A 288,358-nucleotide genomic window follows, 5' to 3' on the forward strand; every position below is an offset into this window, starting at 1 on the left:
TTTTAAAAGTTTCTTGAGGAATCTTATCAGAAGATACTTGTACATACTTCAGTAGAAAGAGGTTCAGTGGGAAACTTATTTTGCTCAAATACATTTCTCTAAATGAAAAAAAGAAGGAATAGCAGCATCCAAACTTAATATCCTCTCACAAAACTGATATTCTCATTCTAAATGTTTAATACAGGAATAAGTCCCACTAGAGAAATCATATGCAGCTAGGCAGAAAGGACCATGCAGTGATGGGAGCTTATGTAGAATCCATCAACCTGCCATCCTGTGTGATCTTTACGCTCAGCCCGGGGACTGGGGTGGAGGGTATATTGGGCATCAGGGCGATCAGCCAATAACTGGATCTGATTTCCCATGCTGCGCCAAGGCTCTGACAACTGCTGTATCAATAAAGTTATGTCCATTTTCACTTCAAGTTGTCCGACTCTTACATTTAGGGGTTCTGTGCAAGGTGTGGGTCACTGTCCCCACCTTTAACACTAGGCCTGTAAGGATGCTGCAGATATATTCCTGTGATCTAATCAGCAAGCAAAAAAACCAGAATGTAAAGTGTTAATCCCCCACAGAGCCTGAGAGTGTGACTGACGAGCTGGGAGTGGGTGAAGTTTTTGGAGGAGTTAGAATTTCTGACAGGATTAGGAGGAGTTCCAGAGAGAGCAGATGTGTTTTAGTGTCTGTGAAAGACCTGTGGTTTTGGTGGGAAGAGAATATTGGAAAACTGAGACTCTCCTCTACCCATGATGGGAATTTACTTCTAGGGAGAAAAGAATTCTTTGCCCTTTGGTTAGTTGGTCTTCTACACAGAGTGGAACTGACTTAGGCCATTTCCGCACGGCCCATTAACGACGGCCTGGGGGCGGTAAAAACACCGCCCCCAGGCCGCCGTTCGCACAGGCGCCGCTGCTGCAACGCTGACAGGCGCCGCTGCTGACTGCGCTTCCCTCCCCCCAGGGCGGCGTCAGGCCGCCCTAAACAACAACCCTTTAAAGGGTTGTTGTTGGGGAGGAAGCGTCTTCCCGGCGGCTGGTGCGTAACGGCGCCGCCCGAGGCAGCTGTCTCCCGTCCCCGCCCCACTCACGGTGTCCTCGTGGAGTAGCCTGCTGGGCGTCGCAGCCCGGCCACACTGTCCTCCGACCTCCAGGGGTCGGAGGGCAGCGTAATGGCTGCGACTCGCGGCTTACTCCACAATGGCACCGTGGCGCCAGTGAGGACGTGGAAGAGGCGGCTCCATGCGGAGCCGCCTGCCGTCTGCCGGCCTCCGCTTCGCCCGTTCATGCGAACGGGCTTGCGCCCCCACGCCGCCAGAACTCTTGGCGGCGTGGGGGCGCATCCTGGCCGTGCGGAAACGGCCTTAGAAAGAATTTGTATCAGAGGAACCATTCTTAAGTCTGAAGGGGAAATCACACTGTGTGTGGGAAAGGAATTCTTGGTCTTAGGAGGGACCATCTCAAATGCTGTGAGGTATTCCGAAAAGTTTAAGAAGTCTGAAGGGAAAGCAAGATGAGAGAAATTCTCTTTCCATATACCGGTAGTTTACAGACACCATAATTATCACATGAACTTCTTGATGCTAGCTTGAAATAATCTATGAAACATCTTAAAAGTCTATCATATTTTAAAAGCATTAAGAACTCTGTGACAAACTGACATCTTTTCAAAAAGACAATTACCATGTATGCTGAACTTTGAAAACATCATAATGTCAGTAGTCACAAGCCTTTATTGGCATAAAATAAACATACAAAATCAGCATACAAAATTTGCATAATGTCAGTAAATAAATCTGCTTCATTCCTTTTTGTCAATATTCCCTCATAACCTAATCCCCTGAAGTTTTAATAAAATTCTACAATTTATTTCTTAAACTTTGAATACATTTCTTGCATGATTATCTGAGGTAAGACAGAAAGAAAGAGAGTGAAGTGAGGGGAGATCACCTCAGTTCCGAAAGCTGTTTTTGTTAAACATTTATTGTAAAGAGGAACAGGACAAGACAATGGAAAAGAACACACACACCCCAAACTTACACACACACAGAAAAGCTGACCAGCAGTGAAGGGACTATGTATTGTCGAAGGCTTATTAAAAAACTTTTTTAAAGGATATTTTGACATCACAAGAAAAGCTAGCTGTGTCAAGAAACCATTCCTATAGTAGTTTCTGTAACTTTCAATGAGAAACACGTTTCTGGATATAACTTTTCTCCCACTCATAAGCTAAATAGAGATACAATTTTCAGAAATTTTGCCTTTCCTTCAAGGGCCAAACTTTATGTTATAAAGTCCTTGTGTTTGTTAAGGGATGACACAATGGACTGGATCCAGTGCAAAATTTCCACTTTAGGTAGAGCTTTTGCACAAGCAGAAATGCAAGAAAATGATAGTGGTAGCCACTTGTGCTAAGTTAAACTCATTGTATCCAGACTTGTGTTTCTGCTTGTGCAACATACTGTACAACCAAAAGACTAGGAGTTTTACAGGATCTTGCTCAAATGGAAATGCACAAGGGCAGTTTTGATCTTGCCAGACATACACTGGCTCTATTCTGCTTCAAACTATAGTTTTAAGGGAGATAATTTCAGAGGATAGCCACATTGGTCTTCAGTAGAAGAGCAAAATTCAAGTCCAGTAGCACCTTAGACAACGAAATATTTTTAGGGCAGGTGCTTTCAAGAGGCAAATCTCCATTCATTAAACATGGCTATCCTCTAAAATTATCTTAATGGAAGGCAGTCTCTTGGAATGGAAATCCATAAACCTCATTAAATACGAAGGAGCTGTTTCAGCATCCACCCACCTCACTATTTTTGTTTTCTCAAACTGCCCTAAGCAGAGGCAGACAATGGCAAACCACCTCTGAATATTTCTTGCTTTGAAAATTCCACTACAAATTTGCTGCAACTTGATAGCACTTTCCATCCCCCACCCCCTATTTTTTCCTACATAGCAGCTTTGTTCAGTGGGTACATGTTTAAATAGACAATAAATCACTCACACATCATGAATAAATGCTTTCTTTCAGTAATATCTTACCCCTGGCACCCATCTAAGTAGCCCTTCTTAACACCGATGGATGCTGCTCAGTTTGATTTGGCAGTGTCTTTGTGATTGTGCAGGTTCACAAAAATCTGGTGCAAATTGGTTCAGAAGTGTTTGTGGCTTCTTCTAAAAAATCTGAAAAGACCAAGTGATCAGCTCACATCTGGGTCCATCTTCAAATTGGGTAAGTTTGACTCTCAAATGCATTTGTGCATTTGTGGCGTTCCTATTTCCGAGGCAATTTCAAGGTGTGAAACAGGCTTCAGTTGCGAGACAATTATAAGTAGCATATATCGGGGAGGCAAAAAACTTCCATCACACATCTAATCTGGGTTGTTCCTTAATAAACACATGGACTTTGTAATGTGAAGATTGGCCCTTAGATGTTGATAAGGAGATTTCCAATTACATGTCCCTGGAAACCTCCTCCCTGTGGTTTTCCTCCTCACAGCTTCTTTTGCCAAGCAGTTTTCACCTTAGACAAGGTCCAGTACCAAAGGTCTACTTGGGAGAAAAGTACTTATAAAAATCAGCTGTGCAGAAAGCCTCTCATCACTATGTCACTAGTATTGGTCCAAATTAGATCCCTCCCCCTTCCTATATGATTGCAGTTGTTCCTTTTATTTTGGATTCCCTGAAGGTTTCATTTTCAACAGCTCAGTTTATTGTATACCCACTTTACTGTAAACAATTGGTTAATTATCTGGGATTGCTCCCTCTCCATGAAAATTAAGCAAAGGTACAAACTTTGCCACATTGAATCGCAATGCATTTTTAAAAATGTTTTCAGATACACAAAGGAGTGTCTTGAATGAAGAATAATCTGAGAGGCAGAGCAGGTAAGGTGAAGAGAGAATGCTTGACAGAGGAGAGCTCCTTTCAAATTGTTTCTGAGGACCCCTGCACCTTATACTCCCCATGACAGCTGATTGAAAGCCCCAATGCTATGCTGTGACATCAACAACAAAGTAGACAAATAGAGTCATATGGCACAAACAATGTATCTTTTTAACAGCTTTGCTGTCTCCAACCAAAGATGGCTGGTATATGATATCTGATTTTAGTACAGATATTTCTAATGGAAGTACAAAGCACTGTATTTTGCATACAGTAGACTTAATATACAGAGTCCACACATAAGATTAAACACTATTATTCTGGTGCATTTATTTATAGGGCGCCATTTTTGTACAAAGCAGAGCGAGTGACATGAGAGAGAATTTCTTGGAGTCATTGGGTGTTTTCCAGAGGGAGGGGGTTTGTCTCCATGGAGCATGACTTCCTTGTCTTCCCTTTCCCACTGCATTTCAAAATGCCTCCCCCTACCCAACACAGCAGGAAGGATAGCTGAGTCAATCATGAGAACACAGTTTGGAAAAAAAATCATCCACACCCACAACATGAATGTGCATGTACATAAAAATTCTCTGATGGATTCAAGGCACCAAGGAATTTAAATGTAATACCAACATATTGATATTATATTGCCATTAATTTATTGCCATCAATTGTATTTGTTTGTGGCTTATTCCCCAAACATATATATGATTTTTACATTCCATCAAGTTTTTTGCAGCATAGTAACCCCTCAAACTTAATATTTGTTTTTCTTTCCTTGTCTTCTTTCTTCTTGCTTCTCTTCGTTCATTTGAACACAAATTTAAAACCTGTTACTGACTCTATCTTTCCCCATCCCTCTCTCCGCACACAATTTCATCTAAGACATTGTGCTAAGACTGCACCCATGTCACAGATCACTCACCTGGGGACTCGAGGGTGTCTGAAGACCAAAGGCATTCACCCCCAGTACATACTTGCCAGGAAACAGTGTCTACATTGGAATAGCACAAAAGAAAAAAGTCTGTAGTCCAATTTTTGCATTGTTTACAATACATTAGGCATTGTATTTTTAATCACATTTTTATCACATTTTTATCACATTTTTCTAACACTGATAACCAGCATCATGCAGCACACGAGTCCTCAGCCTTTTTGAACCAGTGAGCAATGTTGGGATTGCAACATAAGATGGTGGGTGCAAGCTCAAGATGGATGCCAGAAGAGGCAGAGTCAACCACCGGGCGCACTCTGGTTTAGCTACGCCTCTGCTGGAACATAAGAATTTAAGGGTATTACCTATTTCAGAGAAACAGATCAAGGAGGAGGAGTATCATTATATGTAAAAGATTACTACAGCTGTGAGCAGGTCCATGTCTTAAGTCCTGCAAGCCAGATTGAAAGCATTTGGGTAAAAATTAAGGGGGAGAGAAACAACACTGATCTCATTGTGGGGGGTCAATTATAGACCACCATGCCAGTCTGAAGACACAGATGATGTGTTCTTGGAACAGATGGCCAAACTTTCAGAAAGAAGTAGTAGTCATGGAGATTTCAATTATCTGGATATTTGTTGGGAGACAAACTCTCCTGTGACAATCAGGTCTGACAAATTTCTCACTTGCCTTGCAGACAATTTCATGGTCCAGAAAGTAGAAGAAGCATCAAGGGGAACGGCTATTTTATATCTGTTCCTAACCAATAATGTTGACTTGATTAGTGGAGTGGAAGTGGTAGGATCCTTAGGTGGGAGTGATCATGCTCTTTTGGAATTTGTTATACAGTGGAAAGGGGATGTTAAGCATAGTCATTCTAGATTTTAAGAAATCAGATTTCAGTAAGCTTAGGAATCTTCCATGGGAATCCCATGGTCAAAAATACTAAAAAAGGAGAGACTGCATGATGACTGGTAATTTCTTAAACATGTGATGAGAGCACGAGGAGGAAAAATGTAAGGTGTCTAAGAAAACCTATTTAGGAAAACTAATATGTCTCCAGGTCCTAATGGCATGCAATAGAGAGTTCTTAGGGAGTTCAATTGTGAGATAGGTTTCATATATGGGTTAGGTTTCATATATGGGATAGGTTTCATATATGGGAAACTCTTCTTCTTCTTCTTCTTCTTCTTCTTCTTCTTCTTCTTCTTCTAGTAGATCAAGTATCACTAAATTTAACTGCTGGAACAGAAGACTGGAGAGTAGCAAGTGTTATTCCAATGTTTTAAAAAGAGTTGAGAGGGGGAAAAGGAAATTATAAGCCCATCAATCTAATGTCGGTCCTGGCAAATTAGTAGAAACTGTAAAATCAGTAGGGACATAGAGGAACAAGGCCTACTGAGGGAAAATCAGTTTGACTTCTGCAAACAGAAGTCCTGCCTCACCACACTTGTAGAGTTCTTTGAGAAGTGAATAAGCATGTAAACAATGGTGACCTAATAGTCATACATTTACTTGAACTTTCAAAAGGGTTTTGACAAGTACCTCACCGAAGACCTCTGGGTAAACTAAGTCATGGAATGACAGGATGGGTTCTCTTAACTTAACTAAGAGAACTAAAGGGGAACATGATAGAGGTTTATTAAATTATTTATGAGATGGAGAGAATTGACAAAGATAAACTTTTCTCCATCTCCCAAAATACAAGAACTAGATGGCATCCAGTGAAGCTAATTGATGGTAAATTCAGGATGAACAAAAGAAAATACCTTTTTTACACAAAGAGCAATTGTGGAATTCACTGCCAAAAATATAGTAAACAGACAGCTTTAAAAGGGGGTTTATAGATTCCTGGAAGATAGATCTACCAGAGGCTACTAGCTACGGTGACTTAAAGGAATATCCACATTCTGAGACTGCCAGTCTCTGAATTCCAGTGTCAGGAGGCAACATCAGAGGAAGGTCTTGGCCTCTATGTCCTGTTGTTGGTCCTCCAGAGGAACTGTTTGGCCACTGTTGTGGGACAGGATGCTGGACTGGTCCTATCTATCAGCATCCTTCTTATGTTCTCATTCCTTTCATCAGAGTTGCAATTTAGTACAAGATGGAAACACCTCACTGTGAGAAATAGCTGTGTGGTGTGTTGATGCTTAATATTTGCCATTATGAACAAAACAGGAGAAAATAATTTTTAAAGCCCTTATGTTTCTGGAAAGCCAAGGAAGTGCAGGAGAAGGGGGGTGCTGCTATAAATTCTGAGTTGCCATAAATTTCTGGTAGAGAAATTAAGTAGGCACAAGTTTAATCACACTACCAGTAAATCAAATATCAAATTTAAACCAACGAATTATAGAGTCTCTCCTCATAGTCACTTAGCATTGATAAATTAGTAATGTAATATTAAATTATTCATATCCTTTCCTTCCCCCTCCCCCTCCTGCTTAGGACTATAATGATATACTGTACACAGCAGTGATAATTTACTTAGGCTGAGTCCATTCATTTAATTATGCTGCTAAACTTGGTAGGCCAATTGGTCATCATGAGAGTTTCCAGCCAAGCTAATCACAAATATATAGAACATGTCCCTTATTGTCCCCAGCGGCTAAGTGCTAAAATGCTATTTAGTACTCAGAAGGTTAATGTCCTGCTTATGTAAATTGTCCAATTTAACATTCAGTAGCAGTATCATAAATTCTGGCTCCAGGATTTCATTAAACGTATGTTCAAACTAGTTGACCTTAAAGGTTAACAAGCACAAGTTAAACAGGACAATTATTTAACTCGCTTCTTATCAGGAGACTGAAGCGCTCCAGCCATTTAATAGTTCTGCATACTTCACAATTAGAATTCTTTAAAGGTCCCCGATAAAGCTGCAGGTCATGAATTTTCATAAGGACGTCAGATAATAACTATTTATCTGTGCTTGTTTTTCTCTCTTATAAACTTAAACTTTGATCTTAACATTCAATTAGAATCCATTCCAGTGAGAAGGACTAGATGATGGTGACTCAAGGATCTTGCCTTCACATTAATTTTAATCTACAGTGTACACAAGAAACATGGCATCCGCATTGTCTTCCACCTAAATTAGTTAGGAAATTAGAAGTTAATTCTGTGCCAGGAAAAATAAACTCCACTTCCAAGTTCCATCTTAGATTTTGATCCAGCCCTGAAACATTATGTCAATCAAATACAAATTTGATTACTGCTGACTGTATTATCTGATTAATTGGGATAATTGATTAGTTAATTAGACTGGATTTTAAGCAGATATTAATCTAACTCTGTTTGCACTGGTGGATAGTCCATGGGTTTTCAGACTGTAATTCTAGGATAGGCTGAGTTTCTTCAGAGGTTCCTCAATTAAGTAAATAATAGTAGACCATCTTTCCATGAAAACTGTTGAGCTACTATTATTAGCCTTCCTTTTCATTGAGTTGAGGCTCCCTTTGTTTCTAACATTGTGCTTGACTCTCAAAAGCTTGCGCTACTGAAATCTTGTTGGTCTCTACAGTACTACTGAACTTGAATCTAGCTGTTCTATTGCAGATGGACAGGACTACCCTCTGAAAATGTGTACTGTAGTAGAGCGCTAGGAATTTTCTACGTCACAGTTTAAATCCAAGTGAGGCATAGCAAATCTAGCCAAGTGGCTTTTATGAACTGAGGGTATGCCCTAGAACAGTAGTGGCGAACTTATGGCATGGGTGCCAGAGGTGGCACTCAGAACCCTCTCTGTGGGCATGCACAAACAGAGTCCCCCCCCCTATATCTAGGCTGGCCTGGGCCACTTGGCTCGATCATTAGCATTAAACCTAAGACCTAGTTTTGGGGAAGCAGTGTGGGTAACCCTGTTAAGCGCTGTTAAACCCCACTAATTTTCATGGAAAGAACTAAAGCACGATCCTTTACCTAGGAGTAAGCTCGGTTGCTGGCAATAGGGCTTGCTTCTGATTAAACCCTCCTAGGGTCGTGATTCACCCATTGGAAAGTTGCACGGTTACTTCAAAGCAAAGCCAACAACTACAACCAAGCTTACTCCCAAGTAACGCAGCCTCAGAGCCAACCATTTTTTCTAAACTAAAACCTCAGTATTCAGGTTAAATTGTCATGTTGGCACTTTGCGATAAATAAGTGGGTTTTGGGTTGCAATTTGGGCACTTGGTCTCGAAAAGGTTCGCCATCACTGCCCTAGAAGATTCCCCCAAAGTATTTGCAACAGACAGGGAATCTGTTGCAGTCAAACCAATGTGGAATGTGCTCTCTGCAGAAAATTTTTACAACACGGAAAAAGTGTGCATCTCATGACTCAGAGGTGAATAAAAATTACTTCCAAAGCAAAGTATATCTCACAGAAGTATTTCTTAATTATGAAGACAAAAATACCTTTAAAAAGAATCTGAGACTTATAATCTTTCAACTTTATTTGGATGTACTTCCGTCATTGCAGCAGCAGCATCAAGTAGTCTGCGAAGAGCAGAAATGGTATCTCCATACTCCTGTTCCCATGGTGCCTCACACAGTCTCGTGCCCTGCTCTTTCCTTCCACCTTTTCCAAATGTACCCATGTCAAAGCACAAATGCAACACTTCTGGGGCATGGAAACACCCATTTCTCCTGTCTTTCTTTTTCTGACCAAGTCACACTGTAATGCTACCTCATGTCGTGTCAGGGTAATGGGAGGGGAAACTCTTTAAATGACTGAAAGGAGGGAGAGGGGAGAAGATGCAGAGATTAGTTCTGAGATCTTGAAAGTGGAGCTAAACTCCTCCCCCTCACTGTGGTGGCTATGTGGAATGTCAATAGGTACTCCAACCACAGCCACCTTGTAGTTTCCCCATTTATTTTAGAGAAAATATCTTATGGAGCCCACTGGAAGACCCACGAGAGTGACGAAAAAATACTTTTGTACTACCACTGCATCAGCTGGTTGAGGGCATTCTAGTTGTTTAAAGTATCTTAATATCTGCTGACTCCAAAATCTGAGCCTTTATTGTCTCAAAAGCAATTAATTAGCTGTTCCACTTTTGCAAAGGTTTTTTTTGCTGATAAAATATTGTTAATACGTTCTGATCTGGGTGACAGCTATAACATAAGTCTGTCAAAAAGAATATCTAATACATCAGCTGGACTGTTCATTGGCCATTTTGACCCAATTACCAGATGCTGACCAAATCCTGGAATCTGTGAAGGTTGTGATGAGACCTGGATTTTGCCCATCCTGGTTGCTAAAATCATGTAAGGACCCCATCAAGATGCACTTAGAGTCTATCATATATCTAGCACTAACTCAGGGCATCTTCCCTCATCCACTCAAAGAGGTGGTTACCATCCACTACTTTTAAAAAAAAAACCTATAGAAAAACTGCCCTTTCTGGGAAGATGACAAAATGCTTTTTTCCAATTTAGTTGACTTGGTCAATGTGGCCATCTGGATCCACAATGAGAGTGGGCTCCCGTAATGTTCTATACACAGATCTCCCCTCAAAATCAACTCCAGGTGGTGCAGAATGCCAAAGCCTGGTTAATACAAGGAGATATTATTCCCATTTCACAGACATTCCACCGGCTGCTTATCACTTGTCAGGTGAATGTGACATGAATGCTTAAATAAAGTAAAATAAATATACATGTATAAGGCCACAAAGAGGCAGTGAGAAAAGACCTTCAATCCTTTTAAACTCCAAGCAGCTTTATTCGGGGTGAAGAAAGAGTTGGACGTGTCTTCTCTTTGAGGGGAAAAAATGTTGAAAGAATAGTACATCCCTAAACCCTTGGTAAGTAAGAAGAAAAACAATTGCTTTGCTTTCCAAGCAAGCCCAGTGCCAGGGGTGGTGGTCAGCTTGAGAAGAAGAGGAGGAGGAGGAGGAGGAGTTTAGATTTATACCCCACATTTCTCTCTTGTAAGGAGACTCAAGGCAGCTTACAAACTCCTTTCCCTTCCTCTCCCCACAACAGACACCTTATGAGGTAGGTGGGGCTCAGAGAGTTCTTAGAGAACTGTGAATAGCCCAAGGTTAGCCAGCAGGCTTCATGTGTAGAAGCAGGGAAACAAATCCAGATAACCAGACAAGAGTCTGCCACTCATGGAGAGGAGTGGGGGGGGGGGTTCAAATCTGGGTTTCCAGATTAGACTCCACTGCTCTTAACCATTACACCATTCTGGCGTGAAGCATTTTTTTCCTTTCCCTTATTAAAGTGAATGGCAGCCATTCAATTTTATGGGGAACTATTGGGATGGAAACAAAATATGGCCCCTTCTCCTAGTGCTTTTGCTGTCTGAACTGACAGCAGACTTTGCTTGCTCTCATTTGTGTCACAGATTACACCCCACTGGATAACTGGATAACTGCTTCCAAATGAACTTATTCCGTCAACTGTATTTTTCTAAGAATCCACTGAAATGTATATATGTAGCCTTACTTCCACAATCAAATGCAAGGCAATTTTCATTGGATGCCCAAGCAGTTTCCATCCAGGCACTGAAGAGGATGGAACTTGTCTATGTTTTACCAAAAGTTGTCTGTGTTTTACCAAAGTTTTCTATCATAAGCCCTCCAACAATACCTTGGGACCTATCTGTTGGCTTGGATACAATGGACTGTTTCCATGGATGGAAGGATTGCAGTCCCAAATATCTCCTGAAGTACTACTTCTGGAGATTTGGCAGCCCCTTCCCCACGACATTTTGGGTAGCAGGAAGCAAAGACCTGAAAGTTGTACTCTATGGGCAGAAATCCCCCAATCTACAGAAACAGTCCAGGGATACAAGCTGTTATGTGAGCAAATTGGGAGGAGGGAGGGGGGGAGCACTGTCTTACGGCCCAGTAACTTGCATGGTTAATTACATGCATACGAATGTTTTTAAGAGACATAATATTGGAATCTCCCCCTCCCCACTCACTTTCAGTGTCCTATTTTCTTTGTTGTCTGCCCTTAGGCTTTGTGAAATATGAACAGCCGCAGCTTCTGGAAATGTCTGCTATGTCTAGCATTACCTGTGGCAGCAGTGATACATTGATACTGGCTCCCATGATGACATTTCAAATCCCAGCCTCGCCATAGCTATATTCAACAGGATCAAGATGTAGCTTCAGGAGCGCATTAAAAATGGCAAACAGGTACATGAAATCTCAAGAGCAGAGACACTCACCAGTAGCCAGGAAAGTCATAAGAAACATTTTTGTCTTTCAAGCTCAGCTTCACAACATATATGTTCTTTATTATCAGATAAACTAGCAACAGCAAGCAAACCATTTTAGACTCATAAATCATTCATGACACTTCTTAACATTTCAGAGACAGGAAAGAGGGGAAGAGGGAAGAATCAGTAGGTTTTTTTTAAATAATCAACTGCATGTTATTTCACCAGTTCATCTCCCCAGTTTTCAGCTAACCGGGGGGTGGGGGTGGGGGTGGCTTCTTTTGGAATTAGGGCACTTGGACCAATTGTTGGAGAAGCCACTTTTTGCCATACTCTTAGGTAAATAGCCTTTATGCTGTACCATTTTATTTATTAATTTTAGCTGACTCTTCCTATGGGAAACTTGGGGCAGCACAGTTGGTTCTCCCTTTCTCCATTTTATTTTCACAAGGTTAAGCTGAGTGACAGTCCAAAATCTTGCTGTGAGTTTTAAGGCTCTTGAAATTTTATCTGAAGTCTTGCCAGTTTTAGTTCAGCACTCTAGCCAGTAAACCACACAATGCCAGACTGGTTCTATTTCTATCCAATATCCATTAGGGTCTCCATTCATACTCTCTGTTCTTCCAGTATAGTGTTACATTCCATTGGCACAGTGGGATTCAGTGGCATAAATCATAGATCTAATCACTGAATTAATACAGATTTTGCATCAAATTTACGTATGAAATTAGGTGATGTAAAATTTCAGTGTTCTAGTTTGTGCTTTCAGTACTTTAATTTAATGATGCCAGGTGAGTGGTAGGGAAACAAAAAACACATGCGGGTGAACACTTTGCATGGACTTCAAAGGAGATAGCTGCACAGTTTGGGTGAAAGAAAATTTTAAAAGGATTTTCTAACACAAAGAACGTATCCATATTTTATATCCTTATCTGCTGCTACTCTTCCAAATTTCATATTTGAATAACTGGCTCCAAACTCTGCCAGAAAGAAGACATAAATAAAGTGGAACGGCTAGTGGACTAAAAACACTTACGATCAGGTTTTCATAACTAATGTTATTGATAGCTTCCTTTGCAGATGCACTCCCATTCAGTGCAGTTTTCTTTTCTAAAGTAAGATTTAGAACCCTATTTGCAATAAAAAGGCTAACTCATGCAAATAAAAAGGAGAGAATCATTACATAACTACATACCATGCACTTGTACAGAGAGTGTAAAGGAACACCCTTTTTTGAAGACAAACAAAGCAGCCTTTCATGGATCCACTGGGGATTCGCACCGTTCTTATAATTAGTTTAAAAATAAAGGGCAACAGGTATATTTGGTATATATAATCCTGTCAAGCAAAGTAACGAGCGGAAATGTGGATTATACAGCATGTTAAATTAGAATAGTTATCTGTCAAAAGACCAGCAGTTTTACCTCAGAAGTTCATGAAAACATAAGGAGAACTTTACTTAAACTGAGAGAGAACACATACATTACTGGTATATACACAGCATCACATATAATAGTTACATGCATGGCTCATGGTTTGTTACAGTTTGGTTGCGTTACAATATCTTTTATTATATAGTCAGAGCACATGTATATGTCATTTGGTTTACAGAGCACAGAGAACATCTTTCTTTTAGTTAGTCAGTCAGGGAACAGAATACTACCAATGGATTTTAACTGTCACCTTTAGAATGTTTGTACAGCTTCCCAGAATTGCCTGCTGCTTCTGCTGCTGCTGCATGCAAGCAAGGCTGGAAATTCCAACAAAAAATAGGCCTGGATAATATTCTCTTATCTTCTTAAAGAGGTCTGAAAGAAGAAGAGATCATTTTTCAGCCTTGCTCTGGAAATAATGTCACAAATCCCATGTTTTAATTCCTATTTGTCTGATCAGTGGTGAAAATTTTACCACTTGAGTTCCCCTGCATGTGAAACAGAAACTGCGTATTGCTGAAAATGAATGATTATGAATGTCTGTAAATCACTGACGACATTTGAAAGAGGGCTGAAGTTCTGGAAAGCAAAATGAAATGGCTACTTGTATTGCACATTACCTAAAACCTGCCTTATATTTTGGACTGTAGCCAAATTGTGTCATCTTCCTTTTTGCCATTCATAGCTCCCTGTTCTCAATTGAATCAAATTAATGGGTAATCCTTGAGGATGACATTATAACCAGTCAAGGGTGACTTGTATTTTTTCAAATTACTCATATGGTCTGGTAAGGTAGGTTGACCCAGGAAAGGGATTTAGGCGTCTTAGTTGATAGTTCCATGGGAATGTCAACTCAATGCATGGCAGCTGTAAAAAAGGCAAACTCTATGCTGGAGATCATTAGAAAAGGAATTGATAATAAAACTGCAAAGATTGTCATGCCCTTATATAAAGCAGTGGTGCGACCGCACTTGGAGTACTGTGTCCAGTTCTGGTCGCCGCATCTCAAAAAGGATATTGAGGAGATAGAAAAAGTGCAGAGAAGGGCAACAAGGATGATTGAGGGACTGGAGCACCTTCCCTATGAGGAGAGGCTGCAGCGTTTGGAACTCTTTAGTTTTGGAGAGGAGGCGGCTGAGGGGGGATATGATTGAAGCTCTACTAAAATTATGCATGTAAGGTAGTAGGTAAAATGCTTGGACAGAGAGAGAATTTTTCTCTCTTTCTCACAATACTAGAACCAGGGGGCATCCATTGAAAATGCTGGGGGGAAGAATTAGAACTAATAAAAGGAAACACTTCTTCACGCAACGTGTGATTGGTGTTTAGAATATGCTGCCACAGGAGGTGGTGATGGCCACTAACCTGGATAGCTTTAAAAGGGGCTTGGACAGATTTATGGAGGAGAAGTCGATTTATGGCTACCAATCTTGATCCTCCTTGATCTGAGATTGCAAATGCCTCAACAGACCAGGTGCTCGGGAGCAACAGCCGCAGAAGGCGATTGCGTTCACATCCTACATGTGAGCTCCCCAAGGCACCTGGTGGGCCACTGCGAGTAGCAGAGAGCTGGACTAGATGGACTTTGGTCTGATCCAGCTGGCTTGTTCTTATGTTCTTATGTAGACACTGGCCTTTTCCGGTCAGGCCATTATCTAATGGTGTAAGACAATATAGGAGTGGGAAAAGAAACCCTTATGAGAGTCATGGCAGCAAAGAACTTCATTCATGTGAAACCTGATTTATATCAGGTATACAAACTTAATAAATAATAATAATTTAATTAGGGTGGTATACAAACTTAATAAATAATAATATATGACTTTATGAAAAACACTGTATGTTAAAACTTTAACTTGGCCTTCAGCAGCAGCCTTTTGATTTCACTTTGCCCTTAAAGTTCCTAACAGTGGTGTTTTCAAACTTTCACCTCTGATTGCCTACCATAGAGCTCTCATATTACCAGGAAGTTTGGAACATATTTTGAGACTCAGATTTTGTTTATACAGAGGTCAGTCCTGTTCCCCTGCTGCTTGTTGCGCCACCTGGAGCTCCACTGGAGGTAGTGCTTCACCATGTTGTCCCTAGCTGCCGCAGAGCTCCCCTCAGGGCCACCTTATCCATAAGAGTGACTAGGCTGAATTATTATTATTATTATTATTATTTTGCTGAGGCACTGTTACCCATGACCTAGAGCCTCAATGGTTAATGGCATTTTGTACTCTGAACTGTAGCAATACATGTACGTATGTATTTCTTTATATCTATCAATGACTTAGGTATAAATTTTTATGGGGTGGGCTCGGGGGCAGGCCCACACCTCACCTGCCCCTGGGGGCTTGGTCACACCTCCCCAAGACCCCCCTCAGCTCTGCCCCCGCCAGCCCCCGCCTTGAGACGGAGGCTCTGCCCCCACCATTTCCAAAAGTTGATCTGGGGCTAAACGTATTCGGAAAGACTTTATTGAGTACCCTCAGAATCCAGTTGGGTTGAAAATCAACTGATAGAAAGAAGGGGATAAGACCTACAGGGGAGAGATGTAATTTCAGGCTGTAATCAATAATGATCAACCGGGCCCTGATTTCTACATTTAAGAGACCCGCCTCCTGTCTAAGAACGATTGGCAGGAGCATAGCCAGGTTCTAAAGTTAGGGGGAGTAAGCACATAAAAAGACTCCTTGACACTAGCTCCCCTTGTGCCTCCATTAGCAATGCCACTGGGACAGTCCTGTGCCAGGTTGGCCAAGGCCAAGCAACTTCCTGTGGAACTGCACCTTCTACTCCAATTAATGCAGCTTGCCCAGGGGGTGGCAGAAAAGCCGTGGCGCTTTATAAGGTCATCCACACCAGCTCCCCTTACTCCCCCATTAACTACACCATTGATTAGTGGTACACTTAGGGTAAAGTGACCAGATTTTCACCTTTGCAACGCGGGGTGCGCGCGCGCACCCGCAGGAGCACACTGCCTTTTGCGGTGCTCCCCGGTCGGGAAACAGGGAAGCGCCCCAGAAGGCAGTGCGGCAGCATGTGCCTCCCGCGCTGCTGCACTGCCTTCTGGGGTGCTTCCCTGTTTCAGGGCGGGAAAACAGGGAGCGCCGCAAAAGGTAATGCGCTCCTGCGGCCACATGCGTGCTCCCGCGCTGCTGCACTGCCTTCTGGGGCGCTTCCCTGTTTCCCGCTCTGTGACAGGGCTGGAAACCGGGGAGCATCGTAAAAGGCAATGCGCTCCTGCGGCCGCGTGCACGCTGCCGCACTGCCTAATAGGGAGAATTAAAAAACCCCGCGGGACGCGGGACACATTGCTCAAAAGCGTGACTGTCCCGCCAAAAGTGGAACGGCTGGTCACCTTAACTTAGGGGTTGAAAATAAGAGTTGTATATTGTATCATATGTATCATCTGCATATTGGTGACACCACAGCCCAAATCTCCTGATGACCTCTCCCAATGGTTTCATGTAGATGTTAAGTAGCATAGGAGATAAGATGGAAACCTGCAGCACCCCATAGGTAATAGTCATGAGGCTCAGCAGGAATCTCACAGTGCTACCTTCAGAGACCAATCCCCCAGACCAGAATAATGTCATCATAATATGGTACCCCTTAGACCAAATGCCTGAGAGGTTGCTCAGTAGGATTCTATGGTTAGACCACTGAAAGAAAACGTTTTCTGGCTTTCTTGTAGTTGACCTTCCCTTCCTGGCTATCTGGATAGAGCCAAAAAACTTTTCAACTTTTTTCAGCTTTCCTCATGGCCCATGTAAGGCTACAGGGAATTTTTAAAAAAATATTTACACACTTAAAGCCCATTCACAAGGCTAGTTGTTAGGCTTTAAATTTCAAATCCTCACCAACTCCCAACCCCCTTACTTTGGCAGCATCATGTCCTGATTTTTTTAAAATCCCACTGAAGTGGAAGGAGCATGTAAAATAAAGGCAGTGCATCTGAACACAGCAATTTTCCTTAGATCACATTATGTCCATTCCCTTTGTGTTTAATTTGGCTTTAAAAAAATAAATACATTTATATGTACTAATTCAACAAGTACAGTGTTTCCCACCAAGGCATCAATTAAGACAAGGCTGAACGAGCCAATTTATTTCTGCCAGCAACTAAAAGATATCGCAGGTGTGTCGCAATATCTTTCAACACTTGCAGTCAATTTCTATGCATCCAAATGCTTCCTTAGGGCTACGCCTAAGTAAACATGAACAACATCGCAGCTTCCGAACTCCATTCCTACACAAGACTGAGTCGCAGAAGCACTTCTGGGTTTAGAATTATGCTCTCTAGGGACAAAAAACTCGCCCGGTCTTCCAGTCTTAGAATTAGAAAAAGCGAGTATACAAGCCTCACTTCCGGTTGTCATTTGAACGCCAACGTATGAGTGGTGGGAAGTTAATTCTGAAACTGGGAGCCGCTCTACTTCCAGATATCCGTATTAGATTGGTTACCCAGCACCTTGACTTTGAACCCAAAGTGCGCTACAGTTTTATTTGTATATGATCACTCTATAAGATCGTCAACATAGGAGCTCCAAAATTATGAAATGTATTCAGGAAAGACACGCAATGACATTTCTATGCAAAGCTCCAGTGTACAATACAAGCACAGAGAATATCGACCACAGCTGTCACGGCAATCACACTCTAATGAACATACAGTGTAACTTTGCATGTTTACTCAAAACTAATTCTGTAAAAAGTTGTGAAAAATTACACCACCCTAAATCCAATTGTTTCGACAGAATGTAGGAACTTTGCATAGGATTACATTTCCCCATCCCATGGCATCAAATGGAATCTGTTCCCAGATAACGTACGTAGGAAGTACACTCTGCAGTTTCTCTCGGTCTGTGACGCCTGGTTGCCTTGCCAGCCACCAGGATAAGCCCAAGCACCTGGTCTCTTTCTCCTGTTTTTTTCCCTCGGAGCCACTTTGAGTCACCGGAACGTTTATGCGTAGCTTTGGAGGCTGCGCGCCTCCTTCGGACCGTTTCACTGAACGCACATAGTCACAAGATGGCGGCCGCCATGGTAGGCCCACGTGTTGAAGAAGAAGCTGCCGCCGCAGAAAGTGATTGTGGTAATGGCTTCTGTCGGCACTGGGAAGCGAGCGAGTGGCGGGGGTGGGGTACTGAAGAATAACGCCGTGCCTCGCTGGGTAGGGAAGCAGGATCTTTTCCCTCTGAGCCTGGGATGGGGAGAAAGGAGTGTACCGGGTGTGCTGGCGTGCCTTCTACTCCCCCCCCCCCTTCTCTCGTATTCTGCGTTGTTTGGATAATATCTATATTCGTGCTTCTTGAGCTGTTCTCTTCCAGATTGTTAAATCTCGCTCACTTCTTCCTGTAGCTTATTAGTTTGATTTCTGTTCTCAGTACCACATCAGTTGTTCCACGACCATCCGTGCTTTCATCGATGTTGCCCTTTCTCAGCTTTCCTGGGGATCCACAATTTAAAAACCAAACCCAATTTTCTTTAATAGAGGCTTTCCTCCACTGCCGATTTCTTTTTCAGAACAGAAGCAGCCGCAGTGGGATCAGGAGAAAGGGACTGTTTAGTCTCTTTTAATCTTTTGTTATAGTTTGCTGTCTTGCGCTTTATATATGTATTTTTAGCTCTACTTGTCGTTGTTAGCCACCTCGGTAACCTTGATTGAGCAGAAAGGTGAGACATACATTTTGTTTATAAAGGAATTGGGGGCAGTGGCGCGTGGGGGGGGGGCGAACATAAGAACACTCCTTGATTCCTTGTTTGGTGAGATCATATCTTTGTTCTGTGGATGTGGTGATTCCTCCAGAAATTAGTGTCCTTCGTATTAACTAAAGCATTTAGATTTTTTAAAAAAGTAATATAGCACTTTAAACACCAAATAGATGGGGGGGGGGAGGATTATGAGTTTTCAAGACTCACAGCAGCTCTACTATGTATCTGTGAGCTAGTGTGTTGGAGTGATTTGAATCTCCACTTGTGCCATGGAAGCTCACTGGTTGACCTGGTCACACTCTACCAATCTAACCTACCTCATGGGGTTGTTGTGAGGATAAAACATTTTTTGGGGAAAGCCTCTTTTAGACCCCCTTTGGGAGAAAGTCAGAATGCAAAAGAATTAAATATCTCAAAAGGGTTGTTGGCCTCTAAGGTACTGCTAGACTTTTAATTTAACTTTTCTATTGCAGACCAACATGACTATCCTCTGAAACTGTTTTGTTGTTGTATCTTAAGTTATGAGACAGCTATAGAGAGGAAGGCTATATTAAAGAAAAAGATTTTCCAATATTACATTCCCTTTTGCACAGTTGCTTATGTTCAGCCGGTTTAGTCTTGAGTGAGGGTTTAGGGAGGTTTTGTATTCTATAAATTTCCTTTGTGGAAAGTGCTCCTATAAAATCACCTGGATGTCCACATATATGGTGATTAACTCAACATTTGTGTTAGATCTTATGGTGGTCCTCTAATTTAAATCTTGTGGCTTCCGCTCCTCCTTTGTATAGCTGGGCACTGTAAAAGTGTTCAGTTTCTTTACAGCTGAACCTGGCATCGCCTTAAACAGCATCACACAAATTCTAGATGCCTGCCAAATTCCAGCTGTTTTGCTGTAAGAGACATCACGAGGGATAGTTAATTAACAGAGTGAGGATTTATTTTCTTTGTGTAGGAGGAGTGTTATTGAGTGTTATTGAGAGCCTTACAGTGCAATCAGCCTTACAGTGCAATATTGAGAGCCTTACAGTGCAACAGAACTAGACCCCTTCTAAGCCTTCAGCGGCTTTAAAAGAGATGTAACTCTGCTTAGGATTGCACTGTTTGTCAGATGGCCTGTTGTCAAACAAGATCAATATTCAGCTTGGCGTGTGTGTGTACATGCTTATTCAGAGTATGTCCTATTATGCTCATTTTTTTAACCTACATTGCTTTGGGGATTTCAACACTAGATGTCAGTATTGCAGGTTTTTAAAGAATCCATTTTTTGTTATAAAATACCAGGGAAGCATTTTTTCAAAAATGTGTCCTACACCCAAGCATTTATTAATTGTATAATAAATGACTAAGGCTCATTTTTTCTCTTTAATGGCTTCTGAAATCATTATTCAGGGGAGGGTTTGTTTTCACAATACACTTTCTCGTAAATTCATGAAAATACTGCCCTGTCTTGCTTAGGCATATTAAAGGAATAATTAGTTATATGAGGAAATGGTGGTTGATCCTGAACTCCAGTGACTTTTGTGCTCTGATACAACCTTTTCTTCTCTGTAATTGATGGGTCACACTTAGCAGAGAACTTTATATCCTGTCTCCTTGTTTTCAGGCTCTGAACAAAGCTCAGGCCTTCTGGATGACAGCTTTTCTTCTGGGGCTGAAGAGTTGGAAGGTGAAGAGGAGAATGAGCCTGCAATCCTGGAAGACAAAGATAAAATTGCAACTAAATCCAAAGATGCAGCAAACACCGGCTGGGCTGATGCCATGGCTAAAGTGCTTCACAAAACAGTTCCCAAGAATAAACACACCATCTTGGTTAAAAACAAAGAACGAGATAAGGAACGAGAGAGAGAAAAACAGAAAAGGTTGGAAAAGAGGAAGCAGGTGAGAAGATAGGCCCAATGTAACAATTGCAAGCCCCGACCTGGATAGCCCAGGCTAGCATGATCTTGTCAGATCTTGGAAGTTTTGCGTGATCAGCCCTGATTAATAGTTGGATGGGAGACCACCAAGGGATGTGTAGAGGCAGGCAATGGTAAACCACCTCTGAAAGTCTCCTGTCTTGAAAACTCTGCAGGTCACAATAAGTTGGTTGTGCTTGACACCTTCACCAATCATCTCTTTCGTGGGTCTTATTGCTATAGAGATGAGGGGTAAGTTGCACCTGAGGGAGGCATTGTTCCTCCTTTGAGTGAGTGGAGTCCTTCCTCCCTGATGCCAATTCTATTATTGTTCTGAACACCCTGATTGTAGATGTTTGGGGCACTGATTAGAAAAGGTCTCTTGTTGCCAGGGAGCTTGTGGTAGGTGCAGGAGTACCGTGGTGGGGTAGGAGTGACCCAATCACTGTATCATTAACCACGTTCTCTTTGTGCAGGAGAGCTAGAATCAAATTAGCCGAAGAGCCTGGTAAACCCAGTAGCTGCCCTGGCACTAAACTTAAATTGTTCATCAAAAATGTGCATGTCATCTGAATTCAGCATCTACCTATCAGTTCTACCTCAATTGGACATTAAAATAGAAGAACATTCAAAATTGTTGCTGTAGACTCTGACAGATTATCTGTTCTTAAACATGTCCCAACTGACTAAGACAGTCAAAAGATTTTAAGTGTGCCTGCATTGTTCTTGCTGTGTGCTAGAGACTGCAAGGGCAATCATTTCTATATTCCCAAAGCTAGCTATTAAATCAGAAATTAGCCATTAATAATTGCCACTGTGACCCCCCTCCTCATGGGTTATTAAACACGGATGTAGGTTGGTAAAACTCCTATTTTTGGGGGGAACTTCGCACAGATCCCACCCCTAAAATGAGTCTGCCCTGTGCTATTTCCCCTAAACAGTTTTTAAAAAAGAATCTCACTATTTGCGGGTCTTTCCAAAAATCTTGGGTTGCAGCTGCTTGCAAGCGAATGGCCAAGCAGAAGCTGCTTTATTTGACTCCCTTTTTCTTTTTTTCTTTTGTGGTTTACATCTGCATAGCTACGCAGATGATCATATCGTGAGACATCAGCCTGGCTGTGGGGGTTCATTTGTGCACACCTACATAGCTATGCGTGGGTGGGAAGTAATTTAAAAAAGACACGTCTCCATGCAAAGGCACAACAGCAACCCGGATTGTTTCTGTGGAGTCCAGTTGCTGCCTTCACAGATGCATGTGAATGTGAAAACAGGAAAATGGGTTCCTTTATCCTGACTGCAACTCAGCAGTAGGTGTTGGTGTATCAGGTCCTGGCAAAGTTGAATGATTTCAGCCCGGAAGATGTGTCAGTTGTGTTTGTGGAGTGTGACAGAGATGCAGCATACCACATAATTGGTGGGGGGCAGAGGGAGGACTTTTAGTGGTCGTTTCTTTGGACCATTGCAGGGGCTTATGTTTGACATGCCTGTATTAGTAAGTATAAAGTACTGGGAAGTAGACTTTTTTGGAAAATAATTTTTTAGAGTTTCATATATGTTTGATGAATATAATATCTATATCTTTGGTGAGCAACAGCTGTTTTTCATCTTATTGATGGTTTCTTCTAACTACTAGGATAGGTAAAGCTAAAATGTATACCTTGTACTTCTTTTTAAATAATACTGCATACTAGTACAACAGCATGGTATAATATGAACTGTCTGATCCACAATCCAAATAAGCTACCATGAATCTGGTTTAGTGAATCTAGTTAGAATTCTCTGGTGTTTTGTTTGTGTCTTCCCATCTTTTATCTGTAACAAAGATTTAGCAGGTTATTTGATCTAAACATTGATTTTTCCAAACATAATTTGGTTGGCAAAGTAATTTTAACTTGGAGAAGGCCTGTTCTTGTTTGTTTTATTTGTTTTATTAAACTTATACCCTGCCTACCCTGGCTGCATAAAATCAACTTTAAAATAGAGAAAACCAACCAGTTCCCATTCCTACACCCAAAGGTGTAGAAATCTTTGTGAGGTTAAAAGTTTATCTGGTTTGTAAAACGCTCATTTTTTGTTCTGAGCTGTAATGGCATTTGATTGGCAGGACTGGTTCCAGAGTAAAAACTGCTTGGGGGACTGCCTTAGGCAAGATGTATGTGAGAGGAAAAGTGGAGTTTGAGAGGTGGATTAGGAGCATGAAAGAGAAAAGCACAGTTTTGGGGAGTCATGTCCATTCCATTCTTGAGAACTTTATGCAGATTTCAGTGTCTTATTTCAATAGCAGTTTGTATTATCAGACTGACATAACTACTTAGGTGCCCCTATTACGTCCAGCATTCAGATCTAATTGTACAAGGTCGCAATCTCATCAGTTGTAGTTTGCTTTCTAGATCTGTTTTTAGGAAATAAATATGTAGGATACCTCAAATTGGTGGTGGGTTGTTAGGCTGTGAACTGATTTGTTCTTCATGAGATAAATGTAAAACAGCCTCACTGTCAGTGGTTCCATGCTGAGGGAAAAGTAGAAGAGGGTTGGTTGTTTGATCACAGGCCAGAGTGTAGTTATAAACACATGAATTCATCACAGTCTGCCTCGATTATGAAGATAAGAATCCCCTCTAATGTCACAGAAGAGACTGTGTGTGTAATGCAGAATTTGCACTAAGAGGACTAAAACAAGTTTCAGTTTCCACTCTGTTCTTTTAAGAAGTGCATAAAACTGCTTTTGTTTCAGCTTTCAGATGAAATGAAAACTAATGTGTTATACTTTGAACTTCATGTAAAAAAATAATTGGTTGCAAATCACATTTGATTAAATGGTTTATATAATTTTTCAAAGTTATTGCATATTCAGTAGATGTGGTTTGTCACTGTGTGAGTTAAGCATTGTTAAGTCACAGCCAACTTTTGGCAACCCCTTATGTGTTTTCAAGGCAAGAGAGATGGTTTGCCATTGCCTTCCTCTGCAAAGCAACTTTGGTATTCCTTGGTGGTCTCCTATCCAAATTCTAACTTGGGCTGATCCTTCTTGGTTTCTAAGTTCTGATAAGACCAGGTGTAACGTAAAAGGGACACCACCCTGACTGGGGAACACAGACACTGACAGAAAGAAACACTGGAACAGATTTTAAATGAACAAAACTGAAAATGTTTATTTATGGCTTGACAGAGAGGCTTCTCAGGTGATTTGAGAGGTTTCAAAAGCTTGTCGGTTACAGAAGGAAAACTTATTTCTTGAGATGTTACCTCACAGACACTAGATGGTCTCTGTTCCACACACCCCTTTCTCGTTCATATACCCCAAGTCTAAGTCTGGTAGGACTGGCACACACTAGCCACCTACCCTATCAGTCCCCTACTCAGGCCTAAAATGCCCCCTTTCGGACTGGACTTCTGGTGACTGGGTTTAGAACAGGGGACGGACAGACTATGTCTGGGCAGGCTAGCTGCCAGGCATCTGAGCGGCGGTTCACACTCCACCAAGACTCAGGGCCTTCCACACACTCCCTCAAGCTTCCTCAGCTTGAGTCAGAATCCTTTTCTTGTCAGAGCTGACAGACTGCCCAACTCTGCTCTGCTCTCTGACAGACTCCAATCAGCACTGACTCCACTCTCAGTGCTGTAATCACACTAGCTCCCCCTAGCTTTTGCCAAACGCCATTGGACCTTTTCCACCCAATCAGGTGGGTTCTCTACTTGTGGAGCCTTTTTCTCTTTTTCTGGCTGTTGCTAAGGCCTTCTCCCTTTGGCCTGCTGTACGCCAGCCCTTCAGGGTGGGGCTTCATACCCCTATTTTCTAGGTACGTTGGCCCTCACACAGTCAGAGTGGTGTAACTGGAGAGTCTGTGCTGTGAGAATTTACCCTATTGATATGTTGTCCAGCCCTGTCAAAATAATAATTTGAAATATCTGTACGTTCTCCCATTTTTTTTAACCTAATGGTCTCCTAAATGATCTATCCATTTTGCTTTCTTACCACACATCCCATATGGATGTGCCACATTTTTAAAATGCCTAATGTTCCTTCCCATAATAATGTTTATGATGCAGCTTGATAAAAAGCGGGAGTGGGAAGAGATGTGCAGAGTGAAGCCAGATGTTGTCAAAGACAGAGAAGCAGAGAGAGACCTTCAGAGAATTGCCACGAGGTAAGAGAGAGTGTTTGTGCTTTTGAAAACTGATCTAAAGACATGCCTGAGTAATCTGCTTCTAATCAAATAGAATGCTTAAGAAGTGTCTCGTGGGAGTCAAATGATTTATACTTGGTTCTGTCTTGTACAGTATCGGGTTCAACAAAAGATTTCAGAAGTCTTTTAAAACATAAAATTTAGATGAGAGCATAACGTGTTAAGTGTTCACCCAGCAGGTATTCTATGCCTGAGCTCATCGGTTTGTTAATTCCATACTTCCAAAATATACAGATCAATCACTTCTCCCATTCCTTGTATTTCTCTAAAATGCATTCCCTACCATCTTGTATTAACCACATGTCTCTAGTCTCATAGCTTGCCAATGTGCTCTCTTGATCATATCCATGGGCATGTTTTGACATCTTTACCTCTGTAGATGCTGTTTAAAAGGTTATCTGACCTTTGCTTAGGTTGGTGTGGTGAGTAATTGACTTGCTTTTCCAGTATGTGCCATAACCTAGTACAGGAATCACTAGATTTTGTTCAATTTTGTTGGCTATCTAAGGTAGGGGTAGGGAACCTGCGGCTCGAGAGCCACATGCGGCTCTTCTGCCCTTGAACTGTGGCTCCACGAACCGAGCCGCCAGCACCATCCTTGCCCGCCCTGCAGGCAGCAGGGCGGGCGCACCAACTGCCCACGGTCGGCTGGGCCGCACCGCAGGCATCCCCTCTGGCCCGCCCCGTTGGAGCGGGGCGGGCACTTTCCCGGCGGCCAGCGTGGCCAAGCCGCCGGCTTCATCCTTGCCCGCCCTGCAGGCAGCAGGGCGGGCGCATCCATGCGCTTCTCAGAATGAGCGGAGTAAAAGGTTAAAAAAAAAACCCTATATATATAGTGTTATCTTTATTTTAAATGTCAAAAATTATTTGCAGCTCCAAGTGTTTTCTTTTCCCGTGGAAAACAGGTCCAAATGGCTCTTTGAGTGTTAAAGGTTCCCTACCCCTGATCTAAGGGATGGTTCACACAAACGGTTGACACTTACTTTCTCCATGTGACCATGCACTTGGGTCATTTGGAGGAACTTTAATACAACTCACCTGCTTACACAGAGATAGCAGAAGCAGTATCTCTAGTTATGTGGGAAAGGCGGCTGTAGTGATGGAGGTGGTTGCGGCTGCCTGTCCATTTGCAGACTTCATCGGTGAGGTCAAGAGGGAATAGTGTTTACTATCTTTGCGGTAGATGCAATATGTGTCTGGACTAAAGAGACAGGTTGCAGCCAGTGTTGACTTTTTCCAGTCAAGGAGAGAGGGGAATAAGTTAGCTCAGGTCCATTGATGGGCGGGGAGAGTCATAGAGCTGCTTGTATTTTCTCTCACGGCTGACCCGTCAGTTTCCTATTTACTGAATACATGACAGTAACTCATTAAGAGCCCGATTTAGGATGGGGAAGCGGATTCATCTCTTGAGCTGGCACAACCTTGTGCCAGCGCAGGAGGCCACCCTGCCGGCGCAAGGGGAAAATGCACTGGTGGAGGCAGCTGGACATCTAGGAGCCACATGTCTCCCTAGCACCTGGTCCTGGAAGCCCCTGCCATGTCCCAGCCCCGTTGGTGCAGGATGTTTCAGCGGTGTGACTGGGGGTCTTCTGGGGGCAGACTCAGGAGTGGAGCTGAGCTTAATCAGCTTCCATCTGGGGTTTGTGGCTGGGCTTTCTGGAAGTGGGAGTGGTTGTTTTTTTTTTTACATAATACTTTTTATTAATTTCCTTCTTTAAAAAAACACTGAGCATAAAACACACATAAAACCATTGAAACACATAAGTGGGAGTGTTTTTGTTTTTCTCTCCCTCCCTGTGCCACCAGAAAGGGCTCTGGAAGCAGCGGGGCAGTGCAGCAGCACCTGCCCGGGGCTCTGGATTGGGCTGCCTTCCTTTTGCTTATGTGGTTCTGAGGAGCTAAGCTTGTTTGTACCATCTGGGTTGGATCCAGAGTCTCTCATAGTTAGTGTTTGTCTAATGATGAAGACCCTCATTTTTAGAAGACAGTCTTGGCATCATTGTAGAGAACATCTATGATCATTTCCCATGTTTTTATAAGGACTTCCTGTCAACACTTTTGGAATAGTGCTGCTCCATTGTCATTATTACAGGCTTCCTTCTCAGAGAAGCAATTGAAGTTTATCCCATAATTTATCACCACAGTGCTTAAACGCAAACTGTGGTGCTATGTAAGATGGGTTTTATAATGTCCTTCACAAATCGAGGTCATAGTTATCTCTTGTGCCTGGGTGAGAACAGGACACAGTGGGTTGAATCTTGATTGCTTTCTTCTGATAGTTTATGGAGGGTGGGATTTTTAATTAATCCTTCTTTCCCCCCCCCTCCCACTGCACACTTACACCCCATACCCAGTGCTGTTTCTGATAGCCCCTGACCCCTGTGGGGAGGGGCTGTTTTTGGGACTGCAGCAGCAGGAGGGAAGTTTCCCTTTTGTGAGTGGAGCAATACTTGCAGATTTTTCAGTCTAATCCAGAGTTGTTTGTATCACTAAATTCTCTGAACATCTGTGAAAAATCTGTTGATTAGACAGATTTGAATCCCTGAAGCTTTTGAATAACACTTTTTTGTGCTGGTCATTTACTTTGTACAGACCTTCATTTCTCCTGTGACTCACAGTATGCCTGACACCCTGTAGCAAGTAAACTATTGTGCCATAAATGCTCAGGCCTGCCCTACCTTGGTTTCAGCAATAATGTTTCAGCAATAATACTTGTATGCCTAACCTTTTCTTCTGAATTCCCAGGGGAGTAGTCCAATTATTTAATGCTGTCCGGAAGCACCAAAGAAACGTTGAAGAGAAGGCAAAAGAGACCGGGAGTTCCGACAGAAAACGGGCCAAATTGATATCATCTGTTTCAAAGAGAGACTTTATTAATGTACTGAGAGGGATGGAAGGAACAGAAATGGACCAAAATACGGTTAGGAAGTCTGTGAAGAGCAAGCAGGTGGGTCTTATTTTTCTGTAGCACTTTTTCCAGCATGATTAAAGTGAGCCATTCATTGTGCACAACTGTGTAATTTTGCTACCTTGGCCTGAAATTATTGTGTAATTGGAACTTTGCCTTTTTCATTTGTTCTGGTTCACACAAGAGCGTTTCTGTCCTTGGGTATGCAGAGAACCATAAGCAATCAGGCAATCGCAGGTATAGGTCTGCAGCAATTTCAAGTTGCACTCTTGTTTCACAAGTTCAAAAAACAGTGTTTTGGATTGTTGGACATACTGAAAAAATATTGTGAGAGCTGGCTTTAAGTGAGAGTTGAACAATCCTATGTGTAATGAATTTGAAGCAGCTTAATCCATTGTCCAGATCAGCAAATACCATCAAATAATTTGATTTTTGTGCCAAGAGTTGCCTCTTATTAATGTTAAATGAGATTTCAGAGGCGACATACCCAAATACTTTATGTATAGTTGTTGTCACCAGATTTCTGTTTTCGACAGACTCCTGGTTGCACTGCTGTGAACCTTAAAGAAGGAGCATTGTTTGATATTATGAACTGTGCTAGATGTACTTTCCTTTCTTGGTTTCCCTTCATACCTTTTTGCTAGGTTAGTTCAGTCATGACATGGTGTTGGATCCTCCAGGCTCCACTTTGGTAGTGCAAAGGAAGTTCTGCAAGAGGAAGGCGCCATACCTAGGATCAACCCAGCCCTTGTGTCTTTAATTGTAGGAATCCTTGAAGCCCATTGTTGGTTGAGAGGGGAAAAAGGGAGAAGTCTGCTGATGGAATTTGTAAAGTAGCTCTTCCAAATCCATGCCACTGTTCCTGTGCTCTAGTATCTGTCTCTTTTGCTCCTTTCAAGGAGTGCCGGGTATGGTGCTGGTCCTTCACTGTTGTTTGCACAGCCAGATCAAACACCATATCCGTTGTCATGGTCACACATCTTTGGTTATGGGTACGTGGATTATAGGTCATTCATCCAACCGTTACATTGACTTGTTTGTTTTCACTGCAAGCTGAGGTTGGAGCTGTTTTTCTTTTCATTACCTGCGTTCAAGCATAGCTGCAGGCTTGTTGCTGACACTAAATTCCTTTCAGAGCAATATATTTAAAAGTTGTATGAGGATAAAGATGTTGGATCAGTCAGATTTTAAAGGGAGCAGAACCAAGAACCTGAGATTCTAAGATTTCAGAAGCTTCATGTTTTATAGTACATATTTGTGTTCATGCTTGAACTTTGTGCTTGGTAGTGGGTGGAATTCCTGTTGGCCCCAAGCCATTGGAATTAACTAAGTGCTTTCCTGTGCCAGCAAGAACATACTTTAATCAGTTGGAGGACAACAGTTTGTCATGTGTTCTTTGTTTAGTGAACTTTTGGGAAGCATGCTGAAACACTCCGTGGCTTGAACAACCCTCTGAATTTCATGCAAGTGAATGATAAAAGTATTTTAAAAATTTGTTGGGTAATAAGAGCAATGGAGACTGTCGCCAAGTGTTTAATTTCTTCCTAAATCTATCCAGCTTGCTTCATTTCAAAGACTGAAAGAACAATAACTGGTATTACAATAGTAGTTTTCCACTAGCAACAGAGTTTTTTTAATGTCAGAAATTCCAGTCGGCTTTTCGAAAGTGACATCTTGTTTTCTTTTTGCCTGACATAAAAGGCCAGAGGATGGCATGCAATCTGGATTTTAGATGCCATTTCAGATAATCTGCTCTTTCTGTAACGTGTAGATCTTTCGTTCCTCTTGTTCTTTAGTTTCTATTTATTGCACCTTATTATTCTGTAATAAGGAATCAGTTATAATCCATTCCTATTCTTCAGAAACTACTCCTTTCACTGCAGTTCTCTGAGTCAGAGTTGGCCTAGTTTTGTTGCAGTCCTACCATTCACTTTGTGAGAAATAATTTCTGTTCAGCTATCAGAATATTCATGAGCACCGAGCAGGATGGAGCCAAAGAGTCACAAGTGGAGGTCCATTCTAACACCTCCAGGCACAGTCTGGAAATCTGTGGAAGGAAGAAAAGACTGGTGAAAACTGCCTCTGCTGGGTGGAAGCATATTTTCTCATAGCAGAAAATCGAACCTGGAGCCATTCCATGAATTTTATCACTGAACGCATTTTTTAATAGGTATTTCTGGAACATTGATGTTAACTTTTGCTGTCATAACTGTGTATATTTTGTAATAAGGAATCAACAAAAGCTGTTAATGCATATAAACTTAGAGTGGAACCATGTACAGAAAAGTTAGCATTAATATCTTCAGCATTGCTTTTTTGCAATGGTACAGGTACTGTTTACTAAAAGATCCCCAACGTGGTGCCCATGGGCACCTTGGCACCACTTGACACCTTTTCTGGTGCCCACTAATTGTCTTTAGAAACTGAGTGGGGCCAGGTGGGATCTTTGCCCAGGGGAACTTCTCATTGGCTAATGGATATTTGATTGGCTGTGCAGATTAAAAGACATCCTGTTAAACAGATTATGCTTAAAACATTGGAGAGTTATTATTAGAGTTATACAAAACCTCATTCCCTGACATTTTATGATTGGCCCCACCTCTTGTGGCAGCCATTTTGTTGTTGCACCAGCAATCCTGTGTCAGAATTCCTACTTGCAGTCTCAGGAAGGTTGGGACCCCTTGTTTATTATTTGTATTAATACTGAAGGCTATGATACTAGACTGTGACAGGTTGAGAGAAAAGATTGTCAGAGAAGCAGAAACAGGTACTGCCTTCTAAGAACACATATGAACACTTGAAGCTGTTTTATACTGAATCAGACCATTGATCCATCATGGTCAGTATTGGCTACCTGGAATGGCAGCAGCTCTGCAAGGTCTCAGATGGAAGTCTTCTGTACCACCTACTACCTGACCCTTTTAAAAAATGTAAGATGCCAGGGATTGAACTTGTGATCTTCTGCATGTCGAGCAGATGCTCTGGCACTGAGCTGCAGCCCCTTCCCTCCTCACAGTCTTTTCCTCCACCCCAATCCCGTGTACAGGAAGTAGATCTGATGGCAGAATCGTAGACTGAAATCCAGAGTTTATACACAGAAGAGTACACTGTGCTCCAAGAAGGGAAAAGACTAGCCTACAGATTTTAAAATTCTGTCCTACTTTAAGTAGATAACAATATCTTCTTTTAGAGAGTTTTATTCTGGCAAGCCCAACATTGAGAAAGAAAATATTGAGTAAGAAAATATTGAGCATGTGTTTGACCAAAAGCAACAGACTGGCACATATGGTTGCCCCTGAGACCTATCTATCAGAGGGCTTGCCCTTTGCTTGAAGGTTCCATAGTTCAGCCAACAGAATCAGGACTATCCAAAACATCAGCAAACAAAGAACTTGCAGGGTCGGTTACACTTGATGACAGAGCCTACTGAGTTAAGTGTCCTAGAACAAAGAGACAAAAGTAAACAATCCTTTTAGCATGGCATAGATTCCCAATGCTCTGTAGCAAACTTCAGAATTATGTGATGAATTATAGATCTCTTTGACTATAGCATATCGATACCTTCACATGTTTTGTCTCAAGCAGTCACCAAAAGCATTAATTTGAGAATCAATTTAGTTGTAATGCAATTTATGTCCCCTCAATAGTGGTATGTACCACAGTATGGACCTTCATATGGTCAGGATTAGAAGTGCAGGATGTGTCCTCTGAAGTACCATTTAACAGTACCATTTTGTTGAGTGGTGCTATCATTTGAATGGTGAGAATTGGAGTTGAATGGCATGGAATGAATCACTTGTCTTGAGAGTCTTATGGCACTTGGTTTTGTGACCCAAGTTCTTTTTATCTACTGGGTCCTCATATGCACCACAGAACCTAAGCTAAGCCTACAAGTGATGGGATCGTCCGGAGGCAGTGAGACTGACTGTAATGCTACAAACAAAGGATAACATTTTTTAAAATATAAAACACAATATATAATATTAATATAATATAAAACACTTCCCAAAAGTTGAAAGATGTCACTGTGATGAGACAGCTGTGATCTTTCACCTGCTTGCTGAAGTAAATCATTGTGACCTCATACACAGCAGTGTATCTGGAAGGGATTCTCCACAACCTTTCTTTTCAGTGTGGTTGTCATGAAGATATCTGGTCTGTTTAAACAACTGTGTCTACTACATTCAAAGTAGTTCATTGGGCGTAATTGTTTTGAACTTGATCTGAGGGCTTTTATCTTTCATATCATTAACAGTTTATCAAGGTAATCCTTGTTGATCCTACTGTGCTGTTTTCCCATATTTTTCCCCCTTCCTTCCAAGTCATACAATGCTGATTTCCAAATAGGATCTTGCGACCTCTGGTCCCCCACATCTTCCTCATGTGAAATGTCTCTTTTTTGCATGGCAGGGGCGGGGTACAAATGCACTCTTTAAAGTGATGTAGGGATGAGAGATGGGAAATTTGAGTACAAGAACTCTGAAAGCATTCCACTGGGCATTCCCTAGAGAAATAGACTCAAAATTCCCATTGCAACTTTTCCTTTCCAATTCATTTAGATTTACTGTTCTGCACTTTGAAAACAACACATGGCAGAAATACCAGACCTACCCTGGAAATCAGTACATGAAGTTCCTAGATACTGACTTATAGAAACCAGTTCACTTTTTCTTTGCAGTGAGAGAGGAAGATCCCTTAACTTGCCACATAGGAGGTGATATCATGTCAAGGATTAGCTTTGATCCAGCAGTACTTTCCAGTCTTTTCTCTAATGGGATGCGGAAAAATTTCTCTGTGCTCTTGCCTTCTTGACTTGAATTCTGGATCTTTTAACAGTGTCCCTTACCAGCTCATGCAAATTAAAAATGAGGAAGATGTAGAAGAATCTCTTATGCATGTAAAGCATGTGTGTGTAAATTGATAAGTGTGCCACTATAATTATTTATTTTGAAAGGTATGGATAAGATCCAGTGGTCTAAAGTGTGATTCTGCAAATGTGAAGCATGTGTAGTTTCTCATTCTCAGATTTATTTTTCATCTCTGTGCTGTTGCTGTAGATTGTCTTGCTAATAGATGTATATTCTGGCACTTCCATTTGCTGTTATGGGACATGATATGATGATATTCTTTGGATCCAGTCATCTTTTTTGCTTAGTCTCACCTGTTTCCCTCTCCTTTCTACATTCTGGGTCCCCCATAAGTGGGGGAACTGGTTAAATCCACCGAGTGGGTTGGATCCAGAGCAAAATTTCTGCTTCTGCTAGAGTTCTAACACAAGGAGAAGAATGTTGTAGCTGCAAAGTCAAATGTGTTATACCACCACCTGGGTTTCCATTTGCACAAGATATTGGGTACTGTAATAAATAGCGATGAAAGTGCTAGGTGCTGCACAAGATCTTAAGCGAGAGGTATTACACTAAGCCTATTTGTGTTTCCACTTGTGCATGGATAGATCCAAGCTAATATGGGGTAACTTTCAGAATTTGTTTACCAGTTTGGAAATTAGGACTAAATTGTAGAAAGTTTCAATTTAAAAAATAATAATAAATCAGATGATCAAATAGTTGATGCTTCACTGCTGTAATGAACAAATGGCTCTGAACTGTTTTTGTCTGTCACTTAACTGACATTACAATTGATACAAACACCATGGTTTGCTCAGTTCAAGCTCTGGGGCTGCCTTATCCCTTTCCATCTGAATATTTATTCTAAGCAAGATTGAAACAAAGTAATGTGTAAACTGTGTATGGGGAGGGGTACTTTGGATCAACCTATGGTACATAGTGTTTGATCTTGTAAATGTATCATGTATAGATATACAGAATATCTAATCTGATTAGTACTGATTTATTGAACTTCAGAAGGGAGATAGCCACAAGTTATTTTATTTGGAACTTCCACGCTAAACCTGCAGCTTTAATTGCTCATGTGATCACGATCTTGAAGTTTCTCTCCCCTCTCTCCCTCTCACTTTTGGCCTGTTTCCTGGAATGCTCTTCACGTTGAGGTTGAAAACAGCAAAGCCCTTTTGTCCTTCTGTGAAATGATTCAGATGCTTTTGGTTAGTATCACTAATAAATTTTAAATAAGTGAACAAGATGCACTGAAGAATCCCTGAACACTGAGTTAGCTATCTTTCTGGTCTAAAATTGACTTCTGACTTTGAGGGATCTTTGAAACATCAAATCAGTTCAGGAACTGGGGTCCTAGTACTGTGAGTCTGGTTATGATCACCTCTCCTGGTTGTAATCGTATCTAGTGCTACTGAATGATTTTAATATTGTATCAAAGCTGATCCTTTGTTCTTTCATGTTTAGCAAAGATGCTTATCTTGCTTTGACTTTTGCAATCCTGTTCCAAAGTTTTGCTTTGACTTTTGCAATCCTGTTCCAAAGTTTGGCCCCATTGTACTTCTAGCAATGTTGGTAATGTAATTTCTCCCCTCAGGTAGATTTGCCCAGTAGAAACAAGGCTCAGTTGCAACAACCTCTGTTGTGTTCTAGAACTCTGCCCCAGCATTGTGTATTGCAGGGGTCAGATGTTCATGGACCACAATTCCCATTAGCCAATTGGCCATGGTGGCAGGGGCTGATGGGAATTGTGGTCCATGAACATCTGGAGAGCCGCAGGTTGCAGACCCCTGGTCTATTGCCATATGTACCCAGAAGATGTGGTTCTCAAGCCTTCTCAGGTCCTAGTTGAAACATTGGGGGTTGATGCTAGAAGAAAAATTTCTTACAGTTTCGGACACCTGGAGCACTGAAACCATATTTTAGGGTATCAACAATTTGGCGGCTTCTACCACCATCACCAGGTGAACTTGGGTGTAGGAAAAAGTAGCAGCGTTGGCAGTAGAATGGGCTGATGATGGTGTGCTCATTTCAAGTACAGTCTAATTACCAGGATCAGTTTGTGCTTGATTCTTAATGGTCAGGGGGTGGGAGTGGGGAGGCACAATGTGTTTGCCTTCTGGACCCTTCTTTTTGAAACTCAGTACCGCCTTTAATTAACAGTTCAGTGGTTGCTGTTTCTGTAGGCTGTGTGACAAAATCTGAGCAGATGTATTTGGTTTCCTTGCTGTTTGTTTTTCATAAATTTAGAATGTATCTGGGATGACACTGGGGAATCGTCTGAAAGCACATGATAGTGTTCAATAGTTGAAGCAAAGCAGGTCTGGCCTCTTAAACTGGGAATTCCCCTGGGAACGACACTTAAGCCATTCAGAGATTCTTAGAAAAAGAGAAGCATATAGGTGTAATAAATAAATGTGGGTAAGATGTTCCCTTTCTCTCTTGGATGACTTCATCTGGGCAAGATCCTAATCTTTTTTTTAAAATCTTCCCAATTCTAGGTGAATAATGTTGTTGTATACTTTCTTCCACCCTCACATCCTGGCTCTTGCTGTTGCATTTCTGTGCTTTCATGACACATCGTACCCAGCATCTTTTTCTCATGTGATAGCACAAGAATTGGGAACCCAGCTCTCCACCCTCCTCCATTAAACCCAAACTTCAAACCTCTCCGGTTTTAGTGGGGAACATAGTTCCATCTTTGTGTTTACAAATGCTTTGTCAAGCATCTTAATCCTAACCTGGAGAGATCACATGCTTTGGAATTTGCTGGCAATGCACCATCTCCTATAAGCTTTTTATATGGTCCGTATCACAATCCAGTTCTTTTAGGAATTGGTACAAAACAGCCAGGATTTGGCAGGCTCTTCTCCAGCGAGGCCAAGGGCTAAGCTAGCATAAAAATGGATTCTTTCCGATAGGCAGTCTGATCTTTCCAGGTCGGGATTAAGATGTTCAACAAAGCATTAAGGCTTCATTAACCCTACCTGGCTTGTGAACAGAGAATTCAGACCTTAGTACTGCCAGTCTCTTTACTGAATCTACAAACATCCCCTTAATAAGAAGTATGTTCTACACTTTTAAAAAAAGAGGAATTCTACAGAGAATCTCAAGCTTAGTGATGCAGACAAGAAAAAAAATGCTTATTGGAACAATGTTGTGATATATATAATTAGAACACTGAATTCCAGTGGCAGCTCAACCACCCACTGGCTGGTCACATGAGACTTAGTTCTATGGATTTCATGAAGTCCTGGGGTTAGAAAAGATCACTGTGTCCCTACCCTAGGGCTGGCATGTGAGTCCTCTTCAAGTTAACTCTGAAATGCAGTTTGACACTTGCCTAGTCAGCTGTGTTTGAATAACAGTTGCTGTTTAGTAGACTGATGAGTAGTCACTTGGATCAAAAGAAGAGGTTGCAATTGTGGTATCTAGAGGTATCTTGCTGTTTTTTATTAACTTTATCTACTTGAAGTGACTATATATATGCATTTCTCATTTTTCTCTTCATTTTGTCTAGCTCAGTAAGCTGAGAAACATAGGCCTAACAGTCTGATCTTTCCTTCGATGAAATTCACATTAACTTTAGAGAGAATTACTCATGAATGTGGCTTTTTAGGATTGCTGCTTTAATTTGGTAGGAAATTTGTGCTTTCTGAGAACAAAGGAAGAATGTGGGGGAATCACGGATGAAAATATGCTTGTTTCTTTTAAGTAACATATATTATGCCCAGCTTTGTTTTGAGCTGAGATCACCAGGCTTCATTCTTGTAAAAGGTATCCATGAATGCACTCATTACACTGAATGGCCCTTGTGAGTTTGGTGAACTTCAGTTTCCCTTCTGAGCTGAAGAGGGGAATTGCCCCAGCAGTCATACTGTACTTCTGAGGAACTAAAAAGTTGACTCAGAAATGTGGTATGATAGATATAAGCTCTAAGTGTTCACAAAAACCTGGACCTAAAGAAGGCTATGAATGTGGTAGAGATGTTCATAAATGACCCTCTCTACCGCATTCATAGCCTTCTTTAGGTCCAGGTTTTTGTGAACACTTGGAGCTTATATCTAACATACTGCATTTCTGAGTCAACTTTTTAGTTCCTCAGAACAGTTTGGGAGCCACCTCTTAACCTTTGGGGGAACAGCAGGCACTGGCCAACTTGAAATGTTGATTCCATATTGGGTCAACCAAATATTTGTAGACTCCTTACCAAAACTCTGTTTTTCATGCCAGTGATTACTGGAATATATGAACGAGAAACTAGAAACACCTTTGAACATGTACAAAGCATTCTTCTGCCCTTCTAAGATTTTGTGAAAGAATATAACAATTGCCTTACTGAGCTAGAATGAAAAAATTGTCTGGCCCAATATTAATCCGAAGCCAAACAAATACTTTTGTTCACTATTAGATATAATTATTAAATGGCCATCCACTTTGTTTCCTTTAGTAACTGGAAATACAGAACTTTGGAATATATCTGTTCTGTTTAGCTGTTACTGATAATGACCATAAATCATCCTACAGTTATCATTCTTGAAATAATTTCTTGGTGTGAGTTGTTCTCTTTCTGGCACTTCTTGGCTGACATATTGTTATTTACAAAATCTATACCCTATCTTTCTACCTTCATTGGGGCCACCAAGGCAGCTAACAAACATGCATAACAAAAACACCTCTTAAAAACCACCAAAGCCAAATAAAAACATCATTAAAATGCTTAAAGCAAAGCTAAAATATATTTACAATACAATAAAATACACATAAAACAACAATTAAAACATAGGGCAGGAAGGATCACGGAGGGGACACCAGGTAAAACAAAGTTATCACCCACTGATGGAAGATGGGTGATTATTTCTGGGGAGAGAGTTCCAGTGCCGTGACCAAGAAGACCTTCTTCCAAGTTTCTACCCACCTGATTTCAGATGGTGGGGCTCTAAAGCAGGGCCTTTGTAGTTTGTAATCGCATAGGCGGTTCTTCAGTTGTGCAGGTCCCAAGCCATATGCTATGTCACAGGTATGACATTTGCCATATTGAGATAGTTGTTTTTGATAAATATGAAGAATACAGAGGAAAGTAGTCTGTGTGATGTAGTGGTTAGGATGGGAATATCAGATTTCAAACCCCACTTTGCTGTGGAAGTTTGCAGGGAGACATGTTGCCAGTCACACAGTCACTATGTTGCAAGATTTTTGTGTGAGTAAAAAGGAGAACAACAAAAGCTGCTTTGTATCCCCATTATGGAAGAAGGTGGGATATAAATGAAGAAAACAAAGAAAACAAAAATATGCACAGTGTCTTTTTCTATGCTATCTTCAATAAGTGGCAAAGTACTTCTTTCCGTTCCTTCTTCTATACATAACTTGCCTCATCTTGGTATTTGTGAAATTTCACAAGAGCTACTGTTGAAAATAGAGTTGCAGGTATTAGAGCAGCGGTTCCCAATCTGTGGTACCCTGGGGTGCCATGAGCATGTCCCAGGGGTACTGCAGCAATGCTACCGGCACCATTCACTTTTGTGGTGTCACCCGCCGGCACCAGCAAGGATATGGAGCTGGCCCAGGGGGCAAGGCCTGCTGCAAGGTCAGCAGCCATTTCCCCCCCACCCCCCGTGCCTCCCTTCATCCTGGGAGGGGAAGGTGGGGGTGGTGGCAAGCAGGGGAACTGGGAGGGGAAGATGGGGAGAGGATGGCAGGGGCACCATGAGATATGAAGAGTGAGGTCAAGGGTACCGTAACGTCAAAAAGGTTGGAAAACACTGTATTAGAGGCTAAAGTGGTGAACACCTTTTGGACTTCTCATATTTTATGCTTTTACATTTTTAAATTGAAAGGCTTATTTGTAAATGGAATGTTATGTTCAGTGCACATTATGAGCTGCCTTGGGAATATGGTTAAAAAAACAGGATACAGATCCAGTTAAGGAAATTTATCCATGCATGAATAAGTAGGGGAGAGGAGAAATGTCTACAGAATTTTAAGTTGCCATTGATCATAGAATCCCCCCTGCCATTTTAAGTTGCCATTGATCATAGAATCCCCCCTCCCCGTATGTTGGATAATAGTAATGCTCTTAACAACTGTTAGAATTTGTTACAACTTTTTGAAAGGAAATGCTGAACCAATGCACGTAGTCTTTAATTGTATGTGTACTACTCCTATTTTATAATCCGCTGCTAAGCTTTATTAATTTACCAGGGCCTTTAATCTGAGCTGAATATCAGCCAGAGGCGTTGGCTCATTCACACATTGACCAATTCAACAACACCAAAAAGAAGCTAAAAATAATGGGAAGGGGAAGGAAAAGGTTGGTGGAGAAGGCTTGGGTGGTCCTGTTGCTACTTTTGAAATAAAACCCTGTGCTTGTCCGGCCTTAATTATCCACTGAGTTGTAGAATGAGAACACTTGCTGTGTGTTTCAGTTGAAGTTATCCAGGACCAAATAGAGTCCAGGCGCAATAAACAATGGCTTGTGATGCTTTCCATCATCTGCAGCAGAGCCTTCTGATTAAAAGCTGCTGATGGCTTTAAATGATCAATTGTATGCATTATTTTTGTGCATTTGTGTTTGGGGGCCAATGTAATTATGCATTTGGCTGCTGCTAAAATGCCTTCCAGTGTGGTATTTTGGTTTTGGCCTACTGAAGGTAATTGTGAGCAGTTCTAAAATTTTAGTATCCTTTTTTTTTTCAGTTGATTAAGAAAAAAAAATGTTTCACATTTGATGAAATCTGAATAAATTTACATGTTTCCAAAACTGAAGTGTTCTCTAAGGACCTGTGTTGGATCAATAATATCTCTTGTGTACAGGAAACATACTGTTGAATAAGCTGAAGTTCCCACTCAGAAGGAAAAGCTGTCTTTAGTATTTTATCTTTGGGAGGCTGGAATATAGAATATTTGCTAGTTCAGTAACATACCAAATCCAAAATGCTTTTGAAATGAACTAATTCCATCAATATTACAGATTTTAATCCAGATTTTAAAAAGAGTGACATTGATTTCAACTACCAGTAAGGCCTGCCTGTTGCAGTTGCTCATTGAGAGAAAACAAGACTAGTGTTGCCAACTTCTCGGCAGGAGCTAGAGCTCTGCTGGAATTGCAATTGATCTCCAGATTACAGAGAATAGTTCCTCTGCAGAAAATGGCAGCTTTGGAGGGAAGAGAAACAAAGGCCCCTTACGCACACGCAAAATAATGCGTTTTCAAACCACTTTCACAACTGTTTGCAAGTGGATTTTGCCATTCCGCACAGCTTCAAAGAGCACTGAAAGCAGTTTGAAAGTGCATTATTCTGCATGTGCGGAATGAGCCAAAGACTCTTTTTCCTTGGTTGTGCCGGCAGATCTCCAGGAATTTCCAAAATCAGAGTTGTTAATTGTAGATAAGACACAGTTGTTTCCACCAGAAGCACAAACTACTTGCTGACTTTGGAGATGGACCAGAAAGAAAAAAAATGATTAGGTTTTTAGCTTCTTTTTAAATTAACGTTTTTAGCAGACTTGATATGCAGAGGGGGAGGCCTTTCTCCTATTGATTTATTAAGGGCTAAATATGAAATCTGCAGTTAAACTTTTAGTGACCAAAACTATCTATTATTACCTATTTAGTGACCAAAACTACCTATTATTGATGAAAGCTTGCAGCCCCAACAGGCGTATTTTGTGTAATCAGATAGCCAGAAAAATGGGTGAAAGGCTTCCTGGGCTAAGCCCAGTAACTAAGACAGCAGTAGAAAAGTATTGTCAATTCCTAGGTGAATTCCTTACAATTCCTTACTGGCCTCTGACTGCAGTCCTTCCTGCATAGGACTCAATAATGATTTCAAATTCCTCAGTGACCAGTTACTTTTTTCTAATGTTAGCTGGACATTTGAACACTATCTGATGTTTTGTATTTACTACCGAATAAAAATCATGTCCTATCTAGTCTTCCTTTTTATTGTCTGCAAATGGTCATCCTGACTTTATTTTTTATTTTCTAATTGAGCATATTAATACAGCACATATGTTTTCAGTAAAAAAAAAATCATTTTGCTCAGTGAGTCGACAGAGTAATGACCAAAAAGACTATTAATAACCCTAGTCTAAAACATGTTTACTTGAAAGAATCATTTTGATTTCAGTGAAACAGCTTAAATAACTGTGTTTAGGTTTGCAGTTTCTGAGTTGGATACAGCGGCACAGTTCTATTTGCAAAAGCATTAGCACAAGAACGACAGCAGCACATAGGTCTTCAGTATACTTTTTAGTGAAATAACAGTGTGCATATGGAGCAGTCTAATATACAACAGTGGAAGAAGTAACTTGGGCTGTTTTGCAAACACAAAAAAGATCATGAGGATACAGTCACTTTCACTTAGTGCCAGCAGACAGTGAGGAATCATTTCTGCTTGAGAACCATCATAGTGTAGTGGTTAAGAACAATGGACTCCTCTACATGAGTGGTGGACTCTTATCTGGTGAACCATATTTGTTTCCCCACTCTTACATTCCTGCTGGGTGACCTTGGGCTAGTCACAGTTCTTTGGAACTCTCTCAGCCTCACCTACTTCACAAGGTGTCTGTTATGGGGAGAGGAAGGGAAAGGAATTTGTAAGCTACCTTGAGTCTCCTTATAGGAGAGAAATGTAGGCTATAAATCCAAACTCCTCTCCTTTTGCACACTGGCTATTTCACACATGGATTCAATGGGCGTCAGCCACATTAGTACCATTGAAATGTTTCTTAAATAATTTAGAGCCTTTTTAGGATGTGGCAGCTTGGATGGAACTTATGTTGGATCGTTTAAGCATGTCCCTGTGTTAACCAAATATTAGCATAAGCAAACTAATTTGAAACTGTGACCAACTGTTTCTTTGAGTGGGATCAGAATTGTGTGGTTGCATCTGTAATCAAATAAAAACTTAACAGGTTGGATCATATAAATGCAAGGGCACTCACAAGTGCTGATCTTTACCACTCCCTTCAGCAACTGCCTGAACCCTAAAAAGCCAGCGTTCAGAGTTATGGCAGTCCTGTGAGCAAAATGTGGAGGGTACAGGGGGGAGCAGTGAATTAGGGCAGCATTGCTGATAATTGTTCCTATTAAGAGTTCCTATTAAGGCAAAAAGCTCAATTGGTACAAGGGGGAGATGGAGGGGGTGTCATCCATGGGGTTCCCATGACTTTAAAGCATTAGCCTTTGGGAGGACTCAAGATCCACAAGCACTATCCACTCCTGTTTCATGGGATCCAGTTAATAACTTCAAAAAACTACTAGCTTGGCTACATATATGCTGTTGATATATTTGCTATAATAATTCAGCAAGAATTGGCTATACTTATATATTGTGTCTGCTTGTGTGGGTGTCAGCACTTCTGTACAAATATTTGAGTTATTTTGGTTCCCTATGAACATACTTTTTTGGACAACATGGAATGTAGACTATAAAATGAGGGGGAATTAAGCTGCTTTGCATTGCAAGTGCCAGGAGTAAGTTTGCCTTTATCTACAGGAAATCAGATTCTGGCATTAGATAAGATATTCTTGTAGAGAGAATGTAAATGTGAGCTAATTGCTAATTATGTAGCCAATCTGCAGTTTGTTTGTTTTTTGCCTAGGATTTTTATTCTTCAGACTGTTTCAAGAGAAACTGGGTTGGTCCAGATGTAACATTCTGATTTTTTCCAAGCTACAGTTGTGATTCTGTCATTTACCATTATAGGCACATAACAAATGGTTGTTTCTGTGGAATTGCAAATCATTGTTTGATTGCTGTGCACATAGTGGTTTAAAAAAACCACAGTTTCTCTGGAAACCAGACTCCAAATCACAAATGATGGTTTATTGAGAAAGAGAACATGATGGAGAGAATCTGAGAATACTGAAGGTATTACACTGGGGGTAGTTTAAGTCCTATTGGGCTGGCGTAAGTCAACTGTGGCTTGACAGTGCATGCGCACACACATACAGTTAGCTGTTAGATAAGAATCAAGACACACTAACACTTTCCTCTTGCATGGAAAGTACCACCATATAAGAAAAGCAACACAGTAGTGAAATGAAGGGAACATATCATCTTAAGCATTCCCCACTAACTGATCAAAATCATGTTGTTTTAACTTAATGCTTAAGTGTATCCTGTTTGGGAGCGTCTGATATGCTGCAGTAGTGCATGAGGACAAAGCATTGCTGTGAGAGTTTAGGAAGCCTCACTGGACATGTTTGGTTTGCTGGGCTGTTTGAAGATCTCTGGGGAATGAGGAAGAAGGAGCATTGTTTGCTCTTCCTCCTAAGTAGAAAGGAGTGGCAGCTAGTGGCTGTGATTTTAGGTGGCATTTTTTTGTTGAGCTGTCACTGACAGGGTCTTTGATCCCAACTCATAAATGTGTTCTGAGGAACATTTCAGTGAAACTCTTGCCAAATTATCTTTTTATTGGGCCAATTTATGAGACTGGCAGTTAGGCTAGTTTTCCATAGGAGTAATATATCAGACAGGGTTCCTCTCTTGGTGCACTACAGTTCTGTAAATTCTTTTACTGCGTTAAAACATCTAGGTTTTTAATGAGCAGAACACATTTCATGAGGGGTCTGTGATTTCTTCAGATTGCCAAACAGATCCTAAATGTTTAGGGGGGTTTTCTGCTTAGCCGTTACCTGGAATTTTTTTTTAAAAAATCAGGTTAGAAAAAACAGATGCTTCAGCATCCTACATTGTGTCCCAGGATGTTCCTGAGAGACCTCCCCCCCCCAATTCATGTGAGAGGCACAGGGTGGGCTGCACAAAATGAGAAGGTGGGAAAAGTCTGTGCTGCAGATTCTCTAATTACATTTATTAGTATCCAGACTTTTGCATACTCCTTATTTCCCCTCCCTAAAGTAGCTAAATCCATGTACATTTAATTGGAATGAACATCACATCTTTGAATCTGGAAAGCAGTAGCATAATACCTGTGTTAGAATCATTAAAGATTGATGGTATCTGATGGCTTAAACTTTTTTTGTGTCACTATATGTAAGGTCTAGTTCATAAAAGATTTGGATAAAAATGTTTGGATCATCTTTTGGCACAGGAGAGCATGGACAAGATTAGATTTCAAGCTTTTGTAGCTATCATATATACTCACGTATAAGTCTATTTTTCAGCACATTTTTTGTGCTGAAAAAAGCCCCCCTTGACTTATACGCAAGTGAATGGGTGGCAAGCGGGTGGGGGGAACGGGTGGCGAGCAAAAAAAGGCTGGGAGCTGAGGGTGTTTTTCTGCACCTGCTCCCTGCTATGTGGACACAAAGGCAGCACCCAGGTAAGCCTCGGGCTGTTGCTTCACTGCACTGCAGGTGGCCAGTAGCTTCATTCACTGTGAATATTCAGTGAATAGGTTTGAATATTAAATATTAAATTTATATGTTACAGAATTTTTGTTCAGGCCAGGAAGCTCCATGAATGCTAGGGAGCCATACTCATTGGGAAATCCGCACCATTGGAGCCCATGGTGGCAGGAATCCCCCCCCCACACACACACACACACACGGTGCCCTGGGGTACAGCCACTGCCAGCACCTTTCTTGGCCCCCACCCAGTGTTTTTGGAAAGCAGGTGTCCAGCTGAGCTTGCAGACCTGCAAAAAAAGACTTGCTTTGGCTGCCATCACCACGCAAGCATCTTCACTGTGTAATAAGCTATCTGTGTTGAAGGAGAACCTGTAGGGACTTTTTAAAAGGGGGATTTTGTTGAGCATCTTCCCTATGAAACTCTAAAGAGACACTGTCTGTGAGAGTTATATATTCCTCTTCAGAACTTTTAAAGTTATTGTTGATGCCATACTGTTTTTCTTTGAAATAAATATTTAAAAACAGTTTTATTGGTATCTATTTTTATTTTTGAAATTTACCATTTCCCACCCTAGACTTATACACAAGTCAAGAAGTTTTCCCAGTTTTTTGTGGTAAAATTAGGTGCCTCGACTTATATGCGGGTCAACTTATACCCGAGTATATACGGTAATTATTTTGGGCATAAGAGGACCTTCCATTAGATAAGTCAGTCAAACAGATCCTAAATGTTTAGGGGGGTTTTCTGCTTAGCCGTTATCTGGAATTTTTTTTAAAAAAATCAGGTTAGAAAAAACAGATGCTTAAGAATTGATTATTAAGTCTTGATAATCAAATATTTTACACATAAATACATCAAATGGAGTAAAGAGATATTCTGAGTAGGCAGCTAGGCTAGAAATTTGTTTACATTTGGAACAATCATTTTCTTTTATGGAAACTAAGAGGAAAGTAATAGTAAAACACTGTACATAATTAGAGTCTTAGTGTGAAAAATAATTGGTAGCTCACACAGGGACCTTAGAAAAGAGCTGCAGAGTGCAGGGGATTATTAACATATGAGGATAAGCTGCCTTAAAATCAAGCTGCTTGTTGGGATAATAAAATATAAATAGATTTGATGGCTTTTAAAATGGTCCCTGAAGTCAGAGTGGATCTTGATAACTTGTGCCCCCCCCCCTTTTTGAATTTTGAATTATGACCACACAGTGGTGCTGTTGCACTGTACAAAGTATCTTTTTTCTTTTTGACTAAAAAAGGTTGCTGTACATATTCAGCAAATGCCCAACTTCTTACTTCTGTTTTTTCACTTTCCTGTTAAATGCTGCCTATGACTACTTGTTACCAGGCAGACAACTTGGAATAAAAATCTCCAGTGCATTAATATTCAAAAATCAGAATGCTGTCTTTTTTGGGAGTAAGCTTTGAACCATTACTATTGGTTAATAATTACTGACCTAAACATCTGCAGAATGTGCTCAGTGTTATTTTTGTTAATCCTGTGATATTTGTGCTGCAAACACTTAGAACAAAGCAATATCTTAAGAAAAAATACAATATACAATGAGAAGTTTGATTGCAAGGAGGAGATTTAATAAAAACTGATTCGATCCTCTGTAACCAATCTCCTAAGGTTGTTTTTTTTTTCATAAGGATATAAGAAGAGTTCTGCTGGATCAGACCAGTGATCCACCTAGTCCAGTGTCCTGTCTCACACAATTCCTCTGGAGATTCACAATCTGGCAAAGAGGTTGAGGTCTTCCCCTGATGTTGCCTTCTAGCACTGGTATTCAGAGGCATCTTGCCTCTGAATGTAGAGAGTTCTTCCATTCACAAGAAAGCCTTCTGCTGATGCAAGCCTCTTGAATTAGCAGATGATCTCTTCCACCAGAGAAGAGAGATGCCTGTAGCAATTGAGGTGGTCTATTTTAGGCATCTCCAAGGTGAACGGGGGGATATCTAGAGGTGCATTATCCTATATTCCTATGCTGGCTACTTAAAAACAGGTTATGCTTATATCTTGGTTATCCTGTCTGTTATTTTTGGAAGGACAAGTTGTGGTACTGTTGCCTGAATTGGTGGTCTGCCTTCTAACAGTTAACTTTGGGGAATAGGAGAATAAGAAGGTAGCTTAGCAAGAGGTGGGCAACAGTTGAATTCTCCACTAGTGTATATGGAATCCTTCTTTAAGAGATTAGAGCCAGAAATAATGAGGAAAGTTATAACTAAAGAAAAGGGGTTTATTGAAAAGAAGGAGCTATTACAACCAGACAAGAATGTTGCTAACATACAGAGCCTAAAAAAATACAAAATGGAGTGAGGGTTACAGAGAAGAAATTGGTTCGGGTGATATGTTACTTGTCCAGAAGACCAAGCAGCAGAGAGCAATGCAGTCAGTGTGTACTGAGAGGAGGGCGATATTGGGTGTATGGACAGAACCAGTTCACACACGGGTGCAGTTTACTTGCTAACTTATACAGTGAAAGGTATCGTGAGACAATGATGATGAGCGTGCCTCGTGAGAACCATATGTTGATGAGATTGCATGTTCTCAGAAACTTATTTTTAAAAGTCGCATTAAGCAGCTGGGTATAAATCCAGTTCCTTAAATATTTTCAAAGGGAGGCAAAATGTTGGTGGCCTTCTCTGTTGAAGGATGGGTACTGCAAGGGGTCCATTAGTAATAGCTCTATTCAAGGGGTATTTCCCGATGGGAGAAAAATACATCAGTCCTTATAGTAGTTATTTCTGACAGGAGACCCATTGTTCTTCAGCTTGCATTCCATTAAGGGTGTGGAAAGGAATGAGGAGGTTAATGTTTGAGTCAGCCTTCCTTAGATGCCAGCTGTCTTCTGCCTGGATTCCCTTTTGTCTCTGCTGGAGCCATGTTGAACCAAATCTTAGCTGTCTGAGTAGGCAGAACTAGCATAGGTAGGCTAATGATCAGATTATGTATAGGGTAGTTCCTTATCTTAAGTGCAGCAGACCATAAATATTTGCTTTTTCCACATTTTCCTCTTTGCATCCCCACTGCTTCAAATCTACCATCTTACCTTGCTTCATGATAATACCTGTTTGCCCGAAAGTAAGACATCCCTTGAAAATAAGACATAGTAGAGGTTTTGCTGAAGTTCTAAATATAAAGCATCCCCCGAAAGTAAGACGCAGCAAAGTTTTTGTTAGGAAGCATGCCCAACAAACAGAATACCAGAGCATGCAGCTGTGGAGGGAAAAATAAGACATCCCCTGAAAATAAGACATAGTGCATCTTTGGGAGCAAAAATTAATATAAGACATGGGGAAACACGGTACCACCTCTGTTACCAGTGATAGTCCACCACTTTTTGGTAGATTGTGCACCATGATATTTAGTGGAATGATTGTATTTGAACTTTAAGTACCAGAATAGCTTTCTTTGTGTATTTACTTCAGTATAGTCCACCTATAGTCCACCTAGTAGCTGGGAGCCTCCATGGGGGAGGGAATACAGCTTCATGAGGATTGGGGATGTCATACTGCCTCTAAAGAGGATTAAAGAGGCACAGGGAAGACAGAAATGAGAAAGTCTGAGCACCCCCCCCCACCCATTCTTTTTCTATAGCTTATGCTGTTGTTAACATGGTATAGGTTGCCAGCAGGCATAGAGGCTTGAATTTGGAGGCACATTTGTTAGCTCTTTTCCCTCTTTCCCTTGTCAGTTGTCTTCCATCAGCATTCTACATTTTTTGCTCTCCCCGCTATGGAATGCTTTTAAAGGAAGGCAGTAGCTGCTACTGCCCATGCTCAGGAGACAGTACCAATGATAACCAGAAAAAATATTGGATAGGGTCCATAATACTGTCTCATTAGGCCATCACCACTGTGTGTAATCCTTCCATTTTAACTATTCATTGTCTGAAATATTTCAGTTGTCCTTAATTTACTGCTGTTCAACTTCATTTGGATTGGCTTTTGAGTTGGCATCAGGTTCTGGTATATGGGAGACGTTTGTTATCATTACCTGCACCTTTTCCAATGTCTATATTGAAAAGTGGTGATGAGCTGTACATGATATTCCAAATGTGGCTGGCTGAGATCTGTTCAAAGACATTATGGTGTGGTGATTTTGTTTTGTTCCTTTTCCTACAACCACAACTAAGAATTTCTTTTTAGCTGTCGCTATATATTGAGTCAACATTTTCGTTCCACTATCCACCCCATTCCCAAGACTGCTTGATCACCCCCAAATTTTCTGGTTGATCATCCCCAATTCAGCCCCATTGATTCATATACAAAATTAGGACATTCTGCTCCAGTGTATATTACTTTTCTCTTATGTTAACTTTATTTGCTACATGATTGTCCACTCATCTCATTTGGAGAGATCCTTTTTGCTTTTCATCATCCTGAATAACTCAGTGTGGTATACAAATCTGGCAGGTTGCGGCTCAGCTAGATACCAGATCATGTATGAACAAATTAATAAATTAATACATTTAAGTACAGCCAAACTTGAATGATTCAAGGCAATTGGGGAGGGGGGATTGTTTGATATTCTAATTTATTTATCCTTTCCCCCCAATACTCTTTTTCCAAACTCTCAGGGTGACTCTAAATCTGAAGAGGAGCCAGCATGGCGTATATTGCAGGACGACTTCATGATGGGAGCCTCAATGAAAGATTGGGACAAGGCGAGTGATGGGGAAGACAACATTGGTCAAGATGGGGAAGTCAAACAGGAGAGGAAGTAACTCGGACTAATGAAATTGAAAACCTGTATATTTTTGTTAGAGTTTTTATTCATCCAGGAAGCTTTGTCCTACAAAAGCAAAGTGGAAGAAAAGCTGCTTAATAAAGGATTGTCTAACTATCCTGAAGTCCTGTGGTATTTCCTCACTAATAATGCCTAATTTACAGATTTCAAAAACATTTTATACAGTCAAAATTGACACCTTCCCAATCAGAAAGGAGAAGGTTTTGCCAAGGGAATTGTAAGTTTCGGTAGTTGTTAATGTTGTGCTCACTGTTTCACTTTGATGTTTGTAAATGGGCTAGGTTTTGATCAGTTTATACAATAAATATTGGAATACCAGAAACATGTATAAAATCATCTATCTCTTATTTGATCTCTTTTGACATTTGATCTCTTTTGGCTTAGAAAGGCTTTGCCAATAAAGTAACCATTTGTAATAAAGTAACCATTAATATGACTGTTTTGGTCTCTTAAGTGATGGGAGGGGTTGGAGACAGCCATGAAAAGTCACTTTAAAAAGGAAGAGAAAAAGCCAGGAAACAGTGACCTGCCCTATCATTTTGTATGCATGGAAGGGAGGAGGGACATAATACAAGGAAGTCTGTGTGTGTGTGTGTGGAATTCCAAATATAAAAGGTTTTCAGACTGATAGTTCATATATTAAAGAAGAGAAAAGGGCAACAGTGTGTTTGTGGAATAATTTTTAAGAATAAGTTTTGGGCCTCTGAGGAATCTGGAGCAAGTTGGGCTCAGGATAGTGCTGTTGCTGCCCAGGGCTTGCAGGGGATTCAGGGATTGCTTTTTATTTTTTACCACTCCATTGCCTTCATAGGAGCTTGGTTGGGCTCAGTAGCTGAGCCCCATTCACTTGGGCTCCTGAGTCAAAGGCTCCCAGGACTCTGAGATGGGCTTGGGATTGAAGGGCAGCCCGACCCCCAGTTTGAACTCACCTTGGGCTTTGGCTGAAGGGATGCTACTTGCTTCTTTTTAGCCTGTTATATCCGCTGCAGCTGTCTGAGGCTTGTGCCTGCATGCTGCTCTCTGAAGCTAGAATAATCTCCTATGCCAGGGGCCTTCCTGTGCCCTTTGGCAGCTTTCTCTAGTGCCATAAGAGACTAAGGGTAGTATCCTTATATAAAAGCAGTGACCTAGTGGTTAAGAGCAGGTGTACTGTAACCTGGAGGAACCAGGTTTGATTCTCTGTTCTGCTGCTTGACCTGTGGAACTTATTTGGGGAATTCAGATTAGCCTGTGCACTCCAACACATGCCAGCTGGGTGACCTTGGGCTAATCACAGTTCTTCCGAGCTCTCTCAGCCCCACCTACCTCACAGGGTGTTTGTTGTGGGAGGGAGGGAAAGGAGTTAGCCCCTTTGAGTCTCCTTGCAGGAGAGAAGGGGGGATATAAATCCAACTCTCCTTCTTCTTGTAAGCCCCATCCGAAGCACTATTGAAGTGACACCCCCCCCCCCTAGCATTCACTAATGGGTTTCCTGGTGCTTGTTTGCTTAATTCTCCAAAGTAAAGAGCCAGTCTTTCCTCTAAGTTCTACTACTGACGCCACATGCCTGCATTTTGGCTTCTTCATGAGAAGGGGCTGCTAAGGAAAAAATTCTGACAGATTCTCTGTTGCTGTTCATTCTGTGGACAGATGGGGAGTCTTTAGCCAGTCACACTTTACAGGACTATTGTGAAGGAGATTGAATGAAATGTACGTTGCCTTGAGTTCACTGGAAGAAGGGCTGAATAGAAATTCAGTGGATTGGAAGGCGTTCAGAAGCACAGAGACTTTGCCAATGTTGCTGACACTTAGCTTATTGGTCTGTATAAAATATAGTTTAAAATTATTTGCAGATCATCATCATACATTTAAATGAACTAGATCAGGGGTAGGGAACCTGCGGCTCTCCATGCTGGTAGGGGCTGATGGGAATTGTAGTTCCTGAACATCTGGAGAGCCGCAGGTTCCCTACCCCTGAACTAGATTGTCACATTGTACTAGTGTTACATCAGATTGGTGAGCTGGAATTTTTAGATGGACAGTTCAGCATGCTATTGGAAACTGGAGATTGTGCCCAGGTGTTCTTTATATCTGTCTGAAAACAGCCTCTTCCATCTGTTTTGAGCTACATAAGAAATTTACTCATAAAGAAGCCAGCATTGAATGCAAGAGAGACCAATTATACCTTACTAAGATCCCTGTTTGATGTGACTAATGAATGTTAAGGGTGAGTTAATCTTCCCAAGGCATGTAGGGAAAATTATATTGAGCATCTGGATGGCATGGTAAGTTGCCAGCTATTGCAGAGTGCTTCTCTTACACCAGATGCAGACTTTTTTATTATTATTTGTGATTTCTTCTTTTAACTAAAGGGCTAGGGCAGGTTGCAACAGTTCTTGTAACCCAGAGTAAACAGAAACAGCTGAAATATAAAACATTAGAGTGAAAATCCACGCCATGTTGCTAGCAGAATTTCAAACACTAGCCTCGCCTGACCACCCTGAGGCAGCCCAAATTAACAGTGCAGTTCTAAGCAAAGTTATCTGTTGAAATAAACTGTGCTGGTGATTTCACTGTAACTCTTGTGTCTTTTAACAAAAGATGGGGAAGAGGGAGGGCCTTGAAGGACTCTTGCCCTTGGATTTAAATGGATAATATGATTAAAAGGGCAGGAGTGAATGGTGCCTTGGAAATGGTGCAGGGTTGCGCCAACATGAGTGCCCACTGCGCTGGTGTAAGGGACAAAGGCGCCAGCAGAGACTCTGCTATGCCAGCAGCTGTGCAGTTTTCAAATCCAGAAGTTGCTGCATGCGCCAGCACCCGCTGCCACAGGAGCCTGTGGCAGTGTGAGTGGGAGCAGTTCCTTCCCAATCACTTTTGGCCTGGGAACACCCCCTTTTTGCTGTGCAGACTTATGCCACCAAAAACTCATTCCTGGCAGTGGGGTTTCCTGGAGAACCTGGAGAAGAGGTTTTTCTCCTCCCCCAGTGCTCACGCCACTGATTGCCTCTTTGGAGGCTGGGCCGCAGCACCATCCCTGGGGTCTCCTTTTTGAAAAGGTTAGGAACAGTAGCTTTCTGTGGGGTAAACTATTTAAAGAAAATTAATGTAAGCACTTGCTTAAATTTGGATTATATTGTAAAAAACAAAGCTTTTCAAACACAGATATGTTGATAAACTCTGCCAAAAAAGATGCATCCATCAACCAGCAAATATTTCATATCTCAGTCAGCCAAAGATCCTTTCAGATAAAACAGCTATTCAAAAGCCCTTTTTGAAAAGGTTAGGAACAGTTAGAAAACATTTTCAAACAAACCGTGGCACTACCAGAAGGGCTGGATACAATTGGTTCATAAACCCATACAGGGAGGCAATGTTCTTCAGAATATTGTGAAAATTTATGGTAGCACAACTGAACCCCCATGCACCTATGTCAGCAGGATATACCAAGTTTGCAGTTCATGCCAGTGACTGCCAGCACAGTACTTATGAATATTATCACCCTCACCAATGAGTTTTCTTGTAACCCCCCCCCCCAACTGTCAACCAAGGGATGTATATTACTCTAATATTTTCATCTCTGTGCTCTTAGCCACACTCTTCCTCCAAATCCTGACCCAAGCTTAAAAGCATCTACCAGCTAAAATCAGTAGACATGGCCACATATATCTCCCTTTAAAGAAATGCATGCTCCAGCCTTTTTGAACCACATTGTAACATTTCATGGTGCGTCACCAGCAACAGAGACGTATGACCACAAGATCTTTTTGAACCTATTAGAACTATCTTGCTCCTCTGCTGTCATGGAGAGGGAGGTTGGAGGGCATCAAGCAATAATCCCTTTAAAGGGCCCCTTCTTTGCTTGATGAACTAATATTCTCTCATATCAAGGCTATCCCTCTGAGGCTGGGAGTGGTGGGCTTTTAGTGGTGGGCGATTTGATCATTAGGAATATAGCAAGGTCTGTGACTGGCATTTTGTTACAAGCATGATGGTTTGTCTGCCGGGTGCAAAGGTTGTAGACTTCACATGCTGTACAGATAGCCAATTGCACGATTGATAGCCAATTGAACGAAGAGTCAGCAGTCATGGTGCACATTGGCACCATTAACATTGGGAAACGCTGTTGTATGGTTCTGGAGGATCAATTTAGGTTACTAAGCAGTAGGCTAAAGGCCAGGATCTTGGAGGTAGTGTTCTCAGAATTGCTACCTGTTCCATGTGAAGGGCTAGCTAAATGGGCACATTCAGGACCGCAATGTTAAGAAAGTTGTGCCAGGAGGAAGGGTTTAGATTTATTAGTCTCCCAGGAACCTTCTGGGACAAGCCAAACCTGTACAAAACCAAAAGAGAACCAGCCTGCTGACACTTAATATCAAAACTGTGACAGAGAAGTTGACGGGAGTTGGAGAACCCCTGTTACAGAACAACATATACTAATGGAATTGAGTGTTAAACTTTTGGGAGAGTATTGACAGGAGAGGGATAAATTTGAGAATTAGAGTAGGGCAGCAAAGGAGGGCTAGGTGAGGAAACATGAGGGGTGATGGAGGCAGGAATTCTTAGAAAGTGAAATGAGGTGCCGGTGCTTATATGCCAATTCTAGAAGTCTCCAAGCTAAGATCAGGGTGCTGGATTACTTGTACTAAGTAACAATGTTGATACCTGATGGATTTCAGAAACCTGGTAGATTGGGGGGAAATTAGTGGGACACTATTATCCCTTGAAATACAGTCTATAGGCAGGCAGGGAGGGAGTGTTGTGGGTGATGTTGCTCTATGTATCAAAAACCATTTAGAATTAAGTAAACGAGAAGAATAGCTGGGGAAAAAATCACTATTATGGGAAGAAACGCTGCCACAGAATAATTATGGGTGGAGATATTGGACCCTAAGTGTTACCTAATGTAGAGGCATTTTATCACACACACCCCTGACCAAAACCAGGAGGCAGACCTCAGGTTACAGAAATAAGGCTGGTGACTAAAAAAGAGAATGTTCAAATGTTGTAACAAGCTTTCTGTACAGTATAAATGGCCATGCACTGGGACCAGTTGGTCACACACAGGTGTAGCAGCTCTGGATGGTTCTGATCAGGGCTTGAGGCCTGGTGCAAGATGTAAATGTTGTTACAAGTTGAGAATGGTGGTTACAATGCTATTAAACTCAGCAATTAGGTCAACAGAAATTTGCCCAAAACAATTACTTTTGATTTCCAAAGAGGAAACTTTGCTACAATGAGGGGACTAGTCAGAAGAAAGTTGAAATGAGGAATTAAGTTGCTTAAGGATGCCTGCAAACTCTTCAAAATTACGCTGGCCAAGACTTACATAGAGTGCATATCTCTAATCAGGAAATGACCAACCACTCTAAAAGGCTGCCTGCATGGTAAACAGCTCAAGTCAAAGAAGCCATAAAAGGTAAAACCACTTTGTTTAAAAAATGAAATATTTCCCTGAACAAGGTGAACAGACAAGAGCACAGGTTGTAGCAGCAGGGAAACAAACCTGGTTCACCATAGAGTCTGTGCTCATGTGGAGGAATGGGGAATCAAAACCAGTTCTCCAGATTAGAATCCACCTCTCATAACCACTACACCACACTTTACTGGGCTAGATTGCACACAGTGGCCAATAAGAAGCTGTTGGGATAGAACTCTGCCAAGTCTGTCCTCACTGAGTTCCTGACATGTTCAATTAATTACTTTCCACATATTCAAACAAATCACTGCAATGCAATGGGAACCATTTCATGCATGCCAGTCCTCATACAACCTGATGGCAGTCTTAAATTCCCCTGATCTGTTATTGCCACACATCACTCTGTAGTCAATTGTTTAATTAAAGGATGAACAAATCAGTCAATTAGTGATTTAGAAAAAAATTACCGTTTGGTGTTCTTTGTGGATGTGTGATTTAACACAACTTCCTCCTACGTGCAATTTAATGACCACCCCATCCATTACCCTCTGAGATAATTGATTAGGCCTACCACGCGGATGCCAAAATGGCCAAGAAGCCAAAGGAAATGCAAAGTGTTTGGCAGCTGCTGAAGTTGGATGGCAGAGAGAAGACATCTGAGGCTTTGCCCAGGAGTATTGCAGCTGTGCAAAACAGTATGTTCATCTGCTGATTGTGTTCACTGTGAATTTTGTGGGAACTTTCCTGGTCTCATAATACAGAACTCTACTTTCTTCAGTGTACATTAACTAAACATATAGTCTGGACAGATAGAAAAGTTGGATTCATCATAATGTTAAAGTGTGTCAACAGGTTTTCATTTCTGCAAAACTATGTAGGAGGAATTAAGTAAAGAAAAGAGAAAATCTAGCTCATAACTACTAGATTGGGTATTGTGAATTCTATCCAAGCATCTGGAATTTATTGTAGCCCAATTCTTCAAGAAGAGCTCAAAGCAAAGAGATGAGTTGTTTACAGTTTTCAAGCTGATTTGAGTGTTAAGCATATTAAGTACCTAATGACCTTTAAGTGCATGGCCTGGTCTGTTGTAATAGAAGAAGACATACAGCTAAAATAACATTTAGGAAAGCCACTAAACTTAAACACCTTTAAATTTTGACATGTATGTAGTTACATGAACCTCAAACAGGAGTGGCCAATTTCATAAACCCAGTTTCATAAACTCTCTCTGGCCAAACTGCTCCATGTATAAAGTCACTGCTGTTCTAGTCCTCGAAAAGTGTCTTGATAGGGGAGGGCTGGTTTCTAGAGTTACAGTTGCCAGCTCCCTTCCTGGCCAGTGGTGGGGGATGGGGGTGGGTAGGATTGCCAGATCTAGGCCAGGAAATGCTTGGGGAGGACAGTGATCTTAGTGAGGTACAGTGCTACAGAGTCGTCTCCCCCCCTCCCGCAAAGCATCCATTTTCTCTAGGGGACCTGATCTGGAGGTGAGCTGTAATTCTGGGGGATCCATTAATCCCACCTGGATTAATCCCACCAGCTCACTTTAGAAGAACATAGAGGTAAATGATGTAGAGATTTAATAAACTGGAATTCAGGTAGACCTCTTGGTCCACCGCTAGATTGAAAAAAACCCTAACAGTCACAGTGGTCCAGGGTCCACTTTTCCCATAATCACAGCCAAATTATGGCAACCCCAAAGGGTTTTCAAGGCAAGAGACATTCAGAGATGGTTTGCCTGGCTCTGTCCAGAATTGGGTGCTAACCAAAGCATAAATATTGCAGAAATACTTCATTTACACACTTACCCACACAGACTTTAAAGTAAAACTTTAGGGACAAGTTAACGGCCCTTTAGGGACTTTAGCAACAAGTTAATGGCTCTTAGGGATTGGAGATTTGTGGCAAAAAAATGAATGTAGGTTTATGAAGCCTTATGAATTGTCATCAAGTGTCAGACTTTGATTAGTCTGACTGGCTAATGATTTGGACCCAAGATTTATCATGCTTCTGTTCCGCATACAATTGGGGCTGGACATTCTGCATTTAATCCCATCTTTCATAGTAGCTGCATGTAGTCGATCCACGTGGTCAGCGCAAGAACGAGACGAGACGCGGAGATAACATCTGGTGGAGATCGCCAGCAGCGGGAGCGCGGAGGTCCGTGTTCCTAGCGAATCTCCCGCGTGCTGGTTCCTGGCACCTTTTATTGTTCTTCTATCGGGGGCGTGTAGGAGGGAGGAACGGGGGGGAGTTCCGGGAGAGCGGGAGGTCGGGAGATCATCATGTGATGCATGATCTCACCTGGCTACGTGCGGAGAGGAGCGTAAGCGTCTGAGCCTAATCCTCACCTGGGGGCAAGACCATTGTCCCTGCGCCCGGTGACTGAGCCAGACAGTTCATGACCCGTGACTCATACGGGGTTGAGGAGTGGGGGTGCGGTGCGACCAGAAGGCCGTAGGTCCGTTGGTGTGCCAACGTTCTACCACGGTGCTGCTGGGTCAGCAGTGCATTACTACATCTCCTCCTTTTTTACATTTTAGAAGGAAGGCCGAAATGCAAGGGGGCGATTTAGGGAGACGCTTGTCTCCTCCGCTGTTTGGTCGAGTTGACCGAGCTGCTTGTGCAACATTAGAACTTGGCTGCGGGGCAGGGGAAAGTCGAGGGGCTTCTTGCACAGGTTACAGGCAATATTAGATACACATTGAACGAAACATGACCCGACGATGAGGCATACAATCAAACCAATGCAGAATTGAACAGTAGTACAGTATTTGGCAACTCATGCACTTTCATGACAAACAATCAATGGCGGCACGATTAGAATTGGTGGACTTCGCAAGGGCACAGGCCAGAACGGCCGACAGTCTTGGTGTTACAGGAAATAAGTCTGGTGATTCCCACAAGGGAAGTTGCGAGGGGAACATACTACTCCGCCTTGGCTAGAGCCGCCGCGTCTCTCCGGCAGAAAAGGGGGGCCGAAGGAAAGGGGGAGCGACGGCGGCGCGCGGGCTTCCGGGGTGGAGCCTGAGGCAGGACGATGGTGAGGCGGCAGCAGAGAGTTCCAGTGGACGGATGCAACAACATAACTTTTAAGATTAAAGCATGCAATAACTTCCATGATCAGCTGGGTTACAGTACTCAATAATTCCTTTGGGGGTCAGCTCCAAAGGGCATCATGTAGATGGAAACAATAATCATAGCTAAACAATACAAAGGCTAGGTGATGAAAGGAAAAAGGGGGGCAGCCCATGGCTGCATAAAAGTCCAATGCACGGCTCTTGTTGTTTGGCCACCAAAGCCTTTAGAGCGATGGTGGTAGAGTTCATGGATTTCTCAAGAACGTAGAGAGAGAGTTACTGATAGTCCTTAGCATTGCAAGTTCAGTGACCCTCACGAGCAAGGCTGCGAGAGAAGGCATGTTCCGATAACAATCAGGTGGCTGGAAACAGAGGAGAGTTCCAAAGGTTAGCATATCAGGAATGTTCCTGGCTGCAACTTCAAAATCGCGCAAGGGGGCGGAAGAGAGGGAGAGCGAATGGAGGTTGTGGCTGAAGATCCTGCAGGGGTGACCGATTGCCACCGGCGGGGGGTAGTTGTGTGAGTAGCTGCTGATGGCTGTGAAATCTGCAGTGGTAGCCGCAGGGGTGGCAACTGTGGGGTTCTTGGGTGTCCGGAGGCGGGCCGGCTGCTGCGGGAGCCTTCGGGTTAGGCTGATCGTAGCTCTGGCGCCTTTGCGGATCCTCTGGATCTTCAGGTCGTTCCGATGTTGATTGTGGGTCTGCTGAAGCTATGGGACGGGGTACTCCGGGGCTGGCTTCGTTCAGCATCGTTCCTCGAGCTGGTCGGACATGTCGGGCTGGGATCCATAGAGGGCCTGTGGGGAGAAGGACTGAAGCATACCCCCTTCCCCAGGTTATGAGGGGGGCCGGTCCCCGCCAGGTTCGGTCTGGGAGCTGGCGGTAGTAGACCTTGGCGTGGGGAGGGTCTGACTGCCTGAAGTGTCTTTCTACGGGGGTGATCTGTTGCCCTGATGGTAGGGCGAGCAAATGTAAATGATTGATGGTGAAGAGTACTTTTGATACTGTCTGTTGTATGTGGCCTAAATGGGGGGGGGCTACCTCCCCTTTCTTTGGTTTGTTTGGCTAGAATTTCTTTGAAGTTGCGATTTGCTCTCTCAACGATTGCTTGCCCGGTGCTGTTGTAGGGAATTCTGTGTGTTAGCACGATTCCCCAGTTGGTGCAAAACTGGAGCATGGCTGCGGAGGAATATGCTTGGCGCATTGTCCGTTTTAGGCGGAGGGGGCGGCCCATAACGGTTATGCATGCAAAGAGGTGCTGGATGACGTGATTGGTGGTTTCGCCTCAGAGTGGGGTGGCCCAGACGTACCCCGAGTAGGTATCTATAGTTACATGCAGGTGCTTCCAGGGGGCTAGGGCAGGGATCAGGGTTACGTCCATTTGCCACAAGTCATTTGCCAGGGCCCCTCTCGGATTTACCCCGGGGTCTGACGAGGGGCCAAGGCGTGAGCATTGAGCACAAGATTTAACGATAGATTGTGCCTGGTTGAGGGGGATGCTACAGGATCGGCGAGTGCTTTCGCCTGGTGGAAGAAATCGTGTGACTGGAAGGGGTCGGAGAAGAGGGTGGAGATGTGGGTAAGCGTTGTCTGCGCGGCTGGTTTCGCTGAGGGGCCTGGGAGCGGCGTGTGGGGGCGCATATGGCCTCTGAGAAGTATTGAGAGGTTCTGGATGCTAGTAGGTTCCGTAATGTCAGGAAGAGACTCATGAGATTTAAATCGATTGGGGCGGCGTAGGCTCGGGTAGGTGGGCGATCACGTGCGCCGCGTGTGGGGAATCGACCAAAAGGTTGAAAGGTTGGGGAAGGTTTGAAAGGCCAGAATGGCTGCGGCGAAGTTACAGCTCCGTTGGCGGAGGCTTGGGGTGGCGTGTAAGCGGTCTGCCATTGACCATTTTGTTGAAATGCAATGGCGCTGACGCGTTTGCCCCCGTCGGCGAAGATGGTGGGGGCGCCTTGGAGTGGGACAGAGGCCGCTAAAGGCCGGACGGGACAGGGGTAGAGTGGAGGAGAGTGAGGCTGAGGATCCGGGGGAGGTGGAAGAGGATCTCCCCACGAAATCCTCCAGGGCCAGCTGGAGGGGTGAAGAAGCGTTCAAGAGATGCTGGAATTCTGCTCTGTTTAGAGGCATGACGATTTTTCCGGGGTCCCACCCCACCATTACCATAGTGCGCTGACGCCCTTGGTTGATGAGATCCGCGTAAAGCTGGCCCGGGGTGGAGAGATTTTTTTGCGGGTACATGAGGTAGGTAGAGCCATTCGACCAAGAAGGTTTGTGGCGGTCGAGTGTACCCTAGGACTCGGTTGGGGAGAGGGTGTTCAAGAGGAATAGGGAGAGAGGTTGATCCTTGAGGGGGACCCGATCCACCCATCGGCGGGCTAGGACCTCCCTTACTGCCCGAAAGGCGTCTTTGTGCCTTTGGGTGAGTTGGATCCTGTCCCCTGGGTTTTTGGCGAGCGGGAGTAGCGAGAACAGGGGGCTGAGCAAGGAAGTGGTGAGGGCAAAGAAGGGACGGACCCAGTTGAGGGTTCCGAGCAGCTGCTGCAGCTGGAGGAGTGTGGGCGTGTCTGGAATTTGCACCTCTGGTATGACAGGGGCGGAGTAGGAGTGGAGGAGTTTATGCCCCAGATACAAGAATGGCTCGTTCTTTTGCACCTTTTCGGGAGCGATGTATAGGCCTGACTGTTTTAATGTGCCGGCCAGCAGCGTTATCCACTGCGGGGGGATGGTCGGTGCGGCTACTAGGATATCATCCATGTAGTGGATGATTATGGCTCCGGGCGCTTTGGCGCGAAACGGAGCTAGGGCGTGATGGACAAAAAACTGACACAAGGTGGGGCTGTTGAGCATTCCCTGGGGCAATACTTTCCATTGGTATCTGGCCGTGGGCTGCTGATGATTAAGCACCGGCACCGTGAAAGCGAAATGTACTTTCGGTCTTGGAGAGAGAGGGATACAAAGAAACAATCCTTCAGGTCAACAACCAGGACCTGGTAGTCCGAGGATAAGGTTGGGGTTGGGTAAACCGCATTGAAGAGGGCCCATGGGTTGGATGCAGGCATTTACTGCTCTGAGAGATCCTGTAGCAATGCGCCATCGGCCACTCTTCTTTTATCACAAAGACAGGCGTGTTCCATGGTGATGTTGAGGTCTCAATGTGGCCCGCATTGCCAGCTGTTCCTCCACGAAGTTGGTGCATGGCCGTCAATTTTTTTCGGGGCAGGGGCCACCGTTGTACCCATACTGGGGTCTTCGTGGTCCATGTGAGGGGGGAGGGCAGTGGGGGCGGGCTTACTCGCCTCGAGCTCTCCCATGGCAATGGGGAGGCGATGAGTTGCCGCCCGAGTTCTGGGGGCTTCCGGTGTGGCCTGCTCCCCTTCCTCTTCCCAGGTGCGCCAAATGTGCCCCAGCCGGCCACTGATCAGGCCGCCCGGTCACTTCGCCCGATGGCCGTGCCGGAGCTCTCTGCACCCTGGGGTTTACCTGGGCCTCTGAACTGTGTGAAGTGGGCGGCGGGATGCTCTTGGGGCGTAGGAGCCCGCGGCGTCGCGGCTGCCCTCGTGAGGCCGTTCCTGCAGGATACCCGCCCACATTGGGGTGTACGCGGGCTCGGGCAAGCGAGGTCAGTGGCCCCTGCAATAAGGGATAGTTCTTGTTTAAAGGTGGAGAAGGCCGGGGACGGGCCTCCTGGGGGTCCTCTCCCCTTGGGGAGACCCCCCAGTGCGGGTTGCAGGCCCCCCTACTGGGTAGCCTGCAATCTCTGGAAGATGTCGGACTGGTGGCAATTGAAACATCTGCCTCGGGCTGTTTCTTAGCAATGGAGAGGGCTGCGACCAGGAGGTCCGCGATAGTGGAAGCGAAGGACCCGATATCCTGGCAAGCCTTAAGCATGTCGGCCAGTTCAGGGTTCCTACCTAGACCTGTGATTGCTTTGCGGCACTCAGCGGAGGCGTTCTCCTTGGCAAAGGCAGCTTAAGGAGTTAAGCCCTGGGCCTCCTCGTTGTCAACCTGCCTTTTGAGAGCTTCCTGGAGCCTGCTCACAAACTTCGGCATAGGGTTCTTGGGGTTTTTGCCGGATGGTGGAAGCTCTGGGTGGGCTGGCCGGCATTGGGAACCTTGACAAACGCCTTGTAGAAGCACTTTTCGGAGGCGATCGTAAGGGTGGCCTCAGGTAGGACAATCTGATTGTTGGGGTTGCTGAAGGCATCGACGCCGTAAAGCTGTGCTGCGGTGTAGGTGCCGCCAGAGGCGGCTGCCTTGCTGAAGCACTGCTGGCGGAACTTCGCTTTCCCAGATCACAAATTGTGCAGGGCTCAGGAGCATCGCGGAAGGTGGTCTTCCAGTCGTCGGAACCATTAAGTGATTCCTCGCGACTGCCTCTAGCATGCCTCTCACATAGGGGCTGGTGACTCCTACGTCCCTTGCAACTTTGCGGAGCCCAGTGAGGATGTTATAGCTTAAGAGCGGTTTTCGACAACCCGCCGAACAACGCCATCCTCCCCTCGGTATCCGTGGAAATGGGCCGGGGCACAATGCGAGAATATCGGCATCGTCTTCCGTCAGGGTTTCTTTCCTTTGCAGATCGTGGCTAATACGCTCTGCGAAGATTTGAAACCAGCGCCATTACGTGGCAGCTAGGCGGAGGTGCGGTGGCTTCGGAAAATGAAGGCGGAGCAGGGGGGGCAGAAGGAGGACAGGCGTCCAATTTAGCGGATAGAGAAAATTCCGGGGTTGAAATTGAAGGTGAAAGATCGAAAGGAGGGCGGCCTACAGCAAGGGGAGCCATAGGTCTGCAGGCTGATGGCGACATAACATTGTCTCCACGTCAGTAGCAGTGACATCGGGCGAGGCTCTGTGCAGCGAAGAGTCGCCCGATGTTTTCCCAGTCCTTAAGATTCAATGTCCCCCCCTCTGGGTACCATGGACATTGAGCTTCAATCTCCTCAACCAATTTGCGCAGCTCCCTTCTCTTAACGGGGACCCTGCCGCATTTCGTTAACGCTTTCAGTTCGTCAGCGTGCTGGTCATAAGCCCTGCTTGTGCAAGCTCCCATACTCACCGGTGTTCCGTCGGACGAGAGAGTGTCCTAGGGCCAGCTGATGTCTCTGGATCGCCCGATCCAGAGGACGAAGCGATATCAAGCGGTGGTCCCTGGATCGCCCGATCCAGCCGGACTTCGGTATCGCGTCCCTTTCCCAGGCGACGGTGAGCAGGGTGGAGGTTCGAGGATTCCCGGGTTTCGGCACCAGCTTGTAGTCGATCCACGTGGTCAGCGCAAGAAGCGAGGCGAGGCGGAGATAACATCTGGTGGAGATCGCCAGCAGCGGGGCTTGCCGGAGGTCCGATGTTCCTAGCGAATCTCCCGCGTGCTGGTTCCTGGCACCTTTATTGTTCTTCTATTGGCGTGTAGGAGGGAGGAACGGGGGGAGTTCCGGGAGAGCGGGAGGTCGGGAGATCATCATGTGATGCATGATCTCACCTGGCTACGTGCGGAGAGGAGCGTAAGCGTCTGAGCCTAATCCTCACCTGGGGGCAAGACCATTGTCCCTGCGCCCGGTGACTGAGCCAGACAGTTCATGACCCGTGACTCATACGGGGTTGAGGAGTGGGGGTGCGGTGCGACCAGAAGGCCGTAGGTCCGTTGGTGTGCCAACGTTCTACCACGGTGCTGCTGGGTCAGCAGTGCATTACTACAGCTGCACATCATGAAACCAATTGTGGATGTTCCTGTGCTGAGCCAATTGGGGACCAATTTTCTAAGGAGTAACAGGCTGTGTGAAATGTAATTATTTGTCGAACACTGTCAGCCATTATTATTTTTTAAATCCTGCAGTTATGATATGTGAATTCCAGGCCATTCCACTTCCAAATAAACCTGCTTTCATCATCCTAATAAAGTTATCCACATGGCAATGTATAATTTAGATTAATTTGTTTCTCCCTGCAAGACATGTTATTTAAATAGTGAGATTTTCCAGCAAGATAATATGGGCTGTGAGTGACAATAAGTGTAGATATTATGCACAGGAGAGGTGAGATATTTTCTGCCCAGGAAATGCTGAAGCTGGCTAATCAGTTGAAGTTGATAAAGGACAATCCTGGCTACAACTGCCACTTGCTTATCTAATAGTAGGCCTGGGTTGTAAACCCCCTCTCCCCAAGTTATGGACTTGCTTCTTCAAGGTTAGTGCAACTCCATCCAGAGCAGGAAATAACTCAGATCCCAACTCAGACCTTCCATTCGCCAGGAGTATGTCTGGCTTGTCAAGATTAAACTTCAGTTTATTGACCATCATCCATTCCAAAACTGCCTTTAGGCTCCGGTTCATGATTCCTGCAACCTCCCTGAGATCAGACAGGAGTGCAAGACAGATTTGGATGTCATCTACTTATTGGTGACATAACTTCATCCAGTGATTCCATATAAATGTTAAAAAGCACATGGATAAGGATGGAGCACTGTGGAACTATATATGCCAAAGTCCAAGGAGTCAAACAGCATTTACAAAGCACTGAGGCCTATGTTCCAGGTGAGACAAAAACTACTGCACTGGTCCCTCCCAATCCAAAAGGTGATCCAGAGGGTATCCAAAACTACTGAGAAGTCCAGGAAAATCAACAGGGTAACATGCCCCCGTCCATATCCTGGCTCAGGTCATCCATCAGGGCAAGACTGTTTCAGTCCCATATATAGGCCTGAAGCCAGACTGGAAACGATCCAGGTAGTTCAGTTCATCTAGGAAACCTTTACGTTGGACAGTCGCCAACCTTAAAGTTGACCAGCCATGGGTTAAATATATATTTTGCTTGGGCATGGCATCCTCATCTGCCTCCAGCCTCATTTTCACTATCTCCAACCAGCTGATCAGTGAAGCCATAAAAGCAACCTACCCACCCAGCCTCAGGAAAACCACAGTACCCCAAAGAAGGTCCAAGGAATGCTGGAGGACCCTGTAGCAGCTGCACAAAGAGTGGTTTTTAATACCTTTTAAATATACAGTTTATACAATATGAGCATACATATGTATGTGCTGTCAAGTTGCAAGTGACTTAAAGCAACTCCAGCAAGGGGCTTTCAAGGCAAATGAGAATCAGCGGTGGTTTGCCACTGTCTTCCTTTGCAGAGCCTTTCTTGGCAGTCTTTCATCCAAGTACCATCTCTATTTAGCTTCTGAGATTGGCCTATACCATGCTACCTTCCCTCTCTTTGCCTAATTAATACATCTTTATTTAGTCTAATTTACCCATCAATATAGTAAAAGGGAAAAGATGCACTATAATTTGTATTTTATCTATTAAACTTTCCGGATTGAAGGAGGGGGGCACAATCTCCATTACATTATTTGCAAAGAACACATGTTATCAAAATCTCTTAGAGAGGGCAACAGCATTAGATGTTAACTTCCCAGGCCAGAAGATGTAAATGTATTGAATAATATTAAAAAGCAATTAGAAACACCATAAACAAGTCGCTTGGATTGCTAAAGGACTGTCACTACTTTAGTGTAATAGCAAAAACAGCTGCTTGGCAGACAAGCATGATTCTGATGTCATTAAAACTTGGGAAAGATTTCCCAAAAACTATATATACACACACATACAAATACACAGCTAATCCACAAATAAGCTATCTTCATTTCAAACACAGCAATTTCAAACAAAATTTTAACACAAAATCCAGGGAATGATATTACTCAAGCACTAGTAACAGTTTCATTTTAAACAAGTCTTTGCCAAAGTGTTTTGGTGAAAATGTTTTTGGAATCTATTTGGAAAATGTTTGGAGCGCACAAGGAATTTGGGTAATTTTGCACTCCTTAAAAATTGAGCATAAATCTGTCTTATTCACTGTTATACTAAAACAAATAGCAACTTGAAAGAACTTACGAGGGGATCTCTTTCTGTTTCCTGAAGGCCCCACAGTCTCTCCCCTTTTCCTGCTTCCTTCTCTGCATGGGAATTGGGGTTGCCAAACCCCAGGTGTGGCTGGGCATAATAACAGATCTCCCAACTTCAGAGATCAGTTCTCCTTTAGAGTTGCTAGATCCAGGTTGGGAAATTCCTAGAGATTTGGGGGTAGAGCCTCGGGAGGCAAGGTTTGGGGAGGAAAGTGACCTCAGCATGATATAATGCCATTGAGTCCACACTCCAAAGCAGAGGAACTGATCTCTGTCATCTGAACATCAGTTACAATTCCAAGTGATTTCCAGCCCCCTCCTGCACTTAACCAACCAGCAACAGCGTCTAAACCAGTGGTTCTCAATCTTCCTTTAATATAGTTCCTCATGTTGTGGTGACCCCCAACCCTAACATTTATCCATTTTACAGATGGAGAACACTGATGCAGAGAGTCTTAAGTGACCCCTGTGAAAGGGTTGTTCGACCCCCAAAGGGGTCCCGACCCCCAGGTTGAGAACCACTGGTCTAAACAATGCTGGAGAGCATCAGGGGCCAAAGATGGGTGGCCCTCCATTGTGAAAATGAGCTGCGTGTCATCTGCATACTGATGGCATTGCAGCCCAAAACTCCGAACTAAACCTGCCAGGGGGTGCATGTAGATGTTAAAAAGCATCAGGGAGAGGATCACCCCCTGCAGCATTCCACATGTTATGGGATGATGCCTGGAGTTCTCTCCCCCAACGCCACCTGCAGTCCCTGGCCTTGGAGAAATGAAGCCAGCCAGCACAAGGCTGACCCCTGATCTCCAATACCGGTGAGGCGGTGGACCAAGAGGTCATGATCTACCACATCTAACACTGCAGTGAGATCTAACAACATCAGCCGAACTACCTCTATCCAAGTGAAGCCAGAGTTCATCCACGACAGCAAACAGCACTGCCTCGGTCCCATGACCAGTGCAGAAGCCAGACTGGAAGGGATCCAATACGTTTGCATCATCCAGGAGCCGCTGGAGCTGATCCGCCACTGCTCGCTCAATTACCATACCCTGAAATGGAAGATTCAAAACTGGGTGGTAATTGGCTGGATCCTGAGGATCTAACAGTGGTCTTTTCAGGAGCAGGTGGACCACCGCCTCTTTAAGCCAACCTAGGAAAACTCTTTGCTCAAGGGAGTAGTTGTCAATATCCAACAGGTGGCTTCATAGCTCCTCCCTGCTAGCTTTCACCAACCAGGAAGGGCACGGGTCAAATGGTATCGTCCAGCGTCCTGTCCACATCCGTCAGGTCAAGTGGGCTGAAGTGGTCCAAACAAGGACCCAAAGACAGCCAAGGGACTTTTAGTTCCCTTACTGTATCAATTGTAGTGGGAAGGGATTGGCAGAGAGTCAGGACTTTGTGTGTGAAGTAGTCCACAAATGCCTCACAGCTTAATTCCAATTCATTTCTTTTTGGACCTATCGACGAGGTCGTAAGTGTCCGAATTACACTGAACTATTGTGCCGGGTGCAAACTAGCTGTCGTGATAGTGGAAGCAAAGTAAGTCCACTTCGCATCCTTCATTGCACTCTCGTAAGATCTCATAAACTATCGATACGAGTGTTGTGACTCCTCAAGTGCCCGCCACCACCCTCACTCTCACCATCTCAGATCCCGTTTCATCCTTCTCAACTCCTCAGTACCAATTCTGGATTACTCAAATTATTTGGCAAGAAATCAAACCAAACCCTTATGTGTTGTCTACATCTGAAGTTAGGAAATGCACAAAATTCAGCCTACTACAGGCCACTGGTAGACAGACTAAAGAATGAAGGCATATATAGTATGAACTGTGCTTTCATTCGAATAGCACACCAGACTAAAATTGTACCACTTCCTTAATATATATAATTAATTCGAGATTCCCCAGTTCCAGAGAATGTGTAGAGGGGGGTAGAGGGGGCTGTGGGGGCTGTGGGGGGAATTACGCCCCCCCACAGCGCCCCCCCCTGTGGTGCCCCCCACACACTTACTTTAGGAAACCGAGCAGGCTGGAGAACAGGAGACCCTGGGAAATGTAGTTCCCACACAAGCCTAGTGAGGAGACACAGCAAGCAAGAAATTATTTATCCTTCTAATCCTAACATCTTGTTCTACAGCCTGCTCGGTTTCCTAAAGTAAGTGTGTGGGGGGCGCCGCAGGGGAGGCATGATTTCCCCCCACAGCGTCCCCTCTGCAGCGCCCCCCCCCCTCACACACACACTTGCTTTAGGAAACTGAGCAGACTGGAGAACAGGCCTGCCTGTATGGGAACTACATTTCCCAGGATACCCTGGGAAATGTAGTTCCCACCAGAACAGGCCTCCAGCCTGCTCGGTTTCCTAAAGTAAGTGGGGGGGGGGGCGCCGCGGGAGAGGGGGTGGCATGAAAAAGCCAGCGTGCGCATCAGGCGCACTCTGGTCCAGCTACGCCTCTGGGCAGATCTTTCCATAAAACTGAAAAATGCCAGTTTTGCAGAAAAAATTAAAATCTTTAAAAACATACTCTGGGGCTGGAGGTGTTAAAATGATAGAAGTAGCAACTGTAGCTTCAATAAATTAATGTTCCCAGGGGCAGCTTGGCAATCATAACATTGCCAGTCATCATGTTTTGGGTTCTGTCAGTAAAAGGGGAGGCAGAGCCCTTTACAGGGCTAGTTTGATCTTTCAAGGAGCTCAGCTGCTTGCTACTGTTCAACAGTAGCTGCCCCATTATAGTGAAGTGCAGTGGCGAGTTTCAGATTAAGTCTTAGATAACCAAGGTCTGAATTCCCTGTCTGCCATAGAAGTTGACTGGGTGCCTTTGGGCTAGTCGCAAACTTTGCCTAACCTTTCTCACAGAGTTATTGTGTGGATAAAATGGCGAAGAGAATAATGTAAGATGCTTTGGATTTCTATGTGGTAGCGAGCAGAGATAATAGAGGAGAGGCTATGCTTTACCTTCCTACACCCCAGCATGCAAGACAGAAGGAGAAGTCTGAGGATAGCAAGATGATAGCTGCCAGCACTCAGCTGATGAACCTGATCACACCTCAAGCAACTGACTCTCAGGCATAAAACAGAGACTGCCTCTGCGGAAACAACACATTATTTGGCATATGATCACACTCCCTTGCAACCAAGACCTCCCTGCTTTGTCTGAACCTGGACCAGCCATGACATTGGACTGTTTGACTATTCTCTTGGAAAACCCTTTGGCTTGGACTCTCTCTCTCCCTCATATATAGGGCAGTATATTTCTTGAAATGGCTCACTGTAATGAAGTGTTTATTGGTTTAAAACATTTGTATGCCACTTTTCTCTGAAGATCAGGTTTAATGTAGTCTGCACATAACAAATTAACCCAGTCCATATCCAGATTAAAACACCACACAGAAAATCAAGCAGCAGAGAGCCAGCCCTTGTGAACTGAACACAATATTCAACAAACTATAAGACCACCCTGGGTGTCAACAATTAAACACCACGAAAATCAAATTTAAGCAGTCCTGCTTTGCTGAACATCCTGAACTGCTTACTCCTTATGCCTTCTGTAAAGGCTTAGTGAGGAGACACAGCCAGCAAGAAATTATTTATCCTTCTAATCCTAACATCTTGCTTTTACACAGTTCAGAATCCTTATAAATAAATAACCTGTAGTTAAGAGTAGATTATTTCTGTTCTCGGGAATTCCAGCAAGCCTGCTTAGCCAAACCACAAATGCATATAAAGTACAGTTTGCACCCACTTTGTAACAAAATAATAATATTTAATACACAACAGCTTATAGACACAAATATAGGACAGATTTCCAGGTAAGAGCCACTTCAAGTCATTTCTTCATCCAGTATTGTTGCCTGTTAACATTACACTGTGTTCATGTTTCTTGGGGGAGGGTTAGCATAAAAAATGCAGAGGTGCTTTTAAAATGAAATTATGTTGCCTGTTTATTCTCTTCAAATTCCCAATTTGATGGAACTCTGAGGCACATTTTTTAAGATGATGAAAATTAACTGAGATTGATTAGAAAACTAAAAATAAGACCCAGTAATAAAATTCTAAATTCCTTGATTCTGCAGTCTATTTCTTGGCCATTGGAATTGTTGCTGATTTTCCACATTGAGCTAATAAATTTAAGATCCTAAAAATTATTTAATAACTATGATCTTGCACATTATTGGAAAACTTAAGCAGTAGAAATAATGGATCTGTCCTCAGGATTCAGGCAGTCCTTTAGGACATGATAGCCTTTATTGGCATTCCAAACAGTCCTTTAGGAACACAATCTCCAATATTTGAGCAGCAGTAGCGTATGAGGTTAAGAGCTCGTGTATCTAATCTGGAGGAACCGGGTTTGATTCTCCGCTCTGCCGCCTGAGCTGTGGAGGCTTATCTGGGGAATTCAGATTAGCCTGCACACTCCCACACACGCCAGCTGGGTGACCTTGGGCTAGTCACAGCTTCTCGGAGCTCTCTCAGCCCCACCTACCTCACAGGGTGTTTGTTGTGAGGGGGGGGGGGAAGGGCAAGGAGATTGTAAGGCCCTTTGAGTCTCCTGCAGGAGAGAAAGGGGGGATATAAATCCAAACTCTTCTTCTTCTTGAACCAATATGTTTGGTCCTACCATAGATGAACACACTATGATCAATCAGTCATTTAAAGAGAAATATTTAACTTCTTGGAAAGTATTTAAATACCAATGACACAGCAGTCCACATAATGCTTATTTTAAAGAAAAATGTCATGAAAGATTTTGAGTTGAAACGGATTCATAAATTTTCATCTCATAAATCCTTACCCCAGATATTTAAATGAATCCTAGATATTTAAATGTCCTTTCCTATTTCAAAATAGGACTGGGAGGAGTGGTCAAGGGGGGAGGGATGAAGGGACGTGGGAGGCCCGTGCAGACCCACAGGAAGTCTGTGGCAGCAGCAAGACAGGTCTGTGACAAGACTGTCAGGTCAGTTAGGGGGGCCCTGTGGCCCTACAGGGGTTCCAGCCCTACCAATGGCCACACCAGGGCCAGGTGTCGGACGGGCACCAGGGCGAGGGGTAGCCTGAAGGGACAGGGAGATCCGGGACCTGTTTGACATCTGGGGGGAGGCAGAGGTCCAGCAGGCGCTGGGTAGGAGGCAGCTCAACACTGATGTGCTTGACAGGGTGGCCCAGCGGATGATGGCCCAGGGCCACCAGCGCACAGCCATTGAATGCCGCACCAAAACTAAAGCCATGAGGCACGAGTTCAAGCGTGTGCAACAGCACATTAGAGGGACAGGTAATAAGAAAACCACCTGCCCCTGCTATGAGGAGATAGAGTACATACTCGCAATGGACAAGAGCATTCAGCCAGGCCATGTGGCCAAATGCTACATGCTCTCAGTGGCGTGGGGCACTAGACAGACATCCAAGCAGAAGCCGGCCCCTCAGTCCAGGAGGACATTTCCCAGGCGACTCCATCAGCTGCCAGGGCCACACAGGCGCCCAGCAGCCCCTTGGAGTCAGGTGAGGGAGGAGAGGGACCCCCAATATCCCCTGTCACCCCCCAGCGGCCAGGCAAGGATGGCCACGCATCCCACCCTCCAGTCTGCTGACCGTGGGAGCCTAAGATGTGTACATTCCCTGTCGCTGACGCTTGCCCGCATCGCAGCTGCAGCTGCAGATAAGGGCAAGGACCGTGCAGGGGACCAGCGAGGGGGGAGCTATGCCATGGCTGCAAGGGCCAGGAGCACAGGCCAAAGTAACGGCTTGGACCTTCCGCCTGCCCAGTCATGGGCCATGGCTGCCACCCCACAGAACCCCCTGCAAACCGCAGGAGATAGACCCAAACACAAGCCAAGTCGAGAGGGGGCCCCTGCCAGCTACCAGTAAGTGCAGGCTCGCACCCCACCCTGCCACCTTGACAGCCAGTGGTGGGGCACTGGCATGGGACTATGGAGCCATGGGGCCACACCAGAGAGACTGCAGGGTGACGCAACATTGCTACATAGAACCTTTTCTATTGCAGGGGCATCTGATGCAGCAGCAGCCGGCCAGGTGGGGGAGGAGGAGGAGGAGGAGGAGAAGGATCTCGGTGAGGGCACCTCCATCCATCCACCAGAGAGAATTGGGCAGTATCCTCTGGCAGCATGGGCCACCAGAAACAGGGCAGGCCACACAGGCCGAGGACCAAAGGTGGGGTAGGAGCCAGCAGCAACCAGGCATGGCATGTGAACCTCACGGGCCCACCAGCATGCATGCCCCCTTCATGGGAGATCTCGCCTGAGCACCGCCTAGCACAAAGCTGGTGGAGGGTGCAACAGGAGTCCCTCCTATCGGATCTGACCTGCCAGCTGCGGGACCAGTACGCCGCCGAAGGCGATGTACAGAAGGTAACCTAGGAAGCTGAGATGGTATGGTGGGCGAGAACCCTGGAGGAGTTCTGCCTGCAACTGGAGGAGTTGCATTTGCAATGGGAGGAGTTCCGCCAGGTCTGTGAAGAGGTCCGCCTGCAACGGGAGGCCTATGTCATTGTGTTGGGCCGTACCCATGTCCTCATGGGCGAAATAACTGCTGACCTCAGGGGCCTGCTGGACTTGAAAATCCACTACCAGCAAGCCTGCCTGGGACATCAGGTCCCCCTGCCCCCTTCCTCCCCTGGGATGCCCCCAGCAGAGGTGGCTCCCCACCCCCTGCCTCCCCCTTGGGACGCCCCCAGCAGAGGTGCCCATACCACTGGAAGTCCCCCAGGAGATACGAACAGATGAGGGCCCCAACGGCTGTCCCCCCAGTCCAAGCGCCCATACAGTGCCCCACCAGCACCCCTACCACCTCAGAAGGGGAAACCCCATGGGAAGGATGATCCTCGGGGCAGGCAGGGGAAGATGTGACCTCATCGGCTGGAGCTCTATGGCCAGGGGCGGATGCCATGGGCCACAGGGTATGTGGAGCCTGATTAGGGGGTGGTGTGGGTGGGCGTGGCAGCCCATTAAACTACGGAACCCAAACCTGGACCTTTGTCATGCGGTGTCCTAGCCCTGTGGGTCAATGGGTGCTGGCTGTCTCAGCCGTGAGAGGTGGCCATTGATTGGAAGCCTGTACAGGTGGCTGGTGTAGTGGGATAGGGTAGTGTGCCCCCCCCGAAGAACAGAGGGTTGCAATAGGGTAGTGTGTCCCCCCAGAAGAACGGAGGGTTGCAACAGACCTGCTTCTGCAGAGCCCGCGCTATGGCCCTGTATGCCGGTGGTTTGGGAGCCGGGTGCTGCCCATTAGAAGGACTGCATGGCCCTGGTCACACACAGCCTGCATCAGGCTGCCAGAAGACCCTGTGCCTGCCTGCTGCCATGGCCGGAGCTGAAATGGCTGCCCGGGACCAAGGCTCTAGGGGTACTTGCCAGATGCCTGTGGCAATTGGCCCGTTGGATCCCAACAGCCTTGCGTTGCTCTGCACGAGCGGCGCCATGCAAGGGAGCTGGGGGTCCCTGGAGGAGTTGAGGGGCCACTGCAGGCACATCCAGACTCTACGGCCCTACATCGCCATGCTGGATCAGACCTACGGGGACCCAAGCCGCTCCCATTCTGGCGTGCCGCTCATTCTTGCACTCTCATGAGAGGCCACCAGTACATGGCTAACAATCTATTAAACAGTGGGACAGACAGGCATAGGCAATGGGCTGCCAGGCTGTGCAGACCAGAGAGTCTATCTGGCCAGTTCTCCACAGATCCAGGGTGTTGGGAGTGGCAGCTGGGCAGTGGGAGAGTGGGTGATTGCCTGCTGGTTGCCCCCTTCAGCGGCGGTGGTACCAGTGTACCCCCGTGGCAGGTCATAGTGCCTGGCTGCGAAACATGGATGCTGCTAGGGTGTCTCTGACAGCCTTCCCCTCCTGGTGGTAAGTATAATCACGGGGGTTGTAGACTCGGCCAGAGGGTGATGCTGCATCCTCCTCCCCCTCAGCCCTCTCCTTGGCCTCCTTGCTAGGCTTCACAGCCGCCAAGCCACATGGGGACTCCAGTGGCGGAGCAGCGTGGCCCTGGCTCTTGCAGATGTTGTGCAACACCACACATGCTGCCACAACTGACGTGGCACTGTCCGGCCTGACCCACAGGCTGGACAGGAGGCACCTCCACCTCGCCTTCAGGCAGCCGAAGGCACACTCTACCACATTCCTTGTGTGAGACAGGCACGAGTTGAAGTAGATCTGCTGCAGATCGGTGGGGGCCCAGTACGGCGTGACCAGCCACTTGCGCCTGGGGAAGGTACCATCTGCCAGTTTGGTATAAATCCAAACTCTTCTTCTTTCCTACTCCTCAGCACATCTGTGTTCCCATGAAATGTAGTGTTTTATTTCATTTACTTCATTTGCACCCCACCTTTCACTCCAAAGGGAACCCAAAGTAATCTACCCTACGAGGTAGGTTAGCCTGAGAGTATATGACTAGCCCAAGGTCACACAGCAACCTTCCATGGCAGATAAACATGAGATTTTGAATAAGGGATAGCTGAGAAACAACCATAAGCATGGGTGGCCTTTGCAGCTGTTTACTCACTTTATTTTAAAGGTGGATTAATTTTGGAATGCTATACAATAATCTCCAAGGATTCTAAACTGAATCAGTGCAACAGCTGAATGAAAGTAAAATGAGTATGATGGTGTGTGTTATGGTGATTCAGAAAGGCCCTTATGCTTTGACAAAGCAAAGTTAGTGCGCCACAATTTCAGTGCAGGTAACAAGATACAGAGTGAGGTCTCAAAGCTGATCCTTGGTTACATCTCAGATTAAATTGCAAAAAAGTGTGTTGGGGGTGTGCGTGCTGTATTTTATGGTTATTTATTTACTTCAGAATAACTGTGATATTGTTATCAACAAAGGTCAAACACATCTTAATCAGAAATGTACAAAGGAGCTATTACACTACATATTGTAACTGAGGGCCGTATTGTTCAGCAAGCAAAACTATCTGTACTAAGAAGGGAGGGAAATCAAAACAATATCTGATGTCCATGCCACCGCCCATAATGTCAGCCTGTAATGTCCTGTTGTGGAACAGTCCATATGCTGCCTCACCTCCCACTCTGTTGCTTCTTTTTAAGCATTATTGCTCTTGTAAGATTTCCATAAACTGAGGGAGAAGAGTATGATTTCTCCATTCTGGGGTTTATTCCATTGTTTTAATCAATTGGTAGCTATCCTACCTGCCCTTTCCTCCATGTGAAGATTTTTCTTGACAGAATGTCAATTTGTTCACAACAGCTGGACTGTTTGCAAAGACTACATTATTAACAGATTTCAACAATTAGGATTTTCATGAGCATTCCATGTCAATGCGCTGACACAGCCAATGGCTGCAGAGCCTTCAAGAGTGCTGCAAAATTTTGACATAGACTATTACAAGCTAATAAAAAACTTTATTATAATTAAGTTTTGAGTTTTTATTTTTACAAGGGGCGTTTGCAGTCTTAGCATTTAACTTTTGAGAGAGGGACAGAGAAAGGACAAACTAAAGGAATCTTAAAGTTAAAGAACATTGAGAACTTCAAATCCCTTTTGGTACTGTAACCACTTTCCTCCAAGAATGGAAATTATGCAATTGTCTGAATGCTTGTCATCACAGAGCAGTTTATGAAAACTACATTTGAAATTCCAAAACATATTTCTACTCTAGCAAACATCTTTACTGTGTATGAAACAAGGCCATCTATTTCATGTGAAGTTTTGGTTGAGAGCAGTTTTAGAAAGATTATTACCTTTTTATTTTACATAGAGCATTTGCATTTAAAGAAACCACAAATCCTGATCACAATTTTTTAAGTTAAGTTAAGATCTTTTTTCTCAGTGAAGTAACTTTCCAGGAGTGCCCCCATTTTTGTCATAAAGTCTGTGTTTTCCCCCTTTAAAAAACTGTTGAAAAAAGAACATCATTGTATTTACCTGGAAGGATGAAACAGATAAAATTGTGTTTTATTTTTGGATGAAGTGACCAAATTATCTTTGCTTCATGGTGGAGCTACACATTATCTTAGAAAACATGTGGGCCAAAAATTTTACTCCTGGGGTTGTGGGAAGCTTGCAGTAAATGATTGATAGGAGACAATGGTGCACTATGGATTCCTCCCTGCTAATGTCCCCCCCCCCCACCTTATTTTTGGCCAAACCAAAAGAGCAACCAACCCATTGCCCTAAATGCACTTTTACAGGAGCATGTGCAGAGGAAGGGCAGCATGCAGAGAAAGGATTAAGCATTCCTTCGTATCTGCTGGTTTGCCTCTGCTTGTTCTCCTCAGTTCCTCAGTTCCTTTCTCATAGCGGAACAATTTGTTTCCCTTGTAACAACTACTACTGTCCTCATTCACAATGTACCTAATATTATTTGATATTTTCAGTACTCTGCATATACAGAACACCAGGAAGTGTCTCCTATCTATATCTATAAAAATCTATCAGTGCGTTTTTCTGCTGACAGGTAATCTCCCAAACTACTGGACCGATTGCTTTGAAATTTTCACACAACGTCGCATTTATGTGCGGCAAGGTTTCCATACTGGTTCCACACCTCCTGTTGAGTACATGTGACAACTGCACCTGCATTCTTGCACATTTTGTGTATATTTTGATCTTAAAAATCACTCTAACCAGTAGCTGGAGGTGGCCTCCATGGTGACCACAATTTTTGAAAGGCTAGCCAGCTGCAAGTATTGGAACTCAGAGTGGCATACGTGGATCGGTTAGCTACGTGAGGCTTTAGGGTGACTAACCTCCAGGTGGGGTTGGAGTTTTCCTGGAATTGCAACTGATCTCCAGAATGCAGAGATCAGTTGCCCTGGAGGAACTGGTAACTTTGGCATTTCATCTTTGCTGAGCTCTTTCCCAGGCACTGCCCCCCAAATTCCAGGAATTTCCCAAGCCAGAATAGGAAGCTCTCATTTGGCTGAGCGAGACTGGCCCACAGCCACCAATGCGACATGGCTGAGTAGAAATTTAAAACAGGGTCTTTCAGATTCTAACCATTATAAAACACTGACTCTCATATCCATACCAAAGTTACCTTGTGGGAGTCAGTGTGTGTTGGCCATATCCTTACCTAGTACTGGCTCCAAGGCTCCATGTCTGTCAATGAAGGATGATTTGCATTCATGGTTTAGTTTGTACAATATACTGGCTTTTATACTCATTTACTGATAATATTATCAAACTTGATATTCCAAAACATCCCCAGCTGGTGACTTTAGTTGATAGTCTTCTTTGTTCTCTGATGCTGGCAGACCTGCCTCTAACATGCCTGACAACGTGAGATGTTAGGCAGTGGCGTACTACCCACAGGGTCATATGGGGTCAAATGTCCCTGGGTAGAGGCCATTTAGTCACGTGGGGGTGGAAAATCACCTCCCACAGCCCCCTGGCCTGAAGGCCAAGCGGCTGCAAGGCTGGTTCTCCACCAGGGAAGCAGCCAGGACAGAAGAACCTGCTCTGCCTGAGGCCAAGCCTGGTCAGGCAGTGTGCCGGGGTAGTCCAGGAGTCCACCATAAGCAGCTGTCTCAAGGGCCTACCGTGCACTGGCCTCCGGCTCTGGGCTCCTGTCCATGCTGCTCTCTCTCTCAGGACCTGTCCAGTCCAGCAGCTGCTGTGGGAGGATACACGGCCTCAGGATCCCCGGTGTGACTGTTCCCAGGAGACAGCTTGGCCTCTTGCAGCCCGCCCTGTGCAGAGCGTCGGGGCAGGGAGGTGCTGCTGCCCTATGAGGTGAAGTGTCCACCTTTCCAGCCTGGCACCTTTGGCTGCTGTTTTTCTTGCCCAGCCAGCTAGGTGAGCCTTGCGGGGAACCGGGATGGGGGACGGGAGCTTCACTTGCAGGTCAGCAGTCTTGGTTCTGCAGAATCCTTCAGCTGTGCCAAGGCCAGGCCCAATGAAATGTCTAGATCCCGGAACCAGCATTTTGGGGAAATTGCCTTGTTGAGCCCTGGCTTGGGAGGGCCATGGCCAGAGCTGCCAGGAATCCCATTAGTGCCAGCTTCTCAGCTAGTGAGAGGAAAAACTGTGATCACGGGGGCACATCAAGCTGCCCAGCCTAGGCAGGATGGGGGACTTCTGGAGGTGGAGTTGGGTGGAGGAAAAGAGTGGTGTTGGGGGAGAGGAAAACTGGTGGATTTGGCATCAGAAGAGGTTGCAGCTCAGTGGCAGAGGCTCTGATTGGCACACGGGTGACCTCCAGTTCAAGCCATGACATCTCCAGTTGAAAATACATTGGAGAGCCACTGTTGTCCAGAGTAAACAAAACTGACTTCAATGGGCCAAGGGTCTGATTCAGTGGAAGGCAGTTTCTTGAGCTGACGCTTATAGTGGGATCTGTGGTTGCACCTTGTTGCGGCATTCTAGGCATGGCGGCATGCTGGGGTCTCCGGGTCTTCCACTAGTCTTCTCTGATGGCTAAGAGTAGCACTCATCTTCCTCAATGGGCTTAGGCAGGTGTAGATGAAGGCCTGGGAAACCGGTGGCAAAGAGGACAGTGGGAATCTCTCAGCGGATGCCCATCAGCAGGCTTTGTCAGATCAGCTTCCTGCTTAGTCCTGCAAAAACTTTGCAAACGCCACTCTTCTCTGCAAAGAAGGCTTCTTGGCCCATAAACTGGTTTGGACTAGTAATTTGGAAGGGACTTTGATAAAGGGGCTCATGAGGACTGCGTTCCACAAAGTCATGTTTGCATTGTTGCCTGTCTTTTGGAGAAACTTCGGGAAAGCAGGTGTGAGGGTGAATTGCAGCAGCAAGCTATGCTACCCACAGGCACTGAGCTGGATGTTGCACTGTTAGGAGTCAGGGTAAACTTTTGTACAGGAGTGTGTGTGGGGTGTGTGTGTGTGTGTGTGGGATAGCCCATATCTGAAGACACTGGAGCCAGCCTGGCCACCTGCCCCTTCTGCATGCTTGGAAGAGTCTGCTGCACAACCTTCTTTCCTGTGGGTTTTTAAAATGCTCCTAACGCCTAAAATCACCTCCCACACCCCTCCTTCTTCCCCTTTCTCCCGCTCTCTTTTTTGACCTGGTGCAAAAAAAGTTGTTTGGTCATGGTAGGGAGGGTAGCCACCCATACAAGGTCCCCCCCCCCCCCAGAAAACTCAAATTTTGTACCGGGCTACAGTTTCCCTAGATACCCCTGTGATTCTAGGACCCCCACCCTTGACAATGGCCAAATCTGTCATTAGCTCCGAGTATTTTGGGAAGTTGTTTCGGAGAGGCTTCTCTCTTTTTGGAATAGAGACAAATCCAGACACTTGAAAATGAGTCACATTTGGGAAAGTTTTACAGGCTGTAAGTACAGTACGTCCCAATGCTCTCTAGTGTAAAGAGTGAAAATTAGTCATCTGGGACAGTGACCAAGTACGACAACATGAAACGGGCTTGGCCTGTCAGAGAAGGAGGAGCTGAGTTCTTTCTTGTTTTGTCAAATTATGAATGGTCACTGAGGAATTAAATCCCTAAAAATCAAGAGCCAAAAGCCCAATTCATCAGGCATACTTGATACGTGGTATCTTGATCTCAAAACCTATACCACAATAAATGTTTCAAACTTGACGCTCCCTGTTTTTCTCCACATACGTAATCTGTGGTAGCTAATGTTTCCAGTTACCTGACAGCAAAAGTACAGCCCAGAGTTAAAACAAGAGTGGGAGGGGACAGAGATAGAACAGGGTACCTGATGTCCAGTTATATCCCAAGATTGTTTCTTGTAGGTAGGCCTGGCTATTGCCAGAGAATGGGCTCCTCATCTCTGCAACACCAGCATCACCTTTTAGGCTGGAACGTGGGCAGGGATACCTGTCAATAAGCACTCCCCCGCTTTGCCAGGGCAGCATGGTAACACATGAACTGAACTTTTGCTGATATAACTGAGTTTGTTTAAAGAATGTGGCTGAAGATGGAGGATTTTTTTCATTGTATGCTATATTTTGCAAGTCATGGACAGCTATAGTTTCACAAGAATCTAGTTCATCTAGGTCAATAATTCTTCTGACTTGCCAGTTTTCTCATTACCTAAGCTGATCTGGCCATGCTGATCCATGCTTCTATAATGGCACTGCTGGATTACTGCAGTGAATTCTATGTTGGGCTGCCCTTGAAGATAATCCAGAAACTACAATTGGTGCAGAAAACAGCAGCCCAACTGTTGTAAAAGGCTAGCTCCTGGGACCATATGTTGCCCATTATGAAACACCTACACTAGTTGTCAGTCTGCTTCCAAGTTCAATTCAAGGTGCTGGTTATAACTTTTAAAGCCCTTCATGACCAAAGACCCACATATTTGAAGGTCCACCTCCTTCCATATGTCCATGTTTGTCACTTATACTCATCAGGCAGCCATCTTTTGGAGATGCCACCACTTAGGGTGGCCTGTCTGGGGGTAGGGACATTTCTATCATGGCTCTGTGGAATGGGCTCCCTGAAAAATTTTAGGAGGGGCCTGTTTCCCAGAGTTTTTGAGGGAGTTTAAATGACAGTGGGTTTACATCTGTTAAGAGGAAAGGGGGAAGGGATTTAGGGCTTTCAGTTTTACTTTTAGTTTTAGCTGGGGCTGCTTTAACTATTATTGTAAGCTGCCTTAAACCAAAGGGAAAATGGGACATAAAAGTTTTAATAAATAATAAATAAATAACAAATCCCAAAGGAAATCCAGTTAAGAGATTTGTTCTAGAATGATACCACATGATCACTTTCATATCTAGGGGCACAAGAGAGGGGAAGCGACCCAGGCACCATTTGCCTGGTTTACTTGGGGGGCGCATTTCTGTGAGGATGGCACGGCCCTTGCGGCAACACAAAGCACAGCACCTAGCTAGCTGTCAGATTCCCCATTCAGACAATAAATCACTTGATTGGTTCAAGGCTTTTATTGAAGACATATCAGAAACATAGAAAGAGAATTCTGGCAAAAACCGCACCAAACTCTCAATAATATGAGTGTAAGATCCCCACCCACACATGAAAAACAAACAGTTTCCCATTGTCTGGCCTGGAGTCTCTTCCCAACCATGGAACTCCAAGGCCACAGCTAGAAGTGATAAAACTGCACCTGCCAAAGCGAAAGACAAGAATCTACACGGCTTGCCTGGCAGCCTTCTTTTTCCGCTGGGAGGTTTCATGCTAGGACCCCACGGGGTGCACTCACTTTCCAGCACCTCCCCCAGAACAGCAGCCTCCAGGGCTCTCTCTTTTTTAAATTTTTTTTTATTGTATTGAATGTTTATATAACCGTTACATACAATATATTTTTCTAACTATACATTTTCATCCCTTTTCCCCCTCCCTCCCCCTCTTCTTTTTCCCTGTTGTTCAAGCAAGCAGTAGAAGTGCCATTCTCCGTGTTCTCTTCTTCCAAATTTCTTTGTTAAATCCGGCTTCTCTCATCCAGGTCTCAAACATTGTCCATATCTTCATAATATCTCTTAATTTCTCTTACCATAGCATATTTTTTGCCATCATCTCAAAAATTTCTAACTGTATTTGTTCCCATACATATTCCAACCATTGAGATTGTCCATTTCTTATTATCTTTCCAGCCCAATGCTATCACTGCATGTGCAGCTCTAATCATAATTTTATACATTGGTCCCAGAGTTCTATTTACCCTTTTATCTTCTATTATTCCTACCATTAATAGATCATCATTTATATTGATTTTCACTTTTACTAATTGTTCTATATACTTCAAAATTTTTCCCCAAAACTTTTTTACCTCTTTACATTCTATCCACATATGTTCCTGTTCACCACAATGCCAACATCTTGGGCTCAATCCCTTAATCATATAGGCTAGCTGTATTGGGGTTCTATACCATTTAAGTATTACCTTTCTTTCCAGTTCCACATATTTTTCAATCTTTATCTTATTCATACTATCCATGATTCTTTCCATTTTTTCAGCATCAAAAAGTTTTGCTTTCTCCCATTTTTGCTTCAACATTCTCAACATAAAATCCTTATCTTCCAACATATATTCATAAACTAATCCCAATATTTTTCCTTTTAGTATTTCATGGCTCTTCAACCATTGAATTATTATACAATCACCTTTTATTCTAAATTTCTTTAATCTTTCCCAAATCCCTCTTAATACCAGCCAGTTCTCTTTCCCTCCAATTTCTATTAGATTTTGTAATGGTATAACCTCTCCTTCATGGACTAGATTCGCCACTTTTTGTATTCCTTTTTCCTTCAAGTTTTTTATAGTTTTCCATCCTTCTTTTCCAATCACGCTTGCCACTGGAGCACTGCCAGGCATCCATTTGCTTCTCCATTTTCCCCATATTTCCATATTCACTTTTCTTGGGTTCCAGGGCTCTCTCTACAAGATAGGCACCCTAGTACACGATGCCCTTTCCTTCCAGCCAAATTCAAGGTGAAGTGTACCTGCAACTTAAAACACTCTCTTTACAGATATCCTCTCTGCTCAAAGGCCGGCATGCTAGAGGAAAGGAGTGCAAAGAGGAAGGAAGGGATTTCACCTGCCCCTTCCCCTGCAATTTGGGGGGCACAATTTTATGCTCCCCAGGCACCATTTTCTGCTGGTATGCCCCTGCACTTGATGCTTTCTCATCATTTCCCATCAGTGCACTGAGGTTGTACACTTCATTTATTTCTATTCTGCTTTTTTCTTTAATGGAAGCCATGGACGTAGGTAGGGGAGGGTTCTTGGGTTTGAACCCCCCCATTCATGTCCGAAGCTCCGCCCCTCCGTTTGTGGGTTTTTAAAACATTTTAGTGCTTTTTCAGTTCTTTACCTACAGGGGGCACATTGTTTGGGCTAGCAGCACCAAACACTCAGGGACTGTTTGAGGGACTCTCCTGATGATACTACCCGGGTTTGGTGAGGTTTGGTTCAGGGGGTCCAAAGTTATGGACTCCCAAAGGGGGTGCCCCATCCTCCATTGTTTCCAATGGGAGCTAATAGAAGATGAAGGTTACATCTTTGAGGGTCCAAAACTTTGGACACCCTGAACCAAACTTCACCAAACCTGGGATGTACGATCAGGAGGGTCTCTTATCGATACCACCCAGGTTTTGTGAAGTTTGGTCCAGGGGGTCCAAAGCTATGGACTCCCAAAGGGGGTGCCCCATTGTTTCCAATGGGAGCTAATGGTTCTGAGGTGAATTGGCCATTATAACCAGTGGTGGGATTCAGCAAGTTTGCACCACTTCAGCAAACTGGTGCTTGTAAACAACCAGTTAAATTATTTGAATCCCACCACTGGAACCGGTTGTTAAATTATTTGAACCCCACCACTGATAACAACTGGGGAAAATTAAAATTTCAGTTGCCTGTTAGCCTGCACCACGCATGACTCATCAGCTGAGTCTCTCTCATCAGACAGTTGTGGTGGGGAGAACAACTGGAGCAGGACAGGGTTGTTTTGGCCTCTCAGCAAAGGTGTATGGTGGGAAAACGGTGCCCGAAGACAGCCGTTCTCCAGACATCCCCCACTAAAGTCAAGTTTCCTTGGCCCTGCCCATATCGATGACAACATGGGTGGGGCCAAGGGTGTCTGAAGATGATGAGGCAGCAGGAAGTCCTTGCCATCTTCCTGGTAATGTGGAGGGCCGATTTTGCACCCCCCCCACATTACCAGATTGGTGGCACCTGGGGACAGAGGGTACCCCCTGTCCCTAGGGCAGAAAACCACTGCCTCTCAGCCTGCCCTTGGTTTAGTGCAATGTTCAGCGTGTGTAGACCTACCTAGACTATGAAGCTCCCTGGGTGACTCTGGGCTAGTGACTCATTCTCAGCCTAGTTTACCTGTCAGGGTTATTGTGTGAGTATAAATGAAGAACAAGAGAAATGGCAGGGTTTTTTTTTTTAAAAAAGGGAGACAATTATTAGATCCCCGATAGGAACTATGTGAGGATAATGAGATCCCTATGCACTTAAGTTGTTTGTGGGAGTTCAACATCCAGTACAACTCTATGACTGTTATACTTTTCTCAAGCAGCAGCAAAGAAAGTGGGGGAGGGTTGAAACTCAATAGATGATGATCCCATTGGCCAGTGAGTACAAAAGTTGTTATTGTTTTTTTAAAAAAACTTTGTTGGGGTTATTTAGACACTGCAAAGTTGGGGAGTGATCAGATGCACTTCCACCACCATCTCTCCTATAAATGTATACCTTTAAGGGTCTATTTAGCTTGTTTTCTTGAATCTTAGCCCCTTCCTTTCTTTAATAAAGTGAAGAAAAAATACCGTTCTGAAATCTATTCACTTTCTCTCTCCTGCCACCAAAGGGACTAAACCATTGCAGCGTCTCCTTTAAGATCTGAACTCTCCCAGCCAGAGAAATAATCTCCTTCTCCCATCTTTGTCTTGTTATGGACGTTGACCACCACCGGGTTGTTCCCATATTTCCCTAGATCTGCTTGCCTCATAGAAAGAAGAAAAAAGGAGGGGGGAACGACCAGCCTGGGTTAAAGGAGAAGGCAATGGTAATTGGAGGAATCCTCCGCTGCCAGCAATCCCCCCCCCCCATCACCACGTCATTTTGTTGGGAGGCAAACACATGGTGCGGGGAGCCCTTATAAATTCTCCCTCTCTCGGCAAGACCGTGATGTTATCTGCTGGCAAAAGTTCCCCTCTTCCTAGCAGCGAGGCAAGCAAAGTGGCTCGTAGAGGCTCCGAAGGAGAGAAGAGACAGGAGGAAAGTGAGCATCGGCCGAGCCAGGGCTGCGCTCGAGGCCGAAGGAGCAAAACCCAGTCACCTCCTTAGGAAGGAAAGGTGCCAAGGCCAGAGAAAAGGGGAGACCAAGCTGGACAGCCCCTCTGAAAACCTCGAGGCTGAGCAACCGGCAGGCAGCTCCGTCTTGTTGACGGTGATCGGGATTTTTTTCTAATTGTGGAGGAGGAGGAAGAGGAGGGAGCTGCTGGAAAAATCGTGCTGCCCAGAAGTGGCCAGAGAGGAGGGAGGTTAGCTGGTGGGTTGGTGCAAACGGGAGTAGTAGCGGCCGCCTGCGGGCCACGGGGAAGTCGGCTCCGCTCCGCTCGCAGCCCGCGCCACGAGGAGGGGAGGGGAGAGGGGGACCCGCAGAACAAGAAGCCCGCAGAGCCACCCTCGTTCGTCGCCAGTCTGTGGCGCCTGTGCTAGCACGCACTTCCACCCACCCACCCACGTGGGCGCTTGTCGCCGCTGCTGGACACCAGCCCCTGGGGCCAAAGGGGGGGCCGCGAGCTGCCTCCAGGAAGGGGGGCGTCTCCGACTGCCAGCCAGTGCCACCCCAGTGGTGGAGCCCGTGAGAGGCCGAGCTCAGAAGCCCGCCGTTTCAGCGGCGGCAGCTGTCTCTTGCACGCCACTCCTGCCGCTCTCCAAGAAACTCCGGGACTGACCTGATTTGTCAGGGCGTGATTATTAAGAGCGATTTCTTATATGCCTATGTTCAAGGGGGAGAAGCGGCCGTCTTTTCTGGTTGAATTTTATGCCGTGAGAGCAGCCTTTAAAACACGCTCGCAACCTGTTGCATTTGATTTTGCTTTCACGCTCATCAACCTGTTGCAGTTTCTAATAGCGATTGCTGGGTTTCACTCGCCAGTTCCTGCAAACGTTCACTTGCAATCTTTCCACCGGGAATTGCGACCTGTGGCACTCCAAATCGTGCAAGTTTGGACCGACGGACTAGTGCACGCTGGTATTTGGACTAGCGATCTGTTGTAACTTAAAAAAACAACCCAAACATATATTTTACAAGTCCCGACTTTCTTTGCACGTTACCACTGAACAATCCGAGTAAAATACCCAACTCACCTTTCACGGGAAGGGTGGAGAAGCGCGATTTCCTCGGGAGTTGCTGGTCCGCTCTCTAAAATGCACTGCTATCTCCTGAGTGTCTTCCTCATCCTGGATCTTGCCGCGGTGGCCTTCGCTTTGTCTACCTGCAGCACTCTCGATATGGATCAGTTTATGCGCAAGAGGATAGAAGCTATCCGAGGGCAGATCCTGAGCAAACTCAAACTCACCAGCCCTCCGGAAGAGTTCCCGGAGCCCGAGGAGGTTCCCCCGGAGGTCATTTCAATCTACAACAGCACCAGGGACCTGCTCCAGGAGAAAGCCAACCACAGAGCGGCCACTTGCGAAAAGGAGCGGAGCGAGGAGGAGTATTACGCGAAAGAGGTGTATAAAATTGACCTGCCTTTTTACCATTCAGAAAGTAAGTATCGTGTGTTTGTGCGTGCCTAAGCGAAAGGGGGGGGGGGGGCAGATCAAAATCTAATAACAAGGGGCAGTTCGTGGAGTTGTTTTGCAGGGAAACGGTGGAGACCCCGGGCCAGGTGTCTGCAACTTTCCGCCGCGTAACCGGCTTTTTTGAGCCCCCCCCGCCCCCCGCAGCGTTGTTATTGTTTCTGAAACGTCTTTTGCTCTGTGAAGGGGCGATGATGGGGAAGAAGGACTTGCCACCAATGTTTAATGGGACTCACTTGAACTTAGTCTTGGAATGCGTGAAATAATAGAAGAGGGTGCCTCTGAGCATCGACAGAGTGCCTTTGTCTTGCCATCTCGGTTGTCGAGAAGAACTTACAAGACGCAGGATCTGACTTCCAAACAGGTTTTGCCTCTGACTTTCTCATTTTAGAGTCATCTTTGATTGTAAGAGGCTGCTGACATCTATGGTGTAGCCTTCCCGCATGTTTGACAGTGCCTGGTGCCTTCAGATGCCAGCCCTCCTTAACTGTTCTTTGCATACTCACCGTCAAACTGTTGTTTGTTTTTCATAGTTCTCCTTTGGGTGGGAAATCAGTTCTTCCCAATGTTCTGTCTGATGTTTCCCCCTACCTCCCCATCTCTGCTTTAGCGGCCAGCAATCAATGTAAAGCTTCCCCTTCAGTATTCTGCCAGCACCTGGGTCAACAAACCTCCTTCAAACAGGATTAGCTAACTTGTCTCACCCCGCCCCCTCTTCTTATCTATCACTTTCCAAGCCCCAGTAAAGTTGGTATCCTCTAGAAGGGATCTTTCCATGGCTGGTGTGTATCTGGCATCTGAAGGCATGGTTCTATTTCAGTGCACCTTAGGTTTAAAAAAAAATCAAATTCAGAATGGTCTCCACCCCAAAAGCACATTTTTCTCTGAATATCACTGTTAAAATTAGTGCAGCCATGAAGGCTGGGATCCTGGGAGTGCCTGTTAGATCCTATTTGGTAGTCAAACTAGTTTTCATTGACCCTATTTCCAGGTACCAAATCCTGCCTTCATTTTTCTTTTAAAACTCCAACTTCATGGACACAGCCTGTGAATGTTTCAACTGGAATTGGTTGTATGCGCTCCTTTCTGGAAAGTAAATTAGAGCCAGAAGGACCTGCGTTGCTACCTTGGTTGAGAACCAGAGACAGAGTTTGAGTGTTGGAGGTGCAAGAAATGAATTCATATTCCAGCTTTTCTTTGGCCATGTGACCATTTGTCTGGTAGCTTCCATTCCCCAGCTTTAAAATAAATACATTAAAGATTGTTTTTAGGGAGTACTGAATTTAGAGTGCTGTGCAGCAAACTAACGTATCCTGTGATGGTAATATATCACCTCTTTTTATGGGAGATGGGGCATGGAAAGATTTTTGTAAAAGTAACTTGTAGGAATCTGCCCTTTGTGGCCCCCCCCCCCCCCCCGTACTTGATACACAGCATGCTTGGTCTGTCCCTCAAAAACATGTACCTTTTGTTGAACTAGTAACTTTATCCTAGACTTTCTAATTGCAGCCTCTGCTGTTTATTTTGAATGTAACAAAGGTGTAGCTTTGAAGCTTGCTGAGGCTTGCTAGGGAGAATCCCAGTATGCCAGCTGGAAGAGTAAGCCAACCTCCCCATTTGCTGTTAGATGCTTCCTCTTTCTTCTTTTGTTGTTAAATGACAGTCTCAGTATAGAGGACACCCCAGCCATCAGAGGATTGTATTATTGCAATTAAGAAACCATTCAGAATGGCTGTGATAAATAGACTCCACCCTTGTTGCCCTGAGGAAGACTTAGTAAAGTGTGTTGGAGCCAAGGGAGTACGTGCAAGAGCCCTAAGCATAATTTGTAGCAGCAACACTGAGGCAGAGAAAATAACTTAAGGCATTTTAAGAAATGCATATAGATGCCCACCCACCCACACTGGCTGGCATTTTGGAAAGAAGTCATTCCTTTATTTACACCCAGGGAGGCCCTGCTCTGAGAATGTTTACCGATGGATGAAGACCATAAGGCTTTAAGAAGAGCTTCTTGACCTACACTGATGACCTTTAAAGAAGTTTTTTTTCTTCCTGAGGTAACCTCCCCTAATCTTTCTGACCACACTGCTGCTGCTGTTGCTGCTTTCTCCACAAGTACGTCAAGAACCTGTGCTGCCAAAAAACCGAATAAACCCTGACCATGCTTTCTGGGAAATTAAAATATCAGAATGAAGTGGAGTGTTGTCCCAGCAATAAAAGTTCTACTATTTTTGAAAATCCCCTTCGAAGGCCAGGCTGTTGAAAAATTCAGCAGAGGACAAGTGTAGATTACGGGTATCCACCAATAGAGAGCATCAGAAGTTTGAGAGCTGAAGGTCTGCTCGCTTTAAGGCAGTCCAGCCGTGCCAGTGCTTGACTAGGAAGATCATAGTTACTGGGTTAACTGTTTTTCCACTGCATTCCAGTTATATATACTGGGCTGAGCAGTACATACTGAGGGGGAAAAGGGAACAAAAATTGTCTATATAAATGTGCGTGTGTGTTTTCAGAACTCAAATGCATATTCAATTCACTATCTATGCATTTGGACTTGGAAGCAGAACTGCTTCACACACTTTCCTTCTGATTCTCAAGATCCCACACTAGCGAGGGAGGCAGTGATGAGGGAGAGGAAGGGAGATCTCTATGAAATACGGAGGTCACAGAGTGAAAGGCCTGGGAAAGGACCATCATTCAGAGTTTTTTAAAGGAATCTTTTTACCACAGAGATGTTAGCATTTGGTAACCAATTGCGGCCCAAGTATTACAAATATGCTCTAATTATACTCACAGTCAGCTATATATCACTGCCCAGATCCCTGATAGGTCTTTGTGGGACGTTTTGCAAAGTTCAGTCTAAATATTTTTAGCAATGGAGGGATTTAAAAGGAAAATGCAAAGAGATATTGTATATATCCCAAGGCATATTTTGTCTTAAATATTATCCTTGGCCAACTGTACTATATAAATACAGTAAATATGAATAGTGCTGGCATGGTGCCAATCTCCTGGGATGAATTTTAGTCAAGAAGGTATTTATGGGATATAAATAATACTGTGTCAACATTTAAAGAAGGGATCTGATTAGTCCAGAATTTATTCAAATTAATCCTTTCACGTGCTGTTAGTTTAAGGCTCAAAGTGAAATTGTACTGAGGTTTTGGTGATAGTGTGCACTGAGGGAATAAGAAAGAACTGGGCTCCTGCCTGATTGTTTAGCAGAACTTAAAGACACACTAACTCAAGTTTCACACAGAAATCAACAGAATGGACAAGCCTAGGTTTGGAAAGTACAGACAAGGCAATATCACCAACTGGTTTTCATCACCCAATTGTAGGACTGCATCCTCCCGCCAGATGGGTGCTATGTGTCCCACAAAATACAGAATGCCTTGTCTGTATTTACTATTTTCTTAGAAGGCTCCAGTGTGCTGCAGCTAAGATGTTGTGAAGTTCAGAACTGTAGCTCTCCATATGAAGGTCAATGGAAAAATTATAGATTTTAATGGATCTGGCTTCTACCCTAATGCTATATAAGGTGATCTATCACAGACATAAATCATTCCTCTTTCCTAGGATTTCTACACATTCTTTTTTTGTCAGAGAATCAAGAGTGTCTGGTGGAATTTTCAATGCCGCACTAAGCCACAGGGCCCACACATCACAATTGAAGTGGTATAAAGTAATCCTTACAGCCGAGTCCAAATAAGTTTATATAATAGATAGTGAAGGACTCAATGAGCTACAGGGATGGGGAACTACAATGAGCTACAGGGATGTGGTCCTGATTTGGATAGCTCCAGGCTACCCTGATCTCAGTAAGCAGGGTCTGTCCTGGTTAGTATTTGGATGGGAGACTACCAAGGAATACCATGGTCATGATATGGAGACAGGTAATGGAAAACTCCTTCTGAATGTCTCTTTCTCTGAAAACTCTATAGGGTCACCATAAGTTAGTTGAGACTTTAAGGCACAAAAAAAGTGAAAAGGCCTTAGAGTGCCAGAGCCACTGCCAGTCAGAGTAGAAAATAGTGTTCTTGTTAACCTAATAGTCTAATTCGGGTTAAGGCTGCTCCATGTGTTTAGGTTTCTCAAGAATCAGAAGCTGAGGCTTGTTAATATGCTGTAGAATATCGGTTTTTCAGTAAGTATACACGTGGGAGCGGGGGAGGGTCTACAAATCATGGCTTCCAACCATGTGTAATTCTGTCATCCATGCTGGTAAAAATGTGCATTTGTCCCCATTTGTGTACATATATAATTGTAGAATCCTAGACCTGAAAAGGATTGTATAGGGCAGTGATGGTGAACCTTTTTGAGACCGAGTGCCCAAATTGCAACCCAGAACCCACTTATTTATCGCAAAGTGCCAACATGACAATTTAACCTGAATACTGAGGTTTTAGTTTAGAAAAAATGGTTGGCTCTGAGGTGTGGGCTACTCAGGAGTAAGCTTGGTGGTAGTCGGTGGCTTTACTTTGAAGCAACCGTGCAATGCTTCGAATGGGTGAATCATGACCCTAGGAGGGTTTACTCAGAAGCAAGCTCCATTGTCAGCAACCGAGCTTACTCCCAGGTAAAGGATCGCGCTTTAGTTATTCGCATGAAAATCAGTGGGTTTTAACAGTGCTTAACAGGGTTACCTACACTGCTTCCCCCAAACTAGGTCTTAGGTTTAATGCTAATAATCAAGCCCAGCGGCCCAGGCTAGTCTAGATGTATGGGGGGGCACTCTGTTTGCACGTGCCCACAGAGAGGGCTCTGAGTGCCACCTCTGGCACCCGTGCCATAGGATTGCCACCACTGGTATAGGGAATCTACTCTAACCCCCTCCCGAGTGCAGGAAACCAGAGCTTGAATGTTCCTGACAGTTGACTTCTGAGCCTCTGGAAATTACCCTGTCCCCAGGTTATTGGTTCCACTCTTATTGTTAGGAAGTTTCTTCTAATGTTCAAGCAAAACATATTGTCCATCAGCTTAAGACCATTATATCTTGTCGTCTGTAAAATGTTTTCGGTGTACACCTCAAAAGCTTAATTCAGGATTCCTTCTGACTTCTTTTCTGAGTCCCACTGACCATTTTTAGAAAGTATGTGGCTGCCTATAGTAGCCTTTTAAAATTAATTCCATCTCCTGTGGCATCCATTTTTTGTTAAGTCCATGACTGTGAGTTACAATTCTAAAGGTGTCCATGCTTGCAAATTCTTCCCAGTTGAATGAACAAATGGGGACCTGCAAAGAACCTGCAGGAGCAGGCATCCAATTCCCCCTTCTCCCTCCCTCAACCCAATCTCTCTCTCTCTTTGTGTTTCTGTTTATCTCTGTCTCTTTCCCTCACTGCCTTCTGTTACACTCTCCTTTCCTTTCCCCCTCCCTTGCCCACCATGTCACTTTTATCTTCTCTTTTTCATCAGTGGAGAAACAAGGATGACAGACCTGGTAATGGTGGGAAAATAGCTATAGTTCCTCCACCTGCAGGCCACTGCCAGAAAGGCAGTAGTGTGAGGCCTGACAGTGGCACCAACAATTCCTCTTTTTTCCCTTTGCAGTGCTACCACTGGTTTCCCTGCATGCAGTTTTGTGCTGAAGAGAAGAAATAATTGAAGGGCAGGTGGCATGGTGGTCCAACACTAGTGGAGTGAAGTTCCTTGGGGAGGGTTAACCCACTCATTTTGGGTGAATTTTTAGATTTTTCTGCAAGTTGTGGACAGGGCAGGTTTGTAGAAAAATCTCCCATTTATTCACCTGGCCCTGATCTGCAGATTTAAATATTCCACAGATGGGACTATGTTGAAAGTTAGGTATATGGATATGTTTTAAAATATTTAGACATATTAAAATATTTTTGTATGCCTTATTGTAGCCTTAGGATGAGGAGTACCAACCATTGCACCAGATCAAAGCCAACCGTTTAGACTTCATTCACACATTTTTTGATTACTGTACACATGATCACTAAATGGATGAACGGTCTCTTTTGAAAAGCATTGTATTTAACGTAAAAGAGTATTCCTTATGTGGTGTTCTATGTGTGGTGGACACTTCATACATATAAGTCTTTGTTTTTAAACCATCAAGTGATACATGAGTATTTATGAACTAGCCTTCTTTACAAACAGATATACTGACTTAGACCTGGATGATGTCGATTTTGTTCAGTCTTGCTGTTGACAAGGCTTGTACCCTTAGCTTTGGTATTGGAATACAGCACAGGGATACAACACAGATATAACAGAATGCAACACAGTGGTAGACAAAGAAGAAGTTCTGGCAGCCATTGATAAACTAAATGCTATCAAATCCCCTGACCCAGGTTGCATTCACGCAAGAGTTCTTAAGGAGCTCAAGCATGAAATTGCTGATTTTCTCACTTTAATATGCAACTTATCCCTGAAATCAGCCTCCATCCCTGAAGACTGGAAGATGGCCAATGTCACACCAGTCTTTAAGAAAGGATCTAGGGGGGGACCCAGGAAATTACAGGCCTGTCAGTTTGACATCTGTTCCTGGTAAATTACTAGAATCTATCATTAAAGATAAAATGATCAAACATGTAGAAAAGCAAGTCCTACCTTACAAACTTACTAGATTTCTTTGAGGGTATAAACAGGCATGTGGATAAAGGAGAACCAGTGGACATTATCTTCTTGGATTTCCAAAAGACTTTTGACAAAGTTTCTCACCAGAGACTACCAGTATTGAGAAAACTCAGCAATGAAGGAATAAGAGGGGAAGTCCTCCTATGGATTCAAAACTGGTTGAGAAACAGGAAGCAAAGTGTGGGTGTAAATGGGCCTTTCTCAAAATGGAGAGATGTAGGGAGTGGGGTCCCCCAAGGATCTGTTTTGGGACCGGTGCTCTTTAACCTATTCATAAATGACCTGGAAGTAGGGGTGGGTAGCGTGGTGGCCAAGTTTGTGGATGATACCAAATTATGGAGTGGTGTGAGAACCACAAAGGATTGTGAAGAGCTCTAAGCAGACCTTGATAAATTAGGTGATTGGGCTAAGAAATGGCAAATGCAGTTCAATGTAGCAAAATGTAAAGTGATGCACATAGGGGCAAAAATCCAAACTTCACATACACGCTACAGGGGTCAGTGCTATCAGTCACAGACCAAGGCTCCTTCCGCACACGCAAAATAATGCACTTTCAAGCTGCTTTCACAACTGTTTTTGCCATTCCGCACAGCTTCAAAGAGCCCTGAAAGCAGCTTGAAAGTGCATTATTCTGCGTGTGCGGAATGAGCCCAAGAAAGGGATTTGGGTGTCTTAGTTGGTAGTTCCATGGGAATATCAACTCAATGCATGGCAGCTGTGAAAAAGGCAATCTCTATGCTGGGGATAATTAGGAAAAGAATTGATAGTAAAACTACAAAGATTGTCATGCCCTTATATAAAACAGTGGTGCGACCACACTTGGAGTACTGTGTTCAGTTCTGATCGCCACATCTCAAAAAGGATATCGAAGAGATAGAAAAAGTGTAGAGAAGGGCAACGAGGATGATTGAGTGTTTGGAGCACCTTCCTTATGAGGAGAGGCTGCAGCGTTTGGGACTCTTTTGTTTGGAGAGGAGACGTCTGAGGCGGGATATGGTTGAAGTCTACAAAATTAGGCATGGGGTAGAAAATGTTGACAGAGTGAAATTTTTCTCTCTTTCTCACAATACTAGAACCAGGGGGCATTCATTGAAAATGCTGGGGGGAAGAATTAGGACTAATAAAAGAAAACACTTCTTCATGCAACGCGTGATTGGTGTTTGGAATATGCTGCCACAGGAGGTGGTGAATGCCCACTAACCTGAATTGCTTTAAAAGGGGCTTGGACAGATTTATGGAGGGGAAGTTGATCTATGGCTACCAATCTTTGATTATCCTTGATCTGAGATTGCAAATGCCTTAGCAGACCAGGTGCTCAGGAGCAGCAGCAGCAGAAGGCCATTGCTTTCACATCCTGTGAGCTCCCAAAGGTATCTGGTGGGCCACTGTGAGTAGCAGGCTCTTTCTTATGTTCTTTAGGGAAAAAAATCAGTTACATTCAGGAATTTAGGTTGGATTGTACAGTTTGTCTCTAATAGGTATAAATGGGTCAATTATGTCTTCTTTACTGAGGAAAAGTTTTCGCTCACTGTAATGAGAGTTTTGCTTGAATAAGAACTGGGCTTAAGTTTAGAGAATAACTTATCACTTTGATGTTTAGAAGTTGGGGTATAAATTTACAGAGTCCTGAAAAACTGCAACTGTTTATATTTTTTGCAGGAGTTCCACATGAAAGTTAAACTAATTTAAAGCAGAACAGCTCAGCCCCATACCCCTTAAATGGAATCTCTAGTCTACACCTCAATTTTATGAGAGCCACTGGTGTGATTTATCCTTCCATTAGCTCTGTTGCATGAATATTTGCTTCACATCATTTTTTTTCTTTTTCTTTGCTTAGTATTTTACCTAATGAAAGAAAACATTATAAACCAGCTACATACAATGACATGTTTCTATTTTATCAACAAGGAATTGATTTACTGGTGTTTATGTGTGTGTGGGTGGGGTGTGGGGGGAGGCAGTTCTTTCCTTTAGAGGAATTGAGTTACCAGTGCAGTACAGAGGAATACCCAAGCAGGAGTGAGTAAAGAGAACAGAAGCTGCACCTTTAATCACACTTCCTAGCAAGGAAGAAATTGAAACTCTGGATAACTTGCTTTCAGTAGTCAATCATATGACTGGGCCTGTGCAAGGTAAAAATCTGATGGATACTGAGGTGCTGTAATAACTTTGATGGAATGTGAAATGGTAGTACAGCCCAGTCTCATCAGATCTCAGAATCTAAGCAGGGTGTGAACTTGGATGGGGGACCACCAAGGAACACTGCAGAGGAAGACAATGGCAACCACCTCACTTGTCTTGAAAGCCCCTTGCTAGGGTTGCCAAAAGTCAGTTTGGACTTGATGGCACTTATGTACATAAAAAGTCTGGTAGTGGGAAGGAGCAGTGGGTTATCAAGTTGGACTTAACAGAAATGAACTGTTCTGCTGTGAAGTTTTTGAAGTCCTAATCAGCTACTTAGTCAAAGGAGTGGGGTTATGATGTTCAGAGCCCACAATGGTTTGGTGTCATTCCATTGTCTCAGATGTCCATTCTTTTTTTGGGGGGAATGAGGGTGGGGCAGGTGGAATTGTAGATGGGGCAGGTGGAATTGTAGAGAAGGCTAGATTTGTCCCAATGCTGTCAGCTGCAAATTTCTATTTTAGACTATGATACTAGTTCATATAGTTGCAACTGTAGAAGAAAATTAAACAGTCATGCATGTGCCTAATGTGGAATATGGATGGTGCTGGAAACATTAGAAGTTCCATATGAATCATGGAAGTAGAATGGTGCGATGGTTCCCCTCACTCACACCTTCTTATCTTCTTCAGGCAGGGAACTACTCACCGACTTCTCCTGTCCGTTTTTTTCCTGCTTTTTCTCCTTCAGGGACTGAGGTGCTTCAGAAAATGGTAGCCTTTGGTGGAAAGCACTTCCCTTCAGACTTGTAACACACCCAGCAGGTGAAGGATGCTCATTGACTTTATTCCTTTCCAGGCACACCCCTCACAAAGGCACACTAAAATAAATACTGGAGGCAGATTAAAATTTAAACTGATTAAAGATTTATTAACAGATAGAGGAGATTGTAAAGGGAGGAATAATAACTTGGAGATGGATTTTGATGAAACAAATAAGGTAGGATACATGAATAAAATAAATAAATAAACACACACACGCTATCCACAAAGGGTTGGCATGGAGTTTTGTTTCTCAGCACAGCACTTAACAAGATTGTTCAGTTCAGTTTAGATGTTATAGTTTCTTAGATGTTTAACAGATTGTATTGTGCTTTTAAATTTACAGATGGTACTGGCTATTGGCTTCCTCACATACAGGGTCCTAACACTGACTTGGAACTTATACATAGTACCTCCACACAGCTCACACAGTTAGAAAACTCTCAAAATAAAACGTACACTCTCTACTGAGGTAAACCAAAGCAAATCCCAATACCGCAAGCCCATTGTTATTGTCAAACCTCGGATCTGGAAATCACGGACACTGTAGATTTGTTCTAAAGCCTTTAATTCAGAGCATAGGTAACATCGTAAAAGAGGAATCTGGCGATTCCCACGCAAACCCCTTACCGATATCCTGTTGCCCCCTCCCACCGAGCCAAATGGCTCCCACTCTCCTCTACAAACTACAAAGCATTCACTAAAAAGCATTGCGAGCCTGGGAACAGTTCACACCTTCCTTTGATAAGATTTGTGTCCGGGATACCCTGGGGCACTGAGGGGAAGATGCCAGGCTTTTGCCCCACTGAGGGGAAGATGCCAGGCTTTCGCCATCCACATCAGAGGATGGTACACCACCTCCGCCTGCCCTACCTGCCATTTGGCACTGACAGGCTCAGTCCTGACAGTTATACAGAAATCCTTCTCTCACTAGAATATATTCCTATCCTAGTTTATTATGGCCATACAGCTTGGCCCTCTAATAAACCCTTTCACCGGTATACTTTATCAGTGTATATATTTGCTTTCACCCAGCACTCGAGCTGATAACAGTAGCAGTCCCACACTTTGACTGACTACTCCCCTCAGATATGTTTAGCTTTTCCACACACAGTTAAAGCAGACAGCACTTAGCAGCAGGAATGCTCAAGACAAAAAAGCTTCACAGATTCTTCTGACAGGGAGTTAATCTCTTCACTCTGCATCTTACTTTGCCAATCAGACTGCAGGAGGTCACAGCCAGTCAGGTGGTTCCCTTGTTTCCAAGGCCTTTTTGCCTCATTCTGACTGTATGGAGTAAGTTGTTTTCAACAAAACTACACTTCAAAAAATAATATTTCCTTGCAGTCTGTCACAGATGGTTTGTATTGTTTGCCAAGCAGGCATAGCATTCTGGCCTTCATTCTCATCTACTGAACAATATCATCAAGCTGACTATGCCAAAGGTCTTTAGCTGATAGTACGCCTCTTTGATTCTGGCAGCCATGCCTATAAACTGCCTGATTACATGATTCTAGGGCTTCACCACACTTGACAATGGCCAAATCTCATTTTGGAACAGAGACAAATCCAGACACTTACAAATGAGTCACATTTGGGAAAGTTTACAGGCTGCAAGTACAGTACATCTCCCAATGCTCTCTAGTGTAAAGAGTGAAAACTAGTCATCTGGGACAATGACCAAGTACCTTAACATGAAACAGACTTGGGCTGTCTGAAGAAGAGGATCTGAAGTCTTCATTGTTTTGGGAAATTATAAAAAGCTATGGAGGAAGATTCCTGACCTGGATTGCCCCAGGTTAGCCTGATCTTATCAGATCTAAGCTAAGTAGGATTGGCCCTGGTTAGAATTTGGATGAGCAGCCTCTAAGAACTACCAGGGTCATAATTCAGAGGCAGACAATGGCAGATCATCTTCCAACATCTTTTGCTTTGAAAACCCTATGGGGTTGCCATAAGTCAGCTGTGACTTGATGGCACATACATGCACACACGAAGAATAGCTTGGAAAAAAAGGTAAATGAGGAAGCAAAGTGAATATTTCTTCCATTCCTCTTCAGTTCCCAGGAAAATGCTTAAACTTTGTCCAGTTGTTCCCATTTGTTCTCTCAGCAGCCTGCATCTTACCACACCTCTCAGCAAAACCTTCAGTCTAAATGGCTCTTCCTATAGCAGAAGTGCTTCTTAAATTGGAGGAAGCCTTCTCAGACAGAGCAGTAAGATACAGACTACTGGACATCAGTGGAACTTTTCTGTGCTACTTTAAGTGGCCGGTGGGTAATAATGAAATTTCCATACAGGAAGAAAACTAGCTCATTTAGAAGAAAGGTTTTCTTCTGTGCTGGATTTCTATGTATGATGTTCCCCTCCCCAAATATATAATATATATACAAAATCCTTGAAACGTGTGATCATCCACCTGCCATCTGAAATGGTGTAGTGCATTTTACTATCTAAAGATTCCCTCATGTTGTATTTTTGCATTTACCAAGCCATAATAACCTTCTTCTGCTGTTGCAGTGTTAATTGGTTAATCAGGGTGGAACTTAGTGTGGCTGACTCAGATTTACATTTTTTGTTGTTTTTTTCTGCCAGGAGTTGTGAGGTACTGGAAGTGGCAGTCCTAGGTGAAAGATAGGCAATAGGAGGAAATCAATAACAGAGGCATCTGGGGTTCAGAAATGCACCTTGCTAATGAAACACTGTGCTCTTTAGCTTCTGCTAATAGAAACTGTGTTGTGGTAGGGTAGTCACCTGCAAGCACTACACCTGACACTGTATCCTGGTGTCCTTGACTCTAGTTGCAACTGGGATGGTGTGACATTCAAAATCAGCTGTGACATTCAAAATCAGCAGAGTCTGCCGACAAGAAATGAGACAAGACATTAGCAGTTTGTGAATCTGTGTTCTTTTGGTACTTTGTCCCTTGTCGTTATAGTGAGTGGATTTTGTGCAGAGGAAGAGATTTGGGGGTGCAGTGTGTAGCCCCACACTTTGTGTGTCTGCACACCAAGATACACTGTATTCATCATGGAATTCCTTGATTCTGTGCAGGGCTAGAAGGGATCTATGCCCTATTTACTATACTGGTTGCAAGCACCATGTATTACTAGTTACAAGAGTGTGTTAAGGGATTAGCCACCATACTGCCAAGTGTGAGCTTCCAGTGGCAACTCCATGTAGAAGCATTGCAGGGGCCCAGTTCTAATGAGGAGCAAGGTGTGGTGGGAGAATTGGCTCTTACCTTCCCTGTGGACTGTTTTCTTAAGCCCAAATGGTGCTGGGGTGTTACTTGCCCTGTTGAGGAGTTGCATGTCCAAGCATTCAGTGCATGTGCAGCTCACTATGGGGAAAATAATGCCCCCTGCACAGTTTTGGCTTAGGAAAATAATGTTGGTGGGGCTCTTTTACACTTGCGTACAGTCCTGACAAGAACTGGGCTGCTGCAGCATTTCTAAATGGAGTTGCCTCAGGAACCTGAAGCTGCAGTATTGCTGCTAGCCACTGGTGAACTTGGTGTAATTTGTAATTCATAGTTTGACCCTTAATAATAAAGGGTAGCCATTTGCCTCTGTAGGAAATCTATATAGGAATGTTTGGAGACAATTAATTTAAATGTGGCTAAATCAATTCACTTGGGGGTAAGCAATCGCAGTTTTACATATATAATGGTAGCATCTGAACTGGCTGAGACCTACCAGGAAGAGAACTTGAGGTCATGATTACAATTGCATGAAAGTGTTAGCTCAATGTATGTTAGCGTGGTAGTGTAGAAAAAGAGAACTGTGGGCATGAATGGTGTGAGGATAGTGCAGGGCGGACATTTTTTCTTGTGATACTATAATAATGGGTCATATGATGGAATTTGGTTATAGATTCAGGACAGTGAAAAGGAAGTATTTTCTTGTATAACAGAAATGTACAACTAACTTAGTAAATTTGGTGCCACAAGATGTTACAGTGGGCCTTAGGAAAATAGTCTTTAAAAGGAATCTAGAGAAACTAATCGAAAAAGAAGTTTGGATTTATACCCCACCTTTTTCTCCTGTAAGAAGTCTCAAAGCTGCTTACAAATGCCTTCTCTTCCTCGCCCAACAGCAGACACCTTGTAAGTGGGGTTGAGATTGTTCTGAGTTGACTGTGACTAGCCCAAGGTCCCCTAGCAGCCTTCATGCCTTAAAAAAATCGAACCTGAAATTGTTCAGTTCTCCCCTTGCTCACCCCATTTCCCAAGCTCTCTAGGCTCGGAAAGCATTAGTGGGGGACAGACCCTTCTCTTGTACATGATTTCCAAGCCCCCAGAGGGCTTTTAAAGTGTTGTCAGGGGATAGGTTCTACTGGAGGGGAAGGACGTCTGGATGGGATGGGTGTTTCCCAGCTCGTTTTCAGGGAGACAGAATGTTGTTTTTCGTCACTTCCTGGGAACCAGCTGGACGCCCATTTTGGCTCCAGTTTAAATCCTGTGTCTGCAGGGAGAACGAGGTGGGAAACACCCATCCCATCCAGATGTCCTCCATCCCTCCCAGTAGAAGGCCCCTTCACGGTAAGTAACCAATGGACCGTTCTCCATGCCATGTTGAGCTTGCTGGTATGACTTCTTCTCCCCCCCCCCCCCCCCCGCTAACTTCCAATTCCATGTGGTCTTGGGAAATGGCAGCAGGAGAAGAAAACTTAAAAAGCTGAAAAAAAACATATTTGTATTCCACTTTCAAATACACCTTTTTCTTTTCAATCGGTAAAAGACACCCTGCCTCCCAAAGCCAGTTTGGCTATTTTTGGATTTTTCTGCAATTCAAATTTGCCAGATCACTAAGTCTAGTTCCCTCATGTTCTACCCTTCATATTTTTCCCAATCATAACAAAGTGCATGTGCTCAGCATTTAGGGCTGTAACTTAGGATCTAACCCAGGATATGTCTTGCTTCTTATTGGCAGATGGGTAAAGGGTTGTCTCCATTGGCAGATTTGATTTCCTCATAAAAGGAAGTTGTGAAATCTGAGAAAGTTATTGCTTTGATCTGAGGAAAGAAGATGACCCTATTTAAGGGAAAGTGCCTCTTGTATGTTAACCGAGATTCTGCCTTTCTTCATTACAAAAGGGTTGCTAAATTCACATTCTGCTTTTAACTCTCTAAAATAATGGTCTTTAATTTGTAGGTTATCAGGGACAAAGCATCCCTAAAAGTATCCAGCTGGCCTCAACCCTGAGTTCAGCCTGGTGGAACTCCCTCTCTGATGAGACCAGAGCCCTGTGGGTCCTAGCACAGCTCCACAGAACATGAACGATGTCGACATTCCACCAGGCTTTTGGTTGAGGCAGCTGCAGCTTAATTTAAACATGGCTGGCCTCCTGAATCTTTTCGCCCACCCAAGCCTTCCCCCCACAGTCTTATTTTTGTTTAAGATAAAACTCAAATTAGGAAGGAGGTATTAGGAATGGAATATTTGTTTATTAAATCTGAAAAACACAATCTTGGTGGGATGGTTTTGACAGATTTATAGAATTGTTGTGAGATTTGTATGAAATTATTTTAGTATTTGTGATTCTTGTATGACTTGATTTTATTGTTAGCCACCCTGAGCCTGGCCTTATGCTGGGATAGGGTGGGATATTACATTTAAACAAACAAACAAACAAATAAATAGGAGATCATGAGCTCAGAGACTCCACTGTGATTGAAACAGAATTTCTCTCTGAGAATATGGTTTTCAAGGGGATTCCCACTAGCTGTTTTCTTCTTGTAGCATTTTACTTTCACTTTAATGGATACAAAGAAGGATTGAATTGCATAATCCTGTATTAGGTTCCATTTCTTATGACAAAGAGTCAAACCAGGAAAAGTAATTGGCACGCACACTCTTATGCAGATGTAAAATGGGGGCCTCTATATGTGTATTTTCTAGTTTCAAAATTTTTGATTTTTTAATGCACAAAACCTGAAACTGTTTGCCCAGTCACTTCTGTGTTGTTAAGGGGTTAAATAACTGCTTCTCACGCCATATGCTGTTAACTTCACAGGAAACAGAAATGTTGGCATTCCTTTCTGAAACGTACTCTCCTATTAGTGACAGTGTGATCCGAAAGAACCTCTTCCAGTTGGCCCCTGGCTGCCTTTGCCTGCACAGTGTCTCTCATCTCAAAGTCTTTCTGCACAGCAGATTCAGTGGAGGTTCCCAGTGCATCTTGACAAAACAAGTCATTAGTGAGAATACACAAATGTTTCCATTCCCATTACAAAGCCATATGTTATCCTTTTTTAAAATAAAAAAGAGATGCATTTTTTTCAGCCAGGGAAGGATATGCTCTCCAGGTATTATTTTAATTTAATAATGAGTTAGGAGTGCAGCACCAGCATCGTTTAGAGCAAAGCAGTGTATTTGCTCATTTGTTTGGATTGTGTTTGCTGTCTGCTTGCAACAGCAACTTGGATTATTTTGTTTTGTTTGCTGCTTCTCCTAACAAGGCTGTCCATGAGTGGGATGCCTAATGGCACAATTCCTGTCAGTTTGCTTCCTGGAATGGCATGGCATGGTGGCTTCGCCCAAAATCCACTTTGCTATTTAAAGTCTTGAGGTTGCCTGCAATTGCCACAACTAGGGCCAGAGCAGTGGAAGGCAGGTAAAGAAAGAAGGGCAAAGGGCCTCAGCACCGGAACTCTATACTATTGATAACCACCTCACAGGGGTTTTCAGGCTTAAAATTGGTGGCACTTTTGATTGTTAAACTTCAAAAGAGATGTTGCCAAATCAGCTGCCAGGAGAATCAGCAAGAATTCCCCTTGCAACTGGGAGGTTTCTAGTTTATGTTTTCTACGTCCTGAACCTTCTTTTGCCTAGTCAGACAAGACTCAGGGATGTAAACATGTATTCTGAGTGTAGGGGAATGGTAGGAGTGCTTGGATGAGAGTGACTACTAGAAAAGAGGAACATTTCCTCAGCCCCCCCCCCCCCGGCTAAGTTTAATATTGGATTAATATTAATGGATTAATATTAATGGATTAATATTGGATTAATATTAATGGAAGTTCTGCACATGAATCAGAATGAAAACTGTAGGCTGCAAAGGTAGATGCAAAGGAAATATATTATATTAGCTACTGCAGAGTAACTGCATTTGCAAATACTACTTTAAATACAGTATTTGGGAATACAAGCAATAGGGACCTGCCCAGAGGCGTTCTTCCCATTGGGCAAAGTGGGCAGCTGCCCAGGGCGCCACCTTGTGGTGGGCAACAAAATTGCAGGTTTGTTTGTGGGAGATTTTGTATTTTCACTGTTTTTCCGTTTTTGGCCTGCAGGGGGCGCAGTTTTTAGCTAACAGCACCAAAATTTATGGGATTTTTTGGGAGACTCTCCTGATGATATGACCTGGGTTTGGTGAGGTTTGGTTTAGGGAGTACAAAGTTATGGTCTCCCAAAGGGAGTGCCCCCATCCCCCATTGTTTCCAATGGGAGCTAATAGGAGATGGGGGCTACATCTTTGAGGGTTCATAACTTTGGACTCCCTGAACCAAACTTCACCAAACCTGGGTGGTATCATTAGCAGGCTCTCATGAAGATACTCTGAAATTTTGGTGCTGCTATCTTAATAATTGCACCCCTGACAGCAGGCACCCCCTAAATTTCCCCAGATTCTCTTTTTAAATCCACTCCCTTCCTGCCAATGCTTGTTTTCTTTCTTTATTTTATTCTCGCAATGCCGAATAAAGGTTGTTGTTGTTGTTGTTGTTATTGTAGATTTCACAGCTGCCAGATCTTTAGCTGGTTGTTGGCCTTCATTACAATTCGATCCTCACCCAGAGACCTAGGAAGTTGTAATGTATTGGCGTAGTATTTGTGCGGATCCCAGCAGGGCTGCCTTCTGAATTTGACAGATGTTAATTGTGTCAATTCGAAGATGTTTCAAGTGCTGCCCTAGTGTTTTTGGGATGGTGCCCAGCGTGCCAGTTACCACTGGGACGACTTCCGCTGGTTTGTGCCATAGACGCTGAAGCTCGATTTTCAAATCGCTATATCTAGTGACCTTCTCGTGTTCTTTTTCAATGACCCTGCTGTCACCGGGGACTGCTATGTTGATGATGGTCACTTGACCTTCTCATTTCCCATTACTTTCTCTGGACAATGTTCCCACTAGTTCTTAGCTGTTCTTATGTAGTTGTTATTATCATTATCATTATCATTATTATTAAAATCCACCCCCTTCGGCATGGATTTAAAGGGAGAATCTGAGGTCCCCAGTTTTAACATTGAAAATCCCGAGATGTTGTTTCAGGGTGGGGGAGAATCCACCCCAAAATAGCATCACTTTCAATGTTGTTTAAACTGGGGACCCTAGATTCTCCCTTTAAGGTGGATTAAAAAGGAGAATCTGGGCTCCTTAGTTTAAACGCCATTGAAAATGATGCTGTTTGGGGGTGGATTCCAGCATCACTTGTTTAAACTAGGGAGCCCAGATTCTCCTTTTAAATCCACCTTAAAGGGAGAATCTGGGGGTCTCCAGTTTAAATAACATTGAAAGTGATGCTGTTTCCCCCAATTGGGGGGACTGGATACAACATCATAAAATGTTTTCATCGCAGTAACAAAACATTTTGAAAGCATTTTGAAAAGGTTTTCCAAAAATTATTTCTGCTGTGTGGCATGGCCCATTGCTGTGTTCAGATTTGTGAGTTGGGGGATGTTCTATAATGTGATGGTGACTTTGAAATGACCTGGTGGAAAAAATCATTGTTTGGTCATGGTGGGAGAGGGTAGCCGCCTATGGGGGGGGGGGCATCAAACTCAGGTTTTCCCAGGGCTCCAGTTTGCCTAGGTACGCCTCTGGACCTGCCTTTAAATTATCAGCTCTTCAGAACTCTGACATCTGTGAATACTGCTCAGATTCTCTTTCAGGTCATGTAGCTGATAGTCTTTTTAAAGAATATTTACTGCATCTGTTCATCTCTAAATGTTGGCAATAACTCCAAGGGAAAAATCCCTTTGGGTTGGGTCCAGCTTATCATGGTCTGTTCATGGAACTGAACTTTTGGAACTCTCCCCCCTGCTGCCCTCTACCTTGCCTTTAAAAGCTCTGCCTCATATGCTGAGGTATAATATTGAAGTCTCTAGTAGAAGGGAAGAATAAGTAAAAATTGTCACCTTCTTGTGGCAGAAAACAGCCTTCAGATTTCTTGGAATACATTTGCTCGACTGCAATATTTGGAAGACAATTCATTGTCTCTGAATGGGCTTTGGCATTCTAAATTGCAAGAAACCACAAGATCAACCACCATAGCAATGCAGAGCCATCTTGACTCTCAGTTCTTCAGCAGTCCAAACTTCTCTATGCCACAAACACAGCAAGGTAATTGCAGAGCAAATAGTTCCAGGAGGTTCAGGTAGGTGAGCCAAGCCACTTGCTGCAGGGTAAAGTTGAAAATCCACAAAGCCTTCAGGTTCTCCAACCAGTGTGACTTGGGAAAGAATTTCACTCTGTCCTCAATTTCAGCAATTAGCCAGACTCCTAAGCAGAACCCATCCAAATCAAACAGTATATGACTCTGGAATTCAGTTGTTGCAAACAGTTCCTGAAATAGGCATGCTGAACTTTCCTTCAATAAATACAAATTTCAGTAACTGTTCATGATAGGTAATATTTGTGTGATGGCATTTGGTTTAAAGGGTAAGAAAAAATCCTGTCAGAGAATGAAAATGCTAACTCACTGCAACATCTTTTTAGTCAAAGGCAACAGGATAGAAAAAAGAGAAATGTAAAATTGAACTTGCCCTTGTTTCTTTGGCTCCTTGTCAAATCCATTCTGTAGAATCCATTCTGTACTGAAAAACATGTCTATATACATTGGGTCTCATGCAAAGGTTTTTTATAACACTGAGCTGTTGTCTAACCCTCACATTTTTGGGTTTCATGTTGTGCTAAATCCAGACCTCACAACATGGATCTTAAACCCTAGTTGATTTCTCTCTCTCTCTCTCCTTCACTTCTTCCCCACCCCCTGCAAAAGTATCCAAGAGGGAGGTCTTGCCTGTACGAGAATACAGTATTATATTTTTAAAAGTATGCCTAAATCTGTTTAAAAGCATTAAACCATCTGTTGTTGCCAAAGCTCAAATCGGAATGTTCTGGGAACGATAATTTAATTTTTAGTGGTTGGATTGGTGTCAGCAATGGCAATTTCGACACTTCCTGGGGAGAGTCTATCAGTGATGATTGTACATTCACAGCAAAATGTAGCAGTAAATCTCTCATTCTTTCCAACTCCCTGTTTTCACTTGTAGAAATTCATGATATTTTTCTTGTTTGGCCAGTGTCAGTATCAGAGTGTTTACACTGGCCTCCTCTCATTTAAAACCCTGCCTTGAATTTTAAAAGGCAGCCTGATTTCTGCTGAAGATTTTCCTTTTTTTCTAGTACCATTTTTGCTTATATTTAATTTTTGCAAGTTAGCAACTTCCTGTAGTCAAAGTAGGTATTACAGTAAAATGGAGACTCTGAACCACTCTGGGAGGTATGGATCCCAGCAAATTTTATACTTTATAAATATTAGACTTTATAAAGACTGTTTGCACAGTCCAAAATGCCTCTAGAACTTGCTCAGAGATGTCCCGTATGTGGATGTAAAAGGATAGATACAGACTGAAGAAGGGATAGCTTTATGGAACTAAGAAAGGTACACAACATAGGAAACAAACTGCAGTGAAGAAAGACTAATCACATATCAAAGGAGAGTAAAGGTTAACAGTCGAAGAAAAAATATTTGGTAGGGAGAGTAAATCGAAACGATTTGAGGGGTTTTATGCATGGTGTTATTGCATTTGTTCTGGTCCCTTGCTTCTTTGGTTTATCCCATCTTCCACATACTCTTCAGATCCGTTAGTGTTTGCCTCATATTTTCCCCAGTTTTTTTCCTGGTTCTTTTAGGACCTGTGCTGCCCTTATCTTTCCTAGTAATCAAATTGAGTCACATTGGTTTGTATATAGAATGTTCTCTGCACTTTCACTGGTTCCTCTCACTTTCTGCCCATTTTCTATTGACTAGATTGTTACTGTGGGACACCTGTGCCCTGTTCTATCTTTCTCTTCCCTTGATCTCAATAATGAGGAATTTTTATTCTTTGTGTCAGGAAGTTTTCAAGTATTTTCTTTTTAAACACTCATCATATCTCTCAACAAGAAGGCAAAGGTGCAATGATTGTTCCTCCCACTTTCTTGGTACCTTTTGCTCTTTCTGCCTGATTTTTTTTGTCACAATCATTTGCTTCCTTGCACTTTCCAGCCACTTAGTTTTCATTCTTTGCTGCCTTCATGATTTATGTTTTTGATGTGCCTCTTTCTCTCACAGAATAAAGGATATTTTCCCCTTGTCTAAGTATGTCTTTGAAAAAAACTCTTGATTTCTAACACCCTCCCCCCTTCTGCTTTGTTCATCTTTTCTGGGGATTTAATTCCTTATGGTTTGGTATTTGTTATCAGTGTCAATTATTTTGGGGACTGTCTCCCCATCCCTCATGCATTGTTCTTGATTTGCATGATTGCCGTTAAGTACTAGCTGCTTGAAAGCAATCAATTAGATGAGGGAGCAATGGATTCCTCTCCATTTTCTTGCTGGTTATCAACAGGAGAACTTTTAAAAATCAGTTTGCAACCCCAAATGTCCAAATATTGGGGTGAAATTTTAAGTGGAGGGCATTTTTCCACCAGAATAATGTGGCCACTGTCATGTATTCAAACGCAAGCTCTTCTTCTAGTGCAGGGGTCTGCAACCTGTGGCTCTCCAGATGTTCATGGACTACAATTCCCATCGCCCCTGCCAGCATGGTGCTGGCAGGGGCTGGTGGGAATTGTAGACCATGAACATCTGGAGTGCCGCAGGTTGCAGACCCCTGTTCTAGTGCTTGAAGGGGAGGGGGAGAGGGTTGGCTCAGTGACACCACTGATGCTGACAGCATCCTTGCTCGAAATTCCAGTCTTTTTAAAAGGCATGTATATCAAGAAACTGAATCAACATAGTCTCTGGAAAAATGTGGAGAGAAGAAAGACATGTGGAACTGCCATGCTCAACAATATTCCAGTGTTAGTGGACTGACTGCTTTGAAAAGCAGGAATAAGCTGCATGTGCAAAAATCACCAAATTCTGAGTTAGAAGAGTAGAAATTATCATATGAAAAAAATTGTAATAAGTAGAAATGAAAGATTTGAATGTCAGTGCAAACATACAATTCCCACAAGAAAAAGACTGTTGACAGCAGTGGAAATGGTCCGAAAGAAAAAGCAAACAATGAAGAAAGTTAACAAAATGAGTGAGAAAGGCCGTTTCTGCACGGCCGTTTTACGACGGCCTGGGGGCGCCAAAAAAGGCGCCCCCAGGCCGCTGTTCGCACAGGCGCCGCTGCTGCAATGCAGCAGCGGCGACCTGACGCTCCTTCCCTCCCCCCAGGGCAGCGTCAAGCCGCCCTAAACAACAATCCTTTAAAGGGTTGTTGTTGGGGAGGGATCGTCTTCCCTGCGGCGCGGTGCGAACCGCGCCACCGGGAAGACGCTTTCTCCCTCCCCCGCCCCACTTACGGTGTCCTCCTCGTTGCCTGCGGGGCGTAAGCCCCACACTGTCCACATAATTGTCCCTCTGACCTCCAGGGGTCGGAGGGGCAGCGTGAAGCGGGCTGGCGACGCTTCAAGTATAGCGCAGGCTCAATGCATGGAGGACAACGTAAGCGGGGTGGGAGGGCGAGGCAACGGTGCCGTCGCGGAGCCAGCTTCGCCTTCTGCCGGGTCTTCCTCCCGTTGCCCTGCTCGCTTGACGCCATATGAAGAAGTGCTCAGCTTCACGTACCGGTTGCAGAACTCCTGCCGGGCGAAGCAGGGGCCGTGCAGAAACGGCCAAAGAGAATTACATATCAAGACAGAGAGAAGCACATGCAGTCACATAAGTCCTGTGGGGGGGGGGGGATAAATGTTGGAAGCAGTGCCTATGCTTCACAAAATGAGCATCAGTTGATGAAGTATAAACAGAATATAAAGTGTTTTAAAATATAAAACTTGGTAGAAAATGAGAAACAGTTTTTAAAAACATGAAAAGGTTGTAAACACTACCACAAGTATAAAGATGGAAGCACAACTCATAGTTTAAAAGAACTGAACACTTGGTTGGCTGCCTCTTGCATCATGAGAGGGCTCCTTCCATCAGGGAAATAATGGAATGCTATGTAAATAAGGGGGGGGGGGGAGAACAGATAAAATTATAAATGTTACTAAAGTAATTGTTGAGTATATATTGACATTAAAGATAGCAAAATAGAAAATTTGTCCTTTAGTTAGAGGGCCAGTGTGGGAAATCAGATAGTTAAGATACACATAATACAACTATTCAAAAGATTTACAAATGCATAAAATCAAAAGAAAGCAATGTCCAAGGTGTGTACATGTATACATGATAGAATAAAGTGGGAAGCATTGTCACCTGAGTGTATTTTTTATGCTGAGGCTATTGGTCTGTTAAGGTAACTACCATCTGCTTTGATGGGTCTCAGGTAGAGGTATTACCTGACCCTTTTAACTGGCACTGATGGGCCCTGACCTGGGATTCTGCATGCAGCACAGATGCTCCACCACTGATTTGGCTCATGATCAGTAATGCTATTATAGATTTGTACCCATTATTTCAAGAAAGAAACACTGTTCCAGGATGTTTTGGAAATCCTTTTTGAAATGTGGTTTTTTTGCCTTTGATGAATCACTGTTAGAGCTGTAGTTATACATGAGCTGTAAAAATAAGTTGGAAAAATAAATAGTATGGCAGGTTATTGGTAGCAGCATTTGATAGCAGATGTCAACTGGTAGCAGCATATGGCAGCAATATGGTCATTGCATGTGGTTTCAGAATTCGGGGAATAAGCATGAGTTTATGCACTGTACCTTCTTGGTATTCCATACGTGCACACCCTTTCTCATAATAAATGGCAATCTGACCATGAAGACCTTGCAAATAAACATATTTTAATGTCTTTCCATCATTCCTTCTCTCAGAGCTGTTTCTAATCTATCAGCCAAGGTGGGCTGTATATCTAAAAGGTCCTCCAAGAACACATGCAAAACCACACCTTTAATGTGTATGAGTATGGAACCTTCCAATTGCTACAAATAAGTGATGATTAAGAATAAAAGCAAGGATGAAATTCATGAGTGAAGTCTTTATACATAAGCAAAGTTTGCGCTTATTGGAACTGAAAACACTGGCCAAAGCCACTTGCTGAAAAGAAGCAGTTGGAGTCAAGATGTATATGCCATAAACCATCTTAAAAGGAAAGCAATTTAGGAAGAAGGCATGTGCCAACAGAAGTAATGTGTATTTGGCTTTTATATAGTTGCCTGTTTTGAGATATTTCCAAGAGTCAAGGTGGTCAGGCATACCAATGTTAGTTGCATGGATTTGTTTATGTCACCAGGGGAATAGCTTTAGAAGTAAACTGATACCTCAGAAATTATAGTCTTATTTTCCATTACAGTTCAGATGTATTGGAATCTTCCAACAGAAATTTTCCAAATCCTGTATTATGGGGTACCCAACTTTTTGAGCCTACAGGCACATTTAGAATTCTGAGACCGTGTGGTGGGTGCAACCACATACTGGCTGCAGCACGCTGAAAAATGTTAGGGAGTGAGGATATGCATAACTCTAATGGTAACTCTTCAACATCTACCAGGCATACGGTTGAGGCAGTTATGGTTTTTTCCATCACAACCTTCCCCATTCTCCACCTTCCATCTTCTTCCACCCTCTTTCCTTAGTGAGTTTAGGACTATAATTTAAAAGAACTGACACCATCAGTTGAGAGCATTTATAAGGTGTTTTAAATTGATTTTATTGTTTTATAAAAAAATGTTGGATGCCACCCCAAACCTGTGAGGGGAAGGGTGGCATTTTCAATCAGTGAAATAAACAAACATTTCAGGCAGAAGCTCTCTTTGAAAGGATGCCTTTTTAAATGGATGTGTTTTTAAAAATATTTTCCTACATGCACACAGCTTACCTTCACTCATGTGGTAAAAAACTTCATGCTGGATTGTAGTTGCTGTCAAAGCAATTTTTAAAAAACCTTGCACAGCCAATCAGAAGCCCTTTAGGGAAAAAGCACCATCTGTCCCCTCCCATTTACTAAAACACTTGGGGATGCCAGAAAAGGTCTCAGTGGGTGTCATGACATCCTTGGACACCATGTTGGGGATCTCTGATGTAGTGGAACCTGGATCTTATCTAGTGGAACCTAAATCAAAAATTCAGGTGTCTGGTCAAATGTTGTTCTTAGACTGTGTTTTGGATAGTCTGAAATCAAGGCTTCATTTGAAATGGGGATTTGATGGGATTTAATCTTGCAGTTTCTACTAGTTATACAGTTGGGTTCTAAGTTACAAAAGATAAATTATGTTTTAGTTTTACATGTAATTAACAGCATGTTTCCAACGATGAACCAGAAAAAGCAAAAGACTCTGGGAGAGGTAGTCCACAAGGTGCCATTTCTTGTGTACCAAGGGGCTGATGGGACTACAACTTCCAGTCTCCTCCTTACTCAGTTGGTAACACTTAAAGTTCTGGGATCCTTGCAGGACTTTCCTGTTCCTTGCCTGAGCTAACTCTCTAGTAGGGGTCCTCGCATGATTGTCCTATTTCTTGCTTGAGCTAACTCTCAAGTAAGTCAGCACCCAGCCTGACATCAGTGGACAGGGCTAAACAGGCCACACTGCCCCAGACTGTTCGGAAGGAGGGGAAGGCCTTGCCGCACCTGGAATGGCTCTGGCTAAGGTGGTGAGAGCAGGGCTGGGGTGGGGGGAGAGGTCTCACCTCACCCATCCAGAGCACTCCAGCCAAGCACTCCAGACAACCCAAGAATTGGGTTGGGGGGAAAGAGAGAAAGAGAGAATTGGAGTACGGGCAGAGAGAGAATGAGTGCTGGGGAGAGGCAGAAAGAGAAAGCTAGGATAGGTTGCCAGAAAGAGAGAACAAAAGCTGGGGTATGGTGGCAAAACATGAAGAATAGAAAGTTGGGGTAGGAAGAGAGAAAGAGAGAGCTGGAATAAGTGGGCAGAGAGAGCCTGGGATGGGAGGGAGCAGAAAGAGTGCAAGGGTAGCTGGGCAGTTAAAAACAGAGCTGGCAGGGGGGAGTGGGGCAAAAATAGAGAAGATTAAGAAGAGCAATGGCAGGATGGAGAGTGAGGGGCAAAGAAGAAGGGAGAGGGCAGAAGAAAAAAGGTGGGGGTAATGTTCCCTCAAATCCCCACTGGAGGGTTCCCAGTTGCTACAGCCTGTTGTATTTTTTTCTCATAGTGAGCTCTTCATCTTTGGAAGCACCTTGCTGGCTCATTCCTTAGAAAGCCGGGGTCCACTTTGCAAATGGGGAGGGGGTGCCTATGGAGATGGAGGGAGCTCTTCACAGATATGCTACTTCCTCTCCTTGGAAAAACAGAGATGTTTGGATGGGCACAATTTCAGTGTTTGCACTGTGTGACATTTCCTGTACATATTCCCCACCCATGTCTCTTGCTCTGGGAGGATTAGTTTTTTTAGAGCCTGTTGTATTTTTTCAGACAACAGACTTTATTATTAGTTAACCTCTATAATTCAAAAAGTTTTAAACTGGATACCAACAGCGCATCAGGGGGATAAAAAGCAAAAGTTTAGACCTGCCCCCTGAGCAAGCAGTGGGAATAACCCATGCTTGAATATGCCCTCCCTTCCTGAGAGCAGAACATAAGGAGGAGCCTGCTGGATCAGACCAGAGTCCATCTAGTCCAGCACTCTGCTACTCGCAGTGGCCCATCAGGTGCCCTTGGGAGCTCACATGCAGGATGTGAAAGCAAGGGCCTTCTGCTGCTGCTCTGAGCACCTGGTCTGCTAAGGCATTTTCAATCTCAGGTCAAGGAGGATCAAGATTGGTAGCCATAGATTGACTTCTCCTCCATAAATCTACCCAAGCCCTTTTAAAACTATCCAGGTTAGTGGACATTCACCACCTCCTGTGGCAGCATATTCCAAACACCAATCACATGTTGCGTGAAGAAATGGTTCCTTTTATTAGTCTTAATTCTTCAACCCAGCATTTTCAATGTATGCCCCCTGGTTCTAGTATTGTGAGAAAGAGAGAAAAATTTATCTGCAGAATTTTCTACCCCATGCATAATTTTATAGACGTCAATCATATCCTCCCTCACGACGCTCTCACTCTCCAAAACAACAAAAAGAGTCCCAAATGCTGCAGCCTCTTTTCATAGGGAAGGTGCTCCAGTCCCTCAATCATCCTCGTTGCCCTTCTCTGCACTTTTTCTATCTCTTCAATATCCTTTTTAAGATGTGGCGACTAGAACTCTGTAAAACAGTAATTCCAAGGTGTGGTCGCATCCACTGCTTGATACAAGGGCACGACAATCTTTGCAGTTTTATTCTCAATTCCTTTCCTAATTATCCCCAGCATAGAGTTTGCCTTTTTCACAGCTGCCATGCATTGAGTTGACATTCCCATGGAACTATCAACTAAGACACCCAAATCCCTTTCCTGGTCTGTGACTGATAGCACTGACCCTTGTAGCGTGTATGTCAGGGGAAGGGAACCTGCGGCTCTCCAGATGTTCAGGAACTACAATTCCCATCAGCCCCTACCAGCATGGCCAATTGGCCAATGTGACAGAGGCTGATGGGAATTGTAGTTCCTGAACATCTGGAGAGCCGCAGCTTCCCTACCCCTGGTGTATGTGAAGTTTGAATTTTTTGCTCCTATGTGCATCACTTTACATTTTGCTACACTGAACTGCATTTGCCATTTCTTAGCCCACTCACCTAATTTATAATGGTCCGCTTAGAGCTCTTCTCAATCCTTTGCAGTTCTCACCATACCCTACATATTTTGGTATCATTTGCAAACTTGGCCACCACAGTACCCACCCCTACTTCCAGGTCATTTATGAATAAGTTAAAGAGCACTGGTCTCAAAACGGATCTTTGGGGGACATCACTCCCTACATCTCTCCATTGTGAGAACTTCCCATTTACACCCACACTTTGCTTCCTGTTTCTCAACCAGTTTTGAATCCATAGGAGGACTTCCCCTCTTATTCCTTCATTGCTCAGTTTTCTCAACAGTCTCTGATGAGGAACTTTGTCAAAAGCTTTTTTGGAAATCCAAGTAGACAATGTCCACTGGTTCTCCCTTATCCACATGCCTGTTCACACCCTCAAAGAACTTTAGTAAGTTTGTAAGACAGGACTTGCCTCTGCAAAAGCCATGCTGACTTTTCCTCAGCAGGTCTTGCTTTTCTACATGTTTAATAATTTTATCTTTAATGATAGATTCTACTAATTTACCAGGAACAGATGTCAAACTGACTGGTCTGTAATTTCCTTGGTCCTCCCTAGATCCTTTCTTAAAGATTGGTGTGACATTGGCCATCTTCCAATATTCAGGGATGGAGGCTGATTTCAGGGATAAGTTGCATATTAAAGTGAGAAGATCAGCAATTTCATGCTTGAGCTCCTTAAGAACTCTTGGGTGAACACAATCTGGGTCAGGGGATTTGGTAGCATTTAGTTTATCAATGGCATTTAGTTTATCAATGGTAGCATTTAGTTTATCAACTTCTTCCTTGTCTACCACTATCTTTGCTAGTTCCTCGGATTCGCCTCCTAAGAAGCTTGGCTCAGGTTCAGGAATTTTCCTCACCGCCTCTTCCTGTCATCCCTTAGCACACCTTTTGTTCCTTTGTCATCTAACGAGCCTACCGCTTTCCTTACTGGCTTCCTACTTTTGATGTGCTTGAAGAACGTTTTGTTGCTGGTCTTGATGTTCACAGCCATGCATTCCTCATAATCCTTTTTTGCCTCCCTTACAGCTAACTTGCTTCTGTTTTGCCATTATTTGTGATCCTTCTCGTATTCTTCACAATGGACTTCCATTTTTAAAAGACATTTTTTTTCTGATAGTTTCCACAGCCTCCCTTGTTAATCATGATGGCTTTCTAAAGGTGCTTCCTTTCCTAACCTGCGGAATACATTCCAGCTGAGCTTTTATGACTGTGTTTTTAAATAACCTCCAAAAATCTTGGACAGTTTTGACACTCTTGATTTTCCCTTTCAGCTTCCTGCACTCTATCCCCCTCATCTTTGAGAAATTTCCCCTTCTGCAGGTGAATGTAACTGCATTAGTAGATGTCACTTGATCGCATGCAGAGATACTGAATTTGACAGCATTGTGGTCGCTGTTCCCTACTGGCTCAACAACAGGTCCTGGGTCCCACATAGAGTTAGATCTAGGATCACCTTTCCCCTGGATGGTTCCAAAACCATCTGCTCTAAGCCACAGTCATTTCGCATATCCAGGAATGCTCTCTCCTTACTATGACCTGAACATGCATTTTTCCAGTTTATGTGGGGATAGTTGAAATGACCCATTACCATTATGTTTTTGCTTTTGTTGGCCTCTTTAATTTCTTTTTCCATCTCAGAATCCTCCTGTGCACTTTGGTCAGGGGGACGATAATATATTCCTAATATTAGACCAGCAGTTCTCAACCTGTGGGTCGCGAACCCCTTTGGGGGTCAAATGACCATTTCACAGGGGTCGCCTAAGACCTTCTGCATCAGTGTTCTCAATCTGTAAAATGGATAAATGTTAGGGTTGGGGGTCTGTATTAAAGGGTTAGGCATTAGGAAGGTTGAGAACCACTGTATTTGACTATCCTTCACATCTGGTATTGATATCCACAGTGCTTCTGTAGGGGAATCAACTCTCCTTGCATTGTCAATTTTATGTGACATTATGCTCTCTTTGAACTAGAGGGCAACACCACCCCCGATACGCCATGTCCTATCCTTCCTGTTGAGCCTATAACCTGGGTTAACAGCAAACCACTGGTTCTCCTCATTCCACCATGTCTCTGTGATGCCCACTATAGGAATGTCCTCCTTCAAAACCCTGTACTCCAGCTCCCCCATTTTAGGTCGAAGGCTTCTACTATTAGCATAGAGACACCTGTATACCCTGTATATGCTGTCTCTGTCCTTAACCTGGGATTTATATGTTTTGCCCTCTAGCCCTTTGTAGACACTATCACTTATCACATGCACATTGCTATTTTCCACGCTTGTATGTGGTTGATTTCGAAAAACCTCCCCCTCTTTCTGCATCTCCATAGATACTGTATTTTGAACCAAAGTCACCTCAGCTCCTGTCGGCTTTCCCTCCGGGATCAGTTTAAAAGCTGTTCAGCCATCTTTCTAATGTTGAATTCCAGCAGCGTGAATCCTTTTTGATTAAGATGAAGCCCGTCCCTTTTGTACAGACCTGCCTTGTCCCAGTTCCTAACTAATCTGAAACCCTCTGCCTTACACCACCTTCTCATCCACGCTTTGAGACCCTGTACCTTGCCTAGGTGGTCCTGTGCTTGGAATAGGTAGAATTTCTGAGAATGCCACCTTGGGGGTCCTGGAGTCCAACCTGTTACATCTGAAGAGATGTCACCCTGGGGCCTGGCTGTTAGGTCCCTGAAAGCCTCGTCTGTCACTCTCTCTGCCTCTCTCAGGTCTGCCACCTTGGCTTCAAGAGAACACACATGTTCCCTGAGTGCCAGGAGCTCATTGCAGCAAGGGCACACCCACGACTTCTGCCCTAGTGGTAGATAGTCGTACATGTGACACTCAGTGCAAAACACTGGAAAGCCCCCACACCCCTGCTGACTTCCTGCCTTCATATCTAACTCTGTTTAGATATTCAAATATTAAATTTTTAATGAGTGCCTCCCTCTTGAGCTTTCCGTACCTTCTACTATCCTTCAAGATATGTCCTTATTCAGTAAAACACCTGCATGCACCATTAGGCCAAATAAGAAGAAACCAAATAAGCAAGTAATCAAGGTTTGTTTTAGGTAGTTTACTCAACATTAACTCAGCCATCCATCTTTCCAGTGTTGGTAACATGAGTACCCAGCTTGCTGGGAGTAAAGCTGACTGGGGGAGGCAATGGCAAATAACTTCATAAATGTAGTCTGCCTAGTAAACACCATGATGTGACATCATCCCAAGGGTCATTAATGACCTGGTGCTTGCACAAGGGATTACCTTTACCTTTTATCTATTGAGGTTTAGTCTGTTTTTCTTACAGTTACATTAACTGCTGCACTGTTTGGCACAGTGAATTTGGGATCACTAGTAAAATTGAAGATGGGTGAATTGACAGACTGGTGTTCACTGAGTGCTGTGTGGAACTGTATTGCTATATTGTAATTGTGGTGTGAAAGTGCAGATAGCTATTATAGCTTGAGGGGAAAATATGCAAAACTGAAGTAATGGCTGGCAGTCTATGCTGGAGGAGTGAATATTGGAAATCCTCTAGTAAATTGTACTCTGTCACTCATGTTTTTAAGTTTGCAATGTTTGGATATTTTGTTTTCCCCATATAAAAGTCCAGGTCACAGCAAGAAACAGGAGCATCTGTGACGAATGGGGGAAAGGCAGTAGGGCTTCTTGACAGACTCAGAGCTTTCAACCTACATTTGTGACTTTATAACTTGGAAGCCATAAGCTCATACTTTTCTCTGTTCTCTGTTTTCCCACCAGTTCCAGTGTTACCACTTTTTTTTTTCAAAAATGTAAAAAAATGCAACAAAGTTCAGTCATTAAAACGAGATTTTTTTCTGGGCTTTTAAGACTTGAGGATTTCAGTTACTAGTGATGGACTGCAAAGAAATAATTCCTAGGCTAACAGTGATAACCTTAGCAAAGGGAAGAAAGATGCACCTCTGAAGTCAGTGAGCTTTGGAGGTTGTAACTCTCTTTAGGATGGCACTGTAAATTTAAGATATACTATGGGATACTTAAGACTATGTATTATTGGTCTTCATTCTTCCACAGAATCGTTGTAAACAGAAGGTATATTATTGTTACAATATATAGTATGTAGAAGTATATTAAGTTAGGCCTGACCAAGCCAAATTCAGGGAGAATAATCAAACATTAGTTCTCATGTTTCCCACCTGGTCTACTGTGTTTGGCTTTGTACATGGCTGTTCTACTGTGTTTGATTGGGTAAATCACAAATTGTGCATGGCTGTTGTAGAGCACACATCATTGTTGCAGAGAATATAGCAGCCAAATGATACTTAATACTTTACACATCCACCAAACTTCACTGGAGTTCTTCATATCAAACACCAGAGGCTCACAATTCAGTGGTATATTCAGCTTAGACTGCTTCAGCAAAAACAGTGGTGAATTTTATGGTACCATGAAGACTAGAACATGGATCCAACATAGCATGTGTGGAAAAGTGCTCAAATAAGCAACCTTTCTGTTTGCCCTTCTGGCTTCAGCCTGGTGTGTCCCATGAAAGTTTGTTCTTGGGGTTAGTGGATTCTCAGAACATTGTAGTGGGTCTATAGTAGGAGAAGGTAATTAATTAAAATACCATCTCCCTCTTTCCATTGAACAAAGTATCTTCTGCCAACAAATAAATGTGATCAGTATCTGCTCGTAACAGTGGCATAAGCTTTTATGTTCTAGAGCAAACTTTATTATCAAAAGAGCCATTTTTGCCCCTTTCCCCAAAAGAAAAAAACATGTCTGAAACCACAAAACACATTATATCAAGGTAATACAGCCTATTAAATCTAAATTAGCCTGTCAACATTACTATTAGGTCTAACTGAGCATTAATTAATATGTTATTCCATAGGTGGCTGTTTTCTGCATTGAACTATTTTCTGCATTGAACTATTTATGGTTATTTGGTTCTTTAACTTTGCATTTCCATTACAATATTACCATATTTTGTTGCATTTGTGAATGACCCTTGGCCCATACTAATGACAGACTGACCAGTAGTACAGTCAAAATAGTGTTGGTAATTTTTTTTTATACATCATATAATAAAGAAATTCACCAGCACAAAATACTTTGATTATTAACAACACATATTGTTTTTAAAGTGAGTTAGACAAGATCATAGAGAGGTAGACTACTGGTTCTGTCAGCTAACAGAGCCTGCAGGTTCAAAGGCAGTACATTTGGTATGTCTGCCTGACTCACAGGAGCGGGGAGAAGTAGAGCCCAAGTGTGCAGACACTGATCACCAACAGAACTGATTTGGATAGCGAACATACTGAGTGGAATGTGGGAGCAAGACTGGTTGGCATGACTGTAGCCCACGGTGCCCCTAACAACATTGTCAAGCATCTGACTAGTGGCTATAGCTCAGTTTGTTCCTCCTGTCCAACCCTGTGGCCCCCACGCGGACTCAGCTACCGGCCTCCAAGCCAGGTTGTGCCTCCTGTGCTGCTCTGCCTGGTCAGCTGTCTGTTGGGCAGAGAGCCACTGTAGAGCAGCAAAAAAGCTGTATGAGGCTCTGGAGCTGCAGGTTGCAGATCTCCATTCTAGAGTGTACTTCATAAAGTGCATGTTGCAGTCATCTGAATGGGTAGGTGTAAATGCTTTTAACAGAGAAAAGGTTATTTTATAAACATGGGGAAACTGAAACTGAAAGTAAGTCAGTAGTAGAGTAGTAGTAGATATGTTACACCGTATTATGCAGAGTACAAAATAATACAGAATCCAACAAAATAAATTCAAGACATAGTCAATTTGGGTTTGATCTACTCCTGACCACTGATAATCAGTGGATATAGTAATATCAATAGTGTCAATTCACCTAGATTCTCAGGCACGCTATAAATGAGGTTATAAAAACTTCACAAGTGCAGATTTTTATTATTTTTCATCAATAATACTGTAAGTTGCAGAAATTTACATCTGAAGAAAACAGCTCTGAAGAACAGCATCCTTGCTTTTTTGAATGACAAATGTGTGTACCTCAGCCTTTACCCTGCCCAAAAAATAACTTCCTGTGAAGTGAGAGAAAGAGAGAGGCCTATTCCAAAGTAACATTTTTTGTTTTATTCATATAGCACTACAAAAAATATGAATTTGTAACGAGGGTTGTGGCATAGGTTTTAATATATTACAGCCTACTTCTTTAGATGTATGTTTTAAGTACACACAGAGGGAAAGAGAATATACTGCAAACAGTGGAGACATGTGGCCGAGAAATGCGAATGATAGTTGTGTGTATCTGTGCGTAGAAATATTAAACACACTCTGTGTATGCGTTTTAATCTTATGGTCTTTTGGCCCCACTTTTTTCAGTGGGGCCAACTTGACAGAGGTGATTTTCATCAGCTCTCTCTACCTCCAGAAATCTCCTGTGGCCCTTGAAAGGCATCTGCTGAGTATTGAGAATTCTCAATCAGAAAAGGGTGCCATGTGGCACATCAGATTTTTATTGAGGAAAGGACAGGAGAAATTACTCTCCCTCCCTCTTCTGTGAATGGATTAATGTTGCAAAAACTGAGACTGCATTTACAGAAAAGGTAAAGAAGATGATTCCTGCTATGTTGTCAATTTATCCCCTATGACATGTTCTATAGAGTTTCCTGTCTCCCAGCCATGACATTTAAGGGAGAGGGATGCAGGGGGAGATATAAATCTCTCTCCCCTACCTCACCCAGTGACAACACTTTAAGCATCTGATGAAGAGGTTTGTGGTCCCTGAAAGTTTATGCCACTGTACATCTGTTAGTCTTCAAGTTGCCATAAGGCTTGTATTGTTAGAGGGATGTGGTAACTAACTAGTAACTATTTTACTGGCAGATCAAGTAACATTAAATAGACTTGTCTTAACATGAGTAACTTTTTTCTAAATAGCACAGTGTGCCTTGAAAGGTAATTGTCGACAAAGCAAAACTTACTGTGAAATTTACAGGTAAGTTTTTCCACTTCAAGGATGAAATCAAGCACTATTTATAGCGCACATTTGTTTTTTCAGTGCATTTTGGAAAGAAAGAAAAGACATTGGGGTTTTACTGCTGTTAAAATATTTGTAGTTTTATGTCTGACTTGGCTTAGAGTCATCAACACCAAAGTTTCCTTTCCAAGCATGCTAGGATCTTTCAAATAGGGGTCTTTGGTTGAGATTCTGAATCCCCTCCAAACTGTGTTCCCTTTAGACTTGCTTTTCCTTCCCATTTTTATTACATATTATTTTATCCTCGTGTATTTCCTCCTTACCTTTTAAAAGTTCCCATACAGCAAAAGACTTGAAGCGCCTATAGACATTAATGGTAACACTCCTGTTGGTTTTAGAAAATTGTAACCTTGGCCAGCCTAACCTGCTTTAAAAAAATGACTTTCATTTCCTTCTACAGCTAGGGAATGGTTTGGAAATTCTGTTCTTTGGAGCCCTGGCTAAATCTCCCAAGCCAGCCATTGCTAGAGAGTGCCAAGAAGAACAGTAATGCTTTCTGAAGGGGGGGGGGGCGGGCGGCAGGCAGAGAGACTTACAGAACAGGATTTATCTGCACAATGGAATGCACCCACATCCTCACAGCTCTTCACCAGGTTGCTACAGTTTGTTCAGCTACACCACTGTGGTGTTGTTTTTATAAACCAAAAAAAGAAAACTACCCTGTTCTTTAAAAGAAATTGTAATAGAGTAAAAATGTTAAGTTAGCCTTTGCCAAGGGGCAAGCATCCAGCATAAGAGTGAATTTCTCCATCCTGAGTGCAGTTTTTTTTCGAGGACTCATTAGAGGAAAATATGCTATGCCAAGCAGCTAAAGTAGCATCAGTATCACCTTGCATGAACTGTCTTTCCAAACAATTGTACCACCACTCTCTCTCTCTCTCTCTGATAATGACAACATGTGAACTATCACTATTTCTTTCTCTTAACTGTATGAAATTCTATGCTAATCATGTCACTGTATAAAAACAAAGTTAGTAAGTATCAAGATCGGTGAGAGCCCCAAAACTGAAACTCACTTTTTCCTGTAACGGTGCCAGTTATCATAATGACATAGCAAAGAGTGCTGTTCATATGCACATTTGTGTTTTTAAAAGTCTTGTTGCTGAAAGGACAATAATGAAGCTTCCTTTGACTTATAGAGGGAACACAAACAAAGGTCCTCTTCTGTTCAAACCCAATCCCCATAGAGCAGTTGTAGGGTGCATGATTCCCCAAATGTCTAGCTTGTGTGGTAACAAGGAAAACTTTGAAAATGTACATGTAGCCCCTGGTCTGGATATTAGTAGGCAGGAGAGAATTTTGAATTTATGGATTTCATGAGATCATGTGACATTTTTATTTAGTTCAGAGAGGGGAATATTTTTCTTGATGCCTTGATTTTTAACAGTGCAATCCTAAGGCATCACACCTTTCTAAACCCTTGATTTAAGTAGATTTAAAAGTATGCAAATTTTGTTTAGGAGTGCACTGTAGGTCTTATTTCTACATGTACCATTTAAATCAAGGGGAAAATATGATCTCTACTTTTGCTCTTACTTGAATGATTGCCTTCTTACCTTAAATTATTGAGGATGGAATTAGATCTTTCTGAAGACATTTAGCTCCCACCACAACTGTAGCTCTGTTCCAATTCTTTACACTCCAGGCTTCCCATGCCACCAGAAAGGTACTAATGAAATGGATCAAGGGTGGGAAAATGTGAAATATTTTATTTTGCTATATTTCTCTGGGAAGAGAGGAGGAGAAGTTCCTGTTTTCAGAATAAGCTGTGCATCTCCTGTGATGTGTAATTCTAGGTTATATGGAACAGAAGAACTGAATAAAGTGTTCACCTTTTTCTTCAAATCTGTTTGGCATGTGGCACACTAAGTCATACCAAGGCATGCTACATCAAGTGCAGTCCACCAGCCATGCATGGCAGCATAGCAGAGGCCTAATAATCTGAGTGGTTTTTTTCTGTTGGTTCCTGATTGGACAAAGAAGAGAAGGGGTTTACTCAAAAACTTGGCAGGCCAAGAACTTATGATGTTCTGTTGCGGTTTGTGCATTGCTTTGCTTGGTTACTTTTATTTGGCTACCAGATGCTCTCTGCATCCATTTAACCTGTATACCATATCCACAGCCATAGCAATGTCCATAATCTTACTGCATTGTAATGTAGTTTGCGGCATTTGCTGCAGCTGAAATCAGTAAACTACTGTCATGCTCCTATGATTTCACTTATTTTAAAAGTTCCTAGTGTTACCGGTACTGTGAATGGATAGTCAGAGGTTATGCCCTCTTATACAAAATCTGCTCAGTTTCACATGATACCTGAAGTCTTACCAATTTAATAGGCTTAACTTAGGTCTCTCTAACACAGCACATTCAGTGAGGAAAATGAAATATTTATACCAGTCTTGCTTCCAAGTGTTCTTAAATTTGCAACTTTGGGCCGTGCCCTGAAGTACATGTTAGTGAAAACTTGGTTCATTGAAAACCACAGGACTCATAGTGGAATTCTAAGAAGACTTTCTTAGAAGTAAAACTCTTCGAATTGAACTGAGTAGGATTCTGGGTAGACCTGCTTAGACTTGCTGAGTATTCTGATGCAACAGGGTAATCTATATGGAAGGGGGGATTATAATACATCATAATACAGTGGAACCTTGAATTTTGTTGATCTCTACTTTCGTCGGTTTCGAATTTCGTCGATTTTTCCCCCTGAAAATTTGTCTCGAATTTCGTTGATCGCCTCAAATTTCATTTGGTGCAAAAAAGCTGAAAGTGAAACTAATTGCCCTTTCCTTTTGTAATGGGACCAAAGGGACTGCTGAGAACTGCAGAGAACAGAGCTACTGTGCGGTATTGAGAGTTTCTGTGTGAGAAAGCTTACTTAGTGCCAGGTAATTAAGCGATGTGTATGTGGGGGAGGGGGTGCAATCTTTGCCTGCTTTGTGACACGTTCATTTTGCCTCCTTTGACATGCTGTTCTTAGTTGTGGGGGGGGGGGGCCCTGCTGGAGAAAGTGAAGTGGAGAAAGTAAAGTTTTGGCTCATTTTAGTTAATGTTGTGTGGGGCAGCTTTTGAAAAACCAAAAGGGTGAACTTTTTGGCTCCTTTAATTAGGGTGTGTGTGTGGGAAGTGATGCCAGAATGTGTGCATAAGACAGAATTTTCTTCCATAGAATAAGTTTCTGCAGGTTAAATGTTCATGTTCAGATTGAATGTTCATGTTAAATGGGTGCTGTGTGGTTTCCGGGCTGTATGGCCGTGTTCTAGCAGCATTCTCTCCTGACGTTTCGCCTGCGTCTGTGGCTGGCATCTTCAGAGGATCTGATGTTCAACAGATGCTACGTTCAGCAAAGGATAAGAGGGATCCTTTAGCTACTGCAGGAGTCTATCGCATACCATGCAGCTGTGGACAAGTCTACATAGGAACCACCAAACGCAGCGCACAGACACGTATCAAAGAACACGAAAGGCACTGCAGACTATTTCAGCCAGAAAAAAATCGTAGCAATAGCAGGACACAGGAGGAACCAACCTGGACATAGAATATGAGGTGGAAAAGCAGGAATTCTGGACCACTCTTGAAGCCACTACGTCAGACTCCGCAGAGGAGCAATTGAAATCCATAGGCACATCGCCACTTTTAACAGGAAGGAAGAAACTATGAAAATGAACAGAACTTGGCTGCCAGTGTTGAAAAATACTAGGGTCAAGACTGTGTCAAACCAGCTCCACACAAACACAGGATGACCATAGACAAAAGAAACAAAGGCCAGGATACTTCTATTCAGATGCTCCCACCAGTGACCTTGCTATCTACAGGGTTACTCCCAGGCTATAGTCTTCATTGGTTACGCATACTTTTATTCAGATGCCCTCAACTATTGACCTGGTTGCCGCCTTTGTTACTCACAGACAAGGTTTCCCCACCCACCCTGGACACTCCAACAGATATATACTCCACTTGCTTTCCCAACATCAGATCCTGTGAAGATGCCAGCCACAGACGCAGGCGAAACGTCAGGAGAGAATGCTGCTAGAACATGGCCATACAGCCCGGAAACCACACAGCACCCAAGTGATTCCAGCCGTGAAAGCCTTCGACAATACATTCATCTTAAATGTTTAAATGATCTTTTCATCATGTGAAGTTGTCTTTTATATTCACTAAACACTGTCATGCTCCTATTTTTACTCAAAAAAATTGTGTTTTGCCATTATTTTTGGGTGTTCAGAACAAATTAACTGGATTTGCATTGGGAAGATTCGCCTTGAACTTAGTCGATTTCGAATTTAGTGGATGGCTGTCCAACGGATGATGGACGAAATTCGAGGTTCCACTGTATTAGATGTTTTACTGCAGTTCTTTTCCCAGTAACCCCGGCATAGAGTTTGCCTTTTTACTGCTGAGGCATGCTGGGTTGGCATTTTAATTGAGTTATCCACTATGACCCCAGGGACTCCATTTCTGTCAGTTTCAGCAAGTTCAAACATCATTAAGCATATACTTGAAGGTGGGATCTTTTTTGTTCCTTGCCTACCTGGGTTGTGGAGGCATAGAGCGGTAGAGGATTCAGATTCTGTCTGATGATCAGTGCTTCACTGAAGTGTGGGGAAGAATGGAGAATTAAGTGCTTCAAGAAACAGCAGGATTTTTCATATGTTGACTTGTTCAGATTTTTTAATGTGGTTGAAGAAGTTCCAAAGTAGTGAGGGGAAGGATCCAGGTGTGGAGGAAGAAGGATCCAAGTGAAGAGCAGGTGAAATTCAGTGATTTCAGTGATGGAAGAGCAATTCTTACAGATCAGATTGAACCTAATTTCTCCCTTGTTGGGATACTATTTTTGTCCTACTTATATTGGTGGAATTTTTGGAACCTTGTTGGGTCAAATTTTCAGAATTCTGCATGTGATTCATGAGAATTACAGTACTCTCTGGTTGAGGAAAAATCAGAATCCTGACTGTTGTTGGTTTGTTTTGGACTATTATCAGTGGCGTACCTAGGCAAACCTGCGCCCTGGGCAAAACCTGAGTTTGGTGCCCCCCCCCAACAGATAAGACCTTCAGCCTGGAAGGGCAAAAAGCCTTCAGGCTGCTGCCAGTGCTCCTACTGTTTTCCTTGGACTTTGAACAAAAGGGGGGAGGGAGGGGTGCTGGTGGAATAGGTTTCCACCCCCTCCGAGCCGCTTGGGGATTGCGTCAAGTAAGTTGGAGAGGAGGATCCTCCTGGAAATGAAAACTTACCAAACCCCCCCCCCTGCTTCAAAGCTCGTCTCTCCCCACTCGCTCCTCCCCCCTCCCCTCCTCCTCCTCCTCCCTCCCTCCCCTCCTCCTCCTCCTCCTTGCTCTGTTTTGAAACAGGATCCAGGCTCCAGCTGCTGCTTTTCGCCAGGGCTTTATCGCCTTCTGCCCAGCTCCGATGCATACCAGCCGCAGCAAGAGTGCCTCGGTCCTCCGCCTCCTCCTCCGCACTCGGCTGCGCTCACCTTGGCGGCCGGGCGGCCGGAACGGACAGCCCCGGTGGAGACAAGCTCGCCAGCCGGGGCTGGGGCTCCCAGCCCGAGGCAGCAGCCCTCTTGCTGCGGCTGGTGCGCGTCGGAGCTGGGCAGAAGGCGATAAAGCCCTGGCGAAAGGCAGCGCTGGAGCCTGGATCCCATTTCAAAACAGAGCAGGGGGGGAGGAGGAGGGGAGGGGGGAGGAGCGAGCGGGGAGAGACGAGCTTTGAAGCAGGGGTTTGCAGGGGTTTTTTTTGGTAAGTTTTCATTTCCAGGAAGATCCTCCTCTCCAACTTACTTGACGCAATCCCCAAGCGGCTCGGAGGGGGTGGAAACCTGTTCCACCGGCACCCCTCCCCCCCGCGTTTGTTCAAAGTCCAAGGAAAACAGTAGGAGCACTGGCAGCAGCCTGAAGCTTTTTGCCCTTCCAGAACTGTGTGTGGACTCGGGTGGAGACCTCTCCCTCCTCCCCGGTCTCCGCACTCAGCTGCGCACTTCCTCAATGTCCGGGCTGCTGGCTGCCGGCACAGACAGCTCAGGGACAAGCTCGCCAGCCGAGTGCAGCAGAGTACCCTCACCGCTCACTTGGAGGGGGAGAGTAATAGTGGTTCCCAGCGTTCCTTCAGCTTGTGGGCGGCGCCAGCGGGCAGGGCCAGGCAGAGGAAGTGTAACTCAGCCTTCAGGCTGCTCGGCCGGCCAGAGTGGGCAGGGCCGCTCAGACATTTTGTCGCCCATCACGTGACGCACAATTTCTATGCCCAAGGCAGCTGCCCCTTCTGCCCAATGGGTGGTCCGCCTCTGACTATTATTGATGGGTAAAGTGTTCAAAAATCGCCAAAAAAGGTCATAAGGAAGGGTATGTGTGTGATGAACAAGAGGCTGTCTTACCCCTGAAGGGTGGGGGGGGGTGGGTGGGTGGGGGGAAAGCCTCTGAGGCTGAGTCTATGGATGTGCTGCTCCATCATCCAGTTGCCTTTCAGAGGGGGATGGAATGTGTAGAGGGAAGCACATCAGGAGAGAGTTCAGATCCGCCTCAGCGAGAGTCATAGCTCAAGTCTGGCTCAGCAAAAAAAGCAGATTGTCTGAAGCAGATTGCCTGGCACCATGGCAGAGTGATCTAACTTTTCTGTGACAAGACAGTGTCCAATGGTGAGGCCTGTGTCTGGTGATGAGCAGACCCTGTTCCATTTAGTATGACTCTTATTACAAAATTAGAAAGTTGAAAGCCCACCTCCAGTAAATCAATGAGAACTATCAATATTTGAACACATGGCACATAGACAGCAATTTCATATGGATGAATTTTTAGATATTTGGAAAGCATTTATAAAATTTATGTGTAGATCTGCCAACACTGTTAATATATTTTTGTCTTTATATTTTAGAAGTTGTTTCCTTCATTTTTGTCTTATTTTCTTTTTTGAAGAAATAAAAAGTGTATGTAGGGGGGACTATTGGGAAAGGGCAGGCTCATGTGAGTGGTATCCAGTGTATGTGAATCAATCTAATTTAGTGGCTAATCAGTGAAAACCTGTTTGTACCTGAAAGCATTACAGAGAATTCAGATCTCCTTCTGAAACCCTTAAATGCATGTCCCTCCTCCAGACATGGTGTAGTGGTTAAGAGTGGCAGACTATAATCTGAAATCTCAAATCCTCTACATGAGTGGCAGACTCTAATCTGGAGAACTGGGTTCAGTTCCTGGTTCAATTCCATATTCCTCTGCATGAAACTTGCTGGGTGATCTTAGGCTAATCACAGTTCTCTCAGAACTCTCTCAGCCCTGCCTATCTCCCTAGGTGCCTGTTGGGAGAAGAGGGGTAGGGGATTGTAAACCACTTTGAGGCTCCTTACTGGTAGAAAAAATGGGATATAAAAACCAGGCCTTCTTTTTCTTCTTTGACTGTTTGGAGACCCATGCAGCTGATCTGTTCCTTTAAAACCAGTCTGTGAATAACAAAAATCTTTGTTATTTACCTATAACTCCTGCCTCAGTGATCTCCATGTTCTGCTTGCTAGCCGTTGCTCTTGCTGTCCTAGGAACATCTTTTAAAAGAGGGAAAGGTTTATGATTCTAAACATACCTGACTGCTCAAAATCATACAAGGCTGCATGGCTCCCTTCACTTGGTAAAAAGACCAGTCACAGGGAGGAATGATGGATGCTAATTGAGGCCATGGGGAAGATGGAATGTCCTGGCTGTGATCATTTAGTTACTTTAGTGGCAGGCCTGATGGACTAAAGCTAGGAGATGGTTTCCAGGAAAGGCTGTAGATTCCTGGATGGTTCTAGGAGGCAGATTACTCTGCAAACTTCAATGGTTAATCATAGTCTGAAAGCAAACTTTCATGAGCTCTCAGGAGGCCAAAGACTAGAACTGTTGACAGGAAAATGCTCAGACCCCCAGAGGAACCCACCCACTAGCTCATGTGTTTATTACTATGTTAGTATGTAGCCTGATCTTAATTTCTCAGCTTTAATATCAAACATTCAGGAGTTTGGGATGGGAGACCTCCAGGAAGACCAGGGTCGTGACTCAGAGACAAGCAATGGCAACCATCCCTGAATGTCTCTTGCCTTGAAAATTCCACCACAGGCCACCATAAGTCAGCTGTGACTTGAGGGCAAAAAAATGGAAGTGACCCAAAAATATATCCCCAAATTCCAGGCTATTTTTGGAGTGACTCACTTCATGAATCCTGCTCTGTCATTGATGGAAGGCATTCCATCCGCATCCTGTAGCAGTGGACCCTTGGAACAGCTTCAGGGCTGCACAAGCTCTCCTGGCCTCCCCAACCCATCCCCAGCAAGCCCCCTGGGCTGAGCAAGCCCTCCTCGCCTTCCTCTCACCCCCCCAGCAAGCCCTCCTGGTCTCCCCCTTTCCCATCAAGCCCTCCTGACCCCCCCCCAGTAAGCCCCCATCCCGCTGATCACTCGCCTACCTGCTCCCCCCCGCCTTATCTAGGCCCGCTGTATTACTTACCGTACAGCGGGCTTTACTGCTAGTTAATAATAAATATCAAAAAATTGATTCCACTGAAGAATCTGGCAAGCAGCTCAGATTCTGATAGGAGAGTCCCAGTGGAGCCAGCACATATCTCAGAAAACTTAAAACAGAGTTAGGAATCTAGTCTTCAAAATCTGTTTTGCTGTGTATACCTTAGATTCCCTCTGTCTATGTTGAATGTGTTGCACACAAATGCAATTAAAAATTACTTTCAATATCAGCACTTGTCAGTTATCCAAGTTTTTTTATTGGCCAGAATCCTGGAAGGTGGGGAAGTGGATTTATTCGTACCAGTGGGGAAGAACATGGCCAGCCCGTTATGCTCTCCCCTCCTTAAACATGGCAAATAAATGGACCAAAAGAGACTTACTGAACAACAAATGAAAGTAAATAAAAAATTCTATGAAGGGCCTAGAAATTTCTTCATGGAGTTTAGTTCTCCACCCACCTTTCCTGATATTGATCCCCGCTCTCTAATCCTCACAGCCTGACTCCCTGAAAAATCATGGGGGATATTTTAAAATACCCGGTTTCCCCGAAAATAAGACCTACTCCAAAAATAAGCCCTAGCATGATTTTTTGGAATTTTGGGAGGATGCTTGAAATATAAGCCCTACTCCAAAAATAAGCCCTAGTTACAGATTCCCTGGCACAGCTGATCTGGTCATGTGTGGGGGGGGCAAAATCATGGAAAAAATAAAACATCCCCTGAAAATAAGCCCTAATGCATCTTTTGGAGCAAAAATTAATATAAGACTCTTATTTTTTGGAGAAACATGGCATGTGTGTTCATTGATTTCCATGGGAATTATTTCTCAATAGTATTTTGGGGACAGTAGCTTCAAATTTGGGTCAGAAAAGATCTTTTAGGACACCTCCCCAAATCTTACATTCATTTGCTAGCACTATCCCCCAGGGATACTTGGTGCCTAGGAAATCTGAATCAAAATGCAGGTATTAGATCATGTGAATAGGTTGAAAAGCCATTGAGGGATAATGAAGACTCTCTGTAGCTTGCTCCCTACTTCACAGGCAGAGAATGGCCCAAGAGAGCTGTATTGTTGGAAAACTAGAGTACAAGCTTCCTGGCAATACTTGGAAGTCTTGCAGTTGAGGCCCTACAGGAGGTATGCAAACTTCCTGGTGAAGGGTGCAATGTCAGTACTTGGCATAGGCACTTTTATCTGTAGATTGCTATCAAAGGATTTTAAGAATGGGGGGAGGGGTTTAATTCAGTCAGATGAGCACCTTATGCCAGTAGATACATGAAATAAGAGTTAAACAAAGTCTATTGTTTGTTGTTTAATTCTTTAATATATGTTCAGGCAGTGAAATTGTGTTCTCATAGGAGAAAATTCTAATACCACTTTCAGAGGGGTGTGTCTAATCTGGGATCACAGCTCTACTGCCAAATGCAAGAGTAACTGGGAAAGAGAACATAAGGAAACCCATTTGCAGTTGTTTATCTGTCGTTGGGTGTTTTTATGAGCATTTTGGATCAGAAGCTGCAGTCATACTCTTCAGAATGCTTTTAGTTAAAAAGTGTGGGAAGAGAAATCTTGTCTGTTATGTGCCTGCCCTGTTTTTTTTTTTGTTTTTTTTTAGTGGAAATGTTCTGACATTCTGTCCCCATTAGAAATGAAGAAAAATTTTGGCACATCAGGACGTTCTTTAAGATGGAAATTCCATTTTTGAAGCAGATCTGAAGGGTGTGTGTGGGGTAATCTGAAGGATAACTCTGCCCTGATAGAAGCATAAATGGTACTGTTTTGATAGTTGCATACTGAATGAATTCAGCAGCTGTTTAAGTTTCCAGCTGCTGACCCAGTAGTCTCACAGAATATCATGCCTGACCTTGAGCTAACCAAGATCCCTGGAGTCTGTGCCTGAAATATTAACTTTTCATCCACTTGAGGAAAGGGGGGTGGAGGAGTCATTCCCTTACTGTGAACAGACTCCTTCGGCCTTATTTGGGGCCTGCTATACTTTGCTTTCACCATTTCATTTCAAGGGAAGATTTTGTTTTCTTTTTCTGTCTCCACTGCTGTGGTCACCATCTTTCTTTACAAAGGTCACATAGTTCTTCTTGTCAAATCAGCAGTGTTCTGTTCATAATTCTTTTAGCACTGAGGAACATGCAGAAAGGAGGTATTTGGGTAGCTTTGACAAAATGTGCATTGAACTGATTGGCTTGAAAGCATTGAATGCAACTGGACGTGGCAATTGAGATTTATAGATAAACCATGAACAGAGTATTTGTAGGATTTTTGACTCAGTGGCCTCGGTTGGATTTTTTAAGGGCAGGATTCTTAGAAAGGGCTTCATCAGTAAATTATCATAGTACAAGAGAATGTGAACGCCACAATAGACATGGTGGATTGAAGATCATAGAAGAGTGCATTCAAGAAGAGAGGACTCCCTTGCTTGGATTGAATGCTGTACTATAAACCAGATGTTTTCATTTTATGTGAACATCTATAGAGAAGCAGATGAAAACTGGATCATGACCAAAGGAGGGAGGTATAGCCATGAAAATACAGAAGTTTTGCAGTGAAGCAGTGAATTTTTTTGAACAACTCTTAAATATTATTTCTCCTTTCCTTTATAATATAATATATAATATTATCGATTAATATAGTTAATATAGTTGCTAATACTTACACTGTATCAGAGAATAACTATGAAGACTTCCAATATTCACATGCCATCAGCCTATATTCTTGTGTTCATTTGGGACAATCTTTTTGCCCTAGGCAAAAGTTCTTATCAAAACTTAACACTTGATATATTACACAATCAAGTTACTGTGTTTTAAATGCTAGAATAGTTGTATATTATATGTTATTTTGGCAGTATTAATTTTTGTAAGCCTCCCCAAGCCTAGGTAGGCTGGGAAAGGGCAGGGTATAAATATAATAAAATACAAAAATAGCTCTTGTGCTAATCAGATGCCATGTGTCTAACTGGGAGACTGTCCTCCATCTTTCTGTCTATCTAGACTAAGGGTCACTTCAGCAGTTATCTTGATGATGTTTCATAGAAATATATCACCTCACTGTTCAATTATTTCTCCCATGCAAAACAAATCAAAACTTGATATATTTTTATATAGGACACATTTCTCATTTGGCCATGAATCCTCATGCAAAAAGTACAGTGGTGATTTTGTTATTGGCTATCATATACTGTATTCTGTTGAGGTCTCATCCTGCTATGAATATCTCATACAGTCTGACTTGTATTATCCTCATGTACAAACATTAAATGTTTCTCAGCTGAAGAATTTTTTCCCCTCATGCTAGTGTACCCTCTTGCCATCCAACTTTGTGGACTCTTGGAGTTTCTAGCCATTGAAAAGGTTGAATTGTGCAGGAATCCCTCAAGGTGCCACAAGACTCCTTTTTGCTTTTGCTGCAACAGACTAACATAACTACCCCGATGAGTGAGCCAGTGTAGTATAGTATAGTGTAGTATAGTCGAAAATCAGAGACCCAGATACAAATCTATACTCTGCCATGAAGCTCACTGTATGACTTTAGGCCAGCCAAACTCTGTCAGCCTAACTTGCCTTCCTGGTTAGTTATGACAGTGAAATGGAGGAAGGGAGAACAGTGTACATTAGCAAAAGTTCCTTGAAAGAAGGTTGAAATAAAAATGAAATGGATGGATAGGACCCAACCTGAACAGCATCAATGTGAAGGAATGTCTTCACATCTCCATTGCAACAGTTTTCTTGGCCTAAGAAGCTGAGCTAGTAAGTAATTTGTGCTTCATAGTGTCTTCCCATTTTTGTTCTGCTGACCTCTCGGTTTTCTTCAGCTCTTCTCTCAGATAACATCCTGGCTTTAAAACAGTCCTGTAACATTGTGCTGTTCTTTGGAGCAAGTTTGGTTTTACTCCCAGGACTCATGAATACATTTTGATGACAGTTGATCTGTTCTTGGAGCATGAAGAAGTTTAGGGTACACATCCATAATCAGTTTGTTCTTTCTCTCTCTCTCTCTCTCTCTCTGGTTCAATCTGCTGGTTTCCATATTTCCATGTTAGTGGGAGCTTTGCTATGAAGCCAGCTTTTCCTTCTATGTTACTTCAGGAATTCTAGGTCTCTCCAACCTACTAAACGCCAATGTTATAAATTAATTCTCTCCAGATGTAGCAGAAATTAGTGGGCATTTTCCCAGGTCCAGTAAACTACATAAACTACACAGGCCTCTATTTGATACCAGAAAAAAAACCTAAGTCAGAGTTTAGGGATTTCTGAAATATACTTCAGTTTAAATATTCATGATGTATAACATGAGTTTCACGATAACATTATTTGGACTTCCAGAGCCCTGAAATCTGGGACCTCTCTCAAAGGCAGCATAAGTATTCAGTTTGCTAACCTTTGGTTCATTTTTGCACTGTACCACCTCATTGACTAAAGGATGGTCCATTCTTTTCTGTAAATCCCTATCCAGTTTAAGTACCATATGTTAGATTTTTTACTTATGTCAATGGTGTGCATTTATGGAAGCATTTTTTTCTTGTGTTTCCTTTCTCCCAGTGCCTTTCTTCATCCCCAGAATTGCTTCCCTGAAATAGGGAGTGAGAGCCCAGAATAAAATTATTTCTGGCAAGTCTTGGATTAGGCATGTAAAATAGTCTTGGATTAGGCATGTAAAATAGCTATTACATGTTTGTGGACTCACATTGTCAGATAATAAAAACAGCCCAAGTGAGATAAATGTAAACTTTATGAAAATTTCCCCTCTGAGCAGCTGCTGAAGGTACAAAAATCTCTTTGGATTTGGACTTAGTAGAATTACATCCTGTTGGCATCATGGTTTCAGGAAGGTTGTGAGCAGTGTTTTGTTTGTGGCTGGATTGGGCCATTATCCTTGTGGAGGAAAGACAATGAGGTTCTTCTCAAATGGGAGACTGAAACATTCTCTTATATCTTCTCCAAAGAATTTGGGTTTGAGATGGAAAGCTAATTTTTTTCAGTCAGCATTTTTCCTGCTTTGGGACTGCAGAATCAGGAGGCCAGTTCTGTTTAATTCACTGTTCCATTTTAAAATCTGGGGCCCCTCCGCACAGCAGAGGCAACTAGGGTTCGACTCGTGTCTTCGGAAATCGTTACCTGAGCTCGACTCCTTTGTTACTCCGCACAGCAGCTGACTCTTGTCTCCGGAGCCAAGTTCAGAGGGCGGGATTACCTCCTTGTGTCTTCCGTTCCTCATTCCCGATTGGCTGCCATTCTATGGCAGGAAACGTGAATGCGCCTCCCTTTTTTTGTTTACCGACGTAGGAGCTACGTAGGAGGATTTTTTTTAAGGCACACTTCTCGCTGCTGCCACAAGTCTCCCGTTCTGCGCATGGCCGAAATACTGCACTGTGATTGGCTGGCTGGCAGAGTCGAGGTGAGGGAGATTCCACACTCTGCCGGCTTCGGCTTGAGTGCAACCCGAGTTTGCCAGGAAGTTGTACCTCCCAGTCGAGCTCGAAAATTTAATAGTGGGGGGGGGGGAGTCAAGTGCTATGACACGAGTCAAGTGCTGTGTGGAGTATCCGGGTCGGACCTACGTCGAACTAAGGTTAAATCCTACAGTGCGGAGGGGCCCCTGTAACGAAGACTCTGTTGCTCGCATCCCACTTCTTTCAGTGGTGAGAGGTTCTGGAGGATGCATTACCTTGGACTGATTCTCTTTAGAAGACAATGTTTGTAATATTTACTTTATTTATAAATATACTGGTAAAGTACAGATGGAGGCTTAGAGGCTTTTCTTCAGGGCAGCAAATATATCTCACATTGAATTCCATGGGGGAGAGAGATCTTAAGAACATAAGAACAAAAGAACTAGCCTGCTGGATCAGACCAGAGTCCATATAGTCCAGCACTCTGCTACTCGCAGTGGTCCACCAGTGGCCCACCAGCTCACATGCAGATGTGAAAGCAATGGCCTTCTGCTGCTCCTGAGCACCTGGTCTGCTTAGGCATTTGCAATCTCAGATCAAGGAGGATCAAGATTGGTAGCCATAGATGCTTCAGTCAGTTCTCAACATTGCCTGCTTTTTCCTCGCTCTGTCCCAGCATCTCAGTTTCACTTTCTTTACACACAGATATCTATCTGCCCCCTTCCTTCAGCTGGGGGGGGGGTCATCTCTTACAAGGCCCAGGAGTTCAAGCCCATTATGGAGATGCATAGAAGTTTAAGACACATTACCAAACCAAATAGACTATTCCACAGTAATCAGAATCCAGACATATTAATACTTTTATAGATTACCAATTTCAACCTTCCAGTCCTAAATGACTTTATCCTTGGGACAAAGGGAAAAAAAACAAGCAGTTGCTCAATGACAATTGCAACCTCATTAAAATAGGACATCAATTCTAAATTGTCAATTCCAATGTCTTAGAAAGTGGGAGAAAGATAACTTTTTGTCATTTTCCTTTTATAATTCCAGCTGCTTTGGTTTGTTTGTCGTTCCTGTTCTCACATTTGTAAAAGAATTCAACAGTAGCCTTATAATACAGAAAGGTGAGTCATTACCAGATAGTGGTTTTATTAAAATAATTTGATTAGAAAGCATCCTTTTGTCTTTTTCATCTGCCCTGACTGCATCTGCTCTAGATTGGTCAGTCAGTCAGTCAGTCAGTCAGTCAGTCAGTCAGTCAGTCAGTCAGTCAGTCAGTCAGTCAGTCAGTCAGTCAGTCAGTCAGTCAGTCAATTCTGTATACACTCTCCCAGCAAATTCTGTATACACTCTCCCAGCTTTGCAATTCTCAGCATAAATTAAAAAAATATGGCATATGCTAAAATCAAAACCTATACCTATACCTAACTTGTTTCACATATCCAATCCATTACTTAGCATTAAGATAAGTCTCTCACGTTAAAATTATTCATATGTGTGTGGGCTTGCCTGCCTATCGAATCTGCCCATTTATTCAATCCTAGATTAAAATAATAATATTAATAATATTGATAATAATTGTGATCCAGGCATGCATATATGTATATCATTAATACTATGCTATTGCCTGCTCACTAATCTACATTTCTTTATAACAAATGTACAAAATTTGGCAACCAGTCTAGACCAATTTGGATTTTTATCTTCCAGGAGCTTCCTTATACATACATTTTCCGGATAGCCCCTGAGATTATTTAATATTGGATCTAATATATTTTATTTTTCTGAAGTGAGGGCAGTGAAGGAGGATGTGGCCTGTTGTGTCCATTTCTTCTAGATCATAGGAACAGATCCTCCTTTCTTTGGGTATCTTCTTGTATCTTCATTCTAAGATCGCAGACAGAAGTGAGGCACATCTCACCAGGGTAAAGGCCCTTCTGAGTGAATGTATTTCAGTAGTGAATGTATTTCAGTATTGGATATATAACATAAAATCTGGATATTTGAGCAAAACTTGTTGCCTGGCAATATCTTGTACCCTTTGTTTGAGAGTGTGTTTTGCTGTAAATTTGGGTAGGGATTTTAAATCAAGAAATGATAAGCCCATCTTTGTTGCCTTCTTGTTGACTTCCCGGAGCCATCTACCGTATATACTCATGTACAAGTCGAATTTTTCAGCACATTTTTAATGCTGAAAAAGCTCCCCTCGACTTATATGCGGGTCATTAATTTTTTGTGTTTTTTTACTTTGCCGGCCAGCAGGGGGCGCAGTATTTATGCTAGCGACACCAAAATTTCAGGGTACCCTCAGAAGACTCTCCTGATGATACAAACCAAGTTTGGTAAAGTTTGGTTCAGGGGGTCCAAAGTTATGGACCCCCAAAGGAGGTGCCCCCATTCCTTATTGTTTTCAATGGCAGCTATTAGTAGATGGGGCTATCCTTTTGAGGGTCCATAACTTTGGACCCTCTGAACCAAACTTCACCAACCCTGGCTGGTCTCATCAGGAGAGTCTCTTTATGATACTATCCAGGTTTGGTGAAGTTTGGGTCAGGGGATCCAAAGTTATTGATCCCCAAAGGGGTGCCCCATCCCCCATTGTTTACAATGGAAGCTAATAGTAGATTTTCCATTTCTGATAATATCCCTCTTAAAATCTAAGTTGGGTTACATTTGGACATACAGATGATGATAAGGAATCCAGTTTTGAAGGATTTTAACTCTTGTGTTTTAGCTTGGTTGCTGATTGAACTAAGGTTTTTGTACTTTTAAAGTTATTGTTGATACCATATTGTTCTTGTTGACCCTCTTTTCCACTTACAGAGCTAGTTTACTGTTTTTCTTTGAAATAAATATTCAAAAACATTTAACCCACTGATGCCTCAATTAATGTAATTTTATTAGTATCTATTTTTATTTTTGAAATTTACCAGTAGCTGCCGCATTTCCCACCCTCGACTTACACGCGAGTCAATAAGTTTTTCCAGCTTTTTGTGGTAAAATTAAGTGCCTCGACTTATATGCGGGTCGACTTATACACGAGTATATACGGTAGGTTGAAAGGAGTCACTGACAATAAGTGGCCATAATCCTTTTTGGTTGCTATGTGCCTTCAACCATAAATAGGCTGTTTGCAAGAAGATTCTGTCTTCTATCATTAATCCAGTTTCTAGCCATAAAGAGGCATTGGCCACTCCTGGAGGTACTTGCAAGATAGCTCTTAAGAATTTCATTTGAGTTCTCTCCAAGATCTTTATATTTGTCATGTGCTCCATATGTGCTCCATATATGAGTTGTGGAATGATTTTAGCGTGATACAATTTTAGCGCTGCTGGTACATTAGAAAGCTCCCTTTGAACAAAAGAATTTTCATACTGCATGTATAGTTCTTTCGGCCCTTTCTGCTATTAATTTTAAATGATCCTCGTTGGATCCAGAGGATTGTACTACCACTCCCAAATATTTAAAGATGTTTACCTGTTCAATTTTATTCCCTTTTATGTTCCAGATTCTCTTTTTAGTTTTGCTGCCAAATTTCATAATTTTTGTTTTGGAAAAATTTATGACCAGTTCTTCCTTTTTGCTGTACTCTGTGAAGTACAGGAGAACTCTTCTAAGGCCCACTGATGTTCTGGACAGGAGAACAATGTCATCTGCATATAAAAGTATTGCCAGATGCTGTGAGGCCAACTTGGGTGGGTGGCTATCGATATTTCTCAGTTGCTTTGGGATCCCGTTAATAAAGAAGTTGAATAGAGTGGGGGCTAATAAGTATCCCTGCCTGACACCCTTATGTATGCTTATTGGGTTGCTAGATAGTTCAAAAAGCTGCAGGTTGCATTAAATTCTTAATCTTTTTTCCGTATGGCTACAGGTTTATTCTGGCCAGGGCATTTCTCCAGGTTTACAGTAACCAAGATTTTAAATAGGGCTGTTTTAGAACTCACAAGACTGTCTGGGTCACAGAATGAAGTGTGATGGCCAAATGGGTCAGAAAAATAATCTTCTTTTATTGAAAAATTAGTGTCTAGCTGGTTTTGCAATGGCAAGCACCATTACACTGGAAAATTTTGAAAATATATGAATGTCCTGTTTGTCTCCCCAGTGGGCATCAAAAGGAGCTTATAACATCATTCTCCCCCTCCTCCAGTTCATCCTCTTAGCAACAACAGTCCTGTAATATACTTTAGGATGAGAGACAGAGAGAGACAGTCCCATTTTCATGGTAAAATGAGGATTTGAACCTATGCTTTCCAGATCCTGATTTGACATTCTGCTTGCAACACTCTACCCACTTCACTACACAAACTCTCATATTAAAAGAACAGAAAACTTTCTGTTTTGTAGCATTTAAAGAGCCTTTTCTTGATTATTATTACAATATAGTAATAGTATAATAATGATTGCTGGCTATGAATTGTTGTTCTGCACAAAGCCAATATTGTAGTGGGCTTGTGAACAATTCCGTAGCCTGCAAATATCTTGAATTAGTTTAGATTGAAGGACTTGTAGGGCAGAGGTTGCAATCATGACAGGCGTGAGATGTGACATTTCTCATTTTGCAATTAAGTCCCATGTATGTAGGAATCTTTTGCCAATGTGATATTTGTGACAGTCTGTAGCAAGATTTCACATACTGTTTCTGAAATGCATGGCAAATTTGTTTGTAAGAACTTCAGGGTGCCTGCGTTTGGGACTGGCTGGTTGCTTGAGCTTCTAGAAATCCTATGTTCGTGTTTAGGCATTTGATTTTTTCCAAGTTTTAAGCAGGGCTGAGTTCCCAAGATTTAACGTGACTGTTAGGGTTCTGAAAAGTATGAAGAGATTTTCTTCATGGCCCTGCCTGAAGGGTATGTATATGACAGTGTGGTGTACAGCTACAGCTTGGATAATGAATACTCTAATTTGTATTACTGCATGGACTCATCAAAATCTTTCCCTCTCAGTTCAGCTTCCTTACAGAGTTGTTATGAAGATAAGAGGAAGGGTACAGTGGTCTGAAGTGCTTTGGAGAAAGACCAGGATATTTGATAAGTGTAAATATATATGTGTTGTAATGGACTGTACATTTGTTTTGGAGTACAAAAGATGTAGCAGATAGTAATTATTTAGTATAAGTACTAACAAGCCATACTGGTATGGTTAATGTATGCTTTAGAAAAAGCATTTTAGGTACCCCAAGGAAATACCAGGAGCTGGCTCTCCTAAGTTGTCCAAGGCTGCCCTTTGAAGGTCGCTTGGACTAATTCTGTTCATCCTGAACAGGTCCTCAAGAGTCCTGTAGAAATCCTTTGAAAGATACCATGTGAACAGGTGGCACTGTGAAACATCAAAGATCCTTCCGGTTGCTGGGCATAAATTTTACTCATGTGACAGAGACAGTAGCAGATTGACTGTGTGTCCCCTCCACTTTTGTGAGGATAGCACAGAAATGAGATATTTCATGTCAAGAGGAAAGTTGTGTTTTAATTTGGTCCTTGGCAAGAGCAAAAATAGTTTTTGCCTAGAACAATTCATGCAAGGTCTGTGTGAAGATACTTTCTCATTTCCTCTAAAAGAGCACCTCTTTTACAGTGGGTAAACACAAGCACTGCTTATTGCAGCCACAGGTGCAGTGTCTATCTGAATGGTGTGCAGTCAGTTGAATACAGTTCGGTGCTTGGCAATCATATCTGTGAGGTAAGATGCCAAGAAGAGACTCTGCCCGGATACTTTGCATTCCAATCCTGTTTTCTTGCAAGTGTAATATTTACCGGGTTTCACTTTAGCTAGGAATGCAGACTGCAGAGAAGGGGGAAGGGGACACAAAGTATTGAGACTGACACAGTAAGAAGAGAAATTCTGTGGCTAAAATAGTGATCCCTCATTCACAACTAGTTTTGTCAGAGGGACATCAAGCAGTGGCAGCCTAAGCCCCCTCCCCTTTGTTCTCCCACTCATGCTGGTTGCTGAGTCCTATTTATACAAATGCCATACCTCTATGTCTTATTTTTCTTTTTGCAAAGAGGGACCTAGACACCTCTCAGATTTGACTATGGGGACTATGTGTGTGTGCGTGTTACCCAAAAGATTAAGAGGGTATTAACATGGGAATTTTGTGATCTTATTTCAGCCCTTTAAAATGAAGTTGAAAGGTAGGAATTTCTCATGTAAAGAAAGCAAGAAGATATCATGTGATGGGTAGTTTCTCACTCCAGCATCATAATTTTCTTCAAGTAGTGTGGGTCAGCTGTATATGTAGACAGTAGTCCCTGATTGCTAGTACATGATCAGGTAGAGTTAAGAGCTGATTATTGTTACAGAATGAGTGGTTATACCACATGTACATTGCATACCTAAGGTATATCCTGTAACATATGAAAAGGGCATATGCTTCTGACAAATGAGTCTACTGGGTGCTTTGCAGTGCAGTCCAATGTGGGGAGAATTTGAAACTGCTGAGGAGATGGTGTGACCCCTGCAAAAGTATAAATACTGTTTATGCCTGCTTAAGTGGCATTTATGTCAGTGCAGAGGCAGTTATGCTGGTGATGAGTATCCTAACGCCTGGGTGCTGACACAGTTGCGGCGCCCGTGCTCCTCTAGTGCAGGAGCCTGCACCAGCACCAAAGGGTGTATTCCTAGGGGCAGAGCCAGCTTTTGGCAAATTCCTGAGCCCTTTCAGCCCAGGAGCACCTCCATTTCCCAGCACAAACTTACACCAGCAAAAAGGTAGATGCAGCCTACAGCTACATAGAGGCTCATTCTGCACATGCAGAATAATGCACTTTCAAACTGCTTTCAGTTCTCCTTGAAGCTGTGCGGAATGGCAAAATCCACTTGCAAACAATTGTGAAAGTGGTTTGAAAACGCATTATTTTGCATGTGCGGAAGGGGCCAGGGAGATTTCACAGAGGTGAAGAAAGCATCACTTCTGACTTGCTGGCTGCAGTGCAGCAAGCATCTGTGTGATGCAGCTGTGCTGTCCCCAGCTGCATTGCAACTCCCCCCCTCCCAGGACTGCACTGGTAGTTCTTATTATAAGTTCCAGCTTCCTATAGCATATACTTTTAGGGAACATGCCCCTAAAAGAATGTATATGTATCTCACATTACAAAGTATTACTTTACAGAGTATACTGCAGGCACTTACTTGCACCTCATGAATTTGTACATGTGAAGCAGTTCTTAACAGAGGCTGTGTTCTACGTTGCTCCTGGGGATAGATATGTGATGTAAGTGCAACTGTATGCTAATACTAGCCTTCCCTGGACATATGCAGATGACAACATGCTGTGCTGCTGTTTGGACAATGTAATGGAGAATAGAAGTGTCAGAGCAAGGAAACTGTGGCATGGTTCACCTGTCACAAGAAACTGTGGTCTGTTGTTAATGGAACAAACCCATGGAATCCCTCAGGATTCTGTGTAATTTGTGGTGGTGTAATTTAAATAAACAATTTCTATATTCAAAGTAACTCATAGTTTGTTGTTGCCTACAAACAAAAAAGATTATTTGTTCTCTTCAAACTAGGATTAAAGCATAACTGGAATCCTCATTAAGAGACAACAGAACAAACCATAGTGTGTGGTTTGGATGAAACACCAACCTATGATCTGCTACAGAAGTGAAAATTATTCACTTACAAACCTTATGCAGAGGGAACAATGGAGTGCCTGAATCTCCTACTCCTTTAGATTCACACTACCAATGCCCGACCATAGATTATCATTGTTCATTGTTATGTACTTTTGCCCTGATATTGCATGTTACCCTAAGTAGGCAGTCTGCACTTTAGTTTGGGGTATGAACTGGAGACAGAGAATGAGAGGGAGTAACTGGGATTGATAACCTCTGTGTACCTGAGTGAAAACTTTCAAATAAGTAGGAAGTTATATTTTTATTATGTTTTATTAAAGAATAAAAATAGTAAAACAAGAAATATATTTTAAGCAATTAACCTACACACACAAAATGTCCAAGAGCTGACTAGGAGAAAAGGGGAGAAGTTGGGCAAGGTTTCAGGCATGGATGATGGCTACCAGTCTTGAAGGGACATCCAGGGAAAGCAGTGCTGAAGAGGAAAACGACCAGCATTTCTAGGAGCAAAGGAAAGAGCCCACATACAAGTGGGAGAGTGCACACAGATCCAGAACATACATACATACACACACAGACACAAAATATGAATGGCCAAATATTTATATCTCAGAATGGGTCCTAAGGAGGCAGGAGGTAAGCTAGCAGAAAGCCAGAGACAAAAAAATTGTTTCTCTAGGGTACGAACAAAAAAATAGGAGAGGCTTGATGAGTCATCAGGACCCCAGAAATGCCTGGACTATTCTCTTGAATACTGATAGATTGCTAGAATAGGGTAAATAATGGCCTTGGAGAGCTGATTAAATCACCTTAGGGTGGCACAATGGGAATTTTCTAGTCCCATTTCCAGCCAGGCACACCTTTCGGCCAGGGGAAATTATCTGCAGCCAACTGCTTTCCTGCCCAGGCTTGACACACAACTTGGATTCCAAAACCCTATGAGAGGTATCCATTTTGTGTGGAACAGTGTCTTTGTCTTATGCCAGTCTTTTGGCCCATGGCTCCATGCCAGTCCTTACAGGAAGAGAGGTCCAACTGCTTACAGGCTGTCATATATGACTGTGGAAAACCACAGTCATGTGTAGTACTGTTCTCTTTTGGCTTCATTATTGGACAATGGTAGAGTGTTCATTGGACAGTTCAGAGTCTCCTGTATGGCACAAAACTCTGCGTAATCCCTGTGCTCTTTAATAGTTATGTGATGACTTTGAATAAGATCCTCCAGAATGTGGAAGTTCTTTGTCATCAGTATGTTGATAACAAAACCCTCTGTATCACTGGAATGGAAGGGAGCTGATAATAACTGGAAAAGTTGACACTTTTCAGGGTATGATCTTGCCGGTGCTAGATAGTGCTAATTTGGGATTGTTGGTCAGGTGAAAAGATTTGTATGTGCTCTTAGAGTCAGCAATTTTATTAGAGCAGAAGGTTATTAATATTTTCTTTCATCTATTCTTCTTATGTAGGCCTTTGTCCTTCTGCTCAGCTGATCTAGCTGCACTGATCCATGTTTCTTGTAACCTAAATTCCTAAAGGAACTTTATATATGTTCCTCCAGGACCTCCAAGGTGGCATTCTCAGAAATGCTACCCGTTCCACGCGCAGGGCAAGCTAGGCAAGCGGAGATACAGGGTCTCAATGCGTGGATGAGAAGGTGGTGTAAGGCAGAGGGTTTCAGATTTGTTAGGAACTGGGGAACCTTTTGGGACAAGGTAGGCCTGTACAAACGGGACGGGCTTCATCTTAACCAAAGAGGAACCAGGCTGCTGGCGTTCAACATTAAAAAGGTGGCAGAACAGCTTTTAAACTGATCACTGAGGGAAAGCCGACAGGAGCTGAGGTGACTTCGGTTCGGAATACAGTATCTATGGGGATGCAGACAGAGAGGGAGGTTTTTCTAAATCAACCACATACAAGCGAGGAACATAGCAATGTGCATGTGACAAGGGATAGTGTCTACAAAAGACTTGAGGGTAAAGCACATAAATACCAGGTTAAGGACAGAGACAGGGTATACAGGTGTCTCTATGCTAATAGTAGAAACATTCGACCTAAAATGGGGGAGCTAGAATACAGAGTTTTGAAGGAGGACTTTGATATAGTGGGCATTACAGAGACATGGTGGAATGAGGAGAACCAGTGGGATGCTGTTATACCAGGCTACAGGCTCTATAGGAAGGATAGGTCAGGGCGCATTGGGGGTGGTATTGCCCTTTACATAAAAGAGAGCATAGTGTCACATAAAATAGACAATGCAAGGGGAGCTGGTTCCCCTACAGAATCACTGTGGATATCAATACCAGGTGTGAAGGACAGTTTAATATTAGGAATATATTATCGTCCCCCTGACCAAGAGGATTCTGAGATGGAAAAAGAAATTAGAGAGGCCAACAAAAACAAAAATGTAGTGGTAATGGGTGATTTTAACTATCCCCATATAAATTGGAAAAATGCATGTTCAGGTCATAGTAAGGAGAGAGCATTCCTGGATATGCTAAATGACTGTGGCTTAGAGCAGATGGTTGTGGAACCAACCAGGGGAGAGGTGATCCTAGATCTAATTCTATGTGGGACCCAGGACCTGGTGCAGGAAGTCAGTGTTGTTGAGCCGATAGGGAACAGCGACCACAATGCTGTCAGATTCAGTATCTCAGCATGCGAACAAGTGGCAACTACTAATGTAGTTTCATTCGCCTTCAGAAAGGGAAATTTCTCAAAGATGAGGGGGATAGTGCGCAGGAAGCTGAAAGGGAAAATCAAGAGAGTCAAAACTGTCCAGGATGCTTGGAGGTTATTTAAAAACACAGTAATAAAAGCTCAGCTGGAATGTGTTCCACAGGTTAGAAAAGGCAGCACCCAGTCCAAAAGAAAGCCACCCTGGTTAACAAGAGAGGTTGAGGAAATTATCAGAAAAAAGAAAATGTCTTTTAGAAAATGGAAGTCCAGTTTGGCTGATGAAGAATATGAGAGGGAACACAAATGGTGGCAAAGAGAAGCAAGTTAGCTGTAAGGGAGGCAAAAAAGGATTATGAGGAACGCATGGCTATGAACATCAAGACCAGCAACAAACAGTTCTTCAAGTACATCAAAAGCAGGAAGCCAGCAAGGGAAGCGGTAGGCCCGTTAGATGACAAAGGAACAAAGGGTGTGCTAAAAGATGGCAGGGAGATTGCAGAGAAGCTGAATGAATTCTTTGCATCTGTCTTCACCCAAGAGGAGGTGAGGAACATTCCTGCACCTGAACCAAGCTTCTTAGGAGGCGAATCCGAGGAACTAGCGAAGATAGTGGTAGACAAGGAAGAAGTTCTGGCAGCCATTGATAAACTAAATGTTACCAAATCCCCTGGCCCAGATTGCATTCACCCAAGAGTTCTTAAAGAGCTCAAGCATGAAATTGCTGATCTTCTCACTTTAATATGCAACTTATCCCTGAAATCAGGCTCCATCCCTGAAGACTGGAAGATGGCCAATGTCACACCAATCTTTAAGAAAGGATCTAGGGGGGGACCCGGGAAATTACAGGCCAGTCAGTTTGACATCTGTTCCTCGTAAATTAGTAGAATCTATCATTAAAGATAAAATTATAAAACATGTAGAAAAGCAAGACCTGCTGAGAAAGAGTCAGCATGGCTTTTGCAGAGGCAAATCCTGTCTTACAAACTTACTAGAGTTCTTTGAGGGTGTAAACAGGCATGTGGACAGGGGTGAACCGGACATTGTCTACTTGGATTTCCAAAAGGCTTTTGACAAAGTTCCTCACCAGAGACTGTTGAGAAAACTCAGCAATGAAGGAATAAGAGGGGAAGTCCTCCTATGGATTAAAAACTGGTTGAGAAACAGGAAACAAAGAGTGGGTGTAAATGGGAAGTTCTCACAATGGAGAGATGTCGGGAGTGGTGTCCCCCAAGGATCCGTTTTGGGACCAGTGCTCTTTAACCTATTCATAAATGACCTGGAAGTAGGGGTGGGTAGCGTGGTGGCCAAGTTTGCAGATGATACCAAATTATGTAGGGAATTGGTGAGAACCACAAAGGATTGCTAAGAAATCCAAAGCGGACCTTGATAAATTAGATGAGTGGGCTCAGAAATGGCAAATGCAGTTCAATGTAGCAAAATGTAAAGTGATGCACATAGGGGCAAAAAATCCAAACTTCACATACACGCTACAGGGGTCAGTGCTATCAGTCACAGACCAGGAAAGGGATTTAGGCGTCTTAGTTGATAGTTCCATGGGAATGTCAACTCAATGCATGGCAGCTGTGAAAAAGGCAAACTCTATGCTGGGGATCATTAGGAAAGGAATTGAGAATAAAACTGCAAAGATTGTCATGCCCTTATATAAAGCAGTGGTGCGACCGCACTTGGAGTACTGTGTCCAGTTCTGGTCGCCGCATCTCAAAAAGGATATTGAGGAGATAGAAAAAGTGCAGAGAAGGGCAGCAAGGATGATTGAGGGACTGGAGCACCTTCCCTATGAGGAGAGGCTGCAGCGTTTGGGACTCTTTAGTTTGGAGAGGAGGCGGCTGAGGGGGGATATGATTGAAGTCTACAAAATTATGCATGGGGTAGAAAATGTTGACAGAGAGACATTTTTCTCTCTTTCTCACAATACTAGAACCAGGGGGCATTCATTGAAAATGCTGGGGGGAAGAATTAGGACTAATAAAAGGAAACACTTCTTCACACAACGTGTGATTGGTGTTTGGAATATGCTGCCACAGGAGGTGGTGATGGCCACTAACCTTTATAGCTTTAAAAGGGGCTTGGACAGATTTATGGAGGAGAAGTCGATTTATGGCTACCAATCTTGATCCTCTTTGATCTGAGATTGCAAATGCCTTAACAGACCAGGTGATCGGGAGCAACAGCCGCAGAAGGCGATTGCGTTCACATCCTACATGTGAGCTCCCCAAGGCACCTGGTGGGCCACTGCAAGTAGCAGAGAGCTGGACTAGATGGACTTTGGTCTGATCCAGCTGGCTTGTTCTTATGTTCTTATGTTCTTATATAACCTTGGGTTGCTCCTCCTTGCTGTTTATACTGCTCAAGAGCCTTCATCTTTTTTGTGCTTACAGCCACACTGCCAGAGGAAGCGAGGAAAGTGGTGAGGGCATGGTATTTGCTAGAGGTTTTAGTAGGTTTGATTTATAGTTCTTGGTAGTTGATAGATTCTTGGTTCACTTATATGATGTTTACTATATGGTAATGGAACAAGTTGTGATCCACCTTCAGCCTATTTATAGGGAAATGACATCAATATAAACAAAATCAAATCCATTAAAATAAAAATCCAAGTCAAACTAGTTTAAAACAGAAGTTGACCTCTTGTATACAACCTCATTTCTGTATATCTCTCTAATGATTTAAACTTTTAATCCATAAATTTGTTTAGTCACCCTCGAAGACTATGTTTGGCCATAAGGCTTCCTATTGGTGAATGTGGGATGGGTAGATTTGGGATCATTTGGGTGTTTAGAAACAGTCCCAGGAAATTAGATAACCATCAAGATGATTAATAAAATACAATTTTTGAGAAAAAACTGAGGATGTTTTGCAAAATCACCTACATGTTTTGAGTCCCAGTAGATGACACTTTCAAGCAACTCCGAGTTAATTCTGTAATTTTAGAAGGAGCAGGACCTGGTTCAGCTGGACTCAAGTAAGCTTTTCCCCCTCTGAACATGTCTGCAATTGTTTTAATACTATAATTCCAAAGACAGTGTGACACAAATGTACAATCTATAATCCTTTCCATTTATTTCCATAATTAGAGCCACAACACAGGAAATGCTTGCCATAAACAGCTTTCATTCCCAACATTCCCTAGTGCATGTAACACACTTTGCATTGCATTTTGCCAGCTTTCCATTATGAAACGGAATCAGCCTTTCCCTTCATTTATCTAGTGATATAGCCATATTCTATACCAAGTTATGGCAGGCTATCATGGATAAGACAGGTATACTGGATTTAAAAACTGGCCTTTGTGGAAGATATCACAAAAAACATTTTATTGAAAGAACAGCTAATAAACTAAAAACGAGAGGGAGTTTTATTGCTATGGATTAATTAAGAGGTGAAATGACTCAGTAGATCAGGCGAAGGAAAGAACAAGTCTTTCCCAAGTGACACTATGAACATACCTCAGTTCTGCCACAGTTAAAGTGATGTGATTACTTCTAGTATAGGCAGACAACTATAACATCTTCACTACCCCAGAGGCTATTATTTCTGATTCTAAGTCATCAGTTGTGTATGCTCCTATTCATGTCTAACCTTATTTTAGAAACCTTTAAAGGGCACTTTATACAGTGGCTACATATAAACATCATAGTAAACCAAGGTTTATGAACTGTGGTTTGATCAAACATGGGTTACTTGCAAAGTCAGAATTCCAGCAGTCCAGCAGATTTGTCTGGCACCAAACCAGGATTTCAAATTAGGGTTTGTAGCTAGTTTGTTAACAACAGATTTTACTAACTTTGTTTTCATTGAGATGGCTGAGTTAACAAACCAGAGTTTGTTGACCAGAACTTTTTCTTGTGCCTATTTGGTCACAGAGACCAAGGCATGCGTTAGCATGGCCTTCATCCCCTGCCTTATGAAATATTGGATTTTAATATTATTCCTTACACTGTGTGCTACAAAATGCCAGTTTCCATGTTTGTTTGTGTAGGTAGCAGAGTGTCCATATAAAAACAGGCAAAAGGTCTGTTTGCAAAACTAAATCAATGCATGAGTTACTCCGGGCATTGGAAGCCTCATTGACCATGGGCATATCTTGATTACCACACCCCACTAAAGATGTTGTGACACAATGGATCCCAGAGAACTCCCTGGTACTAGACGTTATATCTGATGTGCTTTTGAGAAACCATTTCCTCAAACAATTGCTTCTTCCATGCATTTCCTCAACCTCTAGATACGATCTCCCTAACAACAAAATCCCTTCCTGATTCACTCAAGCCTCAGCCAAATTTGAATACTCTAGACAGAGACTTTAGGAAGTATATCTGCATAAACCATTCACGGTATCACTGATATAATCTAGGACCAATTGACCCCATTGTCCTGGGAAATAGAGACAATAGATAGAGCTGCTAATTAGCTCAGCCCCGCAAGTCCAGCAAGGAAACCCCAAGGAGTTGCAAAGAAACGAAACCTGAGTTTGAATTTCCCGCCTTGCCTGCGCAAAATACTGCACACCAGAGCCTCTGTGCTCAATACTAGCCTGAACCTCTCTTGGTTACATTGGTGTGAGACATGATATCATCCTTCACATTGGGTTTCTGTGCTGGCATAGAAATCCTTGCCTTCTTCTGGAATTTCTCTGTAAAATTTAGGTAATGTATAAGTCCCCTGATTCCCCTCCTATTCTATCATCCAAAACCTATCTTTTCCTCCCTGTTTATATACTTAGGAACTGTGTGTATGTGCCTTAACGTCTCACTGTATGATTGCTTGCAACCAACATTTATATAAAAATATTTAAAACTACAATTTGGTCTCTTTTGCATTCTCTGTAGAACGTTTTAAAAGCCAATTCTGGTATAGCTGTCTAAAAGATCCCACCTAGTCTGCCTCTCGCACTGCCAAGCTGAGTTATTTCCCCACCGCTATTTAAAAATAAATTCTCATACTTTTAAGCTAGGTAACACATGGGAGGATGTCCTCCTTGTTGGAGGGAGACACAAAAGCAGGCAAGCTGGGACTTTATGAACAGCCTGGGATTTGAAGTGCAGTTCTAGCAGATTGTTTCACAAAGCACAGTTCAAGCAAATCAAAGTTTATTATTATGGCTAAAGGCTGCCTTGATCAGGAGGGAAACCTAGAAAGGCCCCTGAGTATACTCATGCTGCAACTAGAAATGAAGCTGAATATCTGTGGTTCTAAATTTGTTTGCAAGTAGCTTAAGGGAACCTACATTTTGCCTAGTCCCATTCTCCAGTAAATGCTCCCCCCACACTTCGAGTCACCTGATAGGGAAGAACAACAGGAAACCTGTTCTCCCCCACCCCCCATCCCCGTATTGGAGCTGGTAGCAGGTTATGAAATATATTAAAACCAGCCTAAAATTACTGCCACATACAGGCATTCCCTTGTGCCCTTGCTTAGACTGCCCTCAAAACAGTTATAGACTGAAAACCAGAAAGTTTGAAAAAGGCTATGGTGGACCTAGAATGTCCTGTGGCCTGGTCTTTTTTTTTTTTTTTAAAAGGGCTGTTTGCTACTCATCTAATAAAGGAATTGTGAAATAGCCATGACTTCATTGTTGCACAGGAGGGATGTTTGAATAAAATTTTATTATAACTAAGAACGGAGTTCTATAAAGGGAAGTTTAGTTACAAGTACAGTAGCTCCTGTTCTTGTGTATTCATCTCCAGCCATCCCTACTGCCTTCTTATTCACCTTGCTTCATCACCTTGTGCTTATATTTCTCTCAGGCTCCTACTTCTTGAGAGCCAGTGTAGTTCAGCAGCTCAGAATAGGGACTGGAGAACCGGGTTTGATTCCCCATTCCTGCACATGAGTGGCAGACTAGTGAACCAGGTTTGTTACCCCATTCCTCCACATGAATCCTGCTGGGGGACCTTGACCCAGTCACAGTTCTCTCTCAGAACCCTTTCAGCCCCATCTACCTCATTGGGTGTTTGTTGTGGAGAAAAAGATAATGTGATTGTATTTTGAGACTCCTTAAAGTAGAAAAAAGCAGGTTGTGAAAACTGAGTATCCTCCTCCTCCTCCTCCTCCTCTTCTTCTTCTTCTTCTTCTTCTTCTGCTACTACTACTACTACTATTACTGCTGCTGCTGCTACTACTATTACAACTTAGGGAAGTATTACCAAACATAAACCTAGAGTCAGCCCTAATAGTCGCCCCTGCTGCAATGCTGCTGCTAGTAAGGAGAAACATGGGCTCCTTCCGCACATGCAGAATCATGCACTTTCAAACTGCTTTCAATGCTCTTTGAAGCTGTGCAGAATAGCAAAATCCACTTGCAAACAGTTGTGAAAGTGGTTTGAAAACACATTATTCTGCGTGTGTGGAAGGGGCCATGGATTGGGACAGGAAGTAAGAAATTTGCAGCCATGGAACCATGAATAAGAGTAGCTATTATAGTTAAGGGGAGTTGTTCAGTTTTTTGCTCTGTAAGACAAATATCCAATAAAGGAAAATATAATAATATTATCAATAGGTTAAAAAAGGATCCATTATTTTCTCCTGTCAGCCACAGACCTTGATTTAAGAATGTTCCAAAAATATTTGACTCCGTTTGCTTATTTACCATATTGTGTTCAAACTAATTTCATTGGGGTTTACATTTTAAATATTTACCAGGTCCATATGTTTCTGTTTTTAGATCTCTTCTACTATTACTAATTTATTATTATTTAAGACTTGGATACGCATCATGATTTTATTATCCACCAATCTCACAAACATTCATTTCCAATTACCTGGAGCTCCCCATAGGTTAATCAAGAAAAATTAAAATAGAATGTTTCTATTTTCTTTTCCTTTACAAAATGAAGAACAATGTGAAGGTTGGATAACCAGATATGGATTGCATTCCCCTGCACTAAGGTGGAGACACATAAACACAACAGTCCAAGGAGCCCAAATTGAAATTGTGAAATAGCTTGAGAATGCTTTTTACTGCCATTTCTTGATTTCAGTTCTAGTAAATTTATTATGCTTGATGGTTTGTGTGACACTGTTGGAGAAAAGTGCATTTAGGAAAAGTTTATTTAGCTCTCTAAATATTTTAAAATGTTTTCAGTTTAGTTTTCCCTTTGTGTAGCATTCTTCAGTAGGGCCACACATTTCATATAGCAGGAAGAATAACTGTCTCTTCTTACTTTGTTATTGAGTGATTGAAAGAGAGAGAGAGAATAACAAAGAAATGAAAAGTCCAAAGCAGTGGTTTATTCAGAGATAGACTCCTTTGAGGCTAGGTTATTCATAATCCTTCCCAATTTAAAAGCAAACACTTTTTAGATTACAGAGTGAAGGTGGCTTCAATTTTAACCCCCCCCCCCCCCAAAAAAAAAGTATGCTTCATCCAAATCCTTCACATCTTCTGAAGTGGGCTAGGGCGTAGAGGAGTGGTATAAATGTTTGAAGTCTTCAGGAAGTTTCCTCCCAGACTTCTGGATGGCCATCAGAATCCTCAAATATTGTGACCTAAATACTGAACTGAGAATATTTGTGCAAGGTTTAGCCTAGTTCTGAAAGAAATTCCCAATTTCATCTTCTCTGATTCATAATTCCTTAGTCTATTTTACATCAATAATTAATGATTACATGTAAAGTATTAAAGAAGATGAGCAGTACTGCTATCTCAGTAGCCTGGACAAAATGTAAGTAGCCCTTTTGAAATATAAGAAATATAATAAAACTGCATCCCAGTTCCTACATTCATTGTCTTTACATCATATTCCTGACACATATCACATTTACATGTCACATTCCCTAAAACAACCACCTTTTAATATTTTCAGTGTCACAGAACTTCCATGTACCTTCATGTGACCATAACCATCCACTAGACCAGGAGTGTGGAACTGATTTGTTACAAGGACTAGATATAACATAAATGTGACTTGATTGGGCTGTCCTTGGGGGGTGGGATGGCTGCCTCAGCTGGCAAGTCTGCAGTGGGGTCACCAACTCAGGGTGGCACTGGGGAAGTGGTTCGCCAGAGCAGGAGCGAGGGGGAGGGTTGCCTCAGCTGGCTTGTGGGCCTGATAAGCCCCACTCAAGGAGCTGGAGCCAGCCCTCAGATTGTATGTTTGACACCCTGCACTAGAGCATCCCCTCCATCCTACACAACCTCGTTACTCATTTGTCCACCATTGCCACCAACCAAGTCCATAGCTTCCACTTAAGTTTGCTTTCTGTGTCAGCTTTTTTCATCTTATTGCATATGATTTGCAAGGGCTATAAAAGACTTGTATGTTTAGGAGAACGCCACATTAACTAGGAGCCAAAAAGCAAATGAGAAGGGCTATCCAGTTAATTTAATTTGAATATGTTGTTGGAACAGATTCTTTAATGGTGCTTTTGATTTTGCAATCTCAGCAATGGAGAGGTTTTTACTACTCTATTTCTCTGAAAATAAGACATCCCCTGAGAATAAGACGTTGTAGAGGTTTTGCTGCAGTGCTAAATGTAAAATATCCCCCGAAAGTAAGACGTAGCAAAGTTTTTGTTTGGAAGCATGCCCGTCAAACAGAACACCAGAGAAGGCAGCTGTGGAGCGGAAAAATAAGACATCCCCTGAAAATAAGACATAGCACATCTTTGGGAGCAAAAATTAATATAAGACACTGTCTTATTTTCGGAGAAACACGGTACCTACTACAGCAGGCCACTCTTATTAAAATGCAGTGTGTGGTCTTCCTAAATGGATAAGAATTTGCCTTATCTGAGATAGTGTTTGAATAGCATGCTTAAGTTTTGTTTGAAGGGTCAGTTGGTAGAACCTGATTTATTTAGAAAGTACATTGAATAAATCTGTCCACTAAATCTGTTCAGATTTACAGGATCTAGAATGTAATGAAGGAGACTGGTTTCCTGAAGTGGGCTGATCAACCACATTTGTTATGCCATACAACTGTCAGAAGTAGGTCTGGCTTAAACAACTGAGTCCTCCAGCGTAGATCTATTTAGTTCCCATTTCTAGCACATCACTTTGATAAGATTTCCCAGAATCAAGTTCAGTTGTCTCTTCAAGCGTATTTCTTTAGTGACCAAACAGTTTAACTCAATTTAAGACCCTATGGCTTTCCTTGAAATAACTAAACAGCCTCACCTAAATGTCAGTAAAGGTTCCTCCGAAATCATTGAAAGCTGTTGCTTGTTGAGGTCATGGAAAAGTAACAGCAGCCATCCATTTGTACTCTGAAAGATCTAGACACTTGAAATAACATTGTTGTCTTTCCCCCAACTAGTTTTTAGTTTATTAATATGCAATAATAACATATCCTCTTGGAAACCAGCCTGAAATGTGTGAAGTACATTCTTTCTGCGCCAGATCCTGGCTCAAGAAACCATACTGGCATCAGATCCCTGTCTCCCATTGCAGGTGCATCCTGTCCTCCTCTAACAGGTTCCCCAGGAAGGCTGCTAGAATTGCATGGTTCCTGTGAGTCTGTCTCCACTCTTCTTCCCCTGCTTCAAACGTTCTAAGCCTTTAGGGCTTTGAAGAGAGGAATATTCATAACATACTGAGTTAAACATAGATGTGCCAAAAGTTTCATATTCTGAACACCAAACTAGATAGATTTATAACAGAAATGACATATTATGTTGGTTTGTTGGATTTAACAACAGATTCAGAGTACTATATTTCCCTGAATACTTTTTATTAGTAAATTGGCCCATCCCAAGGCCAATTTCAGTTTTTCTGGCCAGAGTATCAGTACAAATGGAAATATCAGGAGAAGTGACAAGAAGAAAAGTGACAATACTCCTCCATAAACCCTTGTAATGTGCTTTTGAAAGAAGCAGTAGGAAATACCTCACTTGAGAGGATGCATATGATGTTCATCAATGGAAAATAGTTGCAAGTTCATATACAACATAAGAGAGACAACTGTCCATGACCTCCACCATTTTAGAAAGTTTCAGTAGGACATTCAAAACCAGACCTTTGTGACTGTGGAGAAAAAATTATACTGTGAAATATTGTTATATTCTCTTTACTGCAAGGACCTTATTGCTATCTCTTTTCACTGTAATGCCATGTCTGGACTCAGCTCTTAAAGAATGCTTCTGCTTCAGACTTATGCATTATTAGTGTTCAGACAGTAGCACTTTCTCAGTTCACTAAAATATCTTATTTGTTTGCATGACCAGGGCGTGAATCTGAGTTGAATTAAAGAGACCTGGACAGTTCCAGTAGCCGTATACTGAAATACAGGGTAAAAAAAAAAATTTAAACTGGCCCTTGGAGGCTGTTGACTTAACTCTTATCCCAGAGCCCTTTCAGGTGTTTCTACAGGGGCACTTTCTTGTGGCTTCTTTTTGCAAAGCCATAATTATGTTTGAAAGCCAGAAATCCTTGGGCAGTTCCAGTCATGTGCATCCTTTGCAGCTGTTTGGGAAGATTGCAACATTCTGGTGGGTAAGATCTGCATACTTTGCAAACACTATCAGTGCAGGGTAGAAAGATATCATGGGAATGAGTTCTGATGCTGCTGCAGTAATAAAATGGGAGGCCCATGTAATAGATTATGAGGTTTATGACCTCTGTTTCCATTTCCATGAAGAAATACAGCTGTCTGAATATTTCAAGTTCATCTTTGGGACCCATGGATGAAATATCCTAGAGTCTGGCAGTTGTTTGAAAAAGTTAACAGCTTTTGGATAAGCACTTGATGATTCTAGGTTTGCCAGTACAATCCCATAACCATTCTAGGTTTGCCAATGCAATTCCAAATTTACCATTTAGGGTAAGTTTGCTAGCAGAGGTCTGATTCACTGAACCAAGCTGACCAAGTGAGAAAATCAGATAATCAGACATGAGTTGTATTATGCTCAATAATTATGTGGTTGTTTCCCTATGAACACAAGGAAACAGTTCAACCTGTTTATATTATATTATTTATATTATTTCGTCCACACAAGTTAAATTCTTTTGCACCCTTCATTTTGATTGGAGTGTAAAGCATGCAGTTAAGTTACTTGATATATTTCTCATTCTTAAAAAACCCTCAAGGTGAATCAGTTAATAGAAGAAAGGTCTTCCACCGAGATTAATTCATTTTACAGGTTGAGCCTATGCAGGTTGATTTAAATGTAAGTCATCCTGATTTCAATGGGGATTCAGCAATTATACCACAATGTACGATAATCCCATTGGATTGTGCATATTCCTGTTACACATCCCTTTTTGCAAATGTTATTTTTGTCCCTATACTACCAAGCTAAGAAGAAAAAGCTTTAACAATTTAAGTCAGCCTTGCAAATGTGATCACAGATGATTCTCATATTTTTAAGCAATGACCACCTTCATTTACCCTCAAGTCATATGATCGTGCCTTTGACAGAAAAAGGAGAGTCAATTTGTTTCTTCCCAGTTTCATAAGAGCAGATAGGAGGCAGGCCTGTGACTCAGGCACATTAATCTGGGCTGAAAAAAGGAGCAGCAATTCATGGAAGGAGATGAAAGTGTTCTGGGTATTTTTTTATTTGATTTTTTTAAAAGATTCCAGTGTAAGCAGCATAGCAAAGTGCATACCTGAGAATTTTCCAAACACAACACACATCTAGTTGCATATTTGATTTCAGCAGTGATACATGAGAAGCTGGGATTTCGATCCAAGGATGCGAATCTGATGGTGATTTGGAAGCGTCTCTGCCTTTCTCAAATTTTCTGGCGAAAACGGAAGAATGTTTTTTCTGTTGCTTGTCTGAAACAGTGCAGAAGAACATGGAGAGCCCACATTACATTAAAATACCTCTTGCAGCCTTCCTTTGATTTACCAACTACCCAGGACTTGGCTTGGCTTTATGACCATTAATATCAACTCTTGTTCATTAGCAGCAGTGCATCTGACATTCCTTGTCTTGCTGCTTAAATGGCTTTTGGATTGTGAGACATTAGCAAGGAGAACTTTTTTTCAGGACATAGAAAGATTATGGGGTAATTATCTTATCCCAAGAAATAGCAAGGAAGGAATCTGCTTTCATTCATCCTGCACCATACCCTGCCTTTTTCCTACATTTGCTGAATTGGCATTAAGCTGACTAAGAGAGAAAAGAGACTGAGTAGCCATGGGCTGCTCAAGAACCACATATATGTTTCCCCATAAGCAACTCTCTACCCATGTCTGTTTATATTATTAGTTCGAGCCATAGATAAGATCTTTTGTTTCCATAATTTTGTTAAGAATGTAAAGTAAATAAATTAAATTTGGCTCTAAAATCTCTGAAAAGAAAACAGAATAAAGCTCTTCCATTGAGATTAATAAGATTTACAGTTAAAACCCAAGCAGTTTTATTCAAATCCTTTGGCTCCAGTGGATCTTTTATTCAATAAAGTGTGTTTACATTTTCACCCTTGCAAGTATATAACTTTGGCTAGCCGCTAGATCATGCCCATTATTTGCCCGCTAATTGTCAGTACATTGCTAAACAGAAAAGCACCTTTCTACGTCCATTGAAGTCAGTGAGCTTGGAATGGTGCCACTCTGCTTTGGATTGTACTGCATATACTATGTTTTCCTCACCAAAGCCCAAAACTGGCCAGAGCAACTGCAAACCAAAACTGCCAAGCTGTGATATGTGGTGGGACTGGACTTATTTTGTGAAATTTCCTGCAAGGCCATCATACTACAGTTAGCTTTCCACAAGCACAGCTCAACAGACATTTCCAGTGCTGCTTTGGGCATGAGAATTGGTTCTCATAGGCCCCTTCCGCACATGCAAAATAATGCTTTTTCAAACCACTTTCACAACTGTTTGCAAGTGGATTTTGCCATTCTGCACAGCTTCAAAGAGCACTGAAAGCAGTTTGAAAGTGCTTTATTCTGCATGTGCAGAATGAGCCATAGTTATTTATTTCCAAACTAACTGGGAGGCAACAGCAGGACACAGAGAACAAAATCATGTGTGATTGTCAAGATGATACAGGTGTTTGCATAGTGGCCTTTAGTTTATGTAAAAGAAGGAGTTAAGATTTTTCTAAAGACAATAATTGTTAAATTATTCCATTCATGCTTTCTCTGTTCTACTCTGCAAGAAAATTATAATGTAGAAAGGCAGGTTCATAAGCTGGGACGGACTCCACACTTGTTTTGAAGAAAGCAAAGCATTCACCACTGACCAGGCTAAGCCAATGCTTCAATCTGTCACAGGGCCACCAGCAGTGATTGCTTGGTCCCAGATGTATTCCCTGTGCACTGAGCAGGGATATAGAACTTCATTAATCATTCTGTAATCCTCGAGTTGTAACTGTATCCATCATTTCACATGGCAAATATAATAGTCTAGCATAAGGGTAAAGAAAGATGAGGCCTAGAAGATGGATAACTTGGGAGAAAGAAATGGTTTTTCTGGAGGAGAATACAGGCAGCTTCCCATTTCAAATTCTATTCAGAAGGAAAAAAATGTAGACCTGGCACATGCCTTTTGAATTGCTAGATACAGATTTTTGATTAAGGTCTTTTCTCCTCATCATGAAAAACATGGTGTTTTAAAATGTTTATCTGCTTTCTGAGAAAAACGTTGAAGCTCTATATATATTGCTTAAGAAAATAGTGTTTGTTTTTGCAGATATGGAATTCTTGTTTTCTGAAAAATACACAAAAATCATATTTTATTTATTTACAAAATTTGTGTTCCATCTTTCTGCCATTACAAGGGCCACCAAAGCCCTAACAATTTAAAACACGCACAATGAAGTCACATTTTAAAACCATTCAAATCAACTTCCAATACAAACCATTAAAACAATTAAAAACAGATTTAAAATACATATGAAACATAAAAACGATTAAAACATTGGTTTGGAAGGAAAGACTGTTGAAGAAATGCCAAATAAAACTAACAAGTCTTCACTTGCTGGCAGAAGTTGGCAACAGGAGGTGATGGACAAATCTCCCTAGCAATAAAGCTCCAGAGTTGCCACCCGAGGGTGGGGCCACCATCACTCAGAGTTCCCCCAACACCCTGATAATCAAACCACACACTTATCTGTAAAGAAGACTCTGTCCCATAGTCTCCCCCAACAACAGAAGGTTGGGGCACCTCGGCTCCAAAGACAATTTATTGGGAGACAGGGAGGGGGGCTTTCAGTGGGGAATTAAGGGGACTGTGTGTAGGGATGCACTGCTGACCCAGCAGCACCGTAAGTAGAGCGCCGGCACACCGGCGCTCCTGCGGCCTTCTGGTCGCACCGCTCCCCCACCCCTCATCCCCCGATGAGTCACAGGTCATGAACTACCTGGCTCATAACCACCGGGTGTCCCGGACAAAGGGACAATGGCCTTGCCCCCAGGTGAGGATTAGGCCCAGACGCCGATGCTCCTCTCCGCACGTAGCAGCCAGGTGAGATCATGCATCACATGATGATCTCTCAGTCCCACGCTCTCCCGGAATTCTCCCCGTTCCGCCCTTCTACACGCCCCCGCTAGAATCATAATAAAAGGTGCCAGGAGCCAGCATACGGAGAGTAAGCCTGGAACAGGAAACCAGCTCCCGTTGCTGGCGCTCTCCACCAGATGAAATCACCGCGTCTCGTCTCGTTCTTCACGCTGACCTCGCGGCCGCGACTACAAGCTGGTGCCGAAACCCGGGAATCCTCGAACCTCCACCCTGCTCACCGTCGCCTGGGAAAGGGCCGCGGTACCGAAGTCCGCTGGATCGGTGCATCCAGGGACCACCATTTCGGTATCGCCCGTCCGCTGGATCGGCGCATCCAGGGACTCGAGTCCTAGGACACGCTCGCGTCCGACGGAACACCGGTGAGTATGGGGAGCTTGCAAAAGCAGGGCTTATGACAAGCACGTTAACGAGCTAAAAGCGTTAGCGAAGCGGCAGGGTCCCCGTAAAGAGAGGGGAGCTGCGCCAAATTGGTCGAGGAGATTGAAGCTCAATGTCCATGGTACCGGAGGGGACATTGAATCTTAAGGATTGGGAAAACATCGGGCGCACTCTTACGCTGCAGAGCCTGCAGCTCGGTGTCGCTGCTACTGGCGTGGAGACAATGTTATGTCGCCATCAGCCTGCAGACCTATGGCTCCCTTTGCTGTAGGCGCCCTCCTTTCGATCTTTCAACTTCAATTTCACCCCCGGAATTTTCTCTATCCTCTAAATTGGGCGCCTGTCCTCCTTCTGCCCCCAATGCTCCCCTGCCTCCTTCAAATTCTCCCGCGGCTCGGGTTGCTCCGCCTTCATTTTCTGAAGCCATAGCACCTCCGTCGGCGCCCGCGTAATGGCGCGGGTTTCAAAACCCTCGCAGGCGTATTAACCACGACCTGCGAAAAAAGGAAACCCTGACGGAAGGCGATACCAATATTCGCTTTATTCCCGTTCACTTCCACGGATACCGAGGATGGTATTGTTCGGCGGGTTGTCGAGTACCGCCCGTTGAGCTATAATATCCTCACCGAGCTCCGCAAAGCGATGTGGGACGTAGGAGTCACCAGCCCCTATGTGAGAGGCATGCTAGAAGCAGTCGCCAAGGAATCACCTAATGGTTCCGGATGACTGGAAGACCACCTTTCGCGATGCTTTTGAGCCCTGCACAATTTGTGATCTGGGAAAGCGAGTTCCGCCAGCAGTGTATCGCTGGGGAGCAGCCTCGGGCGGCGCCTACACCGCCAGCGCCAGCTTTACGGCCGATGCCTTCACCAACCCCAACGATCAGATTGTCCTGCCAGAATACCCTTACGGTGCGCCTCTGAATGCTTCTACAAAGGCGTTCATCAAAGGTCCCCTAATGCTGGCCAGCCAACCCAAAGTTTCTCCACCATCCGACAGAAACCCCAAGGAGCCCTCGCCCGATTTTGTGAACAGGCTCCAGGAGGCGCTTAAGAGGCAGGTAGATAGCGAGGAGGCCCAAAACGAGCTCCTCATGCGCCTCGCCAAAGAGAACGCCTCCACTGAGTGCCGTAGAGCAATCACGGGCCTAGGCAAAGATCCTGAACTGGCCAACATGCTTAAGGCTTGCCAGGACATCGGATCCTCCGCCCACCAAGCTAGCCTCCTTGCCGCAGCACTCTCCACTGCCAGGGGACAGCCCCAAGGTGATTGCTTTAATTGCGGCAGGTCAGGACACTTCCGAAGGGAGTGTAGGCAGCCCGGCGGGGGGGCCTACAACCCCGATGGAGGAGGGTCCTCCCCCAAGAGGCGAAGGCCCCCGAGGCCGCCCAAAACCCGATGCCCCCTGTGCCAGAAAGGCTTCCACTGGAGAAGCGACTGCCCGTCGGGAAACTCGCGCTCGGGCATCTCCCCAGCCCAGGACCAAGGGGAAGAGTACTAGAGCAGGCCCAAACACCAAGACCCACACCCAAACCACCCCCTCTCGTGGCATCTTGCTCATGTGCACCCAGCCCATCTCCTTTAAATTCCCCCACGAGGTCCTCGTCGCCCCAACCCAATATGGCGACCTATCGGGACCATTGGGCTGGTGCTGCCAAAGGCCTCCGCCACTGAGCAGGGATTGTTCATCATCCCCGGAGTCATTGACTCCACGCACCAGGGACCCATCCATCTCCAAGTCTGGACAAACATCCCGCAGGAGTTGCCCAGCGGGACCAGCTGCGCGCAGCTGATCCTCCTGCCCCATGCGCTGCCCGCTGCCGACGCAATAAAGGCCACGAGCCCCGGCAGCCATCAGGGCGCATCCAATACTACCATTGCGGCAGTGGAAACACCCATCGGAAGCTCCCGCCCGTATCTGGAGCTCACTGTGGAAGGGTGTCTGTTCAAGGGCCTGGTGGACACCGGCGCTGATGTGACCGTCATCAGAGCAGCCGAGTGGCCTGACCAGTGGCCAACAGAGACCTGTCCGCACATCTGGGGGGTGGGGGGAAAACAAACCGCGAGACGGAGCATCCGCCCGCTCACGGTCCACAGCCCAGGGCTCGAGCGGCAGCTCACAGTCCGCCCCATCGTTCTGGACATCCATGTCAATCTCTGGGGAAGGGACCTCATGAGCCAGGTCAAAACGACCCTAGTCTGGGATGGATAAACCCATCACACAGATCATAGATCCTAATTGTGCCTTCCGAACTCATTCTCGAACTTCCGCAGGGAAACTACCCCCCTTTTTCTCTCTTTTCTTTTCCCTCTATCTTTCAACCAGCAGAGGCGGGAGGGCCAATTGGCTGACTGGCCCTCCCTGGATTAAAATCTGGGCCCGTCCTGGTACCGCAGCACTGCCAGGACAGGCCCCAGTTTAAAAAGGAGGCTGCCGCCACTATGCCCCTGACAAACCTGTTTGGCTTGTGGGTACCATCGCCAGGGCGCTTAGCCGAAACCGCCTAAGGAGTGGTTTTGGCGGCCAGGGCGATACCTCTAGTCAAAGGGATGCTGCCGCACCAAATTCACACACAAACCTGGGTGGGTGGTGGTTGCCCAGAGCCTGGCGGCTGTGCAAGGCCAGGCGCTTGGCCGAAGCCGCTATAAGGAGCGGTTTCGGCGGGTGGCAATCCCAAGATAATTGATTACAAATTCAGCACCATTCCAGCCTCTCAGCGTTAACCACCAAGGTCCGCAGTAAGTACATTTTCCCCGCAAAAGAAAGAACTCCTCCCCTTTTGTGTGTGAAATTTACCCCTAATCGCATACGATTACTTTGTCTCCCGGATGCATCCATCACCCAAAAGCGCATCCAAGCCCTCTTTTGTGTTGCAAATTAAGCATGCATACCCACAATTCCCCCAGGGTCCGCTTGCCCCTCCTTCCTCGAGGATCGGACCCTCGCTTTGACGCACCCTGATGACGTCCTGAAGCCAGCTTCCATCAGGATCGCCTACCCTCTGCCCTTCCTGTCAAACAATTTAAAGAAAGAGGAGTGGACGGCCCCCAGTAGACTGCATTAAAAGCAACCCTTACGCAGGCTGCAAAATAAGCCTGTCGTCCTATATCAAACACTAAACCCAACAAACCTGATTTAACAAACTTGATTTTGACCTCCCGCCATCGCCTCTCCAAGCCCGGCAAGACCCAGCCCCTCCACTATAACCTGGGAAGGGGTGTGTTTCAGTCCCTCTTCCTACAGATCTCCGGTGGATTCCGACTTCGCCATGACAGGCCAGCCCATGGAATAAGCCAGGAGGAAATCGACTTCATCCCGGAGATGGAGCGAATCTCTCTGGAGGATCCCGCCCAGCGGCCTGCGGCCGGAGCGCCGCCACCGGCCTGGTAGACGGTCCAAAGATCCGGATGACCTGGGGGAATGTCAAAGCAACGCCAGCCAAGCTCAAGAGCTGCTGCGCCCATGCAAACCCCCCGAGGCGCCCGAGAACCTCTGTGCGCCCTCTTTGCAATCATCACTGCCAACTCGGCGGCCACCATCCTTTGCCTGCTCTGCTGCCTCCTGCCGGTGGCAGTCGGCCACCCCCGGACGAGATTGGACCAGACCAGCATCTGGGAGCCATGTGCTGCCGCTGCCAACGTTGCGTCCTTCTGCCTGGGCCAGTACCGAGGAGGCGGGGACCTGCTAAGCTCCTGCCTGCTCCCCGTTGGCCAAGCCCCTGGAGACTTCCTAGCGGAGTCTGGCTTAAGCCCCTTTATGAATGCTTCATCCATCAAGTACTCTATGAGCTGACTGGGGACCCGTCATCCAAACCCTCCCGGCCGGCGACTCTCTCCCTTGTCACCAAGACTGTCGCTAATCACAAGTCCAACACCTGCGCCCGCATCTCCGGCGCGGCAGGGCGAGGAACCGACCCGGGCCCATTCACCCGGTTGACCAACTGGAACTGCAGCCAGCACAGAGGACATCCCCGTGTAATGCGGGAACATCTTGCTCCCGAAGGGTTGGTTCTGGACTTGCGGGGAGAGAACTTTCAACTACATCCCTGCTTTCGGCTCTCTGCGGGACTCTCTGTTGCCTTAGTCGCCTCACCATCGTCCTGCCTCAGGCTCCACCCAGGAGCCCGGGCGCCCGCCACCGCTCCACTCTGCCCCTCGACCCCTCTTGCGAGACGATCACGGTTGCCCTCTCCGAGCCGGAGTTAAGTCTCCCTCGCAACTTCCCTAGTGGGAGTCCCCGGACTCGCTTCTTACAACGCTAAGACCATTGGCGGCTGGCCTGTGCCCTTCGCGAAGTCCATCAACTCTACCTCCATTGCTCTGGATGCTCTGGCCTCCAAGCAGCAGGAACTTCGTCAGCGACTTTAGATAATCGTGCCGCTATTGATTATTTGTTGTTATTGCATCACCAAGGTTGTGAGAATGTACATAATATGTGTTGTTTTAATCTTTCTGATAATTCCCATTTGATTCATATGAAAGTGCGTGAACTGCAAGATGTTGTATCTAATCTGAAGTATGACGTTCTACCCCACTGGTGGTCAGCCCTCTGGAGCTGGCTACCGGGGGGATGGTTGAGTGCTATTGTACAGCTCTGCATTGGCTTGATTGTGTGCCTCATTGTCGGATCTTGTTTCATTCAATGTATATCTAATATTGCCTGTAACATGTGTAAGAAACCCCTTGACTTTCCCTTACATCGCAACCAAGTCCTAATGTTGCACAAGCAACTCGGCCAGCTTGGCCAAACGGTGGAGGAGACGAGCGTCCCCCTAAATCGCCCCCTAACATTTCGGCCTCCCTTCTAAATGTAAAGAAAAGGAGGAGATGTAGGGATGCACTGCTGACCCAGCAGCACCGTGAGTAGAGCGCCGGCACACCGGCGCTCCTGCGGCCTTCTGGTCGCACCGCTCCCCCACCCCTCATCCCCGATGAGTCACAGGTCATGAACTACCTGGCTCACAACCACCGGGTGTCCCGGACAAAGGGACAATGGCCTTACCCCAGGTGAGGATTAGGCCCAGCAGCGATGCTCCTCTCCGCGCGTAGCAGCCAGGTGAGATCATGCATCACATGATGATCTAGCAGTCGGCGGCTCTGCCGGAAGTCCCCGCGTTCCGCCCTTGTAGGCGCGCCGGCTAGGAGCATAATAAAAGGTGCCAGGAGCCAGCATACGGGAGAGTCGCCTGGAACACGGAAACCCGCGCTCCCGTTGCTGGCGCTCTCCACCAGATGAAATCACCGCGTCTCGTCTCGTTCTTACGCTGACCTCGCGGCACGACTACAACTGTGAAAACCAGTTTAATCAGAACTGGCTTTGCCAAGTATGGTGCTTTGATATCTCATCAATAAATGCTACTGATCAGTACTTCGGAGTCTGTTTATTGGCTTAAAGTTCCGAGACCCAACAGTTATCATTTCATTGTTACTGAAAGAGAAGACTGTTCTGGATTGAAACCCGTATGCAGATCAGGGGGTAAACTGTAAACAGAGAGGTGGAAGAAATTATTTCACCTTGCACCACAGTAACTAGAATCTGTTTATTTGCAGTTTCTTTTCTTTTTTATAATATATTTTTGTTATTTTGTTGAAACTTAAACACTCCTACTAGACAGAGGTCTAGGGAATCCAGCCAGAATAAAGAAAGCATTGCAACCACTTTTAATCACAATCAAGTGACACTGATAAATATTTGCATCTACTGCATCAAAGCCTAGTAGTACATGACTTATGTGATTTGGTCATAAAAGAGAAGCCAAAAGCAATGGGGTTGTGGCTGTTGTTATTAAGGATGGGCAGTGTACCAGGAAAGGAAGCTTGTTGGGGAAGGGGAAGAATCCTTCTAGAGTTTAACAAACACAAAAAGAAATAAAAATAAATCTTCAGAACATTTATTACCCACTTTCGTTGGCAAAGTTAGACGGGAGCTCTCTCAGATTTTCCAGCATCCATGTACATTTTTGTGTACGAGAGTAAAATATTGAAAGCATTCTGAATGGGCTACACAAATGAGAAGAGCTGTTTATGTTTCCCCAGCAGCAGTTAGTTCCGCTCACTTTCGATGGATGGTTGGTCAAAGAATGTTTGGTGCTTCTGCTCTCTAGCAAGAAATCTGGGCTCACTATTGAAAGGGACCAGACTCACTTCAGGGCAACTTCTTCTCAAGATTGGTAGGCCATTATCAGAAAAGTCTAAAAGACTCTTATCAACATAATTTTATTATTGTTACTGCTTATATAGAACCATCCATGTTTATGGCACTTTATAACATATCATAAGCAGAAAGGAAGCCTAAGATGCTGTCAATTTGAATGTCGGTAGTGAAGGGAGGAGATTAAAGTATATGTTATGAGTAAGGTTCATGTTAAGGTATTCTGATTTGTTTTTAACGTAAAAAAGCAGCTGGGGGAGGGGGCTTCTGAAGAAGCCATAGCTCAGTAGCAGAGTCTATGCTGCTTTGCTTGCAGGAAGTCCCAGGTTTGGTTCCCAGCATCTTCTTTTAAAGGATCTCAAATAGTGATTGTTGGAAAAAACCCTTTGCTACCTGAGAACCTTGAAATGCTGCTGCCAGTTGGCATAGATAGACTATATTGCTTTGTAGTGAGTAAAGGGGAATATCAGAATCTGTTACATGACAACATCAAATAACATGACATTATGAAGATATCATATGTGAAGACAAATCTAACAAAGTAATATCTGCTTTAAGGTAGCTCAGGCTTTCTGGGGTCAAAAATGTAGGTCTTTCCCAGCCGTAATTTTCTACAATTTTTAATCAGGAATGACAGGACTGAAACGATGGCTTTCTGTATGCAAATCATGTTCTTCCCTTATGCCAGAATTGCCTTGATACTGTAAACCCATCACAGACTGGTAACGCTATGCTATAATCCACTTAGCATTGGATTATAAGAGCATGCAGAGGTGTTATCTTTTCTGACTGGATGCGTTGAATCAGCTGTTTTCTTTGTGCAAGATACAATTAAGCTTAGTGCGTTTCTGAAGAGGCAACACAAAGGTCTAACATCTATACCTGATTAATTCTTGCACACCCACAGGAAAGGAGCTGGCTAAAGATTTAATGTTGGTCTTAACTGGGTGTATGTATGTGTGGTGCTGCTTGAGAGCATCATATCATGGGTTTAAATGGACTTCAGCTGGTTTTGATTGCACAGACATCAACAGGATTGTTTAATTATCAGCTGTGCATAGATTTGTACCTTCCTTACCTCTCAAGGTTTGCAGTGAACCTTTTATTTATTTTATTTTTTATTTAAAATATTTGTTAGGCACCTTTCTACCTTATGGGACTCAAGGTACTTAAAATATAAATAAAACAACACTAGTTAAAATACATTTAAAAACCACAAATCTCAATTAGAACATCAACAAATAAAAACAAAATTAATCAAATATAGTCCAAAATAAAAGAGAAGAAGAGTTTGGATTTATACCTTGCCTTCCTCTCCTGTAAGGAATCTCAAAGCAACTTACAAATGCCATCCCACTACTACAGCATGCTGGCTCTTCAGCTGCCTCCTAAAGATCAAAAGTGAGTGGGCCAGGAACATCTGCCTGGAGAGGTTGTTTCATAATCATGGGGCTGTCACTGAAAAGGCTCTCTTTCGCGTGCTCGCTTCTTTGGTTGATGGGGTTCTTTGATTGATGGAACAGTCAGGAGGGCCCTGCCCTCTGATCTTAATTCACCGTTATTTCTGATGGTGAAGTGGGGCAGAAGATAACAGGAGAGGGGCTTGGCTTGCAGCACAGCTGACAGAACACTCTTAAATGAGTATAACGGCAGTAGCAGAAGTAAATGTCAATGTAATCTGTACTCTACTGCTGTTATAATTTCCTTTCAGAACGTTCTGTGTCACAACCAGTCAACTCTAGTTGACCAGCGCAATTTGAAGAGTGTTGTACATGAAGTGTTCTCTGGTGTTGATTGTCATGGAGCACCTGGGCTCTGATGAATCTGCCATCTATTTCGTTGATCAAATCAGCCATACTTAGTTAATTCAGGACCGTACTTTTTCCATGCAGAGTTAGGCTCTGAGCAGTTCAAAGCCCAGTCTTGTTCTGTTTATTTGGCTTCCCCTCCCCATCAGCATCTCCATCAATTTCTCCAGCCGAAGCAAATGTAAAAGGAAGGTAACTACTGGTTAGCTGGAATTATTACCATGTTAAACAGCCATTTATTTCATGACCTCTGGAAGGGGATGCTAGACCTTTACATAAATAAACAGACGAACAATTTAAATAAATAAATGGCATGAAAAATAAGTGTCTCTCCCTGACAAATTACTTGTCTGTTACCAGTCAAGTACAAGGAACAGCACTATTGTAAATGAGAAAAATAGATAGCAGTTGCCATCCTGGGAGCTGGGAAGGTTAAAAGGTGCAGCTGTAGAATCAGTGACACTGACAGAATCAGACCCAAAGAGCAGTGTTCCCACAGAAGGAGACTGGAAGCAGGGAAGTGTTGCCCCAGATATTCTGCAAGCTGATGGAGTGATTTCATGTACTTCATATTAAGATCTTTGTGACATTCTGAATATTTTGACCTTACTATAACAGAACTAGGTAGGCACTAGGACCCAAGTGAAGCATTTTGAAACAAAGATGATCCAGCATGTGGCAAATGAAGTCACAGATCTTTCAGTGGAAAAGAGCACAGTAGAGCTGGATGGGAGTAGAGTACATCTGTCTGTTTCACAGCCTGTGATTTATTGATCTTTGAGCAGATAAAACGTATTTTTGGAAGTTGTAACTTAATAACATAAGAAAGATCCTGCTGGAACAGACCAGAGTCCATCTAGTCCAGCACTCTGCTATTCACAGTGGCCCACCAGGTGCCTTTGGGAGCTCACATGCAGGATGGAAAAGCAATGGCCTTCTGCTGCTCCTGGGCACCTGGTCTTCTAAGGTATTTGCAATCTCAGATCAAGGAGGATCAAGGTCAGTAGCCATAGATCAGCTTCTCCTCCATAAATCTGTCCAAGTCCCTTTTAAAGCTATCCAGGGTCGTTTCCCCACTTACCATCGACCACCCTTCACTGGCGTTCCTGCCTAGAGACATGGGGTACCCCTTGTCCCCGGGCGCATCGATTGAGGTCACGTGGGGGGCGCCAAAACATCCTCCCACAGAGCGAGGGATTGAGCAAGCCCTAGAAAGCAGGCACTGAAGCAGTGGACTGCTCCCAGTGCCTGTCGTATCCCCGCCCACTCTGTACTGTGGCCTGGAGTGTCCAGGGGGCGGGGGAGAAGCCACTGGGCTCCCAGGAGCAGGACTGGGGAGCTCCGCCTCCCCTCCCTCTAACCCAGCATGCCTTATTCGCCTTAAATGAAGTGTGGCATTACTCAGAAGCCTTCTCCCCGGCAGCAGGCACAGGAAAAGGCAAGCTGAGCAGGGAGCCCAGAAGCAGCAGCAGAACTGAAGATGATGCTGACGTTTGCTTGGTAAACCTTCAGATGAGGGGTGACTTGTGAGAGATTTACATGCTTAAAAGTTAATTCCCACTTGCACTGGCTTGGAGCTGTTTCTCAGGCTAGTAGCCTACCTCACAGGGTTGGTGTGAGGACACAATTAGGAAAGTGGTGGGGAGAGAGCCATGCCTGTTTACTGCTGGGGTAGGGAGGTGATTTGTGAAAGATGATGCTGAATGTTTTGCTTGGTAAACCTTCAGATGGGGGTGACTTGTGAGAGATTTACATGCTTAAAAGTTAATTCCCCCTTGCACTGGCTTGGAGCTGTTTCTCAGGCTAGCAGCCTACCACCTCCACCAGGTTGGTGTGAAGACACAATTAGGAAAGTGGTGGGGAGAGAGCCGATGCCTGTTTTTTGCTGGGGGGTAGGAGGTGATTTGTATGAGAGATGATGCTGATGTTTTGGGCTTGGTAGAACAGCCTTCCAGATGGGGGGGAATTTGACTTGTGAGAGAGATTTACATGCTTAAAAGTTAATTTCCACTTGCACTGGCTTGGAGCTGTTTCTCAGGCTAACAACCTACCTCATAGGGTTGGTGTGAGGACACAATTAGGAAAGAGAGTTGGTGGGGAGAAAGCCATGTATGTTTTGCTGGTGGTGGGAGGTGTTTTGTGAGCTGGTGCAAAAAATCATTGTGGGGGAGGGTGGTCGTCCATACCTGGGGTGGGGGGGCACCAAACTCAGATTTTTTCCCCGGGCTCCAGTTTTCCTAGATTCGCCCCTGCCACCCTTTGCTGCGCGCTACTCTCAGCGCACGTCATTTCTGGTGCGCTCCCGGGCTTCCTGAGCGTGGGGTCATCAAATGGCGCCGTTTTGAGCAGCGCCAGGAATGATGCGCACTGAGGGGGCACAAGAGTGGCAGCGTCGGGGCGGCTGCGTTGTTGCCGCCCCTGTAGTGGGGAGTGCCGCGTGACCCCGCACTACTTGACGAGAGTAGCGCGTAGTAGATGGTAAGTGGGGAAACGACCCAGGTTACTGGCCATCACCACCTCCAGTGGCAGCATATTCCAAACACCAATGATGTGTTGCGTGAAGAAATATTTCCTTTTATTAGGATTAATTCTTCCCCCCAGCATTTTCAATGTATGCCCTCTGGTTCTAGCATTGTGAGAAAGAGAGAAAAAATTCTCTCTGTCAACATTTTCTACCCAATGTGTAACTTTATAGACTTCAATCATATCCCCTCTCAGATGTCTCCTCTCCAAACTAAAGAGTCCCAAATAATGCAGTCTCTCTTCATAGGGAAGGTGCTCCAGTCCCTCAATCATCCTCATTGCCCTTCTCTGCACTTTTTCTATCTCTTCAATATCTTTTTTGAGATGTGGCGACCAGAACTGAACACAGTACTCCAAGTGTGGTCACACCACTTCTTTATATAAGGGCATGACAATCTTTGCAGTTTTATTATTAATTCCTTTCCTAATTATTCCCAGCACAGAGTTTGCCTTTTTCACAGCTGCCATGCATTGAGTTGATATTCCCATGGAATTATCAACTAAGACACCCAAATTCCTTTCCTGGTCTGTGACTGATAGCACTGACCCCTGTAGCGTGTATGTGAAGTTTGGATTTTTTGCCCCTATGTACATCACTTTACATTTTGGTACATTGAACTGCATTTGCCATTTCTTAGCCCACTCACCTAACTTATAAAGGTCCACTTGGAGCTCTTCGCAATCCTTTGCAGTTCTCACCACCCTACATAATTTGGTATCATCCACAAACTTGGCCACCACACTACCCACCCCTTCTTCCAGGTCATTTATGAATAGGTCAAAGAGCACTGGTCCCAAAATGGATCCTTGGGGGACACCACTTCCTACATCTTGCATTTCTTACAAGTTTTTCTTGAGCCCCACAATAATTTGTTGATTCAGTCAAATGTACATCTTTAAACATGTTCTAGATATGTACCAAAGAGATACTCGTAGCTAGAATTAGAAGTGACAGAATATGTGTGGCTGTTTCTGAATAAATCTCTGGGTGACAGAAGACAGGATCTTTTTCTTCACTGGATTGCTTGCTGGCAACTTTTTTTCTGGAATGATGTTTCTCAATCACATCCTCTCATTCATTTCTAGAACTTATTTGATCACATGAGCCATTTCACATGTTACCAAGTAACACCCTGTGTAACAGTCTCACATGTTAGATTTCCTCAGTTGCCACATGTTTGTGTTGCATCAGTGCTACATGTGGAGAAGTTACTTCAGACTTCCCTTTCACTGTGATCCTGTGCAGCAGCCCCATGGGTGTATCCTTTGGACCACTGAGCCATTCCACAACTATTTGATTTCCCCAGCTAGCCTTATAGCACTTCCCAGGATTATTTTAGGTCGGGAAAATGGTTTGGAGGAAAGCTAAATGATCCCCCTTTTCTGCCAAATGTATATATGGAACACTACAATAAGAGGAGGAAACTCACTGGAGAATATTGTGTAGGAAAGAGTTAAGAAATCCCCCTGCCCACCACCTGTCTGATCTTGGTCATTTTCCCACAGGTGGATTTTCCCATTTAAAACATTCCAGTAAAGTAATGTTATGCATATCTGCTTGTAAATCTGGTTTGGCCTTTATTATTTACTTATTCAAGTCAAGACTCATGACATTTGAAATACTTAAAACACAAAACACATTGTCGAGGATTTAGATATTTTTACTCTAGCAACACAGGGCAAATGTCTCGCCATTAATTCCTATTTTCTTGGCAAATGTGATTAAGCATAAGTAAGTCTGAAGTCATTTGTGAAACATCAGCTGTCATGAGTTTCTTCCAATGTATAATCATCCAGGATTTTCCACCATTGCTTTCAAAGAATAGGGTTAAATGCATGCCCCCGACAGAAAGTTGGAAATGATTTGCTGATCACTATTAATCTGCTGTTTCTGTAATCAAACATATGTGTTTGTTTATCTGGCTAAATTGTTAATGATACCCAAATTGGATGCTCTAAGCTGCATCATCCTTCAGACATTTCCGTCACTGTTCCTTGAGGATCTCTTGTGTTGCAGTCGAATGAAAGAGAAATAAGCATATTTACAATTTTAAACCGTTATTCTGTCTTCTTGCAGACAAGATTCCACAAAAATCACCTCAACCCAGCGCCTATTTTAAACGAGTGAGATTTGACATTTCGGCAATGGAAAAAAATGCTTCCAACCTTGTGAAAGCAGAGTTTAGAGTCTTTCGCTTGCAGAATCCAAAGGCTCGAGTATCAGAACAGCGGATAGAATTATATCAGGTAAAGTGGTGATGATTGCTGTACTTTACTATATTATCCCTTTGTGACAGCTATTTTGCTAGCAATGTCTCACCAGGTTCAGTGAGCATAACTTGCAAATCAATGTGCAGTGCATTGTTGTTGAAAAACGCTTGTAGAGTATAAAGTCATACCAGTTTGTATTAAGTTGGCTGAAGCTGTAGTTATGTTCAGGCGTTGTTAGAGACCCTATTCCCTAGCAGAGACCTTAACAAAATTAAAATTCCCAGGGAACTTACACTGGGAGTTTAATTTAAAATGTGACTAAAGTGTCCTGTGGCTAAAATGTCCTAAAATCATTCCATGTCATGCTTCGTTTCTTTCTGTGGTCTCTGAAGATGCCAGCCATAGATGCAGGCAAAATGTTACGGACAAAAACTACCAGATTTCGACCACACAGCCTGGAAAACCCACAACAGCCAGGTGATTCCAGCTGGGACAGCTGTTAACAATACATTGTCCTAAGCATTTAGGAGAGTTCATAATAGGAGTTTGTAAAATGGCATATAATGCAGAGAAAATGGATAGAAAGGTGTCTATTTTCCTATATTATAATGCAGAGAAAATGGACACCAGTTGATGGGAAGCAGCTTTTCAGGATTTATGAAACTATATGAAACTTTTTCATACAATTCATAATTTACTTGTAGAATGCACATCCACAGGATGTATTAGCTACTGTATTGAATCTCTTTAGAAGAGAGTAAGCAAATTAATGGAGGATAGGTCTATCACAGTGGTGGCGAACCTAGGCACTCAGAGCCCTTTCTGTGGGCACGCGCAAACAGAGTTGCCCACACACATACACATCTAGTGTGGCCTGGGCCGCTGGGCTCGATTATTAGCATTAAACCTAATTTTGGGGAAGCAGTGTAGGTAACCCTGTTAAGTGCTGTTAAACCCCAGTGATTTTCATGTGAAGAACTAAGGTGCGATCCTTTACCTGGGAGTAAGCTCGGTTGCTGGCAATGGGGCTTGCTTCTGAGTAAACCCTCCTAGGGTCATGATTCACCAGTTGGAAGAGTTACATGGTTGCTTCAAAGCAAGGCCACTGACTGCCCCCAAGCTTACTCCCGAGTAATGCACGCCTTGGAGCCAACCGTTTTTTCTAAACGAAAACCTCAGTATTCAGGTTAAATTGCTGTGTTGGCACTTTGCAATAAATATGTGGGTTTTGGGTTGCAATTTGGGCACTCGGTCTCGAAAAGGTTCACCATCACTGGTCTGTCAAAACCATTAGTCCGTTACTCCAGCCTCTTGTCATGGAGGAAAAACACTTTGAATAGCAATACTTGGAGGGGGGTGGGGGGGAAGGCAGGACTAACAGTAGGTGAGAGGGGCTTTGTCCTCAGCTGTGGGACTTCTAGGGCATTTTTTGATCACTGTGTGAAATGGAATGCTGTTCCAGCTGTACCAGTATGTTTGTCCAGCAGAGACTTTCTTATCTTCTTAAGTGTCTGCTTTGAAAGTGTCTGCTTTCTTCATTTCTTTAGGAAAGGCTCCATTGTACAGCAAAACCCTTCCCTATTTTCCCCCAATTTTTCCCCCTGGTTGCTTGTTGGGCATCCTGTTGAAAATAAGGGGAATGATTGCTAATGCTAACTCTGGGTGTTTTTCATTAGACATCTCTAAAAGTGTCTTGAGTTGTTCATTCACTTCCCAAGGCAGGGAACTTTTAAGTCCTGGAACGCTCTGAAACCATAATCATCCCATAATCAGTCCCATAATCATGCCTGGGAAGTTGTCAAGCATCATGCCGATTTTTCCAGATGGGAAAGTTGGATTTGGCCGAATCTTTCCTCATGTCTTCAATAAACATTCAAGGCCCATTTGACCTTCCCAAAAATGCTTTCTCAGAGCAGGGCTTTTTATCAGGATGCATGAGTATGTTTGTGTATACATGCACACAGACACACAAATATATACTTCAGAATCTTTCCTGAGATCTGCTTTTTGGGTGTTGAGGTTTACAGTAGGATAAGGGGAAAGATCATATGTAAAAGAAATAAAAAGAAAACTTAGTGGGATGATTTTATGAGAGATGATAGGCCTGAGCAAGCATTTGCTGTAGGTGAAGTACAAACATTTGTCAAGGGTGCTTGAGCTTAGTACAGAAGTGTCTTCATTCTGTGCTGGGATGTTGGTAATGGCAGATTTAATTAACAAATTGGCAGCTGCTGCTCTTGGGAACAAATACGTTATTCAGCACACCTCTGCCGACCCTTCTTGTGGCAGATCTGCATTGGCTCAGCAAAGATCTTTGCTTCCACATGACAAGCCCAGCACTCAGCAGATTGCCAGGGTGGCTCAATGTCTGCAGTCACAGCCAAAGTAGCTACCCAGGGGTTACTTGCCATTTGGGTTCAGCTTGAGTGATGAGGTACTTGAATGAGTAAAAGGAAAACTTCCCCATAATGTGGATTCAGGTTAGAGTTAAATGGCTGCTAATAGGTAGTCTAGGACAAATAAATGATGTGGAATTTTAAGTGACAATAGTGGAATAGCAATAGCATTAAGTAGCAATAGTGGAATTTTAAGTGACAATTGTTCTTTTGCTCTTTACTGTTAAGGTAACTCAGCCAGTAACTTACAGAATCATATTGTCCGTTCATCCTTCCAAGAAGGTTTGTATACTTCAAAACAGAAGAGATAAATTTGGCAGGAAACCCAGGAGTCAAGTGGCACTAACAAAATTTATTCCAGCATAAAACCACTTTATCAGGGGTACTGTTTGGCAGGTAGTAGTTCTGCCATGTGCCTAGAAAACTAGGTGTCGGGGGAAGGATTTTAATTTAGCCCTCTATCTGGCATTCTAGTCTCCTGTCCTGCATTTTTTAATGAAGGGTATACTCATGGGAACTCATGGCAGTTTGAAGCGATCAGCCCAGAACTAAGCCATGTTTTCATTGGACACCATCCTTCTCTTGCCTACTTTGATCAGAATCAGAATCCTACATGTTACAGCAGTCAAGGAAAAGGACAGTGGCTTACTTGTAGCATTGTGGCCAGGAGGAGCATAAATTGCCCTGGCAGAAGGAGAGCAAATTACACTGAATATACATAAGGCTGAGGGCCACCAGTGTATTGGTTCATATTGCCAAATATTAGTGGACAACCAAGGCTGTGCCTGCCCAACCTATTCACATATTCACCTAAAGGGCAGAAACTTATCAAATCAAAAAGGAAGCTTATTTGCCTGTGATGGCACTGTAAATTGCCATTAACTGTTATTCATGAATTTTATTAGTATTGCATACTGCATATTAATGATATAATACTTTATGTTCCACATCTATGTTCCACATATGTCAATATACTGTGTTCTCTATTGTTAGCCTTTGCAGAGGGCATTACAAGAAGAGGGTCTCCAAAGTCTTAGAACTTTGCCATGGTGTCCTGCTCTGTGCCCCTAACCAGGGCACAATGAAGGGGCGAATACGTGTCAGATACTTCATGAATACATTACTCTTCTGCCACCCTATGTGGTGCCATTACTGTTTTCCGCCTAAAGCGTAAAAATGTCTGGGACTACCTGTGGTGACTTTTTGGGAAGCTTAGGTGGATTCCACATAACATATGTATAATGGGTTGCAGTCGTTATAAAAGAACCTGTTTTCCTTTTCCATTTCACATGTGTGCCCTTAATCCATTAGGCAGGGATTGGAACCCATGGAAACAATCCAGGTTGCTTTTGCACCTTCGCACGGAGATGCGTCTCATTTTTATTTCCTGCAACACATGCATAGCTTCACAAGCATACTGAAATGAACCCCCACAGCCCCACAGCCCATCAATTGTCCTAAAATCTGATCAGCTGCACCTGTGTAACTGCACATGTGCAACACACAAAAGAAAAAGAGACTCCCCGCAACAGCTGGGCAATAATGACCATGTTGCTGTAGATCGGTTGTACTTGGGGAGAAAAGGTGCTTGGAGGACTTTGTACACTGTCAGGCACTCAGAGAATCTGCCCACAACTCACTGGGCGACCTGCACAGAATGTCAGGCAGATGGGTTCTCCCTGACAGTGGATGGCACAGAATCTAACCCAGGGGTAGGGAACCTGCGGCTCTCCAGATGTTCAGGAACTACAATTCCCATCAGCCTCTGTCAGCATGGCCAATTGGCCATTCTGGTAGGGGCTGATGGGAATTGTAGTTCCTGAACATCTGGAGACCCGCAGGTTCCCTACCCCTGATCTAACCTAAGTGAACAGGTGGAAGGGAGGGAAATAAAGTGTCTCCTGCCTGTTGTGTTCACGTGCCTCCAGCCCAGAATTGTGCAAAAGGATTGTTAGTTTAGTGATTTTTGGAAATCCCAGGTTGAGGGGAATAAAATGGGCTAAACCCATTTTGGGAACGGGACCTGTGCAAAGTCGTTCCTCCCACGGTTTATATAGCATCCTACACTTGCTACATTTGGCCTGTGCGGAATCCACCTTAGATAGAATGTGAAGATGACAAAGAGTTCCCCAAAGGCATATATGACCAATGACAGAAAACTTATGTACCTGATTTACCACTTCCACTTTCCATCTGGGCTGAAGAAACAAACCTCCATGGATGGAAAATAATTTGAAAAATAAGTTTTGTTAATGAGTCCTTACAAACTAAAATCATCTGTATGGTCTCCACTGCATTATGAGATACTCCAAATTATGAGGTACGTAGGTCTGGCTAGAACTAGACAGAGGCCCAGACCTTAAATTAAAATGTGAAATTCACTTCCAGAGGATGTAGTGATCACCTGAAACATATTCTTTGAAAGGTTAGACAATTCATGGAGAATAGATCCATCAGTGGCCAATAGCTATGATGAGGGAACTTACATAGTCAAAAGAAGCAAACCTCTGAATACCTGTGCTAGGTAACAACATTAGGAAAAGGCCTCAGCCCTTATGCCCTGCTGTTGGCCACTGTGTGAGACAGAATTCTGGGCTAGATGGATGACTAATGTGATCCAGAAGGGTTCTTATATCATTGTGTTACAAGTCACATACCCATACATACATCCTGCTGAAACAGCTGCCAATTCGGTGGAGCAGAAGTGGGAAATTTGTAGTGTGTCAGCTAGTGTAGTTTTTGTATCACTAACATAGGGTGGGGATAGAAGACTGAGATTCAGGCCTCTGGATTTTGTTGGCGGCAATGTCAGCCTTAGGATCTCAAGTTCTGTCTGTCAGCAGGCAGGATTCATATTTCTTTGGAACTAAGAAATGTACCTATCAACTAGAAAACTTTTGTGTGAGCCTTTTTTTTCTGTTTCCCCATTGAGCTTTCTCCATCTGGCCATTAAAGGGAATCAGTATAAAAGTCCCTTCCTCCTCCCCTGCATACAATCAAACAAATACTTTAGGTAATATCAGAAGGATAAAAGTATTTTAAAAGGAGGAAGAGAAATAAAGTGATTAAATAAACAAGCTCAAGCATCCACCCTTGTCTCTTGCTGTGTTTTGAAAGATTGATGCCAAAATGCAGGGTTTATTGGAATTTGATCAGATAAAAAATTGTGAGAATGTCTTTGAACCTGTCTATGCAGCGGCCCTTTTGTGGACATTCTCACATCTTTATTTTATTAAGGTGCTTCTGTATTTGGAAATCAGTCTTTGCCCCACTTTTATTATGTGAATCAACATACCAAAAAGAAATAGGCACTGTGGCAAACTAGGGCATGTAGGGGGGAATGAAGCAGTTCAAAAATCCTATCCATTGTTTGGAATGTTGTAGTGATATTGTTTTTGTGGTAGTTTATTAGCTACAGACTATAAAACAATAATGTGTTCAAATAACTTCCTATGGAAATGGTGCCATGTTTTGGTAACACATCATAAAGCATCATGAAGAATGGAGCTGAAATTCTGGGTTTTATTACTACTGTTATCTGAGGCTTTAGAATACTTTGGTACCCGATAGTTTGCTGGAAGGGAGGAATGTACTATATGATATGGGAAAGGAGAAAAATGCTGAGCTGCAGAGAGCGCCCAGCAGCAGATCCCCAGGGGGAAATTGTGTTACATGGAAGGAGTCATGGAGGCAAAAGATTTAAAGCATATTTCTGCTTTCATTGGTGTGGTTTTGGATCACTTATACGATCCACCACATTTTATTGTTCCAATCTTCAGTGTACACTGACAGCTGCAATAAGACAGAACTTGCTCAGGAAGTAGGTTTTGAGAATGGTCTTATTTCATATTCACAGCTCTCCATTGTTGACATACTGATTTTCTGCCAGTCTTTCTCTCACATTTTCATCCCATCCTTCCTCAGAGGAGCTCAGGCAGAAAATATGTCTCTCTCCTCATTTTTATCCTCACAATAAACCTATAAAGCAAGCTTGACTGAGAGAAAATTATCAGTCTTAGGTCACGCAGTAAGCTGGGTACTTGCAGTGAAATACACATTAGTCCTATATTCTAACCATTATTCTGGTTCTCCAAGTTAAAAAAAAACCAAGCAGGAACTAAATCTTGTCTCACCAAAAGATAGAAGTTCAGCTGTGATCAAATACCCTTCTTCTTCCTGTGGAATTCTCAACTGTGGGTATGGCTCTTCAGGAGCAGACCTACAAACAGAGCATTCCACAGGGGTCTTGGGTCACAACTGAGCTTCTATTTTTCAGTTGAGAAGAGGTATAGAGCCTCCTTGAAACTGATTAAGAACACAGTCCCACACAAGTTTTCCTTAAAGCACACACATCAGGACACATGGGAGATCAGCATGAAAGTAGCATGGGAAGAATTCCTTAACAAACAGATAGCATTTTCTCCACTTTGACAGTGGAGAGCTGGTGATTAAGGCTATAGTGTGTCAATAAGGCAAAGAAACGCCGTGTTTCTTCTCTTTGTTGGCATATTGTGACTTTTTGTTCTGTGTACCCTATTGATTGATGGGTGATTAAGGCTAAGCAGATTCCCTTTTGCATAACTGCACCTTCTTGTACATATGCTACAGAATTTGGAAACACGTAGATTGCCCTCGCTTTACAGAAGTTTACTGTGAAAAAGCATTGGCTTCTCATGCTTCACCTCAGCTCACCCCAAGTTGATCTCAGGCATCAAGAGAAAGGGTTGGAATCAAGCACATGCATTGCTCCAAATAGCTATGTTCCATAAGCCACTGTCTCCTTCCTGGGAGTTGCATAAATAATTGGAATATATTTCTGCATAATTGTTTAATTCTTCATGTATAAATATCAAGAAGGAGGTGAAGAGGCATATACTGAATGTGACTCTGAGTTGCTATGAAAGCACACCCAATACATTCCTTCAGGGTTTTGTTGATTTTGGTCAGCTCTCTGAGAAAACTGTTTCTGCCATTTGCTAAAGAAGATGGCAGTGCAAAGTACAGATTTGTGAGTACTCGGGGACATCTCACCACCTTCCCGGAGAGGTTTAGCAGTAGCTGTTTTAAAATCATATTTTGTTTCAAACTGTATTTCTTTACCTAAACAAACACAAGATTAAATGTTTCGTTCATGCCATATTCTAAAAAAGGTAGACAAGCCCTGTATGAATATTGAAGATGGATTTGGGGGAGCAAGACAAAGATGAGAGATAATTAATGCATTTGTGCAGTAAGTTGTGAAAAAAAATATTTGTCCACCAGAGACAAAGAAAATGGCAAGTCCTATTATATGTATGGATATGCAAAACAAATGAGACTGTTGTTAGGATAAAATATAGAGAAACATAATGGTTTCCAATTGGCAAAGGTGTCAGGCAGCGATGTATTTTATCTCCCTATCTGTTCAAGCTGAATGCAAAACAATGAAAGCTGGATTAGATTTAGATGAAGGTGGAGGATCATTAACAATTTAAGATATGCAGATGACACCACTATTGACAGAAAATAGCAGAGATTTGAAACAACTTCTGAAGGTTAAACCATAAAGTGCCAAAGTAGGATTACCGCTGTGTAAAGAAGACAAAAGTAATTCCCGAGGCATTGCACAACTTGAAGGTGAACAATGAAGAAATTGAAATTGTTCAAGATTTATTGTTCCTTGGCTCCACTAACAATCAAAAATGAGACTGCAACCAACAGATCTGAAGGATATTGAGACAGGGAAGGGCAGCTGTGAAGGAACTGGATGACCAATATCAAGTTAATTCATGCTCCATTATTTTGTATGAGTGTGAAAGTCAGACAATATCAACAGGACGAAAGTAGATTAATTTGAAATGTGGTGATGGAGGAGAGTTTTATGGCACAATGGATTGCCAAAAAGACAAGTAAGTGGTTCTAGATCATATCAAGCCTCAACTCTCACTAGAAGCTAAAATGACTAAATAATTTGTTAACATTAGGAGAAATTCAGAGTTACTGAAAAAGACAATAATGCTAGGAAAAGTTGAAAGCAACAGAAAAAGAGGAAGACCCAAAATGGATTGACTCAATTAAGGAAGCCACAGACTACAGTTTGCAAAGTTATTAATGAGTGGATATCTTGGAAGTCTTTAATTCATGGGGTCGCCATAAGTCAGAGGTGACAGCATTTAACACACACAAACACTGCCTTTTTAAATATTGTAGCTATGTGATCTTTGTTGATGACCTTTGTTTAGCAGTCAGATTGTGGGGGACAGTAGGCTTGGAGATTTGTGTGCACTGAATCCCAGATTTGGCCTGAATCTGGGTGCATTTGGGCATATTCAGGCCAAAATCAGCCTGAATATGTCCTGCCCAAATATGAATGAATCCAAATTCAAGGCATTTGGGCTTTTGGGGGTATTTTTGGTGTTTTTTAATGTTTTCTGCAGGGGGCATTTGTAGAGCTAGCAGCACCAAAATTTCAGGGTAACATTTGAAGACGGTCCTGATGATGTCACCCAGGTTTGGTGAGGTTTGGTTCAGGGGGTCCAAAGTTATGGACCCCCAAAGTGGGTGCCCCACCCTCCATTGTTTCAATGGGAGATAACAGGAGACGGGTGCTACCATTGCTAAAGTTTGCTTGGGAGGGGCAAATGCTGTGGGCACTCAGTTGAAGGTGGACCTGATGCCCACAGAACAAGTGCCCAGCCAACCAAACTTTAGCAAAGTTGGCTGGTTCCTTTCAGGAGACTCACATCAGCAGCCCTGCAGGAAATTAGATGCCCCTACCCAGAACAACCCACCCCCCAGAGCCCTTCCCCAAATCTCCAGCACAGAGCCAGCTGGACATAACAGCAAGCCCCACTGAAGTCTATGGTGGGAAAAGTGAATTTTTTTTCCACCATACAACTTGCTGAAGAGCCTGGCAGATTCTGTGCTCTGCAGTGACTCCATTGTACCCAATGGGGAATTTCTGTGCAGGCACCAGATTTTCAAGGTGGTTCCAAGAGGCCCTCCTGGTAATAGCATCCAGTCTTTGGCTGTTTCTGCACCAGCAGAAAATAACACCCTAGGAATGGTAAAAACACCATCCTTGAGGCGCTGTTTGTACAGCTGCGCCAACCCTCCAAAAAATGGCAGGAAACCTCCACTTTTGAAACTCGCTCCCTGACTTGCTTTTGGCCCCTCTGGTGTTCCGTTTACTTACCTCTGCTCCCTGCGCAGCTCTGGACAGCTGGAGGGACATGCCCACGCTCCTCTACGACCCTCAGAAGGCATCGTGGGCACGTCCCTCCAGCTGTCTAAAGCTGTGCAGGGGGGAGAGGTAAGGTGAAAAGTACGAAGCCAAGATGGCTCTGCGGTTCACTGCAACTTCGGGGCCGCCCGCAAGAGACCATGTGAGTGGTCCCGATCATCCACCAGCATTAATTATGCCAGTGGAGAGCCGCTTCTGCCACTGTGCAGAAATGGCCTTGATGAACTTTGCTTCTGGGGATGGAGGTGGGTGGGTTGAGAGAATTCTGAGAGAACTCAGCCAGCAAGCTTCATGTGTAGGAGCAGGGAAACAAAATAAGCCTTTGGGAGGTCCATAAAATTGAACCCCCAGAAGCAAAGTTCACCAAGCCTGGATGCTATTACCAGGAGGGCCTCCTGGAGCCACCTTGGAAGTCTGGTGCTTCTATCTTCAAAAATGTGCAGCCTGCACAGAAATTCCCCATTGAGTACAATGGAGCAAAGGCACTGCAGAGCAGAGAATCTTTGGCAATTTCTTGGGGTGCCTGTCAGGAGCACATTTTTAAAGCTAGCAGCACCCACATTTTAGGTTCTCATTTCGAGACTCTTCTGATGATACCACCTGAGTTTGGTGAAGTTTGGGAGTCCAAAGTTATTGCCTGTTAGCTCCCATTGGAAACAATGGGGGATGGGTCACCCCCTTTGGGGGTCCATAACTTTGGACCCCCTGAACCAAATGTCACCAAACATGGTTGGTATCATCAGGAGAGTTTCCGGATGATATCCTGAAATGGTGGTGCTGCTACCTTTAAAAATGTGCCCTCTGCAGGCACAAACATGATAAACACCAGAAAAATACGAAAAAATCAGACGGACCTGAATTTTTTGGGTATACCCGAATATGTTATTTGTCTTATTCAGGCATACAGATAATTTTATGCCTGAATAAATCCAAATCCAAATTTTACCGAATTTCTAGAGTATTGACCAAGCCTAGTGGACAGAAAATTGTATGTTCATTTGAATGCTGTGGCTCATGCCTGAATGAAGAAAGCCAGCAGTTCCAAGAAGCCAGCTCATTAATCCAGCATCTCTACAAACAGAAAAGAGGAATTGCTCTTGTTTTGTGGCTTGGGCTTCTATGGGCTGATGCTTTAATAAACCCCAATGTGCCCACAGCAAGTAATTGCTGAATACTAGATCCTTTTGCAAAGGTTTATTTATTTGGTTTTATTATACCCCGCCCTACACTGAAGTCCCAGGGCGGCTTACATAATGGGGTTTAAAGCCCCCTTAAAACATATTAAATCCTAAAAACATATAACATAAACATTAACAAAAACCCATAAAAACATCCTTTAAAAACAGTCAATAAAACATCATTAAACATCCCCACTCCACCCTCTCCCCACCCTTCAGCTGGCATTGATGCGGGAGACCCTGGGAGTAGCATATTGACGGCCTGGGTAAAGGGGAAGGTTTTAACCAGGCACCAAAATTCATAAAGTCTTGGAGCCTGGTGAATTTCTGCATGGAAGCTGTTCCACAGCTTGGGGCCTATTACAGAAAAAGCCCTCCTGTGAGCCCCCTCCCACCGCACTTCGGCAACAGAAGGGATCACTAGGAGGGCCTCCCCACTTGACCTCAGTGCACTGGCCAGCTCTGGAGGGGTGGCATGCAAGGAAAGGGGAGTGAGTGAGGGGTGGCATGCAAGGGAAGGGGAGGGGAGGGGACCCGGCATCTGGACATGGCCCACCCACCCCAGCAGAGGGAGAGAGCGGGGAGGGAGTGGGAGGGGTGGCATGCAAGGGGAGTGAGGGAGGGAAGGGAGTTAGGGTTGGCATGCAAGGGAGGGGAGGGAGGAGGAGGGACCTGGCATCCTAGCGGAGGGAGGGGGAAGGGAGGAGGGATGGAATGCAAGGGAAGTGAAGGGAGTGAAGGGTGGCATGCAAGGGAGGAGAGGGGAGGGGGCCTGGCATCTGGTCATGACCCACCTACCCTAGTGAAGGGAGGGGAGGGAAAGGTTGTAGCGGAGGGGAGGGGGAGGCACTCCTTTAGATAGGTTTTGCATTATATCTTTGTCCCTCACAATCTGGAAATCTCCTAAACTGAAGTTTTCCTGGGGTGAAATTCTGAGATTGTTGCTGCTTTTTTGTTCATTTGGCAACACCAAAGCCCCATCATGTTTGCTGTAAAGCAAACAAGGTGGAAGTGAGGTTGAGGTATTGGGATGTTTTCCCAGATTCATAGATATTCCATGTAAATTAGTAAGGACTCCTCTATTCTGTATTTTTGTGTTTTATTCAGTTCCTGTCCTTGTAACTCAGGGGTCCCCAAACTACGGCCCGGGGGCCAAATGTGGCCCTCTGAAGGCATTTATCCGGCCCGCCAGGCATGGCGGCGATGACTCCATTCATGTGCAGTGGGGGCTCGAGGGAGAGGAGGAACCGGCCCCAACGGCTGTTGATTGCAGTTACATGATGGCACCCCCAAATCTCCATGAATTTTCTGACCCAGAGTTGGAAACCTTACATGTGGCAACGCCTGCTCCGCCCTTCCAGTCTCTGGAACCAGCAGAGAGGAGTAGCAGCAGAAGAAGACTTGGCCAGGAAGAGCAGAGTGACCTGCTGGTGTTCATTTTGGAGGGCTTTTCTCAAAGCCACAGCTTTTAAAACAGTGTATTTTAACAGGAGTTATCTCTTTTTCTCCTTGTAAGGCTCCTGTGAGCTAAGGCTGCTGAATCTGGAAGGTGGGGCTTAACAGGGGTTAACAGAGTTCATCTCTTGTTCCCTCTCTTGTCCTGAGAGGGGGGGGGGCTTTTGTCCTGAGAGGTGGGGCTTTAGTTCAGTCTCTGGAACCAGCGGCAGAGTGAACCTAACGGCGCGCGCAATTTTAATTTGATTTTTTGTTTTTTGTTTTTTGTTTTAAATTAATAAGGACATATTTGACAGATAGTACATGCAGGTAGCTCCAGGGGGCAGTGACTAAAAGCTTAATATTTAAATATCTAAACAAATCAGGTATGAAGGCAGAAAGCCAGCAGGGGGGGGAAGGGGGGCTTTCCAGCAAGTTTTTGCACTGAGTGTCACATGTATGACTATCTGCCACTAGGACAGAAGTTAAGTGGGTGTGCTCCTCAAGCTGCAATGAGCTCCCTGGCACTCAAGGGAACATGTCGCGTTCTCTTGGAAAGCCAAGGTGGCTTGAGACCTGGAGAAGCTGAAAGAGGCAGAGAGAGTGGTGACAGCCCGCAGGCTTTCAGGGACCTAACAGCTGGGTCCCACTCCCAAGGTGACATCTCTTCAGATGTCATGGGAGGAGGAATGAAAGGTCTTGGGGACAGAGGGTACCAGTCTGAGGTGGGGGAAGATGCCTCCCTTAGATGGGATCCCTTCGCATAACTTCAGTGATCAGCTATCCTCTCTCACTGAGAGGGATACCCCTCGGGGAGGTGGGGGGAGCTCCTTGTAGTGGAGTGATCTCGATCATTAGAAAATGTAGAGAGTTGGGTTTGTGGCAAGGCGTGATGACCGCCGATGGTGACTTGCTCTGCCTGTGGTCTGCGAAGGTTGCTTGGGATGTCAACTTAGCTTCGCCTAGATAGGCTTTTAGACAGTGCTGGGGGTAAGTGGAGTCAGGCCAGTTGTGGTCCGTCCACATTGGCACCATGAATCGACATATGGGAAATGTAGTTTCGGGAGGTTCTGGAAGCTAAATTCTAGGCTGCTAGGAAACAGGCTTGAAGTCCAGGACCTCCAAGGTGGCATTCTCAGAAATGCTACCCGTTCAGCTGGCATGGGGTAAAAGCTAGGCAAGCGGAATCACAGGGTCTCAATGGTGGATGAGAAAGGTGGTGTAAAGGCAGAGAGGTTTCAGATTTGTCAGGGAACTGGGGAACCTTTTGGGACAAAGGCAGGCCTGTACAGAAGCCAGGAATGAGGGCTTCATGCTTAACCAAGAGGAACCAGGCTGCTGGCTCCAACGATTAAAGGTGGCAGAACAGCTTTTAAAGCCTTGAGTCACTGGGGAAAGCCGACAGGAGCTGAGGTGACTTGGGTTGAATACGAGCCATCTATGGGGATGCAGACAGAGAGGAGGTTTTTCTAAATCCAGCCACATGCATGAGGAACATAGCAGTATGTGCATGTGACAAAGGGATAGTGTCTACAAAAGACTTGAGGGTAAAGCACACTGGAAATCCCAGGTTAAGGACAGAGACACAGGAGTATACAGGTGTCCATATGCTAATGAGTAGGAAACATTAGACCTAGAAGTGGGGAGCTAGAGTACAGAGTTTTGAAGGAGGACTTTGATATAGTGGGCATTACAGAGACATGGTGGAATGAGAGGAGAACCAGTAGGATGCTGTTATACCAGGCTACAGGCTCTATAGGAAGGATAGGACAGAGGCGCATTGGGGGTGGAGTTGCCTTTTACATCAAAAGAGAACCATATTATCACACTAAAATAGACAGAAATGCAAGGAAAAGAATGGTTCCCCTGCTAGAATCACTGTGGATATCAATACCAGGTGTGAAGGACAGTTTAATATTAGGAACATATATTATGGAATCCCCTGACCAAAGTGCACAAAGAGGATTCACTGAGATGGAAAAAAAAGAAACTAGAGAATGAAACAAAAACAAAAATGTGGTGGTAGCGGGTGATTTTAACTATCTATATATAAACTGGAAAAAATGCATGTTCAGGTCATAGTAAGGAGGAAACATTCCCTGGATATGCTAAATGACTGTGGCTTAGAGCAGATGGTTGTGGAGACCAACCAGGGGAGAGGTGATCCTAGATCCTAATTCTATGGCAGGACCCAGGCCACAGTGCAGGAGAGTCCAGTGTTGTTGAGCCGATGGGGAACAGAGACCACAATGCTGTCAGGTTAAGTATCTCAGCATGCGAACAGGTGGCAACAACTAAGGTGTAGTTACATTACGCCTTCCAGAAAGGAAATTTCTCCAAGATGATGAGGGGATGAGTGCTTAGGAGGCTGAAAGGGGAAAATCAAAGAGAGTCAAAAGCGGTCCAGGATGCTTGGAGGTTATTTAAAAGCACAGTAATAAAGCTCAGCTGGAATGTGTTCCACAGATTTAGAAAAGAGCAGCACCCAGTCCAAAAGAAAAGCCACCCTGGATTTAACAAGAGAGGTTGAGAAATTATCAGAAAAAAAGAAAATGTCTTTTTAGAAATGGAAGTCAGTTTGGCTGATGAAAGAATATGAGGAGGGAACCTACGTGGTGGCAGAAGAAGAAGCAAGTTAACATAAAGGAGGCAAAAAAAAAAGGATTATGAGGAGCATGGCTGCGAACATCAAGACCAACAACAAAACAGTTCTTCAAGTACATCAAAAGCAGGAGAAAGCCAGCAAAGGGGCCAGTGACCCGTTGGGTGACTCTAAAGGAACAAGATTGTGCTAAAAGATGGCAGGAGATTGCAGAGAAGCTGAATGAATTCTTTTGCATGCATCTTCACACCCAAGGAGGAGGTGAGGAACATTCCTGCACCTGAACCAAGAAGCTTCTTAGGAGGCTGAGAATCAGAGGAACTAAGCGAAGATGGTGAGTGAATAAAGGGAAGAGAAGTTCACTGGCAGCCATTGATAAAACTAAATGTTACCAAATCCCCTGGCCCAGATTGCATTCACTTAAGAGTTCTTAAAGAGCTCAAGCATGAAGGTGCTGATCTTCTCACACTTTTAATATACAGCTTATCCCTGAAATCAGGCTCCATCCCTGAAGACTGGAAGATGGCCAATGTGCACCAATCTTTAAGAAAGGATCCTAGGGGGGACCGAGGAAATTACAGAGCCAGTCAGTTTTGACATCTGTTCCTGAGTAAATTAAAGTAGAATCTAACAATTAAGGATAAAAATATAAAACATGTAGAAAAGAAACCAGAACCTGCTGAGAAGGGATCAGCATGAAACTTTTGCAGAGAGCAAATCCTGTCTTACAAACTTACTAGAGTTCTTTGAGGGATATGAAAACAGGCATGTGGACAGGGGTGAACAGGTGGACATTGTCTACTTAGTTTCAAAGAGGCTTTTGACAAAGTTCCTCACCCAGAGACTGTTGAGAAACTCAGCAATGAAGAAGGAATAAGAGGAAGTCCTCCTATGGGTTAAAAACTGGTTGAGAAACGGAAACAAAAGAGTGAGTGTAAGAAATGGGAAGTTCTCACAATGGGAGAGATGTAGGGAGTGGTGTCCCCAAGGATCCGTTTACAGGACCAGTGCTCTTTAACCTATTCATAAATGACCTGGAAGTAGGGGTGGAGTAGCGTGGTGGCCAAGTTTGCAGATGATACCAGAATTATGTAAGGTGGGTGTGAACCACAAAGGGATTCTGTGAGCTCCAAAGCGGACAGCAATAGAATTAGGTGAGTGGGCTCCAGAAATGTAAAATGCACAGTTCAATGCTTGTAGCAAAATGTAAAGTGATGATGCACATAGGGGCAAAAAATCCAAACTTCACATACTGCAGCTACAGGGGTCAGTGCTACCATCCCATTCTGAACCAGGAAAGGGATTTTAAAGTCTTGGTTGATAGTTCCATGGGAATGTCAACTCCAATGCATAGCAGCTGTAAAAAAAGGCAAACTCTATGCTGGGGATCATTAGGAAAGGAATTGATAATAAAAACTGCAAAGGTGTCGTACCCTTATATGAAAGCAGTGGTGCGACAGCACTTGGAGTACTAATGGTCCAGTTCTGAGAATTAGCCGCATCTCAAAAAAGGATATTGAGGAGATAGAAAAAAAATGCAGAAGAAGGGCAAACAAGGATGATTGAGGACTGGAGCACCTTCCCATGAGGAGAGGCTGCTGGCGTTTGGGACCTCTTTAGTTTGGAGAGGCTGAGGGGATATGATTGAAGTCTACAAGAGTATGCATGGGGTAGAAAATGTTGACAGAGAGACATTTTCTCTCTTTCTCACAATACTAGAACCAGGGGCATTCATTGAAAATGCTGGAAAGAATTAGGATGAATAAAGGAAACACTTCTTCACATAGCGTGTGATTGGTGTTTGGAATATGCTGCCACAGGAGGTGTTGATGGCCACTAACCTGGATGGCTTTAAAAGGGGGGCTTGGACGAAGATTTATGGAGGAGAAATTGGAGTTATGGCTACCAATCTTGATCCTCCTTGATCTGAGATTGCAAATGCCTTAACAGACCAGGTGATCGGGAGCAACAGCCACAGAAGGCCATTGCGTTCACATCCTGCATGTGAGCTCCCAAAGGCACCTGGTGGGCCACTGCGAGTAGCAGAGAGCTGGACTAGATGGACTTTGGTCTGATCCAGCTGGCTTGTTCTTATGTTCTTATGTTCTTCCCTCTCAGCTACTCCATGTGTTGCTCTCAGGCTTTCTGTTCCGCCTCACTCCCATTGGCATCAGCCAGGCTGGCGAATCGCTGTGGCTGCTAGGGAGGAAAGAACCCAGGAAGATACTTGATCCTGGGTTAGATGGAATGCTTCATTGGGAAAGTTCTGCTTTTTTTTTTACGGGGGAAGGTTTTCCACAGCCTCCCCAACAATATTTGGAGCCCACCCTGTACTTGACATACTTTGGTCACTGTTCTAAAAATAGACCATGACAGAAAGGCTGAAAGGTGAAATCAAACATTTTACAATCATTCGTGCATAGGAATTTGTTCATAGTTTTATTTAGTCCGGCCCTCCAACAGTCTGAGGGACAGTGAACTGGCCCCCTGTTTAAAAAGTTTGGGGACCCCTGTTGTAACTCATGCTATCACCACTAAATGTTTCCATGACATGATTGAGGAAACTGGTACACAGTGATCCCCAGCTTTGGAATGAGAGTGTAGGAGATCTAGTTCACAAGGAAGAACACCGTTGCAGTACACGATTTTTAATATTTTTTTTTGGACATACCACTTCCCTGCTATTTGTTTTATCATCAAGGTGCAGAACAGCACCACAGATAAGTAGTTATGTATTCCTGATCTAATGTATCGCACCCTGAAATCCCCTCTATGCTCTTGTCTACCTGCCAGGCAGTGCAATGGCCCCAGGAGGCAGTGCAGGGTGGTGCCATTTGTAGCCAGCTGGGAGATCAAATAGAGAGGCAGATGGGCAAACAGGCAGACCTCTGCAGGGTGATAGATGGGCAAACAGGGAGGACAAGCAGCAATGCAGACCCACTTCCAGCCACCATTTCCAGAGCTGTGTTGGTCTAACTCAGGGGTAGGGAACCTGCGGCTCTCCAGATGTTCAGGAACTACAATTCCCATCAGCCCCTGCCAGCATGGCCAATTGGCCATGCTGACGAGAGCTGATAGGAGTGAATTCCTATTTGAAGAGCCATGGGGTCCCTGGAACCCTGATCTAACAATGTGTCTAACAGAGTTGTGTTGGCTGACGCAACTGGGGACATTGCAGGGACGTTCCCAGAGGTGGAGCTGATGTTAGTTGGCTCCCACTGGGCTTTGGTCCCAGGAACACCAGAGGCGGGAAAGATGGAGGACTTTTAGGTGGTTGGAGAGGTTTTTTTTTCTTCTGCCTCCCCATGCCACTGGAAAGCTCTCTGGAGACGGCACAGCAGTGCAGCAGCAGCACCGTTCTTGCCATTTACTTGATCAGGATTACACTGTAAGAGAAGTAATCATTTTCAAAACCCAGCCAAAAATGAAGACTTCAGCCATGTGAATGAAAATTATAATAACCATATAAATATTTGCTCAGTTTGCAACATAGATTACCCTTGCACATTTTGAAGTTTCTGTTTTTGTAGAAAGGAAATATTCTTGATAAAGAGGGGTTCTTCCATAAGTATATTTTATCCAAGAGAAATGATAAGTATAAAGCTGTTTTGTGTCTCTAATTGTTAGACAACTTGGAAATAACAGAAATTAAAGCTTAATGTCTATATTGGCTGACACAGAAAGAGAGCCAAGGGGGGGGGGGGGGGGGTGAAATCTCTCCCAGGGCATACAAGCCCCAACATCACTGGTCCCTTGTAGTTTTCCATGTTTTTAGAGAACTCTGTGTATACATTTAAAACCTCTTCTCAGTCATGAAGGCTAAAACCCTGCCAGATTTCACAGTTGTTAAGCATAAATTCAGATAACAGAAGCAACCCACAGATGTGATTGTGACTAAGGACTAATATCATCCCCTGCAGCTGTGTTACTTTCGTCCAAGCCAGAATTTGGTTTAAGCTGTGTATGTATGCCTTATTTGCAATCTTGCATGATGAACGTGTTTGGCAGTTTCTCAGGAAGCAGATCGTAGAACTATAGATTTTAAAACATTTGGCAAGTCATATGTACCTTTGTATTTTGGCAAGTATGCTGCACCTCGTACAATAGTTTATAAGGATCACATACAGCTTTCAATTACTGCCAGTTCCAAAAATTCATGGAAGCCAAAGGAGAGACCCCTGTTGGCTTCCGGGTCTTTTCCCTTTGCAGCCTCAAAGCATCACACAGGTCAAGTTTTAGGAAGAGCATGAACAGAAATATTTGGCAACTAATGTCTATGGCCAGAAAAATCATGCTCAATATACCACTGAAAGATGTTAATGCAAAATGTTCTGGAAAGAAGCTTTTCAGCAAATAGGCTGTATGCATAAATGTATTGGGATAGACAGAATCTCAAGGTATACTGGTACTATCAAACAGAAATGTTTGAGACATGTTAAAGAATTACACCTAACTCCTGCAAGCTGATTGAGGATTGTATCAAACCTCACGCTGATCCTAAGCGGAATAGCAGACTACAATATTTAGGCCAGGGACAAATACAGATGGTACCTCGAAGGAAACAAACAGTAGTACTGCACAGGCATTGGTGCATCACAGAACAAGGACGTATGAAATTTCCAAGTCCTGGATTATACAATGTGTTCATTTAGGCTTGTACTGCCTACTCCTGCAGAAAGTAGCTCCATGGCCTACTTCTGCACTGTCCCTTCCCCATCTGATAGAATGTTGGTAACAAATAGGGTAACTGGTATCCTTTTTGTTCTTCCTTGACCTTGCTAACTCATGGCATAGACAAGATACACTAACATGGCTTCCTGATTTCTTGCATAGACTCTTAGTCACTGTGCTAGTAGAAAGTATGGTAGCTTTTGTATTCTTCCATTCTCCACTTTATTGGGCAATGAGCAGTTACTTTGCAGGTCCCTGTGGTTTTTCAAGTAAAGAGAGCTAAACAGTGTGTCTTAATATTCTCTTAATTTATCCGTGGAGTACTTATTATTGGGACATGTGAGCAAGTCTACATCAATATGTTGTTGCAAGACCATGCTAGCTGGCGCTTGCTCAAAAGCTGCATCCACCACATAGATACATTTGGGAAGCCTTTATAGCCAATGCCAAAATGAGGGCCCAGGCTCATTGCTGGAACTCGACATCCATTCAAATCTGCAATCCTTCCTGAAACTGTCACTATCTCCCAGCTCAACCTACATCACTGGATTTTTGTGAGGATAAGATAGGACATCAATTATGTAGATCACCTTGGGCCCCTTTGAGAAAGGCAACATACAAGTGGAGTGTGACAATTTTTTAAAAAATGCAATCATACTGGCAGAAAAAGATGTCTCACCTTTTCCCCACTCTATGGCCATTATGGACACGCCTCCTGGCCTCCGAAAGGAGGTAAGAGGGGGTAAAAAGTGGTGGCCCCATGCGAAGGCAGCCTTGCAGGCCGCTGGGGCACTGGAGCCATTTGCAGAATGGCATGTGAACGGCCCCGGGGGGTGCACCAACTGCAACTATGTCAGCGCACCCCCGCTCGCCCACCCATTCAGAAAGGGCTTATGAGTGGGTTTGACCCAAATGGCCAAAAAGTTGTTTACAGCTGTTATTGGCTGAATATTCCTAATTGACAAGCCATACTAAAGAGAAGTATTACATAACAGGACAGAATGACTGCAGAAATCAAAAAACCAGAGTGCTGCATCAGTCACAGCATAAACAAAATAAAAATATCAGAAAGGCATTGCAGAAGACTAGTTTTATTTTCAGAAAAACAGCCCCAGAAAAACAGACCCAGTATTATATGTACCTCTCTCATGGACATATTTTTTTCCAACACAGTTTGAGTAGGGTTCCCAGTTCCTTCCTGCCTCGTATAGTTTGCCTCTCTTTTGAATCTAGGCAGTTCAATCCGGGGGGGGGGGGGGGGAGTTGAAACATAACTAGGGATGGTGCAACTGTACCACCTCCTAGGAAGCTTGCTGTGCCATGGCCAGGAAGCAAAAAGCAATACTGCCCCTTTTTCTGTGCAAGTGGTGCAATGCAGCTCAATGGGATGTGCCACTGATTTTGCTAGCTAAGTTGGCACCAGAAAAAGGGGGTGTTTTTGGTTGAAAGAGCTTAGGAAGCTGACAAAAGCCAACTCTGCCCCCCCCCTCCACAGGATTTCCCTGCAAGTTAGCAAAAGGGGTGCTCCCAGCCCAAAACAGCCCAGGAAACTGCCTAAAGCCAGCTCCGCCCCCAGGATCTCCTCATAAGTCAGAGCCAGCTGAAGAATGAGTAGCAGGAGCAGTAGTAATATTTTATTTTATTTATTTATTAAAGTATTCCACAAAGTATTCCACACCTTTAGTAATAATGCTAGTAAACTATCAAAGCACATATTAAAATAACAATAGCATTTTGTTCATGTATGATCATCCTTCTAATATAACATCTGCTAGCATATGATAACTGAACCTTTCTACGAAAGAACAAAGAATATCATCATTTTTTCTTCCCTATTTTATCATCACAACAACCCTTTAAAGGAAGCTAATTAGACAGCATGTGACTTGCCTAAGAACTTCATTGAAAAATGGGGGCTTGAACATGGGCTTCCCAGATCTCAGCCTAGCTGTTGTACTGAATTGGCAAGGTCTTTGAGAGATGGATGGATGAATGCTAAAAGATGATGTTTCTTCTAACAGTACACGAAGCAATGGAAGTTCATTAGTTTCAAAGATTCTAAGAAACTCAATAAATGGGTTTTAAAAAGTGAACGCTTTCCCGCATATAGCCACAATAAGAAGGTGAAATAAAGGCTACACCAGTTATTTGAAAAATTAATAAAATAAGGCCAAGGCTGATGGTGCAAAATAAAATAAAAATATAAGTTATTACTCAGTTAAAATTCCCTGAAGTCTACTGTACTCTTGTACTCTTTTTAGAAAATCACTGGAAGACGAACAGATTCTCCTGAAGAAGCCTCTTGGCAAAATGCATAAGGAATTTTGGGAATTTTAACTGAGTAATAAAATATGGTTTCACTTTGTTTTGCATCATTACCATTGGGCTTATTTTTTTATCTTCACAAAAAAAGAAGGTAACACAGATAAGGGATAACCTGTGTTCGAAATGGACATCTGTTCTCTAATGTCTCAATAGGAAACCATTTTTCACACAATGTGTGATAGGTGTTTGGAATATGTTGCCACAGGAGGTGGTGATAGCCTGGATAGCTTTAAAAGGAGCTTGGACAGATTTATGGAGGAGAAGTTGATCTACAGCTACCAATCTTGATCCTCCTTGATCTGAGATTGCAAATGCCTTAGCAGACCACATGCTCGGGAGCAGGAGCAGCAGCAGCAGCAGCAGCAGCAGAAGGCCATTTCTCTCACATCCTGCATGTGAGCTACCTGAATTCTTGCTGATTCACCTGGCCAGATTAAGGCAATAAATTCAGCTCTGAACCAGTGGTGAGGGGGGGCAAAATGGCACCTGGGGCAAAATGGCACCAGTCCCCCCCCCCCTTACCTTGGTTCAGCCGGCTGCAAAGAGCAGCCAGCTGAAAAAGCAGCCTGGCTGAGCTGCTGCCCAGCCCTACTGCCTGGCTCTGCCAGGCTGCTCCAGATCGCGGGGCCTGGCTGGTGGGATGGGATTAGGGCCTAGTGAGGCGGGGGAGGGGCATGAAGGTAATTTTCCACCCCATGTGACACGCCCAGGGCGCAGCCCCCACCCCGCGGTAGCTCCATGACTGAGCAAGACAAATCAGAATTTGAATGAGCATCCCAAAATCACAAGCTAACCAGAATTAAAATAAACCATGGTTACACACTATGCCTGAACCAAACATGACAGAAAATCTACAAAAGTTCTGGTCCCCTGAATCCAATTATGATTCACCATAGTTAAAAAGCTGGTTTGAACATATTGAACTATACACACACGTATATCAGCTTGGTACTGCAGTTACTTTTTATACCACTGCCATTCTGCAGTGAGCAATTTTTCACTATCTTTTGTTGATGTCTTACTGAAAGCCAAGAAGCTACACATACTGTGTTCTCTTTGTTTCTTGCAGATTCTCAAAAGCAAAGACCTAACATCACCAATGCAACGTTACATTGATAGCAAGGTAGTTAAAACAAGAGCCGAAGGTGAATGGCTATCTTTCGACGTAACTGACGCTGTACATGAATGGCTCCATCATAGAGGTGACAGACAATACCGTTCTCTTGTTTGTTTGTTGCAGTTTTTTATCCTTCCTGTAGAAAAAGCCCTAAGACAGTTTATATCGTTTTTCTTTTAAATCACAACAGTAATAAAACAGTACAATTAAAACACTAAAATAAAGACTGTAAGAAGTCCATCATTTCTCATTTAGAACCTCCTTACATTAATTGTGGGCCACTTCAGGTCTGCATCTGATCTAAAGGCACTCTTGTGTTTTGCAGACAGGAATCTTGGATTTAAGATAAGTTTACATTGTCCGTGCTGCACGTTTGTGCCTTCGAATAATTATATCATCCCAAACCAAAGTGAAGTGCTAGAAGCAAGTTTTGCAGGTAATAATCATGCTTACGCATTAAAATTGTTAAGTCATAAGTTAATGTCTATAGCCTGCTAAAAACATGAAACCAAAATGGATTTGAGAGGATTTGTATGTGTGTGTGTGTGGAAATTCTGGAAGATCCTCTTATAAATTCTGGTGTAGCAACCATTTCTCAAGTGGGCAACTGATTTGGAACATCTACAGTAAGAGGTTCTTCAGTTTTTGGAGGGGGTAGGTTGATCTTCAGCTGGGCTGGTTTTCATTCAAATCATTCTCCCGGCAGAGAACTGTGTGATGTATCTGGATTTGTCCTGCAGCTATCTGCTAAGTTATTTATTATTGGAATGTTAATGTTTTATGTTAATTATTGTAAGTCCCCCCCGAGCCCAACTTCGGCCAAGATGGGTGGGGTAGAAATATAAATAAAATAAAAACAGAGGAATAATAATTTCATTGACTGAAATCAGTTAACTATATGGGAAAAATCAGATTTCCCATACATAGCTTATCAAGCAATTCAGCCTGAACTTATACATTCAAAAACATATATCCCAGGTGATGCTTATGGAAACTCAAGGAGTCAGAGACCTCATTTGCACTTTATTATTATAATTATTACTATTGTCTATTACTATTTATTCAATTTATAAACCACTCTCTCCATCCGTTGGGCTCAGAGTGGTGACATCTGTAAATTATACAATTAAAACAGTATGCCACAACACAGAGTCCTATGCTATGGCACCCGTCCATATTCTGCTGGGACTGCAGCATAAGGTCCAATAAAACCAAAACAAACCAAAAAAAAAGAGAGAGAGGAGAAACCAGCTGAGATGAAACACCATTGCTGCCCTCAACCATAAGTCTGGCGGAACAACATTATCTTGTAGCCCTTGCAGCACTGTGATAGATCCCATGGGGCTCTTTTCTCGTTAGACAGGGACCGATTACTCACAAAGTCTTCACTACATAGTCAAGGTCAGTGTTCTCCACAGCAAGATGTTTTTTCTGGACGTATTTTCTGAGGCCCCACTTTCACTTTCCACTCTTTGTGGCAAGTGAAACCACTTATAGCACAATTGAAATCTTGATTCGCTGCAAGAGCAGGACAGATTTGCCAGTGGGCACAGTTTTGCCCTGGACCTCTTCTCTCCACCCATGACCAGCCCCTTGCAGCTCTTTGACCATTCTCTCTCCTTCCACCCCCCCACCCCCCGGCTCGGCTGTTGGTTCCTTTCTGCTTCCCTAAATGCACTGCTCAAGAGATTGATAGATCAATCCCTCATATATATATATAGTGTGTGTGTGTGGGGGGGGGGGAACCTCCTCTCATCTCTGTCTAACATCTGTGTTCGGTCACCAGCGCAGCCTCAGTTGCCAGGTGCCCTGGAGCCTTTCTCTTCACCCCCTTGTCCAAGCTGCTGGCTCCTCCTTCTTCTCTAAAGTGCACATATTGAGAGATTGAGAGATCGATCTTTTGATATAAAGTAACAAAAGAGAGGGCTTTTGCAAGAAACAGTACAAACAGGCATCTTTTTGCTCCACCTCAACTCCCCCACTCTTCTTCTGCTCTCCCCAATGGCTGAGAGGGCTTTTAAAACTTTATTTTGGGCAAGACTTGGCTTTAAAACAAGTCTGTCTCTTCTTTTATCTTGCAATGGTGGCAGAGAGTGTGCATGTGTGGAGGAGAAGGGAGTGGGGACAGAATATTAGTTCTGTGCCTTTAAGGTTGTTGATGGGCAGAGTTAAGGGAACCAGGAAAAGCAGTGACCTGGCAGAGTTCAGCAGACAAACAGCACTGCATACTGTGGGCTGCTCCTCACGTATAAACAGAGTGTAAATGTGAGCAGAACCCAGTACAAGCCCACTGCACAGAGAACCGGCTCAGCATAAGTGTTCCATGTGTAATGGGCAGAGTGTTCCACAAGGCTGGGATAGGGCTAAAAAGGCCCTGGCCCTGATTGAGAACAACTAGACAGTTTTGGAGCCAGGGATGTCCAGAAGGCTATTTCTGAGCACAACACTCTCCAAGGGGTATACCAAGAGATGTGGTTCCACAGATACACCGGTCCCAGACCAGAGCTTTAAAGGTTAATACCAACACTTTCAACCTGATTTGGTATTCCACCTGGAGTCAATGGAGCTGACAAAGTACTGGCTAAATGTGGGGTCGCCACAGTGTCCTTATAAGTATTTGTGCATTTTAATCCAGTTGGAGCAGTCCCAAGGGTAGCCCTGCATAGTTACAGAAGTCTAGTCTGGAGGTGACTGTTTCATGGATCACCATGGCAAAGTTGGGGCAGGACAGGCACTAGCTGCCTAGTTTGGGATAGATGGAAAAATGTTAGTCTGACTGCATGTTTGATCTGAGCCTCCATACAGAAGGAGGTGTCTAGAATCACATCCTGGCTCTTGAGTTATAAGTTAAGTTAAGTTGCTCTCCATCAGGAACCAGAAGCTGGCCACCCAATCATGAATCTCCCCATCCCAACCATAGGACTCAGTGAGCTTCCATGGCAATGTGGGGATTCAAACCTGGGTCTCCCAGACACTAGTGTGACATTCGACACCGTGACTAACTTTCAATGGACCATCAGAACCTCAGAACAATGAATGCAAGTTTTGATTAAATAAATATCAAGGCGCATGATGATTATAGAAGTATTGTGTATAAATATCTGGTGATTGTATTACATTTAATCAAATGAGTAATCATTAATATGCATGAAGCCAACAATATAGTACAAATTATTTTGCTTCTAATTTCTACTAAATTACATAAAAAACTAATTATTTACTTTAATTGAAGATAAACACAGGCTCAATTTGGACAGTTCTTCAAATCACAGTTCGAAGGATTGCTGCTGATTCACATACTCCCAATCTCTCCTCTCCTGTTAGTATCAATTACCTCCATTTCTGGGTTGTTCTAAACATGGTCTGGCATTATGGTCAGATTGGATAACTTAGGCTAATAATGGTATGGAAGCTAATAGCTTGTCCAGTTTTGGCATCAAGACAACGTGTGGGTAGAGCAAGTAGTAGTGAATCACTGTGTCAAGAAGTATGAGGAGGCATAAGAGGCTGCAGCACGTCACCCATCTCTGAACCATGGTCTGAAGAAACATCCAAACTGAGCGACAATGATAAATATGAGGGTCAGTGAACTTCAGTTAATCCTGTGTGGGCTCCATTCCACACTCACACAAGCATACCAGAATCCCTGATTTCCCTGTGAATCAGGTTTCTTAGATGGTTTATATAATTTGTTCCAGCAAAGCAACACAGTATTTATTACCAAAATGTATTTTTTGAAGGTCTTGAGGACTACCACAGTGCTGAGAAAACTTTAAAGTCCAATAGGAAAAAATACAGTGGGAAGACCCCACATCTTCTGCTAATGTTGTTACCCTCCTACAGACTTGAGTCGCAACAGTCCAGTCGACGGAAGAAGCGTGCTTTAGATGCTGCCTATTGTTTTAGGTAACTATGGAAGGATTTTATTTATGCACAAGCATAGAAATATGTTGTTCTTCATATGCTAGCAATGTAGCCCACTATTTCCTTGATTGCATTCTTTATCAGATCCATTGATAAGTTTGAACAAGGACTGAATTCTGTTGCAGCAGATATCTCTCTTTGTTCACAATGCTGTCACCTGTCCACCTCCCCCACAAGATTTCACATTCAGAACTGATTGATTTTGGCATGAGCTTTTGTATTGACACTTGAGCATAGAAGGCAAGCATGAAGGTAAGCAGTAGTAAAGATTTCTTATATGTACTTTATTTCTGTACTGATCCATACACATGAGCACACCTTTTGTACATGAGTGACTATGTTTTGTAAAGCTGTGTTCAGTTCATATTCATTTGAGAATATCTCAGGAATGTTTCAGATATTTACATTCCTTCAAAGTCATGTATCCTTTCTCAGGCCCACATTCACACAGACAATATGTTGTCCAAGACCCTCTGCCCACCCTTACTATAGATTGGTTAACATGTCAATGAAAGAAGAGACTCATGTTAAATTTGTGGTTTACTAAAACTCCCAGATCTCTTTCAAAATGTCCTGTTGTCAAGCAAGGTGTCCCCCATGTTATATCTGTGCATTTCATTTTTTCTGTAGTTTCTAACATTGATCTCAGTTGAAATTCATGTTGTTAGTTTTGGCCCAGCTCTCTAAGCTGTCCAGGTCATTTTGAATTCTGACTTTGTCTTTTGGGATATTAGCTACCCCTCCTAATTTTGTGTCATTTGCAAATTTGATTAGCATGTCCTCTATTCCATCATTGAAGTCATTGAATAGCACTGGGCCCAGGATAGAATCCTGTGGTACCCCACTAGTCACTTCTCTCCAGGATGAAGATGAGCCATTGGTGAATACTCTTGAAGTTCAGTCAGTCAACCAATTGCAAATCCGTCTAACAGTAGCACTGTCTAGTCCACATTTTACTAGCTTTCTTGCAAGAATGTCATGGGGGACCTTGTCAAAGACCTTACTGAAGGCAAAGTGTGCTACATTCACAGCATTCCGGTCATCTACCAAATGTGTCACGCTGTCAAAAAAGGAGAGAGAGATGATTAGTCTGGTATGACCTGTTTTTGAGAAACCCAGCTTGACTTTTTGTATCACGGCATTCCCTTCTAAGTGCTTACAGACTATGTAATAGTCTGCTTTAGAATCTTTCCTGGTATTGATGTTTGGCTGGCTGGCTGGTAGTTGTTTGGGTTCTCTAACTTTTTCCTTTTTGAAGATGGGGACAACATAAGCCCTCCTCCAGTCTACTGGGACTTCTCCTGTTCTCTAGGAATTTTCAAAGATAATTGCAATTGAAATTACTTCTGTCAATTCTTTTAATACACTGGGATGTAGTCTGGAGATTCAGATTTATTTCTGTACTACCTCTTCATTCTATGTTGAATTTCCCCTACTGTATCTTCTGTTCCATTTCCTTCTGGTTGAGCACTATTTTCCTTTTGGGAGAAGACCAAGGCAAAGAAGGTATTGAGTAGTTCTGCCTTTTCTCTGGTCCCTGTTAGCATTTTGCCATCTTCTCCATGCAATGACCATATCATATCCTTTTTCTTCCTTTTGCTATGGATGTAGCCAAAAAGGCTTTTTGATTGCTTTTAACCTCTCTAGCAAAGCTGAGCTTGTTCTGCATTTTGGCTTCTCTGACTTTCTCCCTACACATCCTGGCTATTTGTTTGAATTCCTGTTTGGTGATTTCTTCCCTTTTCCATTTCTTGTATACATCCCCTTTAAACTTAGCTCAGTTGAAAGGTCTTTAGACATCCATGCTGGTTTCCTTAGACACCTTCCTTTTTTCTTCCCCATTGAAACTGTTTGAAATTGGGCCCTTAAGATCACACTTTTAAGAAATCACCAACCATCATGCACTTTTTGATCATGGGATCACACCCAGTAGATTCCTAAGCTTACTGAAATCTGCTTTCTTAAAATCTAGAATTACTACACTTAGCATCCCAGAGCCTGAAAATCCCTTGTGATGTCCTAAAAGCTATGTCTTGCAGTGTCATTTGTTCCACGTGGATCAAAATGAAAGAATAATGGTCAGTGTCTCACCAGCCTCTCTGTGATATCATGCAAGTCTCACCAGCCTCTCTGTGATATCATGGATTTTTGCCCCTTGGAGACAACACACCTCTTGAGACATCTTGCCAGGCCTGAAAATCACTGCATCTGATCCCCTACCCCCTACCCCACCTGTCTTCTCTTGGGTTTTGCAGGGACCATTCCATGGGCTAAACCTTCTGTCACTTGCATATTCTCCAAGGATTGACTCTGTTGCTCACAAAGAAATAATGACATCCATTATCATAGCAACTATCACATAATGTTTATTCTAATATATGTTGTTCTTCCTTTAGCGAGCTAAAAGCAAGATACAGGAAAATGACAATTAATTATGCCACTGAAATTTGTAATTGTGAAGGGGTTCAGAAATGCTCGCTCCCCTAAAAGGCCATGAATAGAGTACAAACAGTACCACAATCTGGACTCATAGAACATTCCTGTCACCAGCTCTCCCTCATCACAGCTGCTCACTTCCCTTTCCGTCCAGATTTACCTAGTGGCAGCTGCAATGGTGGTGGGAAGGGCCTCCTTTCTGAATTCCTTGCTTTGGGGCCCATGGAGGTACTGCTGCAATGTTCTGGACACAAGGATCTATGGAAAATATAAATACATGACTGGGACCTACCTACCTATGGATCCTTGCATCTTGGCCAACAAGTAGATTTCTTGAGTAGGGAATGCATGCAGCAAGATAGAATTGTAGGGTCTGATTAGGGATGGAGAGGCCTTCAAGAACCCATCGCACTGTCAATAACATAAACAGGATTGTGTGGGGTTTACACAGAGAGTCCACTCCTAGAGTGCCTTCACATACCTCTGATCAGAGCATACTTGCTTTGAAGGCAGATAATTTTACTAATATTTCAGTCAGCATATTCTCTCCATGAAGGTTAGGTGGAATGAGGCAAGGTCAGTAAAGTGAATTATTGCTCCAGTTAGTGGCCGCATGGGAAACTTTTAAAAAAATTCATTCAGTTTTGGCATTATCACTAAGAGTTCATTTGTGGCATATTAGTGTTTCCTGACAGGAACATCTTTGCCAAATTAAAATAGGAGATAATTCAACTGTCAGAAGTTTAAAAACAAAGAATTTATTTGAGTTTTGATTGAACTCACCTTCAACCTACCCACACTCCAATATAGAAGAACATAATTGTAACTATGTATTTGTCTGCATTTTTGTTTACAGGAATGTGCAAGATAACTGCTGTCTGCGGCCATTTTATATTGACTTTAAGAGGGATCTTGGATGGAAATGGATACATGAACCTAAAGGATACCATGCCAATTTCTGTGCAGGAGCTTGTCCCTATTTATGGAGCTCAGATACTCAGCACAGTCGAGTAAGTCTTTTCTTTGATTTAATTGTGGGACATTTGAAACTAAAAGTGATGTTCTTAAGCCTGCCATCATCAAGCTTGTTATTGTAGCATATCATTTTTAATATTAAAATTGTGGATGCCAGCTTTTCAAAACAAAAAGATACCCAAAGCTCTAAAAATGACAATATCTATAAAGACTAAAAAATTAAAATATAAAGCTCCCAGTCCTTCTGGGCCTCTTTTGTCTCACTTCTCATATGAGAAAGACCCATTCAGCCAAACTTATCTATCCAAGGTATTCCACCACAGCAAGGGACAGCAAGTGTTTGTACATGGGACAGGAAAGAATGAACTAAACTTAATTGGGGAAAAAACCCAGATGATCCAAAGAATAATGGCCCTCCATTCACACAAAAGAACCTTCCATGAATACAACTCTTTCAGTTCAAACCCCCTTTCTTTCTCATGGGAGTTGCAGTTTTTTTCTAATCAATCACCCTCCAACCATTGCTTGGCCTGTGTCATCCCAACCTCAGTCCTTTTTCCTAGCTTTTTCCTAGTTGTCTGTTGACAGCAGAAAACTGGATCTGTACTGTTCAGGTTGACACCACCACCACACCCAACCAGATCTGAATCAAAAACTGTCCTTATGAACTGGTACAGCTCATGGAAATCATTGTAAGTTACACTTGTACAATAGGTGGGCTGCTGGTTAGGCAGTTATGTTCTATGGCAAAGATTATTTTGAGAAAGAGTCATCCAGACTGTATACACTGAGAAAAGTCAGCACAGAATTTGGTATCTGGAACATGATGTACCATTCTGAAATCCTGCCTGACATATATAAAAGCTTGGTTGTTTAAAAATTTGAAGAATTTGGAGCAGTGGCCTGCTTAGAAACCAACTCACTTTGCATAATGATAGGACAATACTACTAATTCCCAAATTAAAGAAAACCAACTTAGTCTTATATGCAAATTTGCAAAAAAAAAACACACAACAACCTTTCAATGCATTACCCTTGTGGGACATTTGCATGATTCATGAGAACTTTAATTACCAGATTCACCTTTTCTTAAAAGAGCATCCCAACCATGTAAACTAATCAAAATGGTAACAGATCGATAGAAAGACATACCAAATATAACAGTATAGTTAACTAATATCAAATACTGTTTTCTGAACAAATGTCTCTGCATTTTCTTGTTCATGGAGAAAGGCAGACTAGAAATGTCCTAAATCGCTAAAATGTCCTAAATCGCTAAAAGATGTGATATATAACTTCAGTGATATGCGGGAAATAAGTATGCAGATAAATAAATAAATGTCTTAATTGCTCTTTCTTTTCCTTCTAGGTGCTCAGCTTGTATAATACCATAAACCCAGAAGCATCTGCATCTCCATGCTGTGTATCCCAGGACCTAGAACCCCTCACCATTTTGTATTACATTGGCAAAACGCCTAAGATCGAACAGCTTTCTAACATGATTGTTAAGTCTTGCAAGTGCAGCTAGAGAATACTCTGGGACAGCACAGTGTGTGCATTTTTGGTTTTCCCTGAAGAAAAAAGAGGAAGCAGCATAATTACAGAGGAAGAAACAAAAGAACACATAGGATCAGCAGTGTTTTATAAAGAAAAAAAAGAACGGTACTTGTCTGAAACATTTGAGAGTTGGTTTCATTGTTTTGGTTACTGTTTTACTTTCAACTGACATTTGAAGCAAAACCGTGAAGCCCTTATCCAATATTTCACCTACTTGGTTAGTGAGGTAGACAAGAAGCATTTTTAAAAAACAACAACACAAAATTAGTAATACCAACATGATAGAAAGAAAAGGAAAAGGAAACCTTTTTAAAATAAACACTGGAAGAATTTGTTAGAGTTCGTATGTGAAAAGGAAAAAAACAGGAAAAAAATCACATTAAGTGGAGTTGCTGTATCTATCCCATGTCTTACTTGATCTCCATGTTGTTATGCCATAGACTCCCTTTTTGTTTCTTGTAGTTTTTTAGAATGAACAGCGCCTTATTTATTTTTGTGTAATAGGATCAAACAAGAACATGTTGCCATGGGGGGCGGGGGGCGGGGGAGTATGTAAAATTGGAGACCAAATAAGCTTCTACCAGTATGTTTAATGCTTAGGAAACATGTGCTCAGAAGTTCTGAAAACAACAAATAGTTTAGGAGGTCAATTAAAATAGTCCGGTATTACATTTTAGATAAATCTTTGTTTTTTTTTAAGAAAAAGCCACACATGCCTTGTTTGTTTGTGCTAAAACTCTAAGAGAGCTTTTTGCAAAGCCTCATACAATTGTTTTAAATACTGAAAAGCTTGTTAATAAAAGACATTGTGTTTCAGTCTCAGAGACAAGTCTATTAAGATTTTTTTAAAGGATTTCTTAATGAATAAACTGTCCGATTAGTAAACCAGCAAAATATTTAACATGTACTGGTCTAATCTTCAGACCCTAATATGTCGCTGTATAATGCTTTGGGATTGTTTTTCGGTATATGTAACAATACCTATAGTATTACAATAGGTGGGTAGTAAGAAGCCAGCTTAATTGGAAACATATCTGTAGATGTCTATTGTAAACTATTAAAAAATTAAGTACTTTATGTGTAATGTGTAAATTTTCACCATATTTTTGTATTCTGTAATACTGTCAACTCTGAAGAGTTTGAATTTGGGGGCTCTTTTTTGATCACTCAGAATCATGTGTTTCCCTCTAGCTGGCCAGTATGAATAGAGTCCCTGTATTTTGACTTGCACTACAAATACATGTTTTATAATATTTGCGATACACATGCTTTGTATGTTGTCTTTCGTCATCATGATATAAACTATCCAACTGAGGGGATGGGGATAATTTTACCAAAAGGTAGACTACAATATTCTTTTGCGTAAAGTATGCCTATCATTTGTGCAGCTTACAATAGAAAGCTTCAAAACAATTTGAAGGTTTCAAAAATCTTGCCATGGGCAGGAGGAAGAAGGAATTGGTAGGAAGAAGGAAGATAATCTACTGGGTGAAAAGGGACAGGTAGCCAGCAGGAGACCAAGATATCTTATGGATATCAAGCTGCTCATAGGAGTAAAAGGGAGGAAAATGCTGAAAAGGGCAACCAGAATAATCATAGGGTGGAAGTTCCTGCCCCATGAGGCAAGAATAAAGCACTGGACTTTTTGATTTAGGAAAAAAATTGGACCAAGGATGGCAAGAAAGAAATCTACAAAATAGACATGGTGTAGAGAAATACTCCTAGACTATGGGGGCACACTGTGAAACTAAAGGCAAAAAATTCAGGACGGAGGAAAAAGGGGCTACTTTACACAATGGGTAGAATTCAGTGCCCTGAGACGTGGCAAAGTCTGCTGAATTAGATGGATTTTTAAGGGACAGATTTATAGAGGATAGGTCTATCATTGGCAATTAGCCATAATAGTCAAATAAGACCTGTAGTTCAAAGCAGAATGTCAGATGCAGGGAAGCAATCAGTAGGCAAAGGTTGCTGTCTGCAGTCCTTGCTTTGGGCTTTCCTGTAGCATCTAACCAGTTACTGTTAACTAGAGGCTGCTGGAGTAGATCTTATTTCCTATAAGTATTTTCAGGGTCAGTTCAAACATTCTAATTGTAATGGTGATTGCATGGTATAAAACCTGTTTTATGTGTAATGGTTTAGTAGTGGTTAAGAGCAGAGGACTCTAATCTGGAAAACCAGGTTTGTTTTCCAACTCCTGCACATGAAGCCTACTGGATGATCATGGGCCAGTCACAGTTCTCTTAGAACTCTCTCAGCCCCACCTACCTCATGGGGTGCTTGTTGTCCAGAAAGGCTTTTGGTTGACTACTAGTGATTTGATTGGCAGCGCAAATTTAAAAAAAATTGCTTTGGCAGCAGCTGCCACCACAGCACAAGGGTCTTCACTGTGCTACTGAAGTTAAGCTGTGACAAGCATGTTGTGGTTGGCCCCACCTCCAGTGGTAGCCATTTTATGGCAACAATTTTATTGCTGTGCCCACCATGCCATTGTGAAAAAAAAATCCAGTGTACCCACAGACCACACAGACTAACGGCATTTATTCCAAAATAAGGTTTTGTGAGTCAAAGTATGAAGTTTTGTTAAGAGAAGACTAAAAAAGTTTAACTATGAAGGAAATGAATTGAGGTTACACATAAGCATCTACCAAATCTCTCCTAAGCACCTCAAGTAAATCACATTTATGACAATGAAATATCTTATTCCAGAATAAGCTTTAATAAGTCAAAGCTCACTTCATCAGATTTATGAAATGAACACCCACAAGGCTGGTGCATTTATACTAAAGGCAGTTGTTTTGGAGTCTTTAGAATAAATGTACCTAGCCTAATGGCATCAGAAGAAAGGGAATGTTGGCTCATCAAAATTTAAGAGCAGTTTTTTAAGGTAGAGCCACCAGATTTTCAGTGTAGCTTCAGGTGATTCTCCTTAGAAGAACCCCACAGGTTTGTTGAAGACTGGGGGGTCAGGGGGTCTAATTTTATGGGCCATCAAAGAAGTACCCCATCCATTCTTCATTGTTACCAATGGAGAAAAATGGGGCCTTAACCAAACTTGAGGTTCTTGTAAGTGAGATCAGGGGGTCCAATTTTATAGGGCCACATTTTTTCTCCATTGGTAAAAATGGAGAATGGATAGAGCACCTCATAAAATTTGACTCCCTTACCTAATCTTTACTAAATGTGAAGGTTTTTTTTAAGAAGAGTCACCTGAAACTATACTGAAAATTCACTGGCTCAGTCTCAAAACACAGCCTCCCCAGAGTCCCACAAATATTTCCCTTGGGTAAAATGGACCTGAAAAATTTGGGGAAGAAAGGCTTTTTTTGGATTTTCCTTTCTGGCTCCATTGAAATGGTGCCTCTTCTTCCACTGAAAAAAGCCAAAAGCAAAAAAATACTTCTTCAGCTTTTTTTCTGATTCAGCATATCCAAATGCACACTTTTAGTCTGCAGTAAGAGATTAAAACTGCCACCCAGTTCTGCCTAAAGAGGTGTTTCAATCCCCTTGAAAAAATTCCTGTCTAAAATGAAATGAACAATTCTTCTCTACTGAAACTAGAGTCATAGTTGCCCTGAGCAAAGTAACACCTGTTACTCTACACAGTTAGATTTAAAATGGAGCAATGATTTCATCCAGGTCCTTACTCAAAGGTCTTTTATCATTCTGTGCCAGATGCTAATGGCCTGTTGGGAATGACAAACATTTCAGATGTTCTAATTTCCCATTAAATTTGCAGGACCAAACACTGATGGAAGGGGAGAGATCAGACAATTCTCAGCCATTTTCCAAATGAGACAGATCAAATATGTTTGTGTCAAATATGCAATAATGGAATTCTATCAATAATAGTTTAAAAGAGAGTAGGCAACTATTTTAACCCAAGTGCCCTGCTTTAAATCAACACCTACTGTACCTGTTGGAGCAAGCTAATCCCCAGTAGTGCCGTCAGCTGGTGGCTGTGCAGATCTTGGAAGCAAGGATGGGCTCAAGCCAGACACATTGCCATTTCCTGTATCACTGGTCCCAGCAGTGCTATCAATGACTTGGCTACTTGGATTAACATCTGACTCTGGTTGAAAAGCAAAGTAGCTTGCTGTGTCCATGCTAATACATGTGTGGAGATGTATTGTCGAAGGCTTTCACGGCCAGAACGACTGGGGTGTTATGGGGTTTCTGGGCTGTTTGGCCATGTTCCAGTAGCATTTTATCCTGATGTTTCACCTGCATCTTCAGATGCAGGCAAAATGTCATGAGAAAATGCTACTGGAAAATAGCCATACAGCCCGGAAACCCCACAACACCCATGTGTGGAGATTTGCTGATCTCTGGTTTTGAAATAAACACAATTCTCATAGGAGAAACAGTTGATTTTTAGTGACTGAATTTTGTATTTTAATTCAGTATATGCCTATGTTTATTACACTGTTGTGATTAATAATTTCAATTATATGCTGATTCCTTTCATAGCATAAATATATCTTCTGCTATTAGAAACTCACCATAAATCATATTATCCCGTGAATGGATTATAAATTCCCATTCCCGCTTTGAAATTCTTATATATCGATTGGAAAAAGAATTTTCATTGTGAATACGTCAGTCCTTTGGCTGCAATCTATTGCAGAGTTTTACACTGTGAAGTCCCATTGAAATACACAATGTCTAACTATGCAAACATAATTTTTGCGGTAGTCCACAGGCTAGGTTCCATCTTTTCTTGAGAGGAACCAATGGGAGTTGAAGGAATGTTAGTGAGAAGAGAAGTTCAAACAGCAGTTTAGAGAGTTGAAAACAAGTTAAGGAGTTACAAGTGAGTCTGGCTAAGTGAAACTGTGGAGAACAGCAGCTTAATGCTGACTGAAAAGGGTTGGTTTGCAAAGGATGCAAAATGCTGGAATTGGGAAATAGTTAAAAAGTTCAATCAAAAAGTTATTTAGTAACCTCTACTAGACTTCCTTCAGTGTTATGTTCAAATCATAATAAATGTAAACTCCTTGTTTAGCACTGTGGGCTTGTGTATGTGTATAGAGAGAAAGAGAGAGGGGAAGGGAAAGGAAAGGAAAGGAAAGGAAAGGAAAGGAAAGGAAAGGAAAGGAAAGGAAAGGAAAGAGAGGGGGGTATGAATAAACGGTGGCAGTGAATGAAACACTGTTTGAATCCCCAGTAGCTCTGTGCACTGTATGAGAGAAGAGCAATTAATAAATTGGGCTGGGCTATGAGTGCACACTTGGTAAATCCAAACCAGAAAACAAACCCAGAAAAATACCTGGAAAAGGCAGCAATAAAAGGGAGCTTAAAAATTGGATTCTGAAAAATGGCAGGTTTTTTTGGCATTTTTGGGTCTGTTTGGCCTGCCACCTTTTTAAAAAGAAAGGAAAACCTCTCTGCCTCCCTTACCTGCAGCCTGGCAAAGTCCAGTGTTCAACTGTGTGTGCCACTTCCGAAGTGGGGCACACAGTTCAATGCAGGACCTAACCAGGCCAAGCCCACAGTTTAAAGTTGTACCCGGCCAGACTGAGTGCAGCATTGAACTGAGGGCTCAGTCGGGCTGGGTCCAGCTTTATACTACTGGCTCTACCTCCAAAGCTCTGCCTCTGAAGTCACATGGAGCCCACAGTTCAACACTGGGTTTAGTTTGACCTGGCCTAGCATTCCATTATGCACCTGCCTCCAAGTTCTACATGGGTCTCTGAGGCAGCAGTACGCACTCATGCTGTCTGTTCCTCCAAGACCCACATGGAGTTCAGAGGAAGGTGTATTTTCAGGTTTGGGTTTAATAATCTGAAAATGTTTGGAAAATATCCCCAAAAGCCAGTAGATAATATTGGTTTTTCTAGAAGATATATTTTTTAAAAAAATATGGGTTTATTAAACCAAACCTGAAAAACACATGTGTAACTATTTTGTGTGATCAGATTTGCTTTTTCAAGGTTCCTGGTTTTGAGAGAATCCTGTATATTTACTAGGTCAGGCCACCATAGTCTCTAATCCTGCAGTCCACTACATACATTCTAGCCTCTGAAAAGGGCTAGTGACTCGCCAAGTAAGTTTCATGACTGTAAGGGATTGTAACCCAGATCATTTTCTTTCAAGTCTAGTCATCGGTCTGCTACAGAAAACCTGCAATGTATATAAAGTAGACGGGAAGGATAATAAAAGGAACAGAATGTGCTCTGAAAAGAGTTTATGATGTAGGGCTGGAAACATGAGAACTGTCCCATCATAAAGCAATGTGTTCAAATAAATATGCTATATTAAAAGGTGGCTGTTTGTGCCAAATATTCAACTTGTTGGGCTTGACTTTTCTTTTATTCTACACAGTCTGCACAGAACATTCCTGCTGCATTGGTTGAATCAAATCAAAATGTGGTTAATAAAAGCAGAATATTTGATACAGGAGGAGAGGGGGGGAACCCTAATTGTATAAGTGTCTTGAAAACTAATTTTATTTTTAGTTCAAAATCTGCCTCTTAGATCAGACTGAACAGAGTCTATCAGGAGCCATGAGTTCTGGGAGAAAATAAACTGCGAGGTTATGTAATTATATGTGGTTATAAAGTAGATGTGAAGTCATGTAGTTGGCTTGTCACTGAGTATGGGTGTAACAGTAATTTCTTCATCTGTGTAAAAAAAATAAAATTAAACTGAACAAAAAGCTGATGAGAACTCCCGATCAAACCTGATATGCTAGTTTAATGAAGTAACCTGCTGGAATCTAAGTGTAAAGCCCAAGGGCATGAAGCAAACCATGTTGTGGTGGTCCAGCAATCCAATCTTGCCTTTGAATGAGCCACTGAAAGCCAAATGAAGAAGTTGGCAAGAGCAGATCAATGACCACTAGTTCCTGGGTTTTTATGCTGTTTTTGTTCACGAACTTCAGTATTACAGCTTCTGTCAGTATTTGGAGTTTTTTTGTGCTGTTTAACCAATTATCCCATGCGGCTGGCCAATATTATTTAGGCCAGTCAAAAGTTAATCCAACACCAAGAATAAATATGGAAATATGGTCCAGGAATGGCTCAGCATTTGTTAGGGATGCTGCAAATTTCACAGCAAACTCATTCCACAGTCAATCATGTCCTGTTCAACATGATCAGGCCATAAACCAATCAAGGGTATTTTCCAACAGTAACAAACAACTCAAACAGCTGCCAAAGCTGTGGAACTACCTGTCAGTGTTATGGCTCAGCGTGGTCTAGTGGGCATCCTTTGGGAGGAAGTCTCTGAGAGGAAGAGACAGTTTTGGTTCCAGATCCCCAGGCACCCCTGTCAGAGGCGGAACTACCAGGGGACAGGGGGTGTTGCATTGGGTGCGAGCCTGGGGCATGCGAAAAATTGCCCCCCCCACACGGCACCCCCCCACACACACACACACATTTACCTTGGTGAAACAGTGCAGGCTGGAGAAGTGGCCTGTTCTCTTCAGGCTGAAAACAGCCTGGTAAGAACTACACTTCCCAGGAGACCTTGCGAGCCCCATTTTCAGCCTGAAGGGAACAGGCCGCTTTTCCAGGTTGAACGAAAGTAAGGTGGGGGGCAGGGCGCTGCAGAGGGGGGGGGGAAGAAAACACAGAGAGTGCACCAGGTGCACTCTGGCCCAGCTATGCCTCTGCCCCTGTAAATGCAGAGTCTGACCAGTCATTAGTCCTTGCAGGACCAAGTCTAGAGGCTCCAACAATTCATGGATGCACATTACTGTTACCAGAATTCAACCTTTAAATAAGTTGTGGCATTTAGTGATCACAGTACTAATCATTGTTAGTAATCACATTATGATAAGTCTTCTTGTTAGAAAAATGTAAAGATACGGGGAACGGAATGCACATAGAAATGGTTGCATGGCCATTCTGTTCAGTTATATGCTGTTTTAGAAATAGTCTAAATTAATGTGAGAAAAAAATGCAGCTTCACCTAACCAACTATGTTGCAAAAAATATAATTTATTTATGAAGATTTTAAAAAACAAATAAAACTATTCCTCAGTAATTCTATATTTAAAAAAAGAACAGTTCAGTAGGGGTTTGCATCATTTTTTCTGGTATTTTTCTGGTTCAAGTTTTAAAAACCTGGATTTTTTTTGAAAAATCTGAAAAAACCTGAACCCCCATACCAGTATGGATTTCCCCTCCAGTTTCCTTCAGAAATCTGAAACTTTTAGGGTCTATTTAAACTGATCTGGAAAAAGTCACCTCCCAAGTCCACATGGTCTCAGAATTAACAGGAAGTGCAGAATTGTAGAGATTTTATTTGACACAGTGTATCTAAATAATCATTTTAATACAAGTGAGGAGAGGATCTGGATTATGACATTCCTGAAGAAAAGTGGAACTATATATTTACTTACAGTTTAACTTTTTCTATTTCCCTTGGTTCAGAGAAAATTCAATAACAAAAATGTATTGTCGAAGGCTTTCACGACCGGATTCAAGTGGTTCTGGTGGGTGTTCCGGGCTGTGTGGCCATGGTCTGGTGAAACATTAGGAACAAAATCCACCAGACCACAGCCACACAGCCCGGAAAACCCACCAGAACCAATAACAAAAAATTTAAGTGGCCGTAGGTGCCATTGATAAAACATTTTTGTTACTGAATTAAAATCTATGGGAATATGCTGTTTCTGAAAATTACCAAACGCAGATTATCTACACGTGGTGAATGTGTTGTAGAGAACAAACCTATCGGTCCTCTATTATAACTTATCTAAAAAAGGCTCTGATATAGATTTCCCATTTTCTGCTGCGGTCATGCTACTGAGCTACATAGTTGTTTTCCAAAAGATAAATAGAATTTAATGACACATCTGTTGACAGCTGCTAGACTAGTATTTGCAAAATACTGGAAATCAGAGATAAGTTCTTCAGTTGGTGAGTGGATTCTGAAATGGAAGGAAATCTCGCCTATTCAAACAGACAAATTTAAAGAAAGGCTATGATATGTCACAAACTGGGAAATAGTTCTTGTAAAAATATAGTATTTATACCAATATACATATTATCATGCACTGATAAACTTTTTTTTCTGCCAAACAAATTGCCAGAACTTTAAAGTTAACTATATTCTCTCTCCTGCTTAATAATGACCAGGCTTAGAATTAACAACTGTAAATTTTCAGTTCAGAAATGAGAATATTTCTGAGAATGTGTGTGTATATGTGTATTTTAAGCTTGCTTTAAGTTTTTTGTTGTTCACTGCCTTAGAGACCATAAATGTTTAAAATATTTTAAATAAGTGAATGACAAAATAAATAAATTTCCACACTGGAAAGCAACAGCATATTTATAGCATTGTCAGCATACAGTAGACCACTGCTTCCATATTTCCCCCGTATTTCTCCATATTTCCCCTATATTTCCACAATAAATGAATGAAAGGGATACTTGTTTTTCAAGCTGAATGCTTCAAGAAAGAGGAACATTGGTGGATATCAGTATGGTTCTGTATTTCCAAGTATTATGTCAATGCACTTGGGAAATTTTCACTAGTGCCAGGAGTCCCAATTATTCTTTCCCATTATTGTTTATAAATACTTCTACAAACAGGCAGAAGAAATTATTGTCTCCTATAGTGTGGTTGAAAGTTAAACACCACAAAAAATATTGTGTTCATCTATAAAATATGTATTAACAAAATACACCCTGTGTAAGATTCAGGTCAATCTGGATTGCAGCAAAACAAGAGTGAGAAGGAGAAGGTTTCATCTGATTTCTCTTCCTTACTGGTCTCTACCACCTCTATTTTGGAGAATTTTGTTGACAGAAGTCTCTTAGTCCTTGAAGAAAAGACACCCTTCCTGCTCCTTCTGTAGATTCTTCCACTGGATCCAGTCCTACTAGGTTTTCTGTGTGCCCAAGGTGGAATATTTTCCTCCCCGAGCAGGGCCTTAACTGTCAGCATTCTAGTAGCCTGTGGGGAAAAGGGGGGGGGGGAGCCATCAATAACAGAACATTGTCACTACCTAAAAAACCTGGTTGACATCACACCTTTCTAGGAATCACCGGAAATTGGTTCTAGCAATTTCTAGAGAAGTGTTTCAAGTTTTCCTGGAAGTGACATTACACCATTCCTGATAGCCGCGTCCACTTTTCCACCCTCTCTCCATCTCCTGTTGGTTACTGCGCTGGGTTTGACAGCCCTAAACTCTACTTGTGTGTTTTTCTAGCTTAAAATGCTGCATAGGCAAAGTGGTGAATGCTGCTGTAAATGCAGTGTAACACACTGCTGAAACACAAGAACACACACAGAAGAATGTATGTATGATAGCTCACTAAGAATTGTCACACTACATTCTATTTCATTTGCTATTTATTATTTGGGCAACGTATCTATTTCTATTCCTGATAGTTTGCAAAGTTATCCTGTTTTCATTTTTTCTTTGTTTGAATGTTTGAATTCTACAAATATTTTATACAGTAGCTATACACATGTGGCAAATATGTATCAGTAACGTTAAGAAATTGTTACAACATATTAAAATATTTTAAACATGAGCATTTTTCGGTGGAAAATATTTCGGACAAGGGAAAGCATAGTCATAGTGGAAACAATTGGTTTTCATCATATAGGTTCCCGTCTGGTGCAGTACTTGGATACAAAGAGGCGTTTGGTATCAAATCACAACCAATGAGATATTTGAAAGATCTCCACTCACCAGAAAGATTGATATGGTTTCTGGTTTTGTTTTTTAAGCATCTGGCAAGTGAAATATGAAATATTAATATAACCAGTAGTTATGATCATATGGAGGATCACACTAATGGTGCTATTTGCATGATTAACACAAACATACCAAAGAAAAAGGGACAAAGAAAGCCATGTTTTTGGGCTCCTGTGCTGTAATTGTGCAATGGCTATCAGATACTGCACTTGGGTTTGATTCCTGACTTCCAAGAGCATTATGGTTCACAAAGACTCTTCTTGATCATGTTCCCAATCTCAAAATTGAGCAGGCAAGTCTGGCCTAAACAAAGGATCATATACTTTTATTCTTACTAGTTCAATGCAGCAAATGAAATCAAAGTGTCTTGAGAAGCCCATCTAATTGCAATTGCAGTCACAAATGGTGGAGTAAAATGGGACTCGTTCCTAAACGAAAGTGCTGTGGAACAATATTATGCAGTGTACAAATTCCATCAAACCACTGTACAAATAAACAATGCTACTGAATCACACAACAAATCATTGTAGAATTAGGCCACACAAGACCATCTGGGTTTACAAAACAGCCTCTGAGCCAGAGGAGAAAACTTTGAAGATAAATATTCCCATATGTGAAAGGCAAATAAAACAAAATTGCTACTTGCATGGAGCATCATTTAGTAATGCAATTCTCCATGGGAATAGAAGATTTCATACAGGGGACTGCTCCATTTTGAATGAAACTTGACAGATGCAGGAGAGGATGGAATTACAAATTGGTTTGGGCGCCACAAGAGCTTGACTAACTGGCAATGCTGTTGGCTCTTTTGCTCTTTTGTTTTTTTGTGTGTGCTTTTGATTGAGTGTATCTTAATGGATATTTCTTTTGAAGACAACTCTACAGTCTTATGTATCTTCAATAGACACAGTCAGCAAGCTCCTCTCTCTAGAAATTCATAGGAATTAAAGAGCTGAATTCCCTTTCTTGAACTTGAATATATAAAAAGCTAACCGTGTATTTGTTAGTGGTAGTATAACTCAGTAACTGGTGGGCCAATTCCTCTGAAAATTCCCAGCCACTATAGTCAGCCAGGTGAGAGTGTTTTTAGATGTTCACATACCTGAAATTTCACACCTGGCCCAGGTAAAATGCCTTTTTCCTGGCACACCATGGTGAAGGACAGGCATCTGCCTGTGTGTAACTGTCACCCTTAGAATATTCGTGCAGCTTAGAATGTTCACTCAGATGGCCAGATATGAGCAGTGGAAACAGTACATAGGCAGTAACTCGAGTGGAAGTGAAACACATACACACACATACACATGAGGGAGAGGGAAGGGAGGGGGAGAGAGGGAGGGAGGGGAGGGGTGGCATGCAAGGGAAGAGAGGGAGGGAGAGGGAAGGGACGGAGGGGGAGGCATGCAAGCAGCGGCGTAACTAGGCAAACTGGAGCCCTGGGCAAAACCTGAGTTTGATGCCCCCCAGGCACGTGCCCGGTGCAACACGCAGCCCCCCGGCTGCCTTGTAGCTACGCCCAGTGGCGTATCTAGGCAAACTGGAGTTTGGCACCCCCCCATGGGCAGCAACCCACCCCCACTGTGACCAAACAATGATTTTTTACACCAGGTCATTTCAAAGTCACCATCACATTATAGAACACGCCCCAACTCACAAATCTGAACACAGCAATAGGCCATGCCACACAGCAAAAATATTTTTTGAAAACATTTTCAAAATGCTTTCAAAATGTTTTATTGCGGCTATGAAAACATTTTATGGTGTTGTATCAACCCCCCCCCCCCCGATTGGGGGAAACAGCATCACTTTCAATGTTATTTAAACTGGGAACCCCAGATTCTCCCTTTAAGGTGGATTTAAAAGGAGAATCTGGGCTCCCTAGTGTAAAATAGAAATGTGCAGAGACAAATTAGTGTAAAATAGAAATGTGCAGAGACAAATTATCTCTGGGCGTCCCCCCACTGCACCTGGGGACAGAGTTCCGCCCCCCACTCCCGAGTCACAAGCCCCCTCCCCCGGGCTCCCGGAACCCGACAGCCCGGCTTCTGCCCTCCCCTTTGGGGAGAGTAGAAGAGACTGCCGTTTTTCGTCCTCTGAGAGGTGCTTTTACAAACACTGAGGCCAGGGGCGGGACTCAGGGGGCATGGCCATGTCCCTTCCCTGCCAGGCGTGTTGCCACACCCCCACCATGCTCCAGGGACATGGCCCCACCCCAAGCTCTGCCCCGGGCCTCAGTGCTTATAAAAGCATGTCTCAGAGGATGGAGGATGGGGAGGAAAGGGGAGGGAAGAAGCTGAGCTCCCAGGAGTCCAGGGGAGGGGTGGGGCGGCATTCTCAGGCATCCTTGAGGGTGAGGGCAGTGTCATCAACCTGGGTAGGGAGCCCATGGGCTGAGGGAGCCCAAAGATGATGAAGCAGCAGGAGTTCCTGCTGCCTCATCTTTGCACTGGATCTAATCATGTGGCAGTGCCAATTTTGCACCCCCCATGTGACTAGATTAGTGGCGCCTTAGGACAAGGGGTACCTCCCATCCCTGGGCAGATATACCACTGGAAATGTGTATATGATCAAAGCTAGTTCACCTTAGCCTTGGTTGATGACCTCTACTTAAAATTAGACAATTAGTAGGTGACCTTGGTAGTTCTGCTGGATCTCTCAACAGCCTTTGGTACTATTAACCATAGTACACTACTGAGTTGCATCTTGGCACTGGGACTGGAGGGCCTCCCAACAACAATCAATGCATGGTTACTCAGCTTTGTCCCTTCTTGACCTGGCCCATGCTCAGATAATTTTTAGGAGAGTTTATACCTGAGCTGAGCCAGATGATTTTCATAGACCGAAATTTGTTTATTTACCATCTTGTGCTTGGTAGTGAGTTTAATGATAGGTATAGTGAATTTTATGTATTTGTAAGACCAGCTTCACTTGGGGAGAGTGGAATATAAATGTAACAACAACAACAACAACATAAGATCAGCTAAAAACTGGTGGGAACATTGTCCAGAGAAAGTAACAGAAAATGAGAAGGTCAAGATTTTGTGGGACTTTTGAATCCAAAGAGACAAAGTGTTAAAACATAATATACCAGACATCACTGTAATCGAGGACAAGAAAGTGACCATCATTGATATGGCAGTACCAGGTGACAGCAGGGTCACTGAAAAAGAACAGGAGAAGGCCACTAAATTCCACGATTTGAAAATTGAACTTCAGTGTCTATGGCACAAACCAGCTGAGGTCATCCCAGTGGTAATCGGGATGCTGGGCACCATCCTGAAAACACTAGGGCAGCACTTGAAACATCTTCAAATCGACAAAATTAACATCTGTCAGATTCAGAAGGCAGCCCTACTGGGATCCGCACGAATACTACATCGATACATTACAACTTCCTAGGCCTCTGGGTGAGACTCGAATTGTAATGAAGGTCAACAAACAGTTAAAGAACTGGCAGCTGTGAAATCAACCAATAAAGTCGTTTGAGTCCATCTTAGGAGGGGGCAGGCTCAGTCTCAGAAGGTGGTGCTAGGAAATTCCTGCTCTATCCCATGGCTGTTGACCTGTGAGGTTCTTCAGGATTTAATTTTATCCCCCATGCTATTTAATATCTATCTGAAGCTATCAGGAGAGGTCATCAAAAGGTTTGGGCCACAGTGGCTCCAATATGTGGATGATACCTAGCTCCACCTTTCTTTGTCACCTAATTCCAAGGATGCTGTTGATGTTCTGAATCAGTGTTTAGAGTCAGTAATGGGCTGGATGAGGGTGAACAAGCTGAAACTTAATCCTGGCAAGGCAGAGGTTCTTTGGGTTAGTAGAAAAGCAGACTACAGACTTCATACCTTTTCTGTCTTGAATGGTTTAGTAGTACTACTTGACACAGCGGTCACCTTAGAAAATCAGGTGGTTGTGGCAGTGGTTCCTGTTTCAGTCACATCTAATCACAGTGATCCATACTTAACTTACATCTAGACTATATTATTGCAGTACACTCTACTTGCGGCTATCCTTGAAGAGAGTTTGGAGGCAGAGGTGGGATCCAACCAGTTCTCACCACTTCTCTAGAAGTGGTTACTAATTTTTTTCTGAGTGCCGAGAAGGGGTTACTAAAGCAACCTCCCTGCCCAATAGGGACTGGAGGTGCGTGTGTGTGGCGGCGCCACTGTTTGAATCCCACCACCATCGGAACCTGTTATTAAAAATTTTGGATCCCACCACTGTTTGGAGGCTACAGTTAGTGTACCTCACTGCAGATAGATTGCTAATCAGGGCCAGCTATTGGGAGCATAACACCCTGATACTTCAGCGATTATACTGGCTATCTATACACACCAGAATGAAAGTCAAAATGTTTTTTCACCTTGAAAATCCTATATGATTTGGGACAAGGGTGTCTGAAGGACCATCTTCTCCCACATGTTTCAGATCACAGGGAGAGATCCTCCTGACTGTCTTATCAATCAAAGATGTTTTTTTGGACAGTACACAAAGGAAGGTTTTCTCGGTGGCAGCTCCGCTATTATAGGTTGTGCCTGGCCCCCTATTGTCATTCTTTGGGTAGCAGTTGAAGGCAGTTTTATTTAGGACATCATTAGAGTAAATTACTAGCAGTCTTAAAGAATTCTGTAAGGCCCTTTCCGTATGGGCCAAAAACGACGGCCTGGGGGCGGTAAAAATGCCGCCCCCAGGCCGCCGTTCGCACAGGCGGCGCTGCTGCAACGCAACAGCACCGACCTGACTGCGCTCCCTCAGGGCGCCGCCAGGGTCAGCTTTCTAAACAACAACCCTTTAAAGGGTTGTTGTTGGGGGGAAAGCGTCTTCCTCAGCGATGCGGTGCGAACCGCACCACCGAACATGCTAGCTTCCCTGGCTTCCGCTACTCACCTTGTCCCCGTCGTCGCCTGCTGGCCGTCGAAGCCCCGCCCACGCTGTCCTCTGACCCCTGGAGGTCAAAGGGCAGCGTGGGCGGGGCTTCGACGGCCAGCAGGCGACGACTGGGACAAGGTGAGTGGGACAGGCCAGGGAGAAGAGGCGGCTCCGCCTGCCGTTTGCCGGCCTCTGCTGCGGCCGCCCGCATGCGTGCATGTGAACGGCCTTCGCCTCCACGCCGGCGGAATTCTCGCCAGCGTGGAGGCGACAGGGAGGCCGTGCGGAAACGGCCTAAGGTAATTTTCATGACTGGACTCTGCAGCATTTACTGCTTGTACAGTGCAATTGGGTTGAGCACCCATGTATTTACAACTAAATAAATGCTAGGACCAACTTTGCATATGATAGTGTAAATAGATCTTCCTCTAAAGATTGTTTCCATCATGTGAAAAAGCTAGGGCTGAGGCGATACCTAGAAACTGGCAAGAGTATGGAGAAGGGGCAAGGACTTTGGAGATACTGTCAGCGATGATGTGGTACTACTTCTGGTTTTAACATAGAATTTCCTGCGATTCTTATAGAAAGCAGATGTCACTTTCAGTTTATTTTTTAATAGAGGTGATGTCATTCCATCACAGTGGCAATTTTTTAAATTTTTTAAATCTCGCTTGCTGCTGGAGTCCCAGCAGTCAATGGTTGCTGGGACTGCTGGGAAATATGGTAACTCTAGAAAAGGCATTATGTAAAGCTCCTGAAAACATGCATATGACTATTCATACAAAATGTAGACTTTTAACATTTTTAACCATTGTCCCTCAGACATTTTAGAAATCTAAGATTACACTGCTCTCTCTCTCTCTCTCTCTCTCTCAGAAGATTTATGTGCGCCTTAAGGTTGCATGGCTGGCAGATTTTGAACAGTTACTACAGTTTTCATTGCAGTCTGTTGGCTTTCCAGATTTCCATACTAGGAAGTGCTAGAATTCATCTACTTTCATTTTCTTCCAATTTTGTTTGGCTCTAGCTAGCAGCCTGCTCTATTCTAGTTTTCTTCCGGATGTACCTTTGTAGTTACAATAGGGTGCTTACATACTTTCTATGTGGCTTCCTCCTCCTGATAATTAGCACTGCCAACAAGGGTGAGTTAGGGCTGCCAAGTGCTCCTGATCACTGTTGGGGGAAGGGAGGTAAGTCTGCCAGATCAAGTTGGGAAACTCTTGAATAATTGGGTATGGAGACTGGGGAGAACATGGACCTCAGTGCAGTACAATGCCATAGAGTCTATCATCCAAGGCATCCATTTTCCCCAATAGTTTGGAGATGAAGTGTCATTAAAAGGGATCCCTGGTCCCACCTGGAGGCTGGTATCCCTAGGGTAAGATTCTTCTCAACTAAATAAAGCACATTTGTAAAAGCTTGCCAAGGGTGGGGGGAGGTTCCAAACCAGATATGTTGTAACTTGGAGATTTGGAGAAGTACAGGGACCTCAGTGGGGTATGTCATGGAGTCCACTCTCCAAAGCATCCATTTTCTCCAGAGGAATGGATCTTTTATATCTACTTTTCTTTCTTTTATATCTATTATATCTAGATTTTTATATCTACTTTTATAATCCTAGTCCTTATTAAATGTCTTATTCTATTTGATTGCACTGTGTGTAATTCTCTTTAAGCCTCAGTGAGGAAGGCAGCTGATGAATAGATAATAAAGTAAAAAAAGGTCCATGCTCTGTATGTAGCCATATTCTACATACTCTGTGTATATCTTAGATGACACAGGACACATTGTTAACCACATTCAGCCATGCGTGCAGAATCCTGCTAATATGAAGAAACTGACAGCAGCAGTTACCATCCACAGCATTCTGTGCAACACAGGAATTGATTCTGGATCAGAGGTTTCTATCATCTGATTACAGACTTACCAGCAGTGGCGCATCCTATATGGGAGATAATTGCCATTTCCGTGAAGGCCAATAACCAACATCCATATCTGTGTGGGCCTCAAGTACATCCATAAATAATGCCCAACATTCAGTAGTGCCAGTGATGAGTCGCCTTCATCATCAGGAGGAAGAATCTTTGCTGGACAGATTGGGAAGAATAGATTGAAATTTGGCAGAGCTGCTGTGTTTCTCCCATTCCTTTCATTTCTATGGAGTTTGACATTGTATGGCATTCTTTTTGCTAAAAATCTATTCAGAAAAAAAAATCCTATTGACAGTACCTGGCAGGTTGTGCCTTAGAACTGACTAGACTCAGAGGATGGTTACACATGACACTCAGTGAAAAATGCCTTCTTCTTTTTTTTTTAAAAAAAGGGCCTTCTGGAGTTTCCAGATAGACTAGCTAGTTCAGTTATGCTATTACATAGATTCCATGCAACTGTAAAGTATCTATCTGTGTTGTTGGAGGCTTTTCATGGCTGGAGTCAACTGGCTGTAGTGGGCTTTCTGGACTGTGTGGCTGTGGTCTGGTAGTTTTTGCTACTAATATTTCATCTGCATCTATGGCTGGCATCTTCAGAGGCATGTCACATGGTGTGTTTATGGCACACCATGACATGTTTGTGAAGATGCCAGCCATAGAATCTATCTATCTATCTATCTATCTATCTATCTATCTATCTATCTATCTATCTATCTATCTATCTATCTATCTATCTATCTATCTATCTGTCTGTCTGTCTGTCCGTCCGTCCGTCCGTCCGTCTGCCCGATCTGATCCGTCCGTCCGTCTCATTCACCGTCACACCAGTCCGCCCGCCCGCCCGCCTGCCTGTCCCTCATAATATTCCTTTCTTTTTCTCATCCTCTCTTCACACAACTCCATGTAAGCTGCATTTTTTCTCTGCAAAGGTACTTGAGGAAGCTTGCAAAGATTTTCCCTCAGGCTTGCACTAGCTGTATAACAAGAAACAGGAAATGTGGAGTCTTGTGATGTAGATTGTTATACCAGATGACAATCTTAGCACATGCTATTTGTGTAGATCAGTGGTGCAAGTGAGTCATCATCCAGAGCTGACCTTAGCTGCTATGAAAATGGGCTTTTCAGTCATCATTGCCATAAAAATTCCAGCATCATTGGAGCCAGCACTATGCTAGAATTTCAAGTTCTCTCCAATAAGCACTTATAATTCATGAAGATTCTGTTGTTGAGCCCCTGAAATAATTGGGGAGATTTTTGAGAAGAATGGGCTAACACTAACCATTAAGTTTGACTTGCGATCTTGGCCTAAGTAGACACCCACTCAAAACTCTTGTCTCACAATTTTTTATCCCATTCCCTCCCATCTCATACTTGACCCTGAAGAAAGTAGGCACAGGCATAGGGCAGTCTCTGTTGCCTTGGAATATTCAACTGGCCTGTGGAGCTTGTGCATTATCTGTGAGATGGTGGCAGTCGTGAATCTTATATAAACAATGACCAATTGATTCTCATGTGCTTTGGAGCAATCAGTCCTTAATTATATAAAACCTAATAGATACATCCTTGGATTTTTGGCAGTGTTCCTGCAGTGCATTCATCTGTTTCTATCACAACTTCCCTAACTGTGAAAAGAATTAGTCCTGGGCTTTTGTTTATTTTCCCAAATTTCCCAGTTGTAGTACTTGGCATATTTATGGATTTTATCCATTTGTCTAAGCTGGGTCATGGCAGAAGCAATACATCTAATCTTTGTATTGCAAAAAGGAAGGGATAAAAAACTGGTTTTTCCACCTTCCCAAGCTGGCTGGGTACAGAAGAAACATTTCTGATCTCTGCATTACAAAAAGAAAAAGATTGGGTTTTTTTACACACACACACACACACACACACACACACACACACAAACCCCACCACCACCACCACCACCACCACCACCACCTTCTAGTTGACTCGGGACATAAATAGTGCTTCTGAGCTTCCCAAGGCATAAAGGGAGAGCAGAAAGAGGTCCCCTCCTGCCAAGTGAACACTGATGTGGAGAAAAAGGAAGGGAACTCAGTGGAACTTCTGAGCAATCCCCAACTCATACACTAAATTTGCTGCATCTTAGGAACTCTGGGAAGCAGCACTGTTTCCAGGATGCTCAGCTGGAAGTTCACCCCCCCCCCCCAAAGCCCCTTGTTGGCTACAGAGAAAAATCTTCCAGTAGGAAATCAGAAATCAGCTCCCAACTGATCCTTCATCAGTTAGAAGTCAGCTTCTTCAATGCTGCAAGTCTGTTCCTGTGAATACACATGCACAGGGCATGAACCTCTAAACAACCCATCAACCAACTGGCTATCTTATCCCACTGGTGAATGGGATATGAGCCAAACTGGCAGTGTTTGATCAACCTCAGTCATTAAAAAAAAACCTACTTTAACCCATATATTGATGTCTTGTTTTGATTGGCAGTGGAGGGAGGGGTTTAGAGCTGCCTTCCTCCAGCTGGTGCCCGGAGTTCTCCAGAATTACATCTAATCTCTAGACAACATAGATCAGTTTGGTAGTCAGTTCTTTACAGAGTTTCCTCCCCTCCCCATCTTCCATTATTCCCAATTTCTGCCTCCAAATTTTCAGGAACCCTGAGCTGGCAACTCCAGGAGTATAACTAAAGCATAAGTTGAAATTGTTATGAAAAGTATGTCAGTATAACTTTGCAGAAATTCGACCATTGTAATAGTTTTATCATGAAAATCCTTTATCATGGAAATCCTTTGGGGGGTTTGCGGTGTGGGGGGATTGAGGGTTTTCAGCCTCCGGTGCTGAAGGGGGGTCTCTTTACTACCACCCCCTCGACCTGCAGCCTGGGGGTCCACCTGGACTCATCTCTTTTGATGGAGACCCAGGTGGCCCGTGTGACCCAGGTAGCTTTCCTCCATTTGCATCAAGGGGAAAAAGGCAGCTAGTGGTTCCATCCAGATGGGGGCAGAATGGGCCATGGGAGTGGTACAGGGCCACGTGTAAGCATTTGCCCACCTTGTCAGTATAAGTGGCACCTACACCGGTGGGTAGAGGAAATGCACCAGTGAGCAGACGTTGCCCAAACCTGAAAGGGCTTGCTGCTTGGAGGCAGCGCTGACATCCGGGAGCAAAGCAGCACAATGGGGGCCTTTCATGGGGATAGAGTCAACTTTGGTCAGCTTCCACTGGACTTTTGGCCTGGGAACGCCCCGGTGCAGACAGAAACATGTGGCAGTAGGTCATTAGCTCTAATGGAGCTTTTCTGGGTGGCAACAGGATTTTTTCTCCCTAGTGCTTCATGCACCACCTGGAGGTGGTTGACACTACCTCCCCCAGCAGTGTCCCCAAACATGGCAGAGTTCCCCCTTCATCTGGATTAGGCTGTCCACCTGCCTAGTCTGCCAGACAAGTGTGAATAAACTCATCCTTACTTAAGCAGAGCCATAAAATACAGCCTTCTTAACTTTTTCTGTAGAAAACAATGGCTGCCAAAAATGTGCCTGTGTTCATTCAATACAATCAAGAGGTTATGCTGCTACTACCTGCTGCATTTAGTCTGATCTTCTTGAGATCTCCCTCACACAAATGTGCTTTGTCAATAATTTGTCATGGAATGCAGAAAAATAGTCCTGTCTTGGGTACAGATGTGTCCTGTTGTCTCACCATAGTTGGATATATCTGCTAGGAAGTGTCCCGCATCATCTATTGGTTAAAGTAACCAGAAGACTAGATTTTCACACCAATGCTAAATAACTACTGAACTTTCAGGATTCTTGTGAGGATTACTAATGTAATATATGGCAGGTTCAACTCAAGACTTCCTATCCACCATGTGATTGCTCTAAAATGTTCCCAGCCTAACACCTAACATAAGATATATTCTGAATAAAGAAAGTATTTTCTTCAATATTTTTATAAAAGACAAACTCATTTCCTTGTGATATTATGACTTGCAGTGATTTTAGATCTTTGCAAGGACAGTGGAATTATTAAACTGATCTGCACTTAGAGACTCATGGGTTCAAATAGTATTCTAGTGGCTCTGGAGAGGTTCCCTGTGCATCCTATTGATGTTCCTGTTGAGACTCTGGCCAATTTGCAGGCTACGGAGATAACTCGGTTGGTAAATGCAATCTCTTCTAAGCATCATTTGCTGCTTTTTAGAGACCTTGGTACCAGGGAGTGAAGTGCAACGAAGCACAAGGATAGCCAACTAGACAATATATATAAAATGGTTAAGTGCATCCAAACACAAGTTAGAACTCATTTTAGCTGTCACTGTGGGGTTGATGATGGCAAAAAGGAGTACTTCTCTGTCATTGGTCTGCACAGTATTATCCAATGGATTATATTTACAGGGTATGGAGGCTACTTTACCTGGGCAGAAGGAGAAGAGTTTGGATTTATACCCCTCATTTCTTCCCTATAAGGAGTCTCATAGTGGTTTACCGTCCCTTCCCCACCCCACAACAGGCACCTTGTGAGGTAGGTGAGGCAAAGATAGTTCACACAGAACTGTGACTAACCCAAAGTCACTCAGCAGCCTTCATGTGTAGGAGCGGGAGAGAAATCCAGCTCACCAGATGAGTCCACCACTCATGTAAAGGAGTAGGGAATCAAACCTGGTTCTCCAGATTAGAGTCCACTGCTCTTAACAACTACACCACACTGACTCTCAACAAGTCTGATAAAAGGGAAGAAACTCCCTGATGTCCCCTGTGATAAACAGTCTCATGCAAAGAGGGGGGGATGGGGGAGTGGGAGTGATGTGCGGCCACACCGGCAGATTTGCCCTCTCCAGCACACTTATCCCAGTGGAGAGTCAATTTCACTAGTGTGCAGATGCTGTGACCCTACCAGGCACTGAGACGTGGTGCTGGATGAGGCAGAAGCATCCCAGAGCCCCACTGCTGGTGATAGATGTCCCAGTGCCCCTGCTACTGGTGCTGGTGTAGTGGGGACAGGCCGGGGGTGTGGCCAGGGAAGGAGTCAACGTTAGTTGGTTTCCCCTGGTCATTCAAAGTATTACACCAACAGACAGGGCCTCAATTTATGCCACCAAAAAGGGTAGTGTACGTCTATTACGTCCAATGGGGGCTTCTCAGTGGCAGGGAGGCTTTTTCATGTTTCCAGCCTCCCTGCTCCACTGGAAAGCCTCTTTGGGAGTGGCAGGGCGGTGCAGCTGCAGTGCTGCAGCCAGCTGACTGGCCTCTTAGATGAGGCTGTTATTCTCAAAACACAAACTGATACACTTATTCCCACTCTATCTGACCAAGGGTACAAACAAAAAGAACAACAAATACTATTTACTAAGATGAACACTTATTACACTTTTGAAATTAAAAAATGCAAACCTCTAATATTTACTTAAGTTCCATTGAATTACAGAAGTGAACAGACTCCTTAGTAAGGGTAACTGGGATTACTGCTTGGAGAGCTCTCTTATGTCAAGTTTAAAGTATCAGTAGGCTAAGCTAGCACATTGCTGGTAGATATATCTGAGCATAACTCTAGTTAACCTGCTATTTTTAAATGTTTCTCTTTCCCCAAGTCATCACATGTTTTGAAAGTACATTTGCACTTACAACTTATTTATTTGGGACGGTTCAGTGAACAGGCAACATCTGATTTCCAGTTGAATCCAGGGCAAACTGAAACTCAGTGAGGATCGTATGACTTCCCTGTGGTTGCCCACTGATTGGTTGCACTCGACAGTTCTCTAACTCCCATGCATAGAACTGAATTGACTGGACCACACGTGCCTTTCAAATCCACATTTCCCATGATGAGGCCATTTCCTCTAGCTCTGCTCCATTCCCTTCCTTTCTTGGATGCTTTTATCTGCCTTTCATTCACAATGGTTGTGCCAGACCATATAAAGGAGCTTACCATTTGACACTGGTGCCGGGCTCAGCTTTTGCTCCTAATCATATGTTACTGCAAAATGTCAAGCCACTTGTACAAGATAAGAAAGATGAATTACTGCTCATGCTTTTCAGCAAGCAGAAGCAAGACTCAAATGGCTTTTTGCTCAACTATGCTTTTTCAGGGCCTAACTGGACTTAGAGACTTCACCCCAAACACTGTTAAGGCCAAGTACTACTGGTATAATAACAAACTGTGTACCTGAGCCTATACAAAACATCTTTTCTTAGCCCCAACCTATGAGGGGAAAGGGCTTCAATGTCCAAGGAAAATTTTAAAAATTAGAAAACAAGCAGTGTCTATTGCTGGCATTACTATTGCTTTCTTCTATCTACAGCATTAACATAGAATACATACAGTTTCTTAGAGTTCTCCTGTCAAGGCACTTAGGCCTAGAACTAGTTAGTTCTGGCAAGGTTGCTGCATCATTAACTTTCTGTCCAGACCCTGGGATACAATTCTTCACCTCTCAGTCATCTTTACAATAAACCTAGATCATCATTATTTTCCCTGTATCACAGGTGGTTGGGCCTAAGCCAACTGGTGAGTTCATGCTGAAAAGACTCTCAGTCTTCTGGACATCCACTCTATTTCTGAAGGGATTTTTTTTACTGAGAAGGGTGTCTCCAAAAGGCTGTGTCCAGATAGGACTCTAGGGGAGACAGTTGTTCAAAAAAGAGCACTTTGAATAGGACCCAAAAACTAACTGAAAACTAGTTCAGCTGATGTAGAATTGGAGATATATGTGCCTGGTGACTGATGAGGGCTGCTGGATACCAAAAATATGGTAGCTGTATTTTGGAGCAGTGACAATTATCAAATACTTTTGGAAGGAACTATTATAGTCTGGTCTGGATGTCATTACAGTGTAAATGTATCTTCTCTCCCAAAAGTGGCCAGCAGATGTACTTCCTGAAGCTAGTGGAAGGGTGCTTCTGGCCATCACCTTCACCCGATCACTGAGGAGCAATATTTCGCTGTGGTTTAGGGTCAAGTGGGGAGATCTTATTTCAAATACCCACTTAGGCAGATGCCACTGGAACCACTACCAAAAGGGACAGTGGATTCCACAGAGCTCTGGAATGACCTTCTCCAGATGATTTAATAGGTTTCTCTCTGCAAGGGTTTTTACAAAGAAGTGAAACAAACATTTTTCAGCTGACCTTTGGTAACTAACATTTGGTTACTAATATTTGATGGTCAGTTTTACAGTCCTTTTTGCCCTATAGTGTCACTGTTAACTGTTGGATCTCCTGGTGGAGAACATTGTATTAACCCTCCAAGGGCCCACAAATGATAAGCTCAGTTCCTGGGTCCAGCCAGGCCGATCCTTTGATAGTTTTCTCTCCCCCTCCAGGCATGAGAGAGGACTTGCCACTCAGTTGGAGCATCCAGCACTGGCATATGCACACCCAAACCCACCAGCTAGATAATAGCTGGGGGTAGAGATGGTGCTGGCAGAACCAGACTGATTCCAGGCCAATCAGGACTACCTGTACTTGCTGCTTCCATGGCAAGCAGCTTACTGGAGAAGGCAGCAGTACCTGCCCCCAAGATCACTTCTGTCAGGTCTCCAAAGCACTTCTGCTCCCTTGGGGCCCAGCTAAGCATGTCCATCCATGATTGGGGAAGGCTGCCAGAACCAAGCCTCACAACAAAAATTTGGAATTTTATGAAATTTTGTGAAACTCCCTTATACTGAGTTAGCCTGTTTGTCAGTTTAGCTTAGAAGAGAAGAGTAGCCATAAGGCCCAGGCCAATGATCCATATAGAACAGCACTGCATCTTGTTTCATGCAATGGTCAACCATGTACCACTAGAAGACCTACAAGGAGTGGTAAAAAATATTCCTAAGCAATGCCCCCCATATTGGTATTCAAAATTTATTGAGTCTCAGCATGGAGCATCCATTTAGTCATTATGGCTATCAGCCATTAAAATACCCTCTTCTGCAAATTTGCCTAATCTTAAGACATCTGAACTAATGTCCTTTACCACATTACTGTGTACTTTGAGGGACAGTGGCTTTCTAGGGTTTCAGGTAAGGAGAGGACTTTCCAACTCCTTCTGAAAGAAGACAGCTGTCCTACCACTCCTGATCTTCCCTTGCAATACAAAAACATGGGAGAGTACTGGTATGTTCTCTGGTCATAGCTGACCATGATGAAGCTCAACAGGTATTTGTCCTATGTAAACTAGGGTTGCCAACTCCAGCATGGGAAGTTCTTGGAGATTTGGGATGCTATGCCTAGCAGCAGGAGGAGAAAGAGATCAGTGGGGATGTGATGCTATAAAGTCTACTTTCTAAAATGACCATTTCTTCCAGAGAGATTAATCTCTGTAGTCTGAAAATCAGTCATAATTCTGGGAGAACTCCAGGTCCCACCTCCAGGTGCTCTAAAATTTGCACTAGAATCCTCTGCAAATTAGAGGGAGTTCCCCAGCAGATATAGAAAGTATTCTGTCAAGATGAAAAATGTAGAGATCACTGCACTGTACTAATGGAACACTTTTGAAAAATCCCACTTATCCTAAAGACTCAAGTGTGAAAAAAAGTTCTGTTGGCCACAGACAGTTGTTGTCACCCTAATTAAGAATCCTAGAGATCTGCTAGCTTCAGAACTATGAAAACTTTCTGATAATTTTTGTAGGAAAAGAAATATCCTAAGCAGTAATGATTAATGAGCAGACGTTAAGAGGGAACACAAACTTATGGGAAACCATTTCAAATGGTGATGTCAGCAAGGAACAATTTGCAGACATAATTGCTAAAAAATTATCAGAGACTTCCTTGTCAAGTATTTTGTGTGTTTATAAAGCTGTTAGTGACTCATTGAGACCAGTCTGGGAGACTTATTTGATTTGGAATCAGGGTTTTATTATAGCTTAGCTGTTCTGTAATAGTTTATTCAGACTAACGGTCAGCTATTCTTTCATGTCAACAGAGCCTGAGTGTGTGTGTGGCAGGAGGCTCCTTGTAATTCTTTCAGCAAAATGATATCTAAATGCTTTTCCATTCTCTGGCATTTCAAAAACAGACTCCATTGAGAACTTTGGAAGGACAGTGCTCCAAAAACCTCTAGCCTCACTTACATGCTCACTCAAAAGCTGAAGTGTGGTGGAAAGTGTTGTCAAGTCATAGCTGACATGGTAACCCCATAGAGCTTTCAAGGAAAGAGATGTTCAGAAGCGGTTTGCCATTGCCTGTCTTTGCATGGGCTGAGAGAGCTCTGAGAGAACTGTGACTGGCCCAAGGTCACCCAACGGATTTCATGTGGAGGAGTGGGGAGTTGAACCTGCTTCTCCAAATTAGAGTCCACTACTTTGAACCATCACACCACACTGGCTGTCAAACCCGAAGCACCCAAGTACTAATAGACTTACTCCACAATCCAGTTCTGGTAAATAGCCATACACCTGATCAGCTCTGGCAAGTAAGACTGCTTTTTAATGTGGAAAAGAGCTGATTTCACCCCATTTTTTGAGTCAGCAGTAAGCATAAATGGCAAACATAGGTATGTATATTGGGTCTCCAGGTTCAGAAGCAAACTCTCAGGCACTGTGGAGAAGTCAACAGGTGAAGTCAGTGGAGCCTGATTGTTCTTCATTTTGGCATCATGCTGGCCTCTATTAGAAGACAGTGCCAGACAAGTTAGACCATTGGTCTGATCCGGCAGCATGGCTACAGTTATGTTCTTGTTTGTGAACATGGAACACAACACTGTGAACAAGTAATGTTTTAGAATGTCATTAATATCTACCTTAATGCTACAGGTGCCCATAACTGTAGTAGTGCACATAATTACTTGTCTCAGTGCAGCTAGAATGGCATTCTGTGTGAGGCAAGTGATGCCAGTCTATCCTGCTATGTTAGTTATTGGTTGCTGTCCCATTCTATCTTCTTCTCCTTTCCCTTCCCATTGTGTATGTGTGTAGACTGTAGATAATAAATTTAAATTTTCGTTATAAGTTCTCCCAATGACTCACTAACCTATCATAGGCCGCTTCTGCACGGCCACGCTTCCGCACGGCCACGTTCGCATGAACCGTCCCGGTAACGACCGGGAAGACGGCACCGCGCTGCACCGTCACCCGATCAACTTACCGTCCCTGCAATCATCCGGCACGTCGCCGAGGCCAGGGGACACACCGCCCTGCCCTGCGCGACCGCTCCGGAGTCGCAGGGCGGGGGGGCGTGTCCCCAGGCCTCGGCGATGCACTGGATGGTCGCAGGGACGGTAAGTCGATTGGGCAAGGGGGGAGGGATGGCACCTTTCAGCCGCGGAAGCTGCCGTTTTCCAAAAACCTCTCTCGGGGAACGAGGTGGGGAAATGGTGGCTTCGCGCCGCTGGGGAGGAGTGAGGGCAGTGCAGCTGCAAAGCAGCTGTGCCCCCCATGTGAACAGCTCCCTCGGGACGGCATTTTTGCCGTCCCCAGGGCGCTGCAAAAGGCCCGTGCAGAAAGGGCCATAATGTATTTTAATGTCACTCTTTTTCCAAGCAGTGTACATGGTTCTCTATTCTCTATCATACTTAACAACAATTCTGTGAGTTAGGTTAGACTGAGGGAGAATGGTGATGCTCACTCAGTACATTTCATGGCAGAGTGAGAATTTGAACCCAAATCTCTCAGATTCTAATCTATAGTTAAGCTATACCTATAGTTTGGGTCAGGTTCAGTTTGGATTTTGAATCCAAACACACAATTTCCTAAGAGTACCCAGAATTTACCCCTCCTATGCTGCTCCCTCGACCACTGCTTTACCATTGGTTACTCATTTGTTTTTGAGCACAATTCATATCTTACCTTTAAGGTCCTGAATGGCTTGGGGCCAGGGTACCTAAAGTTCTGCCTCCTCCTGTACTATCTAGATCAGGGGGAGGGAACCTTTAACACTCAAAGAGCCATTTGGACCCATTTTCCACGATAAAAGAAAACACTTGGAGCCGCAAATAATTTTTGACATTTAAAATAAAGATAACACTATATACATAGGGTTTTTTTAACCTTTTACTCTGCTCATTCTGAGAAGCGCATGGATGTGCTCGGCCTGCTGCCTGCAGGGCGGGCAAGGATGGGGCTGGCGGCTCAGTTCGTGAAGCCACAGTGCAAGGGCAGAAGAGCCGCATGCGGCTCTCGAGCCACAGGTTCCCTACCCCTGATCTAGATTGACAGTTAAAATCTGCCTCTCAATCCCTGCTCTCTATGCTCCTGCCTTCGGAGGTAAGGAAGATAGTGACTAGAGTCAGAATATTTTATGTGGTTGCACCTCACCTTTGGAGCACCCTTCTCCTTAAGGCTTGCCTGACACTTTGCTTCCAAGTAATGCTACCCAATGCCTTCCCTCTGTCAGTGGAGGCATGGGTGGGGAAATGGGGGGAGGGCAATAATAAACTCTTGAGTGTTATTTCCTGTTTCAGAACCTGTTCAGCCCCACTGAACAGCAGTCAATAGAATTCTGAGCAGACCTGTTTAGGACTGCTGTCTGTCTGTTCTTGGTGGCAGTGGATTATTATTTCTGCTAGAAAATAGTCTGTGCTTTCTCACTAAAATGAATGTTTTCATTCCTTTTTTCATCTTTTTCTTTTTAAAAAAATCAACCCAATTCAATTTGCAAGTGTTTTTGGTACTTTGAAGTATGATTTTCATTTCCCAGGGAGTCAGCAAAAGTTTGTTTTTAATTCATCACCATAACCTGATTAAACATGTTTGCTGGTTCATGATCCATTCAGGGACTTCAACCCATTTCAAGCCACAACATAAGAATCAAACCAACAAGTCTGATAATCTCTTTTATTACTATTATTATTATTTATTGAATTGTTGACCCATTTTTCATTTTAAAATGCAGATATTAATTAAAAAGAAGTTTAAAGGATTCTCAGAAAAGTGCTTCATGTATCTTCTTATTCTTGGCCACCAAACTACTGCAACTTCTTCCTTTGGCTATGCTCATGGCAAGTGGTAGTATGGAAGGGGAGAGCTGTCAGTTGGAGCAGGACAGAAAGGAGCTTGGCTACTGTTCCTTGTCCCTCTGGCCTTAGCAATGACATATTTAAAATATGATCCACTTTATAACATGTTCAAAGAAGACAAATATGAACTGGAAAGAAATTCAATGACACCCAAAATGACAAAGAGTTTAGAATGCCAGACCTATGAGGAACACTTGGGAAAAATGGGACTGTTTAGTCTCAAGATGTAATAGCTAGAAAACAGCCTCATCACAGTCTATAGTTATATGAAACACTGCAATGGAAAGGATGCAAAGATCCAATTGTTCTATATGTCTTCTTTGGGAAGGGCAAGCTGAATTTATGTTACAGGAAGAAAATGTTGGTCTGAATATCAGGAAGAATAACAACCCTTGTTTTAAGACCAGATAGACAACAAAATAAATTACCCATTGGAGCTTGGAGAATTCCTCACATTGGAGGCTTTCAAAATAGGTTAAATAATCATCTGTCATGGCTACTCCCAGAACAATTAATCTTGCATAGCATGAAGCACAGGCTGTCCAGAGTGGTATACTATGTTTTCTTTGTGTTTAGCCTTTATAAAACTTTCAAAAATAATAGAGTAACATATTCATTAAGGAAGCAGCAGTGGCGTAGAGGTTAAGAGCAGGTGTACTCTAATCTGGAGAACTGGGTTTGATTTCCCCGCTCTGCCACTTGAGCTGTGGAGGCTTTTCTGGGGAACTAGATTAGCCCGTGCACTCCAACACATGCCAGTTGGGTAACCTTGGGTGAGTCACAGCTCTTCGGAAGTCGCTCAGGCCCACCCACCTCACAGGGTGTTTGTTGTGGGGGGGGAGAGGAGGGAAAGGAAATTGTAAGCCCCTTTGAGTCTCCTTACAGTAAAGAAAGGGGGTATCAATCCAAACTCCTCCTCCTCCTCCTCCTCCTCTTCTTCTTCATCATCTTCTTCTTCTTCTTCTTCTTCTTCTTCTTCTTCTTCTTCTTCTTCTTCTTCTTCTTCTTCTTCTCAACAGAGTGGTGAAATTGTTCTTCAGGTTGAATGTTAAATAAAAACAACCAGGATATAATGCATGTGCATCAGAACACTTATACTAAATCAAACCAAACATCTGTCTAAGCTACCTCAATATATCGTCCCTGAAAGTAATTCGGTTTGTCTCAAAAAAAGCATCTCAACTGATTAATATACAACTGAACTCACAGCTATGCATTTCTGAGTCCAAACAAACTCAAATTCCTCTTTTCCCAAATTATTATTCCATTGTATTGCATTCTACAATTGTAATTCACATGACTTTTCTTACTCTGAAGCTCTTCATGTGTGTTTCAAATGGCAGTTCTTAGAATTAATTCATATTTATGCTAACACAATGAGGACAGAACTTAGAAAGATTCTAATCTTAGTCGACTGATTCTATTGACCCAAAAGGGACATTTCCCGTGTGGTCGATGCTCCCAATGATCCCACATACTACCATTAATTGGCAAATTAAGACATATTCAATGTGTGAAACAGCAAACTGTGTTTATGCAATCACTTGTCCATGTTCTAAATTTTATATTGGAAAGATATTGCGCCTGGTTAAATTGCATATCTCAGAGCACAGAAGTTGCATCCGGTCAGGGAAAGAAGAAGTGCCGTTGGTGCAGCATTTTCAGACTATGAATTATACAGATTTGGATCTAAAATTCTGTGTGATACAACAATTCAATCATACTGCTCCTTACATTAATTTGGACAAACTGATCCTACAGGCTGAGAATCGTTTCATTTATGAGTTTAAAACTGACGTATTTGGTTTAAATAAAATGTTGGATTATACCTGCCATTTATGAGGAAGGCAGGAGATTGCTCAGGTGTTGTTAATTAACAGGTCTATAAGGTTAGGGTATGTCTATGGGGAAGTACCTTAGGTAAGATTCTGTGGGAAGTGACAGCTTGAGAAAGAGAATATGTAAGTATAATCAAATGCTGTTTAGTGGGATGCTAAACTAATGTAAAATAATAATATAAAAATAATGTATAATACAAAATAATGTATAATATAGGAATAGTAGTCCATTATGTTATGTTTTTTATAGAATACCCATGGGATATCTTCACAAACTGATATATGAGGTTGAGGCACTGAGGAAGATACCGAAATATGCAGTCTACATACGAAGCGGTCTGCTATTACCAACCTATTGTTTTCTGAATGGAGTACAAATGTTTACCATAGTTTAATTGATACTAATTTGAATTATTGGACTATTGCAGTAGAGCTTATCACAAGGAGAGGACTGTGACTAACATGATATGACTTTAAAATTATATGAATTGGAACTGGTTTCCTGAATACATTGTTTTGAGTTCCTTTTGGAAACGAATGTAATGTACATTTTTGTTATGCATATGGTTTTTGAGATATGACCCGAATAAGAAATTGAGCCAGATTTGCGACTTTTCTGATACACATTTATGGACGTTGCACATCTTCTGTTTATCTAATTGTATATATAACCACTAATTGTATATATAACCAGTAATATAACCACTACTGATAGAGTAACTGGTTGACCGCTGTGTGAGACAGGATGCTGAACTGCGTGGACCACTGGTCTGATTCATTAGGGCTCTTCTTATGATCTTAATGTAAAGCCTAGTGGAGACCAGTCCTCCTCATCACCACTACTGATGGGTCTGACAAGATTGGATGATAATGGGAAAGGACCTGATGGTAGTCCTCATCCCATAATGAAATTTTCCATTAATTTCATGCAATAGGCATTGGGTAGAAGGGGAGTGCTTGAGTTCACTCATTAGGAATCTCTCCCCAAGATGAGTCTTGGCCCTGTCACTAGCAATGATATTTGGGAAGAAAGATGGTTCTTTTAATTAAAGGACAGGTTTCAGTCTTGCTTCATGCCTGGATCTCATAGAAAAGGTAAGCATAGAGAAAACTGTAGTCTCTTATGTGCACTCACATGCACACTGTGCAGCACCCATATATTGTATTGTTTGTGTGGTTGACAGGAATAGCCCAGAAGGCAAAGGACAACTGAACAATGTAGGCCTGGAAAGAAAGAACTAGTAAAATGCCAAAGAGCATTGTTGAATTATATCCATTACATTATATTAGCCAATGAAGCTGAGAGGGTTTTTTCTTTCTTCATTTTGAGTAGTTTCCCAAAAGTCTGTACAAAAAAGGGGATGGGTAGAGTAAAAAAGAACCTTGAGAAGCAGTTTTTTTCTTTTGTTTGAGAAATCCCAGAACCTTTAACGCATTTTATTTAAATTTCTCTCTGGCTCCTGTTTTTTTTTTTTCATATAGTGATGATATAACCAGACAGTCTAAAAATAAGCTGTAGCTGTTTTTTACAGATGGAAGAAATTGGCCCAAACATTTTGTGGAAAAACTAGTGCCCCTAAATGCAGGGATTTGATTTTTGAAGAATTTCTAGTTTTTCTTTTGAACCATATGATGCCCAAGTGAAGAGCCAAACCAAAATGACCTCACAATAGCCTTGCCAGAAGATAAGTGCATGAGGGTGGACAATTTAAATCAGGGCCATGGCAATGAAGGAAACAAGGGTTAGCTCTTTCGCTCCCTCACACTCACTGTTTTCCTTCTCTTGGACTAACACTGCTGTTTTCCATGCTAGAAAATGATAGCAAATAATGGCTAAGGGGGTTCAAGTTCACAAAAATGAGAACAATTAAACTCATCTTCCTCCATAATGTGACTGCAATCCCAACAGTCCTGGGAATGCTATTTAGCAATTCAACAAAAAGGCACAGGAGAGACATTCACAAATCTCTCACACCTTCTAATGTGACACTTAGTGCTGGTTCCATGTAATATTGTGGTTCTAGGGTTTTTGTTATTTATATTGTAATTATATTTCAGTTAACTGTTAACATTCTTGTTGAATTTTCTATCAGCTACTTAGACTGAAAGGCAAGATGGCCGTGGTGGGCAAATAAATAAATAAACATGTTCTACACAACATCAAGTGACATTATGAATGTATGAAAATAGCCTTTATAGATCCAGCCCCACAACCCATGTCCCTTAAACACAAAATCTTTTAATAGAGGCAATTCATCCTACACCTCTCAAGGGACAAGGCCTCAAATGATGTACAGGCAAGTGTGAAATGCCCCCTGTCAGAACTACACAGACCTTCAGTGAAAGCTTCTTTTGATTCTCTTACACTTCTTGGGTCCTGAGTTGGATATTTTCAATTTTTTTACTTTTTTAAAAACTGAATTTATTCATTGTGATTACATGATTACATGAAGGCTGCAATCTAAAGAGGGCAGATCTGAAGCTGTATTGGATGTTGTGTGATCCCTACACCAACATCTGTGTTACCAGGGCCACGCAAAGAGGCACAAATTCCAGTGTAGAAAGTGCCATACCCTGGCCACAGTCTTACCTCTCCCACCCTTTGAATTGGGCTGTACATAAATTATGCAAAAGTGAAAAAGAAATACAGCAAAGCTTAACATACAATATAAACAATATACACATTAGTAAAATAAATGTTCGATCAACCTTTTAGCAATAATTCAATTCAGTTCATAAAAGCAGAGATCCAGGACCTCCAAATTAAGCTACTGATTATACTATATCCAAATTTAAACTTTCATTTGTTGTAGTTAGATATTTAAATGTATCTTAGAATGTTTCTGTAACCTACTGCTTTGGTTTATGTCTGCTCCAATGCTTAAAAAAAGAACACCATGCTTCAGTTAACACTTCCTGAGAGTTAGTTGTTCCATCACAGTTCTTCTTTTTTACTGTAATCTTCAATGTTAACATTTTGGCAACTAGAAAGCTATCACTGTAACGCTCTCTACATTGATCTCTGAAAGGTATGTTCCTAAAAAATGAAAAGTAGTTTTCCAGTATGGACATTTTTTTTCAGTGTTGAGATCTTGAATTAGAAAGTTCTTTGGGAGAGGACTAGAAATAGATATTATGACAAATTTGCCCCAAGACACACAACTGGCATGATTAGGATGTATCAGCTAGACAGTCAAAAGATAAGCTTCCAGCAAGAAGACTTCCAGGATACACTTGAATGCCTTAAGGCACATTCTGTGATAGTTTTTAATCTGGTTTCCCAGCCTTTTGGAATAGCCAGGATCTTAAAATAGAATTAACACTTAAAAGGAAGGGAGAGTAGAAAACCTCATATTAGCATAACAGAAGCACTCTTACATTTTGGCAAAAATTGTGTTTTTAACTATGTAATTTTATTGTTAGTTACCTTTGCCATGGGGGAAGGCAACCTATGAATTATGAATGAATGAATGAATGAATGAATGAATGAATGAATGAATGAATGAATGAATGAATGAATCAATCAATCAATCAATCAATCAATCAATCAACCAATCAATCAAATCTTCTGCTGCCACATATTTTAATCTGTTAACGTGTACATCAGTTTCATTATCTCCCGACTTTCCCTCTCATTGAATCTAAACTCATTTTGAACTCTCTAAACCAGACCACTAAGCAACAGATTCTAGATAAATGTTTCACTGTCACATTTTGCACAGAAGACATCTTCAAAGGCAACTAGCAGTCACTTTCTTGGTTTACTGGATAATAAATGAAGGCACATCCATAGAAACCGGCAGATTCTGAAAGTGTAGTGATTTTATTTAATTTTTTTAAAAATTCCCAATCTTGCCACCTGTTCAAGATGGTTTACACTGACAAAAAACACTGTTTAAAACACAATGTTAAAATATAGAATTTTAGTACAGCTACTTTTTAGAGCTTTTTATTTTTGTATCATAATAAAAGAGGTGTGAGCCTTTGGTGTGAGCCAAAAGGAGAGAGCTAAAGGGCTCTTAGCCTGGGCTTGGGAACCCTACAGTTTAATTCACAGGCTTTTATATTGTGGTGCTTATTATCACTTTTGACTTAGCTACACATTTGGTCAAATTTGAAAATCTCAGGTTAGAAGGCCAACAGGCATTTGAGGGGGATTTTAGTGGGAGACTTTTGTGGAGGATGCCCAGTTTTAGAACCTCTTTAGGACTACTGAATATGGATAGTGAGGGAGTTGTTGCAGTCACCAGTAGCAGCTGTGGTGTGTTTGTTTTCTTGATGGAGAATGTGGGTAGTTACACCTGCAGTGAGGAGAAATCAGATGCTCTCTTGGAACCATTCCCAAATGTGGAAGGTAGACATTTGGAAGACTGTGACACATAGAAGTAAAAGGACCTGGGATTGTTTTGTGAGTTTAAAGCTACTAAATTGATTTGAAGTCCACTCCCTTGTCAGTGATAATGAGGAACAGGCCCATGAGCAACAGAGTCACTCTCAAATAAAGTGTGGGTGGCCTTGAAAGATCAGCACATGGAATGGCCCCTACCAATCCTCAGAAGGGAAATGAAGTGGCAGTAGGGGACTCCCTGCTGAGGGGAACAGAACAGTGATTTGTAGGCCTGACAGAATGTCTCAAGAGGTAAAAATGTATGATGTAACAGAGAGGCTGACAAGGCACATCAAGTCCACTGACTGATATCTCTTTCTTTTGGTTTGTGTGAGAACCAATAACATTATAAGACACAGTTTTCAGGATATTACAAGAGATTATGAAGCTTTGGGTAGAAAGCTGAAGGACCTTGATGCACTGGTTGTCATCTTGTCTTTTCTCCCAGTTGACTGACATGGTCCAGGGAGGGAGAGAGAGAGAGAGAGAGAGAGAGAGAGAGAAGAATAGTGGAGGTGAATAACTGGCTTAGCAGATGGTGCTGCTGAGAACATTTTGGCTTCTTGGATAATGGTCTATGGTTTCATGAAGATGGATGTCTGGCAAGGAATGGATTGCACTTCATGGAAGTTGGCAGAAATATTTTTGCTAGGTTTACAAACATGATCAGGAGGGCTTTAAACTGAGTTATGTGGGGGAAGGAGACAGTATTCCTGAGGGCAGGAGTTCAGAAAATGTGGACATAATAGCCTAAATGTTATAGAGACAACTGAGTGAATAGTTAAAAAAAAATCAACAGTGGGAGGTGAAAAAAACCTTTAAAAAGCAGCCAGGTGGAAAGACCTGTGGGCTTAAGTGTCTCTACACTAATGCACAGAGCATGGAAAATAAACAAGACAAACTTGAACTCTTAACACATAAAAGCAAACATGATATAATAAGCATCACTGAAACCTTGTGGGCTGAGTCTCATGATTGGGATGTAATAATTGAGAGGTATAACCTCTTTCAGAGAAATAGCTGAAACTGGAAAGGAGAGGAGATGAGATTTAAGGGTGCAGTTGTGATTTGGTCTGGTTATATCAGCTTTAACATTCTGATGTTGCCATCTGTGGCTGGCATCTTCAGATGATCCTCTGAAGATGCCAGCCACAGATGCAGGTGAAACGTCAGGAGAGAATGTTGCTAGAACACAGCCATACAGCCCGGAAACCACACAGCACCCAAGTGATTCCGGCCGTGAAAGCCTTCGACAATACACAGAAGTAGCACTATATGTGAGCAGGTCCATGACTTAAATCCTGGAAGTCTGGTTAAAAGCATCTGGATAAAAATTAAGGTTGAGAGAAACAACAGTGATGTCATTTGGGGGTAAATTGCAGATCCCCAAGCCAGACTCAAGACTTGGATAATGCCATCCTAGAACAGATGACCGAACTTTCAGAAAGGAGAGAAGTAGTAGAAATGAGAGATTTCAATTATCCTGATATTTGTTGGAAGTCAAACTCTGCCAAGTCCAACGAATTCATTACTTCCCTTTCAGACAGTGTCATTGTCCAGAAGGTGGAAAAGGCAACAAGGGGATTGACTATTTTAGATCTGATTCTAACCAAGAGTGATGACCTGGCTAATGGGGTGAAAAGGGTGGGATCCTTAGGTGGAAGTGATCATGTTCTCCTGGAGTTTGTTATCCTGCAAAAAGGGGGAAGCCAAGCATAGTTGGACCAATGCAGAATACAGTGACAAGCGCATAGATTAAGGGAATGCTGTCGATGTAGCATACCTTGATTTCAGTAAGTCCACTGACAAGTTTCCCCTGATATTTTTGCAAAAAAGTTAGTAAAACATGGGCTAGACAATGCTACTGTTAGGTGGATGTGTAATTGATTGACCGACCAAACCCAGAGAGAGAAGTGACTAGTGGGGTGCCTCAGGGTTCTGCCCTGGGCCCAGTACTATTCCATATTTTTGTAAATGATTTTAATGATGGAATAGAGGGCATGCTAATCAAATTTGCAGAAGACACCAAATTAGGATGGGTAGCTAATACCCCAGAGGACAGGGTCAGAATTCAAAATGTCCTTAATGCAAAGAGAGCTGGGTCAAAACTAACAAAATGAATTTCAATGGGGAGAAATGTATGGTATTGTATTTAAGAACAAAGAAAGAAAAAGAAGGAAGGAAGGAAGGAAGGAAGGAAGGAAGGAAGGAAGGAAGGAAGGAAGGAAGGAAGGAAGGAAGGAAGGAAGGAAGGAAGGAAGGAAGGAAGGGTAACAACAGTAAATGTGAAAGAGAGCTGAAAGTCTTAATAGACCACAAGCTGAATGTGAGTCAACAATGCCATGTGGAAGCTAAGAAAGCCAATGTGATTCTGGGCTGCATCAATGGAAGTTCAGTGTCTAGATCAAGGAAATAATAGTAACACTGTATTCTGCATTGGTCATACCTCATCTGGAATATTCTGTCCAGTTCTGGGCACCACAATTCAAGGAAGATATTGACAAGTTGGAGTGTGTCCAGAGAAGGGTGACAAAATGGTAAAAGGTCTGGAGTTCATGCCCTATGAGGAGAGACTTAATGAGCTAGTTAAGGAATGACACGATAGTTTTGTTCAAATATTTGAAGGGATGTCATGCTGAAGATGGAACAAGTTTGTTTTCTGCTGACCAGAGAGTAGGACATGGAGTATGGAGTATGAGAAAAGAGATTCCACCTAAACATTAAGAAGAACTTCCTGATGATGGGGGCTGTTTGACAGTGGAATACACTACTTCAGAGGGTCTCCTTCTTGGGAGGCCTTTAAACATCTGTTAGGAGTGCTTTGACTGTGTATGCCTGCATGTCAAGGGGTTGGACTGGATGTCAAGGGGTTGGACTGTGGTCTTTCCAGCTCCATGATCCTATAATTCTATAGGATCCATCACACGCGTTTTACAACCATTTTGGAATGGTAAAAGAGAGTTAGCCTTCCTCAACTCTTCTCAAAGGTGACTCCTGAGAGAGGATGCAAAGAGAATAACTTACTGGCTACTACTGATGTCTTAAAAAATGAGACAAGGAGACTGTTAGTAAAGCTTTCTTATTTGTTCTTAACTAATACCAGAGCAAATGTAGTAGACACGGTCCATTAGGGTATGTGGGGGTTTACAGGTAAGCACCCACTCCTTGAACTGAACTCAGAAGCACATTGGTATCCAGTATAACTAACACAGCATCAAGCAAAGCTTCACAGAGTCCTATGATACATAAAAGGATGCCCAACCCCAATTAACACACATGCCCAACTGCAATTAATACACGTTAACATTACATTGGCTAGATTTGAGTCCACCTTAATACCTTAGAGATGAACAAGTTTTTGGTATATAAGCTTTTAAAAGTCAAAGCTCCCGTCATCAGGTATCTTCTACAGGAGACCAACGCAGCTATCCTCTGAAACCATATTTTACAAGTAGTATTCAAGTTATTCTACCACTCCACACAGCAAACGTTAAAGCCTTTCTCCAACCTAAGCATCCCTCTTCCAACTTAAGTGGCTTAAAGAAGAGTCAGGCTGGAGGAAGGGTTCTGACTTTGCTGAACAGATTGGTATGATGAGGTCCATTGTCCATTGCAAGTACACCGAGAAAAATGGAGATCTGTGGCAGATTCAATAGGGCCCCCAAACTGGAATCTTGTGAAGTATCAATGAATTTGTTCTATGAGAAATTCAAGGGAATATAAGGGCAGCTGCTTCTGGACTTTTTCAAGCATTGGAGCAGTACAGCAGCCCCCCGCTAGATGATGACTGTCTGCTAGTCATGCCGGTGCCTGAACAAACTCTATTGCAAGGTCTTCTGGTATTTTCCTACAGTAGGTATTCCATAAACAGACAGATGTAAGCTTCTAGTAATAAATAGTGACAGTAGTATAAATATTTGTGGGTGTGCTTTCCATTTCTTTCCTTATAGGAAAGGAGGTTAACATTGAAAAATATTTTAGTAATGTGATCAGTGGACAGTAGTGGGAAAGAATTTCTCTCGACTTGACTTGCATTCAAAACAAGGAAGGAAGATCTAAGAGCCTGGAGAATATTTTTTGCTAACCAGGATGTGGCACTTTCCAACATCTGGATGTCAAAAGAAGTTTTTTTCGTGGAGCTGTTTACATTCAACACTTTTAACATTTGTCACTGTAATTAACTTTCCCCCCTATGGAATTGATTGTGTGGCTACACTTCTTTTCGCAACAGGTTTGCAGCCTGTTGTTTACATTACTTGACCCATTGTCTCTTTTTTCATATGATATCTGTGGGAAAAAAATCTTCCTGAAAATATTTCCCCACCAAACACACACACACACGCAATTGCCTTCTTTTTGTGAATTGTTTCAAATGAATACAATCCTCAAGAGAATATGTTTTATTTTTCATATGAATAAGAATCCAATTCAGGCTCATAATAAGGGGACATGATAAGGAAAATCAATGAGATGGAATGTTTGTTTGTTTTACAAAAAATCATGAAAAAAGAGATCAGCAAAAGGCAAACATTGACACAACCCTATTCAAAATGAACAAGGATGATTCATTTTCCTCAGATCAAAAGCTGCTTTCTCTCAAGTGCAAATAATGATACAGTCTGTGTATAAAGTCTGAGCCTGGAAGCTCAGCCCACACTGCAAGTGGGCGGTGATGGCAGTTGGAAGGGAAATAGCTCTGTCCAGCTGCAGCCTTGCTTGATATTTAAACAGATTTCATTCTGTCTGTGCCAGCTATGCCCTGGATTACCCCATGACAGCTGCTGATACAAGAATTCAAAACCTGGTCATCGACAAAGAGACAGAAAGAAAGATTTTGTTTCCAAATAGCTTTGAAACTATTCCAGCACCTCTTTGAATGACAGTAAGGCCTGATTTAAATGTGACACCAGCAGGCAAGAAGAATTTATCCATGCAACGTTTTTCATGTGCCCATTGTCTTGTTGAAACTGCACTGCTAGACGTACAATACTATCATGTGCAACATTAGCATTCCAGGACAATCCCCTCTGGGGCTGTGGATCCCTATGTACAAAGCAGCTGAGAGCCCAGTTTAAAGATGTCACTGGGTTCCTGAATAATGATGCTAGTATAACCTTAATACTTATTGTCACCATGTTTAAAACCCAAGCCTTCTGTAATTGTAGAAAAAGTAGGAGTACTTGTGAAGAGAGAGAGTAGGGTTGGTCGATACTCAAAAAAAAATGGTAAAATTCGGATTCAGATGTTTTGGGGCATAAAATGATTTGTATGCCCGAATCCAAATCATAGCTGATTCAGATATGCCCGAAAATTTGGGTAAATCCAAAAAATTCTGGTCCGTTTCAATTTGTTTGAATTTTGTGGTGTTTTTACATGTTTGGGCCTTCAGGGGTGCATTTTTAAAGCTAGTGGTACCAAACTTTCAGGCTATCATACGGAGACTGTCCTGATGATTATCCCCAAGTTTGATGAAGTTTGGTTCAGGGAGGGCAAAGTTATTGACCAGCAAAAGGGGTGCCTCCACCCCATTGTTTCCAATGGGAGCTAACAGGAGATGGGGGCTACACTTTTGAGGGTTCATAACTTTGGACCCCCAGAACCAAATTTCACCAAACTTGGGGAGTATCATAAAGACAGTCCTCGTATGATACCCTGAAATTTTGGTGACAGTAGCTCTAAAACTGCGCCCCTCACCCAAAGAAATTTCCCCAGATTCTGTGCTCTGCAGTGGCTGGCTGGCTCCATTGCAGCCAATAGGAAAGGGCTGTGGAGTGCACATTTCTCATGGTAAACCCACAAAACGTTCAGGGTGTCTTCAGGAGAGTCTCTTCATGACACCAACCAGCTTTGGTGACCGTTGCTTCAGGGGTTCAATGTTATGGGTCTCTAGAAGGGTAGGGTCCATCTTCCACTGCCCCCTGAAGCAAAATTCCCCAAACCTGGATGGTGTCATCCAGAGACTTTCCTGAAGATACCCTGAAAGTTTTGTGACTGTACCTTGAGAAATGTGCACCCCACAGCCCTCCACCAGAAATTCCCCATTGACAGCAATGCAGCTAAGTCACTACAGAACAAAGAATCTTGGGCAAATTTCTGGGGGTGCCTGCAGGGGGCGCATTTTTGGACATATCAGCACAAAAATTTCAGGGTATCATCAGGAGACTGTTCTGATGACACCCCCAAGTTTGGTGCAGTTTGGTTTAGGGGGACAAAGTTATGGACCATCTCCTTAGCTCCCATTGAGAACAATGGGGGATAGGCCCCCCTTTGAGAGTCCATAACTTTGGTCCCCCTGAACCAAACTGTGCCAAACTTGGGGTAATCATCAGGTGCCACTAGCTTTAAAAATTCTGGTTTGCATGCTTCACCGCTCTTGCACATGAAGCCTGCTGGAGTGAGTAAGCAGTGAAACACACAAACCAGCATTTTTAGATGTACTGGCACCAAAATTTCAGAAATCCCCCATTGACAGCAATGCAGCTAAGTCACTGCAGAACAAAAAATCTTGGGCAAATTTCTGGGGGTGCCTGCAGGGGTGCATTTTTAGATGTATCGGCACCAAAATTTCAGGGTATCATCAGGAGACTGTCCTGATGATACCTCCCAAGCTTAGTGCATTTTGGTTCAGGGGGGCAAAGTTATGGACCCTCAAAAGGGTAGCCCCCACCTCCATAGCTCCTTAGCTCCTTAGAATGGGGAATAATAGCACCCCTTTTGGCCCCCCTGAACCAAACTGCACCAAAATTTGGGGGTATCATCAGGAAACTGTCCTGATGATACCCTGAAATTTTGGTGCTGATATGTCTAAAATGCACCCCTGCAGGCCAAAATGTGAAAAACACACACACACAAAAACCATGATTCGGATCAGATGGAAGTCCAGCTCGACCGATGAAGAATATGAGAAGGAACACAAATTGGGGCAAAAGAGAAGCAAGTTAGCTGTAAGGGAGGCAAAAAAAGATTATGATGAATGCATGGCTGTGAACATCAAGACCAGCAACAAACAATTCTTCAAGTACATCAAAAGTAGGAAGTCAGCTAGGGAAGTGGTAGGCCCGTTAGATGACAAAGGAGCAAAAGGTGTGCTAAAGAATGACAGGGAGATTGCAGAGAAGTTGAATGAATTATTTTCATCTGTCTTCACCCAAGAGGAGGTGAGGAAAATTCCTGCACCTGAGCCAAGCTTCTTCGAAGGTGAATCCGAGGAACTAGTGAAGATAGTGGTAGACAAGGAAGAAGTTCTGGCAACCATTGATAAACTAAATGCTACCAAATCCCCTGGCTCAGATTGCATTCACCCAGTTTTTCCTTTGCATGGTCATAGCTTCGTATCCAAGAAGAAAACATAAAAAGGCATGTTCCTACCCACCCTTAATCACCCATTCTGAGCATGCCCAGGCCACTGTGTGCTGTGATCGGCTGACAGCTCCAACGGAGACTCAAGGTGGGAAAACTAACCCTGGATAACTGTGGACAATTCCCCATGATACCGGCCTCATCCCAGGATCATCAGAAAAGATCATCTTTCCTGGCAATTTCTGAAAATCCCAAGATGAGGAGAATATCGCAGGGCCATGACAGAGCCAAATTTGGCCTGGGAACCATGGGGAGTCCCTCCTTGAATAAGGCTGTCTACCATGAGTATCCTGGGATATTTCCCCTATGGGGAATCGACCTATGATTGGTCCAAGGTCACCCAGTCGAATTCATATGGAAGAGCAGGGCACTGAACTCAGTCTCCAGATGAGAGCCTGCCATTCTTAATCACAATGCCATGCTGACTTTTTTTGGCAGAGCTCTGATAATTGCTATAGTGTTATAGTATTATAGCAATTATTGATTTTAAAGTCCTTTTGGCATGGAAAATGGCAACTACAAGGGGCTGCTGGAAGGAAAATGGCACCAAAGTGAGCTGGATCTTGGAAACTGCCAGTCTTCCTACTCAGATGGAATGATAATACTTTTTGGTCTGTGCTCCTCCCAAAAAGAGGGGAGCAAAGCAGGTTTGGGAAAGAGGACTTGGAAATACAGTTGGAATTGAAATGGGACCCATGTCATATGGTTGATCACAGATGTGGGCCCTATGTCATAAAGGCCTTCAACAGTAAGAATTAACATCTCAAACTGAGCCCAGAAGCAAATAAATAGTTTTCATTGTTTTAAAATAAAATGTGTATTGGCTTGTTTCCAGTTAAAAGATGGCTATCTGCATTTTTACTAATTGATATTTTTGAATTTTCTAAGGTCAGATCTACATGGAACATATTATTGTAGTGAAGCGACATATATATCTGTGTTATTTATTAATTTAGGACATTTTCTCCAGACATAAACGTGAAGCCGTTCATGGTACGAAACACACAAAAGGCAAATTTCATAGATACACCAAATAATCCAGGTTCACAATTTTTCCTTGCTATTAACAACCCAGTTTATAAGGCAGAACAGGTGGAAACAGCTCTGCCTTTGATGGAAAGAGTGTCTCCCCTAGGCAGGCAGTCAAATAACTTATCACTCCTCTAGAAGACAGTTTCCTTTATACTTGCAGGATCTGGAGGTGTAGAACTGAGCAGGTGGAAACAGATCTGCTCTTGGTGAAACAGTGTCTCCCCCAAACAAGCAGGCAAGGACCATTTCAGCAAAGCACAAATAAAACATCTTGAGAAGAAGCATTTTGGGAAGGTAGTTCACACAGCTTTCCCTCCAAGATGTCCTCAAGACATTTTATTTCTGCTCAACGTGGATTTTTGAAAAAAAAACGTTACATTTTTTCCTCAAAATGGGCTGAAAACATCTCCAGATTGCTTGTGCGAACAAACAAATAACATTTTGTTTCTCCCAACCAACTTTTAAACTCTTACTTTCATTTTTACTGCCGGTTGTGCCCACTATTTCTTCCCTCTTGTGATTCGTGCTGTTCACCATTTAGTGAAGTTTTCTCTCAAAGTTTCCTCTACTTGCAGCTCATACGCCCACCATTTCCATGTAAAAAGTGCAAGAATGAAGTTAATTTTGACTGCTGATTTGGCACACGTGTTGTTTTCTTCTTTTTATTTATGGGAGGAGTCTTTGAAACTACAATGACTCAAAATATGTGCATATTGCAGATTCTCAAATTATATCATCATAGCTTCGAAGACATTTCCCTCAATAAACAAACAAATGAAAATGGCACGTGTGCCAAATTGGCAGTCAAAACTAACTTTATTCATATACTTTTTACATGGAAAAGTCAGGAAGATGAGGAAACCTCTAAGGGAAGCCTTTACCAAATGGCAGGTGCCATCACAAGTGGGAGAAAATGGTGGGTGCAAGCTGTGGCAAAAATGAAAGTAAGAGCTAATCAGGGAGGGGGAGGCAGGATAAAGAACTACTTTTCCTGGCAACACCTTTTTTTGTCAAAAAAAGTGTTGCCAGGGAAAGTGGTTCTTTATCCTGCCTCTCCCTCCCTGATTAGCTATGTAGACAAAAAAAGCCCAAACAGTTCTTTTTTAAATATCTACAAGACATGTTGTGCTGTGCAGAAATGGCCAGGCACTCTCTAGTAGTCAAACACTGAGGATAGAGGAGCATGGATCATGTCTGATAGGCTGGAACATAGCTTCCAGGGAAAGGATTCCAGTACAGGTTCAGGCCTTAGCATCTCTAGACAGCAGGAGTTTAGAAAGACTGGCTCTGACAATTTCAGTAGACAGCGCTGTGTTAGACCTAGTGCCAGTCTCAGTATAAGACAGCTATGAAAACAAAATGATCATTATTCAAGAACTGACAAGTGGGTCAGGGATACTAAAGCTCACCTGAAATTTAAAGGTCCAATGACCACATAATGTGCAGGTGTCAGAAGTTCTTTAATGACCATTTGGATGCATTTTTTATATTAAACTAGCCCACTGAATTATATCACCACAAAATAGTTTGTGTACTCTGGTCTACAGGCTTTGTGGAACTTTCTTCATCTATCCCAAGAACAGAGTTGCACCATTTTATGATTAACACACTCAGCTGTGGTCTGAGCAGAAGGAATCTAGAGAACCATAAGCCAAATTCCTTATCAGCTGGCTTCCTCAAAGCTGTGATTGTCAAGCCTGACTTGACAAACCAGAAAGTGTTGTGAAGAGTGACCAGTTTAGCCACATGTGGCCAGAACTGGTTTTCAGAAGCCAAGAATATTGCTTGTCCAGAAATTGGTTACTGATTTAATACAGTATTCTTTAAGGGCCAATCTCCACGGTCAAAATAACCTGGGATACTCACCCAAAAAAACCCAGTTTCATCAAGGACTCCCCACGGCTTCAGCGCCTAACTCGGCTCTGCCCCAACCCTGGCACGCATTCCTCCGCTTATCCCAGGTTTTTCAAAAATCTGTAGGGAAGTGCAGTTTTTGGGAAATCCCTGGATGAAATCGCATCGGTGGGGGAACTGCAGGAAATGAATCACATCATTTTTCCCCAAGGAGGAACACACCAATCAGAGCACAATGGGCTGGGCTCAGAGCGCTCGAGGTTTTTTTTTGTGGGTGTGCTAGTCGTGGCTTCGTAGGATGACCCTACAAAGAGAAGAAGAGCTGGTGCTGTGTTTGTGCATCAACGAAGCTGTGCAGTTAAAAAATTTAAAAATAGCTTTCCTATGTTTCTATGAAGCTGTGCAGGCAGAAAGTAAAAAAAAATAGAAAAGACTTCCTGAGGCACAGGGGAGGGACCATGGGGTCGCGTTCCCACCCCCACACAACAGCCAATCAGAACACTGAACGAAAGAGCCACATAGCAGATTGTGGGCCAGTGGGAAGAGTTGATTTGTTTGAACTTTACTTCCAATTACCTTTTTAATGGCTAGTAAAGTGTTTCTCTCTGGATCTGGCAAGGAAGCAATTAAACAGTAGTCCTTCACCTTTTTTTTGGATGTAAAGATAGGCATCACTTGAGCTTGTTTTGGAAATAAAACAAAAAAGGATCCAGTGACCTATTAAGTTCTAAGGAAGTTCTCCAAAGACATATTTTCCCATAGAAAAATGTAGTACACATGTCCTGAGCTCATCTTCCTTCTGCTTCCTTTGGGGCATCCCTCAGCTGGAATGATGAAAGCAAAGAGTCTTTTGCTGACCGCCTGTACCTGAAAAAAAACCCAACAACAGACAGCTGTGTGAGTAATGTTTAAATTAGCTTTCCAAAGTGTGACAATGTCATTAACTAATTAATAAATCATTATTGCAATTGTAACAGATTAAAATTCCAACCCTACTGAAAATCCTGGATATCTTTAGACTTATGGGAGAATTCATATGCTTCCAACTCTAAGTTTTTTGCCAGATGCTTCTTTCTCTTGGCAATCTCCTTCAAGAGACAACTCACAGAAGGCCTGAGAGAGGAATATATTATATTCTTCAAGTTCTGCAATAAAAGACAGAATTTGGGAAGATTTCCTGATATTGACTTCTTTGTTGCAGGTCCAAAAAGCCTTTTTGGGGTTTGCTTTTAACTCAACTCTGTGTAAAATGTTACCAGATTGAAGAAAGAGGATCAGCAGTTTATTTCATTACCATGTCCGGTACAGTAGTGTGCAACAAATAGTTCTGTACTTGACTATGAATTATTTTTTCACACACACACACACACACACACACACACACACACACACACACACACACACACACACACACACACACACACACACACACACACACACACACACACACACACAAATATGTTTGCAGCCTGTTTGGAGGTTTAGTTCACAGTTCTAAATTCTAGTATAACTTTTCCTTTCATAGAGGATAACTTAATTCAAGAACTTTCTATACAAAATAGAAGGAGCACTTTTTGGTTTTAAAGGAGTATGTTACACAACTGGGAACTGGCAAGAACTTGTGGGAGACATCTCACTTCCCACACTCCTCCTATTTCAGTTGTAATTGTGGGAGATCTCCAGGTCCCACCAGAAGATTGGCAATCCTAGGTTGGACAGCAACCTCTGGGTGACTTCTTAGCACTTGACTTCTGTGACTCAACTAGGCAGGGCTGCTTGCTTGCAGAGGCATATCTGCCTGGTGACATGGGGTACCCCATGTCCTCGGGTACACACCATCTGGTCATGTGGGGGTGCAAAATTGGTTCTGCCCCCCGCCCCCCACATGACCAGAAAGATGGCAAAGCTGCCTTGTCATCTTCAGGCACCCTTGACACCACCCATGTCGTTATCAACATGGGCAGGATCAAGGGTGCCTGCCCCCTGCCCCCATGCTGTTCCCTCCCACTCCCCTTGCTTCTGGCTGGGCTCCCTCTGGGGAAGCCAAAAGTGATTGCAATCTCTCGGCCTTTGATAGATGCTTTTATAAGCACTGAGGCTAGGGGGTGGGGCTTGGGAGGGTGGAAACCAGGGGCCCTTGACCCTGCCCATGTTGATGATGATATGGGCAGGGTCAAGGGTGCCTGAAGAGGACTTCCTGCTGCCTTGCCGTCTTCCTGGTCATGTGGGGGGGAGCCCCACCCCCATGTGCAAGTGCAGCACACGGAGACAATTTGTTTCTGGGTGCCATTTGCCCTCAAACAACTTCAATAGCAGCCACCCTATGAAACCCAGTGTAGTAGTTAGAGCTTCAGAGTATGATCAGGGAGACCCAGGTTTGAATCCTCATCTTGCTGTGAAAGCTCACTGGATGAATGGGACCAGTCACATATTTTCAGGCTAACCTACTTCACAGGGTTGTAGTTCAGACTAAAAGGAAAAGAGGGGGATAATGTAAGTGGGCTTGGTTGCCACTTTTGAGAAAGGTGAGGTATAAATGAAGTAAATAAATATGAAACATAGCTGAAGATGGGAGGCAAATAAAAGGTATGTTGGCTGTAAAAGAGAGAATGAGGCAGGGAAATGGGGAGGATATGGGAGTTGGCAGGAGGAGGGAAAGTGGAAATGGTGTGGGAAGGGGAATAGGCAGAGTTCCCTACCATGCAAGAGGGCCTGACCCAGTCATTGGCACCACACAACTGGGCCACAGTTTTCCCAGGTAAAGGTACTAGTAGAAAGCTTAAGATAGGGGGCAGATAAAGGTAGGCTGACTGTTCATTGGGAAGGAGATAGAGTTACCAACTCCAGATTTGAAATTACCTGGAGATTGGGGGTTGGAGTCTGCAGAGGGTAGGAGTTGAGGAGGGATGAATCTTAAAAGGATATAATGTCATAGACTCCACCCTTCAAAACTGCTATTTTCACCATGGGAACTAGGGTTACCAGTCTCCTAGTGGGTGCTGGAGATCACCTTGTGTCAGGATGCCTAGTAGTTGGATGGCATATGATCTCCAGATTACAACTGATCTCCTGATATCAATTACTCTGGAGAAAATGAGTGTTCTGGAGGGTTGATTCTAATCTCTTCCCTTCCCTTTTTGACTCTTGACATGGTATGTGTGGGGGAGTATAGTACAAGTTTGTACTGGGCCCAGAGAAATCATTCTTACTTTGCAGTTGATACAAAAACACACATGAACTTTCCTTATACTGAATCAGACCACTGATCCACCAGAATCAGTATTTTCTTCTCTGACAGGCAGCAGCTCTACATGGTCTTAGGCAGAAGACATTCACATCACCTGCTACCCCATTTAAAAAAAAACTGGACATGCCACGGATTGAACCTTAGGACTTCTATATGCCAAGCAGTTGCTCTACCACTGACCTTACTGATTTCACAGATAAAAACAGGATCCAGTCCAAATAATAAGTGATCTAGCCACTGTTGAGTGAACCACACTACATGCGTCTGATGAAAAAACCAGACTCACCAAAGCTTTCTACCCAAAGATATATATTAACATTTAAGGTGTTTTGGCTGCAGTGAACTAACATGGGCTACCATTCTTCAATTAACACCAATGACCTTATTTCTGGGTTTCAAAAATTGCACTGGGATACAAGGGAGAATTCACTGTAACTTGAACAATGTTATCTAGAGCAACCTGGATCTTTATAAAAAAAATCTTGTCCTGGATTAAGAACATTGTCAAAATGTCTGGCAAATAAAATTGCTGCCACTGAAATATTTTTTTTCCAAATAATTTTTTTTAACGAGGGTAACATAAAAATCTTGCAACTAATGACCAATAGTACAAAGACAAAACAACTAATTCAGCAAGATAAATAATTTAGGGGTTTTTAAAGTTCCTTTTGGAAAAAGAATATTGCTATAAACCAAATGGAAAATATTTGTTAGGTAACGTAATCCTTTCATTGTGAATTTTCAAGAAATATATGCTCAATTACAAGGGAGCAGTGGTTTATGTGTACAGAATTTCCTGTATTGTTCCATCTGTAATAAAACTTTGCTTGGATCATAAGTTCCTTAGGACTTTATTCACATGTTTTGCCCACAGTTGTACAACTTGCATGGACTTAACACAGCCTTCACTGATTGAGAGGACAGAAAATGGAACCGTGTTCTCAGTTTTAAAATACTATGTTATCCAAAGGTCATAGTTAATTCCTATTTGGAACCCTGGAAAAGAACATCTGCATTTCCTGCTCTTTGAACTTGAAAATAGAAACTTCAAAACTGGTATGCAAGGATTGAGTTTGCAATTGAACTGTCTTCTCTCACTCTGTTGCTCCCCTAGTTCATTTTCCCATTAACAACGAATAAATGGTGAAGTCATTGTGAGAATTCATTAGTAAATATCTTAGTGTTAAATCAAACTCAGTAAGCACTGGGAGGGACTTTCTCATTACAAAAAAAAATCATGCACTTTAATTAATTTGAAGGATTCTTGCATTTTATCTGTTGTTTGAACATGCCTTGAGGGGAAGATATGAATGCTCCAAAGTGTCTGTCTGTCTGTCTGTCTGTCTGTCTGTCATCATCATTATCATTTCCTTCCCTCCCTTCACCTCTCTGAGGCCCTTTCTGCACAGGCCATTAACCACAGTATAACCACGGGATATAATCTGTTGTGAGCAGGAATTTTGCATGGTTCCTGCCCCTGCATCGAGTCTGTCCCAGTTTTTCTGCCCCAAACCCGGCATAAACAACAATCGCTTTATCAGCTATTCTTTTTCAAAAAACCTGGTTGGAGCCGGCACAGAGCAAATGGCCCCACGTGGGTGGTGCATTACTCGGCCCCACCTAACTTGTTTTGCCCTTCCCACTTCTCTCCTGTGTAGTCACACAGGAGAGCACGGATGTCCAGAGATGTCTGTGTAGCTGCGGGGGTCATCTGTGACCAGCTGCATTGCTATGCAGCTGGGAGAGGCATGTAGGGTAACAGCCAACGCGCCTCTATGCGAAGGCATGTTGCCCAGCTGCTTTGGCTCCGGGGCCACTTGCCTGGAGCCATGTGAACACCCCTGGGGCTGCGCTAGGATCAAGTATCCCAGCTTGCACCCATATTTCATGGCCTGTACGGAAAGGGCCTCACACATCTCGCTGTGACATGCCTCTGAAGATGCCAGCCGAAGATGCGGGTGACACATTAGGAGCAAAAATTACTAGACCATGGCCACACAGCCCAGAAAACCCGCAACAGCCAGTTGATTCTAGCCATGAAAACCTCCAACAATAAATTAAATAGATAAAATAATCACTTCTTTGTAGCATAGCAGGATTTGCTATGGAGGGGGATAGGGTTGTCAGTGATTTGGGGGAAAAAGGCCTGTCCTCCAATTGTCTTCAAATTCATAAAATTGTCTTCATATTCCAAAATCAGCAATTGATGTTTTTTATTACATAGAAATAAACATTATCACCCGCTGAGTGTTGCTGATCCGATTGCTGTTAAAGTATAGCCCCAGGGATGGCTTTAAATAGTGACAACCCTTGGAAACTGTTAAAGGCATTTAAGAATGTGACCTACTTTAAGGATTGTCCTGTTGGAAATGTCTCACACCATTTATGACTGGATCATTTCAGACAATGTAACTGACAAATCAGGTAACTCCAAACATTTAAGCTGGGGCAGTGAAAGTAGGTCTCATATATAGTTTCATACAAAAAAATGAGACAATATAACCTGTTCACAGAATGTATGCATTTCCAGACAGTGATTCACCAGCAGCTGTAACAAAGCCAAATAGGTGAGACAAAAAACAACTCTTTTCAACTCCTACATGTTTACCTCCCAGAATAATTGCTTGAGAAATATTGTTACCTGTTGATTCAACCAGTGTGTTGATTCTTTTGGGGAAGCTAGGGCAAGTAGAAAATTCGAGTCAGGGACAAAAATTGAAAACAATATTGTGAATTGAGGTTATTTGCAAGTACCACAAAGAAGAAAATATACTAAATGAAGTTGCTTCTGTTACTTCTACACTTTTAAGGGTAACATCGGGCAACATTAGTCTTTCTATGGAGGGGTCCTTCAGAGACTCTGGATCACCTATTGAAAAAAGTGATCAGTGCTGTGCAGGATATCCTTGCTTGGACAACATAAAAATGGAGGATGCATCTAATATGATGGCTGTGGCGCTCTCCCTCCCCCTCCTGCGGTTGGGGCTGACAAGCCGTCCCACCGTCCCTTTCCGAGGTGTTGGTCCCCTCGTCAGTAGCCCCGGTCTTTGGGGCTCTTATTGTAGTCAGCTGCCTGAACCACAGGGTGCCCACTGAGGATGGAAGGGAAGGCGCCCCCCCCTTCCGGCTGGGGCTCGCCCTACTTGCGTCTGGGGTTTGCAACCCCTCCTACAGGGGGTCTGCCGCCCCTTACCGGGTCAGCCTCCCTTCTCTCCTCCTCACGCTTCCCTGGTCCTTCTCTGTGATCTCTCTCTCCTTTCTTCTTTGCCTCTCTGTTCTCTCTTTCTTCCCTCCCTTCCATCCCTCCGCTCTCTCTCACTCCTCCCTCTTCCTCCTCACTCTCGCTCTCTCCTCTCTCTTCCACGTCTCTACTTTCACTTTCTTCCACTTCTCCAGCCACCCCCTCGCTACCCTCCGCGCCTTCCTTTCCAGGCTCCTCCGTTCCTCTCCCACCACTCCTTCCCCGACCGTCCCTGGCTCCCGCAACCCTCTCCCACGCCCCGTTGCGGCCAGCCTCTCTCTTCCGCCCTGCCTCGCCTTTTCAAGCCTCGGCCGGGCTGCCTGGGCATGCCTCGCCTTGCTCTCGCCCTGGCCGGGCCCGGCTGATGGCTTGAGCAGCCGCAGCTGCAGATCCGGCCGCAGCTGCGTCTCTTCGTGGACATCTCCCGGCCGCTCTGGGCCCCCGATGGCATTTCTTCAGCTGGGCTGGCTGTCGCCGGGTCCTGCTGGCATCTTGCCGCTGGCTCTGCCCCCTGGCCGGCCGAGTCTGGGGCGAGCCGACACAGCAACCCCCGGACAATGGCTTTACTTTTTAGGGGACTCTTGAGTTGAAAAATTTCAGTCTGGAACACTGTATTGTGCCCAATTAAAATAGGAGACTCTGCAAATCCAAGTTTGCATAAGCATCAGTGTGGGCATAGATTAAAGTGTTAAACTAGGACAAGAGAGACCCAAAGGCTCCTATGGGGAGATGGAAAGGAATGAAATGGCCATCTCTTCCCTCTTCTGTCAGCAGAGCTGTGTGATAAAAGAATGAGAAAGGCCAATTTCATCTACTTCTTCCTTTCCACATCATCATTCCATTTTTTTTGCATAGCAGTTTTTAATTTAAAAATTAACTTAATAAATGCAAATAGAAATGTGCAAATGTACTTCTTACAATGCCTGTTCTATATTATTTATAATGCCTTGTTCATAATGTTTATAATGTTTATATAGTTTATAATGCCTTGCCAAATTAAATCAATACGAGAAAAATCTTTTCTTTCTTTTTTTTTGACGAACCCTTAATTTCACTTTCCAACCTTTATCAGAACCTTGGTGTAAACATTGCCAGGTTTCAAAATGACTACTTGGAGAAAGAGAACTCTGGAAAGATCTGCTGACAGATTGCTGGATCCAATCTCATGTATGCAGTTCTGAGCTCCTCGGGGGTGGGGGGTTAAATAAAAATGTGATAGATATTTTTCCTACCACTTTTAAAAGAGATAAATTTAGACAATAAAGATCACAACAGAAATACTGTTTGAAACTTTGAAACTGCTGTGAGTTGTTTTGCTAGGCTATTTCAATTATTTGCTTAACCCTCCACCCCCCACCCCCGCAACCCTTATAGGTCAAGTTTTTGCTTGGTAGATTTCCCCGCAACAGAAAGTCAAGGGATATTAAACTTTTTGGCTAATGCGGTTCAAGAGATAAGCATATTTTATCCTGCACTGCTGTGATATCACCTTGCAGTTACAGAAATCCTGTGGAAGTAGGCAGCCTGAAAAAGCAAGGCCATGCAATTTCTTCAGAATTCAGATAACATTATTGCTGAATTGCTTGGACAGGATAACATCAAGACAGTTATCAAGAAATGAAAAACAGAGCCAGGAACTGTGAGTAGGTCAGGAAATAAAAAATGAATCCCACAAATGCAAAATGATTGGTGCGTTGACCTTTCTTTGTATTGTAATATGGACTGCAGACTTTTACAGACCAGATGGCACCACCTCAACTTTAAAAAAATGACTACAAGGCAAGATAATTCAAAGAATAATGAGGCTACAGCAATTGGGACGACACAAGAAAACCAGTGTCTGTTATCTCTTCACTCAGCTCAGCCAGAAAGGATCAAGTGTTTCAGCATTAGCATTAATCGGTGGTGGATAGATGGCTCCCAGTTGCACTTATCACGATTTGCTTACTTTTTGGATTAGTGAGAAGGTTTGGCGGGAGGATGGGACTGTGTCTTTCTACAAGGTACTAGAGAATTTTCTGTGGTAATATTTGTCTTTCAATTTCTCTTTGTTATAAGTGTACTGGTGAGATGGGAAAATTCAGTTTCACAGCAAAGAAATCCCCCTTCACTATTCATGCGGTTTCTTTAATTGGAAGCAGTAGGTTGAATCAGAATTATGTGAGAGAGGATGTCCCTATTGTACATGTCATTAAAGTTCTCCTTTGCAGAGTGAGTACATGAAAGCATAGTGATGAAATGTTTTCTCTGTTCCTTTCTTCTGCTGGGATCCTGGTGCAGAGAAGATGGAATGACTTTAAATAAAAACTGGCAATGGCACTCAGAGAAATATTATGTAGAGTCAAAATTAGCTAACTCTCCTAGGTGGTATTATTTGTGCAATATGAAAGTTTGGGTCATTTCTCAGCGCAATTCTAAACAGAGGTGTACTCTTCTAAGGCCGCTGAAGTAACTGAATTGCATTCTAATTCTTAGGGATTACTGCAATAAACTTTACGTCTTGGTTCAGAATGTTCAGTGAGCTCAAAATGCATCACCAAGATTGCTAATTGGTATACATTTTATATATATATATATATTGGCTGTCAATCAGAGGTGTATATTTGGACTTATGTGTGTGTGTAAAGTGTGATCAAAATGTAGCCTACTTATGGTGACTTCAGCAAGGGATTTTCAAGGCAAGAAGCAGAGGTGGTTTGCCATTGCCTTCCTCTGCAGACTTTTCTTTGAATGTCTTCCTTCCAAGAACTGACCCTGCTCAGCTTCCCAGATGGATTGAGATCAAGTTATACCCTGCTGCTTTCCCTCCCATATTTAGATATAGGTAAAAGGTAAAGGCAGTTCCCTCTGCAATCACTGAGTCATTACTGACCCATGGGGTGAAGTCACATCACACCATTTACTAGGCAGTCTATTTTTACAGGTTGATTTTCCATTGCCTTTCCAAGTTATTTAGACTTTACTCCCAGCAAGCTGGGTACTCATTTTACCAACCTTGGGGATCTTATTTAGATATACTAAAGTGAAAATTATACCTGGCATTAGCTGTTTCAGGTTGGTTCAGGACAGCAGATATGACACAATCACTCCCAACGTTCCAGGAGTTCTTAAAATTTATCTCTTGCAGTGTTGGGAGTGATTTGGCATTGAGGGGAAGGGGGAGGCAGGAGTGGGGAGAGAGAGAGAGAGAAGTCCCAGGAAACAGCTCTTATTGGGCAAGAGAGACATAACATTATAGTAATATGTCTACCAGATTCTCTGAGATCCCCATTTTCATTAAAAAAAGAAATCTTTGGCCCCTTCCATTGTAGAGATATGCCTATTTATTTATAGCTCAACAATGGAAGAAGATAGAGGTTTCCTTTAAAAAAATGAAAGATGGGAATTCAGAAAACCTGGGACACATATTACTACACATATTACTACACATATTACTATCAACATAATGCTGTTCAATTGCTGACTGAAAAAGAATAAAAAAGACTCCAGTGGTGGAGGAGGAAATAGCTGCTATTTGTGACCAGAACCCAGGTGCCTGCCAGCTTGCCTGCCATTTTCCTGCCACGGGGCAGGCTTTATGACACCAATGCTGGCAGCAAGCAGAAGCCTCCAAAGGGGATAATGCCAGCACAGTAAGACCAGAGTTGGATTCCTCTTGTTTGAAGAGGTCCCACTAAATTGGGTTATTCTATCTTTTTGAGAAGCTTTTGGAGCACCAAAAACTACCAGTTTTTTCTGTTCCTTTAAGAAGCTTTTGGAGCACCTAAAATTACCAGGTAAGCTGTAGTCAGATCACAGCCACTTTTAGCAATGGTGCCTTCCTTGAGGAACAGGATGTTTGGAGGACTGTCACCTTGGAATACTTTAGGAGGCACTGTAAAACAGTACCATTTAGAAGGGCATTGACTGAAATGCTCTGTTTTTTATCTATATCTATCCATCCATCCATCCATCCATCATCATCATCATCATCATCATCATCATCATCATCATCATCGTCTGTCTGTCTGTCTGTCTGTCTGTCTGTCTGTCTGTCTGTCTGTCTGTGGGCAAGTCTCTATTTCTGTTTCTCCCAGTGCAACATATAGAAAATTCCAATATGTTAATGGCCTGGTATTTTACAAGTTTGCAATGTAATCCTAAACAGAGGTACAACCTTCTAAGTCAATTGATTTCACTGGATTTAGAAGGATATAACGGTTTAGGATGACATTGTTAGTTATCTTTTTTTTTTTAAATTCCTAGGCTATTGCTTGGTAGGTATATTCTGTATTGGAAGCCACTCTGAATGTGAGGCAAGGTGGAACATAGAAGTTTCGATAAATATAGGTTATCAACTGCAGCACGTTTCTAGATAAAAGCAAATATGCTGTGGTCCACAGACACAGTAAACCTGTGACAGCTGGAGAAAGGACATAGAAAAACAAAATATTTTGACTCATGTTGCATATATTTTTTGCTAGGATTTGATTAGATCTATTCCTGCTTCTTCAACAACACCAGGCATGCAGGAATTTGGCAGATGAGAGATTGCATGGCCTGACAAAACTTCCCTTATGCAAGAAAGGTTAGCACTCCTATTTGATTATTGTGCAGAATACAGTTGTTGATAAAGTAAGATGACTGCATCCTTGTAAATAGCTTTTTTCTATATATTTAATGAAATAGTGATTGATTGAAGTATTATTAAAGAAATAATTACATATAAAGTAAAACACACAGCTGGCATGAACACATTTTGTGATAAGTCCGCTGGGTTCATAGTACAGCGTTGCCATTTATGGCAAAGTTTGGTATAAGCTGATACAAGTGCCTGATGTACTGTTCTTTAGATAAGTATTTGAGACTGAAGTGCCACAATTGAAAACAGTGTGCCAGTTTTGACAAGAGTCCAATGAACAGTTCCTCACCTGGCATCAGCACAAAATCATCCATCTGCCACAATGCATAATAAGCATATCTTGTTCCCTTCTTCCTCTGTCATTGTCACAAGAAAGAGTAGCTTGTCTTTGACACCAAGTTAAGTGAAGGAGCTGAGAGCCACTTGGGCAAATGGCTGCACTCAAACTGCAACTCAGGCTGAAGGTAGTTTTTGGACTAGATTTTGATGGATCCCTCATAGCCTTTGGAAGCAAGCAGAAGGACCCCAAGGAAGATGCAAGTTGGATGCATGACAGCAGTAATGTGATCAGTATTCAGGCATGCCAGCTCAGGACATAAGAAGACAGATTATATTTAGTCACTAAGAACAAGGAGATATGTTTTCATTCAGGGTGTGACTGTCTGGTACAATGTTATAAAACAGGATTTTTAGAAGGCCAGTGAGTGACAGTGTTTTACAAGTGCAAACATATGTCTAAAATTGTCTGGTGAATCAAAGAAAGATCTGTCTGGGCCATCATTCTGTCTCTGCGAGTGGTCAGTAAATTGCCCTTGGAAACTCACAATCAGGGATGAAGGCAAAATCTCTTACCTTGTTTTTTGCTCTAGCATAGAGAAGTCAGGGATATACTACTTCACAACCATGGCTAATAGCCAATAATAAAGTTATTCCCTATTATGTATCTGATATGTGCAGGAATTTTCAGAGACAGACCTGCTCAAATAGAGAACTATCTAGTTCCTTGAAATAATTTGAGATTTGCAATGATACATTTGTATTTTAAAGATATGCATCTTGGTTCAATGCAAAATAAAATGAAATAATTTTTGCCAACTCAAAAGCCTCTTTCCTAAGGATTATACTATTAATGTTTCCATAGTCACATTTTTTCATTATCTTATAGTGTCTGAGTACCCATTAGATAATGTACAGTACATAAAGGAGATTACAGAAACGTACATAAGGACCTGTACTTACAGTATGCCAAACATTTGGAAGTCATTGGCACAAAAGAAGAAGGTATGTGTGGAAGAGTAAAACAATACATTTCTGCACAATTAATTCATTTAATATAATTGTGAAGCTGATGTTGAGTTGTTTTGCTTTATTTCCTTCATTTGTGCTGTCTTTCTCCTCAACAGGACCCAAAGCAGCTTACATTGTTGTCCTCTCCTTCAACCCTGTTAGCTGGTCAAGCTGAGAGTGTTTGACTGGCCCAGTGTCACCCAGCAAGCTTCCAAGGCAACAGGGTGGTTTGAACTGGGAATCTTCCAGATCCTATTCTGAGATACTCCTCTTATCAGCTGTCCTTCCTTTTAGATCTAAATTTAGGCACTGTGTTCTAAGACAAGAATAATGTGTTGTAAGTGCAATGTGTATCTTTCACACAGTTTTATACACAATTTTTAATACGTGGAACTGTGAAACTACAAGTTCCTTGAGATCATGTGCAAAAGTGCATTTGAGAATTAATCTAGACAGTTCAGCAACCACTGATGGTTTCTAATAGGGCACACAGAGATACCGAGGTAATATGTTTCTCTCTATTTAATCCAATTTTGCTAAAGCAATGACATATGGTTCTAAATCTTATACCTGTTGTTTCTATGTACCCCAAGCTGTGACTTATTCAGCCAAAAAAAATGTTTAGGATATAGTGCCCTTTTTTGGGGGTGGGGTAAAGGACTGAGTTCCTATCATAGTAACTCACATGACACATGTCTTAAACATATGCTTTGTGCCTTGGGTTGCCAGGTACTTGCTGGCAACCGACAGGAGCTGGGGGTAGGAACTTAAGGCCTCTGGCCTCTGCCATGTGGTGGTTTCATTTCCAGAGTGTACTGGAAGTGACATCACATTGCTGATAACTGTGGTAATGCCCTGGTATTTGGGCACAGCTGTATTGTAGAAGTTGTTTTTACCATAGAGTTTTGCCAAAGTGCCAGAGTGTCCCCTTGGCCTAAGTTCACTGCCAGTAACTTCCACCATTAGCTGGCTGAATGGCGGGGAGGACGGGGTGGGCAAGAATGCCACCAAAGCAGGGAATCATCCATTACCAGTGGGAGTATGGAAACCCTATTTGGGCCTGTCCAGATTCAGTTTTTTAAAACAAAGTAATTAGACACATCAGTTTTGTATTGGAATACTCTATGATTTTTAAGGATGGTTATGTACTTTTAAACTTTTTGTCTGACTCCTGGAGACTAGCTGATGGTCAACAAAAATGGATGCTCTGTGTTTTTACTCCATGTCCTAACAGTTGCTAAAAGACTTAGATTACAACACTGGAGAGATAAATGCCCACCTTCAGTAATCCAATGGACTGAGGACTATACAATCTGAACAACTGAACATATTGCATATAGATGACAATTGAGAATGGATATTTGGAAATCTTTTATCTGTTGTCATATTTCAGGGTTTTTTTATTTCTTTCTGTTTGGGGATTTGATTTCTTGGAAAAATTTCTCTACTCTGAAATTTTAAATTATTTGACCAATGTGTAAATTGGAGGTGGTAACAGCACTACACTGGGGCAGGGAGCTGTGACAGTGGTATGTAATTATACTTGCAGAATCTTCCTCTTCCACACTTAGGCATGATTCAGCTGGCTATGCTGAACCTTCAGTTCCCAAGATCAGCTGAACAGCAGATAACTGTACATCCCTGGCAATGAGACTGTGCCGCAAATCAAATTTTAGTGAAGTTTGATTCCTCTGAAATATGTTAAATGGCCTACATTAACTAAGAGTTTGGAATAGTTTGGTCAATAAAGGTGCTTTCCCATATAGATGTTGGAATAAGGAGTTTACAGTCTAAGCAGCTGGGTGGGAGGAAAACAGAAATGTGGTGAACCATGCAAACACTTATAGGTGTGGTTGACTGCCTCACATATGGTATTTTACAGTGTCAAATATGTGTCAAGATCCAAGGCTTGATCTCAAATCTCAAAAGAGATTACCAGGCCCATTAATATCTGAATTCAGATATCAGGCCCATGAATATCCAAACAGCAGTTCACATAGCCCAGGGGTAGGGAACCTGTGGCTCTCCAGATGTTCAGGAACTACAATTCCCATCAGCCTCTGTCAGCATGGCCAATTGGCCATGCTGGTAGGGGCTGATGGGAATTGTAGTTCCTGAACATCTGGAGAGCCACAGGTTCCCTACCCCTGACATAGCCATTCTGCTGATTCAATGGCATATTTTCCCAACCTCATCTGATCTTGATGAACAGTAGGAGGAAGCAGTCATGAATACTATGGAACTGCCCTGAAAGGATGAATGGTTGTGAATTATTTCAGTCATGCAATATTCACTTATATGTGGCCTCTCCATTGTCACTCTTCATGCAGCTACTGCCAGGACAGCATCAACTGGTTTTTGAAGAATAACCTCAGTATGGAATTGACCACAATCTATACCAGGGAAATTATCTATTCACTTTCACGTCTTCTGTCCCCAAAGACAAATTTCAATTTTGGAAGAAGTGCTCAGAAAGCAAGCAAGTTCCTAGCAATCCGAGTCCAACCAAGTACCTGGAGGTTTCCATTCCTTTACCACTAAAAGGGAGAACAAGACATTTGCTGTGATTAGAAATGGCAATATACTATTGGATAAAAAAATATTGCTGGCATCTGCTCTCCATGTAATGCTTGAAGAAAAGGGGAAAAAGAATTTGGTCACACAAGAAAAATGTCTGGGCTGTGTGGGGTAATGTGGCCCCACAAACAATAGCCAGATCTGGTTTCAGAATTCTTCACAAGGGGCCGAATGTATTTATTCACTGTGGAAGACTTCCTCAGGAGTTTTTGTGAGAAACCTAGCACAACGAGGGGGGGGGGTAGAGAAAGGAATATTCTTTAATAGCTATAATTGGTTTTAGCACTGGAGTACATTAAACCATCTTGGGAGTTTTTTTATTTACAAAAAAGTGTTAAAGCATACCACTATTCACATTACATCCATCATTTTGAATCTTAATGTAAATAAATAATGGATCTTTTAAGACCACTGATTTCGTTTAAGACTACGACATCATAACCATTGTAAGTAGAGAAAAGACCCATTAGAAAATTTTGGATGCGGTTTTCTAAGAAAGGCAGTTAATCTTCCTTTCACAGCTTGAATTCTTTTGCCCACTCCCAAGTTAGTCTAGAGATGATTTTTTTAAAGTGGGAGCTGGCATATTTTCGTGTGTGATCCAAGTGAAGAATTTCCAACATCATGTGGAATTTTGGCTCTAGGCAACTTTCTGTGACAGATGTTTAAAGAAAGAGGGGTTGAAAGCGAAGTAAGGCATTCTTATAATAATACAGAGAAACATTTCTGCTGCTTGCTCAGAATGGTTTTGCATATCCCTCTATTCTGTCAACAGAATAAGTAACCCACTTCAGACAGAGAATAAATATTAATGAAAGAAGGGTTTAGAACTTGTGTTAAACTAATACTATTCGCTTAAGAATGAAATTAGCCAATTGGTACATAATGCTTTTGTTTAATTTTACTCATCTTTTCTGCAGATTATTTATCACATTACATATACAGGATTGCTTTCATGAATGAATTCTCTGATAGCCAGTAATCATCTTCCCCCTCCCTTCCCCATTTGGAGTATCAGAACCTGCCACAGGCTGTTCTTGCATTGTAGTAGCACAAAAACACAACTGTCAGTCTGTCTTATCTAATTTCAAGAAGCTAAGTGGTGGTAAGGTGACAGGAGTTTCTTGTGCTCTCAGTGCTATGCTCTCTGCATTGCCTGCCACTTGGGCCTCTTCCACATCCAGCAGGACTGCCTTCTGAATCTGACAAAGGTTGATTTCGTTGATTTGAAGATGTTTCAAGTGCCACCCTAGTGTTTCTGGAATGGTGCCCAGGAGGTCAGTTACTACTGGGATGATCTCAGCTGGTTTGTGCCATAGTTACTGAATCTCGATTTTCAAATCATGGTACTTAGTGACCTTCTCATGTTCTTTTTAATCGACCTTGCTGTCACCAGGTATTGCTATGTTGATAAAGGTCACTTTCTTGGCCTTGATCACTGTCATGTCCAGTGTATTATGTGCCAGCACTTTGTCCATTTGGATTTGAAAGTCCCACAAGATCTTAACCTTCTCATTTTCCGTGACTTTCTCTATGTTCCCAACCAGTTTTTAGCGGTCTTAACATTGTAATTCTTACATAAATTCCAGTGGATCATCTTGTCCACTGAGTTGTGCCTCTGTTTGTACACAGTCTGGGCTATCTTTTTGCAGCAACTGAGTACATGATCTACAATTTTGCTGGCTTCCTTACACAATCTGCATTTTGCATCATCTGAGGATTTTTCAGTTCTGGCCTTGATCATATTAGTCCTAATTGCCTGCTCTTGAGCAGCTAAAATAAGTGATTCCGTTTCATTTTTCAGAGTTCCACTTGTTAACCACAACCAGGTCTTTTTATTGTCTACCTTGTCCATGATTTTCTCCAGAAATTGGTCATGCAATGCTTTGTTGTGCCAGATTTCAGTTCTCATTTTAATCACATTTTTTCCAAACACTTTTCAACAGCAGCCCTACAAAGAGTACATTGCAATCTAGATATAACCAGGGGATGCATCACAGTGGTCAGATCTTTTCATCCCAGGAAAGGCTCGAGTTGCCTAACCAAACAAAGTTGGTGGAAGGCACTCCTGGCCACTGCTTATCCAGAACTAGGTCTAGGTTCTAGAGCACCCCCAGAATACAGAGATTTTCTTTCAAGCACAGTGCAGTACTATCCAGAATGAGTGACACTTTAAATCCCATTAGAACATAAGAACATAAGAACAAGCCAGCTGGATCAGACCAAAGTCCATCTAGTCCAGCTCTCTGCTACTCGCAGTGGCCTACCAGGTGCCTTTGGGAGCTCACATGTAGGATGTGAACGCAATGGCCTTCTGTGGCTGTTGCTCTGCTTAACAGTAGTGCTTTCATCTTGTCAGGAGTAAAAGCTCGTATCCACTCCAGAATTGTCTTCAGACACTCCTCCAGGGTTCCTAGACTCTTCTTGGGATCAGCCAGAAATTCAAGGTAGAGCTGAGTGTTATTTTTATATTGGTGATATAAATCTCCAGATAACTCAACCCAAAACTCCAGACGACCTCATCCAGTAGTTTGATGTAGACATTAAAGTGTATAGGGGATAAGATAAAGCCTTGTTTGATCCGATAGAGCAAAAAGCTGACAACTAAGTTTGATGCCATATAAGACAACTTCATGGGTAGGACCAGAACTATTGCAAAACAGAACAGAACAGTCTCAAGCATCTCCAGCTAAAAGGATCCATCAGATCCTCTGAAGATGCCAGCCACAGATACAGGCGAAACGTCAGGAGAGAATGCTGCTAGAACACGGCCATACAACCCGGAAACCACACAGCACCCCAGTGATTCCGGCCGTGAAAGCTTTCGACAACCCTACATTATTTTGCACTACAAGAAGACTGGCCTTAATCTGGGCTAGGCCTTTCATGCCTCCTGGATTTTCTGCATTTTGAGACAAAGCACTGTACCTAATGGTAAGTGTACATTTACAATATAAAGGGTAAATATGACAAAACACTAAAGTGTCAGACAGCAATGGCAGGCTTGAACTTTGTGTACACATTGAAGTAACTCCTGGCTTTTCACTCTGTATTGACCCTAAAATTAATAATAGTTTGAAGAAGAATCTTACAGTTCAAGTAATTATGTGGGTAGGGCTTGTTAGATAATCTTATTAGGAAGCGTGAAGATGAGCTTTTCAGATTCTTGCTGAGATGGAAGGGGCAGGAACTAAGGAGTTTGACTTCATTTTGTGTGAGAAGCTTAGGGAAGGTTTCTTTATTTTCAAAGTCCTTTCCCGCCAACCCTTATTTTTTAAAGTCTGATTTGTGCCTATCTCTGCACATTCATCTCTCTAGGATACCTTACGTTTTCCTCTGATTTCATTTCTTTGACTAGCTGAATGAAATGAGTTGTTTCTGAACGTGTGCAATTTAACTTTGCAGTCGTACAATAGCACCCCCAGTCTCTGCCCCTTTTGTATACTACATGGAACTATTTCTTTCACAGGTACAAGAGTTTCACTACATATAGTCATAATTAGTTTATCCACTACCACCCCCTACATTTGCATCTGATGAAGGGAGCTTTGACTCTTGACAGCTTATACACTTGTTGGTCACAAGTGCTATTGGACTAAAATCTAGCTAGTCTAGTGCAGACCAACACAGCTACCTTCTGAATCTAAATTTACCGTGATTACTAGTTTTAATACAGAATGGTCTAAGGCCCCTTCCGCACATGCAGAATAATGCACTTTCATTCCACTTTCAATGCACTTTGCAGCTGGATTTTACTGTGCGGAATAGCAAAATCCACTTGCAAACAATTGTGGAAGTGGATTGAATAAGGTCAACTTTAGAGTACAACATTTTTTTAAGTACCAGTATATGAAATTTCAGGTTTTTTTATTGACACTGCCCAACAATCAGATAAACGATGACAAGAAATTCCCTGTTGCATCTGGAAACATTTTCCTTTTTTAGTCTGATTTTTGTAGTGTGTCAACTTAAATAGGTGATTATGATTTTCAGCATTGTCATGCCATTTAAAAATTTCTCTTTGAATAGTGGTGCTACCATAACAACAATGGTGGGCATGCTGTTGCTAATCAAGAGTGGGCTTTCAGATTAGTCATGCTGTCACACAGCTAAAGCAAAAGAGTACATTTGAAAACCTTTGACAAGCTGGGCAGGCTGTGTATGTGCACATATATGGGCACTCCATTTCTCGAAAAGGAATGCCAGATTTATATTCCTTTCACCATCATTATGAGTCATACAGTCACGAAAATAAGCATGGTGGGAGGAAGTCAGGATTCCTTACCAATCTATGCAGAAATGTTTAACAGTTTACATACTGTTTTCCTCTTTGGCACAATAAATATTTCCTCCGGTCACTGGCGTATATCCTAAAGATGGTTTGATGACTGGAAGAATTGTAATTGCTAGCACCACTTCTCCATATATGAACTTGTGCACCGACTATGCTCTTCCCAGAAGAATCTCCCTTCTGTCTCTTCTTTTAAGGAAATGAGATTAGTCATGGCTCGATATGGCTTTTTCAGTGGAGGGTGCTGTAGAATGGACTACTAAAGAAGGTGAAGATCAAACCACCCTTACTCCTTAAAAGAGCTTTCAGGAGAGCTTTTCACTGATTCCTGGACTGTTAGAATTATTGTAGATGATGTTTTGGGGTTAATTGGTATGGTGTTCTTTTGTGGAAATAGTGAAGGTGGTAAAGACATTTTACTATTGTTTATGTATGTTTGCATATTATATGGAAACTGCCTTGAGCGTCAACAGTCTACAACTGTATTTAACAAATAAATGGTCTCCCTTCTATATAAATCCTTATAGTTCTTTCACAAAACATAATGGCAAGCAACTTCCTACATTCCTATTGCTGCCTCCTCTCTACCCAAGGGAAACAGCAACCTTTTTCAAATATGTGTTGATTTCTATGTTTTGAGGGGAAGGGGGTATAAGCAAGCTGACCCCACCTCTAGCTACATGCAGTCCCTGAGTCATCATAAGTATAACATAGACATACAGCCTCATTTCCCAGTCAGACTGTCAAAATGCATTCCTGACTAGAGGACGAAAGCCTATTTACACACACTGTATGCAAATAGGTGCCATGTTCATAACCAGTTGGTCACATGCAGGGGTGTGTGGGGGGGCGGTTGTCTTAGTGATTCTTGGACCCTGGGCCAGAATAGGACTCAGAATCATTGCCACCACTTACCCCTCCTCCTGAGCAACTTCAGAAAGGGATGGTGCTTGCCCTATGCAAGGTGAATAAGCATGTGAAGTGGCTGCTGAGTCAGCTACTGCCCACGTTCTGGAGGGAACAGGCTTAAGGAACCATTTCTCTTCCTCTTCCTTCCCCCACATTGTACAAGGAGCAAGGATGCCCAGTTTGGGTCCCAGGGCAGCTGTCTCTTGGCTAAGACAACCAGTATGGTCATGCCCACTCCTCCTTTACACATGTGAAAATCCACATCTGCAATATTGAAGAGAGCAGCATTCATTTCCTGTAATATAGAGAGCAGGTGTCTGCAATGTGTTTCCTGTGGATGTCATGGCAACTGCCAACACTTTTCCTGGCTCCCGATCAATATTTCAGAAAGTAGGTGGGGCTCCTACCCTAGCAGAATTTTACACTGGCCGCTGGAGATCTAGTTGGCTGTGAAGATTAAATAATATTGCTGTGAAGATTAAAATAATGCCACTACAACATTGGTTGTATTCTCTCTTTTCTAGTGTATATATTTTTAAATTTCCTCCTCTGGTCCCCTGCACTTCAGTCCCCCCCTCTCTCTTTGTGTATGTGTGGCTCCACCTCCCACAATGGCCATTTGATAGTTGATTCTGCCACCCACCGAGGCCATTTTGTAGTTGCATTCAAACATTCTGTGTCAGATTTCCAAAGATGCCCCAAAAGATTGGGAATCCCAATATAAAGTTGACTGCTGCGATTCCTCTTCTAGGAAGAGGAGGAAGAGGATTGCAATCTAGCAATGACAGCCATGGAATCAAGCCTTGCAGGGATTCTTTACATGAGCTACATATCAACTTTTCCCAAAAAATGTCTGACCAGTAGCCCCATCTCCACAATCTATAACCTTGTTCAGTAGCTGAAACCAATGGTGAGTACACCAATGCTCATTATTTGAATATTGCTTTCCTTTAGCATAAGAACATAAGAAAGAGCCTGCTGGATCAGACCAGAGTCCATCTAGTCCAGCTCTCTGCTACTCGCAGTGGCCCACCAGATGCCTTTGGGAGCTCACATGCAGGATGTGAAAGCAATGGCTTTCTGCTGCTGCTGCTCCTGAGTACCCGGTCTGCTAAGGCATTTGCAATCTCAAATCAAGAAGGATCAAGATTGGTAGCCAAAGATCGACTTCTCCTCCATAAATCTGTCCAAGTCCCTTTTGAAGCACTGGGATAAAACACAACTTTTTATTTTTACCTAAGCTTTTAATTGGGGGTTTATCTTATCAGCTTTTAAACTGCTTGCTCTAAGCTTTTTCAAGCTGTATTTTGAAGAGTCTGCATAGTATTATTCTATATAAATATATAAATATAAATATAAATATAAATATAAATATAAAACATCTTACTTATACTATGTCAAGTCACTGGTCTGGAGTGTTAGCTCTCAACCAAACATATGTTCTGTAGACTGAGCGAACAATTTGTATCACACATACATGTATTATTATTTTTCAAATGTACATAAATGTTGTGATTAATAAAATACAAATTAATTTAAAAGTGTTAACTGAATTCATAGTAGTTTATTGTCATTATGTATTTTGTCAATAAATGAACTTCAGCAATCATGTATAGGTTTTCAAAAATGTGTAAATTACAAAAGAGAATCTCATTATGCAAAAAGGTTGGGGAGGGTTGGTATATACCGTAGACTTATTTGAACCAGGGTGACACTTGCATAACATCAGTGCAAATGTGTGTGTGTGGGGGGGGGGGGTCATTTGAAAGCTTTTAAAATAACTAGTATACATACCTCAGTGCTATCAATTTGCAATGCCAATGAAGATCTGTCAAGACAAATGAGAAGCAGGGTGGTTTTCTAGCACCTTCCTCTGCAGAGTCTCCCTTGGTGTTCTCTCATTCAAGTACTAACCCTTCTTAGCTTGCAAATTCTGATTATATTGGACTATACCATGCCACCTTCCTTTCCAAATTGTCGTATCTGTGTGTGTGCGTATGTATGCATGCATGTATGTATATACACACACACACCCGTACGTTAAAAAAGCAGCTAGCTTAGGCTATTACCAACCTGTTTCATAGAATTCAAACTATCATGAAGTCATATTGCTATTTGCAAATCATATTGCTATTTGCAGTAAAAAGAAACAAATAAGCTAACAAACATGAAATTCTCACCCAGCCTTTTATTTAGGCTTACCTAGGAAAGTTGTCAAAAATAGTTCAGTTTTTCATGTTCAATTTAAAATTACGAATATGGGGCCAGTCCTGTGAAAACCTTACTGAAATGTTAAGCGAGAGTCACAAAAGCACAGCAGGGCCTATTGCAATGGTCCACACGTGGAAGAATTTATCATCTGATTCTTTCCTTAATGAATTGGCTCCATGCAGAAACATCCAGGTAGCTTGTTCTCAGAAATGGACTGGCATTCTTTTAAGCTTCCAGCACTGCTGCAACCCCTTGAAAATAAGTTTGGTAATATTTTAGTAATAGAAGGTCAAACATAGGAAATGCCTGACAGCAGAAATGTCAGAACTACTCATATACAAATCAAACTGAATCATAAAACAGCCACTGAAACATTTTTCCAGTTTTCTGTAAACCTCAAAGACCTACAGCGAGAATAGAGATGCAAACCCATACTTTGTTTTTAATGCTCCGGGGACATTTCTGGCCTCAATATTTTTACTCCCCTCCTGCCAGATACCAAAGCCAAACACATTGCTAAGACATTGGACACATTTTTATCAATAAAATATCTTACAAACTGGATCCTGTAAACTCATTGCAAGGGCCAAGTTACAGATTAATTATTTTTATGTCCTTTGGTGAACAGTTACATATTGTTTGTGAATATTTGTCGTATTACCATTAAACCATGCTTGCCAAAACCACTATTCATAGCTTTCAATTAGCATAAGCCTAATTGATGGTGAACCAGCTCAATAAATTATGCTATTTCTTCAGAACAAAATCACAACTTCTCTCTACAGCTATTGTACGGAAACCACATTCATGGGTAGGACTGGCCACACAAACAACCAGGCAGTCCTCCAGAAGACTTTGTGGTGTTCCTAAGACATTATTTGAGCTGGGATTACTTTATGTTGGTCATGAAATGAGGTTCAGTGATGGCTGAGTCAAGGGCGGAGAGATGTGGAAGAAGAATATGGGAGTTCTGATCACTCTCCATTGATTCTGATTGAGGTTTGATTCTGTTAGGATTTGACTTTATACAAATATTTTGTTTACAAGGGAAACATCCAATATTTATTATCACTGAAGGTAATATCAGTAAGCATAGGGTGGGTTGTGAGCCTAATGAGGGCAAAATGTTCACTGGCAACTTTAGAAGCATGGGGATACTTTATCCTTCAGAGCTATGCTTACAGCAGCTGCATGCAAACTGCCACTTTTTCCACATGGAGGTTTTGATTTGTTTTGGCATCCAAATGGAAGCAGGGATTTTCTTTGGAACATCCATGTGACATTTTCCAAATCATTCATTTTCTTTGTTTCATCATTACTGCAGCCTTTCACCAATCTTGATGATACGATCTCAGGGAAATTATAATCAAAACAGAATTGCAGGCCATGCGGATGGAAAAGTGGGCATTTTTGTAGACTGGTGTCTTTTTCCTTGCCTCCAGCCCCACACCCATCCCTACCCCTAAGCCATCAATGGAGTTCTTTCCCCTAGCTTTTTACAAATCAGAAATTGCCATATCACTATAGCATGTTAATGAATAGTTCTTCCAAGTTCCCTGGTGTTTTTTTAAAGTATGACTCTAGCCTTTAGCATTGCTGAGTTAAACCTTACATGTTTAAAATGAAAAGGTCTAGAGAATTTAAGAAAGGGAAAAAAGATGAAAGCTGGTGGAACTAGTAGATAGATCATTACAACATTAACTGTTATAGTGATGCATTAATTTCTGATTTTTGAAAAAAGGAGTTATGCAGCAGATCTTTTAGGTGGCATAGCTTATCATCCAGTGGTGAAAAAGGCCACTTTACAAACTAAGTGATCAGGTGAATGAGGTGAACAAACTGAATCTGAATCCAGAGAAAATGAGGATTATGTTGGTTGGGAATGACATTGTTCTGGAAGAGATTAATTTACCTGTTATTGATAGGGTGAAAATCTCCCTGTCAAACTGGGTGAAGGTCCTTTTGAGCTGTCTTGGACCAGTGATGACTGAGTCACTTCTCTTTGAAAAGCTGGTAGGAACAGTTACGAACATGGCCATCCTTGGCATAGTTCAGTGATGGCGAACCTTTTTAAGACCGAGTGCCCAAATTGCAACCCAAACTCCACTTATTTATTGCAAAGTGCCAACCTGGCAATTTAACCTAAATGCTGAGGTTTTAGTTTAGAAAAAAACTGTTGGCTCCCTCTTTCTATGCCCCACCCACTCGAGCAGGGGCCAGACTGCTCTAGACTCTAGCAAGTTCTGCACGCACCGCTCTGTGCCTCTCTAGCATCTCTGCCTCCTCTGCACCCCCCCCTTCAGACAGCAGCCACCCAGAGCACAGGCATCAGGCCCACCAGCTGAGTCCTCCCTGCTCACCGCAGTGCGTGCACATCGTGCTCAGTGGCCCAGGCCAGCCTAGATGTGTGCGTGTGAGAGGGAGTGATTTTCCGCCCCCCCATGATGAACTCTGTGTGTGTGTGTGCACAGAGAGGGCTCTGAGTGCCACCTCTGGCACCCGTGCCATAGGTTCGCCACCACTGGCATAGTTGCTTGGCATAGAGAGCCAGCATGGTGTAGTGGTTAAGAACAGGTGGATTCTAATGTGGAGAACTGGGTTTGATTCCCCACTCCTCCACCTGATTAGTGGAGGCTTATCTGGTGAATCAGATATGTTTCCGCACTCCTACATTCCTGCTGGGTGACTTTGGGCTAGTCACAGTTCTTCGGAACTCTCTCCGCCCCAGTTACCTTACAAGATGTCTGTTGTGGGGAGAGGAAGGGAAAGTAGCTTGTAAGCCAACTGGAGTCTCCCATCAGGAGAGAAATATGGGATATAAATCCAAACTCTTCTTCTTCTTTTCTAAGCTTCAGTGTTGGCTTCAGTGGACTTAGAAGGGTGCAATTCCAGCCCCTTCCACATAGGCCTGGAAAGCAGCAGGGCACCAGTGTACATGACACCGGTGCAGCCCTGAGGCTGTTTACACACTTGTGTGTGGGCGGCCTGGAAGCTGCTGCGGCCCATGGCCGTGTGTCTGCATGGAGGCATGCCACTTAAAAAAACTTACCTCCTCTTCCCTGCATAGCTCCGTCGGGCCCAGGGGTTGCGCCCCCATGGCTTTGGCAATGCCCTAGGGGTCAGAGGGCAGGAGCATGTCTCCTCAGCCCGATGTAGCTTCACAGGGAAGAGGGGTAAGTTTTTTAAAAAGCAGTGTGCTGAAAAGTGGCTATGTGCACCCCGTGCCGTTTGCTCGGCACCAGCTGCACGTTGCTGTTTTCAGAAAAACGCCGTTGTGGGAGAAGTAGGTCACTGCCGCTGTGCTCCAGCAGCGGCAGCAGTGTGAAGTCCTCCCCCACAACAGTGTTTTACTGGCGGTGTGCCAGTCTTTATGGCCTGTATGAAGTGGGCCTCAGTCTAGGATAGCCTTGTAAAAATACGCGGCCGCAACTTACTGCGGCCGCCATTGAAGTCCCAGAGAAAGGAGATCATTTGTCCCTCCTGCTCCCCTTTTTGGACTTGTTTCTTGGTCCCAGGCACACGAGACCAGGGGGGACCCTGCACGCATGTGCAGAGGGCTGGGGGCTGACGTCGGGGGATACCCTGATGTCAGCCAGGGAGGAGCTGGCCAGAGCCCATAAAAAGCCTGGCCTGGCAGTCACTTGGCCAGTCTCCTGGCAGCCAAAGACGCTTCCCCACCCTCCAACCTTTTTTTGGAATGTGTTTGATAATGTTTTCTTTGTCATAGCCTTTGTGGATTGTGCATGGGGGACTGATCTGTATGTGGGTGAGCGGGTTGGATATCCGCTTTTGGTGGAACCTCCATAAAAGGTTTTGGGTAGAGCAAGCTAATTGTGTATGGTGCCCAGACGTGGTTTACTATGGCTTGTGCCATAGCAGCAAAAGGGAATCCCCAGGCACTGGGCACCACCCATCTGGTCTTCCCATTGCTGCTCCAGCGTGTTGTGCATTTTCCTCAGCAGGGGGGCTTGAGAAAAACTTTATTTGCTGGGGGATAGCAATTAAGCTGCCCAGCATACAGATCAGACCTCCATGCTGTGCCTTACGCTTCTGCTTTCCTTGAGCCAATATGTTTTTAATAAAAGGCCAATATGTTTTACCACAATGAATGTGTACTTGTCTTTATGGGATTTACCAGTGAATGGTCAATTCTTTCACTCAGGCTTTGCTTCTGGGGGCAGGGGGGATGGGTTGAGAGAGTTCAGAGAGAACTCAGCTAGCAGGCTTCACGTGCAGGAGCGGGGAAACAAAATAAGCCTTTAGGGGGCCCCTAAAATTGAACCTCCAGAAGAAAAATTCACCGCCTGGATGCTATTACCAGGAGGGTTTCCTGGAGCCATCTTGAAAGTCTGGTGTTTCTATCTTCAAAAATGTGCAGTTTGCTTACACACTCAGAAATTTCCCATTGACTACAATGGAGCCAAGACACTGCAAACCAGAGAATCTGGGCAAATTTTCTGGAGTGCCTGTCAGGAGTGCAGTTTTAAAGCCAGTGGCACCAAAATTTCAGAATAACATCCAGAGAATGTCCTGATGATACCCCCCAAGTATGGTGAAGTTTGGTTCAGGGGGTCCAAAGTTATGAACCCTCAAAGGGGAAGCCCCATCTCCTGTTAGTTCCCATTGGAAACAATGGGGGATATGGCCACCCCCTTTGGGGATCAATAACTTTGGCCCTCCAAAACCAAATTTCACCAAACTTGGGTGGTATCATCAGAACAGTCTCCGGACAATACTCGGAGAGTTCAGTGCTGCTAGCTTTAAAAATGTGCCACCTGCAGGCCAAAATGTGAAAACACCCTGTTGGAGAAATGAGGAAGGCCACTTCATGTTTTCATCTTTTCAAAGGCATCAAAACCTTTTCATTTTAATGGGCCTTTGTCAGCAAGTCTGGCTATATTTCATGACAGTTTTAAAAACTTTTCTGCTAACTTATTGTGATCTTATTAAAATTCCTACTAGCTTTTCTAAGAGCAAGCCATTTGATAATGCTAGGCTGAACTCTTTTGAATGCTGGACAAGTGATGTATGTGGTTTCCCATAAATAAACAAATGAAATAAATTCCAAAAGGAGGACACAATTTAGAATTATGGGTTGTCATAAAAAGTGTCTCTATATGTTAGAACAGACCTTGTTTAGGTAGGTCGATGTTTCATATGGCTTTTATGAGATCAAGCCCTCTAAGGAGCATCACACAAACCTGCAACTTGTTCTGATGGCAGTTCTGTGCATTTGGCTGGCTCTTTTGCTCAGCAAAAAGATCTGTTAAAGCCTCATGTTACCAGACCCAGACAGTTCTCTAGTTATTACCTGTCTTCGCTGGGGCTATTATTCTAGGAAGGAGATGGATTGTGGAATATATTTCACTGATGAAATCTGATCCAGATTAGCTTGTCCCAGACAGTCCCATGAACTGGTGTGTTTTGTTAACTCCTTCTCTTTTTGGCTAAAGCCACATAGTTTCCCCCTCCCTCTTTCTGGATGATGACTTAATGAATGCGGGTGATGTGATTCCTGTGGAGCAACTTACATCAGCAGAGAAAATCTTTGTTTTCCGTATTAAAAAAGTAGACAATATGCCCCCATGTCAAGCACAGGAATAAAGTCAACAGTCAGAAAAGGTGCAGACTTACTTAAAACAGGCATTGCCAGAAATGGGGGAGAGTACATCATAGTTGCTAGGGCAGCATTTTGCAGAATTCTGACAGCCAGCACATACTTTTCTTTTGGCTTAAAATGAGAGGCATGTTACCTAATGGTCTGGAATGACACATTTCACAACAATGTTAGGACATGTGCATTAATTAACCTGTTATGTCAAGAAATTTGTCAGACTTCTGGGGGGTGGAGCCAGGAGGCATACCCTACAGTGTTCCCCTTTTATAACAAGCTCCAAATGACTTTCAGAAATGAGGACAAGGAGGTTCACAATACCTTTGGCCATGTCTCCCCTAGGTAGGGTTGTTAACTTCCAAGTCTTAAGTTTTCCAGAATTACAACTGATCTTTGGATGACAGAGATCAGATCTCCAGGAGGAAATGGCTGGTATCAGAGTGAACTCTGTGGCATTATATTCTGCTGAGATTCTCCCATCCCCAAACCCTACTTCCTCCAGATTCCATTTGTAAAAATTTAAAGGAGTTTCCAGGAAAGTTTCCAGGAATTTCCAAACTTGGAGCAACACTACCTTCAAACTATGGTCCACTCACTGGCTAAGGCCAGACTCTTTACTCCCCAACCAAATTGAGGCTGAGCCACCCTAAATGACCTCCAGTTAGGATTGTGGCCTGGCTTTTTCTAGAGTTGTCAACCTTCAGACACTTTAAGTAATATAAGTAATAATATAAAGTAATAACATATGTGGAGGATCTCATTTTGTATGGATTATTGTGGTGCCCAGTGATTGTAAGAGGCACTTATATAAACTTATTTTGATTTTGTACATTTATGGACATTTAGAAAAACACAAAGTGCTATTAATTTATGTTATTATTTACTGTAAGATATATAAAGATTGCCAGTTTCTAGATGACCTTTACGCACTTGGTGCAGAGTGGGATTGATTTAACCTTTAGGTGCACCTACCCCGTTGTTGATATGGTGGAACCTCCAGATAGTATCTGGAGAGCTCCTGGCTTGATAACTGTTCCCTGTCCCCACTGGTCCTTTAAAATGATCTTCCACTCCCAGGAAGTTACAATTACCCACCTTTGCCTATTTCCAGGTGCCTCCTGCCACCTACCATAGGCTCATTCTACCTACCAGGCCCAGCTTTCTCTGGGTGGGGTGCCAAGTCTTGCTACCTGCTCCCTTCCAGGCTGTTCCTGGCAGGGGAGTCTGTCTCTGGCTCATCTCACCTGCTTCCTCCAGGTGTTGCTTCTGTTCTTCCTAGGGTTGCCAACCTCCAAGAGGTGACTGGAGATCTCCCACTATTACAACTGATCTCCAGGCAACAGGGAGAAGTTCACCTGGAGAAAAGGCTGTTTAGGAAGGTGGGCTGTATGGCATTACACCCTATTAAGTACCTCCCCTCCTCTAATCCCACTCTCCTCAAGTTCTACCCCCCAAATATCCAGGAATTTCCCAACCTGGACCTGGCAACCTTAGCTCCCCCACTGCCTTGCCCCCTCAGAACCATCCTGACAGCCCATATGAGTGTGGATAGGGCTCCTTCTGCTCTGCAACCAGAGCAGCCTAAATGCTTCTGATGAGAGTGCAAAGGTTTATCCTGTCCTTCTAATGTTGCTGCTACTTCTCAGGCTGGTTCCAGAGACCCTTGAGGGCATGGGGGAGGGGGAAACTGGAGGCCACCATGGCTTCTGATCCAGTTCCGGATCTATGGGTCAGACAATATTATTTCCTTGTTGTGATAAAAATGAACAATTTCAAGATTTCAAGGCACATTTCTGAACAAACAGCTTTATTTTAAAAGAAGAGTGGCCATTTGTATTGGAGATGACCTCTTATATTTTGATGTGGCTTGTCATGCAATGCATTCCTCTTGATTAGAAGACAATGTGTTGATTCATACAGAGATGCAGCCCCATTACCTTCTAAGGGCTAAACTACATGTTGCTACAGTTTGGGTTGGGGTTTCTTGAATCTGACATGGTTTCCCAAGAGCCAAGGTGGTCTTGGGTGTCAGGGGTGATGATAAAGCTTCTTGGGCCAAGTGTCAAAGAAGTGGGGGTCTGGCCAGAAGGCCACCTCACTTTTAGTCCATACCTAGACACTGGAGAGAAGGGACTGATTGACAAGGCAAAGGAACTCTACACATATTTACCTGGGAGGGCCCCTCCCACGGCAGCAGGGGGGCACAAAATTGGTTCTTGCCCTAAGCTCCATTTTGTGTAGATATACCACTGCAGGGAAAACATCCCAGGTCCAGTGAATCCCAATCAAACTTGTAAAAAAATATTAATGTGTAGTTTAGCTTTAACAGTAGATAATTCTGCTGGTTCGCTGCATTCAAATAATCCAATCTCAGCTACATGATAATGCAGCATATCAAGTATGATGGTTCCTTAGCAAAAGTGATACTACTAGTCTAATTCTCTCCTTTCTCACAGGCAGTGACTTTTCAAATTCCAGGCTTTCCCAGGCTTGTCAGCTGAGACTGTCCTTTTTTTCTGTTAGGATGGCAAGACTGAACCTGGGACCTTCTGCATACAAAGGATACATTATTTTTTACTGAAGTACAGCCTCTCTCCACTTTCCCTCCAAAGATCAGAACACACAAAGAACTGCCAGTTATGTCTGGTACCTTAGATCACTTAGCCGTCCCAAAGAATTACAGCATTACACATTCACTAGGAGGAAACTAGGCCAGGTCATCAAATTATGCAGAGATTCAGTGGGTTCCCTTCAGTGTGAGTGCATACTTTGTGATCTTGAAAGTCATCAACTGAGTAATTTTTCATATGTTCATGTATGCTGTAGTTTACAATTTGGAAATTCCTGTACTAAAAAGCAATCAGACCTAAATGATAGCCCAATTGACACCTAGGCAATGAATTCACCTACTAATTCTGCAGTTTCAGGTGCAAGTACGTGCTTTGTATGCACACCCATTATACACAGGAATGCAAAGGGTGGGAAGATAATCTAGGAAAGAAAATTAATTACTTTTTACCTAAAAAAACCTTGTTGCATAAGTAGCATTTTGTTAAACATATTGTCAAAATGATCACCAATCCATGCCACAGGTCTTTTAAAAAAAGACAACAATGAAAATCTTATTAGGAATTTAAAATCCCCACTGTCTACTAAAATTCTCATCTCTGTCTTGGCCAAACCAATACTTCAAGATTTCCACTCTGAAGTGGAACTTGGGAGTTTATGGCCTGGGCATGCCCTGATATATGACACATAGTAATATACCTTGACTGAAATCAGACATGGAAAAGACCCATTGGATAATCTTTTCCATGTCCCTGCCAAAGCAGGATGGTCTTTTGCCAAATATTGGATTAGTCTTGAATGTGTTGTCCTGTCTGCTTCTGAATGAGTCAGGCAGAGGGGCTTCCACCATCTCCCTCGGGGCCCTTTATTGCAATATAAGAGTGTCTTTTTGCAAGAGAGTGATTAGGCATAAGCTTATTATCCACACACAGTATATTGTATTTAGCCTCTGACTCTTCCATATGCGCTTTGAAGCAGCACTATCTGGGAAGAGCTGTACCACACAGGAAAAGGGGAACCTGCAGCCAAAGGCTCTGGAAATGGGCAATCGAAAAATGATAGAACAGCTCAAAGCAAGAGGAAGAGCATGCTCAGAAGAGACCATGCTATTTCTTTAGTGCTCTGAGGAAGAGAACTCTGTAGTCTTCAAAAGACATGAAAATTAATGCACTCTCCCACTGGATCTCAGTTTCTTAACATTTGCTTATAAATGAGAAGCCGCACACTTTACTGAGTTGTACTATTGCAGGACAGGAGAACTAGTTCTCAAAAATAACTCTCTCTCTCTCTCTCTCTCTCTCTCTCTCTGTCTCTCTCTCTCTCTCTCTGTGTGTGTGTGTGTGTGTGTGTGAGAGAGAGAGAGAGAGAGAGAGAGATGGAAAAAGGAAAGGAATTGCCAGGCAAATGTCATCTTCTACAACTTTTTAATAAGGCTCATCGTATACTTTGCTAACTGTGGCTGCAATCCAGCTGAGGGGATAACATGTGTGCATCTGGCTGTTTCCTTCATTTCCCACTTAACTGATCCCAGTGCACACCCCCATACCCAGTGGATCACCAAACAGCCATTTAAATTTTATGTGTGTGTATTAAAAAAAGGTCTGGCATGAGCAGAGGTGGGGTGACTAAAAAAAAAAGCAGCAGGAAAAATTGTACCATGTTATACATTAGAATGTATGACTTTGCTTAAAAAAATTACATTTTGTAGATATCAAGGAAGAGGTCAAGCAGGTCTGACAGACATTTGTGAACTGTGGACTGCTAATGAACTCATGGGTTCTGCCTCTCCTCTTTATTCCTACTCTGCCAAAATACATTAAAATGGAGCTATAGAAGTCACCTTTTCAGTAGGTTACCACCTATTTTTAGAGAAGAATTCCGAGTCATGAATAAGAGAAAGGTGGATCAACACTGTCAGGAATCATTTGTGGTCATATATTAAGATACAATCCCTGTAAATGGTGTAAAAGTGCATAAATCCTGAAGAAGGACTTGATCTTCAGCCAAATTAAATATTTTAATGTTAAAAAATGAACAACATTATTTCTATTTTGCAGCAATTTAAAACACACACATATGAAAATAAATTTTGTAAAGTGCACAGAAAAACTGCAGAGGAACGCCTATAAACAACTGGTTTTGAAATAGTCTTTTTTCTTTAATTTGTTCTGAGAAATCCTAAAATGGATGCCAGAGGTCACTGAGAAAACTGTTTTCCATCTGAGGCTCTGATGTAACTACAGAGTTGATTCAGTTATCCTTACAGTTCCAAAATCCAGCCATCTATAACCACTTTTCCCTTTAAAAAAATAGACAAAGGCAATAGGTTAGGAAGGATGCTTCCCTTCCTACCTGGTGCCTACAAAATCTCCCCACTTTCTAATTTTTGCAAACAATTTTTGCTATCCAGATAATAAGAATAATGCACTATGTTAAACATGTCACCCAGTGCTCTAAGTCTTATCGTTCAGCTACCCATCTGAGTATCTTTACGAACAGAACATCTGCTTTTTCAGTGTTGTTACCTTCCAAGCTGCCCCATAAAGGTCAATAACTCACTAGCAATGTCTCCTCACACCTTTGAATGTGTGCATAGGGCCCATTAAACACATGTTGAATCTTGGGCATGTTCTCAGCACTTTTGGACCATTTGCGTCAGGCAGAAAACAGTGCCATCAGGGCCATCTGATATACAGCATCATCTCCTCTAAAGAAACAGCAGCTTTTCGTGATGCTTTCCATGAGCATGAGATCAGAAGAGCAGGAGGGAGGGAGGGAGGGAGGGAAAGAGAGAGAGAGAGAGAGAGAGAGAGAGAGAGAGAGAGAGAGAGAGAGAGAGAAAGAAAGAAAGAAAGAAAGAAAGAAAGAAAAGAAAGAAAGAAAGAAAGAAAGAAAGAAAGAAAGAAAGAAAGAAAGAAAGAAAGAAAGAAAGAAAGAAAGAAAGAAAGAAAGAAAGAAAGAAAGAAAGCGGGGCTGGGTGAGTGAACAATCCCTCTGTTGGAAAACTGAGCATAGGATAAACACTGTATTGTAGAATTGTTTCTTCTCCCTGATGAACTGGATCACTTGATAGGGCTTCTTTGAGCAATCCATGTTCAGTATAAACTTATTTGATAATTGATGTAATACAAATGTTGATGTGATAGCCAAACTTCAAGCAACAAATTCTTGCTGTTCAGTATCAGACCCATTATGTGTGGGGTACGTTATTCTATTACCGGTATGTATGGAATACGTGCCTTGGGACTCTTCTATGTGCAGTGGGCTTGCAGCGGGCTCTCGTATTTCTCCGTTTACAGGTGAGGAGGCACTCTCTCTTGGGTGTGCAGTTTTCCTTAAGAGAACTCTCCTGGTCTGGTTTTCTTAACTCCACCCATTTTGTCCCCGTCAATTTATTCTTAATGGGAAGGCTCTTAAAGGCACTTATTCTTACTCTTAAAGGCGTAGATCTCATTACACTCAGAAGTCAAGATTGCTTACTTAGTCTTTAAACTGCACTGTTATTGATATTACTGTTCCAAAAATAATCCCCCCCCCCAAATGAAAGAGTAAAACAATTTTGTGGACCACACACTGCTGAAGACAGGAGCTATGCCTAAGAGCGACTATTCTCTTCTGCCCCCACACTGCTACTGCTGCGGGAGCACAGAGGGTTATTATTTCCAAATACTCTCTGCCGATATCTTGATATATCAATAGAATGCAGAGGTCTCTGTGTTTTGGCTAGGCCCACGTGAGTGAATTTCCTTTCTTTCACTTGAAGGAGCCAGCAACATAGAAGGGGAGTGAGGGGGAAGGCATGGATGACAGTGGGAGGGAGTGGGAAGGCTGTCTGTGGGTGGAGGGCAGATGTGTTCACTGGCAAATCTGCCTGCTCTGGTGGCAAGCACAAATAAAATCATGCTAGAAGTGATCTTGCTTGCCACAGAGAGAATTAAAAGTAAAAGTGCAGCTTGAAGAAATGCATCCATACAAGAAAACTTGCTGCAATGGAAATTTGCCCCCATCATGCAGCAAACACATTGTGCATAGTTGGCCAATGTTTCTTCCTGCCACTAGCTTCTCCTTTCCCCAAATGTAGCTAGCCAGAGAAAGTGATGAGGGTGCATAGTGACATAAGCCAGAGATTTAAGTATATGTAGTTCTGATGTTTCCTGGCATTAAAGGTGATTACATACTTTTTCGCAACAATGAACATCGTTGCCTGCAAGTGCAGTAGTTGACAGCCAGTGTGGTGTAATGGTTAGAGTGTTGGAGTAGATTTGGGCGAGACCCAGGTTCAAATCCTTATTTGCCATGAAACTTGCAGAGTGATCAGAGACCAACCATTATCTCTCAGCCTTACCTAACTTACACTATTGCTGTGATGACAAATTGGAAGAGGGGAGACCCCTGGCCCTTTCTGCACAGCACAAATAACACATCTTGCAGACACTGTCTGCACAGCACAGACAAAAAAAAGTGTTGCCAGGAAAAGTGGGATTTTTTCCTGCCTCCCCACCCACTAACTAACTGAAGCTTGTCAGTTTCATTTTGTTGCACCTGCCATTTTGTGCAGCAGAGATTCTGCCACTATTTGCTGATGTTTTCCCATGGAGGCTTCCTCTGCTAGCCGCAGATCCCCATGCAATTGCACTGTCTAAAGTTCATGAGTAAAGTTTGTATTGCTTGGTGATCCTGTGCACATGTTGGGTTTTTTTAATTTTGTTTTGAGGGAGGTGTCTGCGTAGCTATGATGTCACAACATGAGAATCACAGCCACTCAGAGGGCTGCTCTACCTCCCATTAAGAAGTACTTCTTAATGGGAGGCAGAGGAGCCCTCCTAGTGACTGCGATCCTCATATCATGACATTGGAGGTATGCAGACATCTCCCTAAAAAGCAAAGCAAAGCAAAACCAACAAGTGTGTGGAAACCCCTATGGGAAACCTTCAGCAAATGCAGGCAGGGATGGAGAAACTCTGCAGCAGCACAAAATAGCAAGCACACACAGCAAAAATGAAAGTAAGAGATTTAAAATTACTGGGCAGGAAAAAATAATATATTTCCTGCTTGCCTGCTCTCTGTACAGGAAATGACTTGACCCCATAGCTAGTATAGCGATTTTTGAAAACCCTTGGTTGGGGTAAAAAACCTGACCTGTAGATGTCTTGGGGCAGAAAGCTGTGTAGAGTTTCTCCCCAAAATGCTTTTTAAAACATCTTCAAGACATTATATTTGTACTGAGCAGAAAGGACTTCTGTCCACTGCTTCAAGTTTCTTGGAGGAATAGTAGAATAAACTTATGTAGGTCTCCTGCTTCCTGGCATCAATGAAACTTTCATACTTTTTAGTGGCAACAGACACCATTACCTGTACCCAGGAAACTGTGTCTAAGACCAACTCAAGGCCTCTATGAGTCCTCCTCATTTTCGCAAGTCCTTTGGGGTAACTTTCTGGGAAAAGACAATAAAGAGAAGCAGTCTATCAAGGGGCACTGCTGCTAACATGACTAATCACAGGGAATTATGGAAAGGGAGACTTCTGGGAGGAAGTGTCAGTGGCTTGGGTTAGTCATGGAAGGGCTACTCATCACACTCCCAATGATAACATCAGAAATGCAATGAGATTTTTCAGTGGTGGCTTACGGTGATGGCCTGTGTGGACTTCATTGGTCTTAAAAGGGTAAGGTTGCCCTGTTAGGTTGCCCTGTTAGGTTGGGAAATGGGATTAGATGCTTAGACAGCTCATTTCCCCACCTGGCATGCCACAGGAAGTGGGGAGACTTACAACCCCATTTTTATTAAACTAAGCCACACAGAGAATACTTTAGGCTTAAATAAAGATTAGGAAAATACTTTTTAAGCTGTTAAAAGTCTTTCTGTTGGATGTACGCTTTAAAAGCATTGCTGGTAGAATGAAGGGGGGGGATAGTACCAACTAAGTGCTAGTCACTCATATTACAAATACCCATAATCTGGATTTGTCATTAGAGAACTGCTGCCAAGGTCAGGCTCTTGCCAATGATGATTTAACTATTTGTAGTGTCACAATGACCTCCGTGAACAGGAAGAGAGAATCCTAATAGCAGTTGCAGTAGGTTCAGGATGAAAAATGTAAACAGTAGGCAGTATTTCAAGACATGGATGTGGTAAGGTCATTCTTCCCTCCATTAGCAAATATTTGATATGCTGTGCAATAACATGAGTGCACACACTAGAAATGTTAGTCTGCCTTGTGTCATTAAAGTTGACTAGAACTTTGGGCTGCCTTATATAATGTGGACTCAATATATTTGAAAAGCCATCTCTCCTGGTAGGAATCTATTCACATCCTGCTGAGCTCTCTTGTACCTGTTAGATCTGCCATGAGTTCTTTTGCCTGTGCTTGTTTGTTGTTTATAATTGTTTGTCTGGAGCCTTGATGAGAAACTGGGATTCTAGAAATACTTTTGCTGCCTCTATGGACCAGTTGAAGGTAGACAGCCTTGTATTCCATACCTTTGTCTTAGGTATGGGAAGAGCAAGAGGAGAGAGTACAGCATGCGATTCACTGGTCATCATGTTGGAGTCAGATATGAATTTCTTCTGCTTTTGCCCAAAATAAGTTAAGGAAACAAGAAAGATTTTTTGGCTTAGTTCATTCTGCAGTATCAAAGTGTGTTAGGTAGGCTAAAACTGGCAGAGTCATAGTGAACAAAAGATAATATTATTGAGCATCAGGCACAGTTGACAACCTCCAGGTGGGATCTGAATTTTCCTGCTCTCCTGCTCTCCATCTGATTTTCAAAAGATTAGTAAAGATCAGTTCCCCTGAAGAAAATGACAGGCATTACAGCTCTGCTGAGCCCCCTCCCTAAACTTTGTCCTCCGTAGGCACCACCTTCAAATCTCCAGAAATTTCCCAACCTGGACATAGCAACCTTGTTGAGGCACTATTTGTGTGTGTAATTTTCCTCAAGCCAGTCTCCCAGAACTCCATGGCCTGGAGATCTAACCATCATCCCCATCCAAGAAATGGAGATAGCATAAACAAAAAATTCCCCTCCTGCATTTATCACCATCACAACAATCCTATAAGGAACATTCGGCTGAGAAAGAGTGACTGAAGGTCATCTTGGCTGAGTTGGAATTGAAGCCAACTTTCAGCTTTCCTTGTCCAGTGTTGTAACCAACATATCATGCTGGCTGTCTCAAAGCCACAATGACTTAGAGGAAGGTAAGGGTTGCCAAGCTCCAGGAAGTTAGGGTTGCCAAGCTCCAGGAAGGGCTTGGACTTTTTCTGGAATTTTTCTGGAATTATAGCTGATCTTCAGACTACAAAGATAGTTCCGCAGTAAAAAATGGTGGCTTCGGAGGGCACAGATTATATGGTATGCCACAGATTCTAGGGGAATCCCCTCCCTCAGCTCGTCCCTCCACAGGCTCTGCCTCCAAAGATCCAGGAATTTTCCAGGCCAGAGTTGGCATCCTACTCTCAATAAATAATATACAGTATGTGTGACAGTCCCAGACTTCGAGCTAGGGTGGAATCGCCAGAACCCATGAAGGTGCACAAAGTCACTCTACATTGCCTCACCTACATTAGCAGGGTACCCAGAATGGAGGAGTGTAGCATATAATTGCTGCTGAATGCTAGTTATACCCATTGTCAGTAAATAAAACTTTGGTACTTTACTTAAGAAAAGCAGTGTGCCAGATTAGCATATCCATGTGCAATGAATGCATGCACACTGGTGAAAGAAAAGGGCAAAAAGATACATATTCACTAAATGGCTAATTATGAGCACACAAAGTTCAAAAATAAAAACAGGCTCAATGAGAATTATTAACATATCAGTTATACCTGGAATCACAATGAGGTAATTAGGAACTCTAGCATCTGTGGAAGAAACTCAGATGAAGAGAAATTCCGCAGCTTTCCTAGTCATACTGCAAATTTGCCTCCCTAAATCTGTAGTTTCTGAATTTCCTTTCCTCAACAAAACAATAGTATTTATACAAAACAATGTCTGGAATATACCTATTGTTTTGGGTTTAAAAAGTGTGTGTGTGTGTGTGTGTGTATGTGTGTGTGAACTCAGTTGCCCATTGATCAATTTACTGAATTGATTATATATCAGTTTCTGACCTGCTGCTCAGCATTACTCAGTACAAATATGATCATTAAAAACTGATTTGCATTTCACTCTATGGCCCTTTCTGCATGGGTGCTTAGTTCATGCCGACGCACCCCCCCAGGACCATTCGCATGGACAGTCCCACTTGAAGCCGTAAAGACGGCGCAGCCTTCACACAGGCTGCATCGTCCCCAAACAGCTCCTCACCTTCTGCTGTCCTCCAGAGCTCTGTGGAGGCCAGGGGACACGCCCCCATGGCCAGAGCGACAGCTGCAGCGACAGAGGCCAGGAGGTGTGTTCCATCACCTCCACAGAGTGCCGGAAGACAGCAAATGGTAAGGAGCCGTTTGGGGTAAATGGCGGCTTCCACCCACTGCCATTTGCATGGCAGCAGGTGAAAGACGGCGCTTCCGAAAAACTTCACTTGGGAAGCGA

The 288,358-nt window shown here is 43.0% G+C and overlaps 2 protein-coding genes and 2 long non-coding RNA genes across 4 annotated transcripts; 3 read left to right on the plus strand and 1 right to left on the minus strand.

The window, feature by feature from the left end:
* Positions 1–18,345: 18,345 nt before the first annotated feature.
* Positions 18,346–49,338, plus strand: RRP15 (ribosomal RNA processing 15 homolog). The gene is made up of 5 exons (XM_048496110.1): positions 18,346–18,482; positions 20,706–20,980; positions 25,048–25,145; positions 27,930–28,131; positions 48,843–49,338. The coding sequence occupies exons 1-5, from the start codon at positions 18,419–18,421 to the stop codon at positions 48,987–48,989; spliced, it is 786 nt and encodes a 261-aa protein (XP_048352067.1). The 5' UTR covers positions 18,346–18,418; the 3' UTR covers positions 48,990–49,338.
* LOC125432587 lies at positions 31,274–85,221 on the minus strand. The gene is made up of 2 exons (XR_007244502.1): positions 85,135–85,221; positions 31,274–31,532 (listed from the first exon to the last, which is right to left on the minus strand). It is a non-coding gene; the product is annotated as an uncharacterized LOC125432587 (long non-coding RNA).
* Positions 85,195–209,718, plus strand: TGFB2 (transforming growth factor beta 2). The gene is made up of 7 exons (XM_048495980.1): positions 85,195–85,537; positions 171,459–171,628; positions 194,490–194,622; positions 194,863–194,973; positions 198,278–198,443; positions 201,754–201,907; positions 203,242–209,718. The coding sequence occupies exons 1-7, from the start codon at positions 85,195–85,197 to the stop codon at positions 203,398–203,400; spliced, it is 1,236 nt and encodes a 411-aa protein (XP_048351937.1). The 3' UTR covers positions 203,401–209,718.
* On the plus strand, positions 172,530–186,997 carry LOC125432552. Its single transcript, XR_007244494.1, has 3 exons — positions 172,530–172,540; positions 185,404–185,413; positions 186,778–186,997. It is a non-coding gene; the product is annotated as an uncharacterized LOC125432552 (long non-coding RNA).
* Positions 209,719–288,358: the final 78,640 nt, after the last annotated feature.

This window comes from Sphaerodactylus townsendi, linkage group LG01 (assembly GCF_021028975.2).
Source record: "Sphaerodactylus townsendi isolate TG3544 linkage group LG01, MPM_Stown_v2.3, whole genome shotgun sequence".
In the NCBI taxonomy this organism is placed as follows: domain Eukaryota; kingdom Metazoa; phylum Chordata; class Lepidosauria; order Squamata; family Sphaerodactylidae; genus Sphaerodactylus; species Sphaerodactylus townsendi.

Coding starts and splice junctions, on each gene's coding strand:
- RRP15 (XM_048496110.1), top strand. CDS start 18,419: ATGGCGGCCGCCATGGTAGGCCCACGTGTTGAAGAAGAAGCTGCCGCC. Junction 18,483..20,705: donor CGCCGCAGAAAGTGATTGTG/GTAATGGCTTCT, acceptor CCTTGTTTTCAG/GCTCTGAACAAAGCTCAGGC. Junction 20,981..25,047: donor GGTTGGAAAAGAGGAAGCAG/GTGAGAAGATAG, acceptor TTTATGATGCAG/CTTGATAAAAAGCGGGAGTG.
- TGFB2 (XM_048495980.1), top strand. CDS start 85,195: ATGCACTGCTATCTCCTGAGTGTCTTCCTCATCCTGGATCTTGCCGCG. Junction 85,538..171,458: donor GCCTTTTTACCATTCAGAAA/GTAAGTATCGTG, acceptor GTCTTCTTGCAG/ACAAGATTCCACAAAAATCA. Junction 198,444..201,753: donor GATGCTGCCTATTGTTTTAG/GTAACTATGGAA, acceptor TTTTGTTTACAG/GAATGTGCAAGATAACTGCT.